Here is a 228,241-nt window from a genome sequence, read left to right on the forward strand (position 1 = left end):
TAAAATCATATTTTCCTAAACATGGGAGTTATTCAGGGAAACATGTGCCTCCGGATTTTTCTCTATGCTCCCAAGGAAAAGGGCTCTGTAACATTCTGAGTACCACATTTCTTTTACAGTGTACTCTTAGAGGCAACTGCATGAAAACTACCAAAACATGTCGAAAGGTCAATGTAACAGACCTCTATGAAATTAGAGCCCCCAGCAGCAGTAGGAGCTTCTGGGATAGTCCGCTGTCTCTGCTTCTCATCTAATTATAAGCGTGTGCAGACGGACAGGTACCAGCTACCACATTTGTCTTTATTATGGGGGCTTCAGGATTAAACTCAGGGTATGAGATGTTTGCAGCAAACACTTTTAGCTGCTTAGCCATCTTTTTAGCCAGAACCACATTTTTAGATGTAAGTTTACTAATTTCTATTTTTTGAAATTAAATCATTATTACACTCTTTATGTTAACTTGCTTCCTTTCAACCCTTCACATGCATCTTCTTGATCTCTCTTAAATTAATGTAGTCTCTTTTATTTGTTATTGCTGCATTTGTGTAAATATATGTATAAGACCTGCTCAATATGTACAATGCTACTTACATACATATATATGATTTCAGGACTGACTGCTTTTATTACACAACCAATTGGAGGTTCTCATCTTGGAAAAACTTTCTCCTACTTTCGGCATTGCTCAGTTGCCTACAGTTCTTTGGCTAGAGTTGAGGCCTCCATGACAGTTCCTCCTTCAGTTAGCACACCCTAGTGGTGTCTTGTTTGGATTTCGTTTAGTCAGCTGTGATGATAAGACTTCAAGTACAGTTTCTCTGGAATTTCTAGGAGATGCAATCTGATGTCTAACTTCCTGTTCCTTTAGCTCTTACAATGTTTCTGCTCTCTCCTTGTCAATGATTCCTGAACTGTGGGTGCAGGAGTCGTGTTGTAGATGTACCGGTTTAGGACTGGAAAGGCACTCTAATGTGTTCTCTGCATTTCCATCAGTTGGGGTTTTCTATAACGGCCTTCATCTGTTAGAAGGGTAATTTTATTAGGTGAGGAGGTGAGAACTACACTTATTTGTAGGTATAAGGATAAATATTTACCATTTGGTTAGGAAGAATGTTGTTTTAATAAAGTGGTGGTTGTAGACTCTCCTTGGAGATTCATAACTTCACTGGGCCTGGATACAGGTTCCCAGTTCCACACATTATTTTCCTGTTTATTGAGCAAACCTGAAGTCCAATTAAACAGCTGTTGGTTACTGAGACTGCATGTGTGCCACTATTGCATCCTTCGGGTTACCAGGCTGGTCTTTCCTGTAAAGAACTACATTCTAATTTACTCTCAATCTGACTCTACATGTGCTGATGCTGATGAATGCCATAGGACAATTAAATTGATAGAAAACCTTTCAGAAAATATGTATATTTGTCAAAATTTCATTGCTGTCCTATCAAACCGCTCAAAAGAATATACAAGAAAAGTTAATATTTCCAGACAAGGTGTGTTGGCACACATCTTTAATCCCAGAATTTGGGAGACAAAGACAGGTGCACATCTGTGAGTTCATGGCTAGCACTAAACTCTCTGAGTTCTAGAACAGCCAGAGTTACATAGAGAGACCCTGTATAAACAAATAAATAAAAATAAATAAATAAATTCCATTGTCCTCTATCTCATAATGTCTGCAACTATGCCAATTTTCATTTCCACTAGGGTTGAACAATGATCACTGCTTTTCTACTTCTTCACCAATGCTTATCTTGTTAACTTATCCTAGCATATGGTATTAAATTGTAATTTGATTGGTATTCTAATAGTTACTGTCTTGTGTTGAACATCTTTTTGATATTTCTTCTGGCTGCTTATCTGTCTTCTTCAAAAAAATATTTCTAGGTGCTTGTTTTAAGTATTTGTAACCTTATTTAAAGTGAGTGAAGTAGTTCACCTCTTGCACATATACAGTGTGTGCTGTTTGCTATCACTCTTACTCTTTATATTTCCTTCTTATCGCCCTCATCCCTCTACCTGCTCTTTCCTTTTTCCACACTACCGCCTTTGCTTGGTTTTGTGACCCACTTGATTTTCTCCTGGACCATCTGTGATCACAAGTGTGTAACTAGTAGCCCTTGCAACCTCGAGGGCTGTCCAATTAATTGCTACATAACTGAAGACAATGACTTTTCACCCCACAAACCCATCAGACGTCCATAGTTTAACATGACAAAGTAGGGCCTCATCAGCCAATTCTTTATTAATGATTGGCTGTTGGCAGCCTTGTGAGCACGCTTGATGAAGACAACCACAGCTGCTTGTTGTGAAATTGTGATTGTAATGTCTACGTCATTCCATGAAGATAGCATTTCCCATTTCTTCTCCCCAGCTTCTGGCTCTTACAATCTTTCTGCCTTTTCTCATTTACGCAATGTTCCTGGAATCTCATAAGAGGTGGTATAAATGCATTGTGTAGGTTTGAGCATTCAACTAATCATTTATTCTAAGCATCTGAGAAACAATGATTCTTGACATTCACCACAATTCTTTGCAAAGCGAAGATTCTCCGATCAAGGAGGAGAGAAGTATTTGTCTATGGATATACACATAAGTACCTAGACCACAATGAGGTACTCCTTAGGGTCTATGACTTCCCCAGCAGTGATTTTGGGACTAGACTTATAGTACCAGGATATAGAGCCTGTCCTATGATGCAGACCTAAAAACAATCTAAGACTTTTATGTTACCCCATAAAAGAAGTAACAACACTGTTTCATCAGTGAGCACATCATACCTGGCAGGGTGATGTTTGTTGTATAAGATACATTTTTTCCAAGGAAATGCAACATACACGTGTCTATTCAATACAGAAAAATGAGTCCACAGAACAAAGTAATGACTGTTCCAATGTTCAACTTGGTGAACCAATTCATTTCTTTATTTGAGTTGCTAACAAGAGCATGGATAAGACCATATGAAGGAGTAGCTGCATCAGAAAAATATTTACTTCACATGGGTGATGACTGCAGAAGACCATAACCCTGAGTTGCCCAAATAGCCTTTTCTTCTGGAATCTTTGCTGATCAGTCTTCAACCCTGTTGAGCAGGGGCCCACAAGGATCTTCCAAGTTTTGTTCTCCCTTTCATGTGATGTTTGTGACCTTTTGTTTACCTCTTGAGGCTCATAAGCCTCCCTTTTCTCCTGGAGAAAATGTTTCAATTTTCAGGGAATGGTGCAATTTGGAGGAACATGCTATGTAACAGCATAGGAGTTGATAGGGTTCACAACTAGGTTAGACCACTGATACCTTACCTGTGTGCAGCCTGAAAAGGGTCTTCTAATAATATGAAAACTAAATATGTTTCACGCTTACTGAAAAATATCAAAGTTTTGAGAACAGTGTTCTGGTGATGTTTCATAAAATTCTAGTTATAGATGATTCTACCTTCAGGTAACAACATTGAAGATTTGTTTAATTTCTTTGGTAATAGAATTTGATGTAAACTAGTACCAAAGTCTTTTTAATGTAAGCCATTTGTTTTGTTTTGATTTTGATTTTTGGTTTTCTGAGTTCCCCATATATTCTGGATATTAATCCTCTGCCAAGTGTGTAGCTAGAAAAGATTCTCTTTCACTCTACGGGCTTTCTCTTCACTCAGTTGATTATTTCTTTAGTTTTTAATGAGGATCCATTTGTCAATTATTGGTCTTAATTCCTGAGGAGATGGAGTCCTATTAAGAAGGTCCTTTCCTACACCTATGTTTTATAGGGTTTTCTTCTAGCAGTTTCACTGTCTCAGGTTTCATGTCTAGGTATCTGATTCATTTGGTGTTGGTTTGTTTTCATGATAAATGATAGTTTTTAATAGCCAATTACAGTCACTTAAAAGCATTTTTGAACTTTTAATGTAGAACAGACATTATACTTCATCTAATTTACTAAAAGTGGTTGCTGCAATGAAGTTGTTACATGTTCTTATTACTAAGAGAACAATCCTTTCTAAAACTAAACTGAAGAAAGAAATTCGAGAGAAAATACTAGACCTAGACCCTGCTCGAGACCAAAAACCAGGAAAACCATTTAACCTTTGAAAAGAAGGTACTTTTTCTTCAGACAATTTCAGTGACAAGAGGTATTTCCTGCGTGTGTGTGTGTGTGTGTGTGTGTGTGTGTGTGTATTACATAACATAACAGATTTCTTTGTGATTTTTTTTCTCCAAGCAAGCAAATTAGTTACATCAACATCATCACCCAGCATCCCATTATCCTTTCATATCCTCATCTCCTGAATTTCTTTTCTCTTCTTTAATAATAACAAGAGTAGATCTTCAGGGCACCAAGAAAAAGGACCTTTCTGAATATCTGTTTCTCGTGTAATTTAGGGAATAATACGTACCTTATTAAATGGAAAAAACAACAACAACAACAACACTGCCTTGTTAAAGTCTTAGTGAGGTTGTTGTTGTTGCTGTTGTTGTTGTTGTTGTTGTTGTTGTTGTTGTTGTTTGCACAACAAATTGAATTCTGAGCCTCATATATACTAGGTCAGTACTCTTACCACTGAGCTATACTCCTAGGTTAGAATTTAGGGATATTTTAGCTCTAAAATCTTGCTTAAGAGCCAATCCCTAACATTTTATTAGGCTCTCCCTTTTACTAGGATAAACAAACAGTACCCTTACTCTTTCTTTCTGGAAGGAGAAAGAGGAAAATGCGGACTATGTAGTCTGGTAGCACACTGGGGACTAACAGCCATCTCAGTATGAGATTGTTCTCTCCTTCCCGACATAACACACACACACACACACACACACACACACACACACACACACACACACACACACGTTCACAGGAGTTTCTTTTGCCTTTAAGAAATTACTCAGGTTTTCTCTGTTTGGAAAATACTTTTGTGTCTTTTATATTCTATCATAGGACCAAATGAAGGCAGTCATGTGGAGGGTAATTACATATATGCAAAAACATTGATATCTAAGAAAATTCAATTTAGTTAGCTTAATTTTTCATAAACTGTGTGACCCAAGATGATTTTGGGGGGGTTCTAAAATATGGTTTTAGTTTTAGAAAAATATGTAAACATAAGTATTCCTAGTTTATAGAGATGCCATGTCATTTAAATGTGTGTGTGAACATAAAGCTCTTGAATTTGTACCTAGCATATAAAAATCACTTACAAAGTCATCATTTCAACTATACATCTCAAGTGTCTGACGTTTTTGTTTGAAGGTTCCTTCTCATCCAAAACTCCTGCTTACAGCATTTCAGTATCAATTTCTTTGAATATGTCCTGTCTCACAATATATTATTTTTCCTACTTTCAAAACAGTACTCAGTTAATTTTTAATCTGAAGCTGTCATGTTTTTTAGTCCTGATGCATCCAAGAAAATACAAATTGACATTTGAGCCCATATCTAATGAGAACATTTTGAGCAGATTTCTCTATACATTATATATCTTACTTTATAAAATCTTCTGGGAAAAAAAAACACTAAAAATTGCTGATTACAGAGTGATATGCTAGCAATCCCACTGCTTTAAGGCATTCATCAAAAACAATCTGAGATCTGGCCTCCACAGACTCTGAGCAAAGGGTATAAGCAAAACAAGTGCAGTTTTCATGTGTATATCTTGTCTTGAAATAACAGATTCCATCGACTTCCCATATATCCTCACCTCATTAAGGCTTTTTAGCAGCTCGAACTTTGCAAGCATTCTAGGAGGCAAGCAGTCAGAGGAAAGGACCTGGAGAATAATGATCTGGTATACTTCTTCAGTATTGAAGTTTGCTAGAGGCAAATGGTACCTCAGCTACTTTCTGTGGTACCTGGAAGCCTCAGATAATGATTTTCAGACAGTCTTACTCATAAACAATGGCTGCATACTTTGTGCAATGGAATGACAGAGGAAAAAAATGGGAAAATCTGCTCCTTAACAAAAAGAAAAAAAAGGTCTTCCAATGGCCACACAAGATGCTTGAAATGCAAATGTTATTAAGGCTGAAGTAGAAGTGAGAGCTGGAGTGAAACAAATTACAGGGGTACATTTATCAAGTTAATCAGCTGTTTAATGAGAATAGAACAGGGAACTGATGATTTAGTCAGAGAAATAGGAAGAGATTAAGTGTTAGCTTGAGTGAGGAATTAGGAAGATAAAATGGATTCCTGAGAAAGCTGATCTTAGAAGCCAGGGCAATGGATGTAAAGTGGTGAGGACCTTCTCATTTTAATTGTGCATTGCAATGAATTTTGCTTTTCAATCAGGGCTGAATATACTCTCAACTTCCAAATTTAAAGCAGTTTTTTTTTTACTCAGAAAAGAACTTTGTTATAATAACACATGAATTGATCCCTTCTAATTTTGTAGTACTTTTTCACTCCTTTGTTTTTCTTATGTTAAGGAGGAAAGAGCAATACAGCCAAGAAAACATGTTGATAACATTAGTCTTTTTTTCCATACTGACCTTTGAACTTTCCAGTGAACTGTAAGCCTGTTCTCTAAGGAGCAGAAATATGACAGTCTTTTGTTCATTAAAAATTATGATAAGCTAGTAATGCAAGTTGGGAAATTCTCAATAGCTATCTTAACCAGTATTGACCTTGTGTGGATTATATCACCTGTATAAATAATCTCTGATGCTGATTTTATAAATTATGCAATTTCATATTACTGTCAGTTTTTAATTAAATGCTTTGAGATGATTATAGAATGTCATTTTATGTGCACAGAAATACAACATACACTTACCACATTGGAGGACATTATTATAGCCAGGCTACTGTCACTGATATACTCTTCAGCCAGTGCAGTATCACTTGTGTTCTTCTTTGACAGCTGAACCAACTTCACTATTGCTCCTTACTGCTCAAAATCCAGAATTTTACATGTCTATGATTTTGTCATTTAAAAAATGTTTTATTAATATAATCATACAATATAGAAACTTTTGTAATTTGCTTTTGCTTTCAGCATAATTTTCTGGAAATCCATTACAATTTAATGCATCGTTTCACTTCTTTTCATTGCTAAGTAGTATTCCATATGAATGTATACTAGTTTAACAGTTCACCTACTGAATGACATCAAGTTTGTTTCTGATTGTCGAATGACTGTGAAAGAGATTGTTGTAAGTTTTTCTGTACAGAATTTTTTCTGTATGTTTTCATTTCAGTGGGTTAAATCCATAGTAATATAATGACTAGGTCAAATGGTAGTTATTTTTGATCTTTAAGAATTTGGAAAGTACTTTTGAGTGCCTGTGCAGTCTTATATTTCTACCAGTGATGTATTTGCAACAGTTGGTTTGCATGTTACCATTCTATTCCTGCTATACTTGTAGGTAGGTATGTGCAGTGCTGTGTCATTGGGACTCCAGTTGCATTTCCCTGATGATTAAGGATAATGAATACAATTTCCTATTCTTATCATCGATCTCTCTATCCACTTCAGTAAAATGTTTCCTCATTCTTTTTGTCTGTTTCTTGTTGCTGTTGTTGTTGTTGTTGTTGCTGCTGCTGCTGTTGTTTTAGAATCACTTGGTTGTATTTTGAAAGTTCTTTACATATTCTGAGCATTAGACCCTGGCTAGATATGTGAATTAATTACTTGACACAACATGTAGTTTGCCTCTCTATCCTGTTGACAAAGTCAATTTTTTGTGTAGTTTTCAAGTTAATTTTCTTTAAAAATGTTATGTATATTTGATCCTTTACCATATTTATTTCTTTTTGTTATGTGACACACCAAGTTGAACCAAAGCCATCTGTGTGACCATGAGTTTGGAACAATGCATTGACACTTGGTAGCCTTAGCAGTGGTTATTCATCTGATGACAATGACTCCAGCTCTCTCTGAATTAATCAATAACCAATAATTCAGCATTAAAAGGTAGTACTCCCTAAGCCTCTACCTCATATCTTCCACGCTTAACTGTTGACAGATTTGTTCTTATACATTTCCACCACCAGCAAACCATGAGTTCATGATTGTGTATCCGTGTCTTGTCTTAGGCAGAGTTACTTTTTCCCAGCTGTTCTATACATCTTTGGTCTCTTTTATTCCTTCAGTTCATTCTTACACAGTGTTCCATTCTTTCACAGTGTTTCCTAAGTCATACAAGGTATTGCATAAATGTCTGGCATTGAGGTGAACACTCATTATTGTCATTTACTCTCAGAACTTCTAGCAGCCATGTGTATATGAATTCACTGGAAGCCGTACTCTGATGAAGTATGACAATAGCATTTGTCTGAATATAAATATACATATTTACAAGGTAATTGTGATGATATGTCAATTTATCTAAGCAACCATATTAATTGCCATTCCTCACCTCCCAGGAGGTGTTTGACGTCCACAGCCATGGGTTTTTGACCTGGTTTATAGGGCTTTGACCAGGTATTGATTCCCTCCTGTGGAGTGACCCTTGAATCCAATAACTGTTGTTATAATACCAAACAAGTGTACACAACTTGCATGACAGGATGGTATTGTAGTTGGTAGTATTTCACAGTTGTAGTATATTGTTGCTGCCTTCCTTCCCTCTGAAGTCTGGATAGCACCTTCTGGCACTTTGAAAGACAGTAAACAGGGAGAAAGCTGCCAGTATTATTTGGGGGTGGTTAGTTTGATAACCAAAAAAAAATCTCATTAAACACAGGGATTATTCAACAAAGGAGGAGGGAATCATGCTTAGAACTGGAAACCTAGCCAACGACCTGGGAATAACGAAGTAATGATCTTAGAAGAGAACCTACAGTAAGTACGTAAGGAAGGATCCCACACCTGGCACTGGGAGTTTTCTTTAATTACGTACATCTCCCAAGTGTACCATTATCTAGCCTTATAGGGTATCTCCCTATAAATGTTTTTAATTTAAATATTTTATAATTAATTCAATCATAACATAGTAGATTATAAACATGTTGAACATCATTAAACATCTGATATATGCAAGTAAAAACTACTCGGAGATTACATCTTTCCCCAATCAGCATAGCTATTATAAATAAATCAAGTGACAACAAGTACTGGTGTGAATGTGGGGAAAGAGGGACCTGTATTCATTGTTGGAGTGAGTGCAAAGTTCATTCAGCCCATTAGGAAATTTCTAAGAAAACTTAAAATACAATTGCAATATGACACAATTTTACTGCTCCTGGGCATAGACCCAAAAAATTCTGTATACTACTACTTGCTCAACAATTTTCAATGCTACTATATTCATAATAGATAAGGAATAGAATAAGGCTCTATGACCAACAAGGGATAAATGAATAATGAAAACATACTACATATGCACAGTGTAATTTATACAATTGAATATTATTTAGCTGTGAAGAGAAACAAAATTAGGACATTTGCAGGAAAATAGATTATTGAGGAAAAACTATACTGAACCTTCGCATAGAAGGAAAAATGAGGACTTACAGTACCTGGCTGTGCCGGGGAACTGATCTGAACTGATCCAACAGCGCCCTGCCACCAAATCATGTTGGGGAGAGAGCTGAACACACAGAAGTTCGGACAAACCTGAGACTGCAGGACAGTCCACCACTTCTGCCTGCCGCTTCCACATCCCTGGCCCAAGAGGAAACTGCATAGTGCCTCTCGATAAGGAACTATAGGAACAGTCAGCAGCAGGAACCAAACTGAACCAGTCACACAGCTCTCTGTACCCAAATCCTGTGGGGGAAAGAGCTGGATCCTCAGAAGTGCAGAAACTCCAGAGAACTCAGAGGAGACTGCTCCCTGCCCACATTCCCGACCCAAGAGAAAATCCCCTAGTCCCATCTGTGCCCCCTGGGCACAAGGACCTAAGACCAGTCAGGGACAGGACACTTTATGTTCCTGCCTGCACTGAGAGCTGAAAGCCAGTCGCCAGGAGTGCATACACACCTGAGAGCAGAGCTCTCTGTTTCCAGATCAGGTTGAAAGAAAATGGGCCTACAAGAGTGCTGACACACAGGCCTACAGGAGGATCAAGCCACTGTCAGAGACATCAAGACAAGCCAAAAACAGACACAGCCTGATGGCAAGAGGCAAGCACAGAACCTAAGCAACAGAAATCAAGACTACTTGGAATCATCAGAGGCCAGCTGTCCTACCAAAGCAAATACTGGATATCCAAACACACTGGAAAAACAAGATTTAAATATAAAATCATATTGTATGATGATGGATGACTTTAACAAGGACATAAACAACTCCCTTAAAGAAATACAGGACAACAAGTAAACAAATAGAAGCTCTTAAAGAGGAAACACAAAAATCCCTTAAAGAATTACATGAAAACACAGCGAAACAGGTGAAGGAATTGAACAAAACAAACTAGGATTTAGAATTGGAAATAGAAACAACTAAGAAAGCACAAAGAGAGACAAGCTTAGAGATAGAAAACCTAGGGAAGAGATCAGGAGTCACAGATGCAAGCATCACAAACAGAATACAAGAGACAGAAAAGAGAATCTCAGGGACAGAAAACATTGGCACAATGGTCAAACATAATGCAAAACCCAAAATGCTCCTAGCTGAAAACATCCAGGAAATCCAGGACACAATGAGAAGATCAAACCTAAGGATAAGAGGTATAGAAGTGAGTGAAGACTCCCATCTTAAAGGGCCAGTAAATATCTTCAACAAAATTATAGAAGAAAACTTCCCTGACCTAAAGAAAGAGATGCCCATAAACATACAAGAAGACTACAGAACTCCAAATAGATAGGACAAGAAAAGAAATTCTTCCTGTCATATAATAGTCAAAAAACAAAACACACAAAACAAAGAGAGAATATTAAAAGCAGTAAGGGAGAAAGGTCCAGTAACTTATAAAGGCAGACCTATCAGAATTACACCAGTCTTCTCATCGAAGACTATGAAAGCCAGAATATCCTGGAAAGATGTAACACAGACACTAAGAGAACAAAAATGCCAGCATAGGCTACTATCAACATAGATGGAGAAAATAAGATATTCCATGACAAAACCGAATTTACACATTATCTTTCTACAAATCCAGCCCTACAAAGGATAATAGATGGAAAACTCCAACACAAGGAGGGAAAATACACCCTAGAAAAAGCAAGAAAGAACTCTCCTTACAAAAAAAGAAGAAGAAGAAGAAGAAGAAGAAGAAGAAGAAGAAGAAGAAGAAGAAGAAGAAGAAGAAGAAGAAGAAGAAGAGACACACACATAGAAATCCACCTCTAACAACGAAAATAACAGGAAGCAACAATCACCATTCCTTAATATCGCCTATCATCAATGGACTCAATTTCTCCCCTCCCCCCAAAAAAGACATTGATTAAGTGACTGGATATGTAAAGAGGACCCAGAATTTTGCTGTAAACAAAAGATATACCTCACAGACAAAGGCAGACACTACCTCAGAGTGAAAGACTGGAAAACAACTTTTCAAGCACATGGTCCCAAGAAACAAGCTAGAATTGCCATTGTAATATCGAATAAAATCGACTTTCAACCAAAAGTCATCAAAAATATAAGGAAGGTCACTTCATATTCATCGAAGGAAAAATCAACCAAGATGAACTCTAAATCCTAAATATATATGCTCCAAATTCAAGGGAACTTACATTTATAAAAGAAACGTTGCTGAGGCTCAAATCACGCATTGCTCCTCACACAATAATAGTAAGAGATTGTAACACTCCACTCTCATCAATGGAAACATAAATTAAACAGAGACATAGAGAAACTAACAGAAGTTATGAACCAAAGAGACTTAAAAGATATTTATAGAACATTTCATCCTAAAACAAAAGATATATCTTATCTCAGCACCACATGGTACTTTCTCCAAAATAAGCCATATAATCAGTCACAAAACAGGCTACAACAAATACAGGAAGATAGAAATAATCTCATGCATCCAATAAAATAACCACAAATTAAGGCTGGTCTTCAAAAACAACAGAAAGCCCATATATACATGGAAATTGAACAATGTTCTACTCAAGATAACTTCGAAAAGGAAGAAATAAAGAAAGAAATTAAAAACTTTTTAGAATTTAATGAAAATGAAGGTACAACATACCCAAACTTATGGGACACAATGAAAGCTGTGCTGAGGGGAAAACTCATAGCGCTGAGTGCCTGCAGAAAGAAACAGGAAAGAGCATATTTCAGCAGCTTGACAGCACACCTAAAAGCTCTAGAGCAAAAAGAAGCAAATACACCCAGGAGGAGTAGAAGGCAGGAAATAATCAAACTCAGAGCTGAAATCAGTCAAGTAGAAACAAAAAGGACCATAGAAAGAATCAACAGAACCAAAAGTTGGTTCTTTGAGAAAATCAACAAGATAGATAAAACCCTTAGCCAGACAAACGAGAGGACACAGAGAGTGTGTCCAAATTAACAAAATCAGAAATGAAAAGGGAGACATAGCTACAGATTCAGAGGAAATTAAAAAAAATTATCAGATCCTACTACAAAAACCTATATTCAACAAAACTGGAAAATCTGGAAAAAAATGGATAATTTCCTAGACAGATACCAAGTACCGAAGCTAAATCAGGAACAGATAAACCAGTTAAACAACCCCATAACTCCTAAGGAAATAGAAGCAGTCATTAAAGGTCTCACAACCAAAAAGAGCCCAGGTCCAGACGGGTTGAGTGCAGAATTCTATCAGACCTTAATAGAAGACCTCATACCAATATTATCCAAGCTATTCCACAAAATTGAAACAGATGGAGCACTACCGAATTCCTTCTATGAAGCCACAATTACTCTTATACCTAAACCACACAAAGACCCAACAAAGAAAGAGAACTTCAGACCAGTTTCTCTTATGAATATCGACGCAAAAACACTCAATAAAATTCTGGCAAACCGGAAAGGGCGGCGCAGATCTTCCTGGTTGCTGCCGCCACGGAGAGCTCATACGCAGCACCCCACGAGCAAACTTGAGCCTCGGGACCACAGGTAAGACCAACTTTTCTGCTGCAAGGGACCTGCCTGGTGAACTCAGGACACACAGAGGCAAAATTCCTCTAGGACTGGGCACTTCCTGTGTTTACCTGGAGTCCCAAACCCGCGGATCCCGGCCCACAGCAGCTCTCTGCTCCCAAACCCCGTGGGAGAGAGACCTCACCGCCTGGTCAGGTGGGCACTCCTGAGGCTGCAGAGCAGAAGAGACCACCAACACTGCCCGCCCCTGCCCACATCCCTGGCCCAAGAGGAAACTGTATAAGGCCTCTGGGTTCCCGTGGGGGAGGGTCCAGGAGCGGCAGGACCCCTGCGCCTGAGACACCACCTGAACAAGAAGGGACAGACCAGATAAACAGTTCTCTGCATCATTTCATTAGATGCTGAGAAAGCATTTGACAAAATTCAACACCCCTTCATGATAAAAGTCCTGGAAAGAATAGGAATTCAAGGCCCATACCTAAACATAGTAAAAACCATATATAGCAAACCAGTTGCTAACATTAAACTAAATAGAGAGAAACTTGAAGCAATCCCACTAAAATCAGGGACTAGACAAGGCTGCCCACTCTCTCCCTACTTATTCAATATAGTTCTTGAAGTTCTAGCCAGAGCAATCAGACAACAAAAGGAGGTCAAGGGGATACAGATCGGAAAAGAAGAAGTCAAAATATCACTATTTGCAGATGATATGATAGTATATTTAAGTGATCCCAAAAGTTCCACCAGAGAACTACTAAAGCTGATAAACAACTTCAGCAAAGTGGCTGGGTATAAAATTAACTCAAATAAATCAGTAGCCTTCCTCTACACAAAAGAGAAACAAGCCGAGAAAGAAATTAGGGAAACGACACCCTTCATAATAGACCCAAATAATATAAAGTACCTCGGGGTGACTTTAACCAAGCAAGTAAAAGATTTGTACAATAAGAACTTCAAGACTCTGAAGAAAGAAATTGAAAAAGTCCTCAGAAGATGGAAAGATCTCCCATGCTCATGGATTGGGAGGATTAATATAGTAAAAATGGCCATTTTACCAAAAGCGATCTACAGATTCAATGCAATCCCCATCAAAATACCAATCCAATTCTTCAAAGAGTTAGACAGAACAATTTGCAAATTCATCTGGAATAAAAAAAAAAACCCAGGATAGCTAAAACTATCCTCAACAATAAAAGGACTTCTGGGGGAATCACTATCCCTGAACTCAAGCAGTATTACAGAGCAATAGTGATAAAAACTGCATGGTATTGCTACAGAGACAGATAGACCAATGGAACAGAATTGAAGACCCAGAAAAGAACCCACACACCTATGGTCACTTGATTTTTGACAAAGGAGCCAAAACCATCTAATGGAAAAAAGATAGCATTTTCAGCAAATGGTGCTGGTTCAACTGGAGGTCAACATGTAGAAGAATGCAGCTCGATCCATGCTTATCACCCTGTACAAAGCTTAAGTCCAAGTGGATCAAGGACCTCCACATCAAACCAGATACACTCAAACTAATAGAAGAAAAACTAGGGCAGCATCTGGAACACATGGACACTGGAAAAAATTTCCTGAACAAAACACCAATGGCTTATGCTCTAAGATCAAGAATCGACAAATGGGATCTCATAAAACTGCAAAGCTTCTATAAGGCAAAGGACACTGTGGTTAGGACAAAACGGCAAGCAACAGATTGGGAAAAGATCTTTACCAATCCTACAACAGATAGAGGCCTTATATCCAAAATATACAAAGAACTCAAGAAGTTAGACCGCAGGGAGACAAATAACCCTATTAAAAAATGGGGTTCAGAGCTAAACAAAGAACTCACAGCTGAGGAATGCCGAATGGCTGAGAAACACCTAAAGGAATGTTCAACATCTTTAGTCATAAGGGAAATGCAAATCAAAACCACCCTGAGATTTCACCTCACACCAGTGAAAATGGCTAAGATCAAAAACTCAGGTGACAGCAGATGCTGGCGAGGATGCGGAGATAGAGGAACACTCCTCCATTGTTGGTGGGATTGCAGACTGGTACAACCATTCTGGAAATCAGTCTGGAGGTTCCTCAGAAAATTGGACATTGAACTGCCTGAGGATCCAGCTATACCTCTCTTGGGCATATACCCAAAAGATGCCCCAACATATAAAAAAGACACGTGCTCCACTATGTTCATCGCAGCCTTATTTATACTAACCAGAAGCTGGAAAGAACCTAGATGCCCTTCAACAGAGGAATGGATACAGAAAATGTGGTACATCTACACAATGGAATATTACTCAGCTATCAAAAACAATGACTTTATGAAATTCGTAGGCAAATGGTCGGAACTGGAAAATATCATCCTGAGTGAGGTAACCCAATCACAGAAAAACACACATGGTATGCACTCATTGATAAGTGGCTATTAACCCAAATGCTTGATTTACCCTACATGCCTAGAACAAATGAAACTCAAGACGGATGATCAAAATGTGAATGCTTCACTCCTTCTTTAAAAGGGGAACAAGAATACCCTTGGCAGGGAATAGAGAGGCAAAGATTAAAACAGACACAGAAGGAACACCCATTCAGCGCTTGCCCCACATGTGGCCCATACATATACAGCCATCCAATTAGACAAGATGGATGAAGCAAAGAAGTGCAGACCGACAGGAGCAGGATGTAGATCTCTCCCGAGAGACACAGCCAGAATACAGCAAACACAGAGGCGAATGCCAGCAGCAAACCACTGAACTGAGAATAGGAGCCCCGTTGAAGGAATCAGAGAAAGAACTGGAAGAGCTTGAAAGGGCTCGAGACCCCATATGAACAACAATGCCAAGCAACCAGAGCTTCCAGGGACTAAGCCACTACCTAAAGACTATACATGGACTGACCCTAGACTCTGACCTCATAGGTAGCAATGAATATCCTAATAAGATCACCAGTGGAAGGGGAAGCCCTTCCTCCTACTAAGACTGAACCCCCAGTGAACTTGATTGTTGGGGGGAGGGAGGCAAGGGGGGGAGGATGGGGAGGGGAACACCCATAAAGAAGGGGAGGGGGAGGGATTAGGGGGATGTTTTCCCGGAAACTGGGAAAGGGAATAACATCAATATGTAAATAAGAAGTACTCAAGTTAATAAAAAAAATAAAAATAAAAATAAATTAAAAAAATAAAAAAAGACTTATTTATTTATTTTATGTATATGAGCACACTGTAGCTGTCTTCAGACACACCAGAAGAGGGCATCACATCCCACTACAGATGGTTGTGAACCACCATGTGGTTGTTGGGAATTGAATTCAGGAACCCTGGACAAACAGTCAGTTCTCTTAACCACTGAGCTATCTCTCCAGTCCCTTCCTCCCTTTCTCCACACCCTCTAGCCTCTTATGAGTTCCACAGAAAAGGCAATCCTCAAGAGTACTCTTTAGGAGTAACGAGTAGAGTGCTTGAACTGGTGAGCTGTCTTAAAAAATAAAGACACCTGCCATCCAGCCTTACAACCTCAGTTCAATCCTTGGAATATACACGGACAAAGAGAAGAACCAACTCACACAAATATGGTGATGCATGTGAGCATCCATACATATACATACATAAAGACACACAAAGTAAAGTTCTGAATGTAAAAAAAATTCACAGTTCTTCCAATCCTTCACACACATCTACCACACTAGCTAGAGTGGGATTTGAATAGTCCACATGCAACATTCTCTAAGACCAAAAAGAGAGGTGGGATTGCCTCATCACTGCTGGTTGAGGGTGGAAAACCTGTCTCTTCACAATCTCTTCCCTAAAATTACCCATCCTTTGGGTATGAGGTTGCTTCTCATCGATGCAAGATTTGAATGGTAGTATAGAATTTCATCTCGCTAAGTGGGCTAAACAGAGTGAATTGTCATCATAGATTAGCAGGAAATGAAACTCCATTCCACCTGTACTGAAATAATCCTGATAGGGTTTTTGTAGTGCTGTACAGCACAGAAAAGGAGAAAAATCTAGACTTTCTACATGACTCTTGCTAGCAGATGTTTCTATGGTGATCAGCTGTAGCACAGATCTATTATTATTATTATTATTATTATTATTATTATTATTATTGTAATATCTTTTTAGAGTCCAGTCACTATTCCCCCTCCTGGTCCGCATGACTGCATCCCATACACCTTCCCCTTCCCCGCCTTCTCCCTCCCCCCTACCCCCGCTTCCTCCCCCCTCCCCGGTTTAGAAGAGGATGTCCCCACCCCTTCACCCCACCCTACTCAGCCAGGACTCCTGACTCCTGGTGTCTCAAGTCTCTGGAGGATTAGGTGCATCTTCACTCACTAAGGCCAGGTAAGGCAGTCCTCTGTTGTATATGTGTCAGGGGCCTCGCACCAGCTAGTGTATCTCAGTGTCTGAGAGATCTCGGCAGGGGTCTAGGTTAGTTGAGACTGCTGGTCTTCCTACACATTTGTGCTCAGCCTCATATAGCTCTGAAACACTCTCTTCCTCAGTTTCTTCGAGCTTTTCCCTAATTCAACCACAGGGTTCTGTCCATTGGTTGAGTATCTGTATCTGACTCCACTGCTTGTTGGGCCTCGCTAATGGCAGACATATTAGAGTCCTGTTTGAACACCAACTGCTGTGTTAACCCCAGTGGCCTAATGGATAAGGCACTGGCCTCCTAAGCCAGGGATTGTGGGTTCGAGTCCCACCTGGGGTGTAAGTTTGTGTTTACCTTGTACTTTCGTGTTAAGAGTAGATTTTGCTGAAACTTGTGCAGTCTACCAACCCAATATTACCTCCTAAAGTTAAGAGTTTTTCATCAAAATTTGTGCAGTATCTATTAGGGTATGTATTTGAATTTTTCTGACTTATTTCTTAGTTTACTTTAAAGAGCTGAGTAAACAAATTGAATGTCTTTGGGAGAGAGTATTGGAGTATTGTCTTTTATACATTCTTCCAGTTAAAGAGGACCCTAACCTGTGTCAAGTTCACATAAAACTAGTCAGCCCAACTGGATGTACTGAAGGTTATCTAACTTAATTCCAGTTGCTAAGTCTACAATAACACATAGATAAAACATGGACTAAGAGCATTATATAATCTTATGGGAAGAAGATATTAGGTCTAGATTCCTTTAAACTTGGAACAATAATATGGGAAAACGTGAAAAAATTAAATAAAATAGAACATACTGCAATAAATTCTGTCATTTTAAGGAAAATACTGTTAGTTTTAGAACAATATTTAGAGATATTTTTAAAATTTAAATAATTTATATAAGTTATAGATTCTAATGTACTTACAAAGCACTACAATTTATATTTATGAAATAGAAGACCTTATATAGAACCAAAAGTTAATATACTATTCAAACCCAATCTAATTAAATGTCATGGAAATGCATTTGTGCTCAGTCTCATATAGCTCTGAAACATTCCTTTTTTTATATAACACATTTTTTATTCATCATGTTTTCAGTAATAGCATTATATATCAATGTAGCAACTAGAACGTTGCACTCCCAGGATACCTAAAAAAAAAAAAAAAGCCATGGAGGTGCAATGCATATCAGTTCAGTTTTGATGTTTGACCAGAAAGGTTCAGTTTGATCACTATTTGAGGAATATTTTCCTGAGATTCTTCTGCACTTACAATATCAAGAGAAAATTTATCTTTACATCACAAAAATAACTGCGTCAAAATACAGACACCTTTTAAGTCCTTTAGCAACATTTTAAGTTTCCCCGTATCCAAGTTTCTCAGAGCTTACTAGATTAGTGCTGTTATTTTTTATTGGATTTTTTTTTATTTTTACATTTCAAATGTTATCCCCTTTCCTGGTTTCACGTCCATAAACTTCCTATCCCATCCCCCCCTCTCCCTTACTCTGAAACACTCTTAAGCATCATGCTGTGATCCTCTCTACAAAATTAAAAACTAGCAATCAAGTTTTCCTTGAATATCAATAGTAACAGAAAACTTATCTTATGAAAGAGTCTTCTCTGTACCTTGGCAGATGTATGTACCTAAATAACAATGAAAAAAATGTGGTGCCAATCCTGATTAAATATGTGGATGATAAAGCTAATTCTTAAAGAATGTTACAGTATACTATAGAATAGTCAATCTAACTAAAGGTATTTTTGTTGGTTTCCTAAGATTACACAGAAATACGAAGGAGTAGTGTAATCTTGACAGAGAATGTCACGTGTTATGAAGATGTCAAATGTGAAGTCTCATTTCATTAAAACCTGTGCTCCAAAAAACTCATTACTTGCCCAGGTGAAAATTTCACCTTTCAGAAGACAGAAACACAAGAAGTCTGACACACAAAATTAAATTTTGATCATCAAGGGGAAACTAGTCAGTCACATGAAAGTGGTACGAATGTTGAGAAACAGGTGTCATATCATGTTGATGTTTGTGATATTTGAGTGAAGAAAATACTGGGAGACAGTCATGCACATAACTGTGCTTGTATGTAATCATCTTAGAAAAAAATCACATTTAATTTTGTCAAAATATATAAACTATGGAAGAAAAATGCAATGAATACTACAGAGTAAAGTCATCTAAAATAATCCAAATTAAAAAAATGATTGAAAGGGAGATTTTGTTGAATGTATGTGTATATATAAAGAAAATCAAAGGTTCCATTTTGAGCTGTAGATGGCTTGAGTTTCATACTTGTAATGAATTCAATTCTTACTCCCCCACCATTTCCTTCTTTCAACTTTCTCACACTCCTGCTGAAACACAATTTATAGAGATTCTGTTTAGCCAGGATATATTTTAAATATAATTTAAATTTTAAATAATTCTTTATCAAATAATGGTTACAATAGAAGGGCTAGAAGATGAGGGGTGCTGTGAAAGGCTGGTCTCTGGATATGACATAACTGTTACATACATGAACTCACAGCAGCTGTGGTTACTCACACAAGACCTCCACAAGATCAAGAGTTAAACATTACAACATGGAGTAGGAGGAGTCTCCTGAAGCTGCACCCCTACTTAAAGAGTCATTGACAGTTGATGGCTTCTAAGGGAGAGTCATTTTTCTTTGCTGGGGATGGCCACTGGAAAGTTTCCCATGCCCCAGTGGTAACCCCACAAATAAGCACGTATTAGACTTGGTGGGTTATTTTTTTTTGAACCATGACATTTGGAGAAAGATACTGGGATGGTGGTGGAAGGGAACTAGGGGAAGGTAGATATGAGCAAGGTAAAATGTATACATGTATTGATTTTTACAAAATTTTTACAATGTAATTGGTGCACTTGTGTTTCTTAGCACTTTTTAAAATAGGTAAGGGCCACTGGACACCTTGCTTATGGTATATCATACAAATTAAGTCATGGTATGATTTTCTTGGCTAATATCTTGTTTATATTTTGTCTACTAAAAATAACTAGCTTTATACTGGAAAGCTGAAGGCATCAATAATTGAGGCATAAAAATATAATTCATTTAACAAGTAATTCCCATGCTATATTCTATGATCAAGTATGATTTAGCAAATTGTGGGATTGGAAAAATGAGCATACTCTAAACTCAATTGAAGAAGTACCTTATTCAGTCACAGGTTGCTGGATCCCAGCCCCAGATTTACACTTCTAGCAAATTCTCAGGTGAAACTACTGCTCCTGACAACTAGTCTACAAATAGGTGCTTCTGACATTTCTGCGAACAATACAAAATAGTCAATGGAAGAGATTTTAGCAATATCTTGAGAACAGTTACTTGTAATAATCTCAATTGTGATTTTTATGAGATCTACCTGGGAGCCAAGAGCCTCTGAGCATGTCTTGGGATAGGGATAGCATTTTGACTAGGTTCAGTGAGGTTGGGAGGTCCACTGTGGGTAACACTATTTCCTGGCCTGGGATAATGTACTACATAAAAAGAGAAACTGAGCTGAAAGAAACCATTCATTACTCTCTAATTGTAGATGTGTCTGACGAGCTGTCTCCAGTCTGTGCTGCCTCAACTTTACCATGATGAGCCAACACATGTCCTTTCTCTCTTAAATTGCTTTTATCAGGTTATTTTATCACTGTAACAGGAAAAGCAACCAAGACAGAACTTATTAAGTCAAGAAATCCTGGTTCTAAGTTTTTGTATTAGGGTAAATGATATATAAGCATGGATATATCAACAATATAAAATATAGTATGAACTCTAACATTATTTCTGGTTGCAAAACATTGGAAACTATCAAAGCATAGGAGTTTAAGTAAAGTGTAAGAAGCACACAAAATAAGGAGTATTAAAAATAAGACTGAAAACAAGAATGATACCTATAAGATAATAATTTCCAAAATACATTGAGTATAAAGTAGGGGACCTTCACTTATGAAGAAAGGAAACTGTGTGGGTGTTTAGCTTTATATAAATAACACAAATAAGAAAACAACAAGGTTACTGTTACGGTTTGAATCTGAAATGGTCCCTATAGGCTCATGGTTTTAGTACTTTATCTCCAGCCTCTGGCCCCACTGAAGGCTGTGTAGACTGAGAGGCAGGACCTGGCTGACAGATATATGAGTTGGCCTTTGGATGCCTTATCAGACCCTGGTTCCTGGTCTACCAGGATGTGAGGAGCTTTGGCTCAGATTCTCATTAGCACAAACTGAGCTACTCAGTCATAGATGGAAATCCCTCTGAAACTGCTTCTTTGCTTCTTTCAGAGCTCTTTCTATCAGAGTTTTTGGTTATAGTAATGCACAAATACATAAGTTACCTACAGGGGATGTGTAAGAATACAGTATAGATGATATTGCCAGCATGTTTACTATACTTATCTATGCAGTGGTAGCCTATGTCATTTTCTACCAATCTGTATTCTACATCAAATAGAAACATCAGAAACAGAGATTAACCACAAATGAAAAACTATACATATACAAAAGAAAGAATCAGGAGTTAACTAAGAGAACTGCATATCACCTAGAGCTCTTGGTCCTGAAGTTACATTAGAGAAAGAAATGAGAATGTCAGTATTCTTTAAGGAAGACTGGGATCCTATATGCATTTTATGAAAGCATATACATTTAAATTGGACATGGTATGTTTATTTATTTTCTTATTGATGTCATGAAATAACCATGATTAAAAACAACTTATAGAAGAGTTTATTTTGACTTACATTTCCAGAGGGATGAGACTGTCATGGTGAGGAAACATGAAAGCAAGTGGCAGGACATACTTCCTTCCAACAAGGTTGTACCTCCCTAAAACCTTCTCAAACAGTACTACTAACCTAGGAATCCAGTCTTCAAATGCCTGAGCTGTGGGAGTCCTTTTTTCACCCAAGCTACCGTGATACAGGAAAGATATTTGGATAGCCAAAAAGAAAATATCTACCTTGTTTACCCTTATTTATCTATCACATTTCACCAGAAGTCCCCGAGCTTGTTCCAATTTCAGTTCAAGTATAACTTAGGCATTTAACTCTAGCCCTAGGAGGCATGGATGAGGAAAAGGGCTAGACCTTTTATTTCCATCTTGAAATCACATAGAGTTTCAAAATGGATTGGTTTTAAACGTGTTTGAAAAATGAAAAAAACAAAAAACAAAAAACAAAAACAAAACAAAACAAAAAGACCAGTTCCATGACAGGGATCAAGATATGAAGCCAAACAGTAAATCCTCTTTGAATGTTCAACACACCAGTTAGCATTTGTAACCAAAGGTTTTCATACACTTGCTGTAACAAAATGGTTTAAGTCATTATTCTCTTCAAGGCTCCAAGACAAGGTTGTAACTACATTTTTTTTTGTAAATCAGCCAGAAATATCTTTTGAAATTTAGATTGTTTATCAAATAACTATTTAATCTTTTATTTCCCTTTAATCTTTTATTTTTTCCCTTTCCTATCAGGAGCTCAGATCTAAATTTAATGCTCAAAATAAATGATATTAGCATACCTATTGTTATAGATGTTTTAGTTTCAACTTTAAAGCACCTTATTTGTCATTAAGAAAAAAAAACCTGTAATATCTGTTTAAAATAGAAAATCAACAATAGTATCTGACGCAAAAATACAGGACATATTTGTTGAGTAAAAATGCACCTATTAACAAATACATTTGTTCAAAAATTGAATAATCTGTTTTCAAATATGGTGGCATATTTAAAACTTTATAAACAAAATAATTTAAATTATTTATATTCAGAAAACATAGCAAATGTATCTTAGAGTCTTGAAGCAGAGGAATCTAAAGGGGGAAATATAGTTTTGGGAATATCAAGGAAAATGTTTAAGCAAGCAGTATTTTTAAACTTCTGCTACATTAGGGACCCAACCTTGTGTATACACACATACATTCATATTCTCACTCCCTCTCTATCTCCAACTCAATGAATTGTATAATTTAGCTATGTATTTAATAAGACAGTTTTACATCCATAAATGATCAAGCAAGGTCAAGTATAAAATGTCAGAAACTTACAGCCTTTTTATTTATTACCCAGAGAATGCCAGTAATTTAACATAATTTCTTGATAATTGTTGCTCAGTTTTAACAGGAAGAAAAATAAATATAAATTTATGTCATCTTTGGCATGTTATAAATTCAAAAGGATAGCGATTTCCTTAGCAGCACTGTGAGGTAAAATAACACTGTAAAATGCACTACTAAATACGATCTCACGCGATGAAAATGTAGTACAATGAATGAAAACATCATGACAAAAGGAAGAGAATTTTAAAGAAAATATTTACAAAATAAATGACAGTATAAAATGTATAATAGTTAGGGGAAAATACAGTTTATAGAAACCTGGGGATCTTTCTCCTTTAATTTCAGCCTTTAGATCTTTATGAATCTGTAAAGTGAATCTATATACAATTTCTATTTAACGGCGTTTCTGTTGAGTAGTGATCGCAATGACATTCCAATGACTATTAATGTCTATATCAGAACAATAGCTACAAGAACTCCTAAGTGGGAAGTGTCAGAAAATGAATTTTTAAAGATATGGTAGTAGCAAACTATGCTCTGTGCATAAATCCTGGCCAACACATGACTAGCAAGATCACCTCTGTTTTGCCACATACTATTTTTCCCATTTATATTATGGGAGATAATACAAGATAAATTCTCATTCACCAGCCATGCTGGGGTCTGGAGATTTAATTAAAAGTTTATGTATAACTTTTAAAAGAGTCAGTTTCTTCCTAGATTACTTTCCTAGTATTCAAAGTAGTTTTACTATACTAAGAAAAGCTTATATTTTTGCTATGAGTGGTATGTTATCAATTTCAGAAACAACAAATTTTAAGTGAGAAAATATGATCTGAGCAATATTAGTTGATAAAAGGAAAACGACAACAACTTGGCCAAATGTCAACTATTTAATAAATAAATGCACATATTGATATTGTCTCTGGAACTGTCCCACATAAAACTTGATGTTTAACAACTATTTTTCAAGAACAACTAATAATTATAAGTAGAGAAAGTACAAGCAAAATGGTCATTCCTAAGACTGTGTTGTCTGTGGTTTAGAAATAGGAATATAAAGCAAACCTTTATTTGGTATATGTACAGAGACATATACTTCTGTACATTTAGCTCAGCCTTTTTGGTAATCAATAACTGAAACATATATATCTTATAATGAAGGCCATCTTAAATTTCTTTGTTCCAAATGTAATTTTCTTTTGTAATTTTCTTCATATTTCAAAGAAAAATATGCTTGTAATATAGGATTTACTGTGTATCCAAGTAGGGGGCTTCCATATATTAGCAATCACATTGAATTTTCGATGATGAATCAGTATCATTTTACACAACTTATACACTAGATTCCACTAGACTGTAAGACTAAAGACAGGAAATGACTCTATGAACATAATAGATGTGGCAAATGATCACTATTAATGGACTTACATTCCTTCAGGTAACACAGTACTTAATCATTCAAATTATCTCAGCAATCGCTGATCTCAAGATAAACACTAAAAATTCCTTAATAAGCACCAAAAAGAAAAAAAAAACTCAATCATTAAATAAATGTAATCATAATTGTTCAATCCAGATTTACTACAGTTTGCACTATTATTGTAAAATAATATAATAAAATGATCTCTGGAGCCTAAAATCTAGACAGAGTATAGATCCATGTATATATGAGATTCATGTATAGTTTTCACATGTATTTCTGTGCTTTTTTCCTCTATTAATACCATTATGGGTTGAATAAAAGCCCTTATATTATTCATTATGTATTGAGAGAAATGAAAATACAGATAAATGTGAGTTTAAGAACATGTAAAGAAATGACCACTAATACCTTTCTCCCTCTACAACACTCTGTTATAGAGAGGTATATTTTCATTATTTAAGAAAGCTTGGAATATTTTAAGACAAAATATAAAATGCATGGAAAGGAACTCCACAACTAGGAGACGTTTTATTGAATGGCTTGACTTTTGGGAACTTCTGAGTTATGTTTCTTAATGCAGAGAATTCAATGATAACTGAATTTAAAATTATTCCCATTTGATTGTTTGTAACTCCTGCAACTAGAAACGCATTTGCTTAATAGCATTCTTCATTGGAAAGTGCTAATTCTCCACTATCCACTAATAAGAAAATGTGCATTAATTTAGTGTTATAGCTTTTCTGTTGTTTTGTTAGCTGAACTCAGCTGTTCTGAAATGGAAATCTTGATGTGGAAAAAAAAAAGAGTAAAGTCCTTTTGGAACACTGAGTCTGAGGACTGGGTAAGTCTTTTTTTTTTTTTTTAATTAACTTGAGTATTTCTTATATACATTTCGAGTGTTATTCCCTTTCCCGGTTTCCGGGCAAACATTCCCCTCCCCCCTCCCCTTCCTTATGGGTGGTCCCCTCCCCACCCTCCCCCCATTGCCGCCCTCCCCCCAACAGTCTAGTTCACTGGGGGTTCAGTCTTAGCAGGACCCAGGGCTTCCCCTTCCACTGGTGCTCTTACTAGGATATTCATTGCTACCTATGAGGTCAGAGTCCAAGGTCAGTCCAAGTCTTAATGGTGAAGAACTGTCGTGAGGCAATCAGGTAGGATAGTAGGTATTTAGAAACCCAGATGAAGAGAATGAAGGAAATCAACACACCGCCTAATTTAAAGTACAATTTTCCTGTGTACCTTAAAGCCTTAAGGTGTGGTTTTGTTTTGTCTTTTATATGAAGGGTCTCTTCTGGTTAGGACACTATTAATCAAGTGGTATAAATGAGTTTCTATGGGCAGTATTATTTTATCATGTTTCAGTGGGGAAACAAACACCAAGCATCTGTTAACTTTGTGGGTTGTCAAACAAATAAAATCGCTCCAACCTACCCAGGGATGGTATTTAAGAAGTTCAATACCAGGAAATCAGAAAACAAAAACAAATAATAAAAAATTAGGCAGTCCCTAATAAAATACGTTAAAAGTTTGATACCAGAAAATCAGGCACTACATTCTATTTTTCTTGCAAATGGTTTCCTAAATGTTAATATTCACTTCCAAGCAATGGATCCTTAGTCTAACCTTAGTCCTAATGTTTTGTCTTTGAGAAAATTGAGTTCAATATCCTCTCCATCCAGAACAGCAAAATAACTCAAAAGTTTTACCTCAAAAAATGTGCTGCTATTAAATACTACCGACAAGTACAAAATAATTGATCGTGAGTCCATTAGGAATTAGAGTATGCTAAAGTATTATTGAAAGTTTGTTTAACTGGTCATTCTTTTATAAAAGCCTTATTTTTTCTTGAAAGTATTTCAACCTTCACTCCTTCCATTCAAATTTATTCTAGAATAGAAAGACATGGTAGGCATCCCACTTCTACAAAACAAGGGTGTGGCCAGAACTTTCTTCTACAGTACTGTTGTCTCCCTATGCCACAATTTAGGCAAATGCACTAGCATGTGTGTATCTATCACACAATCAATACTCACTGGGGGATGCAAAGCATTATGTTCATTGGTTAATCTTTAATGTTCCTTTCATATCAGGCTGTATGACACAGCTCTCTGAGCGAGCTAACTGAAAATTATGTTTTAACCCACTGTTTACACAAAGGCTGAAAGGTATTTTATGATCATTTTTCATTTTCAAGGTCCATTTTCTATTATTAGCTGCAAAGCACATATGGAAATAGTATGTGTCCTAAAAATTCAAAAGCAAACTTATGTCTTTGACTTCAACAAACCAACTGGTAAGGATGTGTAATAGCACTAACAAGATCATGACTGCTGCATACTAACTTAGAATGTAGGGATATGACTGTTTAAATGCAAGTGCTTATTGAGATAAAACAAAAAGGAAAGGGGAAAATTAACCAAATTGAAACACAAAAGTCACAAAATATGACACCAAGACTAAATAATGCTGTTGTGCGATATCAGATCAGCTGTTGTTTAATATTGTCCAATCATTTTAAAAAAGACATCTCAAATAAGAATACAGAATTTATATATCACATGTAGGAAACAGATATTTGTGCATGGATAAAGATCACTTACATTTTCAAGAGAATACATACAGTTGGTTTTATTAAATTCCAATGTTACATGTCTCCTAGCCTAAATCACATACTCAGTAATCAGCTCTCTCTGAACTAAGCAAAAAAAAATGCACAGCAAACAGTACACCTAGCACACACAAGTGATACATTTCTAGTCACTAAACAAAGCTGATACTCTCCAGTTTACATTCATGAATTTTTTCTGTCAGTAGTAGTAGTTAATGGTATTTTCCTTAACAATATAAAATGACTTTTTAAATTTTCAGCATTTGATGAAAACAATACACATTACACACTGGTTCTGAATCATAAATTTAATAATGCCAATTTGGCCAGTTTATTATAAATGTTTTTTAAATGTACTCAAATTTCTGTGTCAATCATCAATATTGTTTCCTATTTAAAATGAGAAATTATTTTCTTGAAGTATGTAGAATTGTCTGATGCTTACTGAAATACATTATACGGTATCATATGTGCTAAGTGCACAAGTCCACTATAGTAAAACTTCAACTACATCACCATAGGATTCAAGGTAGATCAATATGCTGCTACACTGTAGCTCAAACCACATGGAAATCAGGAATAACACAGTGTAGCTTCACGTATACAGGGGAAAGATGATTCATTCAATGGTTAACTTCAAAGTCAGCTTAGGTAACACCAAGATCGCATCAACACCATGAAGTGCATATTCAAAGGCTTAACTATGACATTTTTAGGAGATTACAACACCAACATGAAACCTTTGGATAAAAACATCTTCACTTTCACTACAACTTCATTAGCTGTAAAACATTAGAAGCCTCATGGAAACTTTCTCTAGATGAAGCCACTTATGGATAATATACAAATCTGTCCGCACAAATTATTAGTGATTTAATTATTCTATCAAAACTTTGGCACCAACCATATCAGGAATTCATATATTAGCACGAATGTATTTTGCTCAGGCACCAAACTATTTTACTACATTTAGTATCTAAATGGACTCAGACGAGTGCTTTGGCTATGCACAAGCTATTAGAATACTTCTGTTGTTCTTTTAAGAAGAAAAGTTACTTTTTAGGAAATGATGGTAAAACACTGATATTATTTAGCATTATAACATATGAAAAGCATTTTGATTAGTGTTAATGAATTCCTAACCCATATTTATGTAAAATAATAAATATAGGTTAACTTTGAAAGGAATTTGGGAAGTTAATGTGCAGAGAAGACAAGACCTTGTAGACATCAATTACATAGTCAAACATTTGGACACTACTGCAATATGACATAGTATGAATATTACGGACCTATGCATGTTTGTTTAAAATTCCAACCTCTCCAAAAGAGGCTTAACAGAATATTCAAGTAATATGGCAGGAAACAAAATACCTTTGATATGAGATTAGACAAAAACAAAACAAAACAACAACAACAACAAAAAAGCCAACCCACAACACATTTAATTTTCTCTTCATCCAGTTAGCTGAGGAACACTAGAACTCATAAGCCAGTTGATGTTCGCTTTTTCATGTTACGTCTCTGAGCTAAACGTGAAGCAGCAACAGGCTCCAGGATTGGATGCCTGTTCTGGTTCCGAGCCAAAACAGAATATGCTGCAGCCACTGCTTCCTAGAATAATGAGAAAACATTACAAGTTCAGTAACAATCTCTGAGGCAAAAAGTATTTCATAATACGAAACAAGACCTCTATCTATGAAATGTACCCTTTTATATAAGCTCCTGTAGCAAGGACCCAAGATACAAAACCAACCATGTTGCCTGAATGGATGGATGAATGAAAGGATGGATGGACAGAAAGACAGACAGATAGAGATAGAGTTTGAAATATTTACACAGTACAAGTTTTACTTAACAAAAAGAACAAAATTGTGTCATAAGAAAATGCTTAGGAGATGAACATTTACAAATTCTACAGTTTTTCTCATATATGGCATCTTTGTTTTACCAGATACATATGCAACAAAGGATGGCCTTGCCTGACAACACTGGGATGGAAGTCCTTTGTACCTGGGGAGGTTTGATGTCCCAGAGTAGGGGGATGCTGGAGCGGTGGGGTGGGAAAGTATGGGTTGGTGGGGGAGTACCCTCATACAGGCAAAGGGGAGGGCTAAGAAGGCAGATGTGGGATGAGGGATGGGTGGAAGGGTAACCAGGAAGTGGGCTATCATGGGATGGGGAGTTGGTGGAGGGGGTAAGTGGGATATCATTTGAGATGTAAACAAATAAAATGATTAATAAAAACATAAAATTTAAAAAATAAAAATAAAAACAAAAATAAATAAATAAAAAGACAAAGGGTACTATTACCATTACTGATGTAGAGCAACATAAAGATAAGAGAAGGGGATATCGGGGGTATTAGAGAGTATGTATGAACAAAATACATCATATGTATGTGTGTGTATATATATACATATATATGTATATATATGTGTGTGTGTGTATTTTATTATACATACATAATAAAATGTCACCATAAAACCTATTATTTTGAGAAATTTATATAAAAGATGATTATCTTATCAGAAAAGACATAGTAAAAAAACATTAAGAAACAAAAAATCTTGAAGAAATAAAGATATTTTACATAGTTTTTAAAGAGTCATCAGTGGATAATATGAGAAATTCACTACACATTAAGTTTGTATTTGTTTTACCATAACAACCTGTGGCGGGTCATCTGAGGTTGGCTGATGACGCGGCAGTTGTTCTCTTTGGGTTATCCAAGGGTGCTTTAATACTTGTTCAGCAGTATAACGCTGATGTGGGTCCATGTGAAGCATATGAGAAAGCAAATCCTAAATGGATACAGAAATTTATTTGAAAATATATTAATTTAGATTTCCTCAAAATATGAAATCATCAATAGTTTTATAACGTTTTGTTTTATCAACACTTAGGAAAAAACAGTGTCTATACTCTGTACAATTAAATGAATTTATACAGAACAACAAAATTCTTGCAAAAGACACAAATATGAAAGGCAGAAAATGGAGGAAAAAGAGGAGGAGAAAGATACGTGGACTTTTCCTCTTTCTCTACCAATCTACAACATAAAATTAATTAGACAGAGATGAGACAGAATTCAGGAATATTGAACTTTAGATTAGAAATACGACCCTAACAACAGTGGAGGAGTGTTCCTCTTTCTCCACATCCTTGCCAGCTTTTGCTGTCACCTGAGTTTTTGACCTTAGCCATTATCACTGGTGTGAGGTGAAATCTCAGGATTGTTTTGATTTGCATTTCCCTTCTGGAAATCAGTCTGGAGGTTCCTCAGAAAATTGGACATTGAACTGCCTGAGGATCCAGCTATACCTCTCTTGGGCATATACCCAAAAGATGCCCCAACATATAAAAAAGACACGTGCTCCACTATGTTCATCGCAGCCTTATTTATACTAACCAGAAGCTGGAAAGAACCCAGATGCCCTTCAACAGAGGAATGGATACAGAAAATGTGGTACATCTACACAATGGAATATTACTCAGCTATCAAAAACAATGACTTTATGAAATTCGTAGGCAAATGGTTGGAACTAGAAAATATCATCCTGAGTGAGGTAACCCAATCACAGAAAAACACACATGGTATGCACTCATTGATAAGTGGCTTTTAGCCCAAATGCTTGAATTACCCTAGATGCCTAGAACAAACGAAACTCAAGACAGATGATCAAAATGTGAATGCTTCACTCCTTCTTTAAAAGGGGAACAAGAATACCCTTGGCAGGGAAGAGAGAGGCAAAGATTAAAACAGAGACTGAAGGAACACCCATTCAGAGCCTGCCCCACATGTGGCCCATACATATACAGCCACCCAATTAGACAAGATGGATGAAGCAAAGAAGTGCAGGCCGACAGGAGCCGGATGTAGATCGCTCCTGAGAGACACAGCCAGGATACAGCAAATACATAGGCGAATGCCAGCAGCAAACCACTGAACTGAGAATAGGACCCCCGTTGAAGGAATCAGAGAAAGAACTGGAAGAGCTTGAAGGGACTCGAGACCCCATATGTACAACAATGTCAAGCAACCAGAGCTTCCAGGGACTAAGCCACTACCCAAAGACTATACATGGACTGACCCTGGACTCTGACCTCATAAGTAGCAATGAATATCCTAGTAAGATCACCAGTGGAAGGGGAAGCCCTGGGTCCTGCTAAGACTGAACCCCCCAGTGAACTAGACTGGTGGGGGGAGGGCGGCAATGGGGGGAGGGTTGGGAGGGGAACACCCATAAAGAAGGGGAGGGGGAGGGATTAGGGGGATGTTGGTCTGGAAACCGGGAAGGGGAATAACAATCGAAATGTAAATAAGAAGTACTCAAGTTAATAAAGATAATTAAAAAAAAGGATTAAAGCACCAAAAAAAAAAAAAAAAGAAAAGAAAAGAAAAAAAGAAAAGAAAAGAAGAGAAAAGAAATACGACCCTAACAGAGCAGGAGAGGAAAGCATCTCCCTACAGCACAGTACGAAGCAAAAGAGATAAAATAAGTATGAGTTTCATAGGTGTACAATATGGAACTCAGGGAAGGAAGGAAGGAAGGAAGGAAGGAAGGAAGGAAGGAAGGAAGAAGGAAGGAAGGAAGGAAGGAAAGAGAGAATGAAAAAAAAGTGAAAACAATATCAGCAACTGGCATAGCAAGCAGACATTGAATTATAGGCCTTCTTTGCAGTTTTATAGTCAAAATATTTGACCAGAGAAATCAGGAAAACACGTATTTTTATTATCTTCAAACTCCAAAGTCTCCTCTTGTCCAATAACTGGGCAAGTAAATATCCTGAGAATCAGTGTGGGCCTAAAAAATTGGTTGTAATCTAGATGCAATTCCTAAACACAGGTCTCCTTATGTGGAAAATATGGGAATGACTACAGAAGAAAGGCCAGGTTGATTACATCTGGAGGCCTCCAACTGGATCTCTGGGAAGAGACCAGTATACCTAGCTCATAGGAACAGTCAGTGTTCCAAACCTGACCCTTAAGCACATATTGCTTTAGTCTGACAGATGAACACAATCTCAAATCACTGGAAACATTTGGTGGAACCTGCCTCAGGCATTCTTTCATGCACCCACATGCACTGGCAGAGCATGTTTGGTATAAAGGGGCATCCAACTGTTAGGAGACCTGTGGGTTCATCTAGCAGAAGCAGGTTAAAGGCAAGTCTAATACTCCTGTATTGCCTGTACTGGATGAGGAAAACACTTCCAGGAATTCAATTCAGCCAAGATCAAAATATTTTACAGCCCTTTTTGATCCAACCAGAGGGAAAACAATTAAAACAAATGCCCAAATGCCTCCTATACCAAGAAAATTGAAACATAAGAAGGCTGAAATACACTATCTTCATGAAGTAAGAAATACTGGCTTTTTATTTTTTTCCTTTTAGCATCACTTCCTATGTTTCATCCCAAATATGCTTTTTCTCTTTCTTCTCTTCCTTCTTTGCTTCTCTAATTTTTGATTTTTTTCACTACTTAAGTATTCACTTTTAACTTTAGTAACTTTTTTTTTGGTGTGGTCAATCATTTTTTTTTATTAACTTGAGTTTTTCTTATTTACATTTCGAATGTTATTCCCTTTCCCGGTTTCCGGGTTTCCAGGCAAACATCCCCCTAATCCTTCCCCCTCCCCTTCTTTATGGGTGTTCTCCTCCTCATCCTCCCCCCATTACCGCTCTCCCCCAACAATCTAGTTCACTGGGGGTTCAGTCTTAGCAGGACCCAGGGCTTCCCCTTCCACTGGTGATCTTACTAGGATATTCATTGCTACCTATGTGGTCGGAGCCCAGGGTCAGTCCATGTATAGTCTTTAGGTAGTGGCTTAGTCCCTGGAAGCTCTGGTTGGTTGGCATTGTTGTACATACGGGGTCTCAAGCCCCTTCAAGGTCTTCCAGTCCTTTCTCTGATTCCTTCAACGGGGGTCCCGTTCTCAGTTCAGTGGTTCGCTGCTGGCATTCTCCTCTGTATTTGCTGTATTCTGGCTGTGTCTCTCAGGATGACTTTAGTAACTTTTTGATTTCTAGATTTTGTTCTTTAAGATGCCTAGCTATCCTAGCTCCTGTCTTATCTATCTAACTTAGTTGGTATTTCCTATTATATTGTAGTTGGTTTGCCTTTTCCTACATTTAAACAATAAGTTTCCTTTTTAATTATTGTCACCTTGTTTTTCTCTCCTGAGTGACAATGGGGATCGTGCTTTGAAGAAAAGGCAGTTTGGATTTAATTCCAAGCACTTGGGAGAAAAGCAGAAGGATCTCTATGAGTTTGAGGTCAGCATATAAGCTTTCAATTTTGATTTATTCTACTTATTCATCACTATGATTCTACTTAAATTCATCTGGTACATATGATGTACCGGCATAATCTATAACATCTCACCAACATGGCTCCCTTAATATGTCCTGAATAAGAATGACAGCAATAGACATGCTAACATGGAAAGAGAAAAAGCTAAGAACTAAGCCTCCACCAAGAACTACAGGCAACAAGAGAATGCCTAGAACAAGAAAAGTATTCTCTCCCAGAGAAGAGCAAACCTATCACTTATCCAATACTAGATGGTCAGCCCTGAACACATAAACACACAGGTAAAAATATACACACAAGTAACACACTATACAGACTAAGTAGGTTGACACACACATGCACGCACACAGACACACGCACACACATGCACCAAAAACTAAAGAAAGAGGCCATGAATTTGAAAGACAGGAAAGTGGGTTCCACGGGAGGTGTTTGACAAAAGAACGAGAAGGGAAAATAAAGTAATTATAGTAAAATGTCAAATCCTGACACGAGAACAGAAGAAAGACAACAGTGCATACTGGGATATAATATCTAGATTTTAATAATTTGATATCCACACAGTAAAACTGAACACATTTATGACTTATACCTTTGCTCCACGTGAAATATTATCCCAGATTCCACCACTCAAAGAGAACCTCCCATTGCCTATGCGCAGAAGTATTTCCTCAGGAGTATCATTGGGTCCATTTGAAAATGGAGTGTAGCTGTTAATAAAAAAATTTTTAATAAACATAAGAAGCAAAGGTACATTTTATACATAATTAAAAGTGATCACTGTAAGTCTATATAAAATATAAAAAGCCACCAAGAGCATTAAATAATATTCTTCTCTACTAATAATATAAAATTATATGTTCAAAACAGTAAGTTTAATCCTTAATGCAGTTAAGACTCAATTTCTTTGCTTCCTTTGCTCCGGTAATAAATGCAAAATAAGGGTGGATTTTATATAAACATATAGTATTATAATAAGACCACAATAAAACACAAATATTCTATTCTGATAGGCATAAGTTAGCAAGGAAATATTCATATATCTATTTCAATTCTTACATGTTTGTAATGTATTAATTCATTAATATTTTATTTTTATGAACATAATTAGTAGAAACAAATTATAACTTTCAGTTAATACCCATGAAATTATGCATTTAATATTTATGTAAATATAAAAACTGTAGCCACTGAATTATGCACATGAAATTATTTATGGGTTAAAAGTAAATTCATAAATTTAAGATGAATTTTAAAAATTAACTTGACAAAATAGTGATCATTATTGTGGCACTTGATTAGATGTAATTGACATTCCTTTGTACTTGGGAATGGGAAAGCCAATTTATGGTTAGAAGTACAAGATAGCTCTGTTCAGTTGTGTTTTCATTCCTTTAATACCAAACACGTACTTACATATAATAGTTTCTTATCTAGTCATAAAGCAAATACTTGAAAACAGCAAGTAAGAAATTCTATTCCATGGTCTAAAACCTATAATATTGACTATATCTGATTAAAGTTACCAGTCAGTAAGAGCTTATAATATTTAAAATCCTGACATATGCAATTATATACAAAGCCAATTAAGTTTAAATTTATGGAGCAGTTAAATTTAATATTTAAATGTCATACCTAACTGTCTAATAGCTACTAGTCAAAGATTCCTTCTTTTTTGTAACTGAAAAATTTATATAGCCATAAATATTCACTTTTAAATAAAAGTACTACTCACTATTGAGAGTAAAATATCATTTTCATTAATTAAAAATTAGAAACATTAGTACAGTCTATGTAATTGTACCCGTTTTGAGCTTATCCTCATCTTTTTAATGGTAGACATGTATACTAATATTATTTAGTATTATGTTTATATTTGCTAGCAATCATCTTGCTAAATCTGTTGCTAAAAGAGACAGAATGAAAGTGATTTTTTAATAACTAACCATATTAATAAGCTCAGTCCTACTATAATATACAACTACCCTATAAACTTCATTAAAAAGTAAAATACTAAATGTACAAATAAAATTTTTATTCTCAAACATTTATTCTTTATAAAAGCCTTTATTTTTTTGTATCTTCCTCATTCTACAAACCCTGTAGGTTTAAAAATGTCAATGGAGTGTTTTGTAACATTATTTTTTTCTGTACATTTTCTAGATGAAGATATTCAGGTAAAGTTCAAATAACAAGAGTTTATAAATATCTTACCCAGCCAACATTGTGTACAAAAGGACTCCTAAGCTCCAAATATCACAGGCAGCATCATATCCCTGTTGAGTGAGAACCTATGAAAAAAATACTCGTGGTATAAAATATAACTAATATATACCTAAGATTTTTTTATATACTGGGATATTGATTTTTCTAATAATTTTGTAAACATTAATATAAAATTTTTAAATTATTTTATGTACTGAAGGGCAAAGGTAAAATATTTTCCAATTTGCAAACACTGCATAAACTGTCATTACTATAAGCTAAGTAATATAGACTACACACAAAATCAATAACCCTGAAAGATATAAATGCTCACCTCAATGAACTTTCATTTCTCATCTTTGCGAACTAGACATACAGACACCTAAACTTAAGATCAATATGTGCAGGTGTTTAATCGAACTATAAGTAGTATTGAGGTTTTGAATTCTGATATTGACTCTATGAAATAGATATTAATTATTCCAATTAGTTGTATGTGTATATGACTATTTTGTAAAATGAGTATATTAGACAACCATGCACTCCAATTATCATGAATTATAAAGATGAAACAGAGAAATGTTAATCATAAAGCTAGTCAGCACTATATAACAAGCAAGAACTAAAGGCCCGTGCTTTTTATGTCTATGAAATCCTTCATTTTTTCAGACGGTGTTTTCTTCTATAGCCCAGCATGCCTAAGAACTCATTATTATAGTCCATGCTGGCCTTAAACTTGTGGCAATCAGTTTGCTTCAACCTTCCACGTGCTGGGAATTCATCAGATATGAGTCATCATATTGGGCTGGATAACTCTTTGCTAGTGGTGTGTGTGTGTGTGTGTGTGTGTGTGTGTGTGTGTGTGTGAGAAAAAGAGAGTATGAGTATGTGCGTATGTGTTTCTGTACTTTGTAAAAGGACTACATATTATATAACTATAAACTTCAATTATGATTTGCTTCCATGTAATGTGGGTATAAATTTCCAATGGTAAAAAATGAGAAAAACATTGTGATCTAATGAGATAGTTTGAGATATGAGACTGGTGTCTTAAAAAGATCAGTGAATATATATATAAAATTTGTGTAACTACTTTTGTTTGGAACCCAGTATTGATAAAAATTAAACAATATTTTTACTATGAATTAATATAAATTTCTCTATGAACCTCAACAGCATAGAAAGATGAAGGGATTAGGCGCTCAGCAGTTACATGTTTCAACAGGCCAAGGTGCTTGCTGCCAAGTCTGATGACCTGAGTTTGATCCTGACACCTATAACTTCCATACGTATGCCATGGCATGAACATTCTTTTCATGCACACAAACACATAGAATAATCAGTGTAATTTTTAAATTTAACAAAGACAAATTGAGGGCATGTTTTATTTAAAACTTAAGCACACTGTTAATGCTTATAGGCATAGAAACAAAATTTAAAAAATTAATTCATTAACATTGGATGCTATGCAAACATAAGCCCAGACTTTTCATCTACAAAAGGTTAAAATATATTACAGTTTTGGATTTCATAATTATCAGATACATACGATAAATAACTTGTTTAAAATATATTTATAATTCCTCTAAAATATATTTATAATCAAATGTATGAATAGGAACACATATGTGGTTATGCATGGTGGTGCATGCTTGCAATCCTGGCAATCAGGTAGAAGCAAAAAGATCGAGAGTTCAAGACCAGTCTTAGCTATATAAATATCAAGGACCAGACCAGCACTAGCTGCATGAGACATTGTCTTAGAACAAATAAAGGACACACATGTAAAACTGAGGGGTACAGAAGGCTGAACTATAAAAGGCCTAGTAAGTGCGACCTAAAGCTATATAGCATTGTTTTCATTCTGGTATGTCCTCATTCCTCATCACCTTCCAGTTCTGAGCATCCCCTTGTTTCCCCAATTTGTCCTACTCATATCTGTACTTTCACAGCCTTACCAAAAGTGGTGGTTTTTCAAAACACAGTCCATGAATGAAGCTGCATGAGGAGAATTCTGAGAGCTTTTATGGTAATTCCAAGGAAACAAGGCAAAAGTCTTGTAACCTATGTTTCTCTATAACATGGGTTGTTATTGGAATGTGCTTTCGTGCTCCTCCCAGATGTAGTAAATAGGCATGAGTTTGTTTAACTTATACCACCTTACCCATTATAGTTGAAATGGTGTTTTCAAGCATATGTTGACCTTCTGACTGTATACAGCCTAAACTCATGTGACCTTTTCTCATTTGACCTTGCTTAACCCTTAGAATATAAATTGTCTGATCCTCGGAATAAAGTTGCCAATTGTATGAGACTATAGTCTTCCTCATTTTTAGGGTCCACTCTCCCAGGTTCATGCCACCAACTTGAGCATCAACAGTAGTTTTCACCTATAGTCCTCCATACTTAGGAGGCTGAGGCAGGAAGACTGCTTAAATGCAGAAGCCCAAGGCTTAAAAGACAAACAAAAAACCCAAATGGTGGTCACTATCTCCATAACTGTTTTAAGTTATAAGAATAGCATAGCTATGCAGTAGGTGTCAAAATGTTATGGCTGATCATGTAAAAAAGTTTTTTGATTTGCTACATACTTAAACGCATTCTGTAGCCCATATAAATTTCTATTATTTTTTAAAATAGGTACATGGCTAATTCAACCTTTATGATTCTGTTGTAGAATAGACTATCATCACTTGTATATAGTTCTACAGTATACTTGGAAATAATCTGAAATTTTAGAATAAAAGACTAACATTTAATTTATAACAATTTAGAAATAGTTACTAACTTTTGGCAGGGTATTTAGCACTTGATAAAATATTCCAAAGCACTCAAAACATACAAGTACAACCCAAGGGCAGTTCAAATGCCAGTTATGGAGAAATTTTCTCCACATGCCTACCTGAAAACTTTTGCTATTACAATAAACAAAATGTCTTACTGCAATGGCAGTCTGTTAGAATTAAAAGCAGCAGTGTACTGTATAATACTGTGTAATACATTCATTTCAAATGACTGCCTAACCATTCATCTTAAAATGTTTACCTAACCATTAATCTAAACATGCATACACTATGTTTATTCATTTTAATTTTTTTTGGTGTTCTTTTGGGGCACATTCATTCCTCAACTTTTTCTAGTAAGTTTCCATAATATCAAAGGGTAGAGCTATACAAAATTAAGCCAACATTAAGAATTTGACCATTAAAATAAAGTTAATAATTCACTGTTATTTGCATTAAAGAAATTAATTTACAATATTCACGGTGACTATGTAGCTTACATGTAACAAAAGATGCCACTTTTCAAATATTCTGTTCTCCTATCTTATTAAGTCTAGTCTTAGTCTAAGCCAAGTCTAAAAAGGCTAGAAATATTGATGGGGAAGGGACTATTTCATACATCTGAGGGTAGTCCAAATAAAATAACCTCTTTTGGGAATATGTGTCCTAAATTCGATTTTGTAAAGAACAGTTTTCTACCCAGTAAAGTTCAGTAAAAATTGTACATTTGTTGTACTATGAGTTTTATTCAAGTACAGAATAAATCATGAGGTAAATATTTGCTTAATTTGTAGCAGGCCAAATCAGATCATAAAGAGCTTATGAAAGCAAACACTGTATCCCCAATAATAGCATTTTAAAGCAAAATTTTATAAAAAATAAAATGAAAGTTTTTATTAATAAAAGTATACTTTTCTATATTTTCATATTCATTACAGGAAAATAATTTTCCTAACGACTAATTTAAAATGTTAATTTATGGGCTTAATTTATCTGCTTAAAATTATCAATTATTTGCTGAAATATAAAATACATATGTGAGATAAAAATTAACTTTCAGATTATTTAGTACATTTCTCTGGTTTAGAAAATTCAAATTTTCAAAAGGAGAGTTGTAGATATCGGGATTAGTATGCCATGATTCCCACTGGTTATCTACATCTATAACATATTAAGAACAATTGTTGACGCCGCAGCAGCTCTCTGCTCCCAGACCCGGTGAGAGAGAGACCCAACCCCCTGGTCAGGTGGGCACTACTGAGGCTGCAGAGCGGAAGAGACCACCAACACTGCTCACCCCTGCCCACATCCCTGGCCCAAGAGGAAACTGTATAAGGCCTCTGGGCTCCCGTGGGGGAGGGCCCAGGAGCGGCAGGACCCCTGCCTGAGACACCACCAGAACCTGAAGGAAACAGACCGGATAAACAGTTCTCTCTGCACCCAAATCCCATGGGAGGGAGAGCTGAACCTTCAGAGGCAGACAAGCCTGGGAAACCAGAAGAGACTGCTCCCTGCACACACATCTCGGACGCCAGAGGAAAAAGCCAAAGACCATCTGGAACCCTAGTGCACTGAAGCTCCCGGAAGGGGCGGCACAGGTCTTCCTGGTTGCTGCCGCTGCAGAGAGCCCCTGGGCAGCACCCCACGAGCGAACCTGAGCCTCGGGACCACAGGTAAGACCAAATTTTCTGCTGCAAGAAAGCTGCCTGGTGAACTCAAGACACAGGCCCACAGGAACAGCTGAAGACCTGTAGAGAGGAAAAACTACACGCCCGAAAGCAGAACACTCTGTCACCATAACTGACTGAAAGAGAGGAAAACAGGTCTACAGCACTTCTGACACACAGGCTTATAGGACAGTCTAGCCACTGTCAGAAATAGCAGAACAGAGTAACACTAGAGATAATCTGATGGCGAGAGGCAAGCGCAGGAACCCAAGCAACAGAAACCAAGACTACATGCCATCATCGGAGCCCAATTCTCCCACCAAAACAAACATGGAATATCCAAACACACCAGAAAAGCAAGATCTAGTTTCAAAATCATATTTGATCATGATGCTGGAGGACTTCAAGAAAGACATGAACACACTTAGGGAAGCACAGGAAAACTTTAATAAACAAGTAAAAGCCTACAGAGAGGAATCGCAAAAATCCCTGAAAGAATTCCAGGAAAACACAATCAAACAGTTGAAGGAATTAAAAATGGAAATAGAAGCAATCAAGAAAGAACACATGGAAACAACCCTGGATATAGAAAACCAAAAGAAAAGACAAGGAGCTGTAGATACAAGCTTCACCAACAGAATACAAGAGATGGAAGAGAGAATCTCAGGAGCAGAAGATTCCATAGAAATCATTGACTCAACTGTCAAAGATAATGTAAAGCGGAAAAAGCTACTGGTCCAAAACATACAGGAAATCCAGGACTCAATGAGAAGATCAAACCTAAGGATAATAGGTATAGAAGAGAGTGAAGACTCCCAGCTCAAAGGACCAGTAAATATCTTCAACAAAATCATAGAAGAAAACTTCCCTAACCTAAAAAAAGAGATACCCATAGACATACAAGAAGCCTACAGAACTCCAAATAGATTGGACCAGAAAAGAAACACCTCCCGTCACATAATTGTCAAAACACCAAACGCACAAAATAAAGAAAGAATATTAAAAGCAGTAAGGGAAAAAGGTCAAGTAACATATAAAGGGAGACCTATCAGAATCACACCAGACTTCTCGCCAGAAACTATGAAGGCCAGAAGATCCTGGACTGATGTCATACAGACCCTAAGAGAACACAAATGCCAGCCCAGGTTACTGTATCCAGCAAAACTCTCAATTAACATTGATGGAGAAACCAAGATATTCCATGACAAAACCAAATTTACACAATATCTTTCTACAAATCCAGCACTACAAAGGATAATAAATGGTAAAGCCCAACATAAGGAGGCAAGCTATACCCTAGAAGAAGCAAGAAACTAATCGTCTTGGCAACAAAACAAAGAGAATGAAAGCACACAAACATAACCTCACATCCAAATATGAATATAACGGGAAGCAATAATCACTATTCCTTAATATCTCTCAATATCAATGGCCTCAACTCCCCAATAAAAAGACATAGATTAACAAACTGGATACGCAACGAGGACCCTGCATTCTGATGCCTACAGGAAACACACCTCAGAGACAAAGACAGACACTACCTCAGAGTGAAAGGCTGGAAAACAACTTTCCAAGCAAATGGTCAGAAGAAGCAAGCTGGAGTAGCCATTCTAATATCAAATAAAATCAATTTCCAACTAAAAGTCATCAAAAAAGATAAGGAAGGACACTTCATATTCATCAAAGGAAAAATCAACCAAGATGAACTCTCAATCCTAAATATCTATGCCCCAAATACAAGGGCACCTACATACGTAAAAGAAACCTTACTAAAGCTCAAAACACACATTGCACCTCACACAATAATAGTGGGAGATTTCAACACCCCACTCTCATCAGTGGACAGATCATGGAAACAGAAATTAAACAGTGATGTAGACAGACTAAGAGAAGTCATGAGCCAAATGGACTTAACGGATATTTATAGAACATTCTATCCTAAAGCAAAAGGATATACCTTCTTCTCAGCTCCTCATGGTACTTTCTTCAAAATTGACCATATAATTGGTCAAAAAACGGGCCTCAACAGGTACAGAAAGATAGAAATAATCCCATGTGTGCTATCAGACCACCACGGCCTAAAACTGGTCTTCAATAACAATAAGGGAAGAATGCCCACATATACGTGGAAATTGAACAATGCTCTACTCAATGATAACCTGGTCAAAGAAGAAATAAAGAAAGAAATTAAAAACTTTTTAGAATTTAATGAAAATGAAGATACAACATACTCAAACTTATGGGACACAATGAAAGCTGTGCTAAGAGGAAAACTCATAGCGCTGAGTGCCTGCAGAAAGAAACAGGAAAGAGCATATGTCAGCAGCTTGACAGCACACCTAAAAGCTCTAGAACAAAAAGAAGCAAATACACCCAGGAGGAGTAGAAGGCAGGAAATAATCAAACTCAGAGCTGAAATCAACCAAGTAGAAACAAAAAGGACCATAGAAAGAATCAACAGAACCAAAAGTTGGTTCTTTGAGAAAATCAACAAGATAGATAAACCCTTAGCCAGACTAACGAGAGGACACAGAGAGTGTGTCCAAATTAACAAAATCAGAAATGAAAAGGGAGACATAACTACAGATTCGGAGGAAATTCAAAAAATCATCAGATCTTACTATAAAAACCTATATTCAACAAAATTTGAAAATCTTCAGGAAATGGACAATTTCCTAGACAGATACCAGGTATCGAAGTTAAATCAGGAACAGATAAACCAGTTAAACAACCCCATAACTCCTAAGGAAATAGAAGCAGTCATTAAAGGTCTCCCAACCAAAAAGAGCCCAGGTCCAGACGGGTTTAGTGCAGAATTCTATCAAACCTTCATAGAAGACCTCATACCAATATTATCCAAACTATTCCACAAAATTGAAACAGATGGATCACTACCGAATTCCTTCTACGAAGCCACAATTACTCTTATACCTAAACCACACAAAGACACAACAAAGAAAGAGAACTTCAGACCAATTTTCCTTATGAATATCGACGCAAAAATACTCAATAAAATTCTGGCAAACCGAATTCAAGAGCACATCAAAACAATCATCCACCATGATCAAGTAGGCTTCATCCCAGGCATGCAGGGATGGTTTAATATACGGAAAACCATCAACGTGATCCATTATATAAACAAACTGAAAGAACAGAACCACATGATCATTTCATTAGATGCTGAGAAAGCATTTGACAAAATTCAACACCCCTTCATGATAAAAGTCCTGGAAAGAATAGGAATTCAAGGCCCATACCTAAACATAGTAAAAGCCATATACAGCAAACCAGTTGCTAACATTAAACTAAATGGAGAGAAACTTGAAGCAATCCCACTAAAATCAGGGACTAGACAAGGCTGCCCACTCTCTCCCTACTTATTCAATATAGTTCTTGAAGTTCTAGCCAGAGCAATCAGACAACAAAAGGAGATCAAAGGGATACAGATCGGAAAAGAAGAGGTCAAAATATCACTATTTGCAGATGACATGATAGTATATTTAAGTGATCCCAAAAGTTCCACCAGAGAACTACTAAAGCTGATAAACAACTTCAGCAAAGTGGCTGGGTATAAAATTAACTCAAATAAATCAGTTGCCTTCCTCTATACAAAAGAGAAACAAGCCGAGAAAGAAATTAGGGAAACGACACCCTTCATAATAGACCCAAATAATATAAAGTACCTCGGTGTGACTTTAACCAAGCAAGTAAAAGATCTGTACAATAAGAACTTCAAGACACTGAGGAAAGAAATTGAAGAAGACCTCAGAAGATGGAAAGATCTCCCATGCTCATGGATTGGCAGGATTAATATAGTAAAAATGGCCATTTTACCAAAAGCAATCTACAGATTCAATGCAATCCCCATCAAAATACCAATCCAATTCTTCAAAGAGTTAGACAGAACAATTTGCAAATTCATCTGGAATAACAAAAAACCCACGATAGCTAAAGCTATCCTCAACAATAAAAGGACTTCAGGGGGGAATCACTATCCCTGATCTCAAGCAGTATTACAGAGCAATAGTGATAAAAACTGCATGGTATTGGTACAGAGACAGACAGATAGACCAATGGAATAAAATTGAAGACCCAGAAATGAACCCACACACCTATGGTCACTTGATTTTTGACAAAGGAGCCAAAACCATCCAATGGAAAAAAGATAGCATTTTCAGCAAATGGTGCTGGTTCAACTGGAGGGCAACATGTAGAAGAATGCAGATCGATCCATCCTTATCACCCTGTACAAAGCTTAAGTCCAAGTGGATCAAGGACCTCCACATCAAACCAGACACACTCAAACTAATAGAAGAAAAACTAGGGAAGCATCTGGAACACATGGGCACTGGAAAAAATTTCCTGAACAAAACACCAATGGCTTATGCTCTAAGATCAAGAATCGACAAATGGGATCTCATAAAACTGCAAAGCTTCTGTAAGGCAAAGGACACTGTGGTTAGGACAAAACGGCAAGCAACAGATTGGGAAAAGATCTTTACCAATCCTACAACAGATAGAGGCCTTATATCCAAAATATACAAAGAACTCAAGAAGTTAGACCGCAGGGAGACAAATAACCCTATTAAAAAATGGGGTTCAGAGCTAAACAAAGAATTCACAGCTGAGGAATGCCGAATGGCTGAGAAACACCTAAAGAAATGTTCAACATCTTTAGTCATAAGGGAAATGCAAATCAAAACAACCCTGAGATTTCACCTCACACCAGTGCGATTGGCTAAGATCAAAAACTCAGGTGACAGCAGATGCTGGCGAGGATGTGGAGAAAGAGAAACACTCCTCCATTGTTGGTGGGATTGCAGACTGGTAAAACCATTCTTGAAATCAGTCTGGAGGTTCCTCAGAAAATTGGACATTGAACTGCCTGAGGATCCACCTATACCTCTCTTGGGCATATACCCAAAAGATGCCTCAACATATAAAAGAGACACGTGCTCCACTATGTTCATCGCAGCCTTATTTATAATAGCCAGAAAATGGAAAGAACCCAGATGCCCTTCAACAGAGGAATGGATACAGAAAATGTGGTACATCTACACAATGGAATATTACTCAGCTATCAAAAACAACGAGTTTATGAAATTCGTAGGCAAATGGTTGGAACTGGAGAATATCATCCTGAGTGAGCTAACCCAATCACAGAAAGACATACATGGTATGCACTCATTGATAAGTGGCTATTAGCCCAAATGCTTGAATTACCCTAGATCCCTAGAACAAACGAAACTCAAGACGGATGATCAAAATGTGAATGCTTCACTCCTTCTTTAAATGAGGAAAAAGAATACCCTTGGCAGGGAAGGGAGAGGCAAAGATTAAAACAGAGACTGAAGGAACACCCATTCAGAGCCTGCCCCACATGTGGCCCATACATATACAGCCACCCAATTAGACAAGATGGATGAAGCAAAGAAGTGCAGACCGACAGGAGCCGGATGTAGATCGCTCCTGAGAGACACAGCCAGAATACAGCAAATATAGAGGCGAATGCCAGCAGCAAACCACTGAACTGAGAATAGGTCCCCTATTGAAGGAATCAGAGAAAGAACTGGAAGAGCTTGAAGGGGCTCGAGACCCCAAAAGTACAACAATGCCAAGCAACCAGAGCTTCCAGGGACTAAGCCACTACCTAAAGACTATACATGGACTGACCCTGGACTCTGACCCCATAGGTAGCAATGAATACCCTAGTAAGAGCACTAGTGGAAGGGGAAGCCCTGGGTCCTGCTAAGACTGAACCCCCAGTGAACTAGTCTATGGGGGGAGGGCGGCAATGGGGGGAGGGTTGGGAGGGGAACACCCATAAGGAAGGGGAGGGGGGAGGGGGATGTTTGCCCGGAAACCGGGAAAGGGAATAACACTCGAAATGTATATAAGAAATACTCAAGTTAATAAAAAAAAAAAAAAAGAACAATTGTTGACTTATAAACAACTATTATAAAGAAATGTATGTAGTCAATGCAATCCTTGACTGATGTTTCACAGATTTTGTCTTCACTGCTTCAGGAGGTAGTAATATCAGAGAGCATCCCAAAACGACAATCTATATTCCTAAACTTTTCCAGTCTCATCTTTCTTGACTCTTTCCCCAGGAAAAAGAAATGGTTTATCAGGAAAAGACAATGTTTCTATTTAAAAACAAAGCAAGAATGCCATCTAAGGCGCTATATCTCAGTCCTAAAATAAATGGTTCTCAGCAAGGCACGATAATACATGCCTGTAATCCAGCTATAAGGAGACAAATACAGGAGACTTGCTGTAAGCTCCAGCTACAGTAACAGCCAGAGCCATAGTGAAAGCCTGCTTTGAAATCATTTGATTTCTGTGTTAGTAAATAGCCTAATAAAACAGATTACTCCAGTTATAAGATGCATTTGTTTTAGATGCTAGTAACTAACTCTTTAAATCAAGAACTATAATTCAAAATTATAAAAGAGCTTCTTAGTTGAGAAAAAAAGGCAACTCTGTTTTTACTTGTCTTCACCAACTTGCCTGATGCCTTAAAGACTTAATCTAAGGAAAACAAGGAAAGGTCAACGGTAATAGTTAAAGAATACCTCAGGGGCTACAAAGTTTGCAGTGTAGCATGGAGTTAACAGAAGTCCATTTTCTCCTCGAAGCTGTTTTGCAAATCCAAAGTCACAGATCTTGATTGAATCTGGATGGCCTGATTCATCCATGTACAAAATATTACTGGGCTTAAGATCACGATGAACGACCTTGAACATAAAACAAATGGCATTATATTTGTATAACTAAATCACTGTTAAAATAGTTCATATATTCATAGGGAAAAATCTCATTCTTTCTGAACCTATGTCATCAAAAATAATGACTCAAGTATTCTGCTTTAATTTCTACCAGTTTCGGTGTTTCCAATTTCAAATCTTGGTTCTACTTTTAGATATAATTTACTATAAGGTCTTACCTAGTGCCCCATCCCCCACTCCAACTATTTACTCAATATAACAAAATGTAAAAGCTTGTAAGTCCAAGATAATTTAGAAAATCAGACAGACGCTGATAAGTAACACACATTGGTTGAAGAAGGAAACAGGAAGTTATACATAGGTTTCCCTATCTGTGTCTTTTACCCTAGAATTAAGAGCAGTCTTTAGAGAGGACTGAGGTGCCAAATGCCTTTAATCCCAGTACTTGGGAAGCAGAGGCAGGAGGATCTATGAGTTCGAGGCCAGTCTGGTCTATAAAGTGAGTTCCATGGCTGTCAAGGCCACATAGAGAAACTTTGCCTCAAAAAAAAATCAAACAAAACCAAACCAACCACCTACCAAAAACAGAAACAGTCTCTATTATATACAAGGATAGTTCATATTCATTTGAAAATAGTAGTTTTTCTGAGAAGAGCACAAATACAAAGTATTGAATAGTATAAAGAAAATAACCAGAACTGATACATAAAACAAAAAAAAATTGGAAAGGGTTTGAGCTTTTAGATGAAAATAAATATGAAGATATCAGAGCTAGTACATAAAACAAGGAAATTACAGTTCTAACTCAGCCAAAATTACACTTAAACCTACACTTAGACCACTGGGAATAGTAACAGAATATAAATATCTTCATGACATTTTATCACCAGAGGACACAATCCCAACCATTTGACTTACATAAACAAGACAAGTTGAACACAATCAAGAAGAAAAAATAATCTACTTCTGATTCTCAGATGAATCAAGTTAGAATGTATTGGATTTTTAGTGGTTATAATAAAAAACTCAAAGAAATAAAAAAAATTGTTTACAGTGCATGAAACTCTCAAGAAAAACCTGTAAACTCAGTAGAAAAACCAAATCACTGAAGAAGGCCAAAATGAATTGGTAAAACTCTTGATATTCTTCATGTGATGATGATTCTTCTGTTCCCACTATCGATTCAATTTAGCTCTAGCATACAGAAGTATTGTATCCTATGGTGATATTAAGCTATGACGATACTTATATTCTGTTACTATTCTCCAGTGGCTATAATTTTGTTAAACTGTAATATTTGCTGAGTTTGAACTGAAAATTACTTGTTTGGTCAACTAGTTCTGGTATATTCCTAACCTTTTCTTATCAATGCACAACAATGTATGCTCTTTAGACATAAAGGACAAAATCTTCCTTAGTATTTGAATCTGTAATACCTTTTTCCTTACAATGTCTATCATATATAAGTGTTCATAGAATAAGGTGGTATTTTTATTTCAATTCATGTGCCCTATATATGAAATGAAAAAAAACAAACAAGACTTCATAAAGTTTAACATATTGATAGTCAACATGTTTAGAATAAAAACTTACTGCCATATTTAGGACAGTTGGTGAGCCAATATATAGTCTTTTTTGGTGCTAGAATTAATAATAAAATAATTCTAATGATTTTTGATATGTTGTGATTTTTTCTTGTTAGACTTTTGAAGTTTAGGCTTGCCTGGAACTCACTATGTAACTTAGGCTGATTTCAAGTTTTAGCAACTGTTTTGCCTTGGTCACCCATGTGCTGAAATTACAGGTGGAAGCTACTATGTCTATCTAGCTTGGATTTTTTTTTAATGTTTTACTTTAAAGTTTGATTAGGCTTGATAATTTCAAGGTCAGGGTTAGGTATACATAGCTCACACTACTTTCTATAACTTTACTAGAACATTAAGTCTTATTAGAATTTCCTCTATAAAAGTATCTTACAAAACATAATGTAGATCCAATAATTGAAGGAAGAATGATACCGTAACTTACTCCTTGAGAATGAAGGTATTCAACTGTCTTGGTAATTACATACAGCACATTACTAGCTTCCTGCTCTGAGAAACATTTCTTTTTGAGAATGCGATCCAGAAGTTCTCCTCCTTTCATCAAGTCCGTAACAAGGTAAACATATTTCCCATCATCAAAGACCTACAAAGGAATGTGTTTTAAATTTTTATTACTTATAATCATTATCCTAATTTCTGCAAGTTATAATTACTTTGCTTGGTTAGTACAACTCCTAGTATCAAAATACACATATAACTTCTTTCTTGTTAATGTAGTACAGACTTACTACAGGATGAATTAGATAAATTATCTGTTATGGAGTTCTGTAAGTTCACATCCAACATAGAGTTTGATAATATGGAGTTTTTGAGGTAGAAGGTTAAAGTTCTATCAAACCACATAAATAAAAGAGTAGAATTCTGTGCCTTTCAAATATCATGTATATTGTATTTTCATTATATTTTCTTCAATAATAACCATATTTGTGATAGTAAACACAGCATTTATTAGTTCATTGATGAGTATGGTATCATAAACAAATCTTGAATTCAAATAATATATTATAATAAATAGATAAAAGCATTTGTACTTGGTATGGGATATATTTTACACATACATATAAGTACATACACACAAACTACTGTTTAAATATAATAAACAAAATTGTATCATGTTACCCAAAACAAATAGATCAAGATGATGGTTAACATTTTGAATATTTAGAAAAGTGAGCCTATTTTCTAATGTAAAGCCATCATTCATTGATACATATCAATGTGTGTGCTAACATGTTTAGTTTGTATAACTATAGGCTAATACTATTTCATTCAAGGAATGAATTCTATAGCCTATTCGTTGTAATCAAGAAAATAAATTTTCAGAACCAATTTCATTCATATTTATAGGAGCAAGAAAAATGTTTCTAGTCGCAATATTGCTGAGTTAACTATTCAGAATATATTCAGATTAATAGGATATTCTTTTATCAACAATCATTGTTCCTTACTGAAATCCTTAAAAAAGAGAATGTATAGAATTACTGGAGAAGGAAAGTAGCAAATTGAGGTCTGAGGGCACAGCTATAAAGGTCTAGTCCATAACTTCATGAACTTAGTTGGCAGATTTTGAAATACTTACCTCCTTTAAAGAGATAATGTTGGGATGTTGTCCATAGCGCATCAGAATTTCAATTTCTTCTGAGGGGTCTCTCTTATTTTTATCAATGATCTAAGAAACAAATGAAAAAAATTTTCAAAAACAATCACCTGATTTTCTTTAAGTAGAAAGAAGTATTTTCCATTTATATCTACCTCTTTGTAGCATTTTGTTATTGTTTTGAGATGGATTGTACAATTTGGCTCAGTGTTGAACTCATTCCATAGCCCAGTCTGGTCCCAAATATATGATAAGCCCTGTACTCAACTTACATGCACATGCCACCATGTCAACTTTCAGTCTAGTTAAACTATTAAGAAATACTTAAGAATTTAAGAACATCATTCTTTAAATGTTTTAACATTTAAAAATTCCCTACAATGGAAGTTTAACAGAAAAAGTTTAACTGAGACTATACTAAATGATAATATGCAATTTTTACAATTGTTTAATATTAACATACTATACTGAAGATTAATCAGAAAACAAAAAACAACAAAATAATGCTATTTTATGAAAATGAAGCCTTGCAAAGAAGTTAAAAATGAAATCATTAAATCACAAACATGTTTCTCATCATCTTCTATCCCCTTGTCTCAGTAATCCTGTATATGAACTAATCTACAATACAAACTATATCCAACCAAAAACAAGGCTCAGAAACAATACCTTAACTGCAAATTCCATGTTGGAAGCTGAATGTATGCATCGCTTGCAAACAGAGTAAGATCCAATACCAATATCCTCTTTCAACTCATACGCTTCACTAAATTGAGCAGCATTTCCATTTATCTGTTTATTAAAAAATAAACACTAGTGAAAACGAAGTAATTTCATACTTCCTCCATTTTTGTCCTAAGTAATCACATACCTTAAAAGTTATTTTAAAAAAAATTCTACAAACTTTACCAATATTTAAAAATTGCCTATATAAATTATGAAACAACTCTCTATACTATAGGCTTTCTAAAACATCAAAACAATGGTAAAGTGACTAATTTATAACACCCTCCATCAATTTCTTGCTGAAGAAGACCTAAAACAAATATAAAGATCTTAATTAAGTTACACTGAGAAGTAAATGAAGTTATTAACAATTATCTTTTAATAACTACTAAATATCCATTATTAATAAGTATGATAAATATTTATCCTGAAAGTGAACATTGTAATGATGCAGAACTTACCTGAACGATTGGCAATACATTTGAACTTGTAACAGGAGTGATTTTATATTCTTCTGCGATAGAAGTCGCAACAAAACTGAATCCTTTGAAGAGTTGATGAGCATTTGCGCTGGCTGGCAAACCAGGAGAATCTAATATTTAAACAGTTATATTTTACTAGAATTACAGATAATTGTATGATTACAATATCTGCAGGATTGTTTTAAGGTAAAGGAAACCATTAAATATCACATCTTGGCACACTATAAATGTGACTCATACTTTCTCTCCACTCTTTGTAGACCTGCATGTTATGTGGTCAATAATTTTTATTTAACTACTGAATTCTCGCATCTAACACATAGTAGGGATTAAATATTTCTTGAAAGAATATATGAAAATGATGTCACTAAAGGTCAATTAAACCAAAATCTAAACTGAGCCAGTGTCTGTCTCATGTCTTAGCTTGTACCACTATCCAGAAAATTATCAGCTTGTCAAGAAATTTGCAAAACAAAGTACCCTTCCTTCTTGTACCCTTCCCCATGCTTCTGTATTTCCCAATTACAGATTGTAGCAATCTAATACATGTAATCTACATTGTCAGAAAACCCAAACTAATTTTGTACAGTTTTTAAATTTTACTGAAGATATTTAATGTTTTTAGTAATTACTAGAAAACCTTAATTATAAACAAATATGTATTACCTTTAGGTGTTTTGGCAGTAAATTCAGGATCAAAACAAAAAGTATCATCTGGTTTTCCAGAAGCAGGTCTGAAAGGAGGCTGAACTTCTCTTTTATATAATTTCTAGAGGTAATGACATAGTGAAAAATCATTTTAACATTTTGAATGTTATTAATATATGTTGGGCATTCCTAATACAACATCTAAAATTCAACAACTAAAACATTTAGAAAGGCAACATGATAGTATAAATGTACAAATTGTAACCAAAACACAGGCACACTAAATAAATGTATTGTATGATATTATCTTCAAACCATTTGAATAAGGCATGTATTAAACACAAAGCATTTCATATTGAATTCTATCCTCAAATTTATTCACTTCCTACCATGTATATACATGTACTCATACACACACGCACACACACGCACACACACGCACACACACACAGACACACACAGACACACACAGACACACAGACACACACACACACACACACACACACACACACACACACTCCAAAACTATAAAAAAAAAACTTAAACTTTTGGGATATTCAACCTGTACATAATAAGCGAAAGTATCACATAAAATCGACAATCAGCCAATTAGAAATATATACATAGGTGTCAGATAATTGTAAACCAAATTCTCTATTTCAGATGTGATGTCCAAAGTCTAAAGAATCCAGAGAACATTTATGGCATCATACAGTGATGTCACAGTTTGCAATATAAAGGAGTAAAGATGTTTATTTCTGAATATCAAAATAAATTCTCCCTAGAGCTATGGGCATCCGAAACACATCACAATATAACTAAACCTTCTGAAACAACAAAATCAATAGATTGTTTTCATGACTACTTCATCTAAAATAGTTTATTTCCATATACAATACATTAAATATGCTCAGTGTACTTAATAATCCAAGTTCCTAAAGTGTGTGTGATTCAGAAGCACAGATGGCTAAGCAAGGTTGCAGTTGAGTAAGATGCTCTGACAGTCTGTGTCCATAAGTACACCAAGTGGACAGCCACTCATTTATCAACTAGTCTCTACAGAGTAAGGAGATCAAACTAGTAACCACAGGGCCTGAGTTCAGTGTTACAAAAGAAAGACTCATTGGGGAGAAAGGCAGGAGGGAACTGCATGCCATTTCCAACAAATCCAATTCCATTAACAACTTGCAGAGAGTGACAGTCAAGTCCATACCAATTGAATTTAAAAGTGTGAGTGGCCATACATCAGATAAAATAGAGTTGAAGTCATTAGCATTAAAAACAAACAAGGTCACTATATAATGAGAAAGAGGTCAAGTCAGCAAGAAAAACAGATATATCTAAATGTACAGGAGAACAAATATTAAACATTTATATAAATACTAGTTGATCTAAAAAGAGACAAAGGTTTAACTGCAATAACAGCCAGAAAGGTTAACAGTCTACTCAACCACCAAAGACAGCAAGGTTAACATACTCCCTATACCAAACGGACCAAACATAAATCTACCAAAATTCTACTTATTAGTTTCTCTGAACATTCTCCAAGATAGACAACAAGACAATTCTCATTGAATTTGGAAACACTAAAAACATATCAAGTATAATTTTATTATAGTACAATGAACTGGAAACCAGTAAAAAAATTGTACAGTATATAAATTCAAGGTAATCAAATATCATACATTTCAACAACTAATGAATTTAGAGAGGAGAAACAAACAAGAATTTGGAAAATTTGAAACTAATGGTTAAAACAAGTAACAAAAATAATACCTATTATGCCTACGCTTTATCAAGCTGGATATATAAACTAAAATCTTTAGAGAAGAATTTCTCAGTTTTTATTTAATATTATCCCCAATTTTAAGAAAGCATCCATAGTAAATTTTTCCTTGAATTTAATTTGTTCTAATATATATAACAATGAACAATGGAAACTTTAATAATATCTGGGTTTATTATTATTACCCTAGAAAAATCTCTTACAGCCTCACCCATTTTCCCTTTGTCCTACTCTCCCCCATCCAGAGTGGAAGTGTAACAACTATCTCATTTAACAGTTACAACAATTAGCAAGCAAAAATTACTATTTCAATACATCTAGTACTTCAAAGTATTACCATGCTATGTGATATATATATAAGCAAAAATGCCAGACTTAATATAAAATAAATGGATTATGCTTTATATCACCTTTGATTCTAAAGAGTTTTGCCCATTTCAGTATCATTTATTTACCGACAAGCTAATATTCAACTTACATTCCAGTCAATGGAAGAGAAAAAAGCATGTCTTTTGACTTCTTCAACTCCTTCTGATCCTATAATATGGAAATAAATTTTAATGGCTTAAATTTTAATTTTAATTTCTAATCTTCCTAATTGACTTCTAAGCTATTAGATATAAATATGATTATATTTTCTCTAGATTCCTTACAGTAAAATATCTATAATTTCTTGCCTGGGATTAACTTTTAATTATCAACTATTAATAAAAAACTGATTCATAAACTGGACTGTATAAAACAAGATTAATACCAAATACTAAAATGCCTCCTAACAAATACAATTTCTATTTAATACAACATTAACTTAATTTTTTCACAATTCAACTCAAACCTCATATTGATACACTAGGTTAAATCTACAAAGGACAAATACACTATAAGTTTAACACAAGGGCATAGATCATAGGATCTCATCAGGATCTACAAAAAGGTTCCTGAAAACTGGTCAAATATTGAGGAGTTGTGACAATATAACTTTCAAGTATATTAGGAGAACATAACAATCAGTCTTGAATATCTAAAACAATTATCAATACAGGTAAATTCTGCATGTATTTCAAAAGCGAACCCTATATTGTATATAAACTACATGTTCAACAAACCTTTTCATTAACTAGACTATTCCATGATTTAATCATAAAAATATTTTATGTAGACTACTAAAAATTCATAATACAAAGCATAAATAAGCAACAACCATAAATTAAACTGTAAGATATAAAGACAGTTATTTAGCTAGTATATATAGTATATTGTTATAAAGGTTAAGGAAGATAAAAAAATACCCAATCTATTTGCTGGATTCCTTTTGAATAACATCCTTAAAAGGCTTTGTGCTTCAGCACTAAGGAATTGGGGCATTCCAAGTTTTGCTCTGAAAAACAATAAATTTTCACTTAAATCTAGACAATATAAGCTAATAAATCTCAAAGTGAATTTAAAAGTTGTAACAAGTCCCCTGTATGTTAGAAGAAGAGAAAAAGGTAGTAAAAACAGTTTAAGTCTTTCATGAAAACCACATTAAGATTTCAATACTAGAAGCAAGATTTTTTCCCCTAAATAGAATAGTGTTTCTACTTACTTCAGTATCATATTCATGGTCTCATTTCTGTCTTTCCCTTGAAATGGCAATGTGCCAGTAAGCATTTCAAACTAGATAAGATAAAATAAAAAAAACAATTTATTACAACTTAGAACATATAATTAAATCTGACAAGACTTATGGTACATGATTACTAAATCATACAGAATTCAGTTGACAGTGGTTCTAAAGACAATCAGAAATTAGGTTACTTAACGATTCCTATGTATATCTCTATGTAGAGTTTGACAGAGTTGAACTGCAGTAAATGAAACCAATCATTTTTACTTTACTTCTGATATGTCCAACTTCTCAAGCTACATGTAATCTGAAAATAAGTTATTTGTCTTATAAACAAAGATATACATTTAAGGTAAGTAACAATAATGGGAAAGGAAAATATACACTAAAGTATCTGAAATTTACACATATCATGAAAAAATTTAAAAGTAACCATTCTAATCCTTCTAACAACAAGACAGAAATAAAAAATAAAATTAAGAAACAGAAATCCAAAATTTAAAGTAAGACTAGGGGTGGTGGTGCATTCTTGTAATTTTATTTATTCTAGAATATGAAGTCAAAGAATTACATGTCCAATGTCTGTCTGAGCTATATAGTCAGTTTAAGAACTACTGGATACCCTAGTAGAACCTGACCTCAAAGTATTTTTAATAGGCCTTGGGACACAGCTCAGTGGCAGAACAAGTTGTTAGCATATACACGACCTTTAAAAATAATGGTACACATATACATATGTGTAATAATACCTCTATAAAAGAAAAATGGAAACCTTTGTACATAGAGTAAAGAAAACATTTTAAAACAGGAATTTAACTGAGAATGAAAAGTTGAAATAATGTGTAACATTATTTTTAAAAGACTAGGTCTAGGGGGTTAGGGATTTAGCTCAGTGGTAGAGCGCTTGCCTAGCAAGCACAAGGCCCTGGGTTCGGTCCCCAGATCCGAAAAAAAAAAAAAAAAGAAAAAAAAAGGAAAGAAAAAAAAGAAAAGAAAAGAAAAGAAAAGAAAAGAAAAGAAAAGAGAAAGACTAGGTCTAAGTGTAAGAGAATTCTGCTATATGGTAGAACACTTGTCTAGTTTGTCCTAAGTTAAATGCTTAGTCACAAAGAAAGAAAGAAAGAAAGAAAGAAAGAAAGAAAGAAAGAAAGAAAGAAAGAAAGAGAAAGAAAGAGAAAGAAAGAGAAAGAGAGACGAGAGAGAAAGAAAGAAAAGAGAAAAGAAAAAGTAAGGAAGGAAGGAAGGGAAGGAGGGAGGGAGAAATTAAAGGGATGAAGAAAAAGAGGGTAGAAGAGAGGGAGGGAAGAAGGGAGGGTGGGAGCGAGAAAGGGAAAAAGTCCCAAATTAAAGCTCTTACTAGTTCATTATAGGAGGGCAGAGGAAGTGGTTTAGTGGGTAAGGCATTTGCCCCACAATTTGGATAAAATATGGGTATGACATGCATGCTTAACCACAGTAGTATGGGAACAGAAACAGAGGATCTCCAATTGTGCCTCTGGAGTATGCTCATCAGTCTAGCTAAATTATCTGAGCTCCAGATGCAATAAGAGGCCCTTTCTCAAGAATAAAGTGAAATTCAACTGCAAAACTTCAGGTCTGCTTTCCACCTCCCCACATACACACATGAACAAGCACATACACATACACACAAAACTATACTACTAATATACTACTAACTACTAATGCCTTCAAATTTTCCTTTTTTTGTAAACTCTAATCTTACAACAATCTTGAAAGTTTTTTCCTATTTCTAGAGATTTTATCCCTCTAATTTCCATCCATTTATATAATGATATGAATGTTAATCTTCCTAAAATATAACCTTTCTTCACCATCCTGATTCAGACTCTAATAGTTTAAAAATACCAAAAGAATCACATGGGAAAGTTTATAGGGTTAGGCTGCACTTCCTCCATTTTTGTCCTTGTTCTTGACTTCTCTAATCAAACTGGTTTCCCAAAAATTGCAAATAGGATCACAACAGTCAGTCTTGTTGACAAACTATAAAATTTTATTGATCCTTCAGAACTTAAGTTCTACATCTTCAATCTACATTGACATTTAAATGAATCTTCCTCAAACTTTAAGATACTTTTGGATAGTTTTCTCAGTTCTTTAAATTGTTTCTCCAGCTTTAGTTTATGTGTTTGCTAATTGGGGAAAATGCTATAATGTATTGGTAATTGTAATTTAATTTAATTAACTACTGCCTTCCCCAAATACAACGTTTGAAAAGACATTTAGTATATGGCAATGTCATGTAATTTTCCATGACATATGGGGAAAATGGACAATTAGATTTTAAAGGAAAACTGCTGTGATTCAACAACCACTTATCTATCACCTGTACTTAGTATTTATATAACCACTACAGTAGTTACTGAGATAAAACAGCTAGGGAAGGTGTGAAATGATTGGACAAAAGTGATGAAGTGATAAATTCTGTGATACCTAATAATATAGCATATAAGTGTTGGCTTAAATTAAGAATTACCTAAAACTTTTCTAAATTTCAGAAATGAATAGCTTATATAAACTTCTGGCCACTCATTGACCTTTTCAGCAGCAACATTAAAGGAGGCTATTAAAACCCTAGCCCTTCACATACACACCACACACTTGATAACAGACTTCCAGTGTATTGTATGCACACACCTGCACTTGTCAGAGACAGTGTGAGCCCAGCAGAAAAAGGGTGGTTCAGTCATTGGTGCTGTTTCCATGGCAGCAGGAGGAAGGAGCCCTCTTTATGCCTCATCAGAAATAAGACTCTAACCTGACTAAGAGGTTTTGAGGGACAAGGTGGGATGGGTGGGGGAATACAACTATGTTATGTTTCCAAATGAAATAAAGACAAATCAAGGTTAAAAAAACAAAACAAAAAAAAAACCAAACAAACAAAAAAAACCCCTAGCCCTTGTTTACTTGCTTGCTAGTCACCACAGTGCAAAAATTAGTTATGAATTATCAAAAGAAATCTTTCCTGAGCTGACCCCAAAGCTAGAAATAAAATCCTCAATAGTATTAATCATGTATTGACATAATTAAGGAAAATAATACAACTTACCATAAGTACACCATATGACCACCAATCAGCACTCTGAGAATGGCCTCTTCGATTTACTACTTCGGGGGCCATGTATTCTACAGTACCACAGAAGGAGTAGGCTTTCTTTTCTTGATCCACTGACTCTTTGCTCAGCCCAAAATCTGTAAGTGTTACCAAAAAAAGTAGCTGAAAATCTCAGGAAGTAGGAAATATGAAAAAAATAATGAATTAAAGCAATTTGCATTAGCTTAAATTACTCTTGAGGTAGCTAACTTGACAAAATAACAGAAAACAAATCTATATTTCAAGATAAAGCTCTTTAAGAATGTTTAAAAACTGTTCAGCCAATCCTCTTCCTTACAATATATTTTACCAGGTCTATAACAATTTTGAGGTATAAAAAATTTAACCAACGTTATCATATATGTTAAGTATAAACAGATGTAGCAATTTATATTTTTAAAAATATGACAAAGCACAGTATGCATGGGCAAACTTGTATTTGTGTCTACAACATTCTGAGAACTAATGGAATCAATATAAAATCAATCTTTACATCATAGTAACAGAAAAGTGATAATTTCAATTGAAAGAATAGTACTTATAGTGTCACTAAACACCCTGAAAGGACATATCACTCCATGGAGAACACGGATCTTTTCTACTTCCCCAGAAGCTCTGCTTCCCCAGGCTGCCATGTTGGAAACATGGTGTGTGACCTTTCCTGGGGCTTCGTTCAATTTAGCAACAGATGTTTAAGGTTCCTCCATGCACTGTATCACTTCATATTGAATTTCTTTTTAAAATTTCATTTCATTTAAATTTTTAATTGCCATAAAATATTTATTGACAGATTATGGTAGTAAATTTGATAGTATGTAGTAAGCAATGATTAAATGACAGTAATTAGCATTTTCCTTTCTTCAAATATTTGTCAGGTTAGGAATCTTCAAATTCTTTTATAGCTATTTTGGAATGTATACTTAAAATTGAATACTATAGGATATTAAAATTATTTCCTACACTTTATAAAAAAGGAAAATAGAAATAAGTCCATAACCATGAAGATCAGAATGAGCTTTACAGGGTACAAATTACTCCCGATTTCCAAAATGAAAAAATGTAAGCATTCAGAGCCTGCCCCACATGTGGCCCACGCATATACAGCCATCCAATTAGACAAGATGGATGAAGCAAAGAAGTGCAGGCCGACAGGAGCCGGATGTAGATCGCTCCTGAGAGATACAGCCAGAATACAGCAAACACAGAGGCGAATGCCAGCAGCAAACCACTGAACTGAGAACAGGACCCCCGTTGAAGGAATCAGAGAAAGAACTGGAAGAGCTTGAAGGGGCTCGAGACCCCAAAAGTACAACAATGCCAAGCAACCAGAGCTTCCAGGGACTAAGCCACTACCTAAAGACTATACATGGACTGACCCTGGACTCTGACCTCATAGGTAGCAATGAATATCCTAGTAAGATCACCAGTGGAAGGGGAAGCCCTGGGTCCTGCTAAGACTGAACCCCCCAGTGAACTAGACTGGTGGGGGGAGGGCGGCAATGGGGGGAGGGTTGGGAGGGGAACACCCATAAGGAAGGGGAGGAGGGAGGGGGATGTTTGCCCGGAAACCGGGAAAGGGAATAACATTCGAAATGTATATAAGAAATACTCAAGTTAATATAAAAAAATGTAAGCCCAACATTATTCTCTTTGTTTAATTAATTCAGACTCATTCAAAACTGATTTTCAAACCATGTTCAATGATTTTATCTAGAAAATAACATGCAGGAAACATCTGTGTTATGTCTTTCAGTACAATATTTAATCTTAATATACTAGATCCATTCTCTTAAGACATTTAAAATATTACACTAAAAATAAAATATAATAAGCAATAGTATTGAAAAGTAAGTCAGTGGAATATATGGTCTACAGAAGAGGAAAAGCCCAGGTATGTAGCACTTAGAAAACAGAAATACTACAACTTCCCGTCTCAAAATCTGTGAAAGAGAAAAAGTAAGATACATGGAAGTATTTGAATGTATGTATGCTTTTGCTAATATACTTACTTCAGTTTACAAGGTAATAGCTTAATCCTTTATTTTTATATTGATATATTAGATCCCTTAATTTAGTGACTTAGTTTAAACTATTCCAGTCCAAACATCTCTGTAAAAAACACCTTTTCAGTTCTTTGATTATAGTTTTCTAAATCATATGTAGCTTTTGGAAATTAATCCACTCAGTAAAATGTCCTTGTCATCTACCCGAATTCTTCAGAAATTAATTATTCTAACATTTAATTGCCCATCACATGGAAATTACGCATAGCTTGTTTGTTTGTTTGTTTGTTTATTTATTTATTTATTTATTTATTTATTTATTTATTTAAAATATTACGGTCACTTCCAGACTTGAGTTATTGTAAAGAAATATGCTTAGAAGTGTAAAGATTGAATGGTTCCATCAACTAGGTTATAGAACAGTCTCAAAAAAAAAAAAAAAATATGAGGATGTAGAACAACAGGTGGCTGAGACGTTAGGGGAAGGTAAAAGGAAGCTATTGCTTTTTTTCCAGATATAACTCATACTTAGTTAATTATTTTAGTCTAGAAGAAAACTAAAATCTACAATTTTTACCTAAAATATGTTTAAATTAGGACAGTGCCTCTATTGTAGATTTTTTAAATGTACTCAAAATACATTCAAACTATGTAACCTTTAAATTAATCTTGGTCCATTAACTACAAAAAATGTAACACAAATGAAGGCTAAAATGATAGTAGGCAAAGAAAAATATGCACTAGAATAAAAAGAAATGATTACATATTCACTTAGTAGTATATAAGAAAACGTATATACCTGTTAACTTGATATGTCCTATTTCGTCAAGCAAGATGCTATAAATAAAAATTCATATATAATATTATGAAACAAAATATATAGAAGCATAAATATAAAATTAGGTACTATTTGACACACTGGAAATTTTTCAATTATTAATTTAGACTAAAGTGTATTATAAAGAGTAGTTGGTAAAAGTAAATTTTATGTAACTGTATCACTCATATAATTGATTTTCATATAACTGATATCTTAATGATATCTAAATATATTTCAGTTTAAGAAATGATATACATACACACATATAGACACAACATATATATATATTATATAGTATATATGTGTAGGGCAGCAGGATGGCTTAGCAGATAAAGGCACTTGCCCTCAAAGTTGACAAACTATATTTGATATCTGGGACCCACATAATAGAAGGAGAGAACTGACTCCTACAAGTTGTCCTCTGACCTCCACATATATGCCATAGCATATACATGTAGAAGCACACACAGCAAACCAATATATTAAAAATCTTCAAAGTCAATATAGATAGCTTTGATACAAATGGAGAATAAAGCTTTACTTCTCTGGCTTCAGGTCTCTATACACAATTCCTAATCGATGCAGATGATCCAAAGCTAGGGCCAATTCCGCAAGGTAGAATTTCACATCTTCCTCTGTAAAAAGAACCTAAAATAAAATAATAATTTATCATTTGATCATTCTTCTATATTACGTACTTTTTAATTTGCTTCTTTTAAAAAAATCAGCAGACAGACAAATCTGGGCAAATTATAATAAAATAGGCGTAGTTCAATTTTGATTGGTACAACCATTTATATAGCAAGGAACTTTTCTGTTTTTTTTTTAATTCACTAAGCACTTTATTTGTTTACATTTCAAATGTTATATCTGATCCTGGTCTCTCCTTCAGGAACCCCACCATTCCATCCTCTCCCCTTTGCCTGTAAAAGGGTGCTCTCCCATCCACCCACTCCCACCTCATCCCTCTAGCACCCCAGACAACTTTTCTAGACAAATGTTATTAGTTGTCTAGACAAAATACTTCTTTACAAATATTAGCAATTTAAACATAATTCTTCCAGAAACACATGCTGTTTGTGTATCATCTAAGATTAAATGCACTTCAGTGACTTAGGGTTTTTAATGAGTCTCATAACATCAATATTAATTTTGATACACAGCATTGGCATACTGACTATACTCAATCAAGGTAATTGAAGTATCAGGGATATTTTGTCTCAACATTTTGTACTTCCACTGTTTCTACTATTTTCTCCTTTACCACCTACTAGCACTTCTCAGGAATTTCACCTTTTAGATCCACTATTCAAATCTTCTAATCTACCACAAGTTGTAAATTGAATAACCCTTAAATTAGAATTTTAAGCACACATCTGACCTAAACAGGATCCGAATCTTCTCACCTGTAAGTAAAGTTTATGGACTTAATAGCACTGGATTTTTCAATCTTTGTGTGTTGGGGAATAAAGATGTTAAGACAAAGTAAAAAGCATATGGAATTTAAAATCAGGATTAGAGGTTTAGCATCAAACATGTCGTTTAACCCTCAGGCCCTGAGTTTTTAAATCTTAACTAGGAACATTGTTCTAAGAGTCAAATTCACTAAAATGGACCTAAATGTACAACTGTATGGAGATATTAGTACAAGGTTATATCAATATTTACTCATAGTTGAGTATTTAATTTATACACACATTTGTAACTACTCAAGCATTACACAGAAATTTTAGAGTTATCAAGGGTTTTCAGATTGACAAAATAGCTTTTTCTAGAAATCTTCTGCTTTCAATGCTGAAACCTGGCCTATTTGGAAGGCTCAAATTTGAATAATATACCACATAGTCAAATTTGCCCATTTAGATTACAGTCACTGTATTTCACAATGCAGATTCATGTTACAAGTAAAACTGAAGAAAACAGAATTAATATTTCTCACTATCTAAGTTTCAGGGATAGTTCTTTGAATACTCTAATAATCAAAGTATAAAACATTATCTTCAACATTTTATTAAGAATAAAAGTACTTTTTACTCATTTAACTTCTGCGGAAGAACAATCAAATGGCCACTGAAAACCAATATATGACAAAACTTTAAATATCACTTAGGTTACTTACACATACTGTCAAACATACAATCTTATCCTGATGTTGTCTTTGTAGAAAGCCTCACATAAATAAGAAACCTACCAAAAAGTAATTATGTACCAGACGCAATCTGTGCCAGGACTATGTATTCTTTCTTTTGTTACAGTCTTCCAAAAACTCTATAATATGCCATTATCAACATCTTACATATGTGGAAAATGAGATTAAGAACGACTAAGTAATTTGCCCAAAGTAAAAACTAGTAAGTAGAAAACATAGGATATGAATTAAGGAATGCCTGTCCCTAAAACATGACCTTTTTCCCAGAAGACACTTGTATGTCACCTATATTTCCCTCATATTTTAGGTTCATGGCTAAAATTATTTCACATTTGCTAACTAACCTACTCATAACCTACCTCAAAAGAAAAAAGTCACCCAATATTCCAGTAAAAGAAAAAAACATTATTAACATGTGGCTTAATAACGTATGTATGGGATTGTATATATTAAGATACTCGAATTGATACTACATCATATATTATATAGAAATTTCTTTATTTTCAGTTAATGTTATATAATAAGCATACTCCCATACATTTCAAACTTGTTTATGATCATTATTAAATTAGTGCATATTAATCATAACAGCTCACTATGATTTGCCAAATATTATCATTCTGAACAATTAGGTTATTTCTAATATTTACTCCTATCAATATAATAATATGCTATATTACAATATATAAATATTCTTATATATGCATACATCTTTGTATTTCACCAGGATGCATTCCTAAGTAATAAAACAGTGAATACTGGGTCAAGAAACATAGTCTAGATTCCTGACATATACAATAAAATTTCTTTCCAATAAGGTTACAATAGCTTCCATGCCCATCAACAATTTTTGAATATATTAGCCATACTATTTATAACAGAACCAAATTATCCCTTAATGAAATATTAATTTGACATAAGAGTATTAAATTTGATTAAATTTAAATATATTTATAGACCAAGGAGTTTTCCATACATTGTGGCCTTTCCAGTTTTCATGAAGTTGTCTATTTTTCATTAACCTACATTCTGTTCAGTAGGTAGAAGCCATTTAAGTATCATGAAATCATGCCTTGCAGAGTCTTGAGTTCAATTTCCAGCCACATGGTGACTCACCCATCTACGCTGGGATTTGAAGCCTTCTTCTGGCGCGCGGATGGACATGCAGATAAGAGCACTTATACATAAAATAAATAAATCTTTAAAATGTTTTTATCATATTAATTACAAGTGGTTTTCAAATATGTGCTTGTTTTGATAATTAGTTCTTAATTTTATATAGTCAAATTTATTTTATCTGTTTGTTTTGCCCTTATTACTTTAAAGCTTACCAAATGTCCATTCAATGATAAATACCTAAGTACACAGCTGCATTTTATTTTAGGATACAGTGATTACTTCTAAGATACAGTTCTATTTTATAGGTAAAATTCACTTGGTGTATGATACAGATAGGGTTAATAATTATTTTTGAACTATCTAACCAAATTCTCATAAATTGTTTTCACTGAACAATTTATTTTCCAAAATATATGATTCATCTTTAATACATAGTCTTATGTGTTTGTGTGTGTGTGTGTGTGTGTGTGTGTGTGTGTTTGTGTGTGTGTATTCATGGGTTATACAATATGCTCCTGATTATGTGTTTGAACTATAAATTTTGCTTACAGAAACTTTTTAATAATTGACAAAAAAGTTATGTTGGAGCACACCTATAATCCTAGCACTTAGGCCAGCCTGGCTCTTAACAGTTAGACTCTGTCACAAAAAAAGGAAAAAAAAACCAAATGACTAAAAAGTAAATTTTAAGAAAGTATATATATGAAATTTTTTGGCATGTTTCCTTATCTAGATAAATTGTGAAATTATACTGTCAATTTTAAACACACTGATTTCTACTGAGATTTTTGTCTGGAATTTTATTAAACTAGTAAATGAATTTTTCAAAAATGTTAGTTTTATAAAAATAAATTGAAGATATTTTCTTGATATTAGCAAAAAAGAAAGTTCTAGGTCAAAATTTTATGTGTTTATGTATGAATTTATTTGAGTATGTATGTGTCTGTGTGTATTTTCAGTGAGAAAAATTGAGGCAGGTACTTTTTTTAAAATGTAAGGAACAAACATTATAAAATTTCTTAATACATGCTAAAATGAATTTTAAAAGTCTATTTCTAAGGCACAAATAATTCTTCAGTTTGGATTACTCGACTTTTTACTCACAAGTGAAGTATAACCAACAATCAACTACTTATAAAAAGCTGCCTGTAGAATTAAGTACTGAATCAGTTTTTATTGTCTATTCAATAAATAAACTAATTTATTGTCTTTTGGGAAATGCATTTAAAATGCTTGCTCTTACCTAATATTCCAGACTTAGGAATGAAAACTTACTGACTGCATCTCTGTGCTAGTATGATTTAGAAAGTCCCACATCGAGAATGGAAGTCTGAAGAGTTTAAAAGAAAATTAGAAATGACTACAGGTAAGAATTTTTCATAAACATTTGTGACAATTTAAAATCTAACATAAGAAATAATGAATGCTGGAGCCTTGTTATACCATTGTCCTTCTATAAGTTTCTTTAAACTTTCCCCTTGGATAAGGGTCATAGACAGACCCTATTACATGCTAAATTATGTCCTACAGTACAAAATATATGGTCATGCATGCCAAGTTCTGCACTGGAGGTAGACAGATATAAGCCAGAGACCTCAGCCACTTAAGCACTGACTAGCATGCCATAAATACATTGTTCCTTTATCACAAGTTCTAGAGCTCTGGGGAATCAATGGTAGCTCTCCTACACTCAACTTATACATTCTGAAAGTTGGATGTTGAACTACAGTCATCCAATTAAAACTTTGCTAAGAGACTATCATTTCAAGACAAAATAAAATGGACAAGAACAGAAGCTATTCTCCTGCCTGAAACATTCAAAACACAGGACAAAATATATGGAATGATATTTCTCAAGACACTGGACATCTAGTAACAAAAGACAGTGAAATACTGAGATATGAGTAACAAATGTGGCATGTCCTATGACTGTACAAGCTTACTACCTGGAAATTTTCCAAGTAGTAGTACAGGGCGATCTAACTCAATTGGAGCTCAGAGGTTTTCTGAAGTAATGAGTTAGAGTCAAGAGTCTTGGAGAAGAGAATTCAAAATACCTAAGCAAAGGAAACTGCAGAACGACCTTTCAAGACATGTGAATAGTTCCAAAGATATAGATGGGGTGCATAGTACATGTGAATGAGGACACTATGCTGTCAGGAAAAGAATCAAGAAAACAATCCTTGCAACTTACATTGGGCAATGAATAGCTGTTGTTATCTTCGAGTAGAGCAGAAAACATCACACACATAGAATCAGAATAACCAGAAGGACTTGGCTTTAATAGCTGATCAAAGTTACTCCTAATTAAATATTCAAGTCTACTCCAACAAATTTTAAGAGAAGACTTGAAAAGATAAAACTATTTCTATATTTCAAGCAAGCATCAGTGTATTTCCAGAAGCACAAAAAAAATTTCATCATCTAGTACATTAAATTTCACTAAGACTGCCCGGCGGATATAAGAAAGTCTCAATCACGGATCAATACAAACTATCTGAGCTCAATAGAAAATATAGTCTTAAAGGATTAAAAGAACCCACTAAGCTCAAGAAGATAAAGTACATGCCTTGTTTGGAAAGCAAGATAATAAATCGTAATTCCAAGGATGTCGTTTAGAGTAATTAGAAAAGGTTGTCATTTGAATAGTGAGGAAAATTAACCCCATAGTAAATGTTGTCCTAGTCCTTAGTGAAAATGCTTAAATGCAAGACCCAGAGTTGGAGGGTACAAGTAAAGAGTGAGTCCCTACCATGTGAGGGGCTCAGTGTTTAATTCTTCAGTACTAAAGATAAAAAGAGCCTATATGATCAAAATGACAAAGCATTTATTATGCTAGAAAGTTAAATTCACCAACCATCGAATACAAAGTCATATCTATGTAGTAGTACACACCTTTAGCCCCAACATGTTGAAGGCTGAAATGGAAAGCATTGAATCCACATCAGCCTGGAACACAATAATATCTACCAGTTCTAGAAAAAGAAAGGAAAGAAGAAAGAAGGAAGGAGGGAAGTAGAAAAGAAGAGAGGGAGGGAGAAAAGATAAACCTTGCAAGTATGCTGCCACTGAGCTATAAAATAAGTCATGAAAAATATTTAATGAATATGGCAACTGTTATTAAGACCATATGTCCCTGACACCAAGTTAAAATTTCACATTTTAAAATTTAATAGAAATACAAAATAACAAAATAAAATGTTAAGGAATACTACCAAGCTAGCAGCAGAACCAAAAAATAAACTGTAATTATTGCAATTGATTCAATATAAGTTAGATAGTAGGCTTAAAGAGTACCATATTGAAATATATAATCACATATAAATGGAATAAGCCTAATATCTCACTTTAAAAAACCCACATTTTCAAATTGGAAAAAAAAATCAAGGAGGCTATAAGTACTTTTTAATTGCTATAAATAAAACTACAATTAAAGTGAAGATACAAAGTTAGACTGAGCTACTGCTGCTTTTTAAAAAGACAGCCATCAAACTACCAAGTAATTCATTTAATAATGAAATCATCTTCTTATCAAGAAAGGATACCACCCATAAAAATTTCTTTTAAACTTTGGTAGAAATTGAAGAATTATACAAATCTGTAATTCGAATATTTCATGTGTTTCTAAAATATAAAAACATGTATAGTATGTATTATAGTCTCAATTTCTAAAGCAACCACTACTAACCAACCTGACCCAACAGGTTGGTTCATATTTAATGAACCTTCCACCACCCGACAAGAGATGTCCAGAAAATAACCATATGTGTATAAATTAAATATCTTTTCAAATACCCAATAAGTCAAATAAAAGAAATGAGAAAATACATTAAACAAAGTAAAAGGGCCAAAATATCAGGAGTAAATTAAAACAGTACTTAGTTTATAATACTAAATGGCTGCATTACAAAAGAAGCCTTCAAATCAATGAAAAAGTTAGTAACTACAAAGGAAGTCATAATACAAATAAAAGAAACAAAAAATAGAACTATAACAAAAATCAGTGAAGCCAAAAGTGTGCTTCATAAAAACAATTATAAGGCTGATAAACTTCTAGCAAAGCCAAGAGAGCCAAAGAAGAGAAGACAAAGTACCACCATAAGGAGTGAAAGTCATACACAAAAAAGGATTCTACGGTTACGAGAGAAGCTAACAAGGGAATATAATAGCTTGAATGCGAAATCTCATAGCTGTTTGTGAATTTGGCACTTAGTCCCCAGCTGTTGGCACTGTTTGTAGAGGTTATGAACCATTTAGGACAATAAATGTCGCTGGAGAAAGAATACCAGGGCAGGCTTTGCACATTAATAGCCTTGCCTCACTTCCATAGTGAGACAGAAACTTTCTGCTTCCTACCTCTGCTGCACACCTCTCTTGTTATGTATTCTCCCTCTGTAACTGCTAGCTAAAATAAACTTTGTTCTAGAAGTTCCTCTTGGTCATAACATTTAATACAGCAAAAGCAACGACAAACTAATACAAAACCTATAGGTACAAATGTGATGGAACAAATACATTCCTTAAAAGACACAAGCTCGTACACAGCCCACAGGTCTATTATATAAAGTGTCTTTTGGTTAAACACCTTACCAAAAAGAATGTTTTGGCCAAAACAACTTATCAGTGGAACTGACTTCACATAGGAATTCTATCAGTCATTATTAGCAATTAATACTGAATCTAAATAAATTGTACTGTAAAGATGAAGACAAATGCTATTCAAAGAAAAAATTCTTATCCAAATTATGAAGCAGGAATTACTCTTGATACAACAAACAAATGTGGAAAACATAAAACAAAATAAGTAGTCTTTTATAAAACTAGCTAACAGTGTGGAGAGACGGCTTAGCAGTTAAGAGGGCTGGTTGGCTTTTCAAGAGTCAGATTTGAGTCTTACAGCCACCATGGCTGTCTACAGCCATCTGCAACTACAGTTAACTACAGGTCCAGGGGATATCACGCCCTTTCCCAGTCTCCACAGGCACTACCTCAACCCGGTGCCCAATTGCACATTCAGACAAAACACCCATACACATTCAATAAAAACAGAAGAAAAAAATTAAAAAGTAAAGAAATAGAAAATGTACTAAACATTTAGCACACATCCAATAATATTTTAAAGTAATTATACCTGATGTCTATGTGGCATTCATTCAGAAATGCAAGGTTGGGTTACCATTTCCTAATTCCCCATATCATAAATTAAGCAGAAAAAATCTCAATTAAATGCATGTGACAATCTATTAAACATCTAATAAATCATCTCCCCGCAATAGAATGAGACGATAACTGAACCCAATAAAGAACACAGAAATATATAGCTTTACGATTTATAGTGAAATTAAGCTTCCTTCTATTTTGAAGCAATAAGAATGTCTGCTCCCATCAAATTTATTCAAAATCCAAATGAAAGTTCAAGCCAATGTTAACAAGGTCACAAATAAAAGAAGTAAATCCAAGATATCTAAAGATGAAAGAATAAAGCACCCTGCCAAAAGTAATTAACACAAAAGCTTTTGTCATCTACATAAAAAGCAGCCAGAATATGTAATTCTACTAGATTATGAGATACAAACTCAATATAGGAAATCTATTGTTTTTCCCACTGAAAATGAAATTAAAAGAACTATTCTACTTACATCATTAAAACAGAAAGCACTAAAAAAAAACTGACAAAAGATGTGCAAGCCCGATACACTGGAAAAAAAAAATCACTGCTAAAATTAGGCAATTGCTAATGGAGTGGAAAGAGAATCCATGTCTATAGAAAATTCTATGTATTTTAGATGTCTGTTTTGTGAAAAGTGATCTCCAGGATGAGTGAAATCCTAACCAAATTTCATGTAGATATTATTTCTAGAACATGGAAAGTTGAATTTAAAATTAAGAAATGAAAATGACCTACAAGAGCCCACACAATTTTCATGAGAAAAGCAAAGCTTATGGATTGTACCCACTGACCTCCAGATATATCATAGAGAATCAGTAAAGACTGACAAACGAATCAGTGAACAGAACAGAGTATCCAAAGATAGGCCTTCACATGTATGACAATCTGATTTTCACTGAAATTATAAGGTAATTCAGTGAAGAAAGGATAAGTTTTCCTAACCACGATGCTAGAAATGGACAATCCTAGCAATTTTAAAAAGACTTCCTCACACAACTACACATTAAAATAACCCCAAGTGAATTAAGATTATAAATATAAATATAAACTATGGAAATCTCTAGAATACACAGGAAAATCTTTACCTACAATTAGGTAAACAATTCTTACATGGAATATTAAAAACCATTAATTTAATGGGAAAATTATTAAACAGACTGCACCAAAATTTAGAAATTCTTCTTTCAAAAGATATAATACTAAAAAGGCAAAGTATAAACCAGAAGAAAACCTTTTAAATCAGCATATATGATTAAAGACTTACATCTACACTATATAAGGAACTCTGGAACCTCAAGAAGAAAACAAATAATTCAATTTAAAATGGGCAAATGTTTAAACAGTTTATCAAAGAAGATAGAAAATAAACTCAGAAAAGATGCCCAAAATCATTAGTCATTAGTGATGAAATTCAGAAATTAGGTAACACTATATATTCACCAGATGTTCAACAAAACTACACACAAAAAAAAAAGAAAGAAAAAGAAAGGAAAACTGATCATACCAGGTGTTGGCAAGGATGTGAAGCCAACTGAAATTCTTATATGCTGCTGTGTGAAGTGTAAAAATTATATAAGCATTTTGGAAAAACAGTCCAGCTATGTCTTCACAGTTAAAATTTACACCTACCATGTAACCCAGCAGTTATATTCCTAGATATTTCCTCATGAGAAATGAAAACATATGTCAATACAATTATTTGTACATGAATGTTTACAGCAGCTTAATTGGTACTACCAAAAACTGCAATAACTCAAACATTCATCAACAAGCAAATAAACAGAACATGGTGCATCCATACAATGGGTACTGCTCACCAATAAAAGTGAATGAACTGGTACACGAACAACATGGATAAACCAAAATAATTATAATGATTTAAACCAGACAAAAAGGAAATATATTATAATTTTGTTTCTATAACCTGTTAGAAATATAAACCAAACAGTGACAGCAGAAAGAGCAGAGTTGGGATGAGAAGAATACATTACAAACTTCTGGCAATAATATATTTTATTTTAATAATGATCTCACAGTTCTATGAAAATGTAAAATATATCAAATTGTGTAATTGATTATGCCATTTATTGTATGTCAATTATACCTTAATAAGTCTACTTTAAATGAATAAGTTAAACACTACCCCAAGCAGCATTTAGGTAGCTTGAGTAGCCAAAGTCTAGGTTTGTTCCTATCTACATCACTCAATTCTTTCATCTCAGAGAAAAGTAACTAGGAGTCTGAGATGATCTGAAAGATACATAATAAAGCATCAACTGACATATCAATAAATACTATCTATATAGTGATAAAAACCTCTTTCAAATTTCTACAGAAAAATGATATAACTTTTTTGGTCTGTTTGTTTGAATAAAATATACTAACAAATTTATAAGGAAGATCTCACCTCTTTGGATAATCTTGTGAAGACATCTCCTCCCCTGAGGAAATCCAATATTAAGTACAGCTTCCCTTCAGTCTGAAAAGCTAATCAGAAACCACAATGTTGCAGCAGTTAAACTCTGTCATACTTTTAGATTAACATGTTTACAATTTTATTATCAAACATCATAAAACAATTATATATTAATATGGTCCATTGTTAGATAATATATCAAAATAAAACCCACTAATCCAGTCTTAATACAGGTATATATTTCTTTCCAGGACATATTCAATCTTGTATGTGGCTTTACAAAAATATTCTACCACAAAAATTATCCTGATAATGAAGTATCTTGTTCTAGTGCAGCTGCTTAAAATTTGTCTCCCAATCTGACCTATTGCATTGTACAAAGCTCAAAAATATGGTCACCTCCTCTACTGAGCCTCCCAACTTATCACATTTTCATATAGCATCTTTAATCTCTATTCCATCAAAATTATGGGTACTTTTGAGGTTTAATTGTACTTCCTGCCTCTTTTGTGTTATTTTACTTTTCTTTGCATATTCATTTACACGGTTTCATTCTTTATACATTACTAGAAATTATGGCTTTGTTTCACTTCTGCAACCCTCTTCATTTAATACAGTATTTTACCACAATAGGGGTTTATTCTTAATCTCATGACATGTCAGAGACTCAAAGAGGTTCTAAAATACTACTTTTATTCCATTACTTTATGAAAGAATTAAAAATTAGAGAGTCAGCATTTCTTGTAATTTATATAAACTGGATAAATATTTAAAACACTTTTGTCACAATTACAGTAAAAATAAATAAGTATATGTTACATTTTAAATGCACAAAATTAAATGGTATAGTTAACTGCACTAATGCTTTATTTTGATCTATTTATTCCTTAGTAAAATCATATCTATAAATCTCTTTGATATATTACCAATAGAGATATGATTCAAATTCATAAATGCCTGATCCCAAACATCCCTCCCCCATGATTTCTGCTGCTTCTTACTGATCTCACCTCTTAAGTATTACAAAATAGTTGACTAATAAAACCACATAGCTAGCTCTCCTGATTACAGCCAAAAAATACTGCCCTGATAAATAAACATTTGAATGTTTAATATAAATTATCACAGTAGCCTATGATCACTGGAAGTACGCCTTCATCTCATCTAGAAATACTATATTTTCTACATTTTTATTCTTTGTAAATTTCATATATGCATATGTGTTTAGAACAAACTTACCCCCATTTCCTTCCCTCCAATTCCTCCCATAGCCTCCCACCAATACTGCCTCCCAATTTTATGTGCTCATTTGAAGTTTAGAATTCACATAGAATTACTAGTATGAGCATGGGTATAGTGCCATAAATACCCAATTTAATAAAGATGGAAAAAAGAGACTGCATTGCTGAAGAAAACTGACTCTACCAACAGTTAGCAATTGCCAACAGTTCATCAGCCATGAGATGAGACTTCAAGATCCACTCCCTAATACTTGATGGAATTTTGGAAGACATTTCATGTTACCTTAATTAAGTTAACCAAGTTAAGAAAATGAATTCAACTAAAAGCTAGCTAGTCATATACATTTCAGGTATATTTTATATTGTTGAATATATTACATGATATTTACAGTAGTATCTGAAAAACATTACAGTTCTCTAATTCCATAAATATAAGGTTTGCTTACCATAGTGCAGTTTGACGATAAAAGGATGATTTACTTCTACCAGTATATCCCTCTCCATCTTTGTGCGAACACGGTCTCGAACTAAAATCGTAAGGACTGAAATGTGATACTTATTCATAATCTTAGTAAAGAGAACCCCAGAAGTATCAATTGATAACTAGAATTAACAATGCTAAAGACAACTTCCCTTACAACTATTCCCCTTACAAGCAATAAGAAGCATTTGGCCAATTCTATTCTAATTAACTTTCTAATTCCATACCCTTCAAAGAAGCTTTTCTTAACACCTTCATTGCATAGAGCTGCCCAGCATCAGGACCAGTCTTCTTTCTAACAAGAAAAACCTAACAGAGGAAATATTTTTAAGTGAATTTCACAGTTCAAGCCACTTGACCACTTTAAATATATTTTCTTATTTATTCCTGAGAATTTCATACAATGTATTCTGATTATATATACCCCTATTCTCCCCAATTTGTTCCAACCCCATCATATTTCTCCGAATGTCATGCTTTCTTTAATCAAGAACTTAACCAACTCCTGGCTCTTATATTGTTTGTTAAGCTTGTTCAAGCTGTATTAAATTAGTTAGAGGAAGGAGAAAAGATTACAGCTGGCAGAAGATAAAGGAATGCACATCTCAAAAACGTAAAACATGGGATGAAATCATTCACTTTGAGATTATAATGTATTTGGATCAAGCCCACCCCACCACTAAGTCCCCTCCAAATTCTTCTATATTCCCCCACTAGTATTACCTCTAAACTTGAAAATATTTATGCTTTCTATGCACTACACATATTTCGCCATTACATTCTCTGTTATAAAATACATATAAATGTAGTTATACTATAATTTATAATTAGGCACTTTATATTTGCTCACATTTTCCTTAATTCAGCAAATCAAAGTGTAAATATAATAGAAGTAGACAAGCTTTTTGGGACATACAAAAACTTGTGATTCAAGAGATTAGTAACAAAATCAAACAAATTTGAGGCCTTAATAAAGACCAAAAAGTGCTACTGCCATGAATATTCATTTGTTTTAGAAGTTCTTGGGCATCTTATTTTATAACAAAGAATAATCAGAGGCACTGCTTACCTGCCAGGTAAAATTAATCATGATGGTAAAGTATCTCAATAAAAACGTGAACAATAAATCCTACTGTTAGCAAGTAAGCTTAAATATCTTATTTTCCATTTTTTAATCTTCTCAATGAATCAGTTCTGCTTCATATAACTTTTTATTTGGACTGTTCTTTTAATCTTCATTTTATTAAACCTTGTTTTATTAATGTGCAGTTTTATAGGACTTTGGCATTAGTAGGATTTTGTTCCCATTAAATAGACTCAAACATTTAATGTCATAAAACTACCTGATCTAAAACTCCTATTGCTTATACTTAAGTAAGCCTGTACAGCCCAAAGTTTCTTGGAACTGGGCCTACACTTATCTGATTCACGCCTTGGCCAAATTCCTGAATATGTTCAGCATATAACAAGTCACACCCACACAATGCCTACACAAATGATGCAATACTGACAAGCAAGTATGTTCACATCCTAAGAAGCAAAACAAAAGGTACCTTCTAAATATTTTTTGGTTGATAAACTACATAAACCTCACTATTTTGTACCTTAGTACTCTGAATTTAAAAGGGGTCTCAATGATCTATTTCTTAAACCGATATTCCTATACAAAATGTTGTATAAATTTAAGAACTGAACATACAACTTTTTAACAGCATAGTGTTACATTTAATATGAAGATGTTCTTGAAAAATAATAATTTTGTTATACATTATTTTCTTTATTAAGATCAATATAAAAGTTTATCTTGTCTGTTTAACAGGTTTCTACCCAACAGATATTGTTAATACTAATTTATTTCTTTATAGTGTATGTCAATGTCATGTCTGGCCTGCTTACACTTTCAGGCCCAATGCAATACATTTGTAAATAAAAATGTGTATTCTAGGCTTTGTGTCACCTTTCCTACTCTATTATTTCTGTCTCTTATTTTGGTTTTTGGGTTTTATCCTCCCTTTGATGTTTGGATTTGTTTAAGAATGGGTCTCATTATGTACCCAAGCTGGGCTCAAACCACTCTGTAGCCTCCAGGCTGGGCTTAACCTCCAAATCAGTCTTCTTCCTCAGCTGCCAATGTGCCAGGGTTTCAGGCAAACAACAGCATATCTACCTTATGCTACTTGTTTTCAATTTCAATTGTTATTTATCTATGGAATTCTTAAAATCTTTTGTAAGACAAAGCAAGAAATAAATTCACAGATGAAGATATATAACAAAAGTTTTAATAACTTGAAATGTTTCTGTGTAATCATATTTGTCAAATATTTAAGCATTTATTAATTTGATATTAAAAACTTCATCTCTGTTCTTCTAAGTTAATATATACTCTAAGAAACATTAAAAATAAAATTATAAAAATAAATAAATAAAATTATATAGAATATATACTAATTTACAAATTACTTTTATAATAACTAGTCTACAAACACCAGCAACTTAATAGAGCCTCTTAATTTTGTTTTCCACCCCTGTCTTTGTTTTCTGCTGCTGTAATAGACACCATGACAAAAACAACTTGAGGGTTAAAGGGTTTATTTGGCTTACACACTACAGTCCATCATGGAAAGAAGCCAGGGCATGAAAGGCAAGAAAGAAAGCAGAGACCATGTAGGAATGCTGCTGACTGGCATGCTTCCTCCAGATTGTTCAGCCACCTTCTTTATACAGACCAGGCTCACCTACCCAGGTATGGTACCACCCAGTGTGCTGGGTCTTCCTACATCAACCACTAATTAAGATACCTTACAAACATGCCCACAGGCTAAACCGATGGATACAGTGTTTCAACTGAGGTTCCATTTTGGAAGTGTGTCAAGATGATAACCAAGATCATCATATTTAGCTTACATCATTCATAGACAAAGCCATCTCATTTTGTCTTTTCTATCCTGTGAGTATTTCTATGTTTATGATATATCCAATATCATATAGGTAATAGACTGTATTCAAATTATTAATGTCTAGTTTATATTCACCAATATACTTCATAAAAGTACTGACACATTCAGTACATAGCTTTCCTTACAAATGTCTTCATCACTGTATTTACTGCCTGATTGCCTTACTTTTCCTTTTTGTAACTAAATCTCAGCTACCATGATATTTTCTTTCTTTTCCAGAAATAGTGATTATTTCGGTCTTTCTAACAGCTACTTATTATATGAATTCAATAATTTCCATGTCCTTGATTATAGGTACACAAGAGTCAGGATCCATATTCATATACTTCCTTTCCATGAAACATATTACCAAATACTTAACAAACAAATACAAATAATGAGTATATGAATTCATTTTCTCAAAGATTCTTCAAAGCAAAAATTCTCACATGATTTCTAAATCACCTATGCTAGTTCTATTTTGCTATAAGAGATAATGGGTTAGCTTATGAGTACATACAAGAATTACAGCATAAATTCTAAATTTTCATGCAGAGCTAAATAACAGAGACAAAAATGACCAGGAAAAATCACAAAAAGAACATAAAATATTTTCATAGAAATCAAGAAAATGATTTAGACAACAACAAAGAACATGCCATGTTTCCTACATAGAGTAATATAAGCTCAAGGGGTTAAAAAGCCTTGACTGTTATGGAACAGTATAACAAAATCTGAATAAAAACACAAATAAAATATGGGCCTTTGAGGCCCATAGACACAGTTTTGTTAAATATCAAGAAAAACACATGTAGAAAAAGGATTACCTTTCCAAAAGATCCCTGACCAAGAACCTTGAGCAAGTCGAACTGTGCGGGATCTGCTTTCTCATATCCTTCTTTAACATGCTGTGTAATAGGGATTTCTTTAACCAAATCTTCCCGCTAATAAAAACAAAAACAAAAACCAAATAATACTCATGTATAGTTCCAACATCCTGTGATTAGTTTCATTTTAAAACAACAATAACAAAATCACACCATAAGTTATGCAGTAATAAATTCTGTAAATCAAGCATTTGTTTTATGGACTATTGCTATTCTCATCTCCTGACATAGCACAGAGTTATACTTTACTTTCTTGTAGGCTTTGGTTTGTTTTCTGAGACAGAATCCTGCTATGTCTACCCAGATAGTGTGGAACTTGCTACATGGATCGGAGAGTCCTCAAACTGTTGACAATCCTCGCTAAAGTGGAGCGTCAGATACAGAGACAGAGGAAGATAAAACCTTGCAAATTGTGAGACTGCAAACATAAAAAAATTACAAAAGTCCTTTTAAATTGTATTTTACTCTATTCTTCAGATTTAATATCTAGTCAGATCAATGCAAAACAAATTCAAAAAATATGATTTATAAACTCGAAATGTTCCCAAGCAATGAACCTTAATTAATCTGAATATAATCTATATCTAAGTCTCCTACCATATGTGTGAAAAAGAAAGGAATCCTCCCAGGTAGTATTTCTACCCCCTGATAGAAGGCTCCTCTCAGGTTTAAAATTATACTCGTTAGTTGTAATGCTAGTTCCTACAGAAAGCACAGTAACAAACAGAAATTTTATTTTTTTAAATCCACATGAACTCCAAATCACAAAATAGCCAAGCTAAAGAAATAATCTCTGATCTAACACTTTCACTGTCTAAAAAACAAAATCAATACACTTAACACTTCAGTTGTATAATGTTAAATGTTCTTTATCTATTGGCCATTTGAATCTCTGGTTAATCAATCAGTGTTGGCTATAGTTAACGTGGACCAGAGAATGGCCCCAATGAGCTAGATACCTTGACATTAAAATAACATCGATGACAGAAAAGTCAGACATTTACTCTCAAGAGATGTATATCAGTAGAGGAATTCTAATTCTAAGCATTTGGGGTCTCTACATAAATCAATTAGAAATGATTAATAATTCTAAAAGAATATTAATGGATGTCTTATATATAAAAATATAACAAATCCTCTTATATAGTCAGTGACTTAAAGCATGCTTTAAAAAACAAAAATAAATTAACCTATAAAATAGGTTTCTTAGCTTTTTAATAAAATAAATACATTAAAATTCAATATGTATATTTTAAAGATATATGTGAATGTATGTTTGTGTGTGTGTGTGTGTGTGTGTGTGTGCGTGCATGGAGTAATAGGACTTGAACCTAAGGTATCATGCATAAGAGGAAGCCCTCTACTACTGAGCTACAGCCTCAGCTCTCAAACTGCTGTATTTTTAAGTCTACGAAAGCAGAATATATATATATATATATGTTATGCATATTCAAAAATAATATATTTTATATTGAATTATATTTTATTATATAATAGAACTAGGAAGACAGTAGAACCATTTTAGTCAATGTAATTGTGTACATGAGCACTAAAATTAACCTTGTAATAAATATACCAAAATTTCTTTACTCCAGTAGAATATGATTTAATTATTCACTAACTCAATACAATATTTCCTAGCTAATATTCTGTATCACCATGTGCTGGATACACAAAGGTAAAATTCATACTTGATGTAGCAACATTTTTAGAAACGCAATATCCTCCCTTCAAAGAAACAAAAGGAAAAGATATAGCTGAGAGGCTGAATTCAATCCTTTAAAACGTAATATGTTGAACTGGGACATTTAAGAAAATAATTATGATAAAATAATAACGTATGGCTTAACTTACAGCTGTGCCCTAATTCAAAATGACTGATAATAATCTTTTTTAAAAAGCTCATAAAACCATACATGTATGCGCGCGCACACACACACACACACACACACACACACACACACACACACACACACACACAATATGAAATGATCTACAAACCCAAGAGAAAGCCCTCAGAAAAATCAATCTTGCCAACACCTTGATGTCAGACTTAATAGAAGTCTATAACTGTGAGAAAATTAATTTCTGATGGTTAGGACACTCAGTTTGTGGTCCTTTGTTAGGGCAGTCCTAGAAAACATATAAAGTACCTACTCTGAGTTGATGTGTGAAAAATGAAGATGTTATTGAAAAATAAAAACTTAACTTCCAGCGTTCACACTTTTCACATTAAATGGCAAATTGGAGGAATAAGTGAGTACAGTATTAGATATTTTTCTAAATTTCTAAAATATATTCAATATTAAGAAAAAATTTAAAAGGCTCAACCACAAGTTCTATACTCTGGTCTTTTTTTTTTTTTTTTGAATATAGAAAGTCAAGAATGCTGTAACACTAGAAAAATGCATTTGTAAGCACAAACCAGTTAGTCAAATACACTACTACTTCATTCATTTGACAAATGATTTGGTTATGGAAAGGAAATCAGTCTTTAGGATGAAAAGGAGATTAGGACAATCTAGTAGCAATCTATTACAACTCTAATACAAAAGCATCACAAGACTATAGAACAAAAGGCTAACCAAAGATGGATGTCTAAAGCTCAAATATACTAGAGTTTATGTAATAATGTAGCATCCATCTATTCAAGCACTTGTTTTATTTCAAGGCAGAAAGGCTATTTTGGTAAAACAACAACATCAAAAAAAGGAGGAAGAGGAAAAAGAAGGGGAAAAAGAACAACAACAACAAAAAAGTTAAAATTCAAAGAAACCATTTTACTGAAATCATGTGCAGAATAATATGTCACTGAAGGTCATACCACATATCAACATTGTTTGAACAAAGGCTAACAATAATAGTGCAAATAAGTATGTGCCACTAGCTTGAATAGACATGTCAAAATAACGAATACACTGGAAAATAAGCCGAAAATACTTATTGCAAAATTTATACTGATGATTAAACACTAAAGGATGGCAGCAACTCATTCTTAGGATGATTTATTCTAATTGCATCCAGTTTTGTTTCCTCATCTATAAAATGGAAATAAAACCTTTATCCATTTCAGATCTCAGTCACATAGGGATCTTTAAAAACAGACACAATTTCTATAAAATCAAGTTACTGAGCTTATTTTTATCATCTTTACATGAAGTAGAAACTCTACCTAATACTAATTGTATTGAGTAATGATTGTTCATCAAAGAAGTTTTTAACACTTGTAGAACAAAAGATTTTGAGATTTTTAAAGAAGGGGCATTGAATAGAAAGATAGTTGATTAGCAGCACTGCAAGAAAACAAAATACTGCAGCACACAAGGCTTAATGTCCATGAAATAGAGAGGCAAACAAGCTCAGGGGCATAGGCCTGGAATCCCATCTACACACTAGGGTAAACCAAGATCACCACAAGTAAATCAAAGCCAGCCTGAGCTACAGAATGAGTCCGAGGCCAACTTGAAGAATTTAGTGAGCTCATATCTGAAATAAAAAGTCAAAGCAGGGCTGGATCTATAGCTCAGTAGTAGAATGCTACCACCTCCCTAGCAGGAAGGAATTCCTAGCTCCAATCTTCAATGTTCCCCAAAAGGAACAGAAATGAAAACAGGGAAGCAAAAGCTACTACAAATGAAGCACATATTACAGCCTTGAAATACTCTGTATCTATGTAATGTTTTATGTTAATTTAAATTAAACATACGCAACAAAGACTTTTTGAAAGAATCTGTATAAGAGACATATTTCCAATGTGGTTTTTAAATTTTAAAATTTGGAGCTAAAATGTGGAGGAATTGATGAAGACTTTTAAAGTGTATTTTTAGTTAAACATGACATTTATATTTCTGATTAATAAAAATAAACTTAGAAACTAAATATGTTATGTTGTAGGAGTGGAATCAACAAGGTATCTAACTGTTAAAAAATCCTCTTTTAAAAATCCCTAAGGCACTATTAGCATTAAGTAAATATTTTATGAAGCTTTAAAAAGTAAATTTAAACCACATACATCAGACTGGATAGATGACTGAGTAGTTAAGAGCATTTATTCTTGCAAAGGACTTGGGTTCAATTCCCAGCACCCACAAAGTATGTAACTCCAACTACACTACATAGGAATTGATACCCTCTTCTAACTTCCAAGGGCATGCATATAGTCCACATACATGCATTCAGGAAAAACACTTATGCACATAAAATAAATGAATCTAAAATATCATATATTTAAAATAAGCATAAACAAATCACAAACTATTTTGACAGCATGTATGAAGTTAATTCACGTCAGCCATCTGCTAATGAAGAAAAATGCTTATCTATTTTTATTAGTTTTGGTGTTAGAAGCAGAGGACTAGGTGGTAAAATGTTATCTCACATACTTTTTATATACACTAGATATTTAGAGTCTGAGAAGCATTTTATTAAATTTTCCTTCTTTTGACTGACTAAAAGACATCAAGCGAATGTGAAAGTCTAAGGTACCAACAAGTGAGACAGATCTTAGTCTCTAACTTAGATCTCTAAATGACCCAAACACAAGACAGTTTGGGGCCACATAGGCAATAACAGTAATTTAATTTTGTGTGTGAGTGCATGCATGCCTGCACCTGTTTGTGTGTGTTGGTGCTTGGAATGAAACACAATGACTTAGAATAAAGGAATATTTTACCACTGACTTATATTCTCAGCCCCTCAGGTTCATATTTAAAGAACAACCTTTCATAAGTCAATTCATCAAACAACAGCATCTACAATCCCTCACTATTTTAAAATGACAGAAAGTCAACCACAAAAATAGCTATGAACAATCCACTGAAATACAAAAGCATTAAAACCATCATAAACAGTGATAAATTTATGTGACATCCTTATTATCTGTAGTTTTGTTGATATGAACTGAGTGTTTTATCAATTAACTACCAAAAAGCAGGGTTTTAAGGTTGTTTCATAAAGTAAATCAAATCTCTATGCACTCTCTCTGAAATCGACAGTATGCAAGTCATATTTGTATCTAGTACTATGTATATCAAATGTCTTCCTACATAAAGTATATTTTCATATTAAAATTAGAAAAGCAAGTATCATCTGAGTAGTGGTAGCACACACTCTTGGTCTCAACACTCAGCAAGCAGAGGCCAGTAATCTGAGAGTTGGAGGCCAACCTGATGTACAAAGTGAGTTCTAGGACAGTCAGGACAACACAGTAAAACCCTGACTTGAACCACCAATTAAAGGGGGCGGTAGGCAAATATATGACACCCTATAGATTTATCTCTTCAACTTTAAGTTAACTACACATATCCATGATATACATGTACCTCTGTACATGTGAATCTACACCCTCTTAATGTCCTGTAGCATGGAGCTTGGTGTCTCCTTGTTGATTATTGCTAAATTATGATCCAATCTTCTCCAAAGGCTTTTGTAGATACTTATCATTTAAAAAATAGCAAGATGAATATCACTATATCCTTTAAGGTTCATATTATCTATACATTTTTAGTTTTCTTGATAGAAGTTTACATTTTATTATTCTCAAAATTAAAATGTTACTGATATTAAAATTTTACTAAATTGCAAATGCCAAAGTGACATCATACTTCTCATCTTGTCAACCATAACTCAAAGGGAGATTTCAAACTCACTGTCTAGTGAGTTAGTAACGAAGAACATTTCAAAGGACAGTCTTAAACTCAATTTAAATACCTCTGCTGGTTTCAATATGAGATAAATTTACTGATGGAGATGTTTTATAAGGGGTTTCCTGACATTGTCTACAACAACTAAATAAGAAAAGAATGGACTCGAATCTATACAATGCAGTCACCTAACAGGAGACAGATTCTAATATTCACTGGTCTTCCCTACCTGCCAAAAGGCACAATCTCTGTAAGACTAGATTAAAAAAAAAACCATATTATGAAGAGAAAATAACAATAATGTATTTGAAGTTCCTTCTAAATAAAAAATAAAGCTATGAAAATATCTATAAAGATGGTAACTATGAAGTCACAGTATTAATGGAAATTCCTATATTAGTCCGACCTTCCATAAAATTTTAAGAGTACTTTTCCCCAAATCTAGATTTTATAAATTAAGTCTTTTCCATAGGCCTTAAATGCAATGACCTAATGGTTAAGCAATGGTGAAATTTTCAGGGACTTCTGAAGTGCCTTAGAGTCAATCCTTTTTTAGATAGCTAGAAAAGTTTGTAAATATTTCAAGCTATCTTTATAGTCCAATTCTGTCAAAGATAGATCTCCTTTTTATTCTAAAGTTAAAGATAATCTCTTTAAGTTTAATCCAAAGAACACTGCATTTACATACCCACAATTTTTATATACTAACAAGTAAAAATACCATTTGTTCAAACTGCTGATTCCTATGGCCTGTATATTTTAAAACTGCTGATTCTTATGCCTTTGTATTTTCAATAAGCTGTTTTTTGAAAAACCACATACAAGCCAGGCTTAATGATTAAAGCCTGCAGTCCTAGTATCTGGGAAGCTGAAGGAGGAGAAGTGTTACAAATGTTAAAGTGAGCCTGGATTGTAGAGTGAGATTCCAGTCATTTAAAAAAAAATCACAGACTAGGAATGAGCTCTGTGATACAGTATTTACCTAGTCCCTGCATAAAAGGAAAATATTAAATTTTTAAAACTTCTGCTATGAGGTGTGGTAGCACATGCCAATAATCCCAGAAGTAAGAAGGTGGAGGTTAGAACATCAAGAATTTAAGGATGCCTCAGCTACACTGAGTTTAAGGCCAAGTAGGACCACAAGAAACTATCTCAAAAAATTACATTTATCACCAACTTATTTAAATACAATTCTAAAACTGATAAAAGCTTTTCATCTTTCCAATTATTCACCTTCTTTATATGCTACAAATGATGTTTACTAAATGAACGTGAGTACTTACCCGGCAAAAAACTGGCTCTCCCTCATCCATTGGTTCATCAACCATTTTAAGATCATTTACCTGAAAAACATTGTTCAAAATGTGAAGTTCAATAGTATTAAAACAAGAATAATAACTAAGAAAAAAATAGCCCGAGGCATTTCCCTTACCATTCAAACAAGTTACTGAGAAAGAAAAGGTCAAAGATCCAAAGAAAGCATTTAGAAAAGGAAAATTGCTAATATACTTCATACATTGTCCTTGAAACCTTAATTTTTTACAGCTTTATGTTTCATTACATACTTATTAAGGTTGTGCTATGACTGATGACCTTACACATATAAATAAATCTCACAGACATTCATTTTGGTATATTCAAAGAAAGTCAGAATAGGAACAATTTCATATGAATGTGCAGTGGGAAATCTCCTATGATTTAATTTTAAATTCATAAGATGACATACAGAACAGAACTACGGGAGATTTAAGCAGCTATGGAAACCTTTTTTACATGCAAGGCTTAGTGGAAAATTACATGTGTTCAAGCATTAATTTTTTTAAAAATTAAGTATAGAGGGGACTTTGATCAAGGAATGATAAACTATGACCCATGGGCCAAATCAGGTTATCTGCCTGTTCCTGCATAAAGGTTACTAAAATACAGTCTTACTCATTTGTTTCTGTACTAACTATGATGGCCTTCTTATTACAATAGCAAACTTAAGTAGTTGTGACAGAGACACTATAACAAGGTCTTAATATTTATTGCTTGGCCTTTAACAGAGAAAGTCTGTCACTCACTTATGTGAGGAGTACAAAATAAATAAAAGCAAGTTGGTCTAAGAGAAAATGAATTTAATCAATGCTCATTAGTCAGACACCACAGAAAAGTAAAGGGAGATGAATGAATGGACAGAAGGATGAATTAAAGCCTACCTCTCCCTGATTATCAACTAAAAATCCTATTTAGAATACTAAAGAAGTCATTCTGGAACTCCAGGTACGCAGTAACAATAGGGAGAAATATCAAATTTTCAAAAACTCAAATGAGCTCTCAGGATTGTTTTTGGTAAGATGGCCAGTTTCACTCTGTTAATCTTGCCTATCCATAGCATGGGAGATCTTTCCGTCTTCTGAGATCTTCCTCAATCTCTTTCTTCAGAGACTTGAAGTTCTTATCATACAGATCTTTCACTTGCTTGGTTAGGGTTACCCCAAGATAGTTTATATTATTCATGACTATTGTAAAGGGTGTTGTTTCACTAATTTCTTTCACAACCCATTTACCATCATTATAAAGGAGGGTTATTAATTACTTTGAGTTAATTTTGTACCCAGACTCTTTGCTGAAGGTGTTTATCAGGCTTCGTAGTTCTCTGGTGGAACTTTTGGGACCACTTAAGTACACTACCATATCATCTGCAAATAGTAATATTTTGACTTCTTCCTTTCCAATCTGCATCCCTTTGACCTCCTTTTGTTGTCTGATTGCTCTGGCTAGGACTTTGAGAATTATATTGAATAAGTAGGGAGAGAGTGGGCAGTCTTGTCTAGCCCCTGATATTAGTGGGATTGCTTCAAGGATGTCTCCATTTAATTTAATATTGGCTGTTGGTTTTTTGTATATTGCTTTGATTATATTTAAGTATGTGTCTTGTATCCCTGATCTATCTAATAGTTTTAACTAAAAAGAGCATTGGATTTTGTCAAAGGCTTTTTCAGCATCTAATGAGATGATCACGATGATTTTTTTTTCAGTTTATTTTATGGTGGATTACATCTTGATTCTATGTTTGAACTAAAGCAAATACTGGCTCCAACATCAATCTATATATATAAGGACTACAACATCAAAATACAATAACTTCTACAATACTAACCATACTTAAAACTCAGACTAACCATAAGTGAGGTGAGATTGAAATAAATAGTAAAGAACATTTATTTAAGACTTGTGCTAGCAAACATATGTGTAAAACACAGCAGCTTTATTAGCAACTGTCAGAAATTGCAAACTGTGTGTCCTTCAAATAGTCCAGAATAAGGAATAAAAGATTACACATCACCAAAAAGGAAGAACTACTAATACTTCTGAGAGTTCAGATGACTCTTAGACATATTTGTCAACTCTAAGACATCAATTCTTAAGTATTAAAAAGGCAAACTACAGGGAAACAAATAAAAGATAATCATTATAAAAGTTAATTAGGGAGCTACTCTAAATAAGTTCTTCACTCAGGGGTTCCCAATTTTGGTATATGTCACCACTGTCTTATACTTTATCTCTATATTGGGCAATGTGGTGTCTAAAAAACAAGCTATATAGATCTGACATTAACTAGCAGCTTTCAACAAACAATCCAAATCCAGAAAGACAGCATCCTGACTCTTAAGTTCTTACAATAGAGAAATTCTCAGATTTCTCTATACATAAAGAGTTATGTATAGAAAAAGGATTATCTATATGAAAAGAAAATTATGACGTTCCTGTTACCTAGCTACTGGTTACATCCTAGTCATACCATCTTATGACTAATTTATCATGAAGCTGTTAGTCTGGAGGAACTAGAAATAAAATGAACTGGGATGAGTCAAAAAGCATCACTACATCCTGGAAATTATCCCAGGCACAAACAGAACACCTAATTTTTACTATTTCATTGACCTTCAAAGAGCATGTTTTCAATATAAGAATAGCCATTCTAAGAAACACCATAGAAATCACTGGTGCTTACTAAAACCCAAGTCATTTTTACTCATGTGAAAAAATATTTTAAAAATGGCAGAAAGACATACATGGTATGCACTCATTGATAAGTGGCTATTAGCCCAAATGTTTGAATTACCCTAGATGCCTAGAACAAATGAAACTCAAGACGGATGATCAAAATGTGAATGCTTCACTCCTTCTTTAAAAGGGGAACAAGAATATCCTTGGCAGGGAAGAGAGAAGCAAAGATTAAAACAGAGACTGAAGGAACACCCATTCAGAGCCTACCCCACATGTGGCCCATACATATACAGCAACCCAATTAGACAAGATGGATGAAGCAAAGAAGTGCAGACCGACAGGAGCCAGATGTAGATCGCTCCTGAGAGACACAGCCAGAATACAGCAAATACAGAGGCGAATGCCAGCAGCAAACCACTGAACTGAGAATAGGACCCCTGTTGAAGGAATCAGAGAAAGAACTGGAAGAGCTTGAAGGGGCTCGAGACCCCATATGTACAACAATGCTAAGCAACCAGAGCTTCCAGGGACTAAGCCACTACCTAAAGACTATACATGGACTGACCCTGGACTCTGACCTCATAGGTAGCAATGAATATCCTAGTAAGAGCACCAGTGGAAGGAGAAGCCCTGGGTCCTGCTAAGACTGAACCCCCAGTGAACTAGACTGGTGGGGGGAGGGCGGCAATGGGGGGAGGGTCGGGAGGGGAACACCCATAAGGAAGGGGAGGGGGGAGGGGGATGTTTGCCCGGAAACCGGGAAAGGGAATAACACTCGAAATGTATATAAGAAATACTCAAGTTAATAAAAAAAAAGGCATAAAAAATAAAGCTTTACTTTTTTTTTTTTCAAAAAATCTGGGGGTGTGGGGATATCATCTTGGAGACAGGGGAGGAGGAATGGGAAGAGAAACTGTCAGAGGGTAGACAGGAGGGGGATAATGACTGGACTGTAATAAAAAGATTAAAGATAAAGATATTCTCTCAAAACAGTAAAAGAATTAAATGATAAAAAATCAGGAGTGGCCTCCATTGTTGGTGGGATTGCAGACTGGTAAAACCATTCTGGAAATCAGTCTGGAGGTTCCTCAGAAAATTGGACCTTGAACTACCTGAGGATCCAGCTATACCTCTCTTGGGCATATACCCAAAAGATGCCCCAACATATAAAAAAGACACGTGCTCCACTATGTTCATAGCAGCCTTATTTATAATAGCCAGAAGCTGGAAAGAACCCAGATGCCCTTCAACAGAGGAATGGATACAGAAAATGTGGTACATCTACACAATGGAATATTACTCAGCTATCAAAAACAATGGCTTTATGAAATTCATAGACAAATGGTTGGAACTGGAAAATATCATCCTGAGTGAGCTAACCCAATCCCAGAAAACACACATGGTATGCACTCATTGATAAGTGGCTATTAGCCCAAATGCTTGAATTACCCTAGATCCCTAGAACAAATGAAACTCAAGACGGATGATCAAAATGTGAATGCTTCACTCCTTCTTTAAAAGAGGGAACAAGAATACCCTTGGCAGGGAATAGAGAGGCAAAGATTAAAACAGAGACAGAAGGGGCACCCATTCAGAGCCTGCCCCACATGTGGCCCATACGTGTGCAGCCACCCAATTGGACAGGATGGATGAGGCAAGGAAGTGGAGGCCTACAGGAACCAAATGTAGATCGCTCCTGAGAGACACAGCCAGAATACAGCAAACACAGAGGCGTATGCCCACAGCAAACCACTGAACTGAGACTAGGACCCCCGTTGAAGGAATCAGAGAAAGAACTGGAAGAGCTTGAAGGGGCTCGAGACCCCTTATGAACAACAATGCCAAGCAACCAGAGCTTCCAGGGACTAAGCCACTACCTAAAGACTATACATGGACTGACCCTGGACTCTGACCTCATAGGTGGCAATGAATATCCTAGTGGGGTCACCAGTGGAAGGGGAAGCCCTTGGTCCTGAACCCCCAGTGAGCGTGATTGTTGGGGGGAGGGTGGCGGTGGGGGGAGGGTGGGGAGGGGGCCCCCATGAAGAAGGGGAGGGGGGATTAGGGGGATGTTTGCCAGGAAGCCGGGAGGGGGAATGGCATTCGAGGTGTAGATAAGAAATATTCAAGTTAATAAAAAAAAAAAGAAAATCAGGAGTGGGAGGTAGGACGAGGGAGGGCATGAGGCTTCCCCTTCTAAGTGGAATGAGGAGAGGACTTACATGATGAGGTGCAGGGAAGAGAAAAGGGCTGATATTAGGTTGTAAAGTGAATAAATAAATTTAATGTAAAAAACAAGTAAACCAAGCTCTCATTAGTCTAATAAAAACTACTTTTAATTTAATTTTCTCAGAAAATAATTTAAGCAATTTCTAATAGTCTGGAAACACCTAAATAAATAAATAAATAAATAAATAAATAAATAAATTATACAAATAAGAAAAATCCCAATGAGAATGTAAGAAATGATGGGTGATGTAAATTAATCTCATAAACCAAATATACATAAGTGATCAGTTTTCACAACAAATATGTATTATTAACCTATTAGTTAGTAGTCTCTAGGATCCCCTAAAATACACCTCGCAAGCAAAATGACTGTATGCATGTAGTATCCAATATTAAAAATACACTTAAGAACCTAATATATAATAATGAAATTTTGCTTTCAAATAACATTTCAAGACTACATTTTGGGTACTGACTTCTGGAGAAGGTCAATAATAAAAATAAACAATTACCATCATCATCATCATCATCATCGCTCCTATTCTTCCTCCTCTACCTCCCTCTCCTCCCCTACTTAAAACAACTAGAATAAATCAGACCTAAATTTAGGTCTGTTCACAATACCTAGAATAATCTTATATCTATTGAGTCAAGCTCTTTACCAAACAGGGGAACTTCCAAGTCATAAGCCTCACCTCTTTGTGTTCATGCTGTCGAATAACCATCGCCGCAGTCTTCATGGTAAACACAATCTGTGGCTGGATTCAAAAGAAAAAAAAAAGGAGAATGGCAAAGGCGATGTGATTTCATTTATATGGTTACATTATGGAAAATAGAGATTTTCCTTATTATCTTGATTGAAATAAGTGGTCATGTGAAACCCACACGACAAAGGAATATAAGCATGTTGTTTGTAGGAGCTACTAAGCGACTTCTAGGGAAGCCTCTAGCCAATACTCAGCAAAAGGCCAGTCTTTCCACCTTACAGCTGCATGGAGAAGAACTGTGCCAAAAGCCTTTGAGAATTTAAAAGTAGACCTTCCCCAATGAAGCCTCCAGATAAGAATGCAGAAGAACTGAAACTTTGATTATAGGTTTATATGCTAAGCAGAAGACATCGTTCGTTGAGTCATGCCCAGATTCTCAGCTCATATAATATAACTGTGAGATAATAAATATATCTTTATTTCACCTGTAAATTCACATGACAATATTATGTAGCACCATATATTTACTACAATCAATATTTCTGGTCAAAAGGGTCTAGGATAAAAAGTTCTTATCTAAATGATTTCCTAGGGAAGTTTTTAACAATCCTTTAGAAATCTCTTTATAAAACTCTATCTTTGCTCTCATAAAGAAGAAATTGTATGTTACAACTTACTTAGTAACCTAGAAAAAAACTTAGAGCTAAAATTTCAAACTACTTTCCTCATAATTAAGGCTAAGAAGCTATGTTACTGCCCTTTAATGATGCTTTCTGAAAAATAAAAGTTTCTAACTTAATAAGCACACTATAGAACACATGAATTCATATTCCTTTTACAGTCAGAGATGCTTGAGAAGCTGAAGGAGAAGGATTGCTATGTTTGATGACAACCTGTGCTATATAGCAAGTTCCAGGCTAGACAGGTCTACAAAGTAAAATATCAGCATACTACTACTTCTATTATATTATTTGTTAAAATATGAATTATAAAATAAAATCACAAAAATACAAGTTCAATTTATAGTAGACTTTAGATTACACACTAGAATTTGGGTTTTAAAGACAATTCCACCATGGTGAATGAACTGGAACATTTGTATAATGCTGATAACTATATAAAACAGCATAGCTACCATAAATTATGACTGTTCCTCAAAAAAATTAGAGTAGAATAAGCATATTGTATATAATTTTACTCCTGGGTATAAAAAATGCAAAGAATTGAAAGCTGAGTCTCAGAGAAATCTTTGTGTACCGCATGATCACAGTAGCAGTAACCACAATGGGAAGAGGAGAGAAGCAACCTCTGTAGATGGCAGCGCTTATAAAAGTAACAGTGTACTGTAAGTATACAATGGAATACCATTCGGCCTTAAAAAGGAAACAATTCCAACACATATAACGAATTCTACTTATATAAGGTGCCAAAACAGGCCAAATTCATATAAACAGAAGATAAGAGTAACAAAGGTAAGTAGTTAGCTATTAGTTCAAAGCTAACCTGGTCTAAACAAGCAAAAAAAAAAATCAATGAATTCAGTCAGATACAGAGGTTTTAAAAAGCTGAACCTACACACATTAAAAAAATAAGGGCAATTACCAAAGGGTGGGATTCATAGTGGAAGAATGGTTTATTATTGATAGTTACAGTCACTTCTCCAGTAGATATGTAACTTTTTGTAAGTTTTTATTTTAACATTGGGTTACCAAGGCTCACGCCGTAACAGTTACCATAGCACGGTCTGTAGGAGGTTCTTTCCTTCCACTACATGGATCTCAGAGATCAAACTCAGGTCATCCGGCCTAGAGGCAAGCATCTTTATGCACTGCAACATCTTGCTAGCCTACACTTATATTTTTAGTCTTTTAGACTGAATTCCATAGTTAAGACTATTGTAGGAAGCTAGATACTCACTTAAATAACTTGTCCATATTCTTTCCAGCTTTTTAATTAAACTATATTCCTATATAGTTTCTATTTCAACTTTGTAGTCATTTGAAACTCACAGCCCATCAAGCATGGTCATAGCTTTGGGGTGAGTTTTAAAAGAGGCTATTTTGTTTCAAATTAATATGAAAAAGTTGCTGAAAAATCTGAAAAAAAAAAAAAAGAACCTAAGGACACAACACGATTATATACCACCTCCAAAATATTTCCTTAGTCAGATATCTAAAAACAATTATGAGGCTTTGCTGTGAAATGAATTCACTGATAAAATGTACTGAAGGCACAAAAACAAAATTAAAGCTATATATGGTCTTGAGAGTCTTTACCACTTTAGTTACCTGTGCTTTGCATGCCTGCTCATCTGTATCAAATTATAAAGTCAGATGTTCTCCTAATCCCTTTACACAAACTAAAATCAGTCTCACAGTAACTGCCATATTTTCTATCAAAAAACACTTAATTTAAGCAGGTACGGTGGCCCATAATAGTAGGCTTAGCATACTTGAGGCTGAGGTAGGAGTACTGTGAATTCAATACTACCTTGGGCTAAATAATGAGTTTCAACTGCCCTGGGCTAGTATGAGACCCTAACTGAAAAAGAGAAAGAAGGGGGGGGGTACGAATCACTTTCAATATTTAAGTTTTGGCATTATAAATTTCAAAGAGAATTTAACATCAAAAATGCCAAGCATACTGCTTTCAAACAATGCAGACCCTAAAAATATAAAAGCTAAAATGATGATTATAATTAATTTTTTTATCATTTGTCTATCAAGTTGCACATTTATCTACTTTGCATAACTTGCCAAAACACCACAGCAATTCAGACTTCACTACCTTCAGAGATGCTGTAATTTATAGGGATAAAATGGCTATTGTAATCTTAATGACTTTCTCAATCCATAGAGCCTATTGGTTGAAATAAGATGGTGAAAATTAAAAAAAAATCATCTTTTTATTGCATAACCAAAACCATGTCACCAAAGACTGCTTATAGCTATCTCTGAAGGCCTTGGGGTCAACACCTAGGACTTCTAAAGTAAAAATAACAAACCCTAGTAAATAAATAATTACAGCAAAGTGTCATACAACACTCTTTCAGCTACTTAGAAGAATCACTTGACGCAAGGATAATGAGATCACTCTGGCAACATAGTTATCTCCCCTCCCTTTAAAGTCATTGTTCATATTGTTAGCCTGTTTTGAACAACTTCATTTTAACAACTTCATTATAAAGTTAAAAACTCAGCATAAATTTTAAAATCTACTGCAATTCCTCCAACAGCTATTTATGTCTTCTGTCATAATTTCAGCATACACTTCTCCAATTAGCTATGGTATATATAAACTCAAACATGACTAAATTAAGAGGTAGCATTAATTCTAGAATAGCTTGCTAACTCAGAAATCTAACCTCTTACTGTTTTAATATCCAATGCAAGAAGCCAATGTACCTACAGAAGCTGTACTAAGTGATCTCCATTGCTAAGCTGACTGGCTTCCAATCACACAGGAGATTGTTGACGCATACCTGTAGGTGTATCTGTGAGGGTGTTTCTAGACAGGACTAATTGAGAAGTGGGTGGCACCATAAGTTGGGGGCCAGGTGAATTTAAAAAAAGAAAAGGAGAAAACCAGATCTATGACATTTACCATCCTTTGCTTACTGATTTACACGACTTGAACTTACATTTCTTTCCCATTATAATGGACCAATACTCTGAAACAGTAAGCAAAATAGATCTTTTCTACCCCTTACATTATTAAGTAAGTAATTCAAGGTCCAAATTCACAAGCAACTCAATTAAATACTGAAAAAGCATTCATTAGTAAAAATAACATTTTCTATATGGCAAAAATAATTTTAGAATACTGAAAATCAAATCAAGATAGGCATATTTCAAAACCCTCTCAGGAATAATGGAAATAGTAATAAGACACAAACTGAACTGAGAGATGTGCACTGAAACTGTGCTTTCTGCTTTTAAAGCTCTACTTCCTTGACAGCTAATTTAAGTAGGAAGAAATCAACTATTACTACTTTTAAAAGCAAAAGGGGGGGAGAGAGACCTCACCGCCTGATCAGGTGGGCACTCCTGAGGCTGCAGAACGGAGGAGACCACCAACACTGCTCACCCCTGCCCACATCCCTGGCCCAAGAGGCAAATGTATAAGGCCTCTGGGTTACCGTAGGGGAGGGCCCGGGAGCGGCAGGACCCCTGCGCCTGAGACACCGCCGGAACCTGAAGGAAACAGACCAGATAAACAGTTCTCTGCACCCAAATCCCGTGGGAGGGAGAGCTGAAACTTCAGAGAGGCAGACACCCCTGGGAAACCAGAAGAGACTGCACTCTGTGCACATCCAGACGCCAGAGGAAAACACCAAACGTCATCTGGAACCCTGGTGCACGGAGGCTCCCGGAAAGAGAGGCGCAGATCTTCCCGGTTGCTGCCGCCGTGGAGAGCACTTAGGCAGTAACCCACGAGCAAACTTGAGCCTTGGAACCACAGGTAGGACCAACTTTTCCCCTGCAAGAAACCTGCCTGGTGAACTCAGGACACAGGCCCACAGGAACAGCTGAAGACCTGTAGAGAGGAAAAACTATACTCCCGAAAGCAGAACACTCTGTCCCCATAACTGGCTGAAAGAAAACAGGAAAACAGGTCTACAGCACTCCTGACACACAGGCTTATAGGACAGTCTAGCCACGGTCAGAAATAGCAGAACAAAGTAACACTAGAGATAATCTGATGGCGAGAGGCAAGCGCAGGAACCCAAGCAACAGAAACCAAGACTACATGGCATCATCGGAGCCCAATTCTCCCACCAAAGCAAACACGGAATATCCAAACACACCAGAAAAGCAAGATCTAGTTTCAAAATCATATTTGATCATGATGCTGGAGGACTTCAAGAAAGACATAAAGAACTCCCTTAGAGAACAAGTAGAAGCCTACAGAGAGGAATCGCAAAAATCCCTGAAAGAATTCCAGGAAAACACAATCAAACAGTTGAAGGAATTAAAAATGGAAATAGAAGCAATCAAGAAAGAACACATGGAAACAACCTTGGACATAAAAAATCAAAAGAAAAGACAAGGAGCTGTAGATACAAGCTTCACCAACAGAATACAAGAGATGGAAGAGAGAATCTCCAGAGCAGAAGATTCCATAGAAATCATTGACTCAACTGTCAAAGATAATGTAAAGCAGAAAAAGCTACTGGTCCAAAACATACAGGAAATGCAGGACTCAATGAGAAGATCAAACCTAAGGATAATAGGTATAGAAGAGAGTGAAGACTCCCAGCTCAAAGGACCAGTAAATATCTTCAACAAAATCATAGAAGAAAACTTCCCTAACCTAAAAAAAGAGATACCCATAGGCATACAAGAAGCCTACAGAACTCCAAATAGATTGGACCAGAAAAGAAACACCTCCCGTCACATAATTGTCAAAACACCAAACGCACAAAATAAAGAAAGAATATTAAAAGCAGTAAGGGAAAAAGGTCAAGTAACATATAAAGGCAGACCTATCAGAATCACACCAGACTTTTCTCCAGAAACTATGAAGGCCAGAAGATCCTGGATAGATGTCATACAGACCCTAAGAGAACACAAATGCCAGCCCAGGTTACTGTATCCTGCAAAACTCTCAATTAACATAGATGGAGAAACCAAGATATTCCATGCCAAAACCAAATTTACACAATATCTTTCTACAAATCCAGCACTACAAAGGATAATAAAGGGTAAAGCCCAACATAAGGAGGCAAGCTATACCCTAGAAGAAGCAAGAAACTAATCATCTTGGCAACAAAACAAAGAGAATGAAAGCACACAAACATAACCTCACATCCAAATATGAATATAACAGGAAGCAATAATCACTATTCCTTAATATCTCTCAACATCAATGGCCTCAACTCCTCAATAAAAAGACATAGATTAACAAACTGGATATGCAATGAGGACCCTGCATTCTGCTGCCTACAGGAAACACACCTCAGAGACAAAGACAACACTACCTCAGAGTGAAAGGCTGGAAAACAACTTTCCAAGCAAATGGTCAGAAGAAGCAAGCTGGAGTAGCCATTCTAATATCAAATAAAATCAATTTTCAATTAAAAGTCATCAAAAAAGATAAGGAAGGACACTTCATATTCATTAAAGGAAAAATCCACCAAGATGAACTCTCAATCCTCATCTTCGGTTGGTTTATATACAAGTGTGCAACTTCTAGGCTTGAAAGTAAAATGATGCTATCTGGTGCTGGATAGAAGAGCCTTATTTTTTATTATGGCAGCTTGCTATTTTTGTAACATGGTGATTTGGTTGAACACAATAAAGTACAGTAGTAACTGATCTCCCCTTCTTCCTGGATGAGTGAGGAGATAATTAAATGTTGATGTCAGCATCCTTGAGCATATTCAGATGAGCTTCTGCTTCTGTTGAAAAGGATGCTGTGTTTGACTGTGGTCCGAAGCTTTGAAACACTACTTGGCATCTCCTTCCTTGGAGGTCTCACTGTTTAAACATAACAGATTTGATAGCTTGTTGGTAAGGTGAGGTCCAGCTTGTCTCCACTAGGTCATCTTCATGTGAATCCGGTGGTTATACGGTTTTGTTTTGGGGATATTTCATTTTTTTAATAACGGTTTTAGCTGACATTCATGGAGAGAATGAATCCTTAGAACTGTGCCACTAGTGAAAGGAAATCCTGTCTAGAGTATGTTTCTTTACAAAGCTGTGTCACACCATCCTTTGGGCCCTCTGCTGGAAAAGTAGAATCAAGTCTCAAATAATGCCTTTTAAATTGTATCCTCTAGTATTATAGATGTAGGACAGTACTGTATCATACCTCTGTGGATGTAAAATAGCTTGTACCTGTTTTATGATACGTAGTAGTGACCGTGCTTTATCAGAGCTGTTTTTAATGATGTTGCTCAGAATGTTTTCTTTCCAGATGATGATTGAGAAGCTAATTTAAAAAAAAATGGTGCCAGGTACCACAAGAGTAACAGAACTGTGCTGTTTTCTCGGGTTTTGTTTTTTTACTTTTTTTTTTTTAATGAAGTGTGCTGGATGTCTCTACAGTTTTGTTCAGATGACTGCAGAACCTGGAAAAGCTGTTGCTGCTGTTGATGCATAACACACTGCTATTATTGGTCTTTTTATATAAATATATATATATATATATATACAGATATATAATTTGAATTTTTTGAAACTTTAGCTGTGCTGTCAACTTTGGAAGAAAGTATCCCCGTTTACTGTGTTGAGTTGGCACTGTACAGAAATTAACAGCCATATTGGTCTAGAAATGTTGAACTTAAGTTTTTTCCATTTGTACAGGGGTAACACACTGTATTAAATATGTAAGGTTTTATCTACGTGGGTTTGATTACAAAAACTAATAAAGTATTCTCTAAATTAAAAAAAAAAGAAGGGGAGGGGGAGGGGTTAGGGGGATGTTCACCTGGAAACCCGGAAAAGTAATAACAATTGAAATGTCAATAAGAAATACCCAATTTAATAAAGATCGAGAAAAAAAAGAAATTCACAAACAAAAACACTATAAAAACACAAAATTGGAAACTGTAATATACATGCAAAATACCAGTAAGACTAAAATAAAATGCCCAAACAAAACAAAAAAAAAAAAAAAGCAAAAGGGTAAAATGCATTACTTAGTCTGTGAGTAATAGCACTGAAACTAAAGCATTAACACCTCAGAAAAATATTGTAAAGCTTTCTCTAGGCCTAAATTTGCTGTTTTTACCACAATATACTTATATATTTAGATACTTTCTTATGATTATAATCACAGGTATACACACACACACACACACACACACACACACTCACACATCACTGGTCTTCAGTTATAAAACCATGAGTCTAGAACACTACCCAATGAAGCCTATCAAACAACTACCATATTTTTATGTATCATAAGCAGATATTACTCATTTGATAAATGAATGAAAGTCAAATAGCATTTAGAACTAATTAAAACCAATCCAAGAACAATTATCCTTTCAAAACTATTACAGCAATTCTAAGCTGTTCATGGGTTATACTGAGAATATCCATATATTATATCCAAATATATACCCAAATATATTTGTGGATCTTCTGGTTTTAGTTTTCTAAAAAATTAATTTAACGACAGAAAAAACAATCGATCTGCTCTCTATCCAGGCAGGAATTTGTACTGTGCTTAGCTGACATCAGTGCTAATGACTTGAATGTGTTTGAATTAGGTCAATGTATTCCAAAAGCCAAGGCATATGCCATCTTGCCAATTTCATAAGGGCTATGGCATACACATTTGGAAAGTTTACTTGCAAAAACATATACTATATGTGGCATATATCAGTACCCATTTACATAAAGCCTTTCTACAGACATGGTATTCTTTGTAAAAATTCTCACTATAATAACCTCTTACAGATACAATGTACATATAATTATAATATAATGCCTTGAGAATATGAAATGAATATAATTGTCTATTGAGTTATTTCTCAAGATTAAAGAATTTAGTTTATGAGAGGTACATTTTTATTGTTCAAAAAAACTCTATTATTCTAATCAAACATATATATAATACAACTGCTATATTTCCATCTCAAAATAACCATAAGTTCATTTCCATTTTACTAATGAAAAATACCAAATTAATTAACATCTAAGAACACACAGTAAATTAGTTACAAGGTAAAACCAATGTGCCCCCAACTCACAGTTTATAAACACACTATACCATATTCTGTTCATTTCATGAAGAAAAACAGAGAAAAAAATTATAAAAATATTTTTAAAAATAAGATAAGCTTTTGCAGAAAGCTACTACAAACTATTAGCTTAAGATAAAGTATTACCAAAAATGTTTTTTCATTAGTAAACTTTGGTGTCAAATACTAACTGGAGGGAATCATGACTCAATAGTGTACAGAAAATAATATGAGACAACACAGAAAACAGATGTTCTACAAAAGTAGCACCATCCTCTTGTAGAAGGGATAAGAAGCAGCCTTACATGAAATTCTTAGGCAAATGGATGGCACTAGACAGTATCATTCTGAGTGAGGTAACCCAATCACAAAAGAACACACATGGTTTGCACTCACTGCTAAGTGGCTATTAGTCCAAAAGCTCAGAATACCCAAGATACAATTCACAGACCACATGAAGCTCAAGAAGGACAACCAAAAGTGTGGATGCTTCAGTCCTTCTTAGAAGGAAGAACAAAATACTCACAGGAGGAAATACAGGGACAAAGTGTGGAGCAGAGACTGAGGGAAAGGTCACCTAGAGACGGCCCTACCCAGGGATCCATCCCATATACTGTCACCAAACCCAGACAATATTGTGGATGCCAAGAAGTGCATGCTGACAGGAGCCTGATAAAGCTGTCTCCTGAGAGGCTCTGCCAGAGCATGACAAATACAGAGTCAGTCCAACCATTAGACTGAAAATGGAGGAGTTAGAAAAAGGACTGAAGGAGCTGAAAGGGTTTTAAACCCCATAGGAAGAACAACAATATCAACTAACCAGACCCCCAGAGCTCCCAGAGACTAAACCACCAACCAAAGAGTTCACACGGAGGGACCCATGACTCCAACTGCATATGTAGCAGAGGATGTGAAGGCTCAATGCCCCTATGTAGGGGAATGCCAGGGCGGGGAGATAGGAGGGAGTAGGTGGGTGGGTGGGGGAGCACTCGTAGAGGCAGAGGGAAGAGGTAAGGGAGAGGGGGATTCCATAGGGGAAATCAGGAAAGAGGATAACATTTGAAATGTATATAAAGAAAATATCCAATTAAAAAAAAGGAAGCCTTAGTGTAACTAATCTGAGAATAAAAGGTTTCAAAATTCAAGTCATTCAGAAAAATCAAATATTAAAGAAACACTCTGTGAATAAAATGCCTTTAAATAAAAATTATAATCACTTCATAGTTATACAGGATGCTTAAAAACTATTATGTACAAAAGTCATCTAATAGTTAAATTTTTAATTTGAAAATCTACTAATCTTCAAGAACCTGGACTACAAAACGAAAACATGTAAAAGTAATATTTTTTACTAAATAGTCACAGTTAGAAAAAAATACTCTTCTGAGTAGTTACATACATTATGTTTTATCATCAATCCCAACTGTACAAACCAAGCAACTAAGTTAGCAACTTACTAAAGGTCACAGAATAAATGAAGAAGATATTCTAGCTTCCAAACACTTCCTTTAATATTATGCTTCTGAGTTTCTAGAGAATCTAAGAAGGCTAAGTAATACTTTTTTTTCTTAAAAAAATGACATGTACATGACCAAATTCTTTCTGTATTCAGTAGAGAACAGGTAGTCTTTTAAATGAGAATACTGGATATCAATAAAGGAAAAAAATTGAATTATAATCCATACCACTTATCATTTATAAAAATTAATCAAAAGTTGATCAAAAGTCCAAAAGTGGCATACACTTCAAATAACAACAATGAAATAAACAGGAAGAAATTTGTGACCTTGGATTCAAGTAACTTTTTCTTACACAAAAGAAGAAATTCATAAACTAGACTTCATTAAAATTAAAACCTTTACTCTTAAGAGAATGAAATAAAAATACAGGCCACAGAAGGAAAGGCAAAGATCATACGTCAATCAATACCTGATAAAGGGCCTATTTCCTGAAATCTCAAAATTCTGAAGAAAACTACAAGTCAATTTAAAAATAAAAAACAAAATGACAATTCACTAGAGAAAACATTTGCATGACAAGTGTTCCAAGAAAATCCCAAACAATGCTTGTAATAAAGCAAATGGAAGCTCAAAAATAATGTGTTACCACTATCCACCTATCAGAATTAATAAATATTTTAACTTTAACAGACAATATCAAGTACAAAGATAAATTCAAAGAAGCTGGAACTTTCACATGGCAACTTCATTCATAAGGATTTGCCTAAAGTAAATGAAGTTCTCTTCAAATCAGTGTCTCTACGCAAAATTATGTCAATAGTGATAATTACTACAAACGATGTTTTTTAACTGAATAATGGATAAGCAAAGCTTATTAAAACCACATATCAGAGCACTGCACAACAGTGAAAAGTGATCTAACACATGCACAAAAAATAGATGAAATCAAACTAATACTTGTTTGAAGATCTGTTCTACTACACGAGCTGGTCTTTTATGAAAATCCATACATTCCTCCTCTAAAAGGTTCTCTGAGTATTTAGTTATTCTTGCAGGGTCTTGATTTGCCACATTCTCACAGCAAGGAACCGAGCTGCTCTAGCATGTCTTCCCTGCCATGGTAGATTGAAATCCTGACAGTGTGAGTTAAAACAATTGACTCTTCTACTTGTTTAGGAGCTAATAGAATTGAGTATTTGTTAAACAAACGGCCACTGTGTTCCCTTCCTTTACTAATATTGCTGTGTTTGGGATCTGAAATGATCCCCAAACTCCATATGCTAAAGACTTAGTTGCTAGGTAATAGTGTCCATTGAAGGGGGTGGATGGAGGTGTGACTTAGTAGGGGCAAGTGGGAGGCTGGCAGGATGAGTACCTGAAAGTAAGCCTTGTTTTTATGCATTTCCCATTCATTTTCCTTCCCTCCTCCCTCTCTTCCTTTGCTTCCTGGCAGCCAGAAGAAAGTATTCTGGATCTACCATGGCCTCCTCCTCACTGTGATGTTTTACCTGGACATAGGCCCACAACAATGAGACCAAATGATTATGAACTGAACTCAAAGAAACTGTGAAGCAAACTAACTTTCCTTAATTCAAGTTATTTTCTCACATATTTTATTAAGTGACAGAAGAATGACTAATATGACATCCTAATTATATGGCTACACTATATCTAAATAAGTAAGAATACTCAAATTTTGTTTTCAGTGTAATAATAAAGCAAATCACTTAAAACTAAACAGTACTACTATACAAAACAACTCAAATAGCTCCTTTAGTCCCAGTCACAACTTTAAATCAGAAAAAAAAAAAAACTCTGAACCAAATCACAATTCCCAGAAAATTTACTTTTCTAATTCTATCTTGGGAATTAACCTTTTATTTTATTGGCTAATAAGAACTAGAGGACTATTTTTCTTTTTACTTTGGCCTACAGTTATTTTCTTTACATGTCTCAATATCATAATCATCCAGAAAACGATGCTCAGGACCTTTCCACTGCGGTCAAATAGCAACATATCTGAGAGTACAACACTGGCATTGGCAATTTGAAAACGAAAGGACATGTTAATCTAATAAACAACCAAAATTGATAACAAAGAAACTGAAGGCCAAGTTTATAATTTGCTTTTATTAAAATGTAGAGCAGCCTAAAGTTTATTAACCTGTGTTTTGTCTCACCCTCTACTTCTACTCTCCCTCTACCCTCTCTATATTTGCTAGTTTTCCATTTCGGGAGCTAGCAAGAGTTTATTAAGTATATTTCCCATAAACCACCTCAAATACTCTGTGAAATAAACTAGCAAACTAGCTTTCTGTCTCACACACACAGGGGTGGGAGTGGAGGACTGACTTCAAATGTGCAGGTTAAAACATGGAAGAATCAGTTACACAAGATACCTGCATGAAAATTCAGAACAAATTTTTATGATCAGCAAAAGTTAGATAATGTAGTTTATCTCTCAGATCTCTTTTCTATGCAACTCTTTACCCATTTAAAGAAAAAAAATTTAAGAATGCACACAAAAAATAATTATACAGTGAATAATCCTTAGAAATATCATAAGTACACATGTCATAATTTGACATATGTGTACTGAATTCCGTGTGCTTATTACTAAGTCTTTAGAACTGTCCCTAAATACAATAATAAAACCAACCGAGGAAACAATCACAGGAAGGAAAAAATACCTTGACATCCTTCTCAAGATCAAAAATGAGAGAAATTCTGAGTGGGGTACTTTCAAATAATGTGGTCCAAGAAATCAGTTGTACAATTTCAGGCCCTGTTATGGAACAACAAGGTCACAATTACTTCTCTTGATGAATTAATCAAGGTAGGGAAATGTAGAGGCCCTGCCCTATAATGAACTGACCTGAATATTTCCAGACCAGATTAGCTTAAAAATAAACTTGGAAGAATCAGGAAAGAACTACATAAACATGGCAAAATCAAGTGAGATATTCAAATATTCTTGATTTTAGGAAAGCATTCTGCATACATGACTACCACATTAAATGAATCTTCATGAAATAATAATGTAAATTAGGAAAATTTTAAAGCATAAATAATTTTAGCTGATAAGTGCATCAGTACTAAATACTTTAAACCATAAGAAAATGGCCAAATAAGAATAGTCTGCTGTTGTTCAAGAAAATACAAGAGAGGAAATCCACCTTGCTTTTCTATCCTCTACTACTTCAAAGATATATTTCTCTATAATAGTCTACTGCCTAGCTTAGATTTATATTAGCTGGCATACATCAACTACCTGTTAAACTGAATTTATTCCTCCTATCAGGCTCCTAATGCTAACTCTTCAGTCTGCCTTCTTTTTGTTCCCAACATCTAATCAGTTACTATATTCTACCTATTCTTTGCAAGGTGTCTTTAACCAACTCCCCTTCTCAGTCCTCCTCCACAAAACCTTCTCTGACTACAACAGTCTCCTCACTGATATTCACCACCTTCAGTACCTCCCTATTCCAATCAATCCCTCACACTGCCACTGGTCATTTTTCAAAGCACAAATGTGAAGCCACTTAACGATCTAAGAGACAGTTCATACTTACAAAATAAAATTATACCCACAAACTTGCTTTAAAAGAACCATGTAATCTGGATTCATGTAATTTCACACAATAGTCCAATGCAAATGTATATTCCAGTGATACACATCTCTCCTTTCCAAAGTGAGGACAGTTTTGGTTACACTGCCTCTATCCATTTGAATTGTTTCTTTCACCACTATGACAATATTATTGCTCTAGAATGCCCTGATCGAATCCAACTCCTTCACAAGGCCTTATCATATCTATATCCCTAAACAATGCTTGCCATTACTACACCCTTTCATTAATGGTCCTGTGTCATTTACAGTAACAGTGTCTCAAATTCCAGTCTTGCTCATCTAACTTAAATGACTGAGGGAAGAATATGATTCAGAAATGCATCTTCACACATTTCACATTATTTCACTATATAGTGTGATATCAGTACTCCATACATACTATAAAAATTCCAAAGACAACAACAAAACAGAATGTAAATGAAATGTCTAACCACTTGCCAGAATAAAATTTATATTTTTATCCCTCTAAATATCCCTAAATATGACTTCCTATTTATTTCTATATCACCCTATCTGTGATTAAAAGGATGCAAAATGAGAACTTCAATAACTTTGGAAAAATTATCAGATTTAGGGAGGTCTTTTTAAAAAAACCTCATTGTAGAAAGCCTGTGGCTATGGCTATACCTATCGAAACTCAAGGCTTTACACACACACATACACACACCAATAATTCAATTTTTAATGAGAAAATAAAGAGAACCGTTATTTATTAGACATGTTCTTTATGAAGGTCAACTTGCTAAGTATATGCTGAATTTCTTTTACATAACAACTTTTGAAAATATTTTTGTTCCCACTTGCAGATGAAGAAGTTGAAATCTAAAGAAAAAACTAAGATAACATGTATTGTCACATATCTATTGGGGGTACTGGAATACAGATTCATCTGCTTTCAATGTTCATGTTCGTTCTTTTATTACTACAAAGTGTCATAAAAATTAATTAAAACCTGCTAAGTTTTCTCAATTTATCCTGGTTAAAATTTTAATGGCTATAACTTTAACCTCAAACTCCTTAAATCAATGAATTAAATTACTCCCCAAACTAAATTCCAAACAAAAACATATTGATCATAATATACAAGTACTAGAATCCTAGTAAAATATTCATTATATGATACGCAAATTCAACATACTATAATCATTTCTTCTAAAAGGAACCAAATATTTTCCTTCACATACAAAAAAGAAAACTACTATGCAAACTGTAATGTTCATGGAACTAATTCATGAAGAATTCATGATAATCAAACAGGCTGTTCTTTATGACCCTTGCCCAGCAACAACCAATACCATCTCAAGTAACACCTCTTTCCTGATCTTGACAGAATCCAGGCAAGAGCTTAAATTGCAGCTGCCTGAGGGGTGATGCCCTTTGAAGTTGTTATTCCCAGCAGACCTAATTGAGACAGTCCCTGCAAGACTCTCACAACCAGAGCTTCTTGTTTACCTTACAGCCCCATTTCCAGGAATTTTCCCCAAGAGCCAATGGAGCCCCTGTTTCCCTTTTGCAGGCCCATTTTCTACCATTCACTGGAACCAAACAAGTTTTTCATTGAAACATTGACATATTTCCCCATAGGAAAATTCTTCCAACAGTAATTAGGCTCATCATCTCTATGACTTGCTATTGTCCATTGATCTCAAACTGTTGCTGCCTATGGTTTTCTTGTGTGAAAACATGTTAAGATTCTCAAACAACCAATTTACACACTGCTTAAAGATAATTCTAAAGTTCTCTACTGTTCATATAAGCAAGAAAGAAAATATACTGGAAAACACTCTAAACTACATGAGTGACTAGAATTTAATAATTCATGTTTAGTCTTACCAGCATTCAACACACAGAAATTATTTGTTTGGACACCAAAATTAACAAATATATACCTACATTTTCTTTTAGCATTGCAGAAGTGTTTTGTCTTCCATTATATATAATAATATATAATATATCCAGATATATAATGAAAATACCTTTGCTCTAAAACCACCATAATTGCGGTTGTAAAGTTCAAACTTAAAAGCCAGAATTTCTAAAGTCAATATCAAAAGGTGTGATGAAAATAAATATAAATTCTGTAAAGTAAAAGTGTTTTTTTGTGAACAGAGTAACATTATAAGAAACAAAACAAGATTGGTCTGCCAACAAGTAGCATTAAAATTTCAGCCAGAATATTTTTAATAAAGTAACTTGCAGGGTTAAATCTAACCAATCATAATGGTTTTAAACAAAGAAGGCAGAAATACTCTCTTCAACACATTACCTTCTCCTTTTGTTTTACTTCATAGGTTTTAACAGTTTCCACTGGAGCATTTCTCCAAATTGCAGAGGAATAGAGAACCTATTATTAAATCTCTACAATATCTAAAACATAACACAAAATTTTAAAAAATCAAATGTACTAACTACAATTTAGAAGATACTGAATTCAAAATTAACTAAAAGTAAAAATAAAATAGTAGATATCTGCAAGGTCCCTACTTCCTATATAAATTAAATACTTGTGATTCATTAACAAAACCAAAATCCCCCCTTGGATAGTATGGTTAGACGTTTTATACATGCAGTTAGAATGACCACATTTTAAGAAGAAATTATCCATCTCACTTTTAACCAATTCTTAAGAGATGTAAAATATTAAAACATTTTGTAATCACTCAGTTTAATAATAAAATATCTCTTATTTGTATAAAGGACTCCACAATATTTCTCAATTTACTTCCAAAAAATCTCTTGTTTCAAGTTATTCTAACAGGTAATGTAACCCTAGTTTAAGTTAAAATAACATAAAGGGAAAATGACAAGTAATCATACAATAATCCCAGGTATAGTTTTTAAAATATGGAGCAATATTTGAAGACAAAGGCTCACCCTTGAGATTTCGAGGATTCTGAGTCTTCAAAACATTCTGTTGTGAATCAAACTGGCATTCAACTATTTTAGGTGTGTGGTGGCCTCTACTGGAATACTATGCTTATGATTAAGTGACTAGGAAAGGATCCAACTTTCTATCACAATAGGTAGATTTCTGTGTTCAAATATTGCCCACTTTTTGTAACCAAACAATAAAATACCTGTACATCTAAGTTCTCGCGGCCCAACTGCAAAGCACAGCCAGTACAGTTTCACAAGTAAGAATGAACGGCGGGAAAAGGGGAGAACGGAAGTATTTTGGTTCAACTTGGCTAACCTTTACTGAAATCGGGTTTCATAAGTTCTGGCCATCACTTGCCCTCTGGTACCCACCATCTGGAAAGGTATGAAGACTGGGAAAAGGTAAAGGGTTGAAAGTAAAACTGAAGGAGAGTAAGGGGAACTGAGAACGGCAGCAGCCGTTCACCTGCACATGGATTAAAGGCTGCCAGTTCTCCACTTCAGGTAGGAAGAAAAAAGAAAGATAGCAGGCTGCAAAGAAATGAGAATGCTGTTACCAAGGAATACTCTCATCTCCTGGGGTGAAAGTCCCCAGAGTTAGTCACCTTGGTGTGTTTTTGTTTCCCTGAGTTCATAAAGCACTGGAGTTCAACAGCAAGCTCTGATCCTCAGCTCCAATTCTCAGAGAGCAGAGGCAGCGTGGTGCAAGAGGAACGCACAGAGTCAGGCAAGGCACCCAGTCCCGCTTCGGGTTCGAAGTGAAGAAACTTAGAACAAACTCCGGCGTGGCTGCACCTCTGGAGGCCAAGCCGTAGCTCTGCAGGCTGGAGCTCCTTGTCCTGACCCCTTTCCCGCCCTCATTCTGCCAGAGCTAGGTCTGGGCCCCCAGGAAGGGGGTGAGGGGCTAGCAGGAACCCCGCTCTCCCGCCCGCTCGACCAGGATCACCCCGGACTCCCGGCTGCAGACTTGTAGCCGGTCCCGCCCACCACACTAACCTCGCTACTGCTCGTGCTGCCACTGCCGAACACCTCCATTTCTTCGTCCCAGGGATCCTCCACAGGAGCGAATGGTAGCATCGCCGCTTCAGGAACACTCGAAAAGAAGCTGCTTGTCCCCAGCACCAGCATGCATCCCGCCTGCTGAGCTGGCTCGTGGTCTTCTTCGTAGGACCAGGACTCGCGCTGGGTGACTGCTGACCTCGCCAAAGGCGGGTACCTCAAAAGAGGGACCACAGGGGTCCCCGCCCGCTGCTGGGGTGCAGAAAGAGAAGACAAACTCAGTACTGCCTCCCCTCGAGCAGCCGCACGGCTCTCGCCGCCCGCCCCGCCAGGCTCCGCGGGGCCGCCCCCCTGCCGCCCGCGCCGCTCGCCCCCCCCCCGCTCCCCCCCCCATCCCCGGCACCCTCCCCGCGCCGCCAATATGGCGGCTGCCGCCGCGTTACCTGTGCGGCGCCTGGAACCCCCCGCGGCAGCGGCGCGGCGGCGTCACCCGCACGTCAATGGAGGTTCCCCAGCCCCGAGTGGAGGGGGGGTTCGGGAGGGCGGGGTGGTTTGCGGGGAACGCGTGCTGGGGGCGGGAAGACGGGGAGGGGGCGTGCTGCGCGGGGGAGGCGGGCGAACAGTAGTAAAGCCCACAGCTCGCGCCTGCTAAACCTGCCCACTCCACAGAGCATGCGCGCTGCTCCCTACACATGCTCAGCAGGCCCTCCCAAGACTACCAAACTGCTTGCCTGGCGGGAGGATTCCCAAATAGGATGCGGGAACTTGGGGGCTCTGCAGAGAGCTTCAGGAGTCCTGACTCTACCCAAGGGCCAACTTGCACGGCCTAACCAAACACTGGTGTCTTACATACTGAGCCACGCCCATTTCAGTACCTAGTAACAACTACTACCAGGGCGGGGATTTTAAGACTCAAGTTAGCCACCTAGAAGATAGAGGCAGCAGATAATGCATTTAAAAGGAACCAATAGAACTGTGCTCCCCACCTTCCCACTCAATCCGGTTAGTCTCACCTATGATGCTCCTGAGGGTTGCCCTCACAGTACTGATGAACTAACTCACAATGGTTTGATCTCGTGTATGTCCCCAAACAAGTACACCCAAGACACACACACACACACACACACACACACACACACACACACACATACACACACACACACACACACACACACACACGCCCCACTAAGCAGACTCTAGCCATAGCAACAAAGGCAGGGAGGGTGTCTGGTGCTAAATGCCTCCCCTGAGAATATATGATCTACAGTGACAATAATGTTCCGGTATTCTTCACTTTGTGCTTTACTCCTTTACTGTTCTTTGGCTCTAGTAATGTAACAGATAAATTAAGTTCCATCTTACTGAGAGGAAGATCAAAACCTTCAGCAAAAACATTTTAATACTTAAGTAAAAAGAAAGAAATTCCACCTTTTGACACTTAGAAGCTTGAAAGAAGTTCCTACAGTAGCAAAATTAGCTCAGTACCTTGGAGAGGTTTCTAACATACTGCACGTAACACACCACTTCCTCTCCCCTTCTACATCTAGAGCTGTTGTGCTGTGTTACTAAAGAACACTGAACTGTGCCTTCCATTTATGTCACCATCTGGTGTGAAGTGCTAAGAAACCAAAGAGGCCACAGAGGTTGGCAGTGAATCCAAATAAGAATTACCAATAATGCCCTCTAATTCTGCTTAAAATACAAGGAAAAGTAAGCTTTAGGAATACGGTTCTGCAACAGTGATACCTTTGAATGAGAACATGAGGTTTTGAATCTTTGAAAGTGTGTGTGTGTGTGTGTGTGTGTGTGTGTGTGTGTGTGTGTGTTGCATTTAAGTGATAGATTTATGCTTGGCAAAACTGAGTGTTCTTAATTAATTCCATTCCATTGAGCTCTGAGTCTCATTTTGCTATTGCTTACTATCTCAGTTCAGAACTCGTCTTTCTCTTTTCCACATCACCTATTTCTCTCCTACTGGATTAGTCCCATCAGCAAAAATATAGTTTCTAACGTCTACTTATTATCATTTGATGCATTTTATACCTCCCTATTAATTTAAGTATTTTTCTTTATTTGACCTCCAAAATAAAACTATGTACATTTCCTCCTGCGTCATTGATTGCTTCTTGCCTGGTTTACAATTTTGTTTTTTGTCTTTATAATCTCCAACCATTGATACTTAGGTACTCAGCCACTGACTTTTGCCTTTCCTAATTTTCTAGTTCTTTCCTTATATCCAGCTCCATGGTTTAAATCCCATCGGTATGCTAGGGATGTCCAAAATTACCTCTAGTCAGACATTCTTGAAAACAAGAGTTGTACACCAAAACCTGATCAATATATGTGCATAAATATCTAATATTTCATCCAAATTCAGATTACCCAAAATACCTTAATTTCTATCCAACAAATCTGTCCCTTGAGTTTTCCACAACGTAATTAATGGCCTCCACTACTTAACAAGTTTGCTGCTCATACCTCACTATACTACATTCAATTTCTACTACCAAATAAATAAATAAAATTTAACTTCCCTCTGCGTGTTTCATCATTCAACATTCTCTTTAGCACATAGTCATTCAATATATATATATATATATATATATATATATATATATATATATCCTCAACCCTGTGCTTTTATCAGACTCAATTATTTCTGCGGTGATAAGTATTTAGTCTATTTTCAATAGTGTTATTTTTGCTCTGACCCCTTGGAATCGCTTCAGATCAACTCATAATATTTGATTGAATTGACCATATACCTCCTTAACTGATGTTTGGGATGTAAGTTTAAGTTATCATTTGCATGTCACTCCAGTGATCAAAGTTCCTGAAAGATTCTCAGTCATCTCTAATAAAATGTCCAAATCTCTTACCTCTGAATATAAATGTTATGCCATCTGCCTTCTGTTTTCTACCTTCATCTTAACCTTCACCATTCATGGTGACATATTCTAGTAAAATCAATCCATATGTTATTGCCTTTTCCCCTTCTCAGACATCCTTATGTGGTTTAGTATTTTTTGTCCCTCTTTTTAATTTTATTTTCTTTCTTTCCTCAATTCTATTAGCACAAAAGGACCTTGAAGTGTTGGTTAAAATAGAATGGCATTGGACTTGAGCTGCTCAGTCTTCTGCAAAGTGTATGGAAGAGAGGCTTTTAATTTCTCTTTAGTCTTGAAGAAACTTTTCTTCCGAAATTTTCTACTTGTTCATGTGCTTGTTGCTGGGTTTTGAATTACTATAGCATAGGATCAGAATTTTTTAAGCAATTGAAAATATTTTAGTGATTTGGGGATTGTAACACACTATATCATGTTCTTAATAAATTGTTCATCTAAATAGTTGACATTACAGTCTCTACCACAGATATAATGTATATTCTGACTATTTCCAGAACTAGAAAAAAGGTACACTTTAACCTCCACACTGACTCTTCTACTCTGTGACAAATGACTCACATTGGATGACCTGGGTCAGAGGTGAAAGTAGGTGGTCACATAATTTAAGTGGAAAAAAAAAGTTGACTGACCCATCTTGGCCCCACTGCTGGAGGGGGTGTAAAATATGAAACAACTGTCTTTGATCACCACATCAGAGACCACCCACAGTTTGCTGTGGTTCTGATTTCTTAACTTTGACATATACAAGGTAATACTTGGTGAATGATTATAGAAAGATCCACATCATCTTGCAGTATTCTCTCTGCCTGCTTCTACAAATATTATCATCTAACTAATTAGAAAAGATTGCATATATATGGATTATTCAGATGCTACTAAAATATTCAATATTCAAATAGTATAATATATTAGAATATATTCAAATAAAATATTCCAATATATACAGATCATTAAGATGCTACTAAAATGTTCAAATATTTTAGTTTTGAAATATCCTGGTATAAATGAGAATTTTGTTTAGAAAAATAGAAATTTTAAGTGTTTAAATGTGAATAAGTTATTTTTAAATCATACTTTGGTTGTTTCAGAAAACTTATTCTATGCTAATATTGGGCTACTACAAATCAAATTGCAAAAAGAAAATGAACTCACTGATAAAGTGTAAGTTTACTATTGTCTGTATTATAAAATGGATGATTTTAAACAATAAATAAGTTAAAAGATAATTTAATAAATTTTATCTTTAGACAGTTAATAAGGTATATAGTATGTACGATGGGAATATTTTTACATTATTAGAGCCAGGGAGGAGGAGTAAATGATAACCCTCATTTCTATTCTACTAAGATTTTTAAGAAAAATACTGATGTGATTTATCTAAAAATTCAGTCATACTTCATTCTAATTGCAGTATTGCTTACAGAATGATTCTTCTATAATATACATATGAAAAATATGAAAACCAAATCTTCTTTTATCTTTATTTTTAAATGTCTTTAAAACAGAACAAAATATACATTTACATTGTTATTTTCTGGGTGGAAATATTAAGGGTTTTTTCCAAGACTACTGGCAATAGGTTGGTCAAAATTTTAAAATGATTGATCTACTGAACAGGAAATGAATTTCTGGGATGATGTAAATAAAGATGATAGTGAGCCATGTTTCAAAAAAGATACATTTTTTATAAGTCAAAGCAATAACATCAGATATAAAACTAATCTGGATGCAATATCCTTTACAGCATTGTTCACTGAGGTTGAGTGAGGAAAATCGACTGGTTATTCAGTCAGTGTCTCTTTCCAAACTCCCAGTTTCAATTTAAGTTCCTTCTAAATCCTGACCTTTATTGAGGAAAGTCCTAAGCATTAACAACTCCTTGATTAAGATTATGGGAGTAACTATATAACCTTATGCAAACTTCAAGCATACCTCCTAAATCTATAATTATATAATGAAAATTATAAACTTGTACTTCTACCAACTTAGCCCATTTCTGGTACATACAATTTACAAAAAATTTTATCACCTAAATGAAAATATATGATTAGAATTCTCACCACTAGTCTTTAATCCTAACACTTGGGAGGCAGAGGAAGCCAGATCTCTGTAGATTTGAGATCAACCTGGTCTACAGAGAATTTCAAGCCAGTAAGGACTACAAAGTAAGACTCTATCTCAAAAACAAGAAATCTAATCACTGAGGCTAAATGTTGAATCACTTAAGTCTCAGCATTCAACAAAGGCAGGACTTTGAGATAAAAGCCAAATTGGAATATACAATCTGTCTTTCCTCTCCCCTCTCCTCCTCTCCCCTCCCCTCCTCTCCCTCCTTATGTCTCCTCTCTTCTCCTCTACTCTCCCTGCCTCTCCCTCCTTACCTCTCCTTTCTTCTCCTCTCCTCTACCTCCTCTCTTCTTCTCTCCTCTCCTGTCCCCTCACCTCCCTTCTATCCTCTCATCTCCTCTCCATTCTCTCCCTCTCCCTTCTCCTATCTCTGTTTCTTTCTCACTCTCTCTGTCAAACCTGTGTGTGCACACATGCTTGCATGCATGCTTGCACACATTTGAGGGCATACACACACATCTGCATTTTTAATTGAAAAGAATTCTAACCACTATTAACTAAGTTTATAAATAAAACTTAAATTGAACAGAACCATATAATTTAAGACTTATTAAGATGTTACTCTAAGTGATTGGTAAATATGTGTCAGGATCATTTGCAAAGCTCATCAAAACACAGATTGCTGAGTACATCCCCAGTGTTCCTGGTTCATAAAGTCTAGGTTGAGGATTGAGATTTTGCAATTCTATCAAGATATATTGTGATTGTGATGAAGCAAATAGAATAGACCCTAGGAACTAGTGTTCTATGTCACAATAAGTCAAAGTATAAAAGATACCCTAGAAAATACTTTGGCTCCAAAAGCATAAATAATTCAGCCAAATTTCAGATCTTTAGAACTCACAGCAGAAACTAAGAGGAATCTGTAAACTCACTACAAATTTAAACTACAAAGGAAAATTCAAGCAAAATTGGCTATGTCTACAGAATAAGATAAATACAAACACAAGCACATGTACACACACACACACACACACACACACATACATGTATTATGTATTCAGACTAAGAATAAGCTGGATAGGTGATAGATGGTTATTTATCTCCAATGTGTCAGAGACAGCAGGTTGAAATTTTGCCCAGTTAATAATGAACTTCAGGGAGATGGAGTTTAGCACCCTGGATAGCTCCTTAAAAGGCTCTCAGCTTTGAGTCCAAGACTCACCTAAGTACGATACCAACACTACCCATTTTATTTTCCTTATTAAATTTTTTAATATTGAAGAAGACCATGCATTTATGTCATGTCAAGTCCCTAGGAAATAAAAACTGAAAGTTATCTTCATTTCCAAGTATTTTACAGAGATTTTCAACTTTCCTGATGCTGTAACCCTTTAACACAGTTCCGCAGGTTGTGCTAACTCCAATCATAACCTTATTTTTGTTGCTACTTCATAATTGTAATTTTGCTACTGAAAGGTGTCTCAGTTACAATACCATTGGAAATGTGTTTTCTGATAGTCACAACTCACAGGTGGGAACCACTGATCTAGAATATCAAATGTAGGATAAATATATGTTAGCATAACTTGAGCAACACAGTTATCTATAATCCCAGAGCCCTATGAGAGTATTTAGACAAAACAAGACCTTTCAAACCAGGTACTGAATCTAGCAGAGTGGCATATACATAGTATTCCATCACTTGGAAAGCCATAAAAGAAGAACAATTGCAAGTTCAAGACAAGCCAGTGCTATAGCGAGACCTTGTCTTAAAGGCATGGGAGTTGGAGTACAGTTGAGCATAACAATGCACACTTGCAATCTTGGCACACAGTAAATGGAAACAAGAGGATCCTAAGTTGGATGTTTGCCTAGGCTATATAGCAAGACTTTGAGATAGATAGGTAAGAAGACAGACAGACAGAAAGACAGGCAGGCAAGCAGGCAGACAGACAATAAAAGTTGAAAATTAAAATAAAAGTCTCTTTATTAAACCAAACATATTTGTCTCTTGGTGTCCATGGTGCTTTCAGTACAGGACCTTCCATAAGTAAATACTTAAGCTCCTTATTTAAATTGTATGAGCTTTGCACAAAATGTGTATATGTGCTCTATGTACTTTCAATCATGTCTAAAATATTTATAATACCTCATGAAATGTAAATGCTACATAAATACATATGTTCTGTTTCTTAGTGAGTAAGTACAAATGGGAATGTCCAGTTTATTCAGTACAATAACAATCCTGTCAAGATTTTGTAGTGAATTTATGGGCAGAAGCTATGAATGCAGAGAAGCAAGGATATGTAGAAATTCAACATTCATTTGGCAACATGTTTGGGGAGGTTGCACATCTACCTCACATCCTTTCAGAAACAATGCTCTACAACTAAGCTACATTCATAGTACCTATATGTTTTTAATTGACTTAAATTCCAATTTTGAGATGTTTTCAAAGTCATTTTTATAACAATAGTCTTAAAATATTCCTCAAAAATGCACTATTTTAAAAGGATGCAAAGGTAACAGAACTTCAGTCCAACTTCTCAGATACATACACTTTGAATAGTCTACTGTGTTTCAATAAAAAATAAAGATGAAACTCTACTCTTGAATAAAACCCCCATAGTAGTAGTTTCTTGGTTCACAAATTTTAATCCATTTGGTGAAAATAATTTTGTTTATATGAAATTTTCAGAACTTGGTATGTTAGCACACTTTAATCTCAGCATGTGGAGGCAGAGGCAGGCATCTATCTAAGTTAAAAGCTAGCCTGGTCTACAGAACAAGCTCAGGACAGCAGGGCACAAATCAGGTACACAGTCCATTGTAATAGAAGAGACAATTTTGAAATAAACACATGCAGCTACAGCTAACTGATATTTTGACAAAATCCCAAAAACATTCCCGGGGTGGGGCCACACCTTTTCAAAAAGTGGTTCTGGAAACTGGATATATACATCTCTCTCCTTGCACAAAATCAATTCAAATGGATCAAAGGTCCTTAATAACCAGAGACTTTGAAACTACTTAAAGAAAGCATAAAGATAATATTTCAAACTATAAACATAGGAACTTTCTGAATGGGACAACCATTTTTGGGATTCTTGGGAAATACCAACAAGAATTGGTAAATATAATTAAAAGCTTAGCCTTATAAAACACTAATAATAAAAAGACAAGACAGACCCAAGAGGGAAAAAGTCAATCGAAACTATATGCAACCTTCATGTTTAAACAACTTGGCAATCCCTCTACCAATGATTATACACTAATGAGTGGAAAACAAATGAGGAAATATTAAACATTATTAGCAACCAGGGAAATATTCATTAAAATCACAGTAAGATACCACTACATACTTAGTAAAGTAACTAAAAACCAAACCACAAACTCAAGCAATAAAAATTTCTGAATAGTATGAGCCTAAAGAGAACACCATTGTTCCTGAAAGTGCAAATTGCACAGCCAATTTAGAAATGTGGCTGCCTATTTTCTAAAGTGTTAAATGTACACATGTCTGACTTAGCATCCCACTCCTACATGTTTACTAAGAGCAATTAAAATGTATGTTCCCACCATAAGCACTATGTGGATGTTTACAGGCTTTTACTTGTTTTGTTTTGCTTTGTTTTCTGGTACCAGAGATTAAACTCAGTGTCCCAGGCATGCTAGATTAATACTCTATCATTAAGATACATCTGTACACATTGAATTTTTTAAATTGACTCAGTAAATTGCCCAGAGTGGCTTTGTATATGCTGTGCTGTCCGGACTGGCCTTGAATTTAGGATCCTCCTGTCTTAGCCTCCAGAGTAACTTGGGTTACAGATTTAAACTATGACCTTTGGCTGTATGCGAAAGTTTTTGTTTTTTTTTTTTGTTTTTTTTTTTTTTTTTTGGCTGTATGCGAAAGTTTTTTCAGTTTTACCAATAGTTCTCCAAACTGGAAATCCCCAAAGAGCCCAAGTGGAAAACAGATTAACAATGTGTGGAACAAATTCAATAATCAAAAGGATGAAACTAAATGGTAACTAAAAATGGCAAATTACAAATTCATTCTTTTCAGGTGCAAAAAAATCACATGAAAAGCTTCTCTCTATAATTTATGTACAAGATCTTGGAACATAGCAAATTCAGAAAAGGAAACATTCTAAGTGGTGGCTAGAAGCTAAAAGAAAGGGATCTTACTCAAAGGCCTGATGTTTAGTGGAATGATGAAACACTCTCTGGTTCTATTTACATTACTCTATGTGTTTTAGTATATAAAAAGTATTTCTCAATAAGCCTTCCTTATAAGAGTATGCATTATATAAACAAAAGGAACACCCAGATACACAAAGTATGACTAATAATTTAATAAAAAAAATGTAGTGGCACAAACCTGCTATTCTAGTAATTGGGAGGCTGAGGCAGGATTGTGAATTTAAGGTTAACCTAGACCACACTGTTGACTCTGTCTCAAAAACTAAAATAGTGAAAGGTAATGTTAAGAGTATTGGTGGTAGAGTAGGGAGAAAAACACGGGGACTTGAAAAAAGATATTCTGAGCGACAAGCAGATTTTAATGTGTAGAGATGTTTATAATCATACTAGCCCTTGCAACCTTAGCTACGGGTGGAGATGTTTATGTGCTGATTGTATAAGCACACTTACACTCCTGTTTAGCAATAGCCTGTTCTGTCACCTGATTTTCCCCTCCCACTAACATATTGAGTCATTGTCCTTCCAGTGTTTCTGTGCAGCACAAGCAACATGTTCCCTGCAATTCTGCAGAGCACCTGAATATTGAAGGCTAGAATGATTGCCCTGACATGCTATTTCCTAGAGATGTCCACTCCACCTGAAAGATTTTAATAGATACAATTTTAAAAAATATGACATTTACATATTTTAACTTATATATTTTTATTAGAATGTGGCTACATATTCCTTCAATGGCTTTATTCAGTGGTAGATAAGTTACTTACATTTTTTGAACATATTTCATTGGCTTTCCTTTAATATAATGTACAAAAGGGAGTGATTCTTTGAGTTCTCTTAGACTTTGTTTTGAAATGAAAGAAAAGAAGTTGATATATAAATATATATATATGAAAGCAATTCCTTTTAAATGCAGTATCACTATATGATATTTGTATAAATACAACTAGAACTAATTCTGAAAATATGTTCTCTAAAAGTACAAAATAATACTGCTTCTTTTGCACTGATTTTTAGAATTTCTTATGACCATTTGGGTCTGTTATGGACTTTCTGATGGGCACATAATTACACTGTAACATTAAAACATTTGAGATGGAAGTAATTCTCCCAAAGAAGTAATACTTTAAACATTTTCGAATAGAAATGATACATAAGACTAGTCTGTTTAGTAACTAGCACACTTCCCAAGCAGGTGGCTGCATGCCATTGCTAATTATCCAATTGCTTAATCTTAATTACACCTGTTTTTTGGAAAGCAAATGTGTAGTAGAAGAGGTAGTCATTTATTAACACATTCACACACGTGCATATACATATATAATTTACTTATGCTGCATATGCCCCAAAACAATTTAAGAAGCCACATTGTTTATCTTCACTGGAGCAAAGAAATGGGAATTAAATAAATGACTCAATTTAATAGAAGTTAAATTATCCACAGATATCATCCATCCTTTCTACATGGAATATATCAAATTGTAATAAGCAGCTGAATGCCTCCATAGTACGCCAACTCCCTCAACTTCTCTTCCTTCTTTCCCAAACCCCTGTCACTTCTGCCTCTCACTCCATCTTCATTTCTTGTTGTACTCTTTCTTGACATATTTACTACGTAGCTCTTAGCCCTCAAGAGCTCTCGCTGTCTATTTCCTACATTCTCTCCTTACTGCCTCCCCGTGTCCTTACCAAGCCCTGTCTTTGCTTCCTTCTGTCACCCTTTATTACCTTGTCCACTTTCCTGGTTCTCAGTCTCTCTTCTGACTTAAGATCCACTTACCAATAATTACCACCTGACACTACACCCTGTGCACATTTCAACCTCCTTTTCTGGGTGTCTTTTTCAATTTCTGCAGTTAAACTTATTCCAAAGTAAATATTCGAGTTCCCTGGACTTGTGAAACTCAAACAACTCAACTCTCATGGCCTTTGGCTCATCAGGCCTTTGAGTTTCTATTCTGATTTTTATTGTAGGATAAATTCTGTTCATTAAATTTGACAGGAAACATATATCTTTGTTGACCAAGATCCTGCTTTTAGTACAAGGAATTGGATTGGGATTTTAAATATAAGATCTTGATTCCAATAAACCAATTTTTCTTCCAATATCTCTTTACATATCATAATTTTCCTGTTCTCATGTTCTATAATAAGAATTTATATCACATGGATATGACAGTGCCATGAAATCTAAATATTCTCCTATACTTATTAATGAATGAGCAGTAGCTGTGCTACAGAAAGAAGAAAAATGATCAATATTTATAAAAATAGATAAACTTCGAGGATACATTGATGCAATCCCCTGAAAGCATGCAGGCCAGCATATTATCTCTAGTAAATCACTTAGTGTGGCAATACTAAGCTCCAGTAGCCAAAAAAGTTAATACAACACATTTATTCAGTAAAAATATTAAGGCTATCAGCAAATAAGTAGAACTGCCAGAGTATTAGGCCACATAAGCTCACCCGTGACTACCATCTGTTATAAACAATCGACAGGCTCGTCCATTTACTCACCCACAGTTTTTCTTCATAGAACACTGATTCTTTCCTATTCGTTCCCAGCCAGATTAAAGCACTTGCTACTTTATAAACCATACACGAATGACTAGATAGGTGAGTGTTTGCATTCATGACAACATCTCAAATAATGATACTTATCAGTCCTAATTGTCTTCCTCTAATATGGCTATTTACTCAGACTCAAATTACTGTCATACATTTATTTAGTGTGCAGTATAGAAAGAGAATAGTGCACTATTGATCTCAATTTGATTAGAACCAACACTCGAACATTTACTAGAGGCGTGGGACCATGCTTAGATTACATGATTTCCATCTACCATAGAAGCTAATATGCCTCCAATTTTGAAAGCAGATTACTTTTGCTTTTCTGCCTGAACTCCTAAAAATAATCTGCATTTTTATTTCCATGCATATCAGGTAAAATAGAATTAGGTCTATTATATATGGTGCATTTTCTTTAGTTGAGTAAATATCTGCTTTAGAAATATTCAGTCATCATGATAAATAATCCTGTCTTGTTATCTGAGATAAAAATCAAAGTGCTAGAAGATATTTAGTCAATCTGACTTTTATACCCATTATAGAAATAAGCTGTGTATCATCACCGATACTGGGTCTGGCAAGTTTTCTTTTTCAATATTGGTAGAAAGAATAATTTAGGGATAAACTTTTTATGATTGTTTCTTGCTTTTTAGTCTGCCCAAGAACTAAACAAAATGAGCAAGTCTGGTTTACATAAAGAATATAAAACTCATCCTAACTTTCTGGTATTTTCCTCCATTGAACCTGAATTATCAATATAGTACCCAAATACAATGATGCAAAGATGTTGACATGATCCAAAATAACAATTGACAACTCCAGTGCTGTAACTCTCTCGGCTCTTCCAGAATATTCAAAGTGCTTTTTCCTCCTTATGTGGTATTTTTGAGGAGGGGAAGTGAGGAAGAGGGTTGTTTCCAAAAGCTGACAGTATATTAAAGGAAGTCCTTAGATACTTTCCTGGCAGCAATATTTGACTACAAACTGAAGTCAGCATCATTTGCCTATATGGGGAAATGATTGACGACAACATTTGATCTAGAAACATCTGATCTTCCTATAGAAAACATCAACAAAAGAAGGTATGTTGGTCAAATCTTATCCTATATCCATTTACTTTTACTCCTTGCCCATTTCTCTTTGCTGACAGAGCCTAAGATCGAATACACAGGAAAAATCCTAGCACTTATTGTGTTACAAGACCCTGTGTTGTTCATATATATTCTGTGTTTTAAAAATATAAGCATGCAGTGCAGGATACTTAGAACCCAGCATGCTCAGAGCCTGGAGTATGGGGAGAGAGAAATTGAGAGAGAAGGTGGAGGAAGCATATGAGGAAAAGAGGAGAAAGGAATGGAGGGACCGCGGAAAGGAATTGCAAAGGATATCATCTGACAAATTCAAGAAAGTATTCTGCCATTTAATTTTTTAATTTTGAATTTCAATGAATCATTATTCCAGTTGACATTCATAGTCACTTTGAACATCTAATTTTATAAGAGCATATTCCATCATAAATGTTAAAATATGAAAAATAAAATTCTAAGTAGATAAGTCAAAAGTCTGTTTTCTGGTTATATTGAGAGATAAAAGCTGTCTTGGCAAAAATTCTGAAATCACTGTATTTGATAATTTTTGCATATTATCACTTAACAATATATGCATTTATTCTTCTATCCATTCAACCAGAATTTCATGAGCATCTGCAGACACTCTCCTCCTCCCCCATCTTGATCCAGGCTCATTCAGCCCCTTTGCACTTCTTCTCATTACTTATTCCATTTTGCCAAGCACTGGTGCCACAGGACAGAACACAAAGCAACAGGACAAAGTGTTAGCTGAATAAGTATGATACCAATGAATATGCCAATGTGGACAGAGAAAACTCCAGGAAGCCTTAACCCTATAAAAAGTACTATAGGCAACTGAGGAAAGCTGTGTTCTTGAAAGCACATCTAATAGTTAAATTATTAATATTAACAAATATTAAAGCTGGACATGGTAGCACATTCCTTTACTCTCAGCAATTGTGAGGCAGAGGCACACAGATCTCTAGGAATTTAAAGCTAGTTTGGTCTTCATAGAGAGTTCCATTAAAGACAGAACTACACAGAGAGACCCTGTCTCAAAAAATAAAAATTAGCAGTATCTGTATACTCAATTGTAATATTCTATTTGATTCAGGCTGAATTGTCTGGAAATTTTCCAAACAAAATTAATGAAATATGAACTTACAGATGAATCGTCTTTAGAAAGAGTTCAGAAAATGAGAATTACAGGTTTCATTAGGAAAAATAACCGTGAATGTTGGTGGTCAAAGTGTTCAGTGGTATCTTCGGGAGCTGGGTGAATTATCCAGACATAAAAAAATGAGTTCTGAGTATGTACCTAGGTGACATGCGCAAGAGCCTATGTGCAATCCTCAGCATCTCCTAAGTAAATAATCAAAGCTTCTTAGAAAGCTGAGACTGTAAGATCATTTAAATCTATGAGATTGATGCCAGCCTGTGTACATAGTCAGAATTCATCTCAAAATATAAAACAAAACAAAACATGCAGCATAATAATCCAACTTGAACTGTACCCAAAAGACTAAAAAATGTTTACAGCTTACAATATTTACTTTATCTTCATCTCTAGCTGAGTAAATCCTTCATTCTCCCTAACTTTCTGACCCAGCCTGTCTTTAATGATGACTCGTTTTCAAAGCATCTCTCAAACATAGGTATCACTTTCCTTTCACACACACACACACACACACACACACACACACACACACACACACACACGGGGTGGGGGGGAGAGAGAGAGAGAGAGAGAGAGAGAGAGAGAGAGAGAGAGAGAGAGACTTTCTTTGTATCTGTTAATATCTCTCTTAGGTTCTAAAGATGCTTTCTTGATGTCTGCTAAACATCAAAGGAACTTATTCACCTTAATTCAAAGTGTCATTAACCTAATCAATCAATTTTCTCATCATAAGAATTTTACTATTGACATTTTGTGCTCTAGTTTTGTTAATTCAATCATTGTATACATAATAATTTGCACTAGGAACATTGTTGTCTTTAATTCCTCCAAACTCAGCTTCCATATACACTTGTCAAACGGAGTTCTGCGAAAAGGAAGCCGACTTATTTGTACTTATCAAAAAATTCACTTGCTGTCTAATGTTTTTAAAAAAATTCAAACTCTTTAAATAGTCTATGAGGCTTTGTAAATATAACTGTAGTCTCAGTTTGCCCTGTTTTTATACTTAATGTTTTTATCCATGCCAACCCACTCATCGGTGACTAACACAAATAACAAATATTAGCGCTTGACTTAAAATTGTAGCAGATATATAATCAGTGCTTAACACCAACCCATAACAACCATTGCCAATTGCTTCAAGAAAGAAACACTGTCTTCTTGGATTGCCTATTGTCAGCATTTATATTGGCCTCTGGCACATAGGATACAGTGATGACTCTTGGAAAAAGAAAAATTCCCATACAAGTGCATTTCTTGACTGTTTTCTCTCTATTCTTCTTTGCAATCCTTCCTGCTTAATCATTCGGCATTTCTCACCTAGACTATTTTGACAGCTTTCAAGTGGACTCCTTGACTTTTTTCCTCAATCTAAACTGTGATACTAACTTACAAATCCAGCCAAGATTTTTCTCTTTAAATCTCTTTGGCTTCTCATAGATGTCTTATTCCTGATGTTTGTTACAAAGAAAACTGAGATATTTCTTGCCAAAGTTCACTTTCTCATATATGTAAGAGTCTCATGTATCAGTAACACTAAAAGCAAACAGACTACATTCTGTCAGTATGGAAAATTAACTATTCCTGGCAGAATACAGGGATATTAAAAATGGGATTTTAGAATTTAAAGTTTTGAAATAAATGTAAGATGACTTTTTTAATACTTACATTTTGCTGAATATAGATGTCACATTAGCAACTAGCTTTATAAAAATCAAATATAAATTATCACATTTGATATCAAATCTAAACTCAGAAGCATAATTTTTTTGTAGGAACTAGTGCCTACATCTCCTTCTAACCTCATCTTCTGGTAATTTTCTTTCGTATTTTGTATCATTCCAACAATACCATCACCCCTGTATCTCACTCTTTCATTCTTTATCTACCCCTAATGACTGCTTGGTTTTGGTGGTAGGCTATTTCAACTTGCACTCCATTTTTTAGGGCTTCATGCTTGAAAAGCTAAGTAGTTTCTCTTCCTTTTTGTTCTTTTAGTGTCACATATATTTACTTTATAACACTTCTAGTCTGTATGGATATATTTCCTATGAGATCATTTGACTATTATTTCATTCCCCAACTAAAGTGTAAGGTGTACAGTTGGAAGGCTCAGGGCTGGAGAGATGGCCCACAGTTGTCTCTCTTACAGAGAACTTGAGTTTGCTTTGCAAAATCCACATAGTGGATCACAGTTTTCCATAATTTCAGTTTTGGTGAATCTAAAGTTCTCTTCTGACTACCCAAAATATCAGTCACGTGTGTACACAGATAAAAATAAATCTAAAAAACAATGAAACAATGATACAACTGTCTACTCTTTGTTGACATTGTATGAATCTATCATGCGACATAATAAAGTATACTAATTTCTCCCCCAAACAACTTTAATTAATGAGTATTCTTTATTATCATGTATTTCTTTTTATTTATTCCATAAGTCTTTATATATGTTTGTTTTCTTTACCACATTAAAAACAAAAAAATGCAGAGCAGTGGTGGTGCACACCTTTAATCCCACCACTCAGAAGGCAGAGGCAGGTGGATCTCTGAGTTTAAGGTCAACCTGGTCTATAGAGATAGTTCCAGGACAGTTAAGGCTATACAGAGAAAGCTTGTGTCAAAAAATCATAAAACAAAACAAAACAAAAATGGAATTGATACAATACATCCATCGAAAGATGAAAACATCAAAGACAATATTTGTGGATTTGCATTTTTTTCTATAGCCACACAAAATTGAAGCAAAATCTTTAAAGATTTTGCCAATATCAATGAGCCAAATTGTATCCCAAAATAAACTGCTATAAAACAATACATTTATTTTTTAATTAGAGCAACTATTAATTAATAGTTCTATTGGTGAAGTGCCTCAATACCCCTTTTCAAGCAGAAAGATGATGTACTGAGATGCTTGTGTGCAAATTGTTGTCACCATATGCTGTGTGACTTTGGTCACTTTTGTTATCTTGTCTTTCACTTTTTCAATGTATAAACTGATTTAATTATATGCATTCTGTAGAGTAATTTTGAGGACTATAAAAGATAATGCCTACCACTACTTTGCAGGGAAGGAAGCTGGTCATGAAGGGTATTTTATAAATGTGTACTCTTCCAGTGGATATCCGTTTTTGTCATTGGTTTGTCTGATCACATGTATACAGCATTCAAATAGTTACATGGTCTGTTTCTTACGGTCAAAATTCATCCTCAATTCTAAAAAAAAAAAATCAGGGAATCTCTGCCTTGTGCCGTAGTCACATTATCAGGGTAGATTTGCTTTCCTGGATGCCTGCTTTCCTAAGTAATGATAAAAAGTTAATAATGTTACACTTTCTATTGCTTTAAAGCACTTTTGCTTTGTTTCTGTTCATAAGTGATATTAGAATAAAAGTGAATGTTTGGTTCCTATAAACTCCTCTCCTCTTCACCAGGATTCCAGGAGCTCCACCTAATGTCTGGTTGTTGGTCTCTGAATCTGCACCTATCAGTTTCTAGATGAAACCTCTCTGATGACAATTTTGGACACCACAAAAACACAGCCCACATAATCAACTAAGCATGGTTCATAGGGATTCAGAGAGACTGAACTATCAGAGAACCTGCATAGGTCCAAACTAAGTCCTCTGCATGTATTTTATTGTTGAGTAGCTTGGTATTATGGTGGGATTCCTAATCATAGGAATAGGTGTGTCTCTGGCTCCTTGATCTACATTTGCAACCCTTTTCCTTCTACTGGGTCTCTTTTTCCAGCCTTGATATGAGGGTATGTGTCTAGTCTTAGTGTAACTTGTTATGCTATGCATGGTGATATCCCTGGGACGCCTGCTCTTTTCAGAAGAGAACTAGACAAACAGTGGGTCTGGGGAAGAGGAGAGGTAGGTAGGAGGGATTGGGAGAAAAGTTGGGGATGTACTATATATGAAAATAAACAAATAAAAATGCATGTTGCGATGTGGAAGGGATCATGTCATTATTCCTCCACCCTTGTTTGTAACTTCCTATTACTATGCCCCATATTGTCTTTCTTCCACTTCAAATGCTAATTTTGGAGTCTCATTTTTGTTATTGAACATCTTTAAAACATTTTATACAATAAATACAAGAGACAACGTGAATCTGTCATGTTTTCCTTTCTAATAAACTTGTCCTCATGACAAATTTTTAAAACTCACACTTATTTTTAAAGAATATTTTTCTCATGAAAATTCAGCAGATCACTTATTTAATTACTTATCACTAGTTCAGCTAATGTTCAGGCCACATAAACCGAAGTAGAAGTTGAAGATTTAAGCAGATTTCCGAACAAATGCTACATTTTGTAAATATTTAACAATACATTTTTCCAGTTTTCAAGCAAAACTCACAGTTTGCTTAAAATATCCAGGTACTATAATTGAGGTCAAAGAGGTCATCTTTTTGTTTGAATCATGTAGATAATTGCTTCAATTCTCCACTTCACTTTGTGTGAAGTAAGTAATTGAGTGAAATTTCAACTGAACATTTTACTGAAAAAAAAGTAAAAAATGAGTGTTGATTATCTTTAAGCCCAAACAAGTAGCTAATTGCCTGAAATTACCAGTTGCTTGGTCATACAACCTTGGTACATTTAGACATATCTATGATGAAATTGGAGAAAGAAAAATAAACATCACTTCAGCATGCCTACCACAGCTTTCAATCATACGCACTCGATGAGTTAATAGCACACTAAAAATGGCCACTTTCCTCCAATTTCTGGTTTCATCTTTTAAAATAAATGCTCAAAAGAACTTATGTCTATATAGAATAAAAAATGAGAACAGCTTAGCAACCTAATTTATTTCAACCGATTGTCACAAACATTCGGTTCACATGCAGAGAAAAATTATCTAAGTTAGAACTAGTGTAATTTGATAAAACAAAAATATGATTATTACCTAGAAATATTTTCATATATTTCATCTTCATTTTGCTAGAACACAGCCTTGTAAGTTAAGCCAAACAAATAAAAAATGTGTAGGCACACTGGAAGCCAGGCGTACAGAGTGGGGTGGTGTTAAATATTTACAAATGTAAACGAGGTCTGGGAAATCTTAAAGTCTATGAAGTTGTTTAAAAACTCCCAAGGGCAAATGCTATCAAAATTATAATGAGAAACAAAATGGATGTTTAGGAATCCAATTTTCCCCTTTGAACTGGTGAATGAACCTTATTTCACAGACTTATATTACTTAAACAGCTTTCTAAAAATCTACTAATAGACTGTCCACTTTGCTATATGACAAGTCTGCACTAAAATCATTTCATAATGGTAGCTTTTTGTCTTATTCTAACAAAGCTCAAAGGGGAAATTTTCATCTATATTTCAAGTGATGCTAACTTTTCAGTATTGTAAAGTGAGAACTCTGCTATGCTACAACAACCTTGACTTACTGCGTGGCATCAGTCATCTCATTAGGGTTTATTTGAGTGGAAATGTTTAAGAGTTCTCTGACCTATTCCTTCTACCCTCATATAATGCCTCTCCAACTATTTGAGGACTTATAAGTCAGTTCACCCTTCAGGTCTTTTTGTTGTCTTTTATAAAAGCAATTTTCTAAGAATTTGAAAGGGATCACTTTGGTTTGATATCCATGGACCTTCCCCCAAATACTCCCTATTTTACATAAGCAGGTTGTAGATACTGAAACTGCATACATTACTTCCTGTAGAAGGCATGGTAAAACCTTAAATACAGAATATGCCATGGTTATATCTCAGCCCCTCTATGTTCTTAGTAATATATCTATATGTTAGACCATGTTCACTGTTTGTGATCATAGGACATTCTATTATTGGTATGTTTGACCTATAGTTCTCATGGGCCCTACACAATTATTTGTGATTTATACATACCCAGTTCACGACCATCTTGTACTCATTTCTATAATCTGGTATTCCTCTAGATTTGAATTTGCCTTTAATAGACTTTGTCATGTTTATTTTTACCCACATCAGCTTGTCACAGTTGTTTGGAATCCCAATTTTAACTCATTTCCCTAACCCCAACTGTGAAAAGACAGAATTGACTGAACATATACAAATTCTCTGGTATCAAACATCATACTGTTCTTTGTACACATCATCCAACATTCTATATTACCCACTCTTCTGATACTTAGTCATAGCCTATTGAAGTTCAATACCATATTTCTAGATATTCTTACCCGACTCCTGGATCGTCGACGACATCCAAAAAACGGAAAGCAACAGAACAGGTTCAAGCTAGAGTTGGACCTGTGGCCAGATGGTGTGTGTCGTGTCCTTCTAAAATTCAGCATGATTCAAAGTGGATTTATCTGGAAAAAAAATATGACTTGGGGTGAAACAGTGAAAGGTTTGTGAAACATAACAAGCAATTTAATACATGAGGAAGGAGAAGGCACATTGTAGGAGAAGTTCTCAAATTTTGAAATCTCACCTTAACCCCTGCTCTCCAGGGATTCTGTAGTATATTTTCTAAAAAACACAGCAACCCATAAGTTACCTCTTTTCTTGAAAAGAAGGACAGAATGGTGAACGAGAGTCTATCCCCTACAAAACCTAGCCTTATGTGTCCCTCAGACTCAGAAAAAGAAAATAGGCCACATTATTCTCTCTTCCTCTATTTTCTCTTGGGACAATCATTTACCCTTTCTTATTTAAATTCCTGGCATTCCCATCTCAGAACTGTCTCTATCCTTGGGCAGTTCCTGTCATTAATATACCCTTCCACATCAGCTCAGACCTTCTTGGCTACCAGCCAGTTGGCCAGTTTCCTTCTACCAATAACTAGATTCCCCCTAATTATGCATTTAGATGCTACAAATATCAATATGAGTAATCGGTTTGAATGATGGACCCAACTGACAACATCTAACATCTCAGTAGCTTTCTGTGTATATTGTCATAAGAGGTAAGTCTTATTTTATCAACGTACAACAGTATTAAGGACATGGGTAGATTGATATTAAATATCAATAGTAAATAATACCCAATTTAAAACATACTTGGAACCTGGCATCGTGATACATCCCTGTAATTCTAGCACTCAGAAAGTTGAAGCAGAAGAATCACAAGTTTGAGTGCAATCTGTACTACATAGTAAAATGTCTCAAAAAACCCTAACATCTGGGGATATAGATTAAAAGTAGAACATTTGCATAGGATGCACAAAGTCCTGTATTTTATCCTTAGTACTCAAAAAGGAAAGAAAGAAAAAGGAAAGCAAAAGGTACTTTATATTTTAGTTCCTCAATGGGGATATAGGTAAATTAAATTGCAATTTAAAACAGTAGGGCAGTGCATATGGGACAGAAGACAAGTTGACTATGATACTGAAATTTTTACTTCCTCTTTCCTTGTGCTTCTTTTCCTTGCTTTTTAAATTTTGAGAGAGTCTCAGCATGTAGTTTAGTCTGTCCTCAAACTCTTAGTAGCCATCTTGTCAACTTCTTAAATGGTGACATTAAAAACATAAACCACCATACCTAGTTTAAATAACACCAAATTTATAGTTTATTTATTTATAATTCATACCTTACTGAAGTCTTTTTTAAAAAGTATTAAAAACAGATGAGATTGAATCAGAGATTGCTACAATCAAGCATGTATTAAATTTTCATTCGAATACTTTAAAGTGAATGGCTTTACATATTTTTACTATTTCTATGTTCATCTAAATGAGCCCAAATAGCAAAGCAGATGATGTTATTTTTACTCCTTTATGGAACTATTGCTGCTGAGAGGGACTGTGAAACAAACTTCTTAAAGGACAGACTTTCATTGTAAAGACTGTATAGATAATAGAACATTTTCCTCCATCAACCTAATGTTTCTCTATCTCCTTCCTTCACAACTCTCTCCAAAAATGTAATATAATAGAAAAATAGAGGCCTCCCCATTAAAGATAAATATTGTTACCACTATAAAAAGGTGTATTTCCCCCTCATTCTTTAAAGTTACTCTTTGAGCACATATCTTTACATTAGCTGATAAAATCAACTATCAAAGCCACTAAATTTGTTGGTGGTGGTGACTCTGATATAAGCTAATAGCTGTAAGATTTGTGACTTATTGGAATAAAAACAATGGGAAAAGTATACAGTTTTATAAACAGGGGTGGTTAGAGTAAAACAATTAAAATGCCAGAAGAAAAAGTGTTGTACATTTATATACATATTATCTCATCAAATTCTCAAAATTTTACAAAGCAGGCACCATCAGTTCTACCTCTCAAATGAAAAAACCTAAATACAAAGAAATGAAGTGTTAATAGATAATTTAGTAGCATAGTTCAAACTACAATCACATTTTGTTCACATCCAGGGGATGCCTCTCTCCCACTTCTCCCACTGTGAGACGGGATGAAGGCAGGTGCTTGAAAAGAGAAACAGTTTTTCTATACAATAACTACACATTTCTTTCTCCTTGATTTTTCTACCTTTTTCCAAGAAGAAAACAAAAAAGTTTCTTTTTCATTACAAAATATACATTCCTGACCTGTACCTGTATAACTTATGTTTATAAATTTGAATATGATTTTCTAATTTTTAAATTCAGAAATGAGGGCCTGACCCCCAGACTCCTAAAAAGAATTTCCAAGGATGAAGTGATTTTGATCATTGTCTTTCAGATAAGATTATATAAGCTACCCAGTTGGTTCTATGGAGCATTGGAAATTTACTAATGTTTACAAAATTCATACTTGCACATAAATGCCCTTTGAAACCCAGTCAACGGAAATGAGGAATAGAGACTATCCCTGTCTCAATTTTTTGATCAATCTAGATGACATTTATTATTTAAATTACTCCCTTTTCAAATTCCTTTATTTATTCATTGCCTTTAGATAGCATGAATATGACGAAATGCAAGTCATCTATTGATCTAAATATCTCCTTCTCTGGCTGGACAATGTTGAGATACTCAAGGATGGTGGAGAAAATAGCAAATCAATTTGATGCAAATTCTTGGTCTCTAATCTCAATTTGCGTTCAAGGTTACCTAGTAACATTTCTTTTTTCCTTTCCTTATAAAAGCTATTTTAACCTTCCTCTGCTCTCTTGTTATCACAACCCATCTGCTTCATCATTTAACTTATTCACCTCATACCTCGTGGTTCTCATAGGAGAACCCCTGGAATTTTCTGGTATGGCACCTATAATCCGACTTGCTCACCGCTCTCTTCCTCCTTTCCTTTTTTCTGCAGGAAGCAATGGAAGAAATGACCCAGCTCTGCTCTAAGGAGTTGTTAACACACTTACTCTCTTAATCTTGACATCTCAGTTGCCACATGAGAATTACCACTTAAGGTGTTTCCAGTTCACCCCAAGTGCTTTCTCTTGATCACTCTGTTTATCTTGCCTTGTGTTGTAGCATTATCCTTACTCTCTCTACTACTTCTCACATTAATAGAAAATTCTGTTTTTATGTTAAAAACAAAAACAGAAAACATGATTTTACTTTGATATCCACTTCTACAAACAGACAAATTTATTTAAAGAAGGTTTTCTTTAATTCTCATTTTTTTCAGGGTCCATCACTCTCATTCATGCTTAAATTTAAAATACCTTTCTTTCCACCTCACTGATCCTTGAAATTCCTATAATCAGTGAGGGCTATATGGTTAATACATTCAGTGGTCACGGTAATATCTGTTAACTATCTAAAATATCCCTTCTCATTCATTTGGTTCTTATGACATTACAATGTTGACATTACATGTGTTTTCTCCTCTTTATACTCCGTGGTTCATCTCTGTTTTTGTTGGTGGTGGGAGGGGCACAATTTCATTAAAAAGTTTTTTAGATGTTGCTAGTTGATAGCATTTTCCCCTCAGCCTTCCAAAAGCTCTTTTTACATTCAGTTCTCTGCATAATCTTATTCATATATGCTAATAAATCACAAATTTCATCAACAACCCAGATCACCTTTCTAAACAAATAAATCTCTCCCTTTAAGGCCCCTAAGCTATTTCATTCAATATGTTCCATGGGATTCAGTCAACAAATTTACATTTCCAAACTTAAATTGCTAGAATCTCTTGTTTTTAATTAAAGTAAATGATATCACTATGTACCTTAATGTTCTAACCCAGAATAGTATTTCCTATGCTTCAAACGCACTTTTGTTTCTCTGTTTACCTAGGATATTTCCTGTTCATCTCACTAAGGTTATTATTATAATTTTTATACTAAGAATTCTTCCAGGGTTTCACTTTTCTGAGCTCTTTTTTTTTTTTTTTAGAGGAATGAACATTTTTTTTTATTAACTTGAGTATTTCTTATATACATTTCGAGTGTTATTCCCTTTCCCGGTTTCCGGGCAAACATCCCCCTCCCCCCTCCCCTTCCTTATGGGTGTTCCCCTCCCAACCCTCCCCCCATTGCCGCCCTCCCCCCATAGACTAGTTCACTGGGGGTTCAGTCTTAGCAGGACCCAGGGCTTCCCCTTCCACTGGTGCTCTTACTAGGATATTCATTGCTACCTATGGGGTCAGAGTGCAGGGTCAGTCCATGTATAGTCTTTAGGTAGTGGCTTAGTCCCTGGAAGCTCTGGTTGCTTGGCATTGTTGTACTTTTGGGGTCTCGAGCCCCTTCAAGCTCTTCCAGTTCTTTCTCTGATTCCTTCAATAGGGGACTTATTCTCAGTTCAGTGGTTTGCTGCTGGCATTCGCCTCTGTATTTGCTGTATTCTGGCTGTGTCTCTCAGGAGCGATCTACATCCGGCTCCTGTCGGTCTGCACTTCTTTGCTTCATCCATCTTGTCTAATTGGGTGGCTGTATATGTATGGGCCAAATGTGGGGCAGGCTCTGAATGGGTGTTCCTTCAGTCTCTGTTTTAATTTTTGCCTCTCCCTGGCACTGGAAAAAATTTCCTGAACAAAACACCAATGGCTTATGCTCTAAGATCAAGAATCGACAAATGGGATCTCATAAAACTGCAAAGCTTCTGTAAGGCAAAGGACACTGTGGTTAGGACAAAACGGCAACCAACAGATTGGGAAAAGATCTTTACCAATCCTACAACAGATAGAGGCCTTATATCCAAAATATACAAAGAACTCAAGAAGTTAGACCGCAGGGAGACAAATAACCCTATTAAAAAATGGGGCTCAGAGCTAAACAAAGAATTCACAGCTGAGGAATGCCGAATGGCTGAGAAACACCTAAAGAAATGTTCAACATCTTTAGTCATAAGGGAAATGCAAATCAAAACAACCCTGAGATTTCACCTCACACCAGTGCGATTGGCTAAGATCAAAAACTCAGGTGACAGCAGATGCTGGCGAGGATGTGGAGAAAGAGGAACACTCCTCCATTGTTGGTGGGATTGCAGACTGGTAAAACCATTCTGGAAATCAGTCTGGAGGTTCCTCAGAAAATTGGACATTGAACTGCCTGAGGATCCAGCTATACCTCTCTTGGGCATATACCCAAAAGATGCCTCAACATATAAAAGAGACACGTGCTCCACTATGTTCATCGCAGCCTTATTTATAACAGCCAGAAAATGGAAAGAACCCAGATGCCCTTCAACAGAGGAATGGATACAGAAAATGTGGTACATCTACACAATGGAATATTACTCAGCTATCAAAAACAACAAGTTTATGAAATTCGTAGGCAAATGGTTGGAACTGGAAAATATCATCCTGAGTGAGCTAACCCAATCACAGAAAGACATACATGGTATGCACTCATTGATAAGTGGCTATTAGCCCAAATGCTTGAATTACCCTAGATCCCTAGAACAAACGAAACTCAAGACGGATGATCAAAATGTGAATGCTTCACTCCTTCTTTAAATGAGGAAAAAGAATACCCTTGGCTCTAACGACCTTTTCATAGCTCAGTTTCATTTACTGCTCTATACTTTCCAGAAGACTGTAAGCACAAATGACCCTCAATTTACCATGGGTAATGACTAAAGTCCTAGTGAATTGGAAATATATTTAGTACACGTTCCTTATTAAGCACGATAATTTGTCATAGTTCACATGACTCGGATATCTTAGCATTGCAAGAGAGTATCAGATCACATAGTGGTAGTCAAAGAAAAAAAAAGCAAAGTTCAAATTTTGACGTATAGTTTCCTATGAATTCTATTGCTTTTGTGTCATACTAAAGCTGGAAAATCATTCGGCTAAATTGTTGTAAGCCATGGACCATCTGTAATACGAAGGATGGGTTTTGCTCTTTCGCCTTCCCACTTGCTTCAGTATTATCACTGACACTTAAAAGTGGTTATTGAGCATTTCAAAACACAACCAGAATGATTTTTTTAAAAAAATGAGGCAAAAGTAAAAGCTAAACGAAACCATCAAAACAGTCTTAGTAGAAAAGGAAAATAAAGAACTGTTCAATCTATAGACACTGGAGGTTTTTCTTCCCAAACTCCATAGTAACCATTTTAATCACTTTTTTCATCATTTTAAAACATAAGCTGTTGACTACAAGATTACTAGAAAACATAGATGATATTCTAAAAGAAAATAAAGCCCCAAAATATTATCATTATTCTTTTTGTTATCAAATGTTTTATAATAAAAACTTACAAAAAGTATAACGAATGTTCCACATATTAACGGTTATCTTTTCTCAAAAATTCTAATAGACAACATCTTTTGAAAATAATGCCTTAAATGGTTGTTTTAGATAATAAGTTAGAGAAATTAGTAAATTATCTTTAAAAAAGTGGCCCTCTGTGTGTGTGTGTGTGTGTGTGTGTGTGTGTGTGTGTGTGTGTAAAAGAAATTTAAAATAAGATGTTTGGGGCAGGCCAAAGTTTATCGTGTTTGAAATTAGGTTGTGGAAAATTTTCTCCTCTCCAAAAACATTCATGATCATACAAGGCTATGTATACATGACCCATATCTCCTTTCCCTCTACATAAACTTCACTCATTTTTCTTGCAAACAGCAATTATGTTACCCTTATCATTCTCTTCTTCAGACAGAATAGGCTTAATTATGTTATGGCCTAGTCTCCATTTTGTTTATTATTTGGGTCTGGTTCTTGCAGAGTTCTTCCTGTCTTTTCAAGCCTTAAACCAAAGAGAATGATATTTGGTATTTCCACAAAACAGAGTAGCCAAATAGTTATTTGATAATGTGAAAAGATATCCAATGAATACACTACGAACTTGCATCTTAACAAAGAAGTATGAATGCTTTCATGGTTTGTTTTTTTGTTTTTGTTTTTTTTTTTTTGTGTGTGTGTGTGTTCTCTATTAAGGACCACACAGAGGCAATTTCTTTTTTCCTCTTGTTAGGCTATGCCTGAAAATGAGAGTGTTTGGGGCTAAAAGCATTAATGAATTACTCCTAGTATACACTTACTCCTAGTATACACATTAATGCATTACTTCTAGTAGACACTTTGCTGCTCTTTATCACTGTCACTTTTCTTGTTCACAGTCATCATCCATGAAAAGGCATTTGAAGATTACTAATAAAGTATTTCTGCAAGCAGATTGGTTTCTCACTGACTCACTCTACTGGGTTGAAGTCGATATTCTTTTCTTCCACTTCCACCTACACCATAGAGACTAAAGGGTTTCTCATCATTTCACCTCTGACACCTGCCTTTTCACAGAATCAGTTCACCCTCCACCCCAAACTGACACAATTGTTTCCACTTAATTGGCATTGTGTTCCATTCTTTCTTAAAAAAACAAACCTTTTCTATTCAACTTCATAGTCACTGCCCTCAGGGGAACACAATACCCTGGCCTTCTGTGAACCAGACTCATTTATCTTTTTTTTCTTGTCTATGACACAGAAAAGAAAGGAATCAGAAGGGCAGAAGATATGACCAGTGGTTATTAAATGCCATGTTGTACTATCATGGTCACCCTCTGGTCAACAAGAACCTGAAGAAAACAGATACTATAGACACGAAAACACTGCACTTGATGAGTGCAGTCAGATAACCAAGAATGGAGAAATGTAGACGTTTATCCTTGTCCTTGTGTCTTCCTTTTCTCCTCTTTTCTTCTAATTCAGGCCCTAGTTTTCCAGTGCTTTTGTAACATCTGCCCAGCTGCTCGGGTTACAGTTGAAACCTATCTAACTGAAGCATCAATTTATATTTTGGATGTTTCTCCGTCTATTACTTTCTGTGTCAATGGTACTTTTACTTCCTGCCCAATGCCTTTAAATCAACCCCAGAAGGTAGCTCATATTGAGATAACATAATTAAATGACGAAGACTAGGCAACATTCTGTTTACCGAGTATGGCAAAAAGAGACTTTCCATCTTTTTCACTACAAAATAGAATACTTTGATACACCATGTAGGGACAATTTCTAGGGATAGATTTGAGGCCTTCCCCTGTACCTGTTAAATCATATCCCATATATGGAAGCCAGAATTTCTAGAGCTTTGGATACACTCCCTTTTCTTTCCCTTTTATTCATATCTATCGAACTCCCCCTGTCAGTGACAAGAAAAGACCTCTATAGTTTATCAAATATTGCCTGGGGACATCTCTCTTCTTCCCCTTCACTAATAATGTGATTTTCCATGTTTGGCACATGCTTAAGTGTCTGAACAAAGAGGCTCATGTTATTAATTATGTATACATACTGAAGAGCCTCTGCACTAGGCTCCTTTTCCCAAAAGAACAAGTAAACCAGTAAAAGGATCATGTTGGTTAGCACTTAGGGGCAAATGGACATTTTGGGTTCTGCTCCATTTTCAATACCACCCTCCCAGCAATACCCAATTAGTGTGCAGTGCTAGCAAAGGCCAAATGCAGCTATGCCTCTTCAGACCTCTGCACCGCCCTCGTAGAGATCCACTCACCACCACACTAATCAAATCATTAGGCTGCACTCTGCAAGTTACATACATGCTAGGGCTGGCACTTTAAAATGTTAATGCCGTGGATAAATCCAAACCCATTTGAAAACTGCTTGGATGCACAATTGAAAGCACTAAAGTTCAGAGCACGTTTAATTATTTCCCATAAACATAATTCTGAAAGCTTTCTTTGTTTATTCGAAAAGAAAGAAAATCTATTTTCTCTCTGCTGTTATTAACTCAAATAATGAATGGGGAATTTTTTTTAATTTGATATATTTTTTTTTATCTCACCTTGGATTTTTCTAGCTCAAGATATGGTTTATTTAGCACTAGTCACAGAAACTTGAAAATATAAAAGTCACACAAATCATTCAAACAGGGTTTCTGAAGGAAAAACATTTGATATCAATATGCACAACAATTTCTCTTTGGTGATGAGTTAAATAGGCTTATTTTATAGACTGTCACCCAATGCTTTTAAATTTCCTTCTATTTTTATACTTGCCATGAATCACTATTAGCTCTCCATCTCCCTTTTTGTCTCTAGGTCTCTTTTCTCCCTCAGGCTCACACCTACACATTCATTCACAGTCCACAGTGTTGGAAACTAAATGATCATTCTTTGCTGTTGCTGTGGCCAAGGCTTCTGGTTCTTCTGAGTCATAAGGAAGCAGCTAGAGGTGTTACAATCCTTTCTGCCCATCTGTCTAATTAGTGACCAAACACTACACCAGAAAATGCAATAAATAATCACACAAAAGAAGCAGAAACTATCAATTATCTTCTGATAGAGCAAGCAAGTATACATGGATTGTGGAGCATGTTTCCTTTGGATTTTAACCGATATTTTAATTAAATGATTGGGTTTTTTTTTTAAAGCCAACCAATAGTTTGTACCTGAGATGTGCAGTGCACTTTGCAGCCGCATTTCCTAGCACCCAGAAAAATGGAATGATATATTGCTGCAGTAAAAATGAAAATGCTAATGCACATATGAGTAATGTTTTTCTCCTCTGAACAGTATATACTAACTCCGGCTCTGTGGAATCATTTACTGATGCATGCACTGATTTAACTCCAAATATCCTTTAAAATTAACAACCTATTTAACATTCCTGCAAAGATTATGGTCAGGAAAGCAAATGGTATTGTCTCCCTTGAAGAAATATCCCAGTAACCCCTCCACTACCTTAGATTTATAATCAAAATTAGAAATCAAGTCTAAGCTCTTATTTGACAATAATTGACAAAACACACATACTCTGTGGCTCAATTTTTCATCCCAATCAGCTCAGCATGTACATAAACACATAGCCCCTGAGCTTCACTATTTGTTTAATGGATGAGATTCAAGCTTTTGGTTTAGTTGGAGGCTTTGTGTATTCAGCCTGGCATAAATTGCTATAGTTTTAGAAAGAACAGTTGTTTTGGGGGCAGATATAATCTTTAATTGGTTTCTAGATTTTTACTTATTGTTTCCATAGCTGTAATTCCTGGGATGATTAAAAAGTTGACTCTGAAGTGAGACATGAAAAGACCCCAGAGGAAAAGAGTAGATTGAAAATACTGGATTGAAGACAGTGACACCAAATTCCCTTCTAAGCCTTTTATCCTTTCTTCTACTTGCAGAGTAATAGAAATCACTTAGCTGTGCTGTGACTACTACTACACACCATATATAACTGGCCAAAGGAAAAGTGGCCCACATCTTAATTATAGTTTTAAATAATCTAATCTGCATTATGCGATCAATAAATAGTTGTTGATAAGAGTCTAAATTTTCAAAAGAAACCACAAGCTCTAAACTGAATTCTCACACTGCCTTTTGCCCTTATGGCTTTGTCTTCTCGGATTACAAATACAGTCTACTCCCTGGAGCTGAAAAAAATCAACAGTTCATACTTGTGAAGCAGTAAACACAAAAGGACCTAAGAATAAAGCAATCCACAAACCAGAATCCTTTGTTTTCTAATGTACCTAAAAGCTCAGTTTACTGTAACTAGATGTGAAAGTATAAAGAGGTAGATAAAGCAGTTCATTATTCATCACTTAAGGCAGTCACAAAAAGGACACATTTTCATTAACGGTGGGTTGAATTATTAGAAAACCTGAGCCACTCAATCCATATTCAGTGCTTGCTCTGTTCTGCTCTGCTAAGTGAATACTGTGGAGGTGGGGAGATTGCTGTTAAATAAGATTCCAATTGAGAGCTTATTTTTCAGAGCCCAAACCAAGAACTCAAACCTTCAAAGGCAGTTATTTTGATCATCTTTTTAGACATATTATTTTGAGTTTATCCCAGAGTTTCCAGATGTCTTTAAACTGTACCTTAACAATAGCTTTTTAATAATTTTGAACCAGTAAGTCATTCCCTTATACTTTTACAGAATGCATTGCCCCTTAGTATGGTTTTTGTGATATTTAATATTGATTATTAACTTGATAGAATATGAGGTCACTTATGAAATATGTCTTTGGGTATATACGTGAGGTATTTTTTGTAGATTGTATTTATCAATATAGGAAGACCCACATTAAATGTGAATGGCATCATACCCTGACTCACTCCCTAGACTAAATAAATGGAAGGCAGTGAATTACATAAGAACATTTGTCTTTTTTTGTTTTAGTATAGAATAGAGTTTGTTCAGGGCATGGAGAGGGGAGTTAAGAGGGTAATGGAGGCAGAGAAAGGCAGAGCAGGAGAGGGAGAGAGAGAGAGAGAGAATTAGAGTTCAGAAGTAGAGGAATAGAGGCCAGCCATGAGCATGTGGAGAGGGGGGGAAGGGAATGGAAAGAGAGGGGGGAAGTGGGTGAGGGGATAGAGTGGGAGCAAGAAGGGAAAGAAGGGAAGAGCATGAACAAGAGTATGAACATTTTTCTTGATCTGATTCCTGATCATGGACCAAATGGGCCTAGCTCTTCATTTGCCTGTCATCATGACCTATCTGCCACGATGGACTACACCTTAAATTGTGAGCCAACAACTTTCACTATGTCAGAAAAGTATGCTATGCAAACTGAAAGTGGAGAAGACATTGTTTGTCTTATTCATTTGTAAACACTATGAACTATAATACCTACCTACAAAAAGATATGCTCACATGTGCAGTAGTGGCATGACTGCAATGGGGGTAGAAAACCACTCTGTGATTGAATTTGCAGCTTGTTCCTCATTAGAAAACCCATATATTTTACTGTAAAAATTGGTCCAATTGCCATGCCTAGGGAGGTCCCCTGAGTAGGAAGCTGTCTATGTATTTTAGCTAAACTGACATAGCATCAAACTGGCTTCGTGAAATTTATATTTATACTAATAAACAAATGGTACTCTTAGGCCTATTCAGAGAAGCCTATCTTTGCTGTGAACAGCAGTTAAAGAAGTGATCAAGGACTATCAAAGATGCTCAAAATAAGTGACGGTTGACAATACACCATTCTCTGTAAGGCTCAGGGAACGATGCAGAATGTGAGGGCCAGATGAAATGGAGAAAGACTGTGAAAAGCCATCCACTAAACATGATACAGCCACCGTAATCATGAACTCAGAGCAACTGAAGTTACTGGCACCTGACCTGCATGGGACTAGCTTTGCCAACACAGTCAGTCACGGATTGAGGAAGGGTTCACTGGCCTCTATCACTCCCTGATGAACTATTGGACACTGATAAATTCTGGGAGAGGGGAGCAATTTTCTTCTGTTGTGTACTTACAGGTGAGCTGATCAGGCTCCAGTGGATAGTTGCAAACTCATGGTCATGCACATGATACTGATACTGGTCAAATTCAGTAACTCATTAATAAAACATAAGTAAATGAATGCATAAAAGAGATTAATAGGGAAGAAGATGAATGGAAAGAGGAGGGATGGAAATGCGAGAGGGAGGAATGAGTGCAATCAGAATGCACTATACACATGCATAAAGTTATAAAAGAATAAAATTCAAATAATAAAATAAAATGTGGGCCTAGAGAAATGGCTCAGCAGTTAAATACCCTTGTAAGGTGTGTCTAGCTAGCTTGTGACTACTACTTGTGCTAGATGGTACAGTAGATCTAGTGCCATCTTCTGGCCTCCAAAGGCATACACACACAGATTCTCTCACTCTCTCTCTCTCTCTCTCTCTCTCTCTCTCTCTCTCACACACACACACACACACACACACACACACACACACACGTATGTATGCACGCACACAAAAGAGACAAATAGAGCAACAGAGAAAATAATAATAATAAAATTAAATTTAAAAGAATAAAAAACATGAGCTAAAATAAATACATCTTTCCCTATATAATTGTAGTCGGGTATTGTTACAATGAGACACTAATACAGCATTATTGCTTCCCACCTATCCAGTTTCTGTTTTCATATCTTTTCCTCATTTCCACAGTATTTCTACTTTAATATCTTCTCAATATATTCTCATTGGAGTCTCTTTGGAATATATTTTACAAACTCTAACAGTTTACAATGCATCATTTTCTTTTTTGAATAATTATTCTTATTATAATTTCTTCAAGACCTTTGGAAGCACCAGTTCCATGCAGTCGAGGTAACTTATTGTTTTGAATTCAGAACTTACCCCAGTTCTTACTATTATGAGAAGAAATAATAGTTGTGAAGAAAATATCAATATAAGGTTCTTTATCTTTTATTCTTGGTAATTAGAGTATTAACTCATCAGTTAGTAAACTTTTACCTCTATTTCTTACAGACCATCATTATAGGACTCTTATAGTTATCCATCCACTTTCCAAAATAGCACCTATCTCTTAATGTAGTTTTTTTCTTACTCTTAAAGTCTTATTATTATTTTAATCTAGTTTATTATGTGTAATTTAAAGCTATGGTTTACAACTTGAGAGTTTTATAACACATTCACTTTCTCACTCAATCTTCCCAAATAGCTTTGAAATAATTAATTTAAAATAAAACAAAGATAAAATGTCCTACTACTTACTAAACATTTTCTTTGAACAAGTTTTGACTGAACCTTTCATTATGAAGAAGTTGATATATGTTAAATGTTATTTTTGTCACTTTTGTAAAAGAGTAATATACTATATTCCCTGTGTCATAACTCATAATCTCTTATTTAGAACAGGAGCTAAGATAAAATGCACTAGCTATATGCTTTTGTTATTCTCCTATGCTTTTCCTCATGTTTTTCATTTCTTGGTGTAATTCTCAATCAGTAATAATACTAATAATAACCATCCCCTAAATATACACATCCTACAGTTCAACTGATTTGGGTCAGCTGTTCTCAACAGTAAGGTAATTATACTATTATACCCTTTCCTGTGTGGTCTCCATTTCATGGAGTTTAAAGGTTAGAGGGTTGGCAGGTCAACCAGTATCCTAAAACACACAATCCCCTCTAAGGTTTATATAAAGCCATAGAAGAGGAAGACTTCAGCAGTAATCTGTTTCAAGAGGCAGATATTTCCTTAATCTGACGACAATGTAATGATAATAAGACTTGAGTTCTTCATCATGGAATAGTTGCAATTTTGTTACTTGTATAATGCTTTGACAACTCCATGAAAGAGTTTGTTGAGAACTAAAAGCATTCTAAAGAACTTTTTTTAAAAAAAGAAATTACTCTGGTTTAAGCTCTAGTTTCTTTAAGTAATTTAAAGATTATACCTAAAAGTGAGAGTTAATTGTCTAGCTTGAAACCTACTAATATGTGTTGCTCATCACACTAGTTGACATGATGGATATCATAGTACCATCTTCAAGGAATGTCAATGGAGGCTGGAGAGGTGGCTCAGTGGTTAAGAACTGATTGCTCACAGAAACCAAGACTGCATGCCATCCTCGGAGCCCAATTCTCCCACCAAAACAAACATGGAATATCCAAACACACCAGAAAAGCAAGATCTAGTTTCAAAATCATATTTGATCATGATGCTGGAGGACTTCAAGAAAGACATGAACACACTTAGGGAAACACAGGAAATCATTAATAAACAAGTAGAAGCCTACAGAGAGGAATGGCAAAAATCCCTGAAAGAATTCCAGGAAAACACAATCAAACAGATGAAGGAATTAAAAATGGAAATAGAAGCAATCAAGAAAGAACACATGGAAACAACCCTGGATATAGAAAACCAAAAGAAGAGACAAGGAGCTGTAGATACAAGCTTCACCAACAGAATACAAGAGATGGAAGAGAGAATCTCAGGAGCAGAAGATTCCATAGAAATCATTGACTCAACTGTCAAAGATAATGTAAAGCAGAAAAAGCTACTGGTCCAAAACATACAGGAAATCCAGGACTCAATGAGAAGATCAAACCTAAGGATAATAGGTATAGAAGAGAGTGAAGACTCCCAGCTCAAAGGACCAGTAAATATCTTCAACAAAATCATAGAAGAAAACTTCCCTAACCTAAAAATAGAGATACCCATAGGCATACAAGAAGCCTACAGAACTCCAAATAGATTGGACCAGAAAAGAAACACCTCCCGTCACATAATTGTCAAAACACCAAACGCACAAAATAAAGAAAGAATATTAAAAGCAGTAAGGGAAAAAGGTCAAGTAACATATAAAGGGAGACCTATCAGAATCACACCAGACTTCTCGCCAGAAACTATGAAGGCCAGAAGATCCTGGACTGATGTCATACAGACCCTAAGAGAACACAAATGCCAGCCCAGGTTACTGTATCCAGCAAAACTCTCAATTAACATTGATGGAGAAACCAAGATATTCCATGACAAAACCAAATTTACACAATATCTTTCTACAAATCCAGCACTACAAAGGATAATAAATGGTAAAGCCCAACATAAGGAGGCAAGCTATACCCTAGAAGAAGCAAGAAACTAATCGTCTTGGCAACAAAACAAAGAGAATGAAAGCACACAAACATAACCTCACATCCAAATATGAATATAAAGGGAAACAATAATCACTATTCCTTAATATCTCTCAATATCAATGGCCTCAACTCCCCAATAAAAAGACATAGATTAACAAACTGGATACGCAACGAGGACCCTGCATTCTGCTGCCTACAGGAAACACACCTCAGAGACAAAGACAGACACTACCTCAGAGTGAAAGGCTGGAAAACAACTTTCCAAGCAAATGGTCAGAAGAAGCAAGCTGGAGTAGCCATTCTAATATCAAATAAAATCAATTTCCAACTAAAAGTCATCAAAAAAGATAAGGAAGGACACTTCATATTCATCAAAGGAAAAATCCGCCAAGATGAACTCTCAATCCTAAATATCTATGCCCCAAATACAAGGGCACCTACATACGTAAAAGAAACCTTACTAAAGCTCAAAACACACATTGCACCTCACACAATAATAGTGGGAGATTTCAACACCCCACTCTCATCAGTGGACAGATCATGGAAACAGAAATTAAATAGTGATGTCGACAGACTAAGAGAAGTCATGAGCCAAATGGACTTAACGGATATTTATAGAACATTCTATCCTAAAGCAAAAGGATATACCTTCTTCTCAGCTCCTCATGGTACTTTCTCCAAAATTGACCATATAATCGGTCAAAAAACGGGCCTCAACAGGTACAGAAAGATAGAAATAATCCCATGCGTGCTATCGGACCACCACGGCCTAAAACTGGTCTTCAATAACAATAAGGGAAGAATGCCCACATATACGTGGAAATTGAACAATGCTCTACTCAATGATAACCTGGTCAAGGAAGAAATAAAGAAAGAAATTAAAAACTTTTTAGAATTTAATGAAAATGAAGATACAACATACTCAAACTTATGGGACACAATGAAAGCTGTGCTAAGAGGAAAAGTCATAGCGCTGAGTGCCTGCAGAAAGAAACAGGAAAGAGCATATGTCAGCAGCTTGACAGCACACCTAAAAGCTCTAGAACAAAAAGAAGCAAATACACCCAGGAGGAGTAGAAGGCAGGAAATAATCAAACTCAGAGCTGAAATCAACCAAGTAGAAACAAAAAGGACCATAGAAAGAATCAACAGGACCAAAAGTTGGTTCTTTGAGAAAATCAACAAGATAGATAAACCCTTAGCCAGACTAACGAGAGGACACAGAGAGTGCGTCCAAATTAACAAAATCAGAAATGAAAAGGGAGACATAACTACAGATTCAGAGGAAATTCAAAAAATCATCAGATCTTACTATAAAAACCTATATTCAACAAAATTTGAAAATCTTCAGGAAATGGACAATTTCCTAGACAGATACCAGGTATCAAAGTTAAATCAGGAACAGATAAACCAGTTAAACAACCCCATAACTCCTAAGGAAATAGAAGCAGTCATTAAAGGTCTCCCAACCAAAAAGAGCCCAGGTCCAGATGGGTTTAGTGCAGAATTCTATCAAACCTTCATAGAAGACCTCATACCAATATTATCCAAACTATTCCACAAAATTGAAACAGATGGAGCCCTACCGAATTCCTTCTACGAATCTACAATTACTCTTATACCTAAACCACACAAAGACACAACAAAGAAAGAGAACTTCAGACCAATTTCCCTTATGAATATCGACGCAAAAATACTCAATAAAATTCTGGCAAACCGAATTCAAGAGCACATCAAAACAATCATCCACCATGATCAAGTAGGCTTCATCCCAGGCATGCAGGGATGGTTTAATATACGGAAAACCATCAACGTGATCCATTATATAAACAAACTGAAAGAACAGAACCACATGATCATTTCATTAGATGCTGAGAAAGCATTTGACAAAATTCAACACCCCTTCATGATAAAAGTCCTGGAAAGAATAGGAATTCAAGGCCCATACCTAAACATAGTAAAAGCCATATACAGCAAACCAGTTGCTAACATTAAACTAAATGGAGAGAAACTTGAAGCAATCCCACTAAAATCAGGGACTAGACAAGGCTGCCCACTCTCTCCCTACTTATTCAATATAGTTCTTGAAGTTCTAGCCAGAGCAATCAGACAACAAAAGGAGATCAAAGGGATACAGATCGGAAAAGAAGAGGTCAAAATATCACTATTTGCAGATGATATGATAGTATATTTAAGTGATCCCAAAAGTTCCACCAGAGAACTACTAAAGCTGATAAACAACTTCAGCAAAGTGGCTGGGTATAAAATTAACTCAAATAAATCAGTTGCCTTCCTCTATACAAAAGAGAAACAAGCCGAGAAAGAAATTAGGGAAACGACACCCTTCATAATAGACCCAAATAATATAAAGTACCTCGGTGTGACTTTAACCAAGCAAGTAAAAGATCTGTACAATAAGAACTTCAAGACACTGAAGAAAGAAATTGAAGAAGACCTCAGAAGATGGAAAGATCTCCCATGCTCATGGATTGGCAGGATTAATATAGTAAAAATGGCCATTTTACCAAAAGCAATCTACAGATTCAATGCAATCCCCATCAAAATACCAATCCAATTCTTCAAAGAGTTAGACAGAACAATTTTCAAATTCATCTGGAATAACAAAAAACCCAGGATAGCTAAAGCTATCCTCAACAATAAAAGGACTTCAGGGGGAATCACTATCCCTGAACTCAAGCAGTATTACAGAGCAATAGTGATAAAAACTGCATGGTATTGGTACAGAGACAGACAGATAGACCAATGGAATAGAATTGAAGACCCAGAAATGAACCCACACACCTATGGTCACTTGATTTTTGACAAAGGAGCCAAAACCATCCAATGGAAAAAAGATAGCATTTTCAGCAAATGGTGCTGGTTCAACTGGAGGGCAACATGTAGAAGAATGCAGATCGATCCATGCTTATCACCCTGTACAAAGCTTAAGTCGAAGTGGATCAAGGACCTCCACATCAAACCAGACACACTCAAACTAATAGAAGAAAAACTAGGGAAGCATCTGGAACACATGGGCACTGGAAAAAATTTCCTGAACAAAACACCAATGGCTTATGCTCTAAGATCAAGAATTGACAAATGGGATCTCATAAAACTGCAAAGCTTCTGTAAGGAAAAGGACACTGTGGTTAGGACAAAACGGCAACCAACAGATTGGGAAAAGATCTTTACCAACCCTACAACAGATAGAGGCCTTATATCCAAAATATACAAAGAACTCAAGAAGTTAGACCGCAGGGAAACAAATAACCCTATTAAAAAATGGGGTTCAGAGCTAAACAAAGAATTCACAGCTGAGGAATACCGAATGGCTGAGAAACACCTAAAGAAATGTTCAACATCTTTAGTCATAAGGGAAATGCAAATCAAAACAACCCTGAGATTTCACCTCACACCAGTGCGATTGGCTAAGATCAAAAACTCAGGTGACAGCAGATGCTGGCGAGGTTGTGGAGAAAGAGGAACACTCCTCCATTGTTGGTGGGATTGCAGACTGGTAAAACCATTCTGGAAATCAGTCTGGAGGTTCCTCAGAAAATTGGACATTGAACTGCCTGAGGATCCAGCTATACCTCTCTTGGGCATATACCCAAAAGATGCCTCAACATATAAAAGAGACACGTGCTCCACTATGTTCATCGCAGCCTTATTTATAATAGCCAGAAAATGGAAAGAACCCAGATGCCCTTCAACAGAGGAATGGATACAGAAAATGTGGTACATCTACACAATGGAATACTACTCAGCTATCAAAAACAACGAGTTTATGAAATTCGTAGGCAAATGGTTGGAACTGGAAAATATCATCCTGAGTGAACTAACCCAATCACAGAAAGACATACATGGTATGCACTCATTGATAAGTGGCTATTAGCCCAAATGCTTGAATTACCCTAGATCCCTAGAACAAACGAAACTCAAGACGGATGATAAAAATGTGAATGCTTCACTCCTTCTTTAAATGAGGAAAAAGAATACCCTTGGCAGGGAAGGGAGACGCAAAGATTAAAACAGAGACTGAAGGAACACCCATTCAGAGCCTGCCCCACATTTGGCCCATACATATACAGCCACCCAATTGGACTAGATGGATGAAGCAAAGAAGTGCAGACCGACAGGAGCCGGATGTAGATCGCTCCTGAGAGACACAGCCAGAATACAGCAAATACAGAGGCGAATGCCAGCAGCAAACCACTGAACTGAGAATAGGTCCCCTATTGAAGGAATCAGAGAAAGAACTGGAAGAGCTTGAAGGGGCTCGAGACCCCAAAAGTACAACAATGCCAAGCAACCAGAGCTTCCAGGGACTAAGCCACTACCTAAAGACTATACATGGACTGACCCTGGACTCTGACCCCATAGGTAGCAATGAAAATCCTAGTAAGAGCACCAGTGGAAGGGGAAGCCCTGGGTCCTGCTAAGACTGAACCCCCAGTGAACTAGTCTATGGGGGGAGGGCGGCAATGGTGGGAGGGTTGGGAGGGGAACACCCATAAGGAAGGGGAGGGGGGAGGGGGATGTTTGCCCGGAAACCGGGAAAGGGAATAACACTCGAAATGTATATAAGAAATACTCAAGTTAATAAAAAAAAAAAAAAAAAAGAACTGATTGCTCTTCCAGAGGTCCTGAGTTCAAATGCCAGCAACCACATGGTGGCTCACAACCATCTGTAATAGGATCGGATGCCTCTTCTGGTGTGTCTGAAGACAGCTGCAGTGTACTCACATATAATAAATAAATCTTAAAAAAAAAAAGAACAAGAAATGTCAATGAATTCACCTTAAAGTACATGCAATGTCAGCCTTAAAATGTAGGACTTTGTCAAAAAGATCAGAGCAACAACACAAAACAACAAACTCCACTATCAAAAGTATCCTAATAATAATATCTCTGTTAATATATGCTCACTGGTGCAATAAATAATATGGGAGCAACCAAACCTATCTGATTGGGTTTAAGTCTGATCCACAAAATGAAATCAGACCTGGCACTATTATCAGGTCCAAGAAAATGTGAGTAGTTAGACAAAAGACCCTAAGGGAGAACATACTAATATTATTCTACTAAACAAACAGAGCACAAAACCAATTCTTAGTGACTTATTCCTCTATCCAAAAATTAGTGCATCTCTCAACCCTTGCCTGTAAAACTTCATCTTGCTGTAGATGGCCGTTAATGCAGAGACCCACAAATGTTCAATGTTCAGACAGTAGAGATGGCAGAATGCTCAGACCGAAATGGAACATGTACATCACATATGATGAATATGATCAAAATACATTATAGGAAATGCTCAACGAATTGATATAACATTGTATAAAAACAAACAAATACACTAGAAAGTACCTTATCAAATTCTACCAGGTAGACATTTAACATCTAACAAAAAAATTCTAGAAATACTCAAGCTGTGGCAAATTTACACATGATGAAAGAGGTCAATTTTAAATTAGTCAAAATAGATATTTATGTATTTGATGTGGTTTCAAAAGGAATTGAGAAAGGCTACATATCATAAACTGCCTCCTTCACTAATGGACTTCACTTCATTAATTTTATGGACTTATTTGTGTTAATATTTTATGTGGATGCATGTTTTGTTTGCAGATATGTATGTATACTATGTTCATGTCTAGTCCCTGAGAAGGCTGGAAAAGATCATTGGATATCATGGGGTGGAGTTACTGATAGCCAGGAGTCACCATATAGTGATGGGAACTGAAGCTTGGTCCTCTGAAAAGGTAACAAGTGTTCTTAACTTCTGAGTCATTTCTTCAGCCCTTTTGTAGCTTTCTTAATTCAAGGATTTCTAAGTTTGTGGGTTTAGCACTTTTCTCTTTTCCAAATTAAAATATAATTATTTCTTAGGATGTCTAATGACTAATATTTCTGCAATCATCAGTTATTTATACTTCAGTAATGTATTTGCTATATTTGCAAATATGCTCTTCATTAAAAGTGCTACAATCTATATTGCAAAGGGCCCATATGGCAAAACTACCACATAAGAGGGTATTAAAATAAAAGAGGAGGAAAAGAACTTTCCTAACTTCACATATCATAAGTTAATCTTGCCAGTAAACATAATGAGATATGAGGCAAAAATCTTGTAAAAGTAGAATAAAGGGGAAGTAATAACATGAATGCAATAAATGAAGAACTCTGGTATTGCGGCTAGAAGTGGAAAGACAGAGATTTGACATGGCAAGATTGGGGTCCTTTATTTACCAATTTCAACGTGAGCACTTTTAAGAGGGGATGTGAGGAGGCTCCGGTTAAACTTTCCTATTTAAAAATACTAGAGAGAGTTTGGAAATTTGCCCAAATTTTCAAGTTTTCTTCAGTTGAATATCTAGATATAAGAAAAGAAAAGAGAAGCATGCAGAAGCATCAGATTGCTAATAACAAAATACCGTATGGCTCACATGAAAGCTGTAATTCAAACAATGGTTTTTCACATGAAGACAGAGAGGTCATTCAGACTAAAAATTAAAATTGCTTCCAAACTGTCACACTTGAAGCAAACCTTTTAGAGCAAGTATGATTATAATCTATGTAATAGTGTTGGGAAAATAACTACCTCTATACCTCCAAAATGGAGAGTAGAAATGGCCTGTGGTTTCCTTGATTATACTGTAACAACCTAATAGCAAAATCGGCCTTGAAAGTTGAGTTTCACTGTTCTGAGTTATACTGGTTTAGCAAAGGTTTTTAACGTAATGCTACAGTGAATTCTTTTAAGGCTAAAAGGAACTTGCTAAGAGGCACTGAAGAATTTGATGATAATTTAGGATAGTGATGGTCATTAAATATGGTCTTTAAAAACAGCATTAAGAGTGAACTTCTGGGTAAGTTATGGCCTGAGAACTACCTCCATGTGACCCAGTTAAAAAGAGCCAGAACAAGAACAAAGAAGCCACATTTCAGAGAGACAAAGATAGAGAAGTGAAATTCACAAAGGCGGGTATAGGACAACCAAAAAGGGTCTAGAAGATGGCAGCTGATAAGGTAAAAAGGAGCTAAGCTGCCGGTAGCTCCAGCAGCCCAGTTCCATAATAGAGGAAGGGGAAGAACTTCCAAAAGGCGAGCCTCCAGAGAAAAGACTTACAGCCCTAACCTCAGCACAAGCCCACACAAGCCTGAAATCCAGCTGCAGGTTTTGGTGAAGCTGATTTCCCCCAGTGAACGCAGCAGTGGGGAAGAATCTCCTATGGATTTGACTCAGTGCAGCTGCCAGGCAACATCTTGAGAGTGATCTTTGTGTTTAAAACTAAGCTACTCTGGGGGCCAGAGAACAAGGAATAACCTTAAGTCAGAGAGCTTGAATTTAAATTACCATGGCCCCTGACAGTTTTCATATTCCAAGACAACAGAAAAAAAGCTGCTACAACACTTGTTGTTTTTAACCCTTGCACACCCTATATTTTTTCTTTTTGCTACGATTTTAGCAGCATTTTTATTTTGAAAAATTGACATTATAATATAATTACATAATGTGATCCTTTCCTTTCCTCTCCCTACACAAATATCCTTCCTTGTTCCCTTTCAGATTCATGGCTTCTTGTTTCATAAACTGTTGCTTTATATCTATGTCTATATCTATATCTATATGTGTGTGTGTCTGTGTGTTTGTGTGTGTGCATGCCTACACATATATATTCCTAAATACATAAAGATAACTGGATATTTAATTTTTCATAGCTTTTAAAAAATATTTATGGCTTTTAATTATTAAGAAATCATTTTTCTCTCTTTTCCATTTTTAATTTGTTCTGTGTTTTCCATTTCCCCTCTCACTACTATATTTTCAGTGTCACTTGGGCTTTATTTTTTTAAAAGACATGTATTATGTTTTATATTAATTTAATTTTGCTTTGAACTTTCTCATAGTGATAATTTAAAAATTATAAAACAGTATTACTTTGTTCATTATTGTTGAAAGATATTTGAGCAGATTAGTCAATTTTTACTTCTCTGAAATATATAACAGAACAGAAAGATAATCTCTGGGGGCCAGAGAACAAGGAATAACCTCAAGTCAGAGAGCTTGAATTTAAATATATATACATATATGAGAATATAAATAAGAACATAAAGTAATCTCTTCTTTACATAATCATTGCTACCATGTTGTCATATCTAAAAGGACATGGTCAGAGTGCTCATCTGCATTAAAACACTAGTAGAACCTATTCTTCTGCTCTCCTTAAGGATGTATGTATACTTTTTCCCAAATAAATTTGTACTTTAATAATTCCATACACATATTTAATGTTTTGTGATTATATTGTCCACTCATCCTCTAATCTCTCTCCAACCTATGTCAGGAGAAAGCCAGCCAAGAGCAAGTATACATTCATTCATTCTCACTCTTTTCCTACTTGTATGGCCTACTGCTATCCCCTGTACAAACACACAGTTAAATCTAGGAGGCACATATAATCAGAGACATGCAGTATTTGTCTTTCTGTTCCATGCAAGTAGAAAAGGGACTATGAGATAGGAAGAGGAGACCTTAAGGGAGGGGTGTAGTTGGAAAGTTAAAACAATACAATTCATGTGAAATGAAATTTTTGAAAAGAGACTTATTTGAGAGAGACAGGTTACTAGCAAGAAGGGCACAGAGAGGGACCCAGTGGGAGAAAAATGAATAACAAGTATGGACAAATGTGTGAAAATGCTATCATAAAGGCCATCATTTTAAATGCTAACTTGAAAAGTTATTTAAAAAGAAAATAGACTAAACTACTAACATTTTGAACTGATAAAAATCCTATATGCTATTATAAAAAGCTAAAGATGTTTTATTTTCCAGATGTAGGATAATTAACGTGTATATTTTAAAAATAAATGTGGTTAATTTTACAAAGTATTAGGCTAAAATAAATAGTAACAAGATTTAAGCAGCCAATAAAGAGAAATTGGCATATAAGATACAAAGGGCTGATGTAATATAAAAGACAAGAATTCACTGTATCTGCTTCCTCAAGAATCAGCTTCAAATAGAGATAATTCTATGAATATGCTTGATTATAATTATAATTAGAACTGAGAAAGCACTGTAACAACAGATCAATAAAGTCTGGCCAAGTGACAAAGAATTTGTCCGTTAAGTAAAACCTCTAAACAATAAGTATTCATATGTGTCTATTAAATGTAGTAAGTCAATTTCAAATCACACTTTCACAGGCTGCAAAGTAGGTTTAAAAAAATCATCTCTGCTAGTCATGACAGATACCCATCTATAGTTGGTTTCCCATAGACTAAGAAGTATGCCAGAGGTCACAGGGACAGAGCCAGCACATGAAACCAGAGCCTGACCATCAGTCTCCAAGTCTCTTTCATTTTGTTGTTCTACAATTTTCTTGTAATAATTATATTTTCAAAAGTTTCTCATAAAACAAATAGTGTATATATATATATATATATATATATATATATATATATATATATATACACACACCTTTGGCCCAAAGACAATTATCAAGTATCAGTTTAAAAACTATAAAGTATTCAGACATTTGGATATCGATCATGTTCTAGAAGCAAGAGGTAGTATTTAAAGATACTATTTCATGTTATCAAGGAGCTTTCTACTAAAAACAGCACCGTAACAATATTAGACAAGTGATTCCACATCTTAAAGAATTTATACCATATCAGTATAAGGGGTTTTGATTATTTTATGTTTTAATTTCTCTAAAAATAGCACAAACTAAATATTGATAAATTTCTCATGTTTAAATGAAAAGTAATACACCTTTTTAGGAAATAATGTATTATTTAATACTTATATTTGGGTTCTAATAGAGGTGAAACCTTCCATTCTCATCAAAAATTCAGGAAAAGCCAGGACTCAATAAAAAAATCTACACTGGGGGCTGAAGACATGGCTCAGATGTTAAGAGCATTGACTGCTCTTCCAGAGGACCTGGGTTCAATTCCCAGCACCTACATGACAGCTAGTAACAATTCTATGTCCTCTTGTGGTGTCTGTGGGCACCAGGAACTTATATGTGTATGTAAAACACTTATACATATAAGAAATTTTGTTAAAAAATCCATTCTTCAATGAAATTTATGACTTTAAGTGAATAACTTCACATCTATAAGCTTTACTTCTGCTTTCTACAAAATAAGAATCATAATGGCAAACAAGTTATAGGTTATATGAAAATATATTGCATGCAATATAGCATTTTCTAAGTGTATATATTATTTATACAATTAATAAATTTCATTGTGAAGTTTTCATACCTGTACATAATCTAGTTAATACTCATCCCATTACCATTTCTTACCCCCTTGCTATTTTTATCGCTTTCCCAATTCCTAATAATCTCTGTTTAATTTTTAGCATTTATTGTGTGTGTGTCTGTGTGTGTATGTGTGTGCGTTTTTGTATGTATGTATTTATGCTTTTAATTTTATTATAATGTTTTTTTATGAAGTTGGGTGTACTAGAGTTTGATGCAAATATGGTAAGTATTGTGGTATTTTCCTGATTAATTGATTTCTTGTTAATAGTGACATGCTCTTTGTCTCTGATTAGATTTACATGGAAATCATTTTCTCAGATATTTGCATAGCAATTTCTGCTTGTTTCTTGATCCCTTTACCTTGCAATACTTTTTTTCATTCTTTCATTTTAAGGTAGACCCTATCTTTAAAGCCAAATTTCTCAAAAAAAAGCATTCATATTCCCTAACTGTTGGGGAATTGTAAATCAAAATAGTTTTTTGAGAATTCATCCTTCCGCAGGAAGAATGGCAAACATCAACAAAACAAGTGACAAGTGCTAGGGAAGATGTGGACAAAACTGTTAGTACGATTCAAAACGGTCCAGCCATACTGAAAATCAGTGTGGAGAGCTCTCCAAAACCTACTGTAACTCTAATGTATGATCCAACTCCTCAGGATATCCCCAAAGGACTCAGCATCCTATTCTGCAGATGCTTTCTCAGCAATGTTAGAAAATGTAAACAATGTAAATATGGATGGATAATAAAAGTTGTTACATATATACAACATACTATCCAAATTCCCCACCATGTCACAGGAACACATGCTCCAAAATGTTCACAGAGGCCTTATTTGTAATAGCCAGAAGCTGCAAACAACCCTCAACCAAATAATGGATACAGAAAACGTGGTTCATGTACACAATGGAATACTACTCAGCTATGAAGAATGAGGACATCATGAGTTTTGCAGGCAAATGGATGGAACTAGAAAATATCCTGAGTAAGGTAACCCATACCCAAAGGGACATTCATGGTATGTACTCACTAATAAGTGAATATTACCCAAAAAGAACAGAATACCTAGAATAGCCCACAGAACTTTAGAAGTTTAATCAACAGAAAGGTTCAAGTGAGGATGCTTCAATCTCACTTAGAGGTGGGAAGAAAATAATCAAGGGAGGCAGAGGGAGGTAGGGACCTGGGTAAGAGAGAGGAGGGGAGGAGAAAGAGGAAACAGGATCAGGTATGGAATGGGAGACAGGAGAGAAGTCCAGAGGGCCAGAAGAATGAATGGGAATATGCAGCCTTGGGGAATGTACCATAGACCTGGGAAGTGAGAGAATCTCAGGACATAATGAGAGGGACCCTTGATGAAATGCCCAACAGTGGGGAGAAGGAACTCATAGAGTCTATCTCCAGTAGATAGACAGGCCTCAAGTGGAGGGATGGGGTTACCAACCCACTGTCAAAGTTTCTGACCCAGAATTGTTCCTGTCTAAAAGAACTGCAGGAACAAAAACGGAGAAGAGACTGAGGGAAAGGCATTCCAGTGACCAGCTCAAGGAGAGGCACCAAGACACTATTATTGATGTTATGATGTGTTTACAGTAGGAGCCTAACATGGCTGTCCTCTGAAAGGCCCAACCAGCAGCTGACTGAACAGAAGCAAATACTTACACCCAACCATTGGACTGAAGTCGGTTACCCCTGTGGTTGAATTAGGGAAAGGATGGAAGAAGCTGAAGAGGAGGGCGACCCCATAGGAAGACCAGCAGTCTCACCTAACCCAGACCCCTGGAAGCTAGCAGACACTGAGCCACCAACCACCAACCAGATCAGAAGCCTACCCCCTGCCCACCAACAACAGGACTGCCTGATCTGGTCTCAATGGGAGATGTGTCTAATCCTCCTAATCCTAGAGACACTTCAGGCTCCAGGGAGGGGAGAGGCCTGGTGTGTGTGTGTGTGTGTGCGCACGTGTGTGTGTGTGTGTGTGTGTGTGTGTGTGTGTGTGTGTGTGTGTGCATTCTCTCCAGAGGCAAGGGTGGGAGGGTGTGGACAATGTCTGAGTTGTAAATAATAATAATTTTAAAAAGAAAAATAATTCCATAAAACCTCAGCATTGAAAAGAAACAAGGGTCCTCTCCTCAAACCTTTACTTACTGGTATTCCTTGAGTCTTATCATATAGCTTGACCAACAAGATAGTTGGAGAAACTTGTTCAGATGTCGTTGATAAAACAAACAAATGAAATAGAACTCTCACGTGGTAAAGTTCATTTAACAGTTAAAGCTCAGACAACCTCTTATAATAATAAGCTTCAGTAGAAATACAGAATGGAGACAACTGCAGAGACCTTAGCACCTCTAGAGAATAAAACCTTACTCAACAGGACTACTAAAAGCAGCAGATCGAACGCCAAACTTAATTTCCACAAATTAGAAGCCGGTCAAGAAAATGCCTCTGGGATCTTCTCAAGTTAAAATAAACAAGAGAGCATACCCTCTTCAGTAGTGCTGTATTGCCTAGAAATTTGCTATAGTAACTGTTCTGACATGACTCGTGACAACTAACCTATATGAAGAAGCCCATACAGTATGACATAACGTCCTGCAATTTATCAAGGAAATGTGCATACAAAGAGAGAGCACATCATTCAATCACGTGGGTGGGAACACCCATGCATTATACACAGGCTCACTAACGATTTTTTAAAAATATCTGATTGATGTGGCAGCTTAGAAACCAATTGTATCCTTGTAGCTTCAAGTTGCAAAAATCAATTTTATACTGATTTAACAGATTGCTTTGGCGTGGGAGAAACAGAGCAATCAATGGTGATGTCAGCAGCCTCTTTGTCATGCAGGCCTAAAGGAGTTGGCTATAATCAGTCTGGAACAAGGAGCAGCCACTGCTGCCAATATTAGCAATGGATGTTCAGTTTCTCTGGTGCTGAAACAATCTCATATAAACAAAGGAAAGAAACCTTTGGGGTTTAAAATAAAACTAAAAATAAGGTATATATGCTGAAAACAGGAGAGACTTATAGCAAGAGTATGACCTGTGTTTATATTTTTCAAATATCGTAGAAAAGTGAGTTTGAATTGTTACGGAGTCCTCAAAGGGCAATGTCAGAGCTGATGGTAGAGTGCTAGAGGAATATCGTGCAAAGAAGAAAATTTCAATAATTAGTATTTGGAGGCGGGGCTTGTGTATAATAATAACAAGTAGAAAGGAAAGGGAGGAGAAAACTATTTTTACCCCAAGTCCTTGGCAAAACTCATTCACTGTATTTGTAACACATTAATAAATGGGGAAGAAAATAGAAGTATTTATCCATTCAGAAACTTGTCTATATTGAGATCACTTGGTATATACTATTTCTGGAGGTTTTGTAAAAATGAGGAATGCCAGTCTAATTGTTCTAGAATAACAGAGCTGGCTAGATCTTCCTTTCCTTCCCCTTTCTTCCCAAAGCACAGGTTCCTATCACTGCACTCAATCTACAGAGGTTTTCTTCTGAGAACCCTAAGTCATGTTGGATTTGGGATCACATTTTTTCATTTTCTATGATGTACCTACAGGAAAGTTGTAAATAGTGAAAGGAAAAAGAGACCTGATTATTTTTATAAACATAGCAAGCTTATGTCACCCATGCAGGTAGTCATAGGAAGCTAATAAAAGACAGCCTTAGAATTCAACTCATGTGCATATGTGACATGTCATTGAAAATACACATATATTTTTCATAGCTTTTTTCCCCCTCAGATCATGTTACCTTCTGCAGCGTATCCAATCAGAATAAGTAGCTATCTGAAAAAGAACTTACACGGAAATATTCTTGTTGACTTATTTGACTCTATGAACTTGGAAGATCACATGAGTTCCAAAACCCACTAATGTTAAGTTCTGAAAAGAAATTCAAAGTCCAGTGTAATTTTATCTATTTAGGAACAACTGAATGTCTATCACATGAAAGGCACCATAATGAATATATTAAAGATGCCAGCCATGCTTTCTTGCTTGAAGCAGCCCTTACTCTAATAGTAGGGCTGAGACATGCTGGCACACAAATAACAATGGAGCAAGAGACTGGAGACAGAGAGGAGGCTATTAAAATACTGCAGCAACCCTTTTATTTTTAAAAATCTAACTGAAACATGAACTAGTATGGCTAGCAATAGAATTAGAAAAGAATAAGCAAATATGAAAGCTGTTTCAGAAATAGACCTGGCAACTAATTTTACATGATAGATAAGAAAAGAAAGTTAAAGATGTCTTCCAAGTTCCCTGTTTGGGTAACATGGGGAATGATATTGATAGCAATAAATAGTTCAAGAGGAGGGATGGATTCATTAGAGGAATGGAGGACTTTGGTTCAAAGTATGATCTAACAGAAATTATCTATGTATATATTCCTTCAAAGCAGTGATCTTTAATTATTTTATGTTGGCCACAAACTTTGGGTGTGAGTTCTTTTAATTGGTATGCTGATCGTATTAACGTATCAATCTAATTAAAAATCCAAAAATGTAAAGAGTGAGTTAAAAGTGACTAGACGTGCCATACTAGTTTCATTGCCACACTTCAATAGATCGTTGTGCATAACCCCTGTAGTGTAGGAAACAACATAACTGTACAAACTCTTTCAAATTTGATATATAAGATATATTGATTTTTCCTAACCCAAATTAATAAGAAATTCATATCATAGGAAATAGAATACTTTGCTACGATAAATGTATGTATATTTGTGCATATTTGTATTAAAATTCCCAATATTACCTTAATAATGTCTTGCCATCACCTGGAAAGATAACAAGAATCTGATCAACTTGATTTGGTCCACAGATACATCTTTCATTTATGAAATGTTAAAAACCTAAGATTTCTCTGAAAAAGTTCAAAAAGTAGAACAGGAGGATGTGAACCCCATGAACAATTTTGTTTCATTTTTATACCTTTTGTAAGAAGGATTCAGGAGTTTAGGCTATATTTTGACTCTCCTTTAACCATCACAATACAATCCACTAGATACTGTCTGTGTTTATAAAACACAAAGCTTAGCTTGTTGGTCCCCTGAATAATAATAAATGATTGGTCCAATTTGAATTAGCTAGTATGTGTTTGAATGCAGATTTTAATTCAGTCTTGATATTAATTTATTCTCTTTTTTATTACACCACATTTGTCTTAAGCCCTTGGCTTCCTTTACTTTTCAAAGTGGAATCAATGTTACCAATATGTGGTTTTTTTTTTTTTAAACTTCACCTGGTTTCTAATACAAGTGCCCAGGAAGGAAGATCACTCTTGAAAGGAAGAGACTACTTTTCTTCTGTCGACTATTTCTCCTCATGGAACAACATTATATTCTCTCAACACTCTGTCTGTTATGCTGACTTGCAGGTAATTTTTTATTTAAAATGTTTGATTCTGAAACAGGAGTTCCATTACCTCAAATTTGAATTCTGTTTGAGGATGGTTCATATAATAAAAGTACTCGTAAGGCTAGGGACTTGCGATTTTAACTTTGCTAACTCCAGATAACAAACTGGCCAGACAGAGACCATTTAAAAAGATAGCATGGGTTAAGAGGTACAAGTCAGGCCAAACTAACCACAATTCCTTTTTGGAAGTGTAAATAATCTTAGAGGATCATATTAAAGCCTTACACCTAGAACTGAACAAAATACAATGCCCCTTTTGTTAAGAGAATCAAAATGTGGCTTGCAGAAATAGGATTTATAGTTAGGAGACAAACCATTCTCACCTAATTGTTAATAACAGTGGAAATTTATAAGGTCCTCTTTCTTTGAATTCACATTGTGATCAATGTCACAATTGAAAACAGAAAAGCAGTCCTTTCGAAATTGTCAGATCACAAAACTACAAAGGAAAGCAATCTGGTTTGATACTGGTTTAAAAGGAAGGGCAAATCTGACCATATTTAAAAGATTAAGAAACAAAGAAAAACATGTTTATTTAGTTAAAAATAACTATACAAGGGGAACTGTCTTGACAACAGTATAAAACTACATCTATAAGACATCATTGAAAATATTCTTGCTGATCATGAATATAGCCTGACAACAGTAAAAACTGAAAACCAAAAACAAGAATAGCATTTTGGGGGCATGAGCCAGTTGATAGGCTGTTTCCCTGGAATACACAAAGCCTTATCTTTGATACACAGTACTACATAAAGCAGATGTGGCATTACTTGCTTATAATTCCAGCACTTGAGAAGTGGAAACAGGAGAAGCAAGAGTTCAAGGCCAGCCTGACTACACAACAGTGTTGTAGCCAGCCAGAACTATTTGACATAGTTTCCCAAGAAAGGAAGAATAGAATAAACAAATAAATCACAACCATCAAGCAAAACAAGAAGTCAAGTCAATTTAAAACAAGGCTAATTTCATTCAAAACCAAATCCAGCATCCAATTCCAGCTGTAACACACTTTTCTGTATGTACTATATTACATGGAATGGGAGTTATTCTGCACACTCACAGATTACTAGCAAAGTTGTATGTAAATGAAAGCATAAAAGCTTCTCCGAAAAAGAGCTTGAAGGCCAGAAGGGAAATGATACTGTGCACAGAGCAGTTTTAAAAATCTACTTAAATATGAGATTTCAAAAGTTTTAAGAGCTACAACATATCCACTATATTTATTTCATTTCAATAACGCAGCAATTAAATTATCAATGAATGAATTTACTGTTTTTGATAACTGAATAATGAGACTTCAATAAGGTACTGAAATGAAATTTCTACAATATGTGTCATTGACTGACTGCACATGATGTACTTGTGGCACTTTTGGGTCTTCTGCTCTTGTGCTTTCATTTCGTTTTCTACAATAGCAACATACCTCAGAACAAGAGTAAGTCAAAGCTAGAGAAGGTTCCAAGCTGCTTTTACTTTTTACACCGGCTCTCACTATGCAGCACAGTTTGGTATTAGACTCCAAGCAATCTTTCTGCCTCTTGAGTGTTCGTGTTACAAGTATTGTCATCATGCCTGGCACAAAGGCAAGTCACAATGTACTTGACATCCAATAAGCAACATTACTACTGTATTCGTGTGTGAATTAAGAGCCCCCCCCCACGCACATGTATAAAGCAGAATTCTGACTGCACAGCATCTGTCCGCAGACACCTATATTCTGATTGGGAAGCAGATACCTATGTTCAATAACTCACCAGACATCAGGATCATTCTTAGCAGTTTGAAGAATTAAGAAAAATCATTCCATGTCTGTACTATTTCAAAATTTGAGTTTGAGCACTAACAAGGCAAATCTAAGAGTGAAAGTAATTACTTATAGGTAGGTCATCCTGACAGGAAGGATGAAAGAAAGGAAGTACAAAATTGTGCTTGGCTGCTTTGCCTTGAAGTAAAGGTCGGGGTGATGCATAAGGAGAAGGGTATGTCATGTGTTTGCACATATATGTCTCAGCTATTTAGAATTAATAGATGAAATGTTTTCCTCACTATCTATGCCCCAAGAAAATGCCTGAAAATTCAGATCTAGAAAGAGCAATCATACCTGTTTTATTTTAGCTAATTAACATGGGGAGAGAAAAATGCCCATTTTCCAGCTTACCTCAATCAAAACATTAAGAAAATGATTTGCAGAGAAGTTATGTGCTCAATCTCAGACACCAGATTTGGATGCCGATCCTGATACTATCTAGAAACATTAACCAATGACTGGTTATAAAGAGAAGTGACCCTCACTAGGTATGAAACTCACTGTTTATCACCAAAGCTTTGCAGTTTGGGCTAGGGTAGCTCAGTGGTAGTAGCTGGCATGAAGTGGCCAAGAGTTTTATCCCCAGCACTGATTAAAAACACACAAAGTACTAATTCTGTGCTGGTAAAAAGGAGAAGGGGATGGCTACTAAAGAAAACAAATTTGAATGCTGAAAAGTTGTTCAGTTATACTGAGCCACATTAGCCATAGTCCCCAGGAACAATCAGTGACAAGGTAGTTTTTCACTCTGAGGTTTCCATGCCTGTTGTGAGAACACTTGAAAAGCTACTCACCACAGAGAAGCTGGCCCTTCACATTCATCCAGAGGCTTCCAGCCTGCTGCAGTTGGAGGGCACAGGACCAAGAAGCAGGAGTCCTGGTTTTGGAGTTCCACCTCTGCCACCTACTTGCTTTGTGACCTTGCAAGTTCCTTTACCTCTAACACTGGATTTAATCACAGACCTGAAAGCAGTTTGCAAAGCACAGAGCACCGCAGAAGTGTGAGGGATGATTATCCAAACAGCTTTCATGCCAAGTCTTCTGGTATCACCCTAAAGGCCTCCTCAGCTTTGGCACAGATTTCTCAATTCCCTGGTTGCTCCCTCCAAGCCATATCTGGCTTGGGAGCAAGAGCCCTAACCCTCCCTTCTCTTGCCAGCTTCCTCCTTAATGGATGCAGCTGAATATAGTTATTCTTCATCAGCTCTAGGCTATCCTGGAGAGGTCCAGTTTTTCTCAGGAAAAGGAACTACCTTTTAACAAATACCAACAACTCTTCAGAAATAACCTATCAGTGATAGGTGTGAGAGAGGGAATAAAAAAAAAATTGGAGCAATCTTCGGCTTCCGGGAAGAAATAATCGATTTGAGTGAGACTTGCTCAAGGAGCTCTGAGTGCTCAGAACCAGAACGCATGCATGTACGCACACACACGTGCGCAAGTGTACGCACGTGCACAAGTACACACACACACACACACACACACACACACACACACACAAGCACCCACACGTGTATACACATACAAATCCTTAATGATTTCACAGTCCACATACTATAGCAAACAGAAATCTTACCTGAATGCTGCTTTCTGCTTCTAAGCCTGTGCTGGCCACTCTGACTGCCTTCTCTCTACCACCTGTGAAGATTCTAATTCAGTGCAGCCCATTTATACCCTTTTGGGAGTGGCAGGACTCCAGGAATCCCTGTCCTCACCAATCACAAGTGAGGACTTCTCAGTCTTTGACCATGTCTAATTTAACCCTGTCTATGTAGACATTATATCAGTGTTGTCAGCTTCCTAACTGGGAGGCCGACTTGGCCTCAAAATTAAGGAGCTGCTGTCTTCTGCCTGCTGTGGAGAAATTGTACCTGGTTTCCTTCGTTCTCCCAGACAATTTGGTGTGCCAGCGAGAAAGCATATTTTGGTGAGCAAGTCTTACTCATAAGCAGTTTGTGGATAATAGGAAGAAGAAATCAACTGCCGTGGCATAAAAGGGTCAAGACATAAAGGGTAAAGCTAAGGTCAGAGACTGGTTCACTTGTAAAAATGGAGAGAACAGGAAATAGACGGAGTTAAAATAGGCAGTGGGCTTAATGCTTTCTGAACCAGGCTTGGCACAAACGTACATACTAAAGCAGGGTTCTAACATGCAAGCAGCACTTGGTAACTTGACATCCTAACTGGCACAGGCAGAAGTGGATTTCTGAAGATAACCCACGAGCAAAACTAAAGGCACAAATTGATCCAAGGAGGATGCTCTGAGCTTCCTCCTTGTAATACATCTCCAAAGTACCAGCAGAACAGAAGCCACTGTGTGTCTGAAATTTTATGGCTGTAAAGTACAATTTTCAGTAACTGGACTGTTATGAAATCACAAAATTAAAGGGCATAAAAAGACATCATAATTGAAACTGTAGTATGGAAATAGAGGACACCACCAAGCCTGACGAAATTCTAAGCTGATGATGGAAATATCTCAGTTCGCTGTCAAGCCTGGTGATAGGACTAGCGGGCAAATTAATTTCTCCTTTTCTCATTTTATGCTCTCTACAGCTGTTTCATCTTTTAAAATTTATCCCAAATTTAGGCGTATTTGCTACTGAATGTACCTGAAGACCTGGATTTGCATGTCAAAAAGAAGTCTAATTTGCTTTTATTTTTTACAGCACAGAAATAGCAACACAAGGTTAGATAGAACTCATGGAAGAATAGCATTAGCATCGTACTTTTATGCAATGCCAAAACTGATTCCCAACAGCAGTATTTGGGATCATACGAGTGCTAAAGCAGTGGTTCTCAACCTTCGGGTCTCAACCTCTGGGAGGAGTCAAACAACTGGTTCTCTGGGTTCTAAGTCCATCAGAAAACTCAGATATTTACATTATGATCCATAATAGTAGCAAAATTAAAGTTATGGAGTAGCAGCAAAAATAATCTTATGATTGGAGTCAGCAGAGCACCAGGCGCTGTATCAGAGTCTCTCAACAGTAGGGAGGTTGAGAAGCAGTGATCTAAGGCATGCTGCTTATTCATAAAAATAACTAGAGGCATCACTATTCACCATGAAAATGGAACAGATGAATGGCACTGCCATAATAGGGCCCAGGTGGTAGCAAATATTGTGCCAAGGGTTGAAGGTGTGAAAGGGTGAGCAGATGTTGAGACTGTGTAGAAAAATCAAAGGAAAAAAATTAAATGTGTTCTCCATTTAAATAATATTCACATAAAGGTTTTCTTGTAAGATGGCATGGTGCCTACTTAGCACAGAAAGTGAAAGATAGTAAACCCCCAGTAAATTGTTGCTAATTGAATGAAGCATAAATTATATACTAAAACACCCAGGCAAACCTTTCCAAGTCCTTTAATCACAGCTGGTGAAAGATACAAAGTTGTAGTAAAATTCTTGTAAAATCAGTGACCTTAAAAAGTAAGTTTACATTTTGGAAGTTTTGTTGTCTCCTATCATGGTTTGAAGGACTTAGTTGTCTACAAGTATTTTTGTAGGTGTAATGGAGAAAAGTATTTAAGAGTTATGTTGAATCATATGCAGTGGGAAAGAGAAGTCAACCAACTGAACATAGAAAGGAAGAAAAATTTCTGAAATTGGATGAAACCTATCTTTCACCTCGCTAGTGTAATAGCAAAAGTTTGCATTTTAAAATGAGTGATAGCTAAGAATAAAAGGATGGGCTTGGGTTCTCAGTAATACAGTACTTTCCTAACATGGGCAAGACCCAAATGTAATTCCCAGTAACATGATGAATGAATGAAAGAAAGAGTGAATGAATGAGTGAATGAGTGAATGAATGAGATACATACTCTAATTTCTACTGTCAGTAATTGCTATTATTTTCTTAAATTTATGTTCTATTTCAATCAATAGTAGCCTAATATGTTCTATATCACATTGAAAGAAGACAGGAGAGTTTATGTGTAGTCCTAAATTAATATACAGACTGGCTTTTGAGGTACACAAGATTCAAGGAAGTAGAAGTCTCAAATTTGGGGAAAAATCATAGATAAACCAACTGAATTATTGTTAATCTTAGGGTAGCAACTGTTTGATTTTAATCTATTCCTAGGATGTAGTTATACTGGCATGAATCACAACTAGAAGAAATTAAGAAACCATTAAGTGGGGGCCAAAGAGATGTCTCAGTGGATAAGAGAACTTGCCATCAAGCCATATGACCAAAGTTCAATTCCTGGCATCCACACGTTGTTCTCTGACCTGTACACATAGAATGAATGAATGGATGAATGAATGAATGAATGAATGCAAATGTAGAATTTAAAAAAAATCCTGTAAGTGAACTTGACCATTTTTGGAGAGCCAGAGAGAAAATGATAGATTCAATTCTATTTTTGTTCGTTTGCTTCTTTCTCACAGGATTTCTCTCCTGAATCCTAGGGTTAAAATTTGGGACTTGTCTTCTTGCTTACTTCCCCAGGCTTGCTGTCTTTTCCATTCTGAAGGTTCTCCACTGAACTGCTTTTGTCCAATTCCCTAACCCTTTTTGCTTGTTCATTCCTTGGATCTTTGAAATACGTTAACATCATGTAACTATTGAAAATCCTTGTCTCTAAAGTTATTTTAAACCTGAATATATCAGGATGCCCTTGGCTTATCGTTCATTTGTAACCCCACAGGTACCAAGTTGACAAGAAAAAATAAAGAGAAATGAAACTACCTTCTAAATGTTAAGGGAAAAAATATCCATCTACCTCTGTACTCTTTTGTTTTCAAATTTTAAAGGTATCTTACCTTATTGTAATTATGAGTTGGACATTTGGTGATTTTAAGTTTTTTTCAATTTTATGAAGGAATGTCTATTCTCAGATGGTACTTCATATCAGTTAAACATTATGCTTGTGTTGAAGAAAACCTGAAGTTCTCTTAAACAGAGAAAATATCACGAGACTAGAAGGTTAGCATAAATTCCAATCTCTCTATCATTTTATTTTCTCATATCCTCGAATAAGTGGTTTGCCTTCCTTAGCATAAGAACAGTAATTATTAGTATAGTGACATATTATTTGCTATATGATAAAGGGAATAATTTAAGTGGCATAACCTATTCAATATTTATAAAACCATTACAAATAAAAGCTATTATAATAACCATATTATAGATTTAAAGTTTAAGGTGTTGAAAAATTGCTCAATGTTGAGAACTGAAGTTCAAGCAGCTATCAGGGAAGATTCGGTCTGTCTGACTCCACGGGCCACACTTAACCACTACAAAATGATGTTGGTTTTATAGCATTTTATTGAATCTTATTTTCTTCATTTATAAAACGAGTTTGTTAGGTGGATGCCTAGAGTTTCTTTCATCTCTAACAGATTAAGGGCCTAATACCAACAAGTAATACTCTGACCTTGGCTATTTGTTGAGAGGGCAATAAGAGCAAAATGCTGGGGAACAAATTCTTACTTTTCTATCACATGGAAATTGCCTTGTCAAATTATGGCTCTCCTAATGATTTGGGAAAGAAGAAAAAATGTGTAGCATCGAAAAGGTTCTGAGTCGCATGGATCAGGGTGAAGGAAAAGTCCAGTTTTTCAACTGGGAAAGGAAAGATCTGAGAGAAACATTCAGGTTCTCCACTCATGAATCTATGTTTGGTAGGAAGAAATAGACATTCTTTTCTAAAAATGGAAGAGAAAAATCCCTGGTCCTATTGGTAACCAATAATAATGAAGCAAAAAGCCTCTGAACTTGCTAAGGAGAATTCAGAAAGCCTTGGCTTTCAAGAAGGAAAGCCTTGGTATATTAATTTCAGTGTCATAAATAACGAATTACTAACAAGGAGTAATATTCCAGAAGAGAAGTACATGCCTCTGGTCGACATACCAAAAAGGCATGGAGCACTAGTGAGGCCAAGAGTTATTCCGGGAGTTATTCTCCCTTCACATTCTCTTCCTTTATGATCTTGCCCACTGCTGTAGCTGCAACTAGCACATCTATGTGGATGACTCCCAAATCTATATCTGAAATCCTATCCTATCACACTAGCTCCAAATCTGTATCTCAGCTGCCCCTTGGACAATTCCACAGCGACGTTTCGACGCCACTTCAAACTCCTGAAGTGCCAAACCTGATTCATTTATCTTTTGCTCAAAGCCAGTTCCTGATAAATTGAAGAAAGCCCTCCATAATCTGTAAAGGCAAGTACAAACATAAACTATTACTGTTTTTGTTTTTCTGCTATGGTTTCTGGAAACAGGGTTCTTTTGTATAGCCTATGCTGGCTTGCAACTTTCACTCTCCAGTGACAGCTTCCTGAATTCATCGATGAGTGAGAACCATGCTGTCAATGACAACACTGTTGTTCTAGGAATCTAAGCATTAGACTCCAGAGTACATGTCCAAGGGTAGACCCTTAGCTAAATCTAATAGTTTTCCTTTACATTCTCAATATCATCAATCACCACTACACTGATGAATCTTCAATCTTTACTTCTCACCTTATTTCAAAGAATGTACATTTGTAAATCACGTGGCATATGGTAACCACAAACTTTTTTTTTATTCTGCATGTCTTAAGCAAACCCTGTGAAAGGGAAGCAGAGACCACACAAGAGACACAGCTAACCAACTTGCTTCGCTGCCCCTTGTTACACAGCAGGGCTGCCTGCTCAGGGAGGCATCACCATGATGTGCTGAGCTCGCCTACATGAAGTAGAAATTAAAAGAACAGCCCACAGACATGACCACAGGCCAATCCAATGTAGGCAATTCTTCCACTGAAGGTCCCTCTTCCCAAGTATGTCATACTATGTTGGCTGAAAGACCAGCATATTTGAAAGGGTCAAAATTATTTTATTTAGAGTAACCACAAACTTTTAGGTGAACCCAGGTATGATGGAATATATCTATGAGCCCAGTGCTTGGGACATGAAAGTACTGGGATCAGAAAGTCAAGGCCACCCTAAACTTCATGAGACCCTGTCTCAAAAATATTAGATGTACTTTCAAGTATCAGCTATCTCTCCTTGGATAATTCTCTGGCACCTCACTTTCCAAATATCTGCAATTAAATGACGTTCCTTCCCTAAATCAGCGGTTTCTGATTTCTCAATATTAATTATTAAACACTACAGACTATTCAGTCACTTAAAAAATCAAAGGATAAATGTGGAAATAGAGCGCAGTGGTAGTGGGTACATGTACAATACCCTGGAATTTATTTTTAGCAATAAAATTAATAATAATGATGATGGTGGTGATAATAATAATCTTCATCATTAATTCGAGAGGCAAATTGTCTCTGAATTTCTTCTATTTCTTGGTAGCTGCATCTATCATCCTCTGAGCCACCAACCTTAAAACAACAACAAAACAGCTTTTGACTCAGATATACCTAGACCTAAATTTGGTTTGACAACTTACTGTTCTGATGTGGCCAACTTTTTAAACCTTTTTGAGCCATGATTTCTTCCTTTGTAAAATGGTGATGACATACTTATTTCATGAGGTTGTTTTCTGCAATAAATGGGATTATTGTGTATACAGTCCTGGTAACAAAGTAAGTCTCCAAAATGTATTCCCTCTGTTCAACTCACAATTCGATTACAAATAGCTTCTTTTCTCTATTTCATTTATCTCTGCCATGGTCTGTATTTCCTTTCTTCTACTGGCTTTATGTTTCGTGTGGTTTCCTTTAAGTTCCTTAAGGTGTGAAGTTAGGCTGTTGGTTTGAGATATTTCTTCATTTTTTTTCGACAGTGCCTCACTCTTCTACCCAAGCTGGTGTCCAACTCTGCAGTTTGTGACCCTCCCAAGTAGCTGAGTGAACAGATGTGAGACACTGCACTGGCTCCCTTTCTCCATTTTGTAATATAGTAATTTATAGATATAAATTTTCCCTCCGGGTACTGTTGTCACTACATTTTACACATTTAAAATAGTGTTTTGCATTTTTATTATTCTTAAAGTATTTCAGAATATCTCTAGTGGCTTATTCTTTGACCCACAAGCTGTTTTCAAAATGTTTGCTTTGTAATAGTGAATTATTTCATATCCATGTATTTGTGAATTTTTAAAATTTGTAATTACTTTAAAAAGTATTTTTATGAGCATTGGCATTTTGCCTGCATGTATATCTATACGAGGGTGTCACATCTTGGAGTTACAGACAGTTGTGAGCTGCCATGTGAGTGCTGGGAATTGAACTCAGGTCCTCTGGAAGATTATTCAGTGCTCTTAACCATTGAGCCATTCTTTAGACCTATATTTGTCTCTTTACTCTTTACTTTTCTCTTTACTCTTAAGTCTGTTTTGACTAGTATTAGTATAATCTGATGGGTTTTTTTTGCTATTTGCAGGCAATACCTATATTTTTTTCACCTTCAATCATCCTGTTTCTTTGTGTCTAAGTTACATATTTTAACTATGTTTAAGGGTGCACACATGTAATCCTGACATTCAAAAAGAAGAAGCAGGACAATTGCCATAAATTTTAGACTAGCCTGTTATTCATAGTGAATTTCAGACAAGCCCAGGCTATAGAGTGAAACCTTGGAGATATATATATATATATATATATATATATATATATATATATATATATATATATATCATAAGCAGTATATAGATGAGGCAACATTTTTGTCTTTATGCTGATATCTATTTTTGGTTGCTTAATCCATTTACAGGTAAACGTTTACAAATATTTAGGAACTTGTGCTGTTTTTCTACTTCAAAAAATTCTTATACATTCTTTAAGAATTTCATACATGCATACAAAGTATTTTTGTTGTATTTACCCCACAATCTCTCTTCCAATTCTTAAACACCTCCAGTCACGATTCTTTCCCAACTTCATATCCTCTATTTTATAATCTTCTAAGTCCAATTAGTGCTTTCTATATGTGTACACGTTTAGGGCAATTCTAGAGCATGGACAAACTATAGTGGAACACATTCTGAAGAAAACTATTTCTCCCTTCTCCTTTATTTATGTCAGAGTGTGTGTGTGTGTGTGTGTGTGTGTGTGTTCCTTGGTTCCTCCACACTATTATATTTTTGACTTTGATTAATATTTTCTAGTATACAGTTTTGATTTCTTCATTTTATTTTCTGTATATGTTATAGTTATTTTAGAAGTTACCATGGGGATTATAGTTAACACACTAAATTTATAATAAACTAGTTTGAATTGATACCAAACTAATTTTGAACATTAATCATGCTCTATTCCAGCTACAACTCCTGTCCAGGTTTAGCTCTATCCTTTTCCCTTACATGACTTTAATTTTTATATATATTTAATCTTTGTACATATAAACACTTTAACAGTGATTGTGATTTCTACTTGCACTTGTCTTTTAAATCATATATGAAACAAATACAAACTTACAAATAAAATATACCAGTTCTAAAAATAAATATAATAAATCTAGCTGTACATTTAGACTTATCAGATATCTCTTTTTGTTTATACAATTTTAAGTTATGTTGTTTCTTTTCATTTCAGTCTAAAACTTTCCTTTTGTCATTTCCTGTGAGGACTAGGTATGCGGCTACCATTCACTGTAGTCCCTTAACTTTTACTTATCTTGGGATGCCTCAATATGAGTTTCACTTTCAAAAGAAAATTTCTAAGCATATTGTTTTCAGGTTTTGCGAGCATATTATTATCAGGTGAGGTATGAGTCAGCAACACCATTTCTAAGCATATAACTGAAGGAGTTGCCAACAATGTTCTCAACAAAAATCTTCATAATGCTGGAGAAATAAATTAAGGAAAAATCATATTTGAATAGTAATAAGCTACAAACAAGGATATCAGTAAAATTCATAAAATTAAATTAATTAAATAGAAGGCAATCATATGATAATCAAAATGAGTGCAGAGATCAAAGACAAAGAAATGTTGTTAAAGAGAAAATGATATAGAGGAATAACAAAATGACCTAGGAAGTATATTGTAAAAGAAGATAACATTTACAAAGGGAATTAAACATTAGAAAATGAACAACCAAAATTTCTAAACTAATGCAAGGAATTGATTTGCAAATCTAAAGGCTACGGTCTGTGCTTCAAGTAAATTTAGTATATGAATTGAAAAGGTCATATCCTAACTGCATCACTGCATTTAAAGAAGATAGCCACAACCAGAAAGCAGGTCATGTACACAAAAGATATCAGACAAGTTCCACCCCTTTGGATATAGCTAATATCAGAAGGCAATAGGAAAGTATCTATACTGTTATAAAGCACAGGATGAATCAAAAGTATTAGGAAAATTGTTTCATGATACAAATATCTATAGTAGTAGTAATCACCATGTGGTATGCATGTGACTGTTTGTGCTGTATGTGTATGTGCATGGATGGAGGTGAACGGGCAACTTGTGGAGATAGACTTTCTTTTCCTTCCACCTTTATCTGGGTTTCAAGTATGGGACTCAGGGTACCAGGTTTGTCTGGCGAGTGCCCACTGAAACATGCCACCACCAATTTCTTCCTTCCTTTCTTCTTGCTTCCATCCTTCCTCCTTTTATGTCTTGTTTTGTTGTTTTCTTAGTTTATTTGTTGTTTTTGAGACAGTCTTGCTATGTGACGCAGGCTGGCCTCAACATTGTTGTCATCCTTTCTCAGTTTACTAATTGTTGGGCTTACGAACACAAGTCCCTAGACTTAATAGGCATGTTGACGCCTAAAACAGCTCAGAATGCATAGCAACCATGAACCCTCCTTGAAGGAGAAAAATAACTACTGAATGATGCTATATGTCATTAAAATAGTTAATGATGAATGACTAACCAACAGAGAAGAATGTGTCAACTATAGAGAAAAGATTGGTAGTGAATATTTATTCTACTTGAGCATAGCCTCAAGAATTAACTGTAGGGTTTATGTTTACATGCAGGCTATAAATGTAGCATAAGGATAAAATTATAAGTGATACAGTATTGTAATTACTTGTACATATATTATATATAACATGAGTAAGTGTGAAAATATGACATAATCATAAAATGGTTGATGAAAATATAAGAAATATACGAGTGCTATTTCTTCATCTTTTATGTCAGGGCATTAAGATATACTATATAAAACTAAAGCATGAACTTAGTAATTTATGATTACGAAATTTATTTTTAATTCTACATTTTTGTATTCGTTATTCATAAAATATTCCTACCTTTCCAAATAATGTATGATTATTATGAAAGTTACCAATCCCAACTTATAAAAAGGAAGAAAGTATATTTTAAAGGCTAGAAATAAGAGCTATAGAGTTCTAAATTAAAGATCTGCCAGAATTGCCAAACTCTTATTACTACACAGTAGTCCCTAAAATGCCATAGCCTCACCAGGACTTATAAGGCAAAGGCAGATGTTACGGATTTGACTCCCTAAAGAATTAGGTGCATTAACCAGATAAATAAAACACTTTAACTAAATAAGCACTGAAGTACATTAAGGTGAATCCTTACTATGTCCAAGTGGGGAAAGAACGTCATTTTAAGAGAATTGCTAAGAGTAGAATGATTAAGGAGTAGTTATAGATAAACTCTAGGGCAGAGGTAAACCCTGGATGAGGGCAGGTGACCAAAGGCACACAGACAACGTATATCTTCACCGGGCAAAGTCCTTCTCTTTGGAACCTTCCAAAGCAGTAAACTTTGAGGTTAGCCGTGGTTCTACTCCAACTAGCTACGTGACTGTGGACACATCATTTAACCTCTCAACTCTAGAGGCCGCCACTGTCTGAACACTGATTTTAATAGTTTTTACATCGCAGAGGCTCTGATACCCAGGATCCCTCTCTTCCAGGGCAGGCTACATATACAACAAAACTTCCTAACCAGGACTACTAGGCATAGCATTTTTATTCATGGTCTTTGGCAAGACTCTGAAACTAGCAAGACTTATGATTAAAACTCTTCCATCTAACCTGTTCTAGTTGAAACTCTTGCCCTTTCTTGGTTGAGTAGACACTCCTCATCCTGCCGCTTATTCTCCTGCCCTAATCCTCCACCAGCTAATCTAAACTCTTTCCAAGATTGGCTGATAACAGAGCAAATAGTGAAGGCGGGGCAGAGATTAGGGAAGCATTTATAGGGAGAAGGTTTAACCTAGTGGGATTATGTAGGCAAAGGGAATAGTCCAGTTTGCTGGACATGCCGGGTAGATTTCTGGGAGAAAAGATTAGGAGCAATGTGGGGACTTTGTTCCACTGGGTTGATGCTTTTAAAATTAACTTCTTTGACAATGAGGAGGTTTAGAAAGTTTTGTCTAGGGGGTGATATGAACAGGGTGAAGTGCTGTTCTCTAAGAGCTCCAGTTAAAATGTAAATCGTATTCCTGGAGGAGAATGCTTAGTTCAACACCTTAGAAAGTCTATTATCAAAGAAGAAAGGGGCCTTAAGGTACTGGATCACAGGCGTGGGGCAAGGTAATATTGATTATGAAGGAAAGAGGAGAAACTCTGTTCCTAGGGTGGGAGGACAAGACCCTCTCCTTGTATCAGACTCATGCTTGAGAAACAAATAATGCATTATAGTTCTTTAACCTCATCTCTCTCACAGCCTCCTTTGAAAAATCTAAAATGAGATTAATGACTGCCTTGTCTAACATGTATTTGACACAATCAAATGAAGCAGCAGGTTTCATAGAATTTTGCAAGTGACAAATACTGGAATAGTATGAGTAGTATAGCTTGTTTTTCTAACTCACAGTACCTAGTAGAGAGTTGGACACTTTGTAACATTTATTAAAGTATAAATTTCGTACTGTATTTAGTATATTTTATAAGGATTATACGCAGATGAAAATTTTCTTAAAAAGCAAAGACCAAATAAGAAAAACAGTCTATGGTGATGGTCGATCTAATTTAGATTTCAGAAGCTATAAGGGTTCTCAAGAGAGAGAACAATTATTTACCATTACTTTCGGAATAGCTGCTGAATGATATATGAGTGCATTGTTAATGCACCTATTGCTTTAGCCTATCATTATTGCATAATTAAATACAGACTCTGAGTACTGCTCTGTGCTATTTAACTTTAAAGAAGTGATCTGGTATGATTTCCTTATTAAAATTATTTATTGTCTTTAGTTTCTAATATAAGAAATGGTAAATTATTTTGCTCAAAATATTTTATATCAGTAGTCATCAGTTTCATTCTACCTGGTTATATTTTTCCTGAAGCGAAGTGATCATTTGAGGATTTTATCGAAATAAAATGAGGGTAAAATAAGGTCTAAAATTTTAAAAATAGTGTCTAATTTTTCAAGCCACAATCTAATATGGCCTGCACCGGACATTGTGAAGTGCCTTGACAGTGACTTGCGCTGTACCATGTTTGCAATGATTTTGTTCTTTGTCTTCCTCCTGCTTTTCTGCTTCCTTAACCGTAGCTCAGTCTGTTTGACCACTCTTAACTTCATGAAATGCTCAAATTGATATAAATCAGTGAAATACATAAGAGTAAAGGAAGAAAAGATACTGGCCTACGGAACGCTCAGTTCTCAGAAAAGCATTGTGAGTTTACAGACCTTGGTCTTAGTACTGCTTAGATACTTACTGCTTTCCTGCTTTCGCTAAGTCACTTTCTATCTCGGAGCCACAGTTTCTCTATATGCAAAATAAATTACTTTAGTAGATTATATAGAAGGCATCTATCCATTAGTTGAATTTCCATGTGTGAGATTGTGATAAAATCCTATCCATTGCCCATAGTGAGTGATATCCAAAGGCACGCAAATATGTAGGTGCTGGCCCTCATAATTTCATTACTTTATACAGAACTCTTGGCAAATAATGTGGAAGTAAAAGCCACTTGACTAAGTATTCAGTTTGTAAGATTGGAACTTTTTGATAGTGCTTTCTCAGAATGCACAAGGCCCTCTGTATGACTATAGCATTGAAGAGCACAAAGGAAAAAAAAAGGAAATAGAGAGAAGAGTGACATTTTCAATTTTAGACATAGAAAATAATACCGTATAGCAACATTTTCAAGACTATCCCCACCCCATCTGCTGGCATTCCAAACTACATGAATACTGAAATCTCCTATATAAAAGTATTATATTTGCAAATAGCGTACATTTATCTTCCATATGTTTTAAAACACCTCTAGATTGCTTACAGTACCTAATTCAATGGAAATTCTCTCTAAATGGTTATTATATTGTTCGGAAAACAATAACAAGAAAATAATTCATACACGATCAGTACTGGTCCAATTAAAAACACTTTTCAGTGAGCAATCAGTCTAATGGAGTGATGCAGAACCCATAGGTGAGGGAGTATAACCGTATCCATTACATTTTCTTAAAAGACAGGATCGTGACTGCCTTACTGAGGTGTTGACAATTTCCCTTTGAAAAGTAGGATTTCCTGACAGTTTTTCAAAGCCAACTTGTCAGCAGCTTTTCTGCACTTGAGGTTTCTGGTAGGAAAAAGAGTAGAGAAAACAGAAGAAAAGAGTAAATTAGAGAGACAGACAGAGAAACAGAGACAGAGAGACAGAGACACAGAGAGAGACAGAGACAGAGATACAGAGAGAGAGAGAGAGAGAGAGAGAGAGAGAGAGAGAGAGAGAGAAGGCAGAAAGGCAAAACTAAGTAGTATAAAATAAAAATTAGTGGCTGTGACTAACACTGTAAGGAGTTGAAAAGCAATAGGCAAATAGTTTTTTAGTTTAAGTAATTTGTCACATAAAGAAAACAAAGGGAGTTTGGTTTAGTGTCTAACCTGCAACAGAATCCACTGGAGATCCTAGTGCTCATCCAAGTGACTCTCTTCAGGGAGTGCTGAGCCCGTTTCAGGAAGGCTTTCGCTTTACAATGCTTTTAAAGAGGTGGTGCTTAAAAAAAAAAGCATCCAAACCCTTTTGCTTACAGCTATATACTAATTTACCAGACAGACAAATCCCTCTGGGTGACAATGTTAGCCTGAGGTACAATGAAGAGCTCTATCTTGTGACTTTAGGACAAAGGGACATCCCACCCAGAATTATACTCCTTACTAGGCTATCTAAAATTCCCAGCCTCTGTTAAAATGCAAATATCATTCCTGGAAGCAGTAACACATTAACCAGTTCACACCATTAACATTAAATAGTTTCCCAGATGAGTTTTAGCAGGTTTTCTTGCAAGAAAAGTTCTAGGAGCATGAAATAAATGCCAGGGAATTTAGATTCTTATTTGAGAGGAAGATGGTATTGAGGAAAACTCTAGGAACAGAGTCCTTTTGGTAGGAAGGCCTAGGGCTCTTGAGCTAGCCACTTGGGTTTCTGGAAAGTGTTCCACAAAAAGGAACAATTAATGAAAGATGCTGGGGGGACAGGAAGATGAGGTGGAAGGAGAAAAGTCTGTGAAAACCAATTTCTTTAATAACTCGGTATGAGTTCTCTAGAGTTCAGTATTTTTGTTGATAAAATAAGGGAGATTGATGAGATAATATCTACACTCCTTTGCAGAATTATATACTAGGAATTTTTGTCTAAAATTTCTTTTTTGCTCCCCAACAAAGGACATTTAGCTTCTTAAAAAGTTGAATTCCTAGGACCTTGGCAGGTAACAAACACTGTGATTAGAAATGGGAGACAAAGGAAGTACTTAATAATAACTTGCTGCCTTTTCTTTCCGCTGATAAAATTCTAATATATCATTGGATTGGAATTAGTAAAGAAATGGTACTCTCACAGAGACTAGATATCTATACAGAAAGACAAGTAACTAGAAAGGATGTGTAAAGTTTTTCAGTTCCAACTATTTTCTATCTGAACCAGCAATCAAAGAAAGGAAGAGCTCACAGATCTTCAGCCTGATGATGTTACAAAAAACTACTAAAGTCACAAAGAAATTTCTTGGCCATTATATATTAGTTATCTCACAAGAAATAATGTCATTGTAGTGTGTGTGCCTGTGTGTGTGTGTGTGTGTGTGTGTGTGTGTGTGTGTGTGTGTGTACCCTTTCAGGGACTTACATTCTAGGATTATTTTGCTTCAATTTTTTTTTTTTTGCTCCCCAACAAAAGACCTTTAGCTACTAGGAAAGTTGGCAACTAACAGGCACTGTGTTTTTTTTCCTCATATATATAAAAGCTCTGATAGTTGTAGGGTAATGAAGAATCTTTAAGTCATATATTGATTGAGAAACAGTAGTATAACAACAAAGTAGTTAAGGAAGATATTTTAGAAACCTCCACTGGTGGCAATGGGGTTAGCAAAACGGAGCAAGGGAATTATTAAGAATTATGAAGGGTATAGAAAACATATCTTTTATATTATGTTATATATAAATATATGATAGTATAATAATATATTAAATATACATTTATATTAATATTTTACATATAATAAAAATATTATATATTTATATGTATGTATTTATATATTTATATATTTATAATATATAGCTATCATATATTTATATTAAAAATTATATAAATATAAAAGTATATAATATATACATGTAATAAACAAATATATAATAAAGAAATATATAATATATAATATAATAAATATAATAAAATCCACTTATATCTAATATCTAATATATGATAGATATATAAAGTATTTATATGTTATTTATAAATAATTCATGCATATTTACATGTCTACATACTATACATTTATATATTATATACTATATATAAATATTTATATATATGTTATGTATTCTTATATATACATTATATAATATAGAATAAATATATATCATATATATAATTTACATATAAGTATATATAGAAAGACAATTAACAGAGGCCTTATGGTAGCCTAGAATATATATATTATAATATATTGTATAATATATATTAGCTTATGGTAACCTAGAACTCACTACACCCCAGGGTGGCTTTGAATTCATGATAGTCCTCCTGCCTCAGCCTCCTGAGTGCTGGGATTGCAGGTATAAGCTACCAAGCTCACTTTAATTTATAGAGCTGTCAGTTTAAATCCTTTCAAATGACACTATTCAGGTAACCTTTACTCTCAAAATAGGTTTTCATGGAATACAGAAATACCTAAATACAACATTTTCTCATCTAATACTTTCTCAGAGGTCTGCCAGCATATTTAGATCTGAGACATCAAGGAGTGATGATTCTTCTTTCTAATTGCTCTAAGGAAAGCAGTAGCCATTTTGATTAGTGTTTGTGTACTAAGAGTCAAGAGGGAGTGGGTGGGGAGGTGGGGGATCACCCTCGTAGAAGCAGGGGAAGGGGGAATGGGATAGGGAGTTTCCATAGGGGAAACCTGGAAAGGGGATAGCATTTGAAATGTAAATGAGGAAAGAAAAAAAGAGTCAAGAGGGGGCGCTGGTGAGATGGCTCTGTGGATAAGAGAGCTGGCTGCTTTTCCACATGGCTTGTGTTCAATTCCCAGCAACCACATGGTGGCTCACAACCATCTGTAATGGGATCTGATGTCCTCTTCTGGTGTCTGAGTGTCCATGCAGATAGACCATTCATATACATAAAGTAAATAATTCTTAAAAAAAGAAGGCCAAGGGGGCTTACACTCAACCATTTCATTTGTTTTCAAATTGCTTCCATTTAAATGGAACTCTAAACATAAGAAAATATATCAGTGATTTTCATTTTCACCATCCCTTTCTATCATGTGTGAGTCACTGTTCAAATTGCTATTTTGCTAGGCAACCCAAGCCTGTCTGTTTCTTTCTCCTTGCTTTAGTCATTCCAGCAAGGCGTGACTTCCCCTGAGATTTGGGGATTGCAGCTCCTGTTATAACTGACATAGTCGTCAGATGGATTTGTACTGATTCAAGCCATAGTGACAATAAACAAGGCTAGTAGAATATATACGTCAACAAATAGACTTTGAGACTAAAACCGTATCAATATCTGCTAACATGTCACTGCTCTCCCAACATGCGGTTAGATTTTGTACCGGAAACAAGAACTGAGCAAAGCAATAAACCCTTTCCTTCTACAAATTATCTCTGGTCTTGTCAGTGATCTGAAAGGAAGCTAACAATTGTAACTTCAAAATAAAGTTAAACAACTTAAAAATCTACTTAGGTTTCTTTTGCTTTTCAGAACTGTACAAAAAGAGAGGGATGAGCCCTGGGCGGTCTGAAACTGTGAAGTCAATTCTGACTTTGAATCAAGTTCCAAAATTACAGGCATGTACTGCCACCCTGGCATAAGATTGCCTTGTGTTTGCAGACTTTTGTTTTTGTTTGTTGTTGAGACAGTTTTCAACAGGTAGCCCAGGCTGGATCTAAATGTTCGATAGTCTTTTCTCCTGCTCCCTGGGATTCCAAGTCCCGGCATTTGAAACTAAGGAAATCATAGGGAGCCAGGAATGTGAGTACATGCCTGTAATTCCAGCACGTGCTTCGTGGAGGCGGAAGGATCAATTCTAGTCCAGCCTCTGTACTAGTTAGTGTACAGTGGCTAGTGTCGCCTCTGCAGCACGATACGCTACATTAAAATCAGTAATGCAACAAATTAATGTTAGCATTTTATTCCAATTACACCAGTTTTCCGAGTCCGCAGGAAGACAGTGTAGGGGAGCTCTTTGCTCTCTCGTTTTACCTGTACTCTCGACCTACCAGCAAGGCAGAGAGTAAATAATTATAACAACAGCAACAAGAAATAACAAGAAAACAATATTACCTGGGTGAAGCACTGAGATAAATGCGCTGCCTGCTCTGTCACAACCTTCACCGGCGACTACTGCGACCACTGTGACTACAGCGACCTCTCAGTAAGGAAAAATCGCAAACGTTTCTTTCCATTAAGAAGATAAGGAAAGTGGAGAAAAGAGGTAATGATACAGGAAGTGATACAGGACTGGAACACAGGCCAGTATGGCTCCAGGGTTAACACTTAATCACTGGGTTAAACTGCCTTAACACCATGTAGCACTTTGGTCCCCAGGCCCATCCTAGAGTAGTCAATTGCTTAAATTGGTAGCTTTCAAATCATTGTCTAAAACTCACTCACGGGAAAATCTCCCAAGACATTTGTTTAAAATGTATGCCGCAAATGAGGGCACCCCACCAGTATACATTCGAATCCCACCAGTGAGCCTAGTTAGTTGTTTGTTGTTGTTGTGGGGTTTTTGTTTGTTTGTTTTTTGCTTTTTTGTTTTGTTTTTTAGTATAATTATTCAAAGTGACTTCTCCGTTTGAGAATCTTTGGTATGAACTATGTACTCCGATGTACCTTAAGGGTATGCTGCCACAATCCAGCTACCTATTCTCCTACCAGACTTCCCGGTGAGGAACGCTGTTCTTTTAATTTAGTGGCGTCTCCGGTCTATCAGCCTGTATCCTCCAAGCAGATAGAATCTGATTCTATAAGAAAGTCCCATTATGTTTTTACCAAGCTTCTGAAATTCTCATCATTTCTTTCCCCTTGAGCTCTTTGGGGCTTTCAGATCAAGTGAAATGATGTTGTTTCCTGTTATTTTGTATTTCCTGTGAGTAACTGCTAAATACTAACAATCTGTTAAAAAAGAATCAAGTTTGTACCCTAGCGTTTAGAATTATTCCTGAAAACCATAACCGATTTGTAACAGCAGCTGTTTCAGAAGAACGCAAAAATTTCAATTTTATAAAGGCAGAAAAATATGATTTAGGCAGAGCTAAAGTTTACAAATGTTGATGGTACCGTTTTGTTAAATTGTCACATTGCTAATAGTTCACTCTTAAATAAAATACATCTACGCCACTGCCTTATCTACTTTTCTTTCCTTCCACTTCTCTTTGCTCTGCGGCTTTTGCTTTGTGGCTTCTATGGGAGAATCGAGAGTTAAAAAAGTCATCCGGGGACTTTACTATTTATTCCCAGTAAACACACAGCTTCATCTATAAATTCTGCATCTCCAGGTCAAATTCTAACTAAAGCAATGAAGGCTGTATAGACTTACAGGATAGGGGAGAAGTTATAGGATCCCTAGTTCAAACTGTTCTGAGTCCGTGAGATGGATCTGCCGGGAGCCATGTGAAACTTCAGGGGTCCGGACTCTCACAGATGACTTTTCAAGTCTCTGAGAGGCACCCAGGCAAGTAGTATACGTGTTTATTTTTATCATACTTGCTAAAGCAAAATAATTTACACCACTGCTTGTAAAGACAATATACCATATTTTAAGTTTCAACGCCCCACCCCGTCCCCGCCCGCAAACTCTTGGTCTACCAAATCGCAAGAATTTCCTATTTCCTAAGTAATCCGGAACCTGTGAAATGCATTCCAAAGAGACATACTTTTAAACTAAAGCAAAGAACGTATCCCGCTAAGACGGAACAACCTTACTTACCTGAAGAGAGACTTCAAACTGCAGCGCGGAGGTCAGATCAGAATGTGCAAGGAGGAAGCACCTTCCGTCTTTCACCGAAGTCCGGACTTTCTGGCTCTGGAGGCTTCCTGCCCTTTGGAGTCCCAGAGCGAAGTGGCTCAAGCAGAGAACGTCTGTTCACAGGTCTCTCAATTTATATGCTCACACCCAACAAACAGGAAGGGTCATGACCCAGTCCCAAGCTCTGTTTTCTCTTATGTCCTACTTATCAGTTCTCAATCAGGACCTGGGTTGAGATGAACGGGTTTGGTATCTTCCATGCACGGCAGAAATGCACAGTAAAAAACACCAGTGATCCAATCTCATCTAGAAGCAACGCCAGCATTTTTTTACTTCCTTGTTCTGTGAGCAGTGCCTCTAGACAAGTTTTAAATGCAAAGAACTTGATTCAGTACTCAATATGTGCAATGGCAAAGGAAATAATGCCTGCACATATGTCCCGGGGGAAAATTACCTGTAATAAACCAAAGTTTGGTCTTTTATTCTGTCAAGGCTTTAGAGCTACCTGCTTCAGTAACAAAAAAACATTTTTGTATACTACTGGGCACATGGCATTATGCTAGATGTGCTCATGATTTGATGTTGTTTAGGGAAAATTGGCCTCCTGCTTTTTGAGTAGAGAAACTCCAATTAGGAGTAAAAGCTTCACAAGGCTGTTCCTAGGTCAGTAAACAGAACTGAATAAAATCAGAAGAGAAAAATTTCTCTTTATAACTTGGTTCAAACAAAATAAAGAACCACAGTGCCGGATTTTAACTCACCGTGTATATAAAATAAAAAGCCATGCATAACAGCTTCTCTATTTGGTATTATCCTCTGTAACATAAGTAATTTTAATTATTTAAAATTTGAAAATATTATATATACATCAACTCAAAAATAATCATTTTAGTTTAAAGTATAGTCAATAGTTTTATAAAAACATACTGAAAATAAATATGTTACTAATTTGTAAAAAAATATCAAACTACATTTTGTATAAATAAATTAATGAATAAGTAAGTAAATGAAATTATTATTAGAAGTTCAGCTAGTAGATATAAAAAAGAGTATAAGTAAAAATTATTATTTTGAAAGTACCACAGTAATAACTATTTCATCCACATATGAAGAAACTAGTGGACTGAACCATTATGAAAATAGAATATATAAATCAAAGCATATAATTAATAATATAATTAATTAATAAAATAATTATCAAGAGAAAAAATGACTTTAGAACAGAGAAACCAAAGGATCAAAATTAACATCAGTTGTAATAGGATGTATAGACATCATTTGTTTCATGAGATGATAAACCTAAAATGAAGAAAATTTTACAAAATAAATATCAAAATTCTTTAGAGGTGTCAAGGTCCTGAAAGTAAAAGGACCATCGTGACACCACTTCACTTTAAAGGAAACCAAGGCAGTTAAGGTAGTATACGATCTTAAATTTACATACTAGATAAGAAAAGGTTCATTGCCAGGCTTGGTGGCACCAACCTTTAATCCTAGCACTTGAAAAAAAGAGGCAGGCAGATCCCTGCAAGTTTGAGGGCAGCCAGGGCTACATAGTGAGATTCTGTTTCAAAACAATGTTGATAGGTGTGGCCATTGGTAGATTTTTTAGAAAGGTCTCTAATAAGCTTGGAATAAATTGTTTAGATCAGATACTATCATGTTGTAGCTAATTTCATGATTTTTAAAAACTGTGCTATGGTTATGAAAGATGACAATGATTGGATGAGAACGATGAAAAGTATTTAAGTATCTGTTCTACAGGACTAAGGGTATAGCTTAGTGGAACAGTGGTCCTGGGTTCAAAACAAAACCAAAAACTAAGCTGAGTATGTGATCTCAGCACTTGTAGGAGGGGGTAGGGATCGTTCAAGGTGACCCTCTGCTATAAAAGAACTTTGCAACTCTCCTGATCTCCATTAGACTCTGTCTTTTTTTTTAAGTAATATGGTATTTATGATTTTTTGTCTGAATTATAAAAGGCAAAATCAAGACAAAAAACATTTAAAAGTTGAATTGTTAATGAATACAACACTTGTCTTTGTTTCCTTATTAACTTGCTCCAACATTTCAGATGGACTGCTGCTTGGTAAGATTGGCTTGGAAAGATTCAATAGGTGTTATGTTGAATAACTCTTATGTGCTAGCTACGCCAAGACACAGAAGACCCCCAAGTGAAATCATTTCCCAGATTTCACTATATTTAAGAGCAAAGGCATACTCAACTAAGACAAAGTCCTGTAATTAGTGCTGTAACACAGATGAAATAGTGTGTAATAAACACTCAGAAAGAGTTGATTTCCAGCTTGAGTGTATCAGAAATAAAGGCCACTGACAAATTAATCTTTGGGTTAGGATTTGAGAGCTAGCAGGATATTGATGGGTAGAGATTGAGAGTTATGGTAGCAAAGAATACAGAGGGCTAAGAGAATGACAACAAGAAACCTCAGAAAAGGAAAGAAAGTGCAAAGACCACCCTCCCTCAATGGTTCAGCAGAACTTATTTAAACTTTTTGTTCTAAGATATAAACTGCTATAACTTGTTTATTATGCTTTTCGGCTACTGATGAAATTTTATACTCACATATGCAAGATACTCAGTTTGGGAGATATCTTAGGATTCTGTCTAATGACTTCACCTTTCTGCTGAGCTAACTGTGGTGGCTCATCTAAGATCTTGCAAAAGGAGTGGCAACAGAAAGTCTAGGACTCCGAGCCTGTCTCCAGGTTTATCACTCCATCTCCTCTGACGTTGTGAAACTTTCTTTAAACTTTGAGATCAGTGGGATGCATTGATCCTCATGCTGGATTCTCCAGGTCCTTATCATCCCAGGATTAGGTCACCCTGCATCTGGCTCCCTTTCTTTGTGCCTCTCCTATCTTTGTGATAACGTTTCACAGTGAATATAGGCATAAAGGAACAGTTTCAAGGTACTCTGTGACAGCCACCAAATAGCCAGCTATTAGCTAACTTTAACGTTCTATTCTCAGGTAAGCCCACTCATATGTTCATTTCTTCTGGTTGTAATTGGCTGATGAATCATTCTTTAGTCTAAAACAAAACAATCAACAGAAAAGCCAAATTATCCTGTCATTTGCATCGTTCAGGTGAAGTCTTCTTAGGCAACCTACACACCCCTCCCTCAGAGTCATGTGCTTACTTTACTTTTTGAAAAGATGACTTACAAATTCTAAAAATGCACTTGCTGAAATAATAATGTTTCCAGAAGTCATGAAGGTAGTCATGAGGGAGGAAGTTAGGTCAGAGGCTGGAAATGAATAATTTCTTCTTACCCACACAACTGTCTGTGTGCTCACTGAAGGCTTATCTCTAACAATTTGCTCCTTGCTGTAAAAGCAACCCTATCATCCCTCAATTCATCACTCTCATCTACGTGCATGTAGGTCAGATTTATGTGCCTGGCATAGACAATTACTGGGGAGACGGAGTAGGGATTTAGAGATCTCCTCACCTCGCTGCTCACTAGGCCTGCCAGGTCAAAGGGACACCTAGAGATCCTTCTGGAATTCTAAGCAGTTTGCCAGTAAATGTTGAGATCCAGATTGCTGGAGAAATAGTCCCCACCATTCGCAGAGACAAAATTAAAGCCATTTAAATTTGAACCCAAGCATTTTAGCTGGCCTTGACTAACAATGAGAAAAGCACAAAGCACACGGAGATGATATGGACAGAAGCAAGACACTGTGGCCGGGTCAGCAAAAGGAATACCACTGGGCTTTCCTTTGTTAATGAGTAATTAAAGGAGGAAGAAAGCAGCTAGTTCTCTTACACTTCTGTTTAGAAGCAGCTGTTCTTATGATCAGGATCATAATTAGAATGTGTGAAGGTCCTGACTTTTAGTCTGGGACACACACACATATACCAAATTAATCAAGGTCATATTGTCTGTCGGCTTTCTTGCATTGGGCAAGTATCTCCAAGATTCCTATGTCCCTCAGGACTGTTCATCCTCATTGGTCAGAAGGTCAGACATGCTTGTCTTTGATTTTCTTTTCTTATTTTGTACTGCTGTCTATTTCTTCCTTTCCCACCATCAATTGGGTCTGCCCGTTGTTATATTTTGCCAGGACATTATATAAAGAACCTACTTAAGTGGTTGAGACTGGTGACTAGATACTACATTGTCCATAACAGAAATATTCATATTTTAATAAGACCCACTGATTCCTTAGAGAAGGAGTCCAGGGCTCCAGAAGAGCAGAATAATGTACCACATTTTGCATAGTGGTTCTTTTGAAATAGTGTCTCACTCTATCCCCAACACTAACCTCGAACTGGCAATCCTTCTGCCTCTTAACTTCTGGAATTACAGGCATGCTTCAGCATACTCAGTCAAGATACTTAAGAAAAAAAGTAGACAGCTTCTTATGTATTCCAGGCTGGCTTTAAGCTCATCATTTAACCAAGGTTGACATTGAACCTCTGATCCTATAGCTTCCACCTTCCAAGTGTCAAATTATAGGCATATGCCATGACACTTTAAGATACTTTTTATACCTCTTCACATCACTGATTGAAGCATATCCTAGCTGCCTATTTTACCCTATCTGTAAAGATGTTCCAGTACAGTAAAGAGCTATGTGGATGCTGCTTTGATAGCAAACAGTGTATTTACTGTATACTCCATGGAAATAACCTACATGAGTTAATAATACAGAGTACAAACAAATTAAGATTCTAATAATGGGTTCACTGAGAAGATGAGCAGTTACTAATTTAACTTTTTCTTGAATAACCCATCTTCTCCATCCACATACCCCTCTTGTTATGTCCCCTAGGACTGCTAAAATTGCCTCCAATATAACATTCATTATCCATCCTGCTCAAACCCACACCACTTTGGATGCTGCTAATTAGCTCTCTTTATGGATGGACACCATCTGAGAATTATATAATGAGAACAACCATGAGGTATATGACTTTTAATCTTTAGCTCATATAGCTGCTTTGTAGACATTTCTAGCCATTCTGAGACAGAAAAGATCTTCATAATTTAGATGTTATCGGAAGAATAGGATTTTCTGTTTTATATCTTGGCTACAAAACAGTTTCTGAGATGGCAAATCAAAAATTGGAAGCCACTTCAAACAAATTAAACATCATCATAGTCAATATGTTTTTCCTTTCCTTTTACTGTTTCTATAATAGGTTCAAAGTCACAGAGTTGGGCTTCTCAGCCCTGGGGAAGCAAATTATCTCCAGGGACAGCATGACATTTTCCAAAAGGAAATTATCTTTAATTCTAAGCTGAAGGAAATAAATATTACCCAGACAAGCATTTTTTAGGAAGCAGGTGGGGTCATGTGTGTATTAAAAATCAAGCAGATGACAAGGTTGTCTTGACTTTCCCCTATATCAGAAATAAATAAAGAGAAATACGTAGGTAGGGAGAAAGCTGACAATGGAGCCCTCTCAACTAATTCTCTCAATGTAAGAGTCTCGGGCAGGAGCGGAATTAAAAATATATATCTTACACAGTCATCTGAAGGTCAGTGCCCCAAGCAGAATCCTTTCTGGAGTAGGGAGTTCCAAAGGCAAAAGAGCTATTTTGGCTTAAGGCAGAGCAGAACATCATCAGGACCTGAGTGGCAGGTATACATTTTGGGTGACAATGTGGAAGAAATGACTATCAAGCAGTTGTATGTGTAAAAAGAGGTCCTAAGAATGAGAGATGTGTGATTGATCCTTGAAATCAGAGCCTAAGTAGTTCCATTCTGCCACTTCGTGTGAGGGTAGGGATTAAAATTAACATTTTTAAGAGGCAGGAACAAGCACTGTAAAGTAATATGGTAAGGAAATCCAAATGACAGTTTAAATATACTTATGAACAAAACTGTTAACTTGCCTGCCAATTTAAGGTATCGAGGAAATGGCTAGTGTAGGTAAAAATATTAAAGTCGAGGTCTAGCCTGTGCTTTTGGTTAACTATTTTGTCAAAAAAAATTCTTTTACTAAAAGTTTCAGCTTCTTTAATATTTTAATAAAATTTATTTGTTCTTTATTTACACTTGTCAGATCTAATAAAAAGGTAAGTTTCAAATTTATGCTTGTCTAATTTCTTTCTTACCAATAAAGATATATCTTATAAAAGAGGGTATAGCTCAGTTGGGGAAGTTCTTGCCTGGCCAGCATGAAAACCTCTATCAGGTTCCTAGAGCCCATGGGGGGAAAAAAAAGCTTGGTGTGATAGCCTGAATACCAGAAAACCAACACAAGAAAAGCAGAGACAGGAAGTTCCTAGGGCTTACTGGCCAGTCAGCCTGGCCTGCTTAGTGAGCTCCAAGCCAGTGTGTGTGTTTCACAAAACAAGATGAGTAACAACTGAGGAACAACAGCTAAGATTGTCCTCTAGTCTCTACACACAGTCATACACCACACACACACACACACACACACACACACACACACACACTCACAAGAAAGAGACAGAGACACCAAAAAACAAAAGAAAAAAATTATCCCATGGTCTACTGTTGCCATTATCTGTCACCTGTTAACTCTGGACAAGATAGATGACCCATATTCCACTGAGTTATTATGGAGATTAGATGAGTCAGGACACATAAAGGTTTTGAATACTATCAGAGTGAATATTTATTCTTGCTATTTTATGATGATCATCATTAACTCATTATATATAATTCAATACAAAATTATGAAACAATATGATTATAGACAAAGTTGTTCTGTGAATTGAAATTTTTGAGCCAGTTGTGGTGATCAACACATGTAATCCCAATATTAACATGGTGAAGGAAGGAAGATCAGAACTTGAAGGCCTGCCTCAGATAGATAATGTGTTCAAGACTAGTTATAGCTACATGAGATCCTGTTTCAAAAACAATAAAAAAGCAGCTTGATATATAATTCAATTTGACCTGACAGTTCTTAAAAAACACTCTTAGAGGCCAGGACAAATTTAGTATTTGGCAATCATTCTACTAAGTGGTGTTTGACTGTTTGGTGCTTGTTTATGAGACAGGATCACATGTAGCCCACTCTGTCCTTAAACTGCTGATATTCTTGATTCAACTTCCTGAAATTCTAGGCATGAGCCATCATACCTGTTGGATAAGATGATCTGAAGCATCACTTCCAGCACTAACACATTATTCATAGAGGCCATTTACAATCTTACAAATAGCTACTTAGTAATATAACACATTGAACTTTATGGGACCACACAAAGCATTTACCAGTATTAATTCAAATGAATTATTGAATTATAGCAAAATTGAGAAGTTTTAAAACTTGATTTATCACCTCTTTTCTAACACTAAAAGATAATTTTCTCTTCTTCCATCCAGAATGAATGTCATGTATTCCTACTAATATCGTTTAGACTTCCATGTCTAAACCTTTAGAATTGCTCTTAGTCAACTATTATAATCACTGGCCAGTTAATTAGACAGAGGTGACTTGAAAGTGAAGCTTTCAGGTCCAAGGAGAGTGTGGAAGGTAATTAGTGTCACGAGGGCTTGATTCACAAAGTTAGTTCAGGGAATATCTGTCCAAGGGCCATCTTGCTGTGTATGAAGCTGGTAGCTAAGGGAAAGCACAAAAAAGGCCTTTGAAATTTAATGGTACAGTAAAATATGTGCCAACTTCTGATTCAGACGTGAATCCATTTTACAAAATATTCTTCATGGATAATTAATATTAACAATTCCAAGGCCTCCTCACACAGGGTTTCCATTCCTACAATGTTGAGTCCTTACTGTTCTTTACATTTTCATAGTTTGCTAGTGTCACTCCTTTTCTTTGGCTAACTACCTTCTATTTGTGTCAAATAGAATTACATTATCTTGGAAATTATTGTCTTTTTCCTCCCAACAATTAAATATATTCTGAAGACAGAGACAGTTCTGGTTTTGTAGCTATCCCTCATAGCACCAGGTTTCATAATTTACAGAGGTGTTTTATACATTTCAAGAAAGAGGCAGGCTGGCTGTGTTGAGTTTGGTGTCACCATCATCTTCCCAGAGTCACAAAGGCAACATGAGACTGAACATATAAGTGTCCTTCCCCAAATGCTTGGATGCTAGTATTAAGTTAGATTGTCTGAGCTTGGTGTGAGGGTGCACTCCTTAATTCTAATACTTTAAAAAGAGGGGTGGGAAGCTTGCCATGAGTTTGAGTGCAGCCTAAACTTCACAGTAAATTCCAAGCCAGCCTGAGCCAGAATGAGATTTTGCAGCAAAAGAACAAGCAAATGGAAGAAAACATAAATACATCAAAAGAAAACCAAGCAAACCTTCCTTCGTTCCTTCCTTCTTTCCTTCCTTCCTTCTTCCTTCCTGTCTTCCCACAGAATCTGAGTGTGTATCTAACCCTCACTGGCCTAGTATTCACCCTAGGCTCACTTTGAAACTCACAGAGATCTGTCTGCCTCGCTGCCTCTTCTCAAATGCTGAAGACAAAGGTGAGCACCATCGTGGTCAGTTTAACTCTAAATTATTAATATGTCACTGAGAAGGTATAATTTTGGCAATGTTTTAGGTCTAGATATCAGTGGGTCTAACCTTTGCCTAAAAAGGAGTAGTACTGACTTCCTCAAGAATTATTTGGCTGCTTGAGTTCAGTAGGTCACTGAAAATGCATGGTTTTGAGAAGAACCTTCCTGTTTCCGATAACCTTTGTATAGCAGGCAGTACAGTCCAGTTTTTCATGTCAAGGTACATTTACAAAACCATATTCTGTATAAGTTACTGGAGTAGAGGACAAATGGACAGAGGGAACCTTGAGTCAAGGTATCATAGCCATTCCAATGACTAGGAAAAAATAACTTACACACCTGCAATCTAGTCCTAAAGACTAGCTGAGTTTGGTAGTTGGGAATTTCTGGCAGACATCACAAAATGGTAGCATGATGGTGGTAAAAGCTTGGCTTTGCAAAATCAAGTGACGTGCCTGTTACAGATGCTGTTTCTCAGAGATACAATATGTTGATGTTGGTAGGTAAAAGAGACAGCCAGGAAAAGGATTTGGTGAGAAGTACAGTTTTAGTGAGTCCTTAAACCTTTAGGAATTATAATCTTAAATTGTCACCACTCGCAATGGTACAAAAGTCCAGACCACTATAAATAATCAGATGGTTAGTGAAATAAACAGGAGAACAGAGAGGATATAAGAGGCAATGGAAGGTCAACTAATTTCAGGGTAAGCAGGGGTGAACTATAACCAATTGAATACTCTAGCAAGTTTCACAGCACAATATTACTAAACTTATAAACCACCCAATCTTAATAAGAAGACAGGAGTTAAAATGGAGAAAACATTTCTCTTCACAAAGAGAGTAATTATCAAGACAAACATAGGACTGTATAGGTAGTTGTTTGACACTTTTCTTTAATAGTAGATTATTAAACAAAATAATACTCCTATAAGTTGAAACATAAAGAATTAAATCTTTGTGGGTGCTTTGGAGCTTCTCCACTTCACCCATACCTAGAGTTTATTTTCAAAGAAAATGAGATTTTCGGAGCTCTTTTCAGAAATCAGACTAACTTTGGACTAAAGGTCAGGCTGAATGTCATTGTAAAAATTGTGCCTGACATTTTTCCACTTTGCTCAAATAGAAATTTTACACAGCCATGAAGTGAAAGTTCAGAAAGGTTCTTTGGGAGAACTCTAGTTTTTTATGGGCTTTCAAAATAAAATTATTATGCTTTCGATGCACTGTGTCCCAAGAGGCTCATGCATTTGGACACTTGTTTCCCCACTGGTGCTTCTGTTTTGAAAAATAGTTGAACCTTAGGTACTCAAGGCCTAGATGACAGATGTTTATCACAGGAGCTAGTTTTGAAGGTAATATCCACCTTTGGTGTCGTCATGAACTGTTTGTCCCTATGAACAAATAGTACTAATAGTTTCTGCCACTATGAACATAACTGACATAGCCAGCATGACTTTACCAACATAATGAATAGATGGATATCCTCTGAAACTGTGAGCCAAAATAAATATTTTCTCCATTAAATTATTTATGTCAGCTATTCTGTCATAGTGAAAATAATGCTAGATAATACAAATGTAAATTTATCTGTATTTCTATATTGCCCTTTAGAGAGAGAATTCAGACAAACCCACCAATTAACAAGGACCATATCATCCTTTTCATTTCACAAGTCAGGCTGTGCCCAATCACTGAGATGAATGAGACATAAAACTCTGAAAGACAGAACAGTGATCAATTACTCACCATAATCATGTTGGCCTTTCTAAAGGTTGTATGTAGATGGGGATATCAGATTGGCTCTTCTGTCTAGGTTGATAGATCAGTTGAGTCATGCAGCCAAAATATTTAATAGATTATTTTCACTTCACTGACAGAATTGATTGATCATTTTGGTGTCAGTAGACTCAGCTTCAGTATTTTCAGGGATTCTTCCTTGTGGGCATCTGTTCATTATATTTAGAAGAAGTAGGTTTAGAGAATGTGTGGAATTATGTTGTGCATGTACAAACACACACATAAGCACACACACATATTCATACACATTTTCTTTTGCTTGTTTGTTTTTTGAGACAGAAACACAAAGCTGGCCTGGAAATCAGCATGCAGGCCAAGCAGACCTCAAGCTCATGGCAGTCTTTGTGCCTCAGCTTTCCAAGTGTCATCTAGTGACTCTCATTTGTATTACCATTTTGATATTCTTGATTGTAACACAAAATAGATAATTTTTGTCTAAAAAGTGAAGAATATCAAAGTAGTATGGTCTAGTTAACTTAAAAAACTAGAAGGTTGTAATATTTATGTTTAACCTGTTTTGGAATACTGTTCCCACTTTGTGAATTATCAGTAATACAAGGAGTATAACATATAACTATCCTGTCTTTTTACTTATGTACACCTTTAGTCTAGTGTTATGGATTATATGAATGTCTTTTAAAATGATGTGCTTGTCCATGCAAGTCCAAAGCAATCAAATTACCCCATGCAATCCTTACAAAAATCTCAAGGAGAGGTTTTACAGAAAGAATGAAACAGGCAACTTCGGGAGGTAGGAGGTGGGGGGGGCGTGCTCTAGAATGTACCAGAGACCAGGGAGGTGAGAGACTCTTGGGACTCAAAGGGAGGAACCTTAGATGAAATGTCCAACAGTGAAGAGAGGGAACTTGTAGAACCTATCTCCAGTAGAAAGACAGGGCATCGGGGTTGGAGATTTAGCTCAGTGGTAGAGTGCTTGCCTAGCAAGCGCAAGGCCTTGAGTTCAGTCCCCAGCTCCGAAAAAAAAAGAAAAGAAAAAAGAAGAAGAAGAAGACAGGGCATCAAGAGGAGTGATGCAGTTGCCATCCCACAATCAAAAACTCTGACCCATAATTGTTCCTGTCTAAAAGAACTGCAGAGATAAAACAGAGAAAAGACTGAGGAAAAGTGTTCCAGTGACAGGTACAAATTGGTATCCAGCTCAAGGTGAGGCTCCAAGGCCTGACATTATTACATTATTATGGTATGCTTACAAACAGGGGCCTAGCATGACTGCCTTCTGAAAGGCCCAACAAGCAGCTGAAACAATCAGATGCAAATACTTACACACAACTGATGGACAGAAGTTGGTGACCATGTAAAGAGGGAAAGAGAAAAACTTCACAAAGCTATTTTTAGATTACCATATGTGAGCTTTGGATACATGTACACATACATATTCTCTCTGTGTCTCTGTCTCTTTCTCTCCCTTTCTTTTTTTCCCCATTTTTTCTTTATTAACTTGAGTATTTCTTATTTCTCTCTCTTTCTTTATCTTCCCCTGTCCCTCTCCTTCCCCTCAATAAAATAGTTAATAGTTAAGAAGGTACATTTTATATTATGTTGTTATATAGTTTAACACGTGTATGTCTCTCTCTCTCTCTCTCTCTCTCTCTCTCACACACACACACACACACACACACACAGAGAGAGAGAGAGAGAGAGAGAGAGAGAGAGAGAGAGAGAGAGAGAGAACCAACTTGGGTTCCATCTCAAGGGGAAGCTCCAAGGCCTGACACTATTACTAATGCTATAATGTGCATGACTGCCCTCTCTCTCTCTCTCTCTCTCTCTCTCTCTCTCTCTCTCACACACACACACACACACACACACACACACAGAGAGAGAGAGAGAGAGAGAGAGAGAGAGAGAGAGAGAGAGAGAGAGAGAGAGAGACATGTAACACTGAGTGTAAGAGCAGCGATCAGACAACAATTCTCAGAAGTAAGTTCTATCACCATGCCGTTCCTAGGGATTGAACTTAGGCTGTCAGACTTGATAGCAAATGTCTTTACCTGCTTAGTCATCTTGCTAGCCCATGGATTACATTTTTACCACAATTTAAAAAACATATTCTAGAGAGATCATCTTCTTAAGACTATTCTACTAGTAATTAAATAATTTCCATGAGACGTCATGCTTCCTGCTCCCAGTGTAATTTTAATTAGGTATTTTAAAGGTTCACATCTTGGCATATGTTTCTGAGACATTATATTTTAATATTTAAAATATGACTCAATTTTGACATTTTGTTCAGTCACACGATCTGGGTAAACTAGTTTACTTCTTTAGTTCCAGATACTGCACATAAAGAGATACAGTGTAGCTCTTTCAATATCCTTCATTTCATCTCAACTTCTTTCTATCATACTCTACAGTCCCAACATATATAATGAGCAAAACAAAATGGTGCCCTCATTTCTCTCAGTGGAAACTCATCTGACATTGGCTCCACAAAGACATTGTAAATGGGAAAAACTTCTGACCTGGTTGAAGTGTTCAACTACTTCAAAGTTTATCTGATTATTCTCAATCAGATAGTCTCCTTCCTCTGAACACAGGAATATCACAGTAACACCATTCTTAAAGCACTAAGATCATATTGCTAGGATAAAGTTAATTCTACTAATTTCCTTCTTTTAATCCTAAACTCTTTAAAAATCACATTTCATTGAACTTTATATTCTCTGTGCACAGGAGACTAATAAATATTTCTTCAATGTGTACATAAGTAAAATGTACATTTAAAATAGAACAAAGAGGCTATGAAATCAAACACTAACAAATATATCTAATCCATAAACATCTTGTGATGATCAAACCAGAAGGATCTAAGTTGATCAGAGACCTGGGAGGTGAGAGATGCTCAGGTTCAGAGGGAGGGGCGTTAAATAAAATAGCCAACAGTGAGGAGAGAGAACTTGTAGAATCTACCTCCAGTAGAAAGACAGGATATCAAGTAGAGGGATGGGGTTGCCATCCCACAGTCAAAAATATCTAACCCATAATTGTCCCTATCTAAAAGAACTGCAGGAACAAAAATGGAGAAGGGACTAAGGGAAAGGTGGCCCAGTGACTGGCCCAACTTGGGTTCCATCTCAAGGGGAAGCTCCAAGGCCTGACACTATTACTAATGCTATAATGTGCATGACTGCCCTCCGAGAGGCCCAACAAGTAGCTGAAAGAGACATAGGCAGATACTTACACCCAACCAGTGGACAGAAGCTGGGGACCCCTGTGTTTGAATTAGGAAAAGGCTGGAAGAAGCTGAAGAGGAGGGTGACCCCATGGGTAGACTAGCAGTTTCAACTAACCTGGACTCCAGAGATCTCTCAGACATTGAGTCACCAACCAGGCAGCATACAGGAGCTGGTCTGAGGCCCTGACACATATACAGCAGAGGACTGCCTGGTTTGGCCTCAGTGAGAAAAGACGCACCTAACACTGAAGAGACTTGAGGCCCCAGGAAGTGGGGAGGTCTGGTGGGGTGGAGGGTGGGGACATCCTCTTGGAGACCAGGGTTTGTGGGGGAAGGATTGGCATGAGGATCTATAGGAAGGTGGATTGGGAGGGGGATAACAACTGGACTGTAAAAAAGGATTAAACAACAACAACAATAATATGAAAAAAAGAAATGGGAGATTCTATTAAATAAGTTGTATTTTAGTTAATGGATACTATGATGACTTAAAGATGAATCTGAGAAGTTCCCTGAACTTTATGAGTTTCTAACCTTTATAATACTTTATTGGTATTATATATATATATATATATATGAATATATATGACTCTTCCACTACAATAAAAGCTTTAAAAGTATAAAAATGTCCATCATAGCCAATGCTATATCACTAGTAAATATTTGTCCAAAGGGTAAAAGAATGATTAGCAATATCTAGTGGAGAAATTGACAATATTCAACAAATATTTACTAATCTGCTTCTACAAGCAAGATACTGAAAGATACAGAAGTGAGTAAGAAGACAGAAAGGTGAGAGAAAATCTGTGAAAGTCTGTAAGATTTCATGGAGTGAGTGTTTGCTTTGGTGCTTGACTAACAGGGTGAATTGGAACTATTAGAGACGATCAGAAAATATGTAATCAAAATAGCAGCATGAGTAAAGGCACAAACTCTAGGAGGGTAGATGCACTTGGCAAATTCAGAGAGACCTCTATAACTTGAGCATATGATCCAGAGGAAGTAAAATGATTGAGACAGTACTGTTCAGGGCTTTGGATGAGCCAAAACATAATTTGTCTGAATACGGAAGAGTTTTGCACTGTATTGCAGGGAGTCCAGGGTTAGGCTTGATGACTTAGAAATTCACCCTCGACCCATTATTTTCTGACCTTTAATGCTGTTACCAGTTTTGTTACTTTAGTTTAAAATCCAATTATAAAAAAGGTAGGGTCCTAGAGGTGAGTTTTAATCAAAGATATTTTCTGACCCTGTTGAAAATAATCTTGGCATTTGGGGAGAAACTGTGCTTTTGCCAGCAAGAAAAAAATCTGAAGTAAAATAGCAAACAACGGATACAAGGTCTGCTGACTGTCCATCAGACATTTGACAAGGCATTCGCTTATATTTTATCTTGTTTGACTCTCCATAGATCAGTACAAATGAAGCAATAGCAAAATAGGGCATAGAAAACGCAAATGAGATTTTGAGAAAATAGCTTCTAAAGCATTAATGATCAGAAGGGAGATGTAACAAGTAAATCACCAAGGTCAGATTCACCTGGCTGCCCAGTTGGAACAGTAGGAGGGACATGCTTACATTCTTACAGGGATGATTATATATGAACACAAGAACTGTTCTTTTAGTTGGAAAATTTGAACAGTGATGATTTTGTTTCTTCATGCTAGCTCCAGTGTGTTTTCGCACAACCAGCCTGCAAACTGTTTCAGAGTAGAATTGTAGCTCTACTTCACTACTACTGAAAATCAACATCTGAAACCAACAAAACAGATTGCTTTAAACGTCTTCTTCCCTGAACACATAGTCCTGCAGCACTGAGCTTGATACGAACCATCATTATCCACTCGTTAATTCATCCATCTACCCTGTGAGTATATACAGTCAATAAACAAGCTCTACCCAGTATGAACTCATTTCCATATACACTGCCAGGCACTAAGGTTATTGTATTTTCTGTTATTAAAGTGATGTACATCGATCTCCAGCATATTTACAGGCAGTCTAGAATGAGTTTAGAAAACAAATCTATTTGCTTGTATTGAAAGCTACCTAAAATTTTGAACACTTATGATTTGCTTTTAATTGATTGGTAATTCCCAGAGGCTAAATGCAGTACTTTAAAAAAATATTCCAAATTAGTTTCATTGAAAAGCTCTGATAACTAGACAAAATATTTCTTTTTTATAGGAAGCACAAGATTTTTCAGTTGCAAAGAATCTTGTAATCTGATCATTTAATTCTTTGCCTGGGCACGTAGGTGTTTCATTCAAACTGAGCGAGAGAGTTTCTACCATAACAACATCCATACCAATACAGATGAGGATGCTTGCAGCTAACCATGTGGCTGAACAAGGGGACCCCAATGGAGGAGTAAGAGAAAGGACTGAAAGAGCTGAAGGGGCTTGCAATCCCATAAGAACAATTATACCAACTAATCAGAGCTCCCAGGGACTAAACCACCATTCAAAGAATACACATGGACAGAACCACGGCTCCAGCTGCATATGTAGCAGAGGATGGCACAGTCTGGCAACCATAAGGAGGAGAAGCCCCTGGTCCTGTAAAGGCTAGTACCCCAGTATAGGACTCACTTATGGAACCCTGGCTGTCCTGGAACTCACTAAGTAGACTAGGCTCTTCCTGGAACTCACAGGTCTTCCTGCCTCTGCTTCTAGAGTGCTGGGATTAAGGTATGTGCCACCTCCACGCTCCAGTGTAGGAGAATGCCAGGGTGGGGAGGCAGGAGGGAGTGGGTGGGTGGGTGGGTGGGGGAGCACCCTCATAGAAGCAGGGGGAGGGAAGACCAGAGACAGGGGAACTGGGAAAGGGGATAACATTTGAAATGTAAATACATAAACTATCCAAAAAGAAGAAAGGCAATCCATACAGTGTCTAAGCAGCTGTAGTGACTAGGAATCACTTTGTAGATGTACTGATCTTTTACTGATCTCAGAACTTCCCTCTTTAGAAGATGTAATTAAAGTATTGAAAATCCAATGTTTAATATTTCTTTTTCATGGAAATAACCAGTTCTCATAAACCTCTCATTTGTTATAATATTTTTCTATCAAGCAGTCCTTTTTTAATATGAATTCTACTATATTTATAGCAAGCCGTTTTGTGGTATACAGATAGTGAATACAGAAGTCCTGCTTGCTTGTGGCTTTTGAGTTTTTGGTTTGTTTCTTACTGTTTTTTGTGTTTTGCTGCAACAGGGTCTCCTGTGGCCCAGGTGATATCCAGGCTCCTTGTGTTGCTAAGGCTGTGCCTGAGCTCTGGCTTTTCCCGCCTTAACTTCTTTCTTGCTGGGGTTACAGGAGTGCACAGCTGCCCTCCTGGTTTTTTCTGATTTTCTTTTAGGTTGGCCCTTGCTATCTCTGTTTTTCTCCTGGCCAGCTAAATTTCAACTGGAGGAAGATAACGTTAATCTTTTGGTCCAGTGATTTCAGTTGTCCTTCTAGGCTAGGCAGATTTTGTGTCTGATTTTGGAACCACCTGCCTAATTGTTGGAAAAGACCAGGTCTGCTGTACATTGCGAAAGTGCCCATTAGGGAAGAAAACCTCTGAACAGAGACGACTTGAAGAGATTCCACAAATATGAGGAAGAGTTCTTCTGTCACTAAGGTAGTAAAATGTGAATTAATAGGTAGAAGTTAAATGAAGTCAGTTTTTAAAAAAAGATATTTAAGGGTCTTCCCAGTAGGATTGAGTTCCTGCTGACAGAGTAGAATTCCCATCACTGGATGAGTTCTGGTAGATTTAAAGATTTTGGACTCCAGTGTCTGCAGAGATTTCTTGTTCTTGTGAACGTTGACCTGAAACTATTTAAAGTGGCTTCTGCCTTGGAGACTTTATGACTCTATTCCAAATCCTCCCCGGTGGATTTTGTCCCATGGGATCAGAAGTTATAGAGTAACATGGCACTTCGGCAAACTGTTTTTTGGCTGACTATGGTATACAGAGTTCTTTACTCACTCTTTAAGTATATGGACACTGCAATATATTATCAGATATGATAATAGATTATACACTCCTAACCCCATAGGTAAATCATAAGATGTATTTCTAGCATATTTTTTTTTTTGCGATCCCATTTTGTTCCTGAGAAACATTAGAAAGCTCAAAAACTACTAATTGGAATTGTTTGGTTCAAAGTGCATAGCACATGAACCTAAGGTTCTTGGATTCTATCCTTACTATTTTCTCATCTGACGGAGACAAGCCACTTGTGTTGTGCTGACTTTTTTTCAGCACTATTTGTTTCTAAAGTACTTCTGTGTTACTGTTAGTGTTCAAATATTGTGCAGATCCCACAATGCAAACTACCCCATGGCAGACACCCTCTTCAGCACCGTGAGGTCATGAATGTAAAAGTGAAGGACAATAATTTTATTAACTAGACTTATAAAATTGACTGGAGAACAGGCTTAGTCTAAGTGTTTAATAAGAGTCTTTTCTGTTCGGTGAAGACCCAACTCACTATGTCAATCTCCAACGGGATTCTTCATATAAAAAATTCAAGTGATGTGGTTGAACAGAGGCTGGCTGGAAGCTGAGTACCGTGTATTTTGACCTAGCTTTCTTTTCTTCCCGTGTTTTCAACCAATAATATATTTTTTTACTTTTTTTTATTAACTTGAGTATTTCTAATTTACATTTCGAGTATTATTCCCTTTCCCGGTTTCCAGGCCAACATCCCCCTAACCCCTTCCCCTCCTCTTCTTTATGGGTGTTCCTTCCCCATCCTCCCCCTATTGCCCCCCTCCCCCCAACAATTTATTTTTTAAATTCACTTTACATCCCGATCAGACTCATCTCCCACTTCTCTTTCCAGTCCCACCCTTATGAATCCCTCTCCCCACTGCCCCTTCCCTTCTCAGAGAAGGGGACCACCCACCCCTTGGGTACCACTTAATGATGGTAACATCTAGTCACAGCAGGATTAGGCAAATCCTCTCTCACCAAGGCCCAATAAGGCAGTCCAAGTAGGGGTAAGGGGACCCAAGGGCAGGCAACAGAGATGGAAACAAACCCTGTTCAACTTGTTAGGGTACCCTCATGAAGACCAAGCTGCAGAACTGCTACAAATGTGTTTGAGACCTAGGCCCAGACCTAGCATGCTCTCTGGTTGGCGGTTCAGTCACAGTGAGTCCCCATGGGCTGAGGATAGGTGCTTGTCCACTTCTATCCCCACTCTTCCAAGAGACTCCCCGAGCTCTGCCTGATGTATGGCTGCGGGTCTCTACATCTGTTTTCATCCACTGCTGGGTGAAGCCTCTCAGGAGACAGTGGTGTTAGGTTGTTTCTGTCTGCAAACATAGCAGAGTATTAATAATAGTGTTAAGGGTTGGCTCTCACATGGGCTGGGTCTCAAACTGGGTCAGTCATTTGTTGGCTGCTCCATCTTTATCCCTGCATATTTTGTCGGCAAAAGAAATCCTGGGTTGAAGGTTTTGTGAGTGGATTCATGTACCCTTCCCTCTGGAAGTCCTGCCTGGCTACAGGACATAAATGTCAGTCTCTTTAACGTCCTCTGAGAGGAATGTGAGCTAAGGTCACCCCTAGAGACTCCAGGTATTCTCTCCTATCCCAGGCTTCCTGATAGTCATCAGAGATGCTCCCTGCTGATTTCCATTCTCATTCCCAGCCTTCTCCCGAGGCTCCGAGGCTCCGAGGCTCCGAGCTCCTCACACCTGATCCTTATCCACATTCCTCTCCTTTTCCCCTCGCCTACCCAGTTCTCACTTTTCACCCACCTCAAATTGCTTTTCTCCTCCTGAGGGAGATTCAGGCCGCCCAACCTTTTTCAAGCTGCAACCTTTTAATACAGTTCCTCACAATTTGGTGACCACCAACCATAAAATTATTTTTTAAAAGATTTATTTTTATTTATATGAGTACACTGTAACTGTCTTCAGACACACACCAGAAGATCACCACGTGGTTGCCGAGAATTGAACTCAGGACCTCTGGAAGAGCAGTCAGTGCTCTTAACTGCTGAGTCATCCCTCCTGCCCCACAAAATTATTTTCATTGCTACTTCATAGCTGTAATTTTGCTAGCGTCGACTCATAATGTGGATACTTTTTAAAATAGAGGTTTGCCAAAGGGGGCACTACCCTCAGTTTGAGATCCACTGATCTAGGGTTTGAGGTTATGGATCAGATCTAATTTTGGATCTCTAGCTCCTACATAAAAAGTCAATAAACCAGATGCAGCATGTGCCGCCTGTATTCTCAGCTCCAAGGAGGCAGAGATAGATGGAGCTCTGAAGCTCCTTAACCATTTAGCCTAGTGGAATTGATACACTCCACGTTTAATAGAAGCTCCTGTCTCATAAAATAGGGATAGTGGTTATCCTGAAATTGTCCTCTGGCCTCCACATGTATACACATGCGGACACACACACACACACACACACACACACACACACACACACACGAATACATGAATATAGGGCATAGGCATGCATACATACACAAGAATAAAATATGATTAGATAATCTCTACACACTAATGTTTACTAATGGTTATTTCTTTTTTTCTTTTTTGCCTATTTCATGGGGGAGGTCTGTTCATTGAGACAGTCTCACTTTGTCCTCCATTCTGGCCTCTAACTTGTATCAATCCTTCTGCCAGTTGAAATACAGGCTTTAAGTCACTATGCCTGACTTGTCAGTGATATTTTCATGCATAATTTTCTCATCCAATAGCAACAGGTAACCCAATTATTGTCTTAGATACAGTAGTTAGTGACACCTTTCTGTGGATTGTTATTATAGGTGCTATGTGTGTGCTATTTTGCACTGTTTTTCTTTCTAGGATGCTGAATAACAATTTCAGAATGTATGGAAGTTTCTCTGTAAATAATACTTTTAATTTATAATTTGAAAGTTTCCTATAATTTTCAATGTATTTTTAATCATATCTGTCTACTACCTTCCTTTAACTCCCCATAATGCTGGTCTCCATTTCCCTCCTCACTTCATGTTTCCTGGGTGCTGTTTATCTTATGTTAGTTTCTTTCATTTTCTTTTACAATGCTTAGGGGTGAGCTGAGAGCCTTATTCGTCTATGCAAGTACTCTACCATGGAGCTACATCTCTAGGCTGAAGTGTTGCATTTAATAGAATTGTAATGGCCCTTTCCATGGGGTCGGCATTTATTGTTATAAGACATTGTAGATTTTGTGAGCACCAGGTGCTCCGCTGTAATACAGAGTTCTTTCTTACTTTTTGAAAACACCAAACAGATATTGATTTATGAGTAACAATTCAGTCTGGGTCGTTGCCATGGTGGTTGTGAGGTAGCCAATTCTGCTAGAGGAACTAGAAATCTCAAGGGTATAAAGGACTTCAGTACTAAGAAGGAACTTAAAAAGTAGACTCTTCCTATCAGCAAAGGTAAAAGCGAAGGCAAAACCTAACATATATAAATGAAGCTCTTAATACCATGATGAATTTTAAGTACAATAGCAACATAAAATCACAGAAAAAATGAATATATAGTCACTAATTGCAACTTCAATACAGTTTCTTTGAGTATTATATGAGGAGAGATTACATTAGAATCACTTGGGTAAAAAGCCATTGACAATTTAAACATGTTAGCACTAGATAAGGGAGTCTGGTTGTGGACACCATTAAGGGAGTCCATCATATTCCCAAAATAACATAGGCTATTGTAATGGCTATTCCTTTTTTTCCTCCATCGTTATTAAATTGGGTATTTCTTATTTACATTTCAATTGTGATTACCTTTCCAGGTTTCCAGGCAAACATCCTCCTAACCCCTCCCCCTCCCCTTCTATACAGATGTTCCCCTCCCCATCCTCCTCCCATTACCGCCCTCCACCCAAAAATCACGTTCACTGGGGGTTCAGTCTTGGCAGGACCAAGGGCTTCCCCTTCCACTGGTGCCCTTACTAGGATATTCATTGCTACCTATGAGGTTGGAGCTCAGGGTCAGTCCATGTATAGTCTTTGGGTAGTGGCTTAGTCCCTGGAAGCTCTGGTTGGTTGGCATTGTTGTTCATATCGGGTCTCAAGCCCCTTCAAGCTCTTTCAGTCCTTTCTCTGATTCCGTCAATGGAGGTCCCGTTCTCAGTTCTGTGGTTTGCTGCTGGCATTCGCCTATGTATTTGCCATATTCTGGCTGTGTCTCTCAGGAGAGATCTACATCTGGTTCCTGTCAGTCTGCATTTATTTGCTTCATCCATCTTATCTAGTTTGGTGGCTGTATATGTATGGGCCACATGTGGGGCAGGCTCTGAATGGGCGTTCCTTCTGCCTCTGTTCTAAACTTTGCTTCCCTATTCCCTCCGAAGGGTATTCTTGTTCCCCTTTTAAGGAAGGAATGAAGCATTTGCATTTTGGTCATCCTTCTTGAGTTTCATGTGTTCTGTGCATCTAGGGTAATTCGAGCATTTGGACTAATATCCACTTATCAATGAATGCATACCATGTGTGTTTTTCTGTGATTGGGTTACCTCACTCAGGATATTTTCCAGTTCGATCCATTTGCCTATGAATTTCATAAAGTCATTGTTTTTGACAGCAGAGTAGTATTCCATTGTGTAGATGTACCACATTTTCTGTTGAAGGGCATCTGGGTTCTTTCCAGCTTCTGGCTATTATAAATAAGGCTGGTATGAACATAATGGAGCATGTGTCTTTGTTATATGTTGGAGTATCTTTTGGGTATATGCCCAAGAGAGGTATAGCTGGGTCCTCAGGTGGTGCAATGTCCAATTTTCTGAGGAACCTCCAGACTAATTTCCAGAATGGTTGTACCAGTCTGCAATCCCACCAGCAATGGAGGAGGGTTCCTATTTCTCCAAGTCCTCGCCAGCATCTGCTGACACCTGAGTTTTTGATCTTAGCCATTCTGACTGGTGTGAGGTGGAATCTCAGGGTTCTTTTGATTTGCATTTCCCTTATGACTAAAGATGTTGACCATTTCTTTAGGTGCTTCTCAGGTAACGGCTAATCCTAGTCGTTAACTTGACTAAATCTGAAATTAGCTACAATCCAGAATTGGAGGGCTCACCTGTGATCCAGATCTTGAGTCTGGGAGTCACAAGTTTCTGACCTCGGCCTTGGCATGGAGATTTTGAGGCATAGTGGTTGTAAAAAGCTTAGGCCCAGGAAAGGTAGTATACACCTTTAATCCCAGGTGACTAAGGCAAGGAGATCTCTGAGTTCAAAATCAGCCTGAGACAAAACAAGTCCCAGATCCAGGCATGGTGGTAGACAACTTTAATCTGGGCCATACCTTCTGCTGGATTCCTACATAAGGGCACTGGAAGAAGGAAGATTCGCTCTTCTTCACCTTCTTGCACTTACTTGCCAGCACATCTGTTGGAACCTACATTAGACCAGCTGAAACAACTAGCTTTGTGGGACTGAGCAACTACTAGATCCTTGGACTTCCCATTCACAGATGACCATTGTTGGGGAGGTGGACTACACACTATACGTCATCACAACAAATTCCCTTACTGTATAGAAACTAGTCATAAGTTCTGTGACTCTAGAGAACCCTGACTAAAAAAGAAGTTGGTTACTGGGATTGGCTGTAGAGAAGTAGAAGTATAAGGATGAATCTTTTAAGAATCTGGAGTTTAATAATTCACCAGCACCTTCAACTACTGAAACCTCTTCAGATACTCTCTTTCCTGGGAGCTTGGAGTATATTGAAGGCCCATGGTAGAAACTATATTTCAAACTTAAGAAGCTGATACCTTTGATTATCTTGAATCCACTCATTGTAAATGGCAATGAATTAGATGATCCAGTGTACAAAGCATTCTACAAGTTGGGGGAAAAATTGGAAAACGATTTTGCTGGCTGGTTGCTTTTAGTATCTCTGGAAAAATTGATGAAGCAAAAGAATTAGCTGTATGATAAAACTGAAGAGCTCCAGATGCTAATAAACAATGTAAAGGTTTCTAAGTGTGCCCTTGAAGAGAATGCTCTCCAGCAGCCACAGAGCTCGAGTTGTAGAAAATCAAACTGAAGCCCTCATTATAAGGTTGGCTGAATTACAGAAGAAGTTCAAGTCAGTCTCAGAGTTTGTCAGCAGTTAAAGTAAGGGCATTAATTGACAAAGAATGGGATTCTATAATTTGGGACAAGGGTGTGTGTGAGGACCTGTTGAAGCTGAGAACTTTACATCTTCAGATTCTTAAAGGTTTATCTCACCTTAGGAAGTAGGTACCCTCAGCCCCAGTCCTTGAAATAATGCCTGTTTCACCCAAGGAAATTAATCCCTCAGAGTCTGATAAACCAGCAGTGCCTTTCTCAGAAGAAAATGCCAGACAAGATACTACTGATGTTCCTCAAGGCCCACCAATAGTTTCTTCTCGACCTATAACCAAACTCAAGGCAAAACAAGCCCCTAGAGGGGAGGTAGAAAATGTAGTCCATGAGGAAATGTTCTACACTACTAAGCAGCTTAATGAGTTTGCTAATTCATTCAAGCAGAAGTCTGAAGAATACATGTAGGAATGGATTTTAAGGGTGTGGGATAATGGCAGAAGGAACATAAAACTAGATTAAGCTGGGTTTATTGACATGGGCCCTCGGAGTGGAGATTCTAGGTTTAACATGGAAGCCTGCACATGTTAAAAATGTGTCAGAAGTTTGTTTGAAAGGTTGACTGAAACATTTATCAAATGATAACCTACTGAAAAGGAGTAGGAGATGCCTGATATCCCTTGGCTTAGTGTTGATGAAGGGATTTTAAGGCTCAGGGAAATTGCAATGCTAGAGTGAATACGTTGTATAAAACCTAATTCTCCACAATGAGAAGGCCCAGAAGATATGCCCTTCACAAATCCTGTAAGATGCAAATGGTGAGAAGGGCACCAGCACATTTGAAGAATTTTGTTCTTACCCTTTTCCTTATGTCAAGCCTAAAGGTTGGAGATGTTGCTGCTCAATTAGATGAATAAAATGCAGTGGGTTTAATTTGACCTCCAGGTAGCAAGGGCCAGGTGGCAGCATTGAAACACCAGAGACAAGGTGATCTTAGTTATTATAATGGGTAGCGTAGACAAAACAACATTTATAATGACATAGCCTGACATGGTCAGCACAGAAGAGGTGACATTTATAATGGCATGACTTATATGGACCTTCGGTACTGGCTAATCAGTTATGGTGTTTCCAGGCATGAAATAGATAGGAAGCCTACTGCGTATGTTTGATCTGTATCAGCAGAAATTCTCAAACAAATGAAAGAAAGGCTACATTGGATCATGGCAAAAGGCAATCTCAACCAGTGTCTTAGTTAGGGCTTCACTGCCATGAACAGACATCATAATCATGGCAAATCTTATAAAGGACAACATTTAATTGGGTAAGGTTCAGTCCATTATTGTCAAGGCAAGAGCATGGTCACATCCAGGCAGGCATGGTGTGGGAGGAGCTGAGAGTTCAACGTCTTCATCTGAAGACTGCTAGTGGAAGTCCACTTCCAGGCAGCTAGGTGAGGGTCTTAAGCCCACATCCACAGTGACACACCTACTTCAACAAGACCACACCTCCTAATAAGAGCCACTCCCTGGGCCAAGCATATACAAACCATCACTACCAGTGAACAATTTCCAGACTTAGCCAGTTTGCAGACCCAGAACTCCTTGAATGATGATGGGTGGCCAGGTTCCCCTGAGGAAGGATCTTGATAAGACTCCTAAAAGTTTAACTGTTAGCCTTTCTACAGTTCTTCCCCAGAGGGACCTATGGCCTTTTACAAGGGTAACTGTACACTGGGGAAAAGGAAATAACCAGACTTTCCAGGGTCTATTGGATACTAGTTCTGAATTGACACTGATCCCAGAAGATGCCAAGAAACATTGTGGCCCTCCAGTTAAAGTAGGGGCTTATCTAAGATGTGATTAATGGAGTTTTAACCAATGTCAAACTCATAACAGGTCCAGTAGGTCCCCAAGCATATCCTGTGGTGATTTCCCCAGTTGCAGAATGTATAATTGGGATAGATATACTTAGAAATTGGCAGAATCCTCACATTAGTTCCCTGACCTGAGGAGTAAGGGCTATTATGGTTGCAAAGGCTAAATGAAAGCCTTTAAAGTTGCTTCTGCCAAAAAAAATGGTGAATCAAAGGCAGATTTTAATCCTGGAGGAATTGCTGAAATTATTGCCACCATCAAGGACTTGAAAGATGCAGGAGTCGGGGTTTCCACCACATCTCCCTTTAACTCTCCTATTTGGCCAGTGCAGAAGACAGATCATGGAGAATGACAGTTGACTATTGAAAAATAAATAAGATAGTAACTTGATTGCAGATGCTATATCAGATATGATTTCGGTACTTGAGTAAATTAGCACATAACCTGGTACCTGGTATGCAGCTGTTGATCTAGCAAATGTCTTCTTCTCAGTACCTGTCCATAAGGACAACCAGAAGTAATTTGCTTTCAGTTGGCAAGGACAGCAGTATGCCTTTACAGTTTTGCCTCAAGGATTTATTAACTCTCCTCCCCTGTGTCATAACTTAGTTAAAAGGGATCTTGCGTATTTTTGCATTGATGTCCATGAGGGAAATTGGTCTGAAGTTCTCTTTTATGGTCTTTGTGTGGTTCACGTATAAGCATAATTGTGGCTCCAAAGAATGAACTGGGTAGTGCTTCTTCTGTTTCTATTTTGTGGAATAGTTTGAAGGTCTTGTTTTGAAGGTCTGATAGAATTCTGCACTAAACCCATTTGGTCCTGGGCTTTTTTGGTTGGGAGACTTTTAATGACTGATTCTATTGTTAAAGGGTTTGTGGGGCTGTTTAGATTGTTTATCTGATCCTGATTTAACTTTAGTATCTGTCTAGAAAATTGTCTATTTCGTCCAGATTTTCCAGTTTTGTTGAATATAGACTTTTGTAATAGGATCTGACAATTTTTTTAATTTCCTCATATTCTATTGTTATGTCTCCCTTTTCATTTCCGATTTTGTTAATTTGGATACTGTCTCTGTGCCTTCTGGTTAGTCTGGCCAAGGGTTTATCTATCTTGTTGATTTTCTCAAAGAACCAGCTCCTAGTTTTGTTGATTATTTGTATAGTTCTTTTTGTTTCTACTTGGTTGATTTCAGCTCTGAGTTTATCTCCTGCTGTCTACTCATCTTGGGTGAATTTGCTTCTTTATGCACTCACTGATAAGTGGATATTAGCCCCAAAACTTGGAATACCAAAGGAAAAAATTCACAGATTATATGAAGCCCAAGAAGAAGGAAGACCAAAATGTGGATTCTTCATTCCTTCTTAGAAGGGAGAACAAAATACTCACAGGAGGAAATACAGGGACAAAGAGTTGAGCAGGGACTGAAGAAAAGATCATCCAGAGACTGCCCTACCTGGAGAACCATCCCATATGCAATATTCAAACCCAGTCACTACTGCTGATGTCAAGAAGTGCTTGCTGACAGGAGCCAGATATGGGTGTCTCCTTAGAGGCTCTGCTAGAACCCTACTGATATAGATGAGTAGAGTTGCAACTAACTATTGGACTAAACCAGGGGACCCTAATGGAGGAGTTAGAGAAAAGACTGAAAGAGCTGAAGGGGTTTGCAACACCATAGGAAGAACAAGGATATCAACCAACCAGACACCACCAGAGCTCCCAGGGACTAAACCACCATCCAAAGCATACACATGGAAGTACCATGGCTCTAGCTACATATGTAGCAGAGGGTGGCATTGTCTAGCATCAATAGGAGGAAAAGCCCTTGGTCCTGTGAAGGTTTGTGTCCCAAGGGTAATACTAGGGTGTTGAGGTTGGAATTGGTGGGTGGGAGTGGGAGCATCCTCATAGAAGCAGGGGGAGAGGAAGGGGGGTATGGGAGAGAGAGAAAAAATGATAACATTTGAAATGTAAATACATAAAATATCCAAGAAAAATAAAATTAAAAAAATAAAAATAAAAAGAGAATGGATCTTAATGGTCTGTTCTTCTATAAAATATCACATTGGTACACTATATATTGATGACATTATGCTGATTGGACCAAGTGAGCACTAAGTAGCAACCACTTCGTACTAATTGAAGGATGGGAAATAAATCCAACCAAAATTCAAGGACCATCTACTTCAGTGAAATTCTTACTCCAGTGGTATGGGGAATGCAGAGATATTCATTCTAAGGTGAAAGATAAGCTATTTCACCTGGCCCTTCCCACCACCAAGAAAGAAGCACAAACTTTAGTGGGTCTATTTGGATTCTGGAGACAGCACATTTCTCACTTGGGTGTATTACTCAGGCCCATTTACCAAGTGACTCAGAAAGCTACCAGCTTTGTGTGGAGCCTGGAACAGAAGGTTCTTCAACAGTTCCAGGCTGCTGTGTAGGCTGCTCTACCACTTGGACCATATGATCCAGCAGACACAATGGTACTTGAGGTGTCAGTGGCTGTTTGGAGTCTCTGGTAGACCTCTGTAGGTGAATCACAGAAGAGACCTCTGGGATTTTTGGAACAAAGCTCTACCATCCTCTGAAGAAAGCTATTCCCCCTTGAAAGACCCCAGCTTAGCAGCAGTAACGCCATTTTGCAAGGCTGTACTTAAGATGACTGGTTCAGGGAAAGGTTAGAACACTGAGTACACAGCGGCTGCCAAGCAGGATGTGTTTGGTTGAAGGCCTGGCAACAGGACGACTTCGGTTGAGCACCTGACAATGAAAAAAAAGCCCCGGGAGAGGTCCCACACCCTGGTGGGGGGCCGAGTCAGTCGTTATGTTTCAAGAAGGTAGCTAAGAAACTTGCCCCCGGGCTGAACCCTTGGGGGGCCGAGTCAGCCATTATGTTTCAGGAAGGTAGCTAGGAAACTTGCCCCCGGGCTGAACCCTTGCCACATTAGAATCCACCAATTATATCCCTGTAACCATGCATCTGCTTCTGTATGCTTGCTTCTGCTCCCCAAAATCCTATAAAAAGCCCATCCTTGGTTCCGTGGGGCGCGCCAGTCCCCCGAGTGACTGAAGCGCCCGCAGGTGCCTGTGCCTGTGTATCCCGACAATAAACCAAATCCTCTTGCTGATTGCATCCTGTGGTGTCTCGGTCTGGTCTTTAGAGTTGGAGGGTCTCCATCCCGAGGGAAAGTTCTTCCTGAGAGCTTTTCATTTGGTGCATGGGCCGGGAAAGGAGATCCTCCACCCAGGGACCACCGACCACCCACTGGGAGGTAAGCGGGCCGGCGTCTGTCTGATTCTGTCTCGTTCTGCCCTATTCTGTCTGTTCTGTGAGCACTCAGCCGGGTCTGTTCTGTGAGCGCTCAGCCGGGTCTGTTCTGTGAGCGCTCAGCTGGGTCTGTTCTGTGAGCGCTCGGCCGGGTCTGTTCTGTGAGCGCTCGGCCAGGTCTGTTCTGTGAGCGCTCGGCCAGGTCTGTTCTGTGAGCGCTCGGCCAGGTCTGTTCTGTGAGCGCTCAGCCAGGTTGTTTAGAATTTGGGCGGGACGAAGAAGGAGCTGACGAGCTCGGACTTCTCGCCCCGCAGCCCTGGAAGACGTTCCAAGGGTGTTAGGGGCCCGACTTTTCGGGGCCCAATCTGGGACTCTGGTTAGAGGAGAAAGATCCGGACTAACGGCACCTCTGTCTGTATTTTTGGCTTTCAGAGGGCCCCGGACCTTTGCCACCTCCATCTGACTTTTTGCTTTCAGTTTGGTACCAAAGCCGTGCAGCACGCCTGTCTGTTGTTTGTTTGACTGTTGGTGTTGTTTGTTTTCTCTGTGTCCTAATCTTCCTTAGAACTAACATGGGACAGTCCCTAACAACGCCCCTAAGTCTCACTCTTGATCATTGGAAAGACGTCCACGACCGGGCACACAACCAGTCCGTCGAGGTTAAAAAAAAGGAAAATGGCAGACTCTCTACACATCCGAGTGGCCCACTTTTGGAGCGGGATGGCCAGTGAATGGCACATTTAATAAGATCATTATTTTACAGGTTAAAGATCGGGTTGTCCACGGACATCCTGACCAGGTTCCTTATATTATCACTTGAGAGAGTCTCGCCTTAAACCCCACCCCCCTGGGTGGAACCCTTCGTGGACCCGAATTGGCCTCCCCTCAACCCTCAGCCTGTCCCCTCGGCCCCGCCTGGTCCGCCGGCCACGTCTTCCTCTCTCTACCTTTGTGAAATCAGAGCCTTCTAAGAAACCTGTCCTCCCGGCAGACCCAAACTCCCCTCTCATAGATCTTCTCTCTGACAGGCCCGGCTAAAACGGAGGAGGCAGAGCCGCCGGCCAGATCAGTTGCCGGGCCACAGTCTGATAAGGGTTTCTCCCCTGTCGCAGGGAGATTGCGCAATAAGCGCGAGGTGATGCCAGATTCAACCTCCCAGGCTTTCCCACTTAGACAGGGAACCGGTGGCCAGACCCAATACTGGCCGTTTTCAGCAGCTGACATTTACAATTGGAAACAACACAACCCTTCTTTCTCCAAAGATCCGGTGGCACTCACCGACCTAATAGAATCTGTTTTACTTACCCACCAGCCTACTTGGAATGACTGCCAACAGCTCTTACAGGCCCTCTTAACCTCAGGAAAAAAAAAAAAAAAACAAAGAGTGTTCCTAGAGGCCAGAAAGCATGTTCTGGGAGATGATGGGCATCCCACCCAGCTGCCTGAGGACCAAACTGAGATTTTAATACAGCTGAAGGTAAGGGACACCTATGCCTTTATCGCCAGTTGCTTCTAGCGGGTCTCCGAGGGGCTATACGACGCCCTACTAATTTGGCTCAGGTAAAACAGGTATTACAGGAAGCAGGGGAAACTCCCTCCGCCTTTCTAGAGAGACTTAAGGAGGCCTACCGTATGTACACTCCCTATGACCCAGATGACCCAGGACAAATGACGAGTGTCTCTATGTCCTTCATCTGGCAGGCTGCTCCAGATATCAGGACTAAGTTACAGAGGTTAGAAAATTTGCAGGGCTATACATTACAGGATTTACTTAAAGAAGCTGAAAAGATTTTTAATAAGAGAGAGATAAAAAAGAAACAAAGAATTGAGTCGAATCTTGGCTGCCGTAGTTCAGGGCCAAGAAAGGAAGGGAGATGGGGGGGAGCTCGAAAGGGGCTGAAGCTGGATAAAGATCAATGTGCCTATTACAAAGAGAAAGGACACTGGGCCAGAGAGTGCCCCAAGAAGCCTGGCGGACCCCAAAAGCCTCGACCATGAACCTCCCTCTTGGCTCTAGATAAAGATTAGGGAGGTCAGGGCCAGGAGCCCCCCCCCCCGAGCCCAGGGTAACGCTTAAAGTTGGGGTGCAGCCGGTTACTTTCCTGGTAGACACAGGAGCCCAGCATTCAGTCCTCACCCAAGCTTCAGGACAACTCAGCGACCGGACGGCCTGGGTACAAAGAGCTACTGGTGAGAAACAATACCGATGGACTACGGACCGCCGGGTTCAGCTGGCTACCGGTAAGGTGACCCATTCCTTCTTACATGTTCCGGACTGCCCGTACCCTCTGCTGGGCCGTGACCTGCTCACCAAACTAAAAGCATAAATTTATTTTGAGGAAGGAGGGGCCCGAATAACTGGCCCCCATGGAACTCCCCTTCAAGTTCTAACCCTACAATTAGAGGATGAATACAGGACAAGCCACAATCCCTAGAAATAGACACTTGGGTCACGAATTTTCCACTGGCTTGGGCAGAGACTGGTGGGATGGGGTTGGCACTCCAACAGCCCCCCTTAATTATACAGTTAAAGGCCACTACAACTCCAGTCTCCATAAAACAATACCCCCTGTCACATGAAGCTTATCAAGGTATAAGGCCTCACATTACGAGGCTTCTGGATCAAGGCATCCTAGTCCCCTGCCGGTCGCCTTAGAATACGCCTCTTCTGCCTGTTAAGAAACCCGACACTAGAGATTATAGGCCAGTACAAGACTTGAGAAAGGTCAACAAGAAGATAAAAGATATTCATCCGACTGTTCCAAACCCTTACAATTTGCTCAGTAACTGTTCATCGATGAGAAACAGGGGTATGCTAAAGGGGTCCTAACACAAAGGTTGGGACCCTGAAAACGCCCTGTGGCCTACCTGTCTAAGAAATTGGACCCTGTGGCCTCCGGCTGGCTACCGTGCCTAAGGATGGTGGCTGCTATTGCTGTCCTGATCAAGGACGCTAGAAAATTGACTTTGGGACAGCCACTCACCATCCTAGCACCCCACGCAGTGGAGGCCTTGGTAAAACAGCCCCCAGACCGCTGGCTCTCTAATTCTCGCACCAAGCCTTGTTACTGGATGCAGAACGGGTTCAGTTTGGGCCCGTAGTCGCCCTCAATACTGCCACCTTGCTTCCTCTACCAGAGGAGGCAAAACAGCATGACTGCCTACCACACATGGTACACAGATGACAACAGCTTCTTGGCAGAGGGAGAGCGTAAGGCTAGAGCTGCGGTCACTACGGAGGACAAAGTGATTTGGGCGAAAGCCCTGCCTGCTGGTACCTCTGCACAACGGGCTGAACTCATCGCCTTGACTCAGGCGCTCAAGATGACAAAAGGTCAGAGGCTAAATATATATACAGACAGCCGTTATGCCTTTGCCACGGCACACATCCACGGGGAGATCTACCGGAGGCGGGGGCTGCTCACATCTGAGGGTAAAGATATGGCTAAAATTCTGGCCCTCTTAGAAGCCCTATTCTTGCCCAAAAGACTGAGTATTATACATTGTCCAGGACACCAGAAAGGGCACAACCCAGAGACACGAAGAAACCGGCTGGCCGATGCCATGGCGCGAGAAGCGGCCATGAGCAAACAAATCTTGCCCTTAAATAGCCCAGACCAACCCACGCCCCCACCAGTGGGACAAACCAGTTGGGTTTATGCCCATGAGGACATAGAGCTCCTAAAAAAATGGGGGCCATCTACCACCCTCAACTAAAACAGTGGGTCTACAAAGGACTTTTGAATTGATCTCCTTTTTACATAAATTAACCCATTTGGGGTTTAAGAAGATGAAAACCTTACTAGATCAGGAAGAGATAAATCTGTGTTTTTTGAATCGGGACAAAGCGATACAAAAGGTGACTGAGAGTTACAAAGCGTGCGCTCAGGTTAACCCGGGAAGGACCATGATTGGACAAGGAGTTCATCCTAGGGGACACCGTCCCGACATCCATTGGGAAATTGATTTTACTGAAATTAAACCAGGTATATATGGATACAAGTATCTCCTAGTGTTTGTAGACACCTTCTCAGGATGGGTCGAAGCCTTCCCCACGAAGCACGAGACTACAAAAATGGTCACCAAGAAGCTCCTCGAGGAAATCTTTCCCAGGTATGACATGCCTCAAGCGTTGGGGTCGGACAATGGGCCCGCTTTCGTCTCCCAAGTAAGTCAGTTGGTGGCCAAATTGCTGGGGATTGATTAGAAATTACATTGTGCCTATAGACCCCAGAGTTCAGGTCAGGTAGAACACATGAATAGAACAATTAAGGAGACTTTATCCAAACTTACGCTTGCAACTGGCTTAAAGGATTGGGTGGCCCTCCTTCCCCTAGTTCTATATCGGGCCCGGAATACCCCGGGCCCCCATGGTCTAACTCCTTTTGAAATAATGTATGGAACACCACCCCATTTGTCCATTTCTTTGATTCAAACATTGCTGATTTTGCTGACAGCCCTTCTCTGAGGGCCCATTTACAGGCCCTACAGATTGTGCAGAGAGACGTCTGGAGACCTTTGGCCGCTGCTTACCAGGACAAGCTTGAACATCCGGTGGTGCCACACCCGTTCCAGATTGGAGACACCGTGTGGATGCGCAGACACCAGGCCAAGAATCTCGAGCCACGGTGGAAAGGACCCTACACCGTCCTCCTGACTACCCCGACCGCCCTAAAGGTAGACGGAGTCTCGGCTTAGATCCACGCACCACACGTCAAGGCAGTCCGGTCTGAGGAGTTGACTAATCACAACACTACACCCCAGACATGGAGAGTTCAGCGCACTCCAAACCCCTTAAAGTTAAAACTCCTACGTGGCTCCTCCTAGCCCTTTTGTGGCCTAGAGTCAGTGGGGGAATAAGCCCCCACCAGACAGAAATTTCTTGACCAAGTCGAGTGAAAGATTTCACTCAAAGTTAGCAAAAAAAAAAAAAAAATGGGGGAATGAAAGACCCCAGCTTAGCAGCAGTAACGCCATTTTGCAAGGCTGTACTTAAGATGACTGGTTCAGGGAAAGGTTAGAACACTAAGTACACAGCGGCTGCCAAGCAGGATGTGTTTGGTTGAAGGCCTGGCAACAGGACGACTTCGGTTGAGCACCTGACAATGAAAAAAAAGCCCCGGGAGAGGTCCCACACCCTGGTGGGGGGCCGAGTCAGTCGTTATGTTTCAAGAAGGTAGCTAAGAAACTTGCCCCCGGGCTGAACCCTTGGGGGGCCGAGTCAGCCATTATGTTTCAGGAAGGTAGCTAGGAAACTTGCCCCCGGGCTGAACCCTTGCCACATTAGAATCCACCAATTATATCCCTGTAACCATGCATCTGCTTCTGTATGCTTGCTTCTGCTCCCCAAAATCCTATAAAAAGCCCATCCTTGGTTCCGTGGGGCGCGCCAGTCCCCCGAGTGACTGAAGCGCCCGCAGGTGCCTGTGCCTGTGTATCCCGACAATAAACCAAATCCTCTTGCTGATTGCATCCTGTGGTGTCTCGGTCTGGTCTTTAGAGTTGGAGGGTCTCCATCCCGAGGGAAAGTTCTCCCTGAGAGCTTTTCACCCTTTGAAAAAGAGCTCTTGCCTTGCTACTGTGCCTTAGTGGATACTTAGTTTGATACTTAGCCCTTAGTTTGATGATAGGACACCAAGCTAACATGCAACCTGAATAGCCCATCATGAGCTTGGTGTTATCAGACCCTCCAAGTCATAAAGTAGTACATGCACAGCAGCAGTCTATTATCAAATGGAAGTGGTATATATGTGATCGGGCCCAAGCAGGTCCTGAAGGCACAAGCAAGTTACATGAAGAAGTTGTTCGAACGCCTATGGTTTCTACTCCTGTTACAATGCCATCTGCTGCCAAGCAGGCAACTATAGCCTCATGGGGTGTTCCCTATGATTAGTTAACTGAGGAAGAGAAGACTAGGACCTGGTTTACTGACAGCTCTGCACGTTATGCCAGCACCATCCAGACATGGACAGCTGCAGCATTACAACCCTTTTCTAGAGCAACCATGAAAGATACAGGTGAAGGAAAATCTTCATAGTGGGCAATACTTCAGGCAGTACACATGGTATTAGTTTGTTTGGAAGAAGAAATGGCCAGTTGTACAATTGTTCACTGACTCATGAGCTGTAGCCAATGGATTGGCTAAATGGTCAGGGACTTGGAAAGATAATGATTGGGAAATTGGTGAAAAGATATCTGGGGAAGAAGTGTGTGGCTGGATCTCTCCAAATGGGCAAAGGATGTGGAGATATTTGTGTCCCATGTAAATGCTCACCAAAAGGTGACTTCAGCTGAGGAGGAGCTCAATAATCAAGTGGATAAGATGAACAAAATAGCCATGGTAGTCAATATGGGAGTTATGCTTGGGCTCAAAAACATGGACTTCCACTCACCAAGGTTAACCTAGCTACAGCTGCTTTGGAACAACAGATCCAACACAGAGACCAACACTGAGTCCCAGATATGGCACCATTCCTCAAGGTGATCAGTCAGCAACCTGGTAACAGGTTGACAACATTGGACCACTTTCTCTGTGTAAAGGAAAAATGTTTTGTTTTTACTGGAGTAGATACTTATTCTGGTTATGGATTTGCCTTTACTGCACATAATGCTTCTGCCAAAACCACTATATGTGGACTTACAGAATGCCTTATCCATCATCATGGTAATCCATACAGTATTGCCTCTGAGCAAGGAACTCACTTCATAGGCAGAGAAGTGCAACAGTGGTCCCACAATCATGGAATCCACTGGTCTTACCATGTTCCCTATCATCCTGAAGCAGCAGGTCTGATAGAAAGATGGAATGGCCTTTTGAAGATACAGTTACAATGCCAATTAGTTGGCAGCAGCATGGAGGGTTGGGGGAAAATTCTTCAGAAGACAGAATATGCTTTGAATCAGCGTCTCATATATGGTACAGTTTCTCCCATATCCAGGATCCATGGGTCCAGGAATCAAGGGGTGGAAAAGGTTATAGTTCCACTCACTATCACTCCTAGTGACCCTCTATGAAAATTTTTGCTTCCTGTCCCCATAATCCTAGGTTCTGTTGGCCTAGAAGTTTCCGTTCCAGGGGAAGTGCTCCTACCAGGAGCCATAACAAACATTCCATTGAACTGGAAGCTCAGACTTCCCTCTGGTCATTTTGGGCTTCTAATGTCCTTAAACAAACATGCTAAGGGATAACAGTATTAGGAGGGGTGATAGATCCAGATTTCCATGGGGAAACTGAATTGCCTCTCCATAATGGAGGTAAGAAGGATTATGTCTAGAGTGCAGGAGATCCCTGAGGCCATCTCTTGGTACTACCATGTCCTGTGACTAAAGTCAATGGGAAACTACAAGGGCCTAATCCAAACAGGATGACAAAGAACACAGACCCATCAGGAATGAAGGTATGTGTCACTCCTCCAGAAAAAGACCCAAGACCTGCTGAGGTGCTTGCAGAGGATGGAAGAAATACAGAATGGGTAACAGAGGAAGGTAGTTATAAATACCATCCATAGAGACCTCACCGCCTGATCAGGTGGGCACTCCTGAGGCTGCAGAGCGGAGGAGACTACCAACACTGCCCACCCCTGCCCACATCCCTGGCCCAAGAGGCAACTGTATAAGGCCTCTGGGTTCCCGTAGGGGAGGGCCCAGGAGCGGCAGGATCCCTGCGCCTGAGACACCGCCGGAACCTGAAGGAAACAGACCGGATAAACAGTTCTCTGCACCCAAATCCCGTGGGAGGGAGAGCTAAACCTTCAGAGAGGCAGACACGCCTGGGAAACCAGAAGAGACTGCACTCTGTGCACATCCAGACGCCAGAGGAAAACACCAAACGCCATCTGGAACCCTGGTGCACGGAGGCTCCCGGAAAGAGCGGCGCAGATCTTCCTGATTGCTGCCACCGCGGAGAGGACTTAGGCAGTACCCCACGAGCAAACTTGAGCCTTGGAACCACAGGTAGGACCTTTTCCCCTGCAAGAAACCTGCCTGGTGAACTCAAGACACAGGCCCACAGGAACAGCTGAAGACCTGTACAGAGGAAAAACTACACGCCCGAAAGCAGAACACTCTGTCCCCATAACTGGCTGAAAGAAAACAGGAAAACAGGTCTACAGCACTCCTGACACACAGGCTTATAGGACAGTCTAGCCACGGTCAGAAATAGCAGAACAAAGTAACACTAGAGATAATCTGATGGCGAGAGGCAAGCGCAGGAACCCAAGCAACAGAAACCAAGACTACATGGCATCATCAGAGCCCAATTCTCCCACCAAAGCAAACACGGAATATCCAAACACACCAGAAAAGCAAGATCTAGTTTCAAAATCATATTTGATCATGATGCTGGAGGACTTCAAGAAAGACATAAAGAACTCCCTTAGAGAACAAGTAGAAGCCTACAGAGAGGAATCGCAAAAATCCCTGAAAGAATTCCAGGAAAACACAATCAAACAGTTGAAGGAATTAAAAATGGAAATAGAAGCAATCAAGAAAGAACACATGGAAACAACCCTGGACATAGAAAATCAAAAGAAAAGACAAGGAGCTGTAGATACAAGCTTCACCAACAGAATACAAGAGATGGAAGAGAGAATCTCAGGAGCAGAAGATTCCATAGAAATCATTGACTCAACTGTCAAAGATAATGTAAAGCGGAAAAAGCTACTGGTCCAAAACATACAGGAAATCCAGGACTCAATGAGAAGATCAAACCTAAGGATAATAGGTATAGAAGAGAGTGAAGACTCCTAGCTCAAAGGACCAGTAAATATCTTCAACAAAATCATAGAAGAAAACTTCCCTAACCTAAAAATAGAGATACCCATAGGCATACAAGAAGCCTACAGAACTCCAAATAGATTGGACCAGAAAAGAAACACCTCCCGTCAGATAATAGTCAAAACACCAAACGCACAAAATAAAGAAAGAATATTAAAAGCAGTAAGGGAAAAAGGTCAAGTAACATATAAAGGCAGACCTATCAGAATCACACCAGACTTTTCGCCAGAAACTATGAAGGCCAGAAGATCCTGGACAGATGTCATACAGACCCTAAGAGAACACAAATGCCAGCCCAGGTTACTGTATCCTGCAAAACTCTCAATTAACATAGATGGAGAAACCAAGATATTCCATGACAAAACCAAATTTACACAATATCTTTCTACAAATCCAGCACTACAAAGGATAATAAAGGGTAAAGCCCAACATAAGGAGGCAAGCTATACCCTAGAAGAAGCAAGAAACTAATCGTCTTGGCAACAAAACAAAGAGAATGGAAGCACACAAACATAACCTCACATCCAAATATGAATATAACAGGAAGCAATAATCACTATTCCTTAATATCTTTCAACATCAATGGCCTCAACTCCCCAATAAAAAGACATAGATTAACAAACTGGATACACAATGAGGACCCTGCATTCTGCTGCCTACAGGAAACACACCTCAGAGACAAAGACAGACACTACCTCAGAGTGAAAGGCTGGAAAACAACTTTCCAAGCAAATGGTCAGAAGAAGCAAGCTGGAATAGCCATTCTAATATCAAATAAAATCAATTTTCAATTAAAAGTCATCAAAAAAGATAAGGAAGGACACTTCATATTCATCAAAGGAAAAATCCACCAAGATGAACTCTCAATCCTCATCTTCGATTGGTTTATATACAAGTGTGCAATTTCTAGGCTTGAAAGTAAAATGATGCTATCTGGTGCTGGATAGAGGAGCCTTATTTTTTATTATGGCAGCTTGCTATTTTTGTAACATGGTGATTTGGTTGAACACAATAAAGTACAGTAGTAACTGATCTCCCCCTCTTCCTGGATGAGTGAGGAGATGATTAAATGTTGATGTCAGCATCCATGAGCATATTCAGATGAGCTTCTGCTTCTGTTGAAAAGGATGCTGTGTTTGATTGTGGTCTGAAGCTTTGAAGCACTACTTGGCATCTCCTTCCTTGGAGGTCTCACTGTTTAAACATAACAGATTCGATAGCTTGTTGGTAAGGTGACGTCCAGCTTGTCTCCACTAGGTCATCTTCATGTGAATCCGGTGGTTATACGGTTTTGTTCTAGGGATATTTCATTTTTTTAATAACGGTTTTAGCTGACATTCATGGAGAGAATGAATCCTTAGAAGTGTGCCACTAGTGAAAGGAAATCCTGTCTAGAGTATGTTTCTTTACAAAGCTGTGTCACACCATCCTTTGGGCCCTCTGCTGGAAAAGTAGAATCAAGTCTCAAATAATGCCTTTTAAATTGTATCCTCTAGTATTATAGATGTAGGACAGTACTGTATCATACCTCTGTGGATGTAAAATAGCTTGTACCTGCTTTATGATATGTAGTAGTGACCGTGCTTTATCAGAGCTGTTTTTAATGATGTTGCTCAGAATGTTTTCTTTCCAGATGATGATTGAGAAGCTAATTTAAAAAAATGGTGCCAGGTACCACAAGAGTAACAGAACTGTGCTGTTTTCTCAGGTTTTGTTTTTTTACTTTTTTTTTTTTTAATGGAGTGTGCTGGATGTCTCTACAGTTTTGTTCAGATGACTGCAGAACCTGGAAAAGCTGTTGCTGCTGTTGATGCATAACACACTGCTATTATTGGTCTTTTTATATAAATATAAATATATATATACAGATATATAATTTGAATTTTTTGAAACTTTACCTGTGCTGTCAACTTTCGAAAAAAGTATCCCCGTTTACTGTGTTGAGTTGGCACTGTACAGAAATTAACAGCCATATTGGTCTAGAAATGTTGAACTTAAGTTTTTTCCATTTGTACAGGGGTAACACACTGCATTAAATATGTAAGGTCTTATATACGTGGGTTTGATTACAAAAACTAATAAAGTATTCTCTAAATTAAAAAAAAAGAAAAAAAATACCATCCATGGTCTTGCACCAGTTACAGAAACAAGGATTATAAAATAATATGAATGCTTCTGTTTTTTGTAATGAACACATTTGTATAGCTATTTGTGCTTTCATCTAATTTCTGTAACATCAGTTGGTATTTAAGTTGAGATACTAAAAAATGTTCACAAGGGACATTGCCCTATTTTAAATTTACAAATGTGTTTGTGATTCTATCAGGAATAGTTATATAGGCATGTTCATGACCTTGTTATTGTTTCATGTATAGGTATATTTGACATGAGGTATATTTGTGTCAAGTTGACAAAGGGTAGATTGTAATCCTGGTTGTCAACTTGACTATATCTGGAATGAGCTACAATCCAGAATTGGAGGGCTCACCTGTGATCCAGATCTTGAGTCTGGGAGTCACAAGTTTCTGACCTCGGCCTTGGCATGGAGATTTGAGGCATAGTGGCTGTGAAAAGCTTAGGCCCAGGAAAGGTAGTATACACCTTTAATCCCAGGAGACTAAGGCAAGGAGATCTCTGAGTTCAAAATCAGCCTGAGACAAAACAAATCCCAGATCCAGGCATGGTGGTAGACAACTTTAATCTGGGCCACACCTTCTGCTGGATTCCTACATAAGGCCACTGGAAGAAGGAAGATTCGCTCTTCTTCACCTTCTTGCACTTGCTTGCCAGAACATCTGTTGGAACCTACATTAGACCAGCTGGAACAACTAGCTTTGTGGGACTGAGCAACTACTAGATCCTTGGACTTCCCATTCACAGATGACCATTGTTGGGGAGGTGGACTACACACTATACGTCATCACGACAAATTCCCTTACTATGTAGAAACTATCCATAAGTTCTGTAGCTCTAGAGAACCATTACTAATACAGCTTTTGTTGTTGCTTTGTTACACAGGACTTAAAGGAATCCAGCTAGGTATGGCTTGGAAGTTCTACCCTGAGGACTAGCTTTCAGAGTACTAGTTGTGATACTTATGGCCCACAAAAATGATCAGCACAGATGCTTTGCTATTCAAGTGCTCTATCTATTGCTACAATTCTAGTTGGTAAGTGTTGCATTTTCTAGAATTGTACAGCACTTATAACTTGGTGGTAACAATCAGTTGTTTAATATAGTTAAAGCCCCAGGTTGGGGATTTAGCTCAGTGGTAGAGTGTTTGCCTAGCAAGCGCAAGGTCCCCAGCTCCGAAAAAAAGAAAAGAAAAATAATATAGTTAAGGCCCATTTAATAGGAGAGAATTCATGCCATGTCATCCCATGCCATCAGGTTGGGAAGCCATAGAACCTTCTACTGTCACTTCCCTAGACCAATATAATTTCTACATTCATTATAAATACTTACCTTGGGGTTGGGGATTTAACTCAGTGGTAGAGCTCTTGCCTAGCAAGTGCAAGGCTCTGGCTTTGGTCCTCAGCCCTGGGAAAAAAAAGAAAGAAAAAGAAAAAAGAAAAGAAAAGACAAAATAAAAATACTTACCTCATAATCACAGATAAGTGTAGCTCTCAACCTTCACCAAAAAAGGATTCATTTTGGCAGCAGACAGGCCAGACAAAAAAGCCACAACTGGTTAAAATGCCGAGAAAAGCTATGTGTTGTCCATCTACATTGGATACATCTAAATTCCCCTATATGTAAGGCTCAGGGAACATTTCAGGAGAGGTGCAGAAGACTATAAGAGGCAGAAAATCAATTTGTAGGTATGATGATAGTATCTTTGGCATGGCAAGGAAGCTGTACCCATGACATCTCATCAGCATGGCTGTCTAAACAAGACCTGCAGATTCATCTTATACATTATTTTACCTTTGACATCTCCCTCTTCCATTTCCTTTCTCCAATCCCCTCACCTCTCTTCCTCTTTTTCAAATTCATGGTCTCTTTTTTTCCCATGAATTGTTGTTACATATTAGCTTTGAGAATCATTGCTTTAAAGATATATCTATATCCATATCCATATTTATATCCATATCTATATCTCTTTAGCTTAGTAAAATAAAGTACTACTCTAAGATCTAGTATAATGGGAAAAACAGGAACCTTGTAGGAGAAACCTAGGGTAGGGTCTATTCTAATTTTACCATCTATTATCTTGGAGTACTTGGGAAGATGCTATTATCATCTCTTTGGCCACCATTTTTTTTATATAATCCTGACAAATTTGGTCCAGTAAAACACTATGATATTTGTCAGTATTAACATTGTATAGATCTATAATCAAATAGAACCATAATCAAACATTCCAAGAGATTCAAACATAAAAGAACCATAATCAAACATTCCAAGGGATCATAGGATCTAGCACCCAGATCTATAGCTGGCACATAATATGAATTCAATAAGTACTAATTATATGAACATAGATGTGAACTACGAACAGGTAAGAATTAAATAGTAGTTAAGTGAAGAATATATAATGGCAATATGGCCCTAAGGAAAGCTAATATGTTTAGAAAATATTTTTAAAACTGTGAAGAGAATCATAAGTTTAATTGATATCACCTCTTTGTGGACATCAGAAATTTAATTGTCTGAGTAGTTGTATTTGATTCCAAACCAATTCAAAATAACATTTTACAAAAAGTACTGTTTCCCTTCCACTAGCTCATCACTTTTCTTTTAGCAGTCAGTCTAAGATATACTTTGTTGAATTGTATGCTGCTTTTCATGTTTCATTTTATGTATTTAAACATAAATTTTTAAGTTATGACAAACTCCAGCAGACTAGAGAGTATATTCTTTTCTTTGGGGCCTCAAAGCCCAATAGTTTTGAATGCATAGGTTAATTGGAATAGTTTTAATCTTTTACATTTCAAAGTGTCTTTTAAATTATAAAGTTTTCTTACAACCAGTTTCTTTTATATCCATAATCAGAGTTGTAGGCTTCAAGAGGAGGTATATTTATTACCATTTTACAGATTAAGAGTTTGGTGTTAAAAGAATTTTCTGGCATGCACAAGTTCTCGCATGAGGCGCTAGTTTCTTCTTCCTACACACCTCCCCAAGTTACGTGCATTTCTGTTCCAGATGCACATGGTATCCATGGTATTGGGAAGTGACAAAGTATACAGATTTTGGAAGGTTAAGTGAGGTTGGGACTCCATCTATGAAGCTACGGGGAAGTCACCCATATTGGGGTAAGTATTCAGGAATACTGTTGTTTTGCAATGACTTATGCTCTGGCAAGTAATCCCTTTCCCATATGCTGGTTATTATTTTTTGTCAACTTAACACAAACTACAGTCATTTGAGAAGAGGGAGCCTTAGTTGAGGAACTGCATCTATCAGATTGGCCTGCAGACATGAGTTTAGGACATTTTCTTGATTGATAGTTGATGTGGGAGGGCCCAAGCCAATAAGAGTAATTCAATCCTATACATATACAGTCCTGGAATGTATGAGAAAGCAGGCTCAGCAAGAAATGGAGAGTAATCTAGTAATCCTTGTTCTTTCTTGGAGTCTGCTTCAGTTCCTACTTCCACGTTCATGCTTTGAATTCCTATTCTGCAGTTCGTCTAAGATGACGAACTGTCCCACCAGTCTGATTTTATCATAGTGTTTATAACACCAACAGAAAGCAAACCATGACATCCAAGTTTCTGTGAGGAAGCCAAATAAAGACACTGGTTTGTCAAAGTACACGTGGATAGAACCATTAGTTTGGGTGGTTATTAGTGCCTTATCTGAAATCAGTAGGTATTTCTTTACATCTCCCCAGAAAGAATTCATGCAACAGTAGATATGCCAACCCTCCCCATGCCCCAGACCGTTTTCTTTGATTTTTTTTATTCTTTCTTTTCCTTCCTTCCTTCTTTTTCTTTTCTTTCCTTCCTTCTTTCTTCTTCTTTTTTCAAGACAAATATATACCCTGTAGGCAGGCTGGCCTGGCCAGCCTCAATCTTAGAGCAATCCTCCTGCTCCAGCCTACAGCGCTGAGACAGACATGATCCATCATGCTTAGTGTTCTAATGCTTTTTGTAGGAAAACATATATAATACCAGAGTATATGGTTTCTTGTTGGACAAATGAAAGGTTGAGGGATAGCATTCACAACCATAATGTTTGCATCATTAAAAGAAAAGGGAGAAACAAGAATTAAGCCAAGACAATTTGAAGCATTAATTTGTGAGTACTGGTTTACTTGCATTTCAAATGACAACATCTTAGTTCCAAGGTATTCTAAATTTATTCCACTGATCTCTTGTTTTCCTTTCAGGTTTTTAGTGATCATTTGTATTCAACTAGACCAATGTTTATTTCAAATGAACTTGGGGTTTCTTAACCTTTTGTTATTGTTGTTCCGATTAAGATATCTGATAATTATCTGAAAATAGAAGGAACAAAAGTTATGAGGTTAAATAAGAATGAATCCCTTAAAATATTTAATTGGTCCAGAGCCCCTTTTATGTTTAGAAAAATAGCTTTGTGTGCACTAAACAGTCTTTACAAAAGGTCAAGTGACCCTTTCCTTTGACTCACTGTATCAGCAGAGATAGAAGTTATGTAATTTTTCATATAGGGGTGAACTAAGTCTTTGAAATGGTATGCAAAGTGTGTGTTCATGAACAAAATCGGAGGAAAGCATGCAGGTACCAAACCCGCACTTACGAAAGCAATGATGCAGATCACATGCAAAATGAAGCATGCTTGAACCAACGATGCCAGTCTGCTTCAGAAGCAGTAATGACTGGGTAAAATTTACCCAGTAGGAAACATAATGAAGTAGAACAAAACAACTGCACTCAAATTTCTGTAAGTCATTTAAAAAACCAGTTTCAGAAATTTACCATCATTTGCACATGCATTAAATTAGAGAGCAACATTTGATAAAGTGAATTGAAGTTTTAAAGAAATAGGTTCTCTACAGTGAGTTTGATTCATGCAATTTTATCAAATATGTAAAGATACCTATAGATAATGGGCAGTAAAAGTGGATGAAATATGTTATGAAATATGTTACATGGCATTAATGCTTCATTCGATGCAAAGCAAGGAGTCCATTTAGCTCATACCTCTAGCTGCTAGAGGAAATGCTAGAGTCTAGCAGTTCTATGGTAAGGAGAACACCAAAGGCCGCCTAAGCAAAGCACATTACCTTCTGAGTGTGACAGCTGTGCTAGTCATATTCTATAGGTAGATGAAACTTTTGTTTTGAATTCGTCTCTACTCAGGGCCAATTTATTTTATTATTTTTATTTTGTATTCACTTTGCATCCCAATCACAGCCCCCCCCCCCGCCCCGAGTCTTCTATCTCCCCAGTCCGACCCTTACAAATCCCTCCCACATTGACCCTTCCCTTTTCTTCAGAGAAGAGGATCCTCCCCACCCCCCTTGCGTACCATCCCACCTTGGGGCATCTAGTTCCAGCAGGTCTAGGCATATCCTCTTCCACTGAGGCCCAAGCAGGCAGTCTTAGTAGGGGAAGGGGTTCCAACGGCAGGGAACAGACTTAAGACAGCAGAGCCAAATTCTTGAAGTCAAAGTTCTCAAGTTTCTTCAATCTGTTCCTCCCCACATTTGTTTTTGGAAAGCAATAATAGTATTGGTATCCTAAACACATTGTGTTCTGAGGCATTGTGATGAGCACTATATGGCAGGTTATCCTTCTCATTGCCACATAGATACCATCATTATCAGACAGGTCAAGCAACTTACCACATCCCTGCAATTTAAAAAATATTTAGTTTTAAAGATGCATTTATTATATGTATCCGAGCCTTTGTGAATTTATGCATACCACATTGCACACAGGGGCCCATGGAGACTAGCTGGAAGGTGTTAGATCCCCTGAAACTAGAGATACAGATGGTTGTGAGCCACCGTTTGGGTGCTAGGAACTGAATCTAGGCCCTCTGCAAGAACAGCCAAGTGCTCTTACCACGGAGTCATCTCTCCAGCCTCTTATATTGTTTTAAATTATGTGTATATGTGTAGGAATGTGTACATGTATGTACAGGTGCCCACAGAGAGCCAAAGAGTTTATTAGATTTCCTACAGCTAGAGCCCCACACAATTATGATCAATTCAGTGTGGGTGCTGGGACCAAATTCCAATCTTCTGCAATACGACATGCTTTTAACTGGTAGGCCATCTCTCAAGCCCTACACCTTTATGTCTTAACTCCTATAATAATCTAAACAGTTACTCAACTTGGCCCTCAAGCATTATACACCTTGTTGATCCAGAATCTTGACTTCCTCTTGCTCCTGTCCACTGGTCAGTTACTGTCATTATAATGATTCTATCAAGACTTTTTAGAGGTTTTTTATATTGTGTCTTCAACTTTAATCACTAACTCCACCGACTGTCAGAATCCTGGCTATTCATTCAAATATTGTAAAGGATGCAGTCGATTAAGCAAATACCATCATATGAATGAATGTCTGGTAGGTACTTCTACCTTTTCTTAAGGATGACTGCATTGTCACAAACTATCCCCAATGACTGGCAACTAGTAAACTTACCACAGAGGTATGTAGTAGTAGAGACTATGTAAGATAGCCTCCTCAACATCCAGCGTTTTGTTTATAGAAGTAACATGTAAGATTGACTATATCGCCTCCTGATCCTATGTGATTAGTGACAGACTAAAAGACAAGGTTCTGAATACAAATAAATTATGAGGGACTTTTCTTGTGTAAATAAACTTATCTAAATGACATTCAAGGCTGTGCCCTAGGTATTAGAACTGTGAGCTATACAAATTAAGCTAACAAGAATCATTGATACAAACAACATCAAGCATTGGGGACATGGGCAGAAAAAGCCTTTTAATAGCTTGAAATAGTAATTATTTTTAAAGGTATAACATCTTGTGTTTGGATCCCTACAGTCTATTACATTTTGCTAGGCATGCTTGGGTGCCTACAATCCCAGAATTTGAGAGAATAAAACATGTAGATTGCTGCAAGTTTGAAGATAGGCAGGACAACAAAGTAAGATCCTGTCTCAAAACAAAACGACAGCTGGAGAGCTGGTTGAGCAGCTAAGAGCACTTGCTGCTCTCCAGAGGACTTGGGTTTGATTCTCAGCACCCACACAGTAGCTCACTCACAACCATCTATTTAACTCCAGGTCCAGGGG

General features: G+C 36.7%; 1 protein-coding gene and 1 non-coding gene across 12 annotated transcripts; one reads left to right on the forward strand and one right to left on the reverse strand.

The window, feature by feature from the left end:
- The first annotated feature begins 17,564 nt into the window (after nt 1-17,564).
- Nucleotides 17,565-17,637, forward strand: Trnar-ccu9 (transfer RNA arginine (anticodon CCU) 9). The gene has a single exon. It is a non-coding gene; the product is annotated as a tRNA-Arg (tRNA).
- Nucleotides 17,638-27,277: 9,640 nt separating this feature from the next.
- On the reverse strand, nt 27,278-181,713 carry Rps6ka6 (ribosomal protein S6 kinase A6). Of its 11 annotated transcripts, none has more exons than XM_087599853.1 (25): nt 181,567-181,713; nt 128,324-128,455; nt 108,136-108,390; nt 90,468-90,530; nt 84,834-84,893; nt 77,849-77,965; nt 74,313-74,394; nt 74,051-74,131; nt 72,355-72,434; nt 62,051-62,157; nt 61,489-61,526; nt 58,642-58,784; nt 55,554-55,624; nt 55,258-55,346; nt 54,447-54,505; nt 52,201-52,303; nt 51,514-51,644; nt 50,996-51,118; nt 50,309-50,398; nt 49,154-49,312; nt 46,973-47,134; nt 35,954-36,015; nt 34,332-34,449; nt 30,094-30,225; nt 27,278-29,035 (listed from the first exon to the last, which is right to left on the reverse strand). In XM_087599853.1, the coding sequence occupies exons 2-25, from the start codon at nt 128,435-128,437 to the stop codon at nt 28,907-28,909; spliced, it is 2,568 nt and encodes an 855-aa protein (XP_087455979.1). In that variant the 5' UTR covers nt 128,438-128,455; nt 181,567-181,713; the 3' UTR covers nt 27,278-28,906.
- Nucleotides 181,714-228,241: the final 46,528 nt, after the last annotated feature.

This window comes from Rattus norvegicus, chromosome X, assembly GCF_021556685.1.
Source record: "Rattus norvegicus strain SHRSP/BbbUtx chromosome X, alternate assembly SHRSP_T2T, whole genome shotgun sequence".
NCBI lineage: Eukaryota > Metazoa > Chordata > Mammalia > Rodentia > Muridae > Rattus > Rattus norvegicus.

What these genes read in the sequence shown, in the direction of transcription:
- Rps6ka6 (XM_087599851.1), bottom strand. Translation starts at nt 128,437, where the DNA reads ATGCTGAATTTTAGAAGGACACGACACACACCATCTGGCCACAGGTCC. An exon ending in AAGAAAAGCTTCTTTGAAGG is followed by an intron (nt 74,132 to 74,312) that starts GTATGGAATTAG and finishes TTACGATTTTAG; the next exon opens with TTCGAGACCGTGTTCGCACA. An exon ending in ACCCGCCACAGGTTGTTATG is followed by an intron (nt 29,036 to 30,084) that starts GTAAAACAAATA and finishes TCATTATTCTAG; the next exon opens with GAAGCAGTGGCTGCAGCATA.